Here is a 272,577-nt window from a genome sequence, read left to right as displayed (position 1 = left end):
AGGTACAGCATTTTATCACAGAAAAATCTATGAAGTTTTTTTGTAATACAGAACATTATATATTATGTTTATATTATGTATATTGCATTCAATTCATTTATATTTGTATTAAACTTTTATCAATAGACATTGTTGCAAAGCAGCATTATGGGAATATATAAATGCAGGATACAGCCTATAAATTAATACATTTATAAATTTACAAGCCAGAAGTGACAATAGAGTGGAAAAATCTGCCTGAGAAACTTTGAGCGGTACCAGATTCAAAAGAAACCCATCCAAATCTCCCAACTCTCTGGGTGACACCGGAGAGTTTCAATATAAATATTGTCCTTTGTATGACTGTGTTCTCTGTAGTCAGAAAGTGCAACTGCGTAATTAGGTGATTCATTCTAGTTCTACATATACTCTATGTAAATATCTTGACATACTGTATTTAGTAGAAGAATGTCAAAGTGACTGGGTGTGTCATCTTGAAAACATTTGAAAACAATTATTCCAGGGTGTGATCAGATCAGATCAGATCACATCAGATTAACTGCTCTGGTCAGAAAGGTTTAGGGGTGCTTAAAACCTATGATGTCAATAAACATTTGTCAAAGTCACATGAGATTTATCTGGCATGTGGGATTGGTGTAAACCTGCCCAGATAAAGATGTCATTGTAAACAGATCAAATCTCTAAACTGTATTAGATATTAGATATCTTGAAATCTGAAGTTTTGTACAGATAAATTAAACCGTGTGTGTGTATGTATGTTTAGGAGATCATACTGAAGCGGGCTGCTGACATAGCTGAGGCACTCTACAATGTACCACGCAACCATAATCAACTAACAGGGCTCACCAACAGCTCTGTCCATGCCAGCATGATGGGGGTGAACTCCTTTACCGGACAAATCACTGTTAATGTGTCTGAGACTTCTCAAGGAGGCAATCAGGGTAAGGCTCACGCACAAATATACTCACACATACATATCAGATGAAGTGACATTTCCCTCCCTTATGCAAGCATCCTTCCAATGAGAAACAGGTGAATAGGGTAGAGTTCATGAGCTGCAATCTTCCAGTATTGCTGGAAACTCAGGAACTTTGCTAATCCTTGAAATCTGTCCAAGGGCTTATGAAATGTCCACCCCAAATTATGTCCAATTGTGCTGAGTTGTTTGATTTCTCAACTTTCAGCCACATTTCTGACAGAAACTTGTCACAATTTATCCAAGTGGAGCAAAATCTGGTTGGGTTTGACTGATTGCTTAACAACTCTAATATCCCACCTACTCTTTAGCACTGCTTTTTTTATTCACTAAGTTAAGTTTATTCACTATGGTAAATCAGTCTGCATTTACATTTGTTTCACAGACACTTTCATACAAAAGACTTACACTTACAAGTGAGACAGAATCCACAAAGACATACACTTTACTGTATGTCCAAATGTTTGTGGACACTGGATCATCACCCATATATGCTTATTGTGCATCCCATTGAAGATTTAGTCCCAGCTTTGTTGTTATTAATGTATTAGTGAGGTCAGGTACTGATATTTAGCGAGCAGGCCTGTAGTCAGCGTTTCGTGTTCCGTGGTGTTCAGTGTAGTTTAAGTAAGGCAAATAAAGTTATATTAGAACCAAAAATAAAATGGTTTTTACTTGTATATTTGTAAATAACATTTAACTAGATCTTATAAATCCTGATAAATGCAAATGACTAAAAAATCTATTCTTTGAATGTAATCTGAGAATCTCTCTCATTCCCTTTGCCTCAGGCTTTAATCGAAACACAAGCAGCGTGTCTCCTCATAGTTATGTGCCGAGCTCAACACCACAGCAGAGCAGCTACAGTACTGTGGCTACCAGCATGAACGGCTATGGCAGCACCACCATGAGCAACCTGAGTGGATCACCCAGCTTCCTCAATGGCTCAGCGGCCAACTCTCCATATGCCAGTGAGTGTGCTATATATTCATCTCATTGTCTGGTTTGCTTTGAGAACCTAAGAATTATGCAGAGTTTCATAGATGACTTAAGTACTCCAGCCTGGTGTGTAACTTCAGAGTCAGATCTGAGTTCAAAGTCAGATCAAATTGAAATGCCAACAGGCAGTGAAGGATTGAGAGCACATGCAATACATAAAGTAAACCATTAAGACATTCTGATTGACTTTTACAAGCTATACTGAAATCTCCCAGTTAAAAACTCATGCATCGACCTCCACCTTTTTTCATATATGCTAAATGGTTTTTAGATGATCTGTGTAGCACTGCTTCATTATCTATTTTTACTTTACTCTGTGTGCAAGAGTTTATATCATTACAGTGTATTGGTAATTCTCAGGAAACTGCAACATTTCTTTTTATATATTTAAAAAATAATGTGACACGAAGGTCATTAGACTCCCTTTAACTGACATTACAGTTTGTGTTCAGCCTGTTATTACTTAATGAAGCCTTTGACATAGGAAAGGTCCATTTCTGCCTTTTGCTGAGTTGTACAGTCATCGTGGTGTGTGAAAATATGGGCTTAAAGATCTTGCAAAATACCCTGGCCTCACTGACATCTTTTCAGCTCTGGAGTCTGTTGTTAAGAGCTTTTTAAAAAATAGATGAAGAGAAACATGGCCATTGATTATATTTTCCCTGTGTGAGCACAGCTTTTGTGCTTTTCATCCTCCAGTCCTTTCCCTTATGTCTGCTGTTATCAAAGTAATTAGCTCCCCCTTTCAATTAATTGCTCAGAAATAAAGAAGGGAAGGGGAACAAGTGAAGGAGAAAGCATGAGAAACACCCACATGTTTGTTTGACTGCGTTACAAGGAGGCGAGTGAGGGGTGTGTGAGGTTGGGGAGAAAATCTGGCTTAGAATCTGTCAAAACACCCCTCCCACTGTCATATGCACAATTTATACTTCACACCAAGGCAAGGCCTGTTGCAACATAGCACAGCTCTGACATACAAAAGAAAAGAAAATCATGCAGGATTTCTGCATCTTTATCACTATCCCTTAATTTTCCTCTAAACTCCTATCTCTCAGCTGAAATCTGCTGCTCTAAGTTTTATGCTTGACTGTCTCTATCAAGGTGATACTTTATTCTCAAAATTAACTGACAGTTAATTAAATCAATAAACTAATTAGAGGGGCAACAATTCATTTCCATCCCCTTTGGTGCTGCCATGTTAGCATCTATCTTAAAAGCTTTGTCGATTCCCTTAGATGCTCTAAATCAATTATTGGAACTGATGTTCTCATTTTCAGCAACTGATTAGATTGGTCTTGATAAATAAATTCTTCTTTTGCTATAGGGTTACATGTGTGCAGATTGACCAACTATTAACATGTAGTTAGATCAAGAGGAACATCTAATTAAGTGGTTAAAGAGAAAAATAAAAACTCTGTACAGTATGTATTACATCTGTCACAAGAAGTATCTTCTAGTGCATATATATGTGCTACAACTGCACAAATGCTTGTGAGCGGTCTGTTTAATGTCTTTTATTTAAGTTGCCTAACTAGCTAATGTGAAAGGGTGAGATTAGTGATATAGAAAGATACTAGTGGGAAGGTTAATAACCAATTTAAATCTTTGGTTATAATGTAAATATATTATAATATACAGTGTATCCGGAAAGTATTCACATCACTTCACCTTTTCCACATTTTGTTGTTACGGCCGTATTTCAAAATGGATTGAATTTATTATTTTCCTGAATTTACCACAGTTGGACTTCAGTCAAGTTGTAGAAACAGCTTAAAGATGATCAGTGGAAACAGGATGCACCTGAGCTCAATTTTAAATGTCATGGCAAAGGCTGTGAAATAAATTTGCAAAGATTTCAAACAAACTTATTTTACCTTGTCATTATGGGGCATTGTTTGTAGAATTTTGAGGACATTGATGAAATGAATCCATTTTGGAATAAGGCTGTAACACAAAATGTAGAAAAAGTTTTTACAATAATGGTACACACTTGTTCATGTTCATAGTAGAAAAATAATGGCATCGAGGGAAAGGAACGTATGTTTGATGTCTTTGATTTTCAGGACAGATGGTGTTGCAGTTTTTTATTTAATCTTTTGTAGTGTATTCACAGTTACTATACATCTGACCACCAAATCATCACAATAAACTATGCTGTTATGTCAGGACCAACTTTAAGGTGTTTGAAGAATTCAGACCACAGTACATGCGATGTTAACCTTTCAGAACCTGCAGAAGATGCCCAGTGTCAACAGCAGGGCAAATGTGTTGAGTTGCTTGCCTTTAAGTCATTCCCATGTGGAGGAGAGTGGTCTGTCAAGGCAGGGGCCAGACATCAAGAGTGCCTCTAGGCCATTGCAACAATGTTTACCATCAAGTCAGCCAGTTTCAGAGTTCATAGTGTGTCTCTGTCTGGTATAATAGTGCCATAGGGGGACTCTCTGCAGGCCTTACCACAACAAGTTCAATGTAAACAAGTACTGAGCATACAAGACCAATACACTACTGGTTCTTGTGTTCAGGAATGAGAACTACTTGCTGACTGTACTCAACTTACTCCAAGGCTCCAAACCTACAAGTGCAGCTAATCTGGCTGAGAGTGCCAAATGTTTCCTTCCATTTTGTACAAAAGATCTTATTGGGAAGGTAGCTGGCAAGGTGTTCTATCCACTATTGAAAGCAGTATAAACCAAGGTCCAGAAGAAGTAGCCACATGGAGAACTGTGGTCTGTTTGTGGAATTCTGTTAAATGTGGACAAAGTCAGTGGCAGAAATGAAAACGCTTACATAGTCCGTGACACCAGTCATGAACAGAATGTGTCCTGCCCTAGCAGAATATCTGGATCTGCTATAGTGGCTAACATTCACAATTAATCTGTCTTCCCTTTGTTGAATTGTGTTGTTTACCTCGGGACTAGAGAGCGTTTTGTTCGTGCAATCATGAGACTGTAATGTGCGGACTGTGGACTGTTGCATGGTCAAGACGCAAAGGAGCCGCTCATTTAAATACAACTGTATCCATCAGAGGCTTGCATTCTTCTCAAGTAGTGGTACTAGAGAGAGCCTGAAAAATAAGACTTTTGCAATTCCCTTTTAAAGTAAAAAAAGCAACTTTGCTTTAGAGCAAAGGAAAAAAATATTAGTTGTGCGACCAGTATGTGTACCAGTCTTTGTAGCCACATGGCACTGATAATATTTGATAGCCTTAACCTGCAAAAAGGGAGGCTTTAAGATCCAGTTCAGCACTCTCAAATCTATAATCTGGCGGAAAACCCATGTCCTTCATTTCAACTAGGAAGTACACTGAGTAGAACCTCTTGTTCCACTCTGTGAGATCTATTCTGTCCAGTAAGGAGTGGATGTCTTGGAAGAGAATGTGCTGGTGTTTAATATTGACAAGTGCATGAACCCCTTGTCCAAAAAATCATTTAATGCTTTTAGAATTCTTATTTTCAACTGTTTATAATGGTTTACTTCAATGACAACTTTATTCTGGTTAGGATCACAGTGGATTATTACAGTGGAGATTAATCAGATGGGATACGAGACCATCACAGGGCACCATGCACACAAACATCATTCACACCTACTCACAATTTAGTGTATAGAATCTGTCTACTGTCATGTTTTCAAACAATGGTAAGAAACAGGAGAACCTAAAGAAAACCCACACAAATATGTGAGAGAACATGCTAAACCTAACTAAGCTAAGGATTGATCAGGGGACTTTGGAGTGCTGCTTAAGGCAGTATTTTTTTTGTTTGATATTAATCTAAATGTTGGCATAGAATGTAAAAATATTAGCATTAATATTTCCTCATAAATGCATTTTGAATTATTTTGATGAACTGGACTTTCCCTTCCCTGCCATGAACATTCTTATTTGTTTTTTACTCCCACAGTTGTTCCTTCCAGTCCCACCATGGCCTCATCCACCAGTTTGCCATCCAACTGCAGCAGCTCCTCTGGAATTTTCTCCTTCTCTCCAGCTAACATGGTGTCAGCAGTGAAGCAGAAGAGTGCATTTGCGCCTGTGGTGCGGCCACAGAGTTCTCCTCCACCCACATGCACCAGCACCAATGCCAACGGCCTCCAAGGTACAGCTGATCTTTGTCTACATTCTGCACATTTTCAGTGAAGATCTCAGACTGGCATAATATTAAATAATTATACAAAAAGACAAGACATACTGGAATAATGTAATTTATGTTTAACATCAAATTGTGTCAAATCTGTGAAGTCTCATTTAAGAGTTTCAGGATATCTAAGGTTATTAAATGTATTATTGTCTGTAACCAAATGAAAAATATCAAATTGCATGTTTCTCTAACTCCTGCATTGTGTTCCACGGTTTTACACTCAGCATCTACACCAGGGCCTGTATTCGTCCAGCCTAGCCTTCAATACCAGAATAATATCTGTTTGTTTATTACTTCCTGATGAGCAGTAGAAAAATTTATAAATCTGTAGATAACATATGATGCTACACATACTAACAGTTTCTAATTTCTGTTTCCTGGGATGGTAACTTTGTTAAGCCAAAGATAAACATAAAATAAACAAAACAGATGATACAATAAAACAATAAAACATAGACAAAAATCTAATTAAAATGCCTAGGAATAAAAATATGTTTTCAACTTCATTTTAAAAGTTGTACTGGAAGGTGCAAGGCGAATGTCCTGTGTGTCCTGAAGTTGGTTCCAGGGCCGCAATAGAAAAAGCCCTATCACCCTTCGTTTTTAAGCGTGAACGAGGGACAAAAAAAGAGAGCTCTATCAGAAGATCTTAGATATCTTGTGGATGAAAATAGGGGGCCAAGCATCTAGCCCAGTTCTCCTACATTTTTTTAGTTATAAAGTCATTAAATGCTTTAAAATTTACTTATATATTTTGTTCAAAATTGTGAGAGTTTTAGAGAATTTTGATAAATACAGGCCCAGGTCTGAAACTGATACTCTTGTTCCCTTTACTCCTTTTGTATCCCTCATTAATACCCTTTTTCGTCTTTTACATTTTCTTCTATTCTCCACTCCTCCCTTCAGATCAGTCTTTTGTGGACTCTAACAAGTACTCCACTGCCAGTGCACTCCAGGGCTTGGCGTTCTCCTGAAGTATGTTCCTCATCTCTTTCATAGGCCACATTGCTTGAAGCTTTAAGTATCCTCTGTTATCCATCCATCCATCCATCCTTTTTTCCATCTATCCATCCATTTGCTGATCAAGTTACCTGTCCATCCATCTTTCCAACCTTCCATATACTTCATACTGAAACCAAATATCTCACTGATATAAAGGGTACGGTAAGTTTAGGTTTATGCAGATTATTAATTATTAATTATGTCAGTGGAAGGTCCTCACAAAAAAATAGTAAGACAAATATTCTTCACATGGTGCTGATCATCCTGATGTCAGAATGATGTATCATAGCATCTGCACAAGACAGAACAATGGAACAAACACTGTGCAAACAATTAGAGGAAAATCAGTACAGCTGCAATCAAGCATTGAACATACATACTTTCAGCCAATTCACTATCAGGGAAAACATTTTTTATAGGTTTTTCTTATTTCAAACTGCAATATAAACTCAAAGACACTGATTTCAACAGTTCTGAGGTCATTTTGATGTGATGAGAGAGTTATTGTTATAGAGAAAACATGAAACAAGCCTTGAGCAATGTAGAAAACACAAGCAATTCTTTTTCATATCTCTCCACTCTCCCTGTCTTTCACACACATGGCCCATTGTATGTTTCACACACTTTTGTGTGTCATCTTGAGATGTAAGATTTATTGCCTGTAATGGAATGCGTAATGAATTAAACTGAATCAACTCTCTTTCTTTCTTGCAGCAACAGCAGCAGCAATCCCTGGAATGATTGTTCCTCCTATGTAGTGTGTGTGTGTGTGTGTGTGTGTGTGTGTGTGTGTGTGTGTGTGTGTGTGTGTGTGTGTGTGTGTGTGTGTGTGTGTGTGTGTGTGTGTGTGTGTGTGAGTGTGTGTGTGTGTGTGTGAGAGAGAGAGAGAGAGAGAGAGAGAGAGAGAGAGAGAGAGAGAGAGAGAGAGAGAGAGAGAGAGAGAGATGGGGAAAGCCCAGGACACACTCTTTCCCAGTAATGGCCTCCCTGTATGTGTACAGAAGACTCCGGTTGTTGACTGACCCAACAGTTACTCTCTGAAGGATCACTTTAAACTCAGGCCCTTTTTTAAAAATAGAATCACCTTTGAAATGATAGAATAAAAAAAACACATCCTGGACTATTGTATGAAGTTTTGGTGTTGAAGTTTGTATGGAACTGTAGACAATTTTTAATACAAGGGGTACACACAGCTCTTTAAACCCCACAACTAGAACAGTTCTATTTATTTTAAATGTTGGTTTTTGGTTTAACATTCAATTTCTGTGTTTGTGAAAGGAAAATGAAATGTGAGACATAAGGGACATGAGCTACAATGTTTTCTATTTATGATTTTGTATGGTAAATGAAGGATTATTGAAAATGAAGGCTATATGAAAACTTCACCCCAACATGGAACTTTATTCAAAAGCCAAATTAATCAGAAAGTAGAATTTATAAAAAGGGAGCAAAACAAAGATGAATTGCACTGATTTTTCCTTAGCATAATTCTCTAGCCATCAACTTTACCGATTCAGATTGATTTACAAAGTTTTTCATGGTAATCAGGGTCACACAATGCAAAAAAAAGCCTTTTCTTATTGTTATTCCCAGCTATGTAGATTAAATCGTATTTCATCACACCATATCTTATCATGTGAAAACTGTGAGGAACTACTATTCCTCAGACAAAGTGAATAAAAAAAAGAATAGTTTATTCAAAACTGTGAATTGTGTTAAAGCTTATTGCAAACATAAAATACAATGCTTTTTGTGCCACTGTTACAAGACCCCAAAATTTCAGTGGTTTATTGTGTACAAACAACCAAGACGTTCAGTTAAGATGATTTTTCAAGACATACAAAAAAGATTATATGCCAGAGCAACAAGTAATCTCACAGGTAAAATAAAATAAAATGCAATACACAAACAATGTGTGACCATGCAGACCGAGAAGCAGAAACGTAACTACATAAGTATGTTATCTTTTCATTGAAAACAATCAACAGGGGATTGTCTTTTTCAAGAATGAAATGCTGTTAGAAGTAAATGTAATGTAATTAATGTAATGTTACATTTAACTCACACCTGTGGACGTCATGCCACACTGAAATGCAATCACTGACCAATCACAGTGTCATGCCTTAATTGTTTTTAAGCTGGTTTCTTTTATTTTTAGATTATTTTTGTATTGTGCATGTAACATATGCACATGTATTTCCTGCCCTGGAGAATATCTGCAGCTGATCACTTCACATTCATTCATTCGTTCATTCAGATTCAATAAGCAGTTTACTCTGTTCAGGGTCACTGTGGGCACAATCTCGGGAACGTAGCGCACAAGACAGTGATACACCGTGGTTTCAGTTTTTTTTAATGATTGTTATTTCACAGTGAAATTTAATACACATACAGCCTTGCATTTTATTATTGATGGGGACAATGTCAACAGTCAATTATGGCATTGATCAGTTTCACTGAGAAATGTAATCATACTCCTCACTTACTTTGATATTATGTCCAATAAATTCTGTACTCCTTGTTTACTTTGACACTGGTAATACAACTAGATTATATTCCTCTGAGGTGTGAGTATATATTATTAGGTAACTAATGTGAAACTATAAATGGATGTTAATTTTGCTTGGATGGAAAAAGTAAAGCTCAAACAACAAGACACAGTTGTAACCACTTCTACAACTGTACCTCAGCTTACTGATTCCCATTCAGCATGGCACAGATCCTACATACTGGTGTAAGTACATTACAGTACAATCAGTTACATTTATGGCATTTGGCAGATGCCCTTAACCAGAGCGACTTACATTTATATCTTTTTATACAACAGAGCAGTTGTGGGCTATTGGGTCTTGCAAACATGGCAGCTTGGCAGTGCTGGCACTTGAACTCGTGACCTTCTGATCAGTAGTCCAACAATCAGTAGTGATTGTTTTTCTTTAATGAGATAAGGTTGTTCTTTTCAGCGTGGAACATGGCACTAATAAGAAGCAATGCCATTATTGTGTACCACTTAATTTTAATGTTTTTTCACTGTTGTGATTACTGTGATTGCTTTTAGATCTGGCATGGAGTCTTCTCCAGAGTTCTTCAAAATAATGTACTTCTTTTTTAATCAAAGATTTCAGGATATTGAAATGAACTTCCCAATGGAAAAAAATGAGCTTCCTATTCAATGCTTTAAATTCTCCAGAAATCTCAAATCATCACCAAACATCAAATAGCAAAAACTGTCTATGCATCAATGATCAAGCCTAAAATGCAATATTGCAATTGTCAAAGAAAACAGTTGCCAAGCTAGAACCTCTACTCCTCTTTGCACACCATTTTTATTTCAGTTGCCATGAGATCTTTCATTAATACACAAACATACAAGAATGCACAAAATCAAATTTCACTGCCCAGGGGTATGCATACCCTAAAAAATGTCAGAATTATTTTTTGCCACCATTTACAAAGTGTTTATAAAGGAATGTGCTTTTCTGCCTATGCCATTTCTGATTAAATGTTTGCTTGAATTTTCTTTAGATATTTTGTGAACAAACTGTGATTGCATTTGGTTTTTCAGTAGTAGAGTCCCTTATACCCTGAGTATACAAATGCAGGATTTGACTGTGAGAATGTTTGGGAAAAGCTTAGAGTTAGTGTTAGCTGATTTAATGGGTTAATGTTGGACCTATGCTGTTTCTAATTAAGGCAGGAGTTTACCAGATTGGCTGAATAATACATCAGAGGGGAAGAATGAATTATCTGGAATTCGAATGAGAGCAGCTTGAGCACTGTGAAAGTTACAGCCCCTCTTACTAATCATAGAATATCACAATTCATTCTTGCTATATTTTTTTTTGTTTTTTTGTACAAGTTAATAAGTATGCAAATTTGTTTTGCTAGATTTTCTCTTTTACTTTGCCAAAGTGATTGTTTGAAATATATTTATACTTCAGAAAGAAGGCAGCTTTATACAACTACTTGCAATTATACGTCTGATCTCATGGAGCATCGAGATTTTATCGAAATGGATTATGTAAAATACCCATCTAGCATAATGTACATTACACTTACATTTTATACATTGCTTTTATTTGTTGATATATTCATGATTGTTATGCTATGATGTGCAATTTTTTTTGTCACATTTCTGTCCAAACATTGTGATTTTGTGTCCTTCATCAGTTTCATGTTTAGGATAACACTCATATTGTTAATCCCATGTACATGAGGCCAAGGCTTTATTTTTATACCATTTGTAAGTTAATAAAACTTTGTCTTACATTTTATGTTACATTTTTGTATCTTGTGGCAAAATTGTGAAATATTACATTCATGGACCTTACTCACTCAGTCAATCTCCTGAATATGAATATAACTGATCTATACTTTATTTTGCTTTGCTTCACATTGCTGAGATGTTTTTGATGCACACCATGTACAATATCTTTTTCTTTTTAATTATTCATGTATATTTGTACATACGTACAAAGTTTTCTTGCATCTACCAGCAGTTAAAATGCCTTCACAATGCAGAGGCTCACCTGTAATGTGTTGCTGTGGATTTGGCTGGCTAGGTTGTCAAAAAGTGAAAAAAGTCACTTGGCAAAGGAGAAGTGGTGCAAACAGCACAAAATCCCATCAAAATCTGACAAGTTACTGATGTTTTTGTAAAGTTCCTGAACTGCCATTTTTTTTCACACATAATACTCTCAGAATTATGTGATCTTCTGAACTGGTTTCTTTCCGGTAACCTTGCCATAGATTTTCTATTTATTTATTTATTTTATTAAACATTTTTTCAATTAATATCATCCACTATTCATTTAGGAGGAAGAGCAATTGTCCCTGAAACCCAATTTCAAATTATTTGACCCTTTTATTCCCACAAATTGTTATTACCTGGACATTACGTGTGTGTGTGGGTGTGTGTGTGTGTGTGTGTGTGTGTGTGTGTGTGTGTGTGTGTGGTTATATATTGCTGGGAAGGGAAATGATATAAAGTCTAAGCTACTGTAAAAACGATCATTTTCTAATGAACTGTAAGATAACTTTTCAACTTTCACAATATTTAATTAAAGTTCCTTCTTGTCTGTGTCCATTTGTGCTGTGTGTGTTTTTTTTTTGTTTGTTTGTTTGTTTGTTTGTTTGTTTGTTTGTTTGTTTGTTTTGGATATGAATTTAAATCTATAATCTTTAAATTTTAATTCTGACACCAGTACATCACTAGATACAGTATACACTACATGAAGAGCTGATGCTAACAAAATGAATCAGTATGGCTAATACCAATATTATTACAGTGATTTAAAATGAATTCTACTGTGCCGTGCTATAACTGATTATAGTTCCATCAGGTCCAACATGTCAGTGCAAAATAGGTTACATGGTATGCTTTTTTAAATAACAAACCCTAAAGTCAAAGAACATTAGTCCTGCAGTGGTGGAAGCGTGTCTACTGTTGAAAGCGTGTCTTAAATGTCAGGTTATAACAACATGCATTTCTAATTCTCTTACTTATAAAAGCCATTTGATTAATTAAACACTTAATAGTGTTTTAGATGAGACAAATGCAAATGTAAGCACTACATTATACTGTCAGTTGCATCTCAGCTTACAAAGCTCATCATCACAATATTTCTAACAGGAGTAGATCACAATTATGCACAATTACACGTATGCAATTAGTGATAAGTAATGCTGGATATTATATTATTACATTAATTCCCCAATAGGTGGAAGTCATGATACGTTTACATCGGTAATTAACTGCCACTCCAGCCCTATAATATTGCCCCATTTTAATAATGCTAATTCATTAATGTATTACATCCTAATGACACAGAAAATATGCTCACTGTGTTTCCATAGCATATTAATAATGGCTCAGGAGTTATGAATTGCTATGCACTTGCAGCATAATTGATTCACCATTTGCATTTATGATCATAAGAGGAAAGATTCGCTCATTCTTTGTGCACATTTCATCTGAAGCACTCTGATCTGATTAGACTATAAAACCTGCTTTCTGCTGACCTCAGAATCTTTCCAGCTGTGCAAAGCACTGTGGGAGAGTAAAAAAATAAGGGAGTCTTAAATCTTACATAGTAAAAGACACTTTTATCATATGCATATATTAAATTTCAAGCTAAATTCATCTGACATTTTCATCTTGAAAGAATGAAAATTTTTAGAACCTTAAAAAACATTTTATTTTACATTACAGTTGAACTATTACATTGAGGTGATGTCTGCAACTTGTGTCCAGATTTTTTGTATTTATTGATTTAATTAATTTTTTTTATGTATTCATTTTTTTAAATCTGTATTTATTTACATGGATTTTTAAGTGTTTTTATTTGTTAGGAAAATACACTAAATTACATAATATTGAAGAGTGAGGTAAATCAATTATTACAATAATAATGTTCAATTATAATAAATATAATTTATATCTTCTTTCCACTTGCTGGGAAATCCCTAAATTTCATCTAGTGCCATGAGCTGCCTTCAGAACTGACATAATTAGTTGAATGATGTCTGAATATTAGAATGTTAGAGAATCTGCATATCTGCATATCTGCAACTGCCCACAGAAATAGTCCCCATAGTCACATTATGTCGAGTTAACATGGCCTCTTGGGTGCTTGTCTGTCTAATCCATTCTTTACCTGGTCAGTCAGGTTTGGTGAACAGCCTTTGAAAGTCTTGCTTGTGCTATAGTTGTTCCATTTTAGATAATGAATTTAATAGGATATTTTTTATAGAAAAATGTTTGTTTTGATACCGATTTGGTTTTCTTTGTAGCTTAACCACCAACCGCTTCAAAAAAACGACACCCCAATACCCCAACCACCCCAAGCCCACCAGGCCCCACACCAAACCACCCACAAAAGAAACCTTTATTCCAACTCAAATGACTCCGATGGATATTTTGTAGTGAGCGTAACACACATAATTAAGTGATAGTGCTTAAGGTATCCATTAGCTAATGGATCAGTGCAAGTTATTGTGTGTCGATTTCACCCTGTACTTAACCCTTGTGTGTGTATACCTCCTGCACCACCACCATCACCCTTTACTATGTCTCTCCTACTCCTGATGTTCTCTCGATCATCCTTCTAAGGCAGACAGAAATGAATAGATTTAAGATTTCGGTTTAGTAGATTAGAAGAAGAAATGTTTAGTGTGAACATGCTTAGTGGTTCACTCACTGATTAGGGTTTTAGTAGGTTTGTTAATTATTACTTTGTATCTGCAGGCTGGTTTGAAGGCTTGTGGTCTAAATAGGAAGATTTATGCTGCTTCACAGTACAAATTTAGTGGACATCAGCTTTCTAAAAGTTACAGTAAATGACCATCACATCTATATGTCCTTTTTGAACATCCGTTTTGATATTTAAATCCCTTTGCGATTATAATAACCTCCCATCTTCTAGGAAAGCTGTTCAAAAGATTTTGGAGTGTGGCCACAAGGGCATTAATGAGGTCAGGTACTGATGTCTGGCAAGGAGGTCTGTGTCACAGTTTGCCTACAGTTTGCTTCAAAGGTCTTCAATAGTTAAGGCCAGGCCTCATTGCAGGCCATTTGAATTCTACTACAAAGTTCTTGGCAAACAATGTCTTCATGGGGTTCACTTGTGTACAGGACAGGTTTGGGCCTCTTAGGTCCTGTTGTTTCACTCTTTTATTTCTGAATGTAAAGCACTTTGGTCAAATTGGGTTTTGTAAAATATGCTCTAGAAATAAAATAAACTTGAAAAGATCCTATACACTTGCATGCTTAACTTTATGTGGTTCCAACATTTGGAGAAGAACCACATATGAGTGTGATGGTAAGGTATTCACAAACCTTACAGTTTACAGTCCTTATAGTGTATGTGATAATTTACAGTGGATAAAATTCACACTTGTCTTGGAATCAAGTGCTGTGAGCTTGAAAAAAGACCAATCAGAAAGTGTATTATACCTGAAAGAAGAAGTCAATCATCTTCTTTTTTATAACATCAAACTTTAAATGTTGTATTAAATGAAAACCTTTTTCTACTGAAATAGACTTGCTGCTAGAAAATTCAGTGCAAACTAATTCTGTATGTAAATTTAAAAAAAAATAAATTGATGGAAGGCATGCAACCGAAACACGATTCAATTTAAAAATCTCATAGTGCTAACTGTGGCGAGTTTAACAAATAAATAAAAGACGGTAGAAAAGGAATAGACCACTTTGTATTTATGATAACTGGCAATAGACACGAAAGCTCAAGAGAGTAATGACAGAGACAAAAGGGACAACAAAACTTAGTGGCAGGTGTGAAAAGACTGTCAGCACACTTTTAATTCTCCACAGTCTCTCTCTCTCTCTCTCTCTCTCTCTCTCTCTCTCTCTCTCTCTCTCTCTCTCTCTCTCTCACACACACACACACACACACACACACACACACACACACACACACACACACACACACTCACACAGCAACAGGTGCATGACATCATCATACTGCAGCTTGGCCGGAAAGCTTTTGCAGCAGGAAGTATAATCTAACCACTATTGTGGCCTTCTAAACAATGACATCAACTGCAATTAAAGGAATATGCCAACTATTGATCCTTTCTTGTCAGGATGTTCCAATCCATTTAAATGGAATTGCATTTTCCCAAAGACTTTTCCCTTCAATTGCTGCAAATAACCAGACCTGCAATGCTAGATATGACATAAGATATAACATTACTAGAGTAGTGCTGGAACACTCATTGAAATATGTATTAAGTTCATAATAATGATGAACCTAAAATAAATAGTATATTCATATACAGTTGAAACCAGATATTTACATACACTTCAGAAAAAACACAAAAACTTTTATTTCTTTACTGTCATACATTAAATCAGAGTAAACTTTTTTTTTTGCCAGTTTTCAAATCAATCATGTTTTTATAGTTTAATTGTTTGTAATAATGTACAGCTCTTAATTTATTGTATGTTAATGTGTATTCAATTTATTAAAATATTTGGATATTGTGTCTATGGTATGTGTGTGTTTCTTTACCAACACCTCTGCTAAAACCTGCCTTTATGAAATTCAGATTTTTTCCTAATTCTTTTCATATTCACATCTTGCTTCAGAAAAGTCAAATGTATACATTTATTCCACAGAGCAAACATGCTCTTCAGAAATATTTTAAACAGAAAGCATTTAATCATTTAAAACATTTATCTCATTTATTTTTAAATCACTAACATTCACATTTATGTTGTTAAACATTATGTACTAGGGGATTTCGATCTTTGTGACTCAATTGCCAGTATTTTCTTTCCAATCCCATAACCACATTGATGATGTCATGGGAGTCAGTGGACCCAACACACTAAATAATGGAGATAATTACAATACCATGATGTCACCCTGAACCCCTTAAATATTTGATGAGCCACTTCCTGTGGGTCACACAGACTTAGTGTGGACTTTAAAGCCATTATAAAACTTGCATTAATGGTCTTGAGACCCCTATAGTGCACGGCAATAAATTTACTGTCTCTCTTGTGCCTTGCTATAGTGGGTAGACGTTCCCCTTTTGCAGGTCTAAATTTTATTTTGCAGGTTTAACCTGATTATTACCATAGTAGTTCAATAATAACTATAAAAACTTCTGTGTTGAGTAAAGTGTCATGAATTTCTAACTAATATTAAATGAGTATAAGCTAAATTCCATGCAGACTAAACTGTAATGACTGAATACTGTGTTATCTAAATGTATCTACATGAACTTTATCATTACAGATAGATTAGATGGATTAATGTTACCTATTATTCTTTCTGTGCCTGAAAGGGAACAGTTAGATTAGTGCTGATACTCTTACTATGGAATGTATGTATGTACGTCCATAAAAGGGAATTTAAAAAATTTAAAAGAATTTTAAGTTGAAATGTGCATGCAAGAAGAGCTTTGCTGAAGTTCAATCTAACTCCCTTATCTAGCCAGTAGGTAGGGATATTATGGACCTTCTGTAATATACGTGCATTTCCTGCATTTATTCACAAACTAGCCCACGTCTGTGTTATTTTGAAACATTGAGAGAGTTGTAAACTAGGTCACCTTTGCTTCAATTTGCAGAGAGAAAGGTAGGTTAAACAAAGTTGTGCATTTCATGTAACTCTTGCGTCCTAGCTTCAAATATTATTGTAGCAAATATCTTACTGTGGCATGAATGCATGTTCTGTGCTTTGCTAGCTAGGTATAGTGCCACAGCACCTCTTTAAAGTGAAGATAAATTGAAACAAATTTACATCTGAAGAACTCCTAATGAAAATGTTGCATCTTTTAAACCCTATATATTTTTAAGACTGCTTTTCTGTTGTTGAAATGTTGATATTTGGCATACCTAGACTTGTTTAGTTGCCACAGTCATTTAAGATTATTTATTAAATGATTGATTGGCATAAGTATTTGAGCACTAATTTAAGAACCATATTTTAAAGTGTTACCAAGAATTCCTTAGAGTCTTGAAGTGCACTTTAATTTGTCTTCAGCAGGACTTTCTTTTGATTGAGACAAACATATCTCTAAGGTGGAAGAGAATTAAATCATTTTTGTCATATTTAACATAGTTTAAATCTATGCTGCCTTTCATAAGTATTTTTAACCTGTCTGCCTGCTGTGGAAAGGAACTAAAATAGAAGCTTAGACGTTAAAGTGAGCTTGAAAACTTCCATTTTTGCTTCCTCCTCACACTTGCAGATCTACCTCATATGCTTCATAAATCCATCATAAATCTAAATGTATTCCTTACTCTTCCCATGCACTCAAGTATTCTTGCCCAATATTTACCCCCTGTCAGTATGGAATTGCCTGCACACCTCTCTTTTTTTAGGCATGTACCACATTTACACAATAGCACATTCATTCCTCATCAGCAAATGCATGATGTGTGCAAGCCAAAGGCAATAGAGCCAGACTTCACCTTTAAAATTGTTATGAATGTTGAGTAAATCAGTGGTTGTGCAAGTTTTAGTCTTTTGACACTTCCTAAAGGACAGTGTGAGAATTTTAATAGAAATTCCATCATTGTTTGCCAGTTAAAAAAAATTCTTTGTGGCAACATCACCAAATCTTGAGAGATGCCACAAGGTTTCGGCATTTCTGTTAATATCTTACGCATGATGCCCCTTTTCCACCGAGGCAGTTTGAGTGCTGGTTCAGAGCCAGAGCCTAATTTAAAACCAGTTCTTTCTTTTTTGACACCCAAAGCACCGGCTCTGAACCAGGATAAGCAGTTCTTAAATAGCACCAAAACATTCTTGGTCTAGACTTAAGAACCGCTTGCATTAGAGACTGGGGGCGAGGTTACTCTGACCAACAAGGCAGAAGAGAACGTTGTTAGCCATTTTTAAATCATTTTAAATCAGGATTTGCCACGGTTTGGATGCCAATGTAGGTTCGCAAAGCAATGAGCATTAACAGTAAAGCAACATCCACCATTGTTGATGTTGTGTTTGTGTTTGCCACTGCTGCGCTAACGTTGCTGTAGAACGTCGTATACAGTGATGTAAGACTTGGCTCTGTGATGCTCTCTAGCCCATGGAAAGGCAAACTGGTTCTTAGAATGCTCGCCAGTGGAACCAACTTCAAACCACTCTGAACCAGCTCCCGGTTCTTTCTGGTGGAAAGGGGCATCATATGTCTATAACCCTGATGCACACCTGACCATCAAACCCACTGCTTTATGATCTTTCAATTCCAGATATAGGTCCTACTTTACAGTTATAATGTATAAATAACTTTTAGGCAGGCTTTCCAGTAGATTTTCAAACACGGCTTTGGGGATTTGTGCTCACTGAGCCACAAGAGCTTTAGTAAGCTCAGTCAGGCCTGCTGTGTAGACTGCATCACAAATTCCTCCAAACAGTGTTCAGGGGGATTGAATTCAATGCTATGTGAAAGCCCAACAGATTTTTCCACACCACCATTGACAAGCAATGTCTTTACAGGCTTCACTTTGTGCACAGTGGCATTGTCAGGTTGGAACATGTATGGGCTGAGCCTGGCAGATTAGTAACAGTGAAGGAAAATTCTAATGCTACAACATAGAAATATATTGTATACACTTTGGTGCTTCTAACTTTTTAGCAACAGATATTCTGCTCCCACTTATTCTGCCAGGTCTGACAAATATTCATCAGAATCACTAAATTATTCAGTACTTACCTGGATAAAAGCAACACCTACATCAGAATGCTGTTCATTGACTTTAGCTCTGCGTTCAATACAGTCCTCCCCACTGTACTGATCACTAAGCTCAGTGACCTGGGTATCTGCACCTCCACTTGCAGATGGATTCTGGACATTCTCACCAACAGACCTCAATCAGTTAGGTTGGGAAACCAGGTATCCTCAACCCTCATTCTGAACACTGGCATCCCGCAGGGCTGTGTCCTGAGCCCACTACTCTACTCCCTGTTCCCCCACGATTGTGCTCCTCTGTAAAACTCCAAGATCTTCATTAAGTATGCAGATGACACCACCGTAGTCGGCCAGATCGACAACAACGACGGATCGGCCTACAGGGAAATGATCCGAAAGCTGTCAGCATGGTGTGCCAACAACAACCTGACCCTCAACGCCACAAAGAGCTCGGGAACTTAAAGCTGGAGACTCGCTCTACCTCAGTTCCATTGATGTTGACTCGTAGATCTCTCCTGCTGTTGGATTTCCAAGTCAACATCAACGGAACCGAGGTAGAGCGAGTCTCCAGATTTAAGTTCCCGGGAGTGCACATCTCTGAGGATCTGTCCTGGCAGCAGAACACTTCAGCTCTGGTTAAAAAAGCACAACACATGTACTTCTTGAGAAGTCCAAGAAATCTCATCTGAAATCTCTATCTGATTTTTAACGAGTTTCTACCACTGCACCATCGAAAGCATCCTGACCAACTCCATCACCGTATGGTACGGAGGCTCCACTGTGTGTGAACATAAAGCCCTGCAAAGGGTGGTCAAAACTGCCCAGATCACTGGCACCCAACTACCTGCCATTGAACACATTCACCACAGCAGATGTCTGCACAGAGCTCATAACATTATCAAGGTCTCTTCACATCCCAGTCATAAACTGTTTAACCTTCTTCCATTAAGAAGGAGATACAGGAACTTACGCACCAGAACCAGCAGGTTCAGGGACAGCTTTTTTCCATCCACCATCACACTACTGAACTCTACACTACACCGTTAGATCACTACAAAACAAACACAAAACAAAACACTGTATATAACCTCTGTACAATACATGTACATATTACATACTTTATCTTTTTTACTCCTCATTACATCTGCACAATTTTTTTTATCTATATGTATCTTTATATTACTGTACAGTACATTCTGCCCAACATTTCACATTCATCTATGTGTATATAATGTGTGTACTTTGTGTGTGTGTATATTATATATATATATATATATATATATATATATATATATATATATATATATATATATATATATATATATATATATATATGTAATGTATATATATGTATACACACACACACACACACACACACATATATATGAATAAACAGTCTACTATATATATATATATATATATATATATATATATATATATATATATATATGTATGTATATATATATAGAGTAGACTGTTTATTCAGCTTGCTAACTCCTTAAATGCCATAATCTTGTAATCCTGTAACCTTTCACTCTGCACATTCCTCTTCAATGCCATAGCCTTAGAACCATTTCTGTAATTCTGTAATTCTTAATGATGTCCACACATCTCTGCACTGTTATAGCCTTTATATTTAAAATAAAAAAAAAAAACACATTTCGTTGCTGTGTACCTGTACAATGCAATGACAATAAAGTTCTTTCTATCGATCTATCGATCTATCGATCTACTTGTATACTGCTGCTTTTGCCTTACAATTACTACATCCAGGTATTGACTAATTCAACTTTACTGTGAAACATTGTTGTTGTTGGCTCATTTCTATTGTGTTGCATCAGGGATGAGGGTTTGTTTGTGTTCCAGCATTTCTTGTAATAATGCTGCTAATATGTTGAACTATTTCAAAAAACAAGCAGAGGTCATAAAGTGAAGGTCTGAAGCTCTGCCATCATCTCTGATATGTAGTAGATCAAGAGTGGTGCTTTGTTTAGGTATATATATAAATATATTTCCTCTAAATATAAATTAGAACTGTTGTCATTTTATCTATATTATACATTAGAGCACAGTGAAATTCTTTCTTCGCATATAGCAGTGCTAGGGCTTGAACCCTGATCCTCAACAACCCAGAACCTTAACCATATTGACTTACTTATTAGCCTTACCTAGCCTTATTGAGTGAACTGTATGGTAATGATGCATTTCCTCTGCATGTTTATTCTTCCCTTCTGCACAGAAAACAATTAGACAGGAAGTGGGCAAAAATTAGTGCAAGTTTTCAGGAGTAATCTGGGAATTGTTTGACAAGTCAACAATTCAACACCCACCCAATCTCATCACCCACATGCTTTCCTAAATTTATTATCAAGAGTACCAAAGCTTTACATACACGAGTACAAACCAAACACCAAGATCCAGATCCAATCTTTCCCTGTTCTACGCTGTCTCACAGAGACAGAGCCCTCTTTTCCTTACATACAATAGCCTGATCTTATGTCATTACTAATCTTATTTTTCCTTTCATTAAAAAAAAAGTTCATAGGCATTTTGTGTGGCTATATATGTAGATATTGTATTACATTCCTAATTTCATTATAACCATGTCAGTTTGAATCATTATTAATCACTACTTCTTCTACTTTCTGCTTTTCCCGTTAGGGGTCGCCACAGCAAATCCCTTAGCATCCTCTACTCTCACACCAATTAACTTCATGTCTTCTTTCAGCACATCCACTATTACTGTTAATCACTATTAATCACCATTGTTTTAGTGTTCTTCATAAAACCTACATAGAATCAAATCACAATAAGTATCAAAAGGTTGAAATCCCCCCACCCACAAAATAAAAATAAAAAAGTAGAATGTAGAGAGACAGAAACAGATAAATTCCATTAGTGGATATAATCTTTTCTTCTTTAAGAATTGTTAGGCCAACACAGAAGCCCTTGAGATTGATAGTTCCCTGTGCTTGTCCATATATATATATATATATACAGAGAAAATCTACAGAAAACAACATGTTTTTTGTTCTTTTGTTTTTCTGTGAATATTATGGAAAGAGTTGGATATGGTCACATATCTCAGGAAATTTAGAAAAAAGGAAGATGTATGACTGTACTACATATTTAAAATTTATGAAACATGGAAACTTTGTACAATCCAGTATGTTCAGTCCAACTGGATCTGCAAATAATGATCATCTGGATGTTATTATAGTCTCTCTCTCTCTCTCTCTCTCTCTCTCTCTCTCTCTCTCTCTCTCTCTCTCTCTCTCTCTCTCTCTCTCTCTCTCTCTCTCTCTCTCTGTCTGTGTGTGTATGTGTGAGTGTGTGTGACTTTAGTGCCATATTTTGTAATTATGGTTCATAAACATCTGGTTGGTCTCTCAGTCACATTCCTATGAAAGTCCCTTTTCCCCTTATATAAAATACACAATTAAATCTGCACTATAAAGAGGATTCAGTCTCATTACAATTATTTAAGAATTTAGATACCAAATTTCCATCTAACTTCATAGGTTTTATTCTTTAAAGCAGGTCTTTATTTTTTAAATAATGTTACTGTCAGTTAAAGTTCTATGAAAATTTCACCATGACAATTTCCTTGACATCTTGCTTTGTGTTTCTCAAAGCAATAGCATAAATTTTGCTTTGATAAGGAATAACTTGTAAATTGTAATTTTAGTTAAAAGTTCAAATCAGGCATCTTGTGTAGACCCCATTACACTTACACTTACTGATGTGTAGCATGACAGGACTGCTGTGAAGATCTCTTGCGGCCCAACATTGGTGTGTTTTTCTTGGCCCTGTCTCTGTATTTTTTCTTCACATCATTTCACAGATTTGAAACAGCAACAGCAAGTGAGGTGATTTGTTGCTTTCTGATGAGTGTCCTGACAATTATGGTCCAAGTCAAAACAATCCCACAGCCCTTGCACTTCAACAAGTCTTTATCAAAAGCACATGACCACTGAATGATAAAAGCACAATATATAGTAATAAGGGCTATGAAGGAACTGGCTGCATCTTGTAAAGCCTCGTCCTGCAAACGTGGCACAGTATATACAGCACAGTTTTATCTGCAAAGTTACAGTTCTTTGACAGTTTGCCCTTCCTGTGACCTTCTAAATGTTGATAGATGTCATGATACATCAGCCTGATGCTTTAGTTTTTTCTTTAGTGGGATAGAGGAAAGAAACCAGGCCAAGAACCCTGGAATTGCAGCAAGGGTAAATATGGATGGAATGGATGAATTCAACTCTGCAGCCACCCATCGCTGTGTCACTTCAATGCCAGCTTTCATTTTCAGTAATGTACTCAAAGTACCAATGTCCAAAATACACATATGTGCAAACCATGCCCATTGCATTAGTGAAGTGGAAAGCAGAACATTTGCATTGAGGCATAGAAGGTTTTCACAGTAATATGATCCACAGAACTGAAGCTGTTACATACAGCATTTGGCACGGACATAACTGTAAATAGCTGCACCACAAAAGTATACTTGTTTTTCTAAAATGTCTAGCTCTTGAACTCCAAAAACACTTTGCTGAGTCTTAGTATCAGAAACCCCTTTCTTTGCATACTGTAAATCACTGGGTTATCACTTGCTATTCACATCTGATTATGTTCTAGAAAGAGGAATGAAGTAGAAGTGAAGAAATAATTGGTCATTGTAATTTATCTAATTCCTGATCTCTTAACATCACAAAATGACATCATGTTGGGAAACGAATCATTGCCGCCAATTGGTTACACAGCACCAAGAAAATCAGTGTACGGTAGGGTCCTCTGGTTCAACGAGCCATCCAGTGATCCCACCCAAAATAATCATCCCAGATTAGAAGGGTGTGTGGACAAGGAGATTAGGTGTGACGTGCGGATCATGAAATATGTAGTACTTTTCTTGTTGAAACAAGCTGTGGGTTTCCTACAAATATTTCATGCAGTCAAATGAAGAAAGGATTCAAAGTCTTTGGCTGTATTACCCTTGAAATTTGTTGAAAAAGCTGAGACATGTCTTTCTGACTCTCAGAAGCTAGGCTGCTTGAGTGTCTTTAGGATGAGTCAGTCTTTAAAGTCAGTTGAGTTGATTGTAGGAGCATTGCTCTGGAGTTTATTTTTCATTCAGTTCATATTTCAATGCTTATTTGTTGGAATCCTCTCAGTCAGCAAGAGAACAAACAATTCGGGTCTGTTACTCATTATGCGGAGCTCTCAGGACACAAATACACACATTTCCAAGGACACACATCTTGGAAAAGAATTTCTTAAATACAATCCAGAAATTAGTAAGACGACATCTACAGTATGTTTTTTGTATATTCGATACCATAACCCCATTTTGCCATGTACTTTTTGAACTTTTTGACATTTGCTGGGATATTTTGTTATCTAAAGCACTGTTGCCTAAATCCCCAGACATTCTGGATTTTTGAGGAAGTCTATGTTTTTATAGTGTATATCTTGACTTTTTATGTTGGGAACTGAATGAGTTTTAAATATTTTGTTCAGCTATTCTTTAATCTAAATATGCATCTCTGAAAGCAAATACAGTGCAATAAAATACATACAATACTTTTTAAATATTTAAAAAAGTGCATGTGAATTCAACTTGAAATTGTAACTGTATACACCTGTCAAAAGTCTAACAATCTGTCAGTGCAGTAATTAATTACTTTCTGCTTGGGCTCCTCCCCACCGAGTTTGTGAAATTACATTTTATAATTCTTCAGTTGGAAGGATGGAACAAACAGGGCAGAGACACATGAATTAGAGTGGGGATAAATATTAAATGGATGGACGATTCATTGTATTGTAAATGAAGGCTTTTAAAAATCAAAAATGCATTCAGTAAAAAAATAGCTCGGGGACCTGTCCCAAAGAAAAAATAATCATCAAGTAAATAATCAAGTAAATCACAACTAAAACACAACACGGTTATTTGCCTTCTTTCTTTTAATGGTTAAAAAGTCTGATCTCATCTAGTAAAGCAGTTCCTGTAGTGATCTATAAATAGAACCAGCTGATGCTCTAGAGGTCTGCAGCAAACCTTGCAAATTCCACACATGATGGTTCTATTGCACTCACTCATGTGGACACTGCCAGGTTGTTGGCAGAGGGAATTGTAATGCCTATTCACCATCTTTGAAAAGAAGAAAAATAAAATGCTGAGGGGAAGAGGGGGTGAATTATGCAACTTGGGGAACATAAGGGTCTAACTCTAAACCCTTAGTTGCTTGTGGTTGCTGCCGCAGCATTTGTTTTGGTTTTTGGTGATATTTTAGTAAATTGAAAACACTGACATTTGTAGAGCTTTTTCAGGGGCCCTGGGAACATGGTGGAGAAATTCTTATGGGATTTTGGGAAATATTTACTGGACAGAATAACATATAGGACTAGTCATGCTGAAAGGCTTGAGCAAATCTTCCCTGAGTTTCTAGAGTGGATGACCAAAAGGGGAGCTTCGAGGTTTATAGAGCTTTGAAGGACTAGAATTTCCACAAAGAGTTTTGGGTCTTGGTTTTCTTGTGAGGTTAGGAAAAGGCATACTGAGACTGATCTGTCCCTTCAGAACTTCAACAAGAGCAATGCTGTGTTTTTATTTCATATTTATGAACATTGTCCACATAAGTAATGCACATCAAAGTTAAATAAACTTTCAATTATTTTAAGAATGTCCATGCAAGATGTCCACCCCCTGGTGCATACTGGCTAGACTGCTGTCCATGAGATGGACGGCTCTTTGGAGAAATTGTGGCTCACTGCCTTCTTCTTGGTGTTAAAGTAAATCAATCAGTCAGCAGCCAAAGCAGGACCATATGCACTCTCTATGAGAACACTACCTTCTCTCTCCATTACTTATTCTACACAATGAGCTCTCTGACCCTTATTGAAGGGCATTTTTTTGGTTTTGGTTTAAATAATTCTTTTTTAAAATGCAATATTGTCTTATTATAGCATGAACTGGTTTCAGACTAACTTAGAAACTGACTTAGGACTTCAGGAGCCATGTGTCATGATTTATTGTCCTTAAGTACTCTGTCGCTCAGTCCCAGAATTCAGAGTTTATGTTGGTCACCTTCCTGCCGCTTGATCTCTCTCTCTCTCTCTCTCTCTCTCTCTCTCTCTCTCTCTCTCTCTCTCTCTCTCTCTCTCTCTCTCTCTCTCTCTCTCTCTCTGTCTCTCTCTCTCTTTCTCCCGCTCTCTCTCTCTCACTTTGTCAGAGACAAGAGCAAAGCACCTGACGTAAATAGGGAAATGGGGTGTGGGTGGGATTATCAGGATCACATTGGGTCCATGTGGTAACCATTTCCCTGTAATCTCTAGTAATTGTATCCGTATTAAGAGTCCCATTTTCCGTTCAATCCACCATCATGACCAACACATTTACCAAGCTGTCATGGGGCCCCTTTTTAGAGTAAAGTAATGCAAATTGATGCAATGGGAGAGACTATTAAAAGTTTGTCAAAATTGTGCTGCAGAGATTTCCTGTTTTAATGATCTTGAAATGCACATTTATGAGAAAGCACTGCATGCACTTCCTCTGAACTTTTCACATCACCTTCCGTTAAGCCAGAGCTCAGATGGCTAATGGTCACAAGCTATGTTAAATACTATGCACAAAGATGAGGTTGATCTTAAGTCCAATAATACTTTTCTTAGTCTGTCTCAAACATGAAGACAGATAATATAAGACAGAGATACGTAAAATCTACATATTAGTTTTCAAACTTATAATGTTCAGACCTTTCAAAAATTGTGTAATAATTACAATTATGTAAATGGGACAGTGGGTGTTTGGTTATTACAAATTTATTATAAAGGATGTTGTTTGTCCTTATTACTGGAAATTTCCAATTTTCACTTTTAGTTAGTATTTGTCTCCTTTTAGGTAAGCTCACCTTTTATTAAAAAAAACATGTTCCTTTGATAAACAAAGAAAGCTATCTGCATGGCAATTGCCCAAATGCCCCTAAATGCAGAAAATTTGATGCAATTGCAAAAAGACCCTTTGACCTACAGTTTTAATGGAGATAGGTAATTATGCCATACCACCCACTTACTTCTGCCCTTAAAGTGCACTATAATGGGGTTTCCATTACAATAGCACCCATTCCTTTTCCTCTTTCCCCTCAACCATGCAGTGTAGAGTCAGAAAGCATTTGAGTCAGAAAGCATAAAGCCAGCATAGAAGTCAAAATAACATTCCTATCACTGGTGTTACAGGTTTGTATTGTGGAGTTTTTCTACTGTAGCTAAGCGGTAAGTGGTTTGGTGCATATGTATGACCATTCTTACTATGCAAATATGCAGTGTTTTAATATATCAGGCTTGTATGTGCACCTTGTTTTCCATTTTGCAATACACAAGGGCAAATTATGTGTCTCTTTTTAAATGTTAGCTATTTTATATATTTTTATCACATCCAATAGAAACTATACTCAGACATCAGACATTACTCACTTGTTATTCAGAACAACACCCATGATTAAGATATGACCTCAAGCTGAACCTAGATCACTTTCTCTCTCACCTTCAGACTGACCAGCCATCACCTCATGCTCATGCCTCCACAAATCAGCAATGATAAATTTCCTTTGGCTCAGTAGCCAGTCCAGACCATCATTAATTACCACTAGGACAGAGAGGGGCCCTTAAAATATGAGGAACATCAGGCCTCACAATACTCCCTCACCTGCTATTCCCACCCTAACAAATAAATAAATAAATAAATAAATAAATAAGGGAATTGGGTGATCTATTAGTGTGTGAATGATAGGCCAAAGACCTCCCTTAATTGCTTTCTTCTTGTTGTGTCTCAATTTATTTCTCAACATCCAGAATTCCTACTCAAATACACACACACGCACAGTGAAGCAGGGTTTATGATGGATGGAGCTTGAGGAATAGACACCAGAACCAGGTGAAGCACGCAGTGGCTTTGATTAACGATTCGGCCGGGGGTCCCTGAGGAGCCTGTGGCAGAATAATACTATTACAGAGAAACAGCTGCTACTCATAGACCTAAGGGATCCCACATGCACACTGAGTACCAGAGAAACCCAAAAATTAGAGGATGTATAGATAGATAGATAGACAGATAGATAGATAGATAGATAGATAGATAGATAGATAGATAGATAGATAGATAGATAAATAGATAGATAGATAGATAGATAGATAGATAGATAGATAGATAGATAGATAGATAGATAGATAGATAGATAGATGGATTATACATAGGTGCAGGGTACTGTATGCAGATGGCTGTGTTATATTGGGGCAATTGCTTTTTTAGAAATACGGTACGGTTTGGCCAAGGTATCTGTACTGTTGTCCATTTTTGTACAGATGAGAACCAATACACATAAACGAAACAGGGGACAATAACAAAGTGCAACCTAGCTTACCTCTGTAGAGTAGTGTGCACCTCCAATTGTAACTACAGTATGTGGGAAATAATATGCTAGATTTGTTACTGGATATTATTTAGCACTATAATTAATTATGTTTTGATGAAGCACATAGCAAAAATTAAAAAATCACCTAATTTCTATTGTCACTCACTACAGAGTCGTGTACTACAAAGGATATTTTAATGTACTTAATCCAATCAATCGATCCATTCAAAATAAAGTTAAAAACATTTTTAGCATACAGCGTTCATGTCATATATTTTCCTGACATTTTCTTTTAACTGGCACTAGGCAAGCATATTTGTGGACAGAATTCTGTTATACTAATCTCATGCAAATTCAAATAGCAGACCATTTTGTTGTGTGCCCAGTGGCTCTACGTTATATGTAATGTCATATCTATGATTAAATATGTCATCTAATCATATTTGGAGCAGAGGAAAGAAATTGGCCTGCTCTGTGTAAAAAAGAGTCAACATATAAAAGAACATAGAACTCCCTTTTAAGTAAGGTTATGTAAATCCTTCCATTCTCCCAGAATGCCCTTTGCCCTGTATTCTCTCCCACACACAAACACGCAAATGCATTACGCTTCTAGATGCAAGATTCAGTTTAGGAAACACAAATTAGAATCAGCATGCAGTATTCTGTTCTAGTCACATGATACATTCTAAATACTGAACTCACACATTTTTTCTACTTATAGCAAAGGCATTAGGGACGGATGTTTTAAGAAAACTTGAATATAAGTCCAGGGTGTGCTATGTATATGTAACCAACTATGTTATCGTAATGTACTGTAATTAAGGAGATTTTCTCTCATTCTCTGAGCCTTTTCGTTCTACCTGATCCTTTCTTTTGCTTGAATTTCTCATCATTTAGAGCCTCTCACAGAGGATGATGCCAGATTGGCAGCCTGGTAATACACGGGATTGCTGTCGATAGTATCACATAGATACCATGAAGATGGCTTTGCACTGAAGTCTCTAAAGTTAACTAGATAGACCTTATGTTATAACTATGAATTATGGTCAGCATTATGGTCTGCTTGGCCATACAAAGCAATTGCTTCACTCTAATAATTGCAGCACAATTAACAACACTTGGCATTTTGCAAGACTTTCAAATTATGTTAAATGTAGTGGACCTGATGCTTCCCCTCAATCTGCTAACCTTTTAGAACCTCCCCAGTCATTGAATGTTGGTGGGATGACTGCAAAGACATTGCTTATATCTGTGATTGAAGATTAAACACCAGACTGTGATTCCCTACATTAAAGATGAGCTTAGCTCTGGCACCTTTGAACATATACACAGTTATAGCAGGCAATTATTTATTATCACACTCTCCAGTATCAGCCAGATAAGGATGGATTCCCTTTTGGGTCTGCTTCTTCTCAAGGTTTTTCTTCTCATATCATCCCAGGGCATTTTTACTTTATCTTCATATCATCCTAACACCATCATTACCTCTGGCTGGCTCATTAAGCATATATATAAATTCCAAATGTATAATTTGGAAATCCTGAATTTATATTATATTTCCTGAATATATATATATATATATATATATATATATATATATATATATATATATATATATATATATATATTTATATAAAGCTGCTTTGTTAAAAGTGCTATAAAAATTATACTCAATTGAATTAAAACTATTATAGTCTTGATTGATATGTACATTAATTATACATTTGTTGCAGTTGAAAATTATTTAATTGTTTTATTATTTAACTAAACAAGTTAACTAACCTACAGCTGGAACTACTAAGTAGAAACCAAGGTTAATAGTAAAATTAGAGTTTCCTCAAATGAGTTGAGCCCTTGTCAAAGGCAGGTTGTTTTAACATTAAAAAACATTAACTGCTGAGAAGGAGCCACTTGATTCTAACGAGCCTGACTGCACTCTTGGTCGGATTGAAACATTTTGGGCTTCCATCTGTTTTAATGAAGCAGGTCTGCCAGAGACTGAGCAAACGTTTCTCTTGCCCTTCCTCTGAACAACCATCACACAGAGTGAAAAGAATCAGGATATGCACAGAAAAAAAAAGTTTCCCTGTTGTCTATATTAATTAGTGTCTCATTTAACGACCCCAAAATCAAACACTTTGCCGATGGGGTGGGTAAGGAGAAGAGAAGCCAAGCTGACAAACAAACAAGGCGTGTGTGGGAGGGGGAAGCAGAGCAAGCGGAGGAGACACAGACATCAGAATACATATCAGTCTAAAAATAAACTCTTGCTCTTTGTTTTCATACGACAGGGCGAAGTGTAGCTAATTAGAGAGGAGACATTAGTTGGGGCGACAGGTACAGGTATGGAGTCGTGGCTTCTCCACTCTTCCTGACAGTGTACGCTAAGAGCGGAGGAGTGTAAGCAGGGCTAATGGCTGTCAGCTCCTGACAGCTGTAAAATGGCCTTGTAGTTCTCCATGCTGAAGCTGTCATGGAGACACGCGTTAGCATGGTGTTAGCACGCAGATTGTCACTATGGAAAGGCATATCATTATTAACAAACACTACAGAGCTTATGTTAGTGCCCTTCAGTGTGGGAAGTGCACTTCAGCATGGGAAGCAACCCCCCAGATACACACACATTTGTCAGAGGTAACAAGCCATGGCCTGCCACAGCAGTCGGTCTGGTGTGCCAGTCATTGTGGTTTAACACTGTGTTGACACCGATTAGCACTCGACCCCAGTGTGAACATAAAACAACTGCTGGAGATGTTACTTTACTGCTTTCTTGTTCTGTGTCTGTAACAATGCCATTCACATGCTTGCCATCATTCCGCTTGTGTGCAACAGTGTGCTGCTATTTGTTGTTGTCTTGTAGTGTGTTTTTGCAGTAGCTCGAGGCATCAAGCACAGGAACACACAGAATATCACACTGTACATGAAGAGGAGTAGGTGAGCTTTAAAGTGCAGGATACATATGCCTCTAGGAGCAGAGTGCACTATATATCAGAGTTTAATGGACAAAGCTATCAAAAATATGATAGTGAATCTGTCATGATTTCCCCACTTTACACACTTTGTGCTTTCCATTGCAACAAACCAGGATTTTTGTTTCAGTTCCTGTCCTGTGTCAACCCATGTCTTGTGATTGTTTTGCTGTTCTTTATCGTGTGCATATTTCTTGTTTTCATGAAATTATTGTGTATGCGTGTGTACACTCTGTGTTTTACTTTGTTTGACACAGTGTTGTTGTGCATTTGTTTAATTTTAGATGTATGTTTTCTTTTATTTGTTCATATTTACTAACCTCATGTTTCGAGTGGCGTTCCTGGTTTGCCTATTGTCTGGGAGACCAATCAACTCGACATTGATCATACACCCTGACGAAATCATGTATATCAGTAATAGCCCTTATTAGTAGTCCATGGAGGTGGTGAATTAAGTTTCAGAAAGTCCAAACACTCCAGATTTAATTGACTCCCACAGGTTTGTTGATTGTTTCTGCTCTTTGTACTGCCATGGTGGACATTTAGAGTCTAGATGAACTGTAATGTCACATCATACTTACTTTCTTGAGGCCTGTAGCCTGTGCTCAAAGCACTTTTGTAGCACAGACATATCTTTGTTACCACAAGGAGGAGAACAGAACATCAAAGAACAAAGCAACTGAAGCCCTGTGAGAGAAGCTGAGCTTCACACAATGTTGGTTCATACACTGGTCATCCAACTCTTGTTATTGTTTTTATAAGTGCATTTTTGTTTGTGTGTGTAGAAGTGTTAAATCAGATGTAGACTGGGCTCAAGAGGTCAAGCCCAGGATTGCAGCATTATAGTTTGCTTGGCCATACAAAGCAATTGCTTCACTCTAATCGGTCATAATCACAGCACAATTAACAACACTTGGCATTTTGCATGACTTTCAAATTATGTTAACTGTAGTGGACCTGATGCTTCCCCTCAATCTGCTAACCTTTTAGAACCTCCCCAGTGATTGAATGTTGGTGCGATGACTGCAAAGACATTGCTTATATCTGTGATTGAAGATTAAACACCAGACTGTGATTCCCTACATTAAAGATGAGCTTAGCTTTGGGACTTTTGAACTCTTTAATAATGTACGGAATTCACAGAGGAAAATATTTGGACTCTGTAATGTTCCATGTGGAACTGAACTTCAGTCATCTGACGGTTAGAAGAATTGAGAGACTGAAACACATGGAGAGTTGTTTCATTTCTCTGGCAGTCCAATGATGGTAGCATCTATTTAATTTCAGGTCTAACCCTAGTAACAGGCTATGTTTAGACACCAGGTTGCAATTTGCCTATTAAGGGTGTTTTTTTATTTTTATATCAAATCTGGGTTTGTTACCATGGTGTAGAACAGTAAATGTGCACAGTATGATAACCATACAAACCAGTAACATATTTTGGGGATATCTATAGATTACCATACATTATATATTTCTGTATCCAGTTAGAGCTTTATACATTTTGTATTAATGTTATGTGGAGACAATTAATTTATGTTTTTTGATTTAGGAGACCCAAACCAATTCTTTTTTTCTTTCAGTTGTTAATCAGAGTAATGTGGAACAATATTTTTCAGATTTTTATATTTTTTTATTGTGTTCTATCAATCCACTCTATCAATCTGGAACTGATTTTCAACAGTAACCACTAAGCTTGACAATAGTGACTTATTTTATAGAACCTTCACCCTTTAAGACGTCATTGTTTCTTTGGTAATGACACTTCCACTATTCAAGTTTTTATACTGAGACAGTGGAAGGCATTAAGATTTTTCCTCATGTAAGAGCCGAGAAACACTTAAACAGGGCATAAAATCTGTGTCTGACCCATAACAGAAAAAAGAGGCATTGATCCAGGAGGCCTAATTTGTGCCATAAAGTGGTGAACTTGTGTTTTCACAGGAAGCGTTTGGCGGGACGTTATAAAACCACGCTCCTTAGGCCTGTCACCACACTATAACTCAGACCTTTCCTTCTGACAAAAGCGTGCTGTTGTCCCGTCCAAACCTGCTCCTGGCTAAAATTACCTCTCTAGCTCATTATCGCTCAAGATACAGAGAGTGAGTAAGAGTGAGTGGGAAGGATGTGAGGATGAAGGACTGTTAGTTCAGCAGAATAGTTTTCTGGCAACTCTATGTCCATTACTTATATGCCTTCATAAGGCTCTTGGAAAAGTGCAGGAAAGTTAATAAGCTCATCGTAATTCTAAGACTCATAGGATGATGAAACTCTGCCCACTATGCAGTGTGAAGCTGTTAGGTTTGTGGGCCTGCTTGAAAAGTGGATTCAGTTTATGTTGAGAAGCAAAATCATTAAGGTCTTAAAAAGTATAGGCTTTTGTTTCATTAAGTTGTATGTAATTACTGTGAAAATTGATACAAACAATAAGTGACTGCTGACTTGATTAAAAATGTATTAAATTATATATTTATAAAACATTTATTTAATATTTTATTTGCTTGCAACACATATTAGTATGTAAGTGCTATTCAATTAATACTCATTCAATTATTATTCAATCATTGTAGAGTATATAAATATTGTATGTTACCCAGTGCTGTAGTAATCATATGCATCACTTTCTATGATTGTTCTGTTGCTCTCTTTATTAAATCTACTTTCATGCTGGTATAAGCATGCCAATTCATGCCATCTAAAAGAAGACAACACATCAGCTTGTCTTATTTTAATTAGTTGTCTACAATGTCAGAACATTACAGATCAGAGCCTCAGCAAACTCCCACTGATCCTTTGGATTAGCACTGTGGTGGCATGCAGCAGTGGGCATATCGGTCTGACATGGGCTTGTCTCCCCTGAACAGCTGGCTCTCATAAGCCATGGCCATTGTCAGCGTGTGTATGTGTGTGTTGTTCCTGTGTGTGACTCAGCCTGGGTCCAGAGGCTTGTTGGTAGCTTTGAGTGTCCATCATCACTCTTTCCAAGCTTGTCAGTACCAACAGGGTACATGTGGCATGAATCTGTCCCAGCATACCTTCCTCTCCGCCCCTCAGGCCGCACACAGCAAACCACACTGCCCCCCTCCTCTCGGCCATGGCTCTTGATGGAGCATTCTAAGGTTGGTGTGTAGAGGAGTGGGCATGACAGGTGTTATTGGATGGATAGAGGCTGCTAAATACACAGATAACAGGTGATAGGAATTGGTGTACAGTATCTGGCAACTGCTACAACAGCTGAAGTATATGCATTGTCTCTTTCTAAGTATGACTATATAAAACTCTTCAACCTATCAAAAATGTCAACTGATTAGTTGATATTTGATAATTGCAGGAAGTCTACAGAATAACTACATTTGATAAGATCCAGAAAGCAAGACAGTTTGATCATTTTTGCACTGTCCTAACAGAAAACTGAATTTGGTTATATATTCAAATACATGGTTCTGACAGGCTCAGAACACTTCTTTGATCTATTTGATTTAAGTAAGGATTTGACCTTGGAAAATTAGACCATACTTGGAAAGTTGTATCTCATATGACTAAAAAATATTGTGAAATGTGAACTCTCTCTCTCTCTCTCTCTCTCTCTCTCTCTCTCTCTCTCTCTCTCTCTCTCTCTCTCTCTCTCTCTCTTTCTTTCTATGTGTGTTTTGTCTGTTAGTAACATTTAATATTTTGCTATAGTAATATTACATTTTTCTTACATACACGGTATTCTTCAACAAAAAAAAAAAGTTAAAGGACTGACAAAGGAGAGAAGAGAAAGAGAGGATGGCAACGAGTTAAAGCCCAGGGGTCCAATTAACTACAGTAGCACCTGCAAATGAAAAGTGTCTAACAGATTTGGAGAGGTGCTTTGTCATTGATTTTTTTTTCATTCTCCACATTTGAATTCTTTTATTAGAAAATGTTAGTAAAGTGTTCAGTGGTTATTAAAGTGTGATTCTTTTATATAATAATCAGTAAAGGGATACTTAAAATCTACATGAAATTATATATTCTGAGATTGAACAGAGTACACACACACACACACACACACACACACACACACACACACACACACACACACACACACACACACACAAAGAAAGGCAAAGTATTCTAGAGCCTGAATTATGCCTAGGCTGCAATTTTGCTTGTATGGAACCCCCAGGTAGTGTGTGCTCAGTAAACAGTGTATGCTGGGCCTAATGATTAACAGGTTGGCTCTAATCACCAGAGGCTGCTCTTAATAGACATGATCTTAATCTGGGTTTCCATATCAGGTCTGGAGGCTTTGGCTCTTTATCTGTGATCACTTTGTAATAATGAGCCTTGTAATGAGAGCACATTTTCAATCAGCCGTCTTTTTGCCCTCCTGTTAAACTCGCCAAATTACCCAATTGATGCATATTTACATGCTGGAGGGTGCAATGTATGTTGTGTGTATCAACAGTTGCTTCCAGGCTGCTTCTGCTGAATCATAGTCTATTTTCAACACATACTGCAGCAAATAAGCATGGCTAATTTCAGTTTAAAAATCCCCTGTTACCTATCAAAATATCTACCATTGCAATTACACAACATGAGTAAGTACAGGATATGCATTAATATGCTGCAGAATACCAACAAGCAGACCTCAGTCTGTGCCTACAGCATCATGAAATGTCTGGGACTTGTACCCTTGACCTTGTTCCGCCATGTCATTCAGTACGCGTGAACATGTGCATGAAGCAACCACCGATAATTATTTCCACCAAACATCCCTTTATGATTTCAAGAACCTGCTCCTCAGGCCCAATTGGGAATAATTTCGTAACCCACACCCCTGAACATTAGTAATGGTATCTGACCAAGTAGAAAGAGGCCTACATTAACCTTCTGGATGCTTGGGGGACTTGGCTATGTTTCAGTGCTCGAGCTTGAAGGCCCTGGGCAGGGCAGCCCACCCAAGACCAAGTCCTTGAAAGAGTAGTTAGTGAGTGAGGACAGCAGGCAGCTGCAGGCTTAAAAATGAGTCTTTAAAAGAGTAGGTATGTAGCGATAATCATTTAAATAATAATAGAACAGCTGGCTTCTAAAATAGCTTATTTTGGCAAATTGTTATGGTAGCATTGCATGTATCCTGTTTCTGTTCATGTAATTCTGTTCAAAAAGAAATTCAAGATATTTACCATACAGAATATCTCTGTGGATTTCCAAAAAGAAATTTAAATTGTTTGATAAAATGTAGGGCCATAACAAGAGTAAAGCATTTTTTAAATATTTAATAATGACTAATCATTGCAGTTATCAGAATCTATTCTGTGATGCCTCAAATTTGTTTCAAGTGCCGCTCAAGGACATCAAGATTGGAGAACGCTGGGACCAGGAAATATCATTAACATATGGAAAGTTAGACACTTGTCCAAGTTGCAGTTCATTAAACAGACTTCCTAATTCCCTTCTCTAAGCTTTTTGGTAACTGATGGCTTGTAATTAGCAGTTGCATGTAGTTGCATCAGGAAGTAGCCTTCTCTGGTTTGACATCAGTTGTCGATGTACCTAAATAATGCATTTGGACAAAATATGAGAACTCATCATTTTAGCCTGGGTCTTTTGTCATTTACTCCCAACCCTCTGAATGTGCAATCCACTCAGTTACATCATACCGACTCATTAGGGCCTGTTCAGCTTTGAGGAGAAAAAATGGTCCGAGACACTGCTGTATGCTGTCTGGTATTTGCTGATCGATCACGTATTGAAGGTAAAGTATTTAAGATTTTGGCTAATTTTTTCAGTTTTGGCAGTGGTGGATATTTTTTACGTTTGAGGTTTATTACGGTGGCCGAGAAGTGCAAAACACATTAACAAATCTGAAAACAAATGAACAAATAAAAAAACACAACGACAAGTCAGACAACCCCGGAAAAGAGAGGTATAGTTTGTGAATGGAAACTTACCGATCATCGGACGAGACACCTTTCACTCAAGATATACAAGTATGGAATCTTGTGTAATGTGTGAAGTTCTCCGTTTAAATATAAGATAATAACAAAATTAATCCACAGTAATCCATCCATTCCAACTTTTCCTTGCGGCAGACTGTTGAACTTCATGTATACCTTGAGTGACAGGTGTCTCGTCCAATGATCGGTACGTGTTCCAATCACAAACTATACCAACCTTTTCCGTTGGTTGTCTGAATTGTCGTTGTGTTTTCGGATTTGTTAATGTGTTTCGTGCAACGGAATTGGACAAGAGACCTGTCATTCAAGATATACAGGCGAATGAAAGGTGTCTCGTCCGATGATCGGTAAGTTTCCATTCACAAACTATATCTACCTTTTCCGGGTTGTCTGACTTGTGTTTTCGGATTTGTTCATTTGTTTTAGGATTTGAAATCCTTCAAATAGCAACATGTTATAGACTAATGTCACTTAAAAGAGCTAATTAGTATTTAAACAATTTGAAATGAGGATTTTATAAGACGTTTGTATATGGTTAGACTTTGCCCCATCAGCCCATATGGACAAGTTGCCACCGAATTTCACTGAAGTTTTGATCACTCACATTCATTAATTAGGTACTCAACAGAAAACCATCTTTAGTTGTCCAATGGCTTGATATACTGACTATCATGTACAACTTTCATGTGGAGTAACACTCAATAGCGACTGGAAGATAAAGTAGCAAACAAAGCAGCTTTTTGTCCCCCTTCCCCACCAATCTGTATCAGTGGTAATTATCACAGTGGTGACATCCTCGCCTTTCATCTCTTCCGTCACATCACACGGCGAGCACCAGTCAGTGGCGCACATGCCACTGTGCCACATCTGCTACACCACAGCATCAGCACTCTTTCCTGCTGGCAACATGCACACACACAAAAAAACAATACCAAACATGACATATATGAAGAAAATGTGGATAGCTGTGAGTACTTTGTTAGTTTTGTCACATCTTAGCTTTAGCTGAAAAACTTAAAATATGTGAAAGATAAACAATGCAAGTAACTTTCACTGCTTTTGCAATAGCAAGTATGCAAACAATTCCTCAAATAATAATCAAATGTAAATAAAAATAAAAATATAGTAATTATAAATTATAACCGTATGCTGTATTCAGATGTCCACGATTCGCAGTGGTGATTCTTCACATCTGCTTTACATCTTTTTTTTCTGTTTTTATTTATTGTTTTTATTAACTTAATTATATGTTAATTTTTATTTGAAATCATAACATCTTTTGTCCTGCTAATTGTTGTTTCATCACACAGTAAAGCAGCACCATTATTCTTAGTGTATTGTTGTAGGGTCACCAGAACAGCTTCAGCTTGCCTTGTAATAAATTGTAAATGCCTCTGGAACTGCACTGGAGGGATAGACGCAATTATTCCAAAATATATTACCTTTATTAGAGTTATGACGATTATGGTAATACACTGAGATGAAATCTTGTTACTGTGAAAACAATAGCACATGACTTTTTCATTTTTAGCACATCTACATTTTTATACTCATAAACCCACTCAGTTAGCTCACATTCATCCTTGTGTATGGATGAGGGCATTCATCCCGGAGGGATCTCTGATATCAGGAAGTAAATGTTCTGAAGTAAATGTTTCATCATTGGATAAAGGTGATCAGTAAGAATAACTTTGTATTAATTTGCAGTGGCTTTTACCTCTGAACATGCTAGTGAACCCAAACCATGTCGAAAATGACCACAGCAAAGCCCAACAGATCCTCTGTGTGACAGAATGCTACAAATAAAATTAGTAACACTAGAAATTTATAGAATCATCATATAATTTTAAGTAAAAAAAAAAGAAAAAGTATCATTTTAGAATTATGTTACTTATGTTGCACAGCTAATATCTAAACTGTAAACACTACTATATGTTTTTCAAGAAGATAATGAACTTCTATCCAGCATCTTGTTTTCAAAAATAAATACACCGAAAAGCCATTTAAATAATCTCCAACATTGAATACATAAATATGGAAAAACAGTGTTTGTCACTGATCGATGTGGTATCTTCTGTATTATCTTGTCTACAGCCATTTAAATTATGACTTATTCATATGGCTTCTAATCAGACAGAGCATGCTGGTATGGCTGCAGCAAAATGCATGTGCTTGTATGGATGCAACCAGAACAGTAAATATGTGTTTTTCAATATGCATTTTTCCCCTGAAAAATGTATGATTAGTATTGATTCATTCTAGATAGCTCACACAGAGAACTAGAAGGAAGGAGCAAATTTTCTGAAAGACACAGCACTTATTAGAGCTGTCCTTTGTAACTTAACAGACCTATACTGCCCTCTTTTGGACCTGAACAATCACATAGACAAGAGGTCATGACCAATAAAAAAGGCTGACTTCATTACGACTTCATTTAAATGTATAAATAAATATTTTTACCCAGAATTTATATATTTCTTTAAAGGTGCTTTGTGACAAAATCCATTGTTAAAAGTGTGACAAGAAAGTGTGTGATTGGAATAGGGCTGTGACAATATAGTGCCATGCGTGTAGTTGTGGGACAATACTTAAATTTCATACTGAAAAAATGAGTGAAATATTTTAAAAATAAGAGCAAGCATATTGTTCTGCATTATTCTGAAGAAATACAAATGCTTAAGAATAATCTTCTTAACGAGTTTATAATATAAGTTTATATAAATGCACAATATCATGTTATTTTCCTGTGAAGCTGTAAGCAGATACTAAAATAATACTATTGGCTGGTATTGTTATTGCACTGAGAATTTTTCAAACCTTCCATATTAAAATGATGACCTTTTCTTACCTTTTCCTCACTGCCTGTTGTTCTTTATTCTGTTCTTTATCAGGATCATTGGCATTCAGTGCAAGCTCCATGGACCATGTTACAAATGCTAATCTTTTATGCTTTGTTGCTAGTTAGATGATCTTTTGACCCCTGTAATGCTCTGCTCTGACTTTGGGAACAAATGGTGGCACAGCCTTTTCCACCTGTACCCAGATGTCCCTACCAGCTGCTAAGCCCCAGAGTAGGATGGACTAAATGGCCACCAGCTAATCCTGCTTTGCACGTCTATGAAAATCAGCCCCAATCTAATTCTCTAAGCTTAGAATAAAAATGCAATTTGGATCTACTTCCAAACCTTCCTCCCTTCCTCCAAGTGAAAGCAAAAGGCAAGTAATTAAGTCTATTCTTTTTATAACGATTTTTAGCAAAAAAAAAAAAAAACATTTTGGATTATAAATGTTATTAATGAAAATGAATGAAATGAATATCATTACTATGAAGCCTATTGTTAATTATTAGCATGTTATCTTAGCTTGTTAGTAGAGGTATTAGCATTAGTGTTAGGTTTAGCTTTAAGGTTTAAAACAAATGATTGATTAATTTATCAAAATATGCATGGAACAGTTTGGGAACTGCATAAACTTCAATGCAAAGACACTAAAGATGTTCAGCACTGCAAAATTCTGCACAAATCCCTTCAGATGTCCCAGAACCTTGTCATACAAAATGACTGTCCAATACATTGCCACAATCTTTTTTGCTACGGCATCAGGCTAGAAACTAGATAGGAGATAGTATGTAGATTTATACTGTTTACATCTGGAAGATCACTTTCGCTGTTTTGATCTCTTTTTTCCCCAAGCATTGTCACTAATTTATGTTCTCCTACCTTTTTCTCTCTCATTTCGATTTTTGCAAACATCATTAACATCAATAACAATTAAATAAGTACACTTTCCAATTAATTGTTCTGCTTTTTATGTTTGCACAAAAAATGATCAGTTTGGAATATCGTGAAAAAAAAATTAATCAAGTTAAAAGGGTGACAGGTTTTAGACAGGTCAAGTCAATCACCAGCCTCTAACTCAACTGAGCATGTATTTAGCCTCCTGAAGTAAAGACTTACACAGCAACTGAAAGGAGCTGCACAATTCTGGAAAGGCATCAAAGAAGAAGAATGCAATAAGATGTCATTGGGTCACTGACTTAATGCAAGACATTTGTGGGCAAAAACAAAAGGGTTTATCATTGGATTATTAATGTTCCAATACTTTCGGTGGTGAGTGTATGTTCACAAACATTTTTAATAGAGTGAAACAAAATATTATAATGATATTATTAGCCCACCATAGTCATGGACAGCCTAGAACAAATAGATATTTCAATAAAATATATCTTTTATTCAAAAACTCTCCATTTAATTTAAATTGCATTTTTTCTTTATTATGTATACCACCTTTTGCTATTTTTTGTCATACTTAGCCTTTCTGATTTTGCAGGGCAAATTCAAAATATAAAATTATCTTTTGAAAGTCACTGTATTATTTGGACACCTCTGTCAATCATTACTTGACAACTATTGCTTTCTGTTAACTATTACTTTATGTTTCAAGGAGTCTGTGATGGGTGACAAGGCTGCATTCTCCTCAAGCATATGGGTTTTCTGGGTTAATTAAGGAAATTATAAGCTATAGCTGTGCTTGAATAATAACCAGATGTGGCAGAAATCATTCTATTGACACTGGGAAACATTTTATAAGACGTTTTACTGCTCATTTATAGTTTTGTACAAATATAAATATTGTATGAATTGACCTGTCCACAGTGTATTTTAAATATTTTTTAATTGACTATAAATACTTTGAGCTGTGCTATTTACAGATCAGGTGTCACTTTACAGATCAACGTTCAACTCTTTTCACCATCTGGTTTCAACTGAAGACCAGGGATGTCTGAATACAGTGTTTTGTAAGCAGTGCTGAATTTGAACACAACTGATGACAAAATGAATGTTTTCAGCAGGAAGTGTGGCTTCTTCAGAAAGAGGGAAGTGAAACAGGTTAAATACAGTAAAAGGGGATAACTGTACAAATTTGTCATTTCAGGGTTTTTTTTTTTTTGAGATGCCATTGTAGGCACAAATAATAATAGTTTAGCCCTGGTGTGCCATATGCTGTTTTATAAGAATAAGTTGTTAAATCCATTTTACTTCATGAGCTGCACTGAGCATTGCCTTACAGCTCCCAGGTCCCTGGTGTCGTCATTAAGCCTGAATTCAGTGGTCAGACAAGTAGTAATGCCGGGGTCCAAACCTGGTCACTGATGGCTACAACATCTCGCCAACACATACACTTTCTCTTCAAACTTACCATAGTACTAATTACACACACCTTGGCTCAATTACAATCACAGCCACACTCACATTCCCCACTGTCTCCGTACCATGTTGTTTATTCATTGACTGTCTTCCTTGTGTTTTGCTCTAGCTTTTGATTCCCTTGTTTAGATATAGCTTGCTCCAGTAATGTTTGTTCATCTTCTGAACCTTGCCTGATTCTTGACTTTGTCTTTGGATTGCATCTCTGTTTGTTTGCCACATTTATTAAAAACATTGATAGCATGCACTTGTCTTCGTATCTGCCTTATGTACACAAGTATTCCAATGCCAATCACAAGATGCCCATCGATCTCATGTTCAAATGTTAAGTGTTGGTAAACTCTATGAAGAATGATAACTTTACTGAGTTACTCAACCAAAGTGGAAAGAAGGGGTGTCGAAGAATCAGAGAAAAGAATTTGGCCTACTGGAGCGAGATGTGGCAGTTGGTGTAATTGTTCTCGACACCTGCCCTGTTAATTATTGCCACAGACAGGTAATCTCCAAAGATTATGCCAGCTGTCAGCACTAACAAGCAAGCCAAAAGGACATTGCTTCTTCCACTTGTTCCTAACAAATGCTTTTTTCTCTGCCTTTGAGAAAGATGAAGGCTTTCCACTGCACAAATGAGGATATGGCATTGAACTTGATGGAATTCATCTCATAAATGTGGTGCACCTTCAGTAATTTAATCCTCATTCTGTGTGTGTGAGTGTGTATATATGTATACTCTCTCTGTTTATATATATATATATATATATATATATATATATATATATATATATATATATATATATATATATATATATATATATAACAGAGAGAGAAAGAGAGAGAGATAGAGAGATTTTCTTAGCAATGGATATCCACTCACAAAGGTCTCATTATTTAATGTTTAACACCAACAATTATTGAAATCATACACCCCAAATCCTGTCACATGCTTGGGGAGCCTCAGGATGGCAGGTTTGTGTACAGCTTATTAAATGGAATTTTATAAATAGCGAGACACTTCTGGTGCATTGATCAACAGTGTAGTGCTTGGCAGGCCTTGTGATAAAACAGTTATTCAGGACACTAGTTCTTTGGGCATGACCCCTTCTAGTCAGGAGTCTGGCACTGAACATGAGGACAGGTTAACAGGAGGCTACCCTCAGCAAGAGAATGAAATATGGATTACACATGGAAACAAATTAATTTTCTGCCTCACATGTTGAGCGTGAAGCGAGAGTTTCCCACTAAGCCCTGTCATGGGGTCTGCAGAATTTTCATCTCCTCATTTTAACCATGCTGTTTGTGTGTGAAATCTAAGCACTTAGCAAAATATCATTACTGCTTTCGTTTTTGCACAAATCATCTAATCTCTTATACACATTCTGAAAAAAAGTGCTTTCTTGTTGTTACCCTCTAATGGGGTAACATTAAAATACTCAAATAGTTTAATGAAGACTATATATAATATTTAATATATTATAAAGTTAATATTTTTTTAAATTGTTTTTGTTGTAAATCATGATAAATCTGTAATTCTTCAAACATTTTAGCATTTACATATCTGTATAATGCAAATAGTCCCATCATAGCTTTTAGTCCAAATCTAGTTTTTGCCCCTGAAGACAAGCATTGGTTTAATGAGGTATTGACTTTGAGAGTAGAACATTATTTTGGATGCTTATTTATTTATAAATGTATGACATTCAACTCCTGATTAATTCCTTAACACCAAGCTTGATGAATATCCAAGATTAATGGAAGATTTGCTCTTTAATGTTATTTTTATTGGAAACAGAGACAGTGCATTCCTCCCTTATTCAGGGATGCTTGCAACACTTGATTGATGTCAGCACCAACATCAACCCCCAGCTTTTCTTTTAATTCTCTGCATAATAATTCTCCTCTTCTTCTTCCCAGGTTCTTTCAGTCAGTAGGATTTCAGTCTTTGTGGCTCGTTCAGAATGTCTTGTTAAAAATTAAAGTGATTGTATTCGCCTTTCTAATGCAAATGCTGTCCCACATGGCCCCTCCAAATGCATATGAGGGCCAAAGATGAGCATGCAAGGTAGTAAGTGTAACTCAGTATAGTGACACACATCATAGAATAGTGATGAGACCAGGGTTTAGCCCACCCCCCACCCCCACCCCATGCCCTGCAGTTTACCTGTCAGTCACACAGATGCAGCAGAGATCAGTGCAGAATGCCATAATTAAACTACATCTTTGAAGCACACTCAGTTGATATGTTGGACCAGGTATCGAAATATTTTATGAATGGGCAGTCCATAATACACAGTCTTGTAAGAATTAGGATACCCAAAAAAAATGCCTGTGTTTTATTTTAAATAGTTAAACACATGGGCATTCAATCTTCATTTTAACAATATTGGAAGATTTGGGTACTATAGCAAAACAAATAAAACAAAAGAAAATGATCTATAAAATGTGATCAGAAGAATGCAAATTATTAAAACATTATTACAGAGCATTTTGAAGAAGGCTTGCCTTATTTAAACCTCAGATATTTAGTTTGGGTTGATCTTAACTTTTGAAGTGATAAGTATCACCATGGTGAGATTAAAAAGGGCTCTCTGAGACCTAAAGAAAGAATATTATTGATGCTTATGAGTCTGGTAAGGGATATAAAAAGATCTCAAAAGAATTTGTAATCAGACATTCCACTGTCCATAAATCATGTACAAGTGTAGAACATTTAAAACAACTGCCAACATGGCCAGGTCAGGACATCCAAGTAAATTCACCCCAAGAGCAGACCACGAGATGCTTAAGAAGTTTCCAAAAAATTTTCTGACTAAGAAAACATGAGGGCAAGACTGAAGTTTGTCAAGGAACCTAGAGACAAAGGCCAATACTTCTGGAATAATGTGATTTGGACAGATGAGTCTAAAATGGAATTATTATAATTGGACACCATAACAGAGGGCATGTTTGGCATAAACCAAATACAGCAAATACAGAACCTCATACCAACTGTGTAACATGGAGGTGGAAGTGTTATGGTTTGGATGCTTTGCTGCAGCAGGACTTGGCCAGCAAATCATCATAGAATCCAATATGAATTCTACATTGTATCAGAAGGTGCTTGAGGAACACATAAGACTATCTGTAAAAAAAAAATGAAGCTGAAGTGGAACTGGACCTTGCAACATGACCAAAACATAGCAATAATCAAGCAAGGACTTGCTGACTGAAAATTAAAAAACATTAGAAACTGGTAGGTGGCTACAAGAAACGTCATATTGAGGTCATTTAAACCAAAGGGGGGAAACACTAGCGATCAGGGCAAAGGGTGTTCTAACCTTTTCCTCAGTTAAAAAACATTGATTTATTTTGTTTAATTTTGTTTAATTGTACTTACTCATATGCTGAAAAAATGTGCCTCAAGTGCTATAGTTGTTACACTTGATAATGTAATAATGTAATAATTTCATAAAAACGTATTACTTTTTTGTTTCTCTTAGCAGTTAATTGAACGCGAATTAACGTCTGCATTATTGTTATGCACTGAATGCAATAAATTCCATGCATCTATATAAAATTTAAAATGTACACCTACAGGAATCAAGGACAAGTTTTCTGACCACCATACTTCTTGACCTAGCTAAAAGAATAAAAACAAACCCATGTCTAAATTCACAATTTTTTTTTCTTCATCCAGAAACTGACATTAACTCAGAATTGACTTGATTTATGATGTAAGATATTACATGCTTCTGTGTTCATCCCTGTTGCTCACCACCTCCTCACTCTTTTCAGCATGTACCTCAGTTCACATTTACACCATTTCCATACAGAACATTGTTTCTAGTAACTGTTCTCTAAATGAATCTTCCTCTCTGTGAATAGATACACTATAAAATAAAATGTGAAAATTATGAATTCTGATGCTTTGAAATTTAAACGTTTAAATCTAACGTTAATTAAAGTGTTAATTGGGCGATGATACATCATAGTCAAGTAATCATCAGCAGAGGAAAACAGATCCAGACACAAACACTCAGCATTAAATATGTGATTTTCAGCAGATGTTACTGTGTAGTATGAATGTGAAGAACAAATAATATAATAATATAATCAGGCTTTACCCATTACATCAAATGTATCAATTGCTTTTAGCATATCTTTGCATTGAAACAATATTCATTTCAATTAAATTTTATTTGTATAGAACTTTTAACAATAGGCAAAATTGTCACAAAGCAGCTTTAGGGAAATATATAAATTCAGGATATAAATAACATACCGAGAGGAACCAGACTCAAAAGAATCAGTCCTCGTCTTTCTCACACAGGATAGTGTGATTATGAAGAAAATTCTTTCTATAACTATGTACTACGGTCAAAAAGTGTTGATCAATTGTGCAACCCGGAAAAAGTGTTGATCAATTGTGCAACCCGGAAATTCTTTACGTCTATCTTGTTGAAGTTATCGATTTGTCATTGATTGAGTCTTGAGGGTAAAACTGTTTGTGGCAAATGCAGTACAAACCCATATCTATGTTTCAAAGCAATACTAGAATTCAATTCAAAGCAGGTTTACCGACATTTTTTATTTATCTATATCTATATTTTAATCTGGGGGGGCACGGTGGCTTAGTGGTTAGCACGTTTGCCTCACACCTCCAGGGTTGGGGGTTCGATTCCCACCTCCGCCTTGTGTGTGTGGAGTTTGCATGTTCTCCCCGTGCCCCGGGGGTTTCCTCCGGGTACTCCGGTTTCCTTCCCCGGTCCAAAGACATGCATGGTAGGTTGATTGGCATCTCTGGAAAATTGTCCGTAGTGTGTGAGTGTGAGAGAGTGTGTGTGTGCCCTGAGATGGGTTGGCACTCTGTCCAGGGTGTATCCTGCCTCGATGCCCGATGACACCTGAGATAGGCACAGGCTCCCCATGACCCGAGAAGTTCGGATAAGCGGTAGAAAATTAATGAATGAATTAATTAATTAATATATTTTAATCTATATCATGTTATATAAACATACTATTCTCAGCAATCCCATGTATCTTTAGGCTGTTCCTGCAGGGCTATCCTCAGTAAGCATCTGTTAAGTAATAAGACTACAATCAGATGTAGGTCATCAGGAGGAATCAGGGAGGTCAGTGAGCAGACGTCAGAATCTTTGGTACCTACATTTCTTCATTTCTATCCACAGGAGATTATTTACAGATTAGAAGTGTTTTAAAAGCAAATCTTTTTCAATATTTGTGAAATCAGCAACAATAGCAGTACTATTGATCATAATAAAAGTAAAGCCAAATTGAGGATTTGGTGTATTCTAACACAGACTGTCAGTTTACGAAGCCCATCAGTGACCGTCATGTCAGGTGAACAGGGTGAACTTCCCAATTTACTTTCCATTTAGGTTGATATTTTTTCATACTACTTGACATCATAAATGCAGCGTATGTCTTTAAATAAATTTAATAGTACCTTCTTCCTATTATGCTGTTGATGAAACCTTGTTTTTTAATACATTGCTCAACCCTATAAACCAATGTGGGAATTTCTTCATCATCATTTTGGCAAGTACATCTTGGAATTTCATTGATTAATGCTGTGCTGTTGTGTGTATGAACAGACACATGGCTATGATTACTGACAAAAACAATGACTGTTATTGTGGGGGAATTTTGCTGGTAGGGTTTGTGAAGGAGCTTTTCTCTAGGTGTTCATCCCTACAGTGGACCAGGTCTCCAGGTTTTCTTTTATTTGTCAGCCATATATGTGTACATTACACAGCTGTGTGTCTATGTGAAGTGTGTGACCTAGTCACAAGCTCAGACAGGAAACGTCTGTTTGTTTGCTGCAATTATTGAAAGGTGTAATAAAAGTTTGGACTGGAGATCTGACACTAAAAGGAAGCAGCTTTGTAGATTATACTTATTCACATTTTAGATATATCTTAGATCCCTTTTTTAATCTGTTATTAGTTGGTTATATGCTTTTATATTTTTTACTGCTTCTAAATACTATTTGAGACCTGAATTTTTATGATGTAGAGATCAAAAATGATAATATAATATTTAATATAATTTAGTTAATATTCATTAATTAATATTAATTGCCAATATATTACATAAACATTCAAGAAATCCAAGGCTGCTTTCATCTCTGATTTGCTAAGAGTGAGCAACTATTTTTTATAGAGTAGAACACTGTGATCTGTGTCTTCTCTGCTCTCATTCTTATATCTTAATTCACAAGAATATAAAATTCTGCAATTATGCAAAAACTGAGGAGCATGAAATCAGTAGTCACACTTTAAATTTTCATTTGTTGAAAGTCAACTAAGCATTTATGTATGTGCTGTGGAACAAGTACAGTTTAATATTGTTATAAAGATGTGGAGTGTGCCAAATGCTACTTGGAACGCTTACTACTTACTTCTAAACCTATATTACACAAGGTAAAAACAATAATAAAACAGTCCTTTAGGCAGGATATCAGACACTCTAAGTGAATGAAATGACTTACATTGCTTTGATTGAAAATAGGTTCCACTAGGCTGTGTTAGCTCTCATGGTCGCTTAAACTTTAGCTTAGTTGTACAGTATATTGCATCAGCCAAATCAGCAAGTGTACTGGATTATGTGTTATTTAATACAACATTAAGATTTTACAGGCATTTACTGTCAAATGTATAGCATTTTTACATTTACATTTTCAGCATTTGGCAGACGCCCTTATCCAGAGCGACGTACAAAAGTTCTTTTTGTTTTTTAAATACACACATACAACAAACACAGAAGAAAGTGCTAGTTGAAGTGTTTCATGAATAAGTAGGTCTTCAACTGTCATTTGAAAATAGCCAGTGACTTAGTTGTCCTCTAGGGGAAGTTCATTCCACCACCTTGTTGCCAGAACAGAAAAGAGTCTTGTAAAAATACCTACCTCTTACCGTGAGAGATGGTGGAACCAGTCGAGCTGTGATGGTAACTCTGAGGGTTCGATTTGCAGTGTGAGGAGTGATGAGGGCTTTAAGGTAAGAGGGAGCTGGTCCATTTTTGCCTTTGTAGGCAAGCATCAGTGTTTTGAATCTGATGCGTGCAGCTACCAGAAGCCAGTGGAGGGATCGCAGCAGTGTGGTGGTATGCGAGAACTTAGGCAGGTTGTAAACAAGTTGTGCAGCTGCATTTTGGATCATTTGCAGATGACCAATTGCGTTCATAGGTAGTTTTCATTTGTGCTCAGTGTTCATTTTTCTATACTGATGCAGCATAATGAACCTAATAAGTGACCAAATATTTCTATTTACGTATAAGTTCTTAATAACAATTAAAGTATTAGTTAGAGACTGTCCTTTCTGATTGTTAAACCCATTTAATCCGTTTAATCTCTGGCCATATCAAAGTTAAGTTCTGCAAATAATGTCCCAAACAATATGATAGTATATACAGTAAGAAACATCCAATTATATATATATATATATATATATATATATATATATATATATATATATATATATATATATATATATATATATATATATATATATATATATATATATATATATATATATATATATATATAAACACATTCTGAAGATTTGGTTGAATTGCGAAAGCTTTCTTCCAGAATTTAGTGTGGGATCTTGGCACTGTTTAACTTAAACTTGGAAGTTTAAGATCTGCTGAATGCAGGGTATATGGAAAGTTGTTAACTGAAGTTAAAAGAGTCTGATCAATATATGATCCAATGATAAGATTATAATCCATAGCATGTGAAAAATATGAATGCCCCACAGTAGACAGAAGGTACTAGCAGTACTGTAAGCAACATCATAATAATCTGATTGGGGTAAAATGGTTGCAGTGACCAGACATGCATACATTAAAAGAAAACAACTAATATTTCAGAAAGTAAAATCTATATTTAGATATTTAGTATATCTAGATTTTTATCTAATATTAGCTAATATATCAATATTGTTACTAAAAGAAATAACATGAGAGCTGAAGTGGAATTTTATTACTTCAGTTTATGCAACTCAGATCTTGAACTTGATACAGTATTGGATCCAGTGACATTCAGTATTAAGTACATCAATATGACGAGATTCATTATAGTAAAGCCCAATATTTTCCCAATTAAATTATGCATATCACAAGGACTAAATATTAGCAGATGGTGCTTGCTCCACTAATTTGTTCTTTCAGTCCATGTTTTCTATCTGCCAATTTTTTCAGGCTTAAAGGCAACTGCTAATATGTAAAGATGGTTTAATAGATGCTAATGAAAAACATGCGTATCTCTAGTATAAGTTGAATAAAATGTACAAATATTTCCATAACCTCTGGACTTTAATAAACTGGGATTTCTGACGAAGGGTACAATAAGTAGCAGTATTTGTATGTTTGGCAGTGTTTTGTTTGGTTATTACTCACAAAACATATCGGTGAAATTCATAAAACAGAAAAGCCTACATTAGCCAAATGCTGATGTAGATATACTGTACATCATATTTTAGATATATTGAGGCATAGATTTGTGCTTGAAACTGAATTTGATTACATTTATTGGAATTGTTAAGAAATTAGGAAGGGAATAGCAATTATGAAGAAATTAATACTATTAATATTATTAATACTATGTATACAAAACACACATGCACACATAGGGGAAAGTGTGTCATAGGGGAAAAAATAGTTCAGGCCTGTTACTGACAGCTCTTAGTCTAATGCACATTTTCTGTAAAGAATAAGTATACTTCTTCAAACTGTCCTAATTCATATATCACCGAGAAGGAGAGATAGACAGACAGGGGTAGAAACAGAGGACAGAGATAAGTGCTGTCTCAGTATAGCGTAGGGTGAATTGTCTGACTGACTGGCTTCATTAAGCCTGATGGCTTTGTTGACAGTCCTCAGGTCCCCTTAATACCAGGGACAAAGTACGATAGAGAAAGTTTCTGTTTCCTTTTTTCCTGCTACAAAAGAAGAAAACAGTTGAAAGCTAAGAAATGAATGTACACCACCATAAAGAGAGAACTAGTGGGAGAGAGGAATATTTACAGATGGCGATACATAGCAAGGCCAAGTGTAACATTTATTTTTTCTCACCCTTCCTCAAACATTTTTACTCACTGTGAAGCACCAAGTGGCCAAAGAAAGCACTCATGCTCCCATGTTCCTTATGGTTTATGATGTGATGTTCTGGCTAGAATCTGCCATTGTTTTGTTTTTATTTTTTTTGTTTTTGTACAATGTGACACACTGTTCTATTTCCCATATATTAAATATGCATTTTGTGGGGCTTTGTGCTCATGATAATTATCTATTCTCTTCAATGAGTTTTTGTTTTGACATTTGGCCAGTTTTTGTTTCAGGGGTGTCCTTGTCATTGTGTCCTTCCACATAACCCATTGCTATGCTTCCTGTAGCTACCTGCATCAGATTTTAAACACTGATGCTTGCCTATAAAGTCGAGTACTGCCCAGCATCAAAGCATTTATCACAGCCTGCACTGTACCTAATTCTCTCCAATCCTCCAGCACTGCTCAACTGATCCCTCCATCGCTCAGGGTACAAGGAAGACTCAAGTTTCTTCTCTGTTCTGGCACTAAGGAGATGGAATGAACTTCCCATCAATGTCCAAACATTACTGGCATGTAATCAGAGTCACTGTCTTCAAACAACGTCTATAAGCTTCCTGATGTACTGAAAGTAGCATTTAAAACCTAAAGCTTGTGCCACCTACAGTATGTGCTTTTTGAACTACATTACCTCCAAGACAGAATTTTTAGACTGATGTATTCTTAGTCCATGACCTAGTGAACCAGTTTCAAGACTTCAAAGCACTTCTGTTAGTTGTTCTGGATAATGGCAAAGTACTGTAAATGTAAAGTACTGAACAAATGTTGCACAGTGTTATTCCAATGGACAAATGAATCCATAATTAGACACCACTACCTTTATAGAGTTGTGTAATTGCAGGATTAATCATGTGGCTCCTATGTTCACCACTGTAAAAGAGATTCTTTGGGGTTCTTTTTATATTTTTGATCATTTTTTTTAACAGTCATTCAATTCAAAGAACACACATAGTAAAACCAATGCCCTTACTTTTTGGAATTTTATCTATATGTTGATAATGCTGTGAGATATTTTGAAATGAGATGTTTATAAATTCCATATTTTAGCAAAGCTTGAATTATAAAATTTGTAAAATGTTATTACAAAAATTATAGAAACACTTAAAAAAAGTAGTTTTGCTGTAACATTTTATAAATTATGTAATATAATGTAAGCCTATTCCATATAAAGAATCATTTTGAGTTCCAAATATGAATTAAGTGATAGAATCATTTTAGGTTCTATAGAACCATTCCTTTTACTTCCTTATCTTGGAGCTCATGCCATATCACAGTACTATCAATACCTTTATTGATGGAATAATGGATGTACTTAAAGAATAAGGTTATGTTACACTGAAACTGTAAGATTGGTGTCTAATGATTTCTTATCTCATAACCTGGATTTATAGCAGAAGAGTCTGTAGATGTCATTGAATCTCAATGCAAGTTAAAGAGGAGATTAAGCAATTAAGAAAAGTTATAGAGGTATAAAAACCCTGTAGTAGATTTTTCAAAGAAATACACAAATCATCTTCATTGGGAATTGGGACCCATCACAAATATTAGCTTTTTCAAAAAAAAACAAAAAAAACAAAGGCATGGACTTTATAAGACTCTGTTGAGGCAAGTGAGCCATTCAGAACTTCACAGCTTGTCCTCTCAAAGTGTATCAGTGGGAATGATTGCATCACATGAGTCTAAAAGACAAGACGCAGGGGAGGAGCACCAGCTGCCTGTCTTTGTCAGTTGACAGCACTAATCTGCTGAAGAGAACTCTCTGAGGATTTTGCAGATCTAGGAGGAGAAAGAGCATGAAGCCATCTGTGCAGATAGAACTTTCTCCCAGCATTAGCAGTAATAGTTTTCCTTCTCACAATTGCTGATAATTACTGTTGATGGAGCATGGAGATGTTTCCTCTCCCACAAGAGAGACTCATGCTTGTCGCTATGGCAAAGTGTGGGTTGTGGATAATAAATGAGGTGTTTGATTGGTTGAGACAGTCCCATGCAAATGTAAAATTAAATATTCATGCTGTGTGGTTTGGGTTATTGAAGTTTCCACTGATCCAGTGGATCTTATAAGTCAGGGTCTGGAATATTTCACCCAAATAAACAAAACTTAAAAAAGCACAAATTAAAATACCACAAAATGTTTACCCACTATTTACCCTTAGTGCACCGCAACCAAATATAATTACAAAGAAGAGATTGCAAGTTATACTAATGATACTAAAATCTAAACATGCTGGAAATCATAATATATACATGACAAATCAGCACTATGCTGCCCAGTCCCATGGTTTGGTTGTACAGAAACCTAAATAAATAGGTTGAAACCAAGTATACATATTATGTATCAAATTATGTTTTTGCCAATGACAAAAAGTCAGCAACTCAATAATGCGTGTGTGTGTGTGTGTGTGTGTGTGTGTGTGTGTGTGTGTGTGTGTGTGTGTGTGTGTGTGTGTGTGTGTGTGTGTGTGTGTGTGTGAGAGAGAGAGAGAGAGAGAGAGAGAGAGAGAGAGAGAGAGAGAGAGAGAGAGAGAGAGAGAGAGAGAGAGAGCTTAAAATATATACAGGGATATTTTGTTCTCTTCAATGTGACTCAAGACAAACTCCAATAAACTATTCTCTTCCTTCTTGTAAGAGAAATGAGCTACATTCTGGGTTTAAGTGCATTCTTACTGCCTGTTTTCACACAGTTATTCAGTGTCAGTTCCTCAAATTCCATGCAATATAACATACAGTCTCGATTTCCCTTCTGAGAGCACATTTGGATTTTAAACCTGCCACAGAACATTGACAGTAATTGATTTCAACAGCTTGTAAATTTGAAGGTCTGAAAACAATTAACAACTTCTCTCAGATATAGTGGGCTCTCTGCTGACCAGCCAAAGAATAATATTTGTTTTTGCTAGCGGTGTCACAGATCACGTAAAATCATTGAGCTTTTACTGTGTTTACAAAAGATTTCAGCATCCAATATAACTTGATAGAGAGAGCAGCTTTGACACGGTTGTGTGTGTTTTTTTAAAGAATTTATAATCTTCAGCATGGGCTTTGTTTTTTTGCCCATTTTTTCCCATTAGCAAGGCCTGCATTTACATGATTCCCAGGGTGTAAATGCCTTAATGTACAGTAATCTATCCCAAAGAAAAAACATCACAGACGCTTTAAACTAAGCCATAAATGGCACATAAACACATACATATATACACAAATTTATAGAATATTTTACCTCTGACTTCAGTTGTAAAGCATGTTTAGTGTTTCCTATCATTGACATTGAAACTTAAGGCTTGGAATAGATTTGGATTGTATGAGCCTGCTGTTGAATAGCTTTTGTTGGCACCTCTTTATTTTGGGCAGTTAAAGTCCTCCAATTTTGCTCCAAATGTAATATAATATTCATTAGCAATGTTTCACAAAAGACCAAAACTGCTCTGTGGATCTGCTTCTACTAGATTAATTCATACAAGTTTAGTGTATTTTAATATAAAAACCAATACATTAATAATATTTGAATAGCAGGATTGCTCTTATCCTCTCTCTGAATTGAACTATACACTTAAATGCCTCAAAGCAACTGATATATAACATTTAGCTAAATTAATGCTGCTTATTTTCTTTAAGCAAAAAAAAAACAAACATTTTTTATATCCACAGCATGTTTTCCTTTTCTTAAAACCTTTCATTTAGACAATAAAGCTTAATAGATTATTTAAATGAGTGAATACACAGTCTAAAGCAATTTCAGAATAAACTGTTATTCTCTAACAATAAAAGTCTTCTTAAAGGACTTAAAAATAGAGCATTATTAAGCAATTATTATTTAGCAAACACTTGTATTTTAGAAGAGAAAACAAAACTGTAGATTATCTTTTACCTTTTTCAGTATAATGCTCCAGTACAGAATCCTGGACAAATGATTTCTTGAAGCACTTAAATTTCAGAAAATTCATCATCTTTGAATATTACTATACACTAATAAATAATAAAAGCAGTGCCTGATCCACATCTGTAGGGTGACTAACCATGCAGTAAATGCAAAATCTCTATTATCTAAAGGAACCAATTAAACATGCTTTTGTTTATACTGTATTTTAAATATTATTTAAATATTATTTTTATTATATATGAAGTCACAGCCTTGTTTCAGTGTTAAATAATACTTCTATGTTGTAAAGAATGTTCCACCCACATGACAAATTTTAGCTTGTAAGAATCTCTGGTGTGAATGAACAAATTATAAAGATCCATCTATCCATTTTCTGTACAACTTATCCTACACAGGGTCGCAGATAAACTGGAGTCCATCCCAGGGGTCTCGGGGCACAAGGAAGTGGAAACCGTGGGCAGGATGCCAACCCATTGCACAATCATACACACACTACAGACAATTTAGTAACTCCAGTCGATCTACAGGTCTTTGGACTCAGAGATGAAACTGGAGGAAACCTGGAGAGATCATGCAAACTCCACATATACAGGGATCCTACACCAAACCCCCAGATGTGTGAGGAAAATTGGCTAAGCCACTGTGACCCCATGTTATAAAGATTTTGAATTTCATTTAGAAATACATGTCACTGAAACATAATTCTTTCCAAGGACTTCTATTAAGAATTTGCTTTATTAAATTGCTTATTCATTATCCATTCTCAGTACATGATATGAAATCATGTTTCACTATCATTCTCTCCTCTTGCATTTCAGCAGTGTTTTGCATGTACGGTAATTTCCCTTAGAAAGAACCTTCTAAAAGGAGGTCTGTCTCTTCATTCTATCATAAAGACCTTTGAACAGTTTTTGAGCTGCTATATTGAACCTGAAATGAATACAATTTTTGAAGCACTGATTTAAAGGTAAACATAAAAATGAGTCAAAATAAATTTCAAATAAAGTAGAATTTAAATAAATAAATAAATAAAGTTTGCATCTATAGCAATAGTATTAACGTATTTATGTGAACTTTCAGGCAGTTTGCTGCTGGCATGGCACTGGTAGCTTTTAAAAGTTATTTTTGAATAGTAAGATGTTTTCTTTCACTAATAGGTCAAGTACATTCCATATGACATCAAATGAATAATTAAAATAAGGCTATGTATTGCTTATTCTCTCATACATTAATTCACATTGAGTTATTACCCAGTTCCACAGTGCCCTCTATTGGCTGCAACATTCTGTTCACACTAGATTTTGTACAATGGGACTCCTTTTGGTCCACACAATCAATAAAGGAGTGTAATGCCATTGAATTATTTAGTACTAACAATATTGAATGGTGTGCAAAAAAAAGAAAATACATGGGTATGCTGGTCAGGTGTCAAATTTTTCACTATATAGTACTATATAGTACTCCTTGGTAATAATGCGATTAGCAATGTATACTTGGTTTCTCGATTTAGTTTTTAGGTAAGCTACATAGGTTTGTTAAAAGGATATAAATTAGGAATAGTAGCTAGCTAGTACTGCTGTTATGGCTGTTAAATTCTTAGTTAAAATGTCAACTTTATTGATATGATATTTTACTATCTGAAATGAATGCAAAGAGACACAGCTCCTCAAACCAAGTATCTCTCTTAACTGCCTGTAACCAGAAGCTTCTGTAGGCTTGGAAAGTTGTTTAACCTAGGAGTTATTTACCAGACAAATACAGCTTCAAATGGAATTGAAAATTATATTTGCAAACGCATTTTGTGTATTCATAAATAGTGCCATCATTCAGATGAAAATGTAAATCATGTATTGCTGTTTACACAAACGTATAATGCCAAATTTATAAAGTTCATTTCCAACTGCATTTCCCATGTTTTTAAGTTAGGATCCTGTCATAACAAAATAGCAATAAGAATGTTTGCTGTTTCACTTCCTATGTGTCTCAAATGGAGCCTGCCAAAATTCAAATGTGACCCCAATTCCCTACCAGAATCCTGTCATTAAGGGTTGGGAGTAGGCCTATACTCTGGGACACAGTCGACCGCTTCTCAGAGCACATAGTGGTTGGGGGAAGAGAAAGAAATGTGATAAACAACGCTTCTGTTTCTGATTTACTTGATACATCATATTGTTTTCCCTCTAGAGTAATTAATGACAATAGATAGATTATTTTTTTTTATTGCAAAATGATACTGTCTCCACTCCAAATTGTATAGTTTAGGAGGGAAAAGGAAATTAATTTTAAAATTTTACACAAATACCCTAGTAAATTTATTATGGTAAATAATTTTGTTAAATTCAAAATTATTTGCATTGTTCCTTTTTTGACACATCTCTTGAGACATATTTTTATTTATTTTGCCACTTCACTCATGAAAGATTTGGATAGAACTATAATTAATGATACAGCCCCCATTTAGATTATTTTTCATTAACGCGTTTATTCAGACCACTTCCACAAAAACTCAACAGTACTACGAGGCAGTTCAACAGAAACAGACTCACAGTTTTTTCCCATTCAAGGATGCGACCCTGAATGTCCACCAGACAAACCACTCTCTCTTCTTATGGTAGTTACTGATAGAAGAAAGACACACAAATCAGTAAACTCACATAGATAAAAAAAAATGCAAATTTCTTCATGTGTTACCTGCCAGTTGAACCCTCTTCCTCTCCATCCACAGCTGATGCTGACCCCTTTAGCCAATCCTTATATTGTATTATGATTATTCTGGCAACCAAAATTAGATAACTTACTTGTTATTCCTAAAGAGAACACAACTTCTCAACATCAAAAATAACAATTCCACTAGTATAACATTCAAACTTTTCATGACTGCAGTAAAATACAGAACATTTTAATTTAGATTGAACTTACTTAATTTGAAATGAACCATTTCTGGACATTATAATCACTAACTCAAATGTATTGCTGATTCTGCTATAATAACTCCTTTGACTAAACAACATGTACAGTATTAGTGACACTTAGCAATGACCTACATTTTGACTCTTTTAGCTCTCTGCTTATATCTCATATGCAGTCATGTTCAGCCCAAAATCTAGAGACTGAGGTGGAATGAGAAGGACATTGATGATAGACTGTGTCAGGTTGATCTTCTCCAATCTAATCACATCATGCTTGGACATGGCTCAGCACTATATCAGTCAGTGGCCTTCACTCTAAATACTTCACCACGAGGTTGTTTACCACTTAAATCTCCCAGTGGCTGCACAACTCCTGAATACTTTATCAGGAGGCCGCATGAAAAATAAAGGAAATGCTCAGCTGTCAGTCTCTGCTACTGTTTGGCATCTAGGAGATCCTGACAGGACTGATCTCATAAGTCCACTTTCAAGAATGTTCCAGCTTGCAATGGTGGCTCAGTTCAATTATATTGTCTTTTCTCCAAATAGACTGAGATTTATTTTGCTGATGTTTGTTTGCTCTCATGATAATTGCTGCCTCTTCTGTACAAATGATTCCATCACAAATCTGAGAAATTAATTGGTTTCACACTTGGAGGTACAGCTGACACGGAGCTCTTGGCTAATGTGCTTTGAATTCCAGTTGGCATAAGGAAGCCACCACCACATCTTGTGTAATGTATTTTGTCCATCAGGAAGATGAGCCTGATGGAGTCAGAATGTTAAAGTTCTGTAGGGATAGCAAACTTGTACAACATTTTTATCTTTTGGCTGTGGCGGGAGGGACTTAGTGTACAGTGACATTGTGGTAGAGACCAAGTGGTAAAAATATAATTATACTATTTCTCCATGTATGAAATGGACCTTGCCTGTGTGGTTGCAGGCTCTTCGTTTCCTCCTGGCAGCTGCTGGGTCTGTGTATCGAAGCATTTCTTGAACCAACAAGCAATAAAACTCCTCTTGTCTCTTATCTCAGGCCTTCCATTAATTCAACATTTAAAAAAATGATTCACAAAATTAGTTTACTGAGAACTCACAATAGTCTTTCAATAAATTTGCTTCTACATCATACCTTAAGACATTTTTTGTATAACTTCTGACACAGAGAATCATCCCAGAATTTTACATCAGTTTCTAGTTTACAGAACTGTGTTACAGATGTTGTCTATGCATTATTGGCAACATTATTTGTCACAGTTGTTTCAAGATGTGAAGAATAGGTCTATTATAGATGTCCAGGTGGTTCTCTAAACAATGTGGGATTTATTGATAATTGGAGCAGTCGTGATGGCCTGGATGGTACCTCGAACCACCTGCAGCATAGTACATTGTTTCAGAGCTGGCCTAGTTAATTGTTAAAAATCCAAAGCCAATTCAATAAAATCCGATTTTATTTGTATAGCGCTTTTAACAATGGACATTGTCTAAAAGCAGCTTTACAGAACATAACAGACATAATACACAACATAAATATCATACAAAGATTATTATAATACAAAAGTTCAAAATTAATATTAGACTTATTTTTAAACGTGTTTATTTATTTATCCCCAATGAGCAAGCCTGAGGTGACTGAGGTGACTGTGGCAAGGAAAAAATATCTTGGATGGAATAGGAAGAAACCTTGAGAGGAATCAGACTCAAAAGGGAACCCATTCTCATTTGGGTGACACTGGAGGGTGTGCTAATCAATTCACAATTGTTGAATTGTATATTTACAGTATAAAGAGGTTGTTTTCCTCTTGAGGAAGACCACATGTAGGTGGCATCTCCTCTTAGAATGTCCAAATACTTCATGAAGTGTAATTCAACTGGTCCTGGTGCATCTATAGATGCCTCAGGATCCACACAAGTTTGGCCTCATCTCCATGAAGATCCAAAAACTTCATGATACAGAACACAAGTGGAGCTGGTACAAGCTCTGGATGCCTCGGGATGGGCAGAAAAAAGAGCAGCAGTGGAGAGGAATTAGTGTAGCTGCTCTTCATAATATTAGCAATCACTAGATGATAATATGCATGTACTAGAGCACAAATTTATGGGACGTATTATGTGTATGTCTGACTAAAGAGATATGTCTTTAATCTAAACTGGTACAACTGGTACAGTGTGTCTGAGCCCCAAATTACTGGTACTAGGAAGATTTTTGATTGCAAACTAACTCTGTCAAGACTTTCATTTGAAGCTTGTGTTGATAGTATCACTAGGATAGCCTTCTTTCATCTAAGAAATATAATGTTACTCAGGGCTCTAAAGTTTTGAAGACAGGCAAGAGTGACATCTCCAACCCCTCAGCGGACACTTAAAAAAAAACAAAAAAAACAATGGGTGTGTTGTTGTGTTTGGTAAGGATCACTTACCACAATTTAACCAAATTTGTGTGTTGGGGGGGGGGGGGTGCGCACTTGATTCCTACCCGGTTCCATAGAGACAGCGGTGCGGACAGATACAGCATTGAAAGGTCTCTCAACACAGTCCCTAAGCAAACGTTTGGTTTTTTATGATCTGCCATGCCTACTTCAATTAAAAAGGTGCAGGCTATTTGGTTGTACCTCAAGTAGTAATGGTTACAGCATGGGGAGAGATTTTTGTTCAAAGCCCAGTAGTTATGAAACAGCCTTCCATTTAGTGCTTAAGTCCACCAAATCTGAGGGGTTCAGTGTTATAGAGTGTTGGTGAACTAGGATGTTTGGATATTGTCACCTTACAATGATCCCTCCGGTTTACTGACTGTGAAGTGGTTTGACACTTTATGTGGCAGAAAGCCCTCATGTGTGCGTCACCTACTAGCTCTCTCTTTTAGTTATTTTAGCCTTAAATCTATAATGAATAGCATGAACTTATGCTGGTTCCTTCCTCATATCATCTCACAGAGTTTATTTTTGCCACAGTCTTGCTTATTAGGGTTAAATATAAATTAAATTTTTAACTTTATTTAATTCCAACAAGCCATGGTTAAGTCGTTAATGATGAAATAACAAAGTCTGTATGGGGAAAAACACTGTGGTGCACCCAGTAACACTTAAATAATTCATTCACTTCTCGGGTCACGGGGAGCCTGTGCCTATCTCAGGCATCATCGGGCATCAAGGCAGGATACACCCTGGACGGAGTGCCAACCGATTGCAGGGCACACACACTCTCATTCACTCACACACTCCAGACAATTTTCCAGAGATGCCAATCAACCTACCATGCATGTCTTTGGACCGGAGGAAAGGAAAAGTTTCTAAAGTTGTTTGCCCATCTGGTGAAGCCTTAAAGGTGCTGCGTAGCACCCTCTTAAAATTGATCCAAACAAAGCAATTTTTAGATGCTAAGAACATATTTATACAATAAATAAATTTTAAGAACTCCTATTTGAATAGGGTATGTACTGTATTAACTGAGTAAGATTGTGGTATAGACTTGTGGTATAGTACTTGTTTTACTTGTTAATTACTGGTTGCCAAACTTTTTATCCGACAACATATTGTACAGGCCAGTGTGTGGGAGGCAGAAGAGATAGGTGACAGGGGCAGTGAAACACAGGGGCATCAGTGAGCTGCATTGACTGTGAAAAAAAACAGTTAATTATGAATTATGACTTGTTGGTTAGGGTCCATTCCAATGATTCTATGACACCATATATGATCTATGTCCTGTCAATGTGTGCATGAGAAAGAGAAATCGTGTGGCTTAGAAACTGACTGTGTGGGATGTGGGGATGCATTACGACATACATATATATGTGGCCTATAGAAAGTCATCAAACCCTGTGAAAATCTTTAACTTTTGGCAAATTACACCATGATAAATAAAATAAATGCAGTCTAACTTTTTTAGTTGTATGTACTGTATATATTATAAAGCTAATCATCAATATGGATTCTGAAAGATTATTAAAAATTAATTTGTGAAATACCTGGTATGGTATAGTGATCAGTCCTTTATACAATACCATTATAAACGTGATCAGGGGCAACTAATCTTCCAGATCAATCACCAGGCTAATTGACATCAATTTTAGTGGTTTTTGATTACTTCAGAATAAAAAACAGTCGTTTCTTGAAGATTCAAGAATTGCGTTAGACAAAAACACACCTGGAAGTCTCTGATGCAATCTGGCAAAAGGTGCTATGGTTTGATGAACTCCAAGCACTATGTTTGGCAAAAAAGGTACCAGCACACCACTCAAAACCACAACATACCTACCATGAAGCATGGTGGTGGCAGCATTATGTTCTGAGTGTGTTTTTCTTCTGCAGGGACTAGGCAATGTTTCAGGATTGAAGAAAAAATGGATGCTGCCAAGTGCATCCAAATTCTTGAGGAAAACCTGCATCGCTCTGCTAGACAGCTGAAGATGGGCAGGCTATTCACCTTCCAATAGGACAATGATCCTAAACATACTGCCAGTGGCTTAAGGATAGGAAAGTGAAGGTTCTTGAGTGGCCAAGACAGAGTCCTGACTTAAATCAGATAGAAAATCTGAGGATGGACTCTGTGTAATTATCTGGCTTGTCTGTCACTCTCAAGTTGCATGAATTTACAGTCTGGGCTAGAGTGAGATCAGCCTCACTACTTCATACCTTCTAATGACCATTTGTTGTGCTCTTAAACTTGGAATATAAATAGTCCACTGACAGGGAAACCATTAATAAATCTGTGTTCTTACATCTTTGAAAGATGTGGGACTTGTTTATTCCCACTGTTTTCTTTCTTTCAGGCTTTTCTCTGAAGCTAAGTAAGGAAAACAAGGTAAGGAAATAAATTTGAAAAATTAGAACCACCTCATGTTTTTCCCAATTTGCATCTTAACCAGCAGCACACACATGCAAACTTAAATCAACAAGGGATGGTTTGGAAGGAGAATAATATAGCTTCAAAACTGCAACCATATGGGCAACCCAGATGTAATGCTAGCTGCTACTACAGTTTCTTCACAGGGGCAGTAATGTGTTTTAGAGCACATTTGATTGGATGCAAAATAGACAGCACACAATAAATCAACTATGATCTTTTATTATTTTCATAATTATAAACTTAAAACTTTGTCTTATTTTCACAGGGTAAATCAAACACATGCAACTGCAACTGTATGGACTTCACAGACCTACACCAAATACACACTCTTCCATTATACATCCATCAAACTGTTTACATGCTGTTTTTACACACTGTTTTTGCTCTTTGCACATGCTGTCTCACATTTCAGCTGATTGCTGTTTTGCACAATACTTTACAATACCTCATGTAACTGCTGCTATTATACTGTGTTCATTCCATTATTTTTCTGCACAAATATTGATTGAACATACAGTATTTACACACCGGTCAGTGCTGTTTTTGTTTATTGTCTTTTTACTGTCTTTTATGTGATGTCTTGTATCTTTTGTTTGCACTGTCTTTTGTCCTGCACTGTCTTTCTGTCTTTTGTCCTGCACTGTCTTTCTGTCTTTTGTCCTGCACTGTCTTTCTGTCTTGTACTGTCTTTGTCTTTCTGTCTTTTGTCCTGCAATGTCTTTCTGTCTTGTCTGTCTTTTGGTCTGCACTGTCTTTCTGTCTTGGTCTTTCTGTTGTTTTGTCTTGTCCTGCACTGTCTTTTGTCCAGCACTGTCTTTCTTTCTATGTGTCTTGTCCTTCACTGTCTTTCTTTCTGTGTGTCTTGTCCTTCACTGTCTTTCTGTCTGTTGGTCTTGTCCTCTATTGTCTTTGTCTGTTTTTCTTGTCCTGCACTGTCTTTCTGTCTTGTCCTGCACTGTCTTTCTGTCTTGTCCTAAACTGTCTTTCTGTCTTGTCCTCCACTGTCTTTCTGTATTTTGTCTTGCACTGTCTTTTGTCCTGCACTGCCTTTCTGTCTATTTGTCTTTTGTCCTGCACTGTCTTTCTGTCTTGTTTGTCTTGTCCTGCACTGTCTTTCTGTCTTGTCCTGCACTGCCTTTCTGTCTATTTGTCTTTTGTCCTGCACTGTATTTCTGTCTGTTTGTCTTGTCATCCACTGTCTTTCTGTCTTGTCCTGCAGTCTTTCTGTCTGTTTGTCTTGTCCTCCACTATCTTTCTGTCTTGTCCTGCACTATCCTTCTGTCTTGTTTGTCTTGTCCTACACTGTCTTTCTGTCTTATTTGTCTTGTCCTGCACTGTTTACATCAGTTTACATGCACATTATGCATCTAGGACTAATTTACTAAGTCCTTATATCTCTGTCTATGTTCTATGTAGCACCATGATCCTGCAGAAACGTTGTCTCATTTCACTGTGTACTGCAACAGCTATATATGGATGAAATGACAATAATAGCTTCTTAAATTGACTTGACTTGACTCGACCTGTGTCCCACTCAGTTGTCGCCATTTGATTACAGCCTACATTACCCAGGTCGCCAGTGCTGTGTGCGGCACTTCCGCATGACGCACAACGCGTGTTTCCGAGGTAACGGGCTTGCTCCGCTCTACGATTAGCATAGAGTAGAGAAGGCGCTAGGGGTGTTCTGTTGTCGGGGGATTCTGTTTTCGGTAACAGATATCCGAGACCATATCTTGGATTATTACCGATTGGATCACGCGCCGTTGAGACGGAGAGTCCCTGCTGTGGCATTATGCTGAATATGTGGAAAGTCAGGGAGCTGGTGGATAAAGCGTGAGTGTGATCTTGGGTTTTTTATTTGCAAGGCCTGTAGTTGAACCGTTACTTATACAGACAAGGGAGACGCCGAGTTTAACCGTGACGTCATGTTCTGAGTCGTTTATCGTAGTTTTGTTATTGAGCACAAATTAAATTAGATTGTTTATTTATTTTAAATCGACATTTACCAAACGATTAACTCTATTGTCTTTGCGGCTGAAGCTGCTCCGGTAGGATACAGTTAGCTACTGAAGCTAACAGGTTTTGGGACAAGCTAAAGCTAGCTAACGCTGCATCCATAATAAATATATTCGACTGATTACAAATGTGTAATGATGTCGCGTTGGAGAACTGTTAATAAAACCCTTAAGCAAACCGTAATGCAATAATTAGCAATACACAGTTTCATATGCCTAGGCAGATAAAGGCAGTATTTTGGTGGGTATATGTAATAAGCTAACATTAGGTGTGTGTGTGTGTGTGTGTGTGTGTGTGTGTGTGTGTGAAACCAGCTCATGCCATCATCACTGTACTGTACGTGCTTTTCATGACATTAGCTGTGTGTATGTGTGTGTGTGCGTGTAAAACCAGCTCATGCCAGCATCACTCTACTGTACTGTATGTGCTTGTCATGACATTAGCTGTGTGTGTGTGTGTGTGTGTGTGTGTGTGTGTGAGAGAGAAACCAGCTCATACCAGCATCACTCTACTGTACTGTATGTGCTTTTCATGACATTAGCTGTGTGTGTGTGTGTGTGTGTGTGTGTGTGTGTGTGTGTGTTTGTAAAACCAGCTCATGCCAGCATCACTCTACTGTACTGTATGTGCTTGTCATGACATTAGCTGTGTGTGTGTGTGTGTGTGTGTGTGTGTGTAAAACAAGCTCATGCCAGCATCACTGTACTGTGTACTGTATGTGCTTTTCATGACATCAGCTGTGTGTGTGTGTGTGTGTGTGTGTGAGAAACCAGCTCATACCAGCATCACTCTACTGTACTGTATGTGCTTTTCATGACATTATGTGTGTGTTTGTGTGTGTGTGTGTGTGTGTGTGTGTGTGTGTGTGTGTGTGTGTGTTTGTAAAACCAGCTCATGCCAGCATCACTCTACTGTACTGTATGTGCTTGTCATGACATTAGCTGTGTGTGTGTGTGTGTGTGTGTGTGTAAAACAAGCTCATGCCAGCATCACTGTACTGTGTACTGTATGTGCTTTTCATGACATCAGCTGTGTGTGTGTGTGTGTGTGTGTCTGTGCATGTGTGTAAAACCAGCTCATGTGTGTGTGTGTGTCTGTGCATGTGTGTAAAACCAGCTCATGCCAGCATCACTGTACTGTACTGTGTGTGCTGGTCATGACACCACAGTAGCTCATTTGAGCAGTGAGGTCTCATCACACTAAACTACCACTACAGCAGTTATGTCATGCCTAATACTAGATCTCTTCTTAAACAAAAGAACACAAAGTTTGTTAGGAATTTTTATGGCATGAAGTACATATAGTTTATTAGTAGATTTCTCAATACAAATTCTTCTTCCTAGTTTGGAGAGTGTTTGAACAGTTAATCTGAAAGAAAAAAGTCACTGACCTACAGATCTGATTGAGAGTTTGAGTTTGAATCAGTTTCCCTTGGACACCTTGACTTGGCTGTCTTGTTGTGCTTATACGTTAAGGTGTATTTGCACTGTGAAGTGATGGGTATTGATTCCTATCTGGCCGCCTTCAATACGTAATAAGAATGAGTGAATGAAATGAAAAGAAAATAATTCTTTTTAAACAGATGATTTTCAAAAGAGTGTTACAATTTTTAATAATATTTTTTTTCCTGAGTATTATTTCACAGAAATCTCAGAGTGCCCATCACAGTTTAAATAAACTATAGTGCCTTTTAGGATGTGTGTATGGCTTCCTGTAAGGTATTAGGATTGCAGTGTGTGTGAATTAGCTGAAGGCTGTTCAATAATATATGTTTTATACAATGCTGGTTTGGAGGTTGAAATCTAAGGTAAAAATGTGTAAAGCTACACTTGTCACACTACACTAACTTAATCTGGTGTACCCATTGCTAACACTGCAGTATTTTGAACTCAGTGTTTTAGTAAATGTGTAAATTAGTGCTGTTAAACATTGAGAATTTTTTTTAACAGAAACCGAGATGCTTCATGCCCCCATGTCATCCAGCTTCAAATTGTAATGCAATAAACAGAGTGAAATTTGAGTGTGATTAATTACAGCCGATCACAGAAGCAGAGGTTCTTCCTCATCTGTGCACAGCCAACTAAATGTTAAGTTACAACTAACTTCAGGAGGTAAAATAAACGTACTTGCTAATATATTTTATTATTATTGTTATTATTATTATTATTATTATTATTATTATTATTATTCATTTCTTTTTCTCTCACTTCTATTTCCATATTTCTGTAAAGCTGCTTTGAGACAATGGGAAATTGTTAAAAGCACTATACAAATATTATGAATTGAATTGAAATGGTCTTTTAATGTACACAGGGAAATTAATTGTAAGTATTGTCAGCATAGAGCAATACAGCCAGTTATATATACAAAGCTTTGGACCTTCACCAAATAAATAAATAAACTGTGGTGCATAAAACATCTTTATTAGAAACCTGTAGAAGCTGAATGGGATTAATATTGATGTGTAGGCTGAGCAAACTAGGAAGCACAGTATCATTTACTTATCATTTACATAACTGTTGGCATGGCAGTTTTTTGTAATGTAGAAAAAAATGAAACCAAGGTTAGACTTTCCAGATCTTTTTTTAGTCCACATGTAAAGCAGTGTATAGAAGAGTGTGATGATGGATGGATGGATGGATGGATGGGTGAATGAATGCATGAGTAAAAACCCAACATACTCATACTCTAAATTCATTGCACAGCTCTGTGCTGTGTCCAGCATGTCGCCATGTTAATGAACATGGCCTTTCTTTGGCATCTTGTTTTTTAAGATATACTGTAGTATAATGGGATTCATCTTGAATAGTATTGAATTCTAACTGAGACGTGAATGGAAGAATGTTGAATAGTATGTGATGAAGATCCTGTAGTGCTGGAGTATTTTTGTGTATAAATGATGATGAAATAATTCAAAACTTTGCTGCTGTATTCTCTTAGTAACTTATTGAAAGAATGGCATGTGAAGTGCAGCACTGTATCCAGGACATAGACCAGCGATGTGAAGTGTTTCCTGATGTAGCTCTTGGCCAGTGTTCAGTTTCCATGACGCAGCAATAAACAACCACAAAAAATTCTGTTCATTAATATTTAACTGTATGAATATGGGTCATTGGCTGATCGTAACATGAAGATTTGGAAGCACTCCATAGCATCTAGTACAGCAGTTTGCATCAGTAGGAAGAAGAATGCTGTCATGCACTTTTAGCTGCATAAATTAACACCAGTACTATTCATTTTATTTTAGTGCAGATGTACACTGTGCTTGTATTAGCCTGACTTACAAGCAATGGTTCTAGATGTTGGTACTAAATTGTAAGAAAATAGATGCTGGTCAAATCTGATCTGAGTTTTTTTTTACAGACTCTACAGCATGTCAAAGACAAATTTGTATAATATATGATTGGTCAGCCATCCTAAGAGTGATTTACCTCATATTGGTCATAGTATCGTGTAGACAGACCTTCAGACTGACAGCAGAAGGTCTGGATTCCATTGCAGCTTTTATTGGCCAAGGACTGCCCAAGAGGTCATCTGACTGAGACGTAATGCAACCAATCACAGTTTAGTTCAGTGTCACGTTTGTGAAAGTTTAGTTCAGTGTCACGGGTGTGAAAATGTAATGTTGATATTCATGTTTGTTTAAGAAATTTATTAAGCAGTTTAATGAGACAATACTGTGAATTTTACATCATTTGGAAAATCCAGCATCTATCTGATCCTCACAACACTCATTGTCACCATTGTAAATGTGATGGCTTTACATTCCATGAAGGAATTAGTGTAACGATGGCTTTATTTCCTGGCGTTAAAAAGTGTAACACACACGTCTCCAGAACTCCAAAATTGTTTTTACAAAGTAATTGGAAAATTACAAAGTGTTTCCAATTTTGAGTGAGATATGCATCAGAAGTTCAATCAACAGTTCATGGGTGTGATGTCTGAGGATGAGACTAGTCTGGATTTGTATTAATCTGTTTGCCAGTATGACCACTTGATATCTTGAGTTGGTTTATTAATACCAAATGGCAGCACGTTGACTGACATGCCATATTTGCTGCAGCTTTTTGCATGATTGCTTCATCTAATGGGGAACATTTAGCCCAAAGCATGATTCAGGAAGGGCTGTGAGATAGAACACTATAAACAATATTGTATGCAGGAATTGTCATTAGTTTTACAGTTTGACTGCTCTATTATTACATACAGTACCAAATAGCTGATTGAACCTTAAAACTGATATTTCATTATTCCTCCATTTTATATGCACTCCGGGCCCTCAAGGATTTTGCGATTTTGTGTAAACTAAAATTAAGGAGATCAAGTAGTGTTAAGTTCAAAGTTCCATATACTTGTATGTAAGCATCTGTATATGTGCCTGAAACAACATTGTAAAAGAAAGCTCAGTTTGGACATGTGTACACTGTTTCTGTCTCAGGCTGAGAATCTTTAATGCACTAATCAGCTCGTATGAATATAAAGCAGATGAGTACATTAGGTTTCACACTGCATTTCATGTTTGACACACACTATGATGTGATGTCTTTATTGTATATTGTATACGTGGCTTTACTCCAACTGTAGTTAATGGCCTGTTTAATCATGTAGGACTGCACACTTACCTATTTTTCTTCTGGTGTACACTCAATCAATACACAATGTAGCTGATGTAACGCACAGCAACTCAGCTACAATCCAACCTGAAGTATCAAGGCAAGTTTATTTATATAGCACATTTACATAGAAATATATCATATAGCACATACACAATGGTAATTCAAAGTGCTTTACATAAAAGAAAGTAAAATGATCATAAAACAAGGAATTTAAAAACTGAATGATTTAAAAATTGAATTAAAACAATTAAAAAGAGGAAAGGATTATATGTAGTGCAATCAACAAACTTGCCTTGCCTTACACAAGCTTTCTTTCACCTCAGTATTTCAAAACAAGATTAAGGCCATGTTGTCTTTATATTGTGTATTTATAGTACATCGTATTATGTCTTATTTCTATTGTGAGACAAAACATTTGTGCCTCAGTTGTGTAAGTTCAGGTTTTGTTCATGTGACGCTACATCCCTAGCATACACTCTCAATGTGTCCTGTTCTAAAGACTGCTAACACATCCCTCACACGACAGCTTTACATGCTTATTGCACTAGAAGTATAAATCGTCCCTTAAACTATTTTCATGACTACGTATTGTAGGTAAACACTACATGGTTTCACTTATACATTCAGTGAACACATAAAGAAAATGAAATAATTGTGATTTGCTGCTCAATAAATATTGTTATTCTTTAGATGCTTTTGCTGTAGAAGGACTGGCAATGAATTTTAATAACGAACACTTAAACCTTTCACACTGGCCATGTGTAAACTCCAGTTAAAAAAGAATTTTGAGTCGTCTTTTTTTTTTTTTTTTTTAAATACATGTGTACATTTCTACACCCTGGGTTAATATTGTTAATTCCACTGTCAGCAGCCATGATTGGATAAATCTATGACTTGTGCCTTGTCTTTCTGATATTCACCTAAAAAAATCTGTGCAAACACCGCTGATAGATTCCAATAATGAAACACAGGATGTGTACAAGCAGTTTGGGTTCTTCAGTTTCTGAGAGCAACTTTTTTGAACTGCATGTTCCTCCATGTCTTACCAGTGATGTCAAGCTGCAGGAATCATGTAAAGCTGTTTGAATGGAACTGTGGACCATCAGATTTCATGTGGTGTCTGCTACTGGTGTGCATACACACATATGAATGGAAATTGTGTGGAATTGGGTGTATATGTAGGATTTATCAAAGTAGCTTTGATCTGTGTGTATTTCTGCCCAGCTTAGCAGTGTAGAGACCCATGAATCATCATTCGCCAGTTTCTTGGCTGCACTCTTGAACTATCAAATGAGAAATAAATATATAAGAAGAAGAAGAAAAAATAGGAGATATATATACACACACACACACACACACACACAATTAAAGTTTAAAATTGATTTAAAATACTATATATCTATCCCTGTCCCTAATGAGCAAGTCGGTGGTGATGGCAGGAAGGAAAAACTCCCTGAGATGATATGAGGAAGAAATCTTGAGAGGAACCAGACTCAGAAGGGAACCCATCCTCATTTGGGTGACATTGGACAGTAAATAATGTAGTCATGTAGTAATGAGTCATCCTAAACTCTAAATTCAGCACAGAACTGTTTGCTGATAAAGACCAAACCATAATATATAATAATATATTTTGTGACATCAATTCCTAATTTTACGATAGCATGTGAAGAATAAATATGTTCTTTCATTCTAGATTCTCTTATCTTTTGGTATTATCAGAACAGTACGGAATGAATTGACCATGTTTACCATTTTTTTAGACTCTGTGGTACTCAGGAGATCAGAAGTCCTTGAACCTCACACTAATACCACATTTAACTGACTGTATATTATAATCACACCCCAGTGTCACCCATATGAGGATGGGTTCCCCCTTGAGTCCGGTTCCTCTCAAGGTTTCTTCCTTTACCAATTTAAGGGAGTTTTTCCTTGCCACTGCTGCCTGAGTCACCTCAGACTTGCTCATAGGGGAATAAATACATACACACTGTGAACTATATACATCTAATAATAATCTAGAATCTTTATTCTGTTAATTCTTATTTCTTTTATTATTCGTTATTTCCTTTATCATTAATTATGTTTACCTTCTGCTCTGTGTTTATGTTCTGTAAAGCTGCTTTGAGACAATGTCTATTGTAAAAAGCGCTATACAAATAAACTTGAATTGAATTGAATTGAAAATTGAATTTTTCATGACTGGAGTGTTAATGAAAACCTCCTTGCTGGACACATATCATGCATATGAGTTTGTATGCCAGGGCCTGGGGGTTTTATCTTTGGTATATAGGCAGTTGAGGGCTAAACTTTGTAGGGATTCAAAAACTCTTTCTCTTTCAAAAAATCTTTTTAACAAAACCTCTTTTTTTTTTTTTTTTTAAACAGTATACAGCAAAGTTAATTTCTAAACTATTTATTTCTTTACTTAAAGCTCAGATTCAACAGCCAGTGAAAGAAAACACTACTCCAAAAGAACTTTCACTCATTAAATTGTTGTGTATGTTTAAACTTATCGCACTTCGCAATAGTGGGATACAGTACGATGACTTTACTTTAGCACACATTACTCATTCTGAGACTCGTTGGCTGAGGCATAATCTAGAGTGAATTATTAATCGTAACTAGTTAACTAGCTTGCCATGTATTGTTACCTAATGTCTTTATCGATGTTTTTTAGGATTCTAAAACATGCAAATGTGCACATTGCTCAGTGGGTTAGCTAATAAATAGATGTTAATGAACTGATGAACTGACTTCACTCTTGGACTATCCTTTGAGGTTTATCCTCCTTCATATCCAGACCAGTCTTATTTTCATCAACATTTGTAAGTGCTTTTATTCCCACTCCATCAGACAGATCACCTTCCCAGGCTGCTTCCTCATTTCAATCTGGAAGCTTCACACACACCTCTGAAGCACCAGGTAGTCTCTCTCTCTCTCTCTCTCTCTCTCACTCACTCACTCATTCTCTCACACACACACACACACACACTTTTTTGGGAATGATGGTGGGTGGTGTAGGGAAGCAGAAAGAAACCACTCCATGCTTTTAAGTGTGCCAGATAGCATTCTTTGTAGACCTCTGGTATCTAGTGAGTGCCTAAGCAAACCTACCTACCACTGTCACGAAAAATAAAGCAAGAGCCTAGAACACCAGGTCCATGGAACAAAGAGGCAGAGAATGTAAAAGGTGGCACAATGTCCCTACACCTGTCTCTGTCCTTTACTCTCATGTGAAAAAGAAAGCATGATCTCTCTCTTTTGTCTTCCTGCAAATTGAATATTCTAGTACTGTGCGCAGTACACAGTTCTGTGTGTGTGTGTGTGTGTTTCACTGGAGCTGCCTGCTTTCATAAGCCGCTATCATTCATTATTCAGTTCCCTGAGATTTCTCTTATAATCTACGACCTGCTTTGCTGCACTCACTGCTTACTTCATTCTGTCGAAGTGAGAACTGTTTTCATTGTTATGTTAATCAAGTGGCATTGAATACCCTTAACTCTGTGGTCCCACAAAAGGTTTGTTTGTGTTCAGGCTGGGTCCAGCATGCTTTTTAACCAACCTGTTTATAATGCACAGTGGCTGCATAATATTTGGAAGCCTGAGCAGACCTGAATTTTAATTTAAACCTGAAACTATTTGTAGTTTTGGAGAAATATTGAGAGCAGGTTAGCCACAAAATTTGAGAGTTGGAAGCATACGACACGTATTGAACACACTGCATTGTAATTACTATGTTTCCCAGAGTCTGAGTGTAATTCTGCACACACACACACACACACACACACACACACACACACACACACACAAACACACACACAGATAGATAGATGGATGTATGGATGAAGGTGAAGTGGTAGGTACTGTACTGTCTTTACTCCCTTTCGTAGCACTAAGCTCTGTATTTACATGAAATTATTTTTTTCTCAGCTTTGTCATGTCACTGGACATGCTCATACCTAGTTACCATTGATCAGTGTTGCCCTCGTCACTGGAACTCATCAGCTTTCATTGAATAAGACTGTTCTCCGGTCACTGCGAGTCGCTGTATGTGTGAACGTAGCATAATGGTGTCGCAGTGCGGGTGCACAGATAAAATAGCAATTTCGGATAGTTCCTCACTGTTTAATGCGTAATAATGAATGTAATAATGCTAGTTTGAGAGCTAGCATAATCCCCAACCAATAACCACATGATCTGATTAGCCATACCTCCTCACAACCTAAATCTAAATCGAATCTAAATCGAATCATTTATCAAGATTTCTATGCTCACAAGACTTTATTATTACTAGATTTTTTACATTATGGCACACTGCAAATATAATACTGCTGCAAACTTTATTTAAAAACATGTTTCCTAATATCAATCCAGTTGTCTTTTGTTAGGGTACTTGTCACTTGTCAACTTGAGGTCTTTGAGGTCAATTCAATAAGGTTGAATTAATCCAGGATGCCACATCCAAATAGTCACATGCAGGTTTGGGGTATCTCCCAGCACAGTTTCAAGATTGGCCGTTACATGTGGAGAGCTGGACAGGGCCATAGAAAGGCAATAACAGCCACAGTAATCTTTATCTGCTCTTTTGTGTGAGGAGGAACAAGAGGTGTTCTAAAAAATTGAGGCTACTGGTGTGTATATTTCTGGCCAAATGGTCCGAAAAAGACTTCATAAGGTTGGTATAAGGGCTCGACATCCATTAGTTGGACCTGTGCTCACAAACCCAGTGCTGTGAAGCTTGTTTTTGTTATTTCCCAGAGAACACCAGAATTGGAAGGTCCACCATTAGTGCCCCTTTCTCTTCACGAATGAGAGCAGGTTCACACTGAACACATGCAGCAGATATGAAAGTCTGGAGAAGAAGAGACAGGAGATGCTGTGGGGGACATTATCTTGAAGAGGGTTGTTTAAGTAGGGTTGTGTGGCAGCGTGCACATATGAGTGGTGATGGGGAAGGGATTTCATGAATGAGCATACACCTGTGTGTACAGAGTGGTGGTGCCGAGTGCGTTCTGCTGAGCTTGAATATGTTTGCATGTGTGGAATCCAAAGTATTTGTGTTTTAGGTGTTTGAGTTAAGAAGGTTGCAATGCAGGAAAGCACAGGAAGAAAAACAAAAATAAGTGTATAAGTGTAAAATGTCTTCTTTCTCATTTTTCTCCCATGTCCTCATTCTCCTCATGCCAAACAGGGGGTTATACTTACATAGCGCCAATTACCACCAGCATATTTTGCTGCTGCAGCTTCACTTCCCTGAGCTTTAACTGCTGTGCAGGGCAGCCCAGCGTTACCTTCAATTTTATTTCTGTTCCTCAGGAAACAGGGGTTGTATGCTTAATCTCATTTTTTTCTGTTGGTCTATTCACTTGGGCTAATATAGGTATACACTTGGTTACTTTCATTCATAGGCAGAATCTTAGGTCTAATATGAGTACATGCATGGTGCTTCGTCCACATGGAGATCTCTTTCACACTTTACTGAGGCTTTGTCTGATTGGCATCCAGCTAGATTGTAAAGTTTCTGGCATTTCTAGCAATATATATACAGTGGAACTTTGGGGTATTGGGCTTTCAAGGTTTATGGGGAATCAGGGACTATGTAAATATAATTATGCTATCAGCAGCCAAAGCAACATGCTGGTCAGTCTGCATTTCTCCAGTAAATGGAGCTGAATTGTATACATCTGATCTGGCTTCCACACATATGATAGCTGCTCCTCATGAAAAGCCAAGATAGAATCAGAATCATAAAGAACTTTATTGCCAGGTATGTTTTCACATGCGAGGAAATTGTTTTAGTGACAGAAGCTCCAGAGTGTAAAAGAATGATATATACAATATATACAATTTGTATGTACAAATGTACAAGTGTGAAATGTGCAATTGGAATACAAATAATAAGTGTTTTAAGTAAATAATGTGTAAGAATCGTGTTCTGCGTATGTTAAGTGTTCATCAGATGGTTTGCCTGAGGGAAGAAACTGTTCCTATATCTGGTCGTTCTGATGCTCAGGGCTCTGTAGCATTGACCAGATGGCAACAGTTTGAAGAGTGAGTGTGCTGGGTGTGAGGGGTCCAGACTGATTGTCTTTGCCCTTTTGCTCACTCTGGAGAAGTACAGATCTTGGAGAGTGGGGAGAGTTGTGCCAATGGTTCGCTCAGCAGTCCGGACTACCCTCTGTAGTCTTCTGAGGTCAGATTTGATAGCTGAGCTGAACCAAACATTAATCGAGGTGCAGAGGATGGATTCAATTATGGCAGTGTAGAACTGTTTCAGCAGATCCTGCCAGCAGATCCTGCCTAGCAGAGGAAGTACAACCTCTGCTAGGCCTTTTTCACAATGGAGTCTATGTAAATGTCCCACTTCAGGTCCTGGGAGATTGTGGTTCTGAATGACCCCACTGCTGTCACCAAGCTGTCCATGATGGTAATTGGGGGTAGAACAGGAATGTTTCTCCTGAAGTCCACTATCATCTCCACTGTCTTGAGCGTGTTCAGCTCCAGTTTGTTAAAGCTGCACCAGACAGCCAGCCGTTCAACCTCCAGTCTGTAGGCTCCTCTACTTTATAATGATCCTCTACTTTAAGGCTCCTCCATTTTTTAATTTTTCATTCATTATTGCTATTGAAATATCAGGCCCACCTTGACCACATGAACCAAGTGCTTCTAGCATAGCTACCTCCAGTCAAGTTGGGTAAATATTGTGGTGGTATTGTTATTGTTGTGGTGTCTTTGTGGTTCTTTTGTCATTCTAAAGAGCCATTAACAGACTCACCACAGCTTGATTGTAAAGTTTCTGAAACCTAAAGTGCTCACTGATGTTCGTGTCCTTTAAAACCAAAGGAACAAAGTGGCAATGAATTGATGCAATCATCTGTCACCATGCGCCACCTGCATTACTGGAATTAGTTAAAATTATCTTCGTTTGTTTTTATCAGTTTATCAATTCAGGCAATCCTGTATACGATATAAAAACAAATGGTTTCTGGTTGCCCTTGCCCATACACACATCTTTAGTTGGCTGAGATCAGTTAAAGCTAGGTGTTGCATTATATACAATATATGGCCAACATCTTTTCATTAAATCCATATGTGGGTCTTTCTCAAACTATTACCACAAAGCATGATGATTCCCATTTGCACAAAAAGTGAGCTCCATGAAGACATGGTTTGGTGTGGAAGAAAACTAGTGTCAAAGACATAGCACTGACCTCAACCACACTGCAGTGAACTTGAAACCTGACTGAACCCAGGCCTTCTTCACATCTCCTGATCTCAATAATGCTCTTGTGACTGAATGATTAAATGAGGAATGGGATGTTCAGGTGTCAGAAACCCACCCATGGCCATATAGTAGACGTTATTTGTGTTGTTACATATTGCAATCATCACATAAGAGAACAGAATGCCTAGAGAGCAAGACTCTCTCTCTCTCTCTCTCTCTCTCTCTCTCTCTCTCTCTCTCTCTATCTATCTATCTATCTATCTATCTATCTATCTATCTATGTAGAGAGAGAGAGATTTTGTATATAAAAATTTATACAAGATTCTTTCCAAAAGATTATTAGAATTGTGTAAGCTTCATGTGTTTTCTTGTTGTCTCCTTCTTCCAGGACCAATGTGGTGATGAACTATTCAGAGATAGAGTCTAAGGTTCGAGAAGCCACCAATGATGACCCTTGGGGCCCCTCTGGTCAGCTTATGGGTGAGATAGCCAAGTAAGTGCTGGATGCCAAATTATACAATTATAGACCTTTTCAGGCTGCAACAATGATCTCTTTTACTGAACAAATCTGATATTAACTAGTGTAATCCTTGACCTGAATGTCTTTGCTTAGACTGAGCTTTTTACTTATTGCTTTCTTGTCTTGTCTGGATTTGAATGAAGTATTGTTTTGTTTTTTGTTTTTTTGAGATATTGTTTCTCACCCAAAACATTGGTGAGTTTTTATAAGCTTGTTCATTTTTGTACAAACATTCAGCTTAGAATTCAGAACTGCACCAGACGTATGGAGTAGAAGTGGCTTGTGCAGTATGCAGTAGATCTGTGAACATTTCTTCATATTATACAGATCCACATTTATGTATGAGCAGTTCCCTGAGGTCATGAATATGCTGTGGACCAGAATGCTGAAAGACAACAAAAAGAACTGGAGAAGAGTTTACAAGGTACCTTTTTTTCCTTGCCACTTTCTCGTCTCTCCAACAGTGTCAGTATCCCAATGCGTGCAAGAATATTGTGAAATTTCTTGTCCCCTTCAAGCTCTCAAAATAAAAACCACAATTATTCTGTCCCTGAATTTGTTTGCTTGTGTTTTTGTGAAAATTCTTGTTTCTTGGCATGCATGCATGGAATTGTACTGAATCGGTGAAGTTCTTCTTTTAATGTTCTACCAATAAGGACACAGATGGAGTACTTTGGCTGAATGTGCGTTGTGATGATGTCACACAATGTGTCTTGGCCCAAATCTGTGATAATTTTTAAAAAACTAAGGTCTTCCAAATGTTGCGTCATTTGCTTGATTTTTGCGTTCTGCAGTTGTGAAATCCTGGAGAGACTGATTTACTTAAACTTGTTTCAAGGAGATTTTATTGATGGATATTCAGACTATTAATTACAAATCATTATTAATCATAATGAAATGTCATTTAGACGTTATTGCTGATTCACACATTGTTCAATCTGTTTTTCTGGTCAGGCCTTACTACTACTAGCGTACCTCATCAGAAATGGATCAGAAAGAGTGGTTACTAGTGCCAGAGAACACATCTATGATCTGCGATCTCTGGAAAATTATCATTTTGTAGGTGAGTAGAGTTTTAGAACATTGAATGACAGAAATATTGTTGACGCATTGCCTGGACATCATGAGTTTGAATCATGACAATGCCACTCTCTCCCCTTGTCAACCACTGCAACACAAGCCACTGGTCTTGTGTGTCTGTGAGCTCATGTGCTCAAGCTTACCTTGTAGTTGTAGCTGTTGTATGATGGGGGAGAGCTTGCTGGTGGGAATCAGCAGGTGAACAGTGAGAACTGGTGGGGAATCCAAATGATATGTTGCATATAACCCAGGACACTAGAAAATACAATGAGTGTATTAATACTACAAAAGACAAAACAAAAGATCATTGTAATAATAATAAATAAAAGAAAAAAGGATCAGTGACACACTTTATTGATTTGTCATACTACTCTTTCATTATACTAATGATTTGTAGGCTGTATAATTGGGTTTTCTAGGCAACTCAAAAAGTAAATTGAACAATCACTTTTTGCTTTTACCATATTAAATATTAATTTATATTGTTTCACCCAGGCTTCAGTAAGTAGTCAGACTTATAGCAGTGAACTGTTTTCATCTGTTTTTCCCCTAAACATTTAACCATATAATCTTTCATTACCTTCCTGACATTATACACTCTTCCTTTTGTTTCTTCTTTTTTTTTTAAATTACATTTATTTTTCCTAGATGAAAACGGGAAAGACCAGGGCATCAATGTACGGCAGAAGGTTAAAGAAATGGTGGAGTTCGTCCAGGATGATGATAGGTTACGGGAGGAAAGGAAAAAGGCAAAGAAGAACAAGGACAAATACATCGGAGTATCATCGGATGGCATGGGTGGCTTCAAACATAGTAACTGTAAGTAATAATGAGTGAATGTTGTGCCAAATTATATAAAGATATTATTTGTTCATTTGATCCTAGAATCAAGTGTCCTCTAATGAACAAGGTCTGGACGAGTTCTCTGGGGCATTGTATCAGGTCCCTGAAGGCCATAGAGTTCTTGATCCACAGAATTAGAATTATTTGAACATCACAACAGTCATGTCTTTAATCATGCTTCTCTACACCATTTGTTTCAAGTGACTCTGTGCATAAAAGTTTGTGATCATGTTATGCAGAAGCATCTTGTCTTTGTAACAGAATGCCTTATGTTTTTTTATTAGATCTTTCCAATCAAATGACGATTCTGTGTCACCATCATGTCATTAACATTGCAAGTTACACAATGTGAGAGTTTGCACTTTGATTTCTGACATCTTTGATTTGGTGCATTCATTAGTCACACTGTAGTCACAATTTGTCACTTAATGATGGCATATCAGAATTTGTTTTAGTCTCACAGGAACAAACTGCTTTTGACAGAGTAGGGGTGCATTTTGAGTAGTATTTCAGGCGACTCATGTGATATGCACTGACTGAAAGTTCTTTTATACATGTTTTTCTTTTTTTTTACACACAATTAAAAACTGCATAATGAGGCTTATATGTTATATGGAACATTGTGTGGTCAATCAAGGTGCATTATTTGTGAGCAAACAAAACACACAACAAAATAAGTACAGGTTAATACTGTGTGCCGGAAGCCTTGCCTTCCTTTATGCAATGTATGGCTTTGATTTAAAGATGTTGGGTACATTTAATTACATGTGACTCATGGAGCCACAGCTATGACCAGGTATGATGCAGGTGTTGCTAAGGGTGATGGCTAGTGGGAATTGGCAAAAACATTGTGGGATATTTAAAAAAATGTGGTAAAAACACTTTTCTGAGTCATTTGAACGGAATGTTTTTTGATTCACTGGTTTTGTTAAGTCTCTACTTTTATAATTGTGTGTGTGTGTGTGTGTGAGAGAGAGAGAGAGAGAGAGAGAGAGAGAGAGAGAGAGAGAGAGAGAGAGAGAGAGAGAGATCTCATGATATCCCTTTGCTTTTTGTCCCTTCAGCGGGTGAGTGTTTTGACTCCGAGTCGAAAAGCAAGTGGGACGAAGACTGGGAGAAGAGCAAAGGTGGCTTTCCTTTCAGCGAGAAACTTGGCGAGATCGGCGATAAGATTGGCAGCACTATCGATGACACCATTAACAAGTTCCGCAAGAAAGAAAGAGATGACTCTCCTGATCAAATCAGGTGAAACATATTCCATCTCTATCACGTCTTCTGACTGAATGATCTCTGGGCAGCCAGGTGGACTTTTGGTTTGTGGTTTGACTTAAAAAAAATATATATATATTTTTGCCTCTGATTGTGTCTTAGCGCTAATCTGAATTTTGTTTTAATTTAATTCAGTTCCCTTTTATTTGTATAGCACTACAACAATAGACATTGTCTCAAAATAGTTTTGCAGAATAAACTTATTTCTATGTATTCCTTTAAAATGAGTGTGTTATTATTTCTAGTGACAATGAGGAGGACAGGATATCACAGAATGGCCGGCCAGCTAAGTCTGAATTCAAGGATGAAGAGGAGACGGTGACGTCGAAGACTGCACAGGTGATGCAGTCTACCGAGACTACCACCAGTGCCACTTCACGCAAACGGAGTGGAATGCCCTCCAAAACGGTGGATTTGGGTGCAGCTGCGCATTACACAGGAGACATGAACAGCCCAGATTCAGACAATACAAAGGTAGTTTACATGTTTTGATGTGAGCTGAAATGCCTCATAACATAACAATGATAAACTCTAACTAAAGCACTATTCGGACGGGACTAGTTTTACGTGGGGACGTGGAGTAATGCAATTTTACCTCGGGACGTCTGTAATATTAATTGGCCAATTCGCACGGGACAAGACATCTCAGTAAAACTAGCAGAAGTGGGAGTGGTAACTCACTTTACGCACCACAGTAACCTCCTTGTCGTCATGTGCGTATGACGTTGCTTCCTGTTTCAAGCGCCTCCATGCTTGCAAAACGCGCCAAAAACTACTTTTAAACAGGAAATGACGGAATTTTACCGTACATATTTACAGCGAGCGGGTCGATTTGGACGGGATTGGTAGAGGTAATTTTTCCGGACCTTTTTACAGAAGGTAAAAGTCGCCGTAATCTTTACTGACATTGTCCGTAATGATTACCGAGATGGCGCATTCGGACGGGACTAAAATCACCGAGAAGCTCTGGTAATAATTACTTTACCCCCACGTCCCCACGTAAAACTAATCCAGTCCGAATAGGACTTAAGAAGTATAAACTGTATATGTGAAGGTATTCTCATTATGATCACAATTAATGTCTTATATTTGGGTTTTGTAAAACTGCATACATTTTATAGGCAAGAGATGCAACTTTAGACGTTAGGAACATGATTGTCTCTGAAAGCCAGTCTAATATTGGTTTGTGGTGGGTTTTTTACTTTTATCGTTTTTTGGGTCTGTGCCAATACTGCCCTCTTGTGGCGATTTTCTCAGTCATTCTGATCTCGATCATCTTTCTCCCTATCTATAGACATCAGGCAGTGAAACTTTCAGTGGAGGGCTTTCAGATTTGCTTGTAGTGGACTCTGAAACGACTCAGCCAGCACCTTCAGGTAAAACCACTCATTTATTTCCATTCCAGGAAAACATTATTTTTACACTTATGATGAAAGGCAGACTTGGGGTCGAAGTAAAAAGGGCTTGTTATCATCCATTACTGCTTCTATTCTATTCTGCTTCTATCGTCACTTTTCATTGCTTCTATTTTAATAAATTTCAGAATTATACACGCATACACATGAAAGAGAGCAGAGCAACACAGCGTTTATGCACGCGCACACACACATGTCTTTATGCTTTCTGACGCTTACTGAAACACAAAAACAGACATTAGAGCAATCCCAAAACAGGTTCTTTTATATATACATTCTTACCTCTCCCTTTTCCAATTTCTGTGGCCTACATGCACAAACCACTCTTCAAATCCCCTTCAGATAGATTTTTGGTTTGTTTCTTTTTTCTCTTTCCCTATTTTAACAGTAGACCAAGATGCCACCTGAAATTTTAAATTAATTTTTTTTGTTGTTGTTATTTTAGTCAGTGACAAACACCGTAACAGTCCATTCGTTAGACTCTTCTGCCTGATCCACACTGTGTGGGTGTGTCTTTCTTGGTGCTAGTAATATAAAAAACATGATGGTTGTGACAGAAGAGGATAAGAGTAAACCCTCATGGTCATGATACAAATGTTGTTAAAATGCTTTGTACTGTACATATTTTTAGATGCATGGTGCTTGCGGTGTTTGCTTTAAGATACAGTGATTGAACTGGGGCAACTGACCATTGAGACAATTCACTTCAGAGTCCAGATGATCTTGGTCTTTTTGCCACTTTAAACCATGTGTAAACTGCTGCACTAAAAATAATGTCTGCAAATAGTGTAAAGATGCTTTCCTAATGCACTTTCTCTCATTGTAACTTGTGGGGGAAAGAATTCTGTTTCTTTGACTCTGGAAATAAGCTGGTGTTTTCACAAGGAACAACGTATGTCTCACCCTGCCTGGGTAATAAAATCAAAACATTTGACCGAAAATGATTTAGAGCATGATGTAGATTTAGTGTCCTCTGGATAGTGATTTTGAGTAAGTCTTTGAATAAATGTGTGTCAGTTGCACAGCTGCTGCTGTCGTTATTTATTTACCAGCTCAGCATCGTTGTCTGGTCCCATTACAAAGATTGACTTAAGATATTAGTTCTTTCTATATTTTCTCAGGAGTGTTTACCTTTATTTAAATTGTAACTGTTTTATGCTCTATTTCTGATCTTGTGATTTTACTTCACTCTATATAAATCACATTAATCACCATCAGTCTAACATTAACACTCTTTAGGTGGGAGTTCAGACCTCATCGCTGACTTTGCAGATTTTTCCTCTCCAGCTGCTTCTGCTAGTCTCCCTTCAGCTGCTGGTATGTGTGCGGCGTCTGTACACACAAACACACACACACACACACTTGCTCAGCATAGACATGGGTCTGTTTTCAAACTATTGTGTTCCAAATGTTGACATCAGCATTTTAGATGGATTGTTTATTTCTTTAACACATTTGGATCAGGAAAATTTTTAATTCTTACAAAGCCCTGAGCCAGGAGTGATACAGATTAAAAAACAGCATGACAACTAAATGTCATGTAATATACTGGGTTTATTGGGTTCATTTTAAAATTCCCTAACATTTAAGGCTGCAAGAATAGAAATTTAATGTAAAACCCCAAAAAATGATATTTCCTCCTTCACTGAGTGCAGAAGGAATACCATGTGTCTAGTAGGTACTCAGAGTATGTTGGAAGGGTTTACATGTTCCATCAGTCTCACAGAGGTCAGGTAAAATATTAATGAACGATGGAGAACTCCAGATGGAGCAGCTACCTGCTGAGGCTTATGGGGACAGACACCCGTCAGTGTCCATTACATGCATCATCTCTCATGACAACACCAACTCTCTGTGGGGAGGTGGAGAGGCTCACGCATATACCTGCCTCTGTTTGTGTTCTGCATGATCTAACTAAACAATACTTAACTTTCCTCTTTGAGCAAGTAGGAGTGTTTAGAAAGATGTTTATTGTTGCCCCCAAAATGAATTGTATGACCTTTCAACGTAAATATGAAAGCTTTTTGTTGCTTTTTATGAAAAAAAATGCGAAGAACGCAATGTCCATTTTGTAAAAATTTAAAGTTAATTGACTCACAGACTTCACTTTCTGTTTTTTCTAAAATTCTTTGCTTTCAGGATCAGTATCGACTGGCAACGGGGAATTTGGTGACTGGAGTGCCTTTTCCTCAGCCAGTCCACCCCCATCTACAGCCTCACCTGCTGTCCCAGACCTTTTCAGCAATGCTCCACCCTCCACCCAGCCACTGTCTGCTGACCTTTTTGACCTGATGGGCACCAATCAAAGCACTCTGAATGCCTCCCAAAGCATGACCTTTACTACGTGCAACCAAAGCACAGGGTTCTCTATGTCCAGATCACAGGTAGCTCTGGAAATTGTGATGATTTTTTTTTTTTTAAGAGCAATTGATTAATAAAATCTGTGCTTATGTTTAGTTAGATAGTTTGTAATTAGTTTCATGATTTTCCAATATTTTAGACTCTAGGGGGGCCTGTGCACAATTTAGCAGGTCCTTTGTTGCCTCAGCAGATGGGAGTTCACAAACCAGGAGCAAAAACCTCAATGCCTGCCACGTGGTCTGACCCAAGTGTCAACATCAGCTTGGACTTTCTGTCTGTGGGCATGAACCCTCCCAAGCCTTCACAGCCTAGCCTCAACACTATGATGCAGCAAGGTGAGGCATGAAATGGACCTCCTTCATTGTTTGTATGCAGTTAATGTACATCAAATCTCCAGAAATAACATTTTAATTGTAATTCATGATGCATCCACTTAATTAATTAATATGCAGAAATCTCAATTCACTTGATCTTAAATTAATTAAAGAAAACATTTCATTTAACATTGGAATGAATTGAAAAATGTAATTTTCTACAGTTTCTACAGTGGAGATTTAATTCAGATCTAATCTCCTCATGGTTGTCTTTCCTTGTGTGCATGCATCGAAGAGAATTCAAAGTTAGAATTTAGGATAAATTCTAAATTTGTTTAAAAAATTCCTAAATTCCTGTTTAAAAGTAGTTTTTGGCGCGTTTTGCAAGCATGGAGGCGCTTGAAACAGGAAGCAACGTCATACGCACATGACGACAAGGAGGTTACTGTGGTGCGTAAAGTGAGTTACCACTCCCACTTCTGCTAGTTTTACTGAGATGTCTTGTCCCGTGCGAATTGGCCAGATAGGATTTATCTGCAATTATTTTAGGAACAAGTATATGTACAAATTCAATTTTGGAATTTAGGACTAAACGTGTTCTGTGGTAAATAACAGAGACTTCTTATTGACTTCTTGTATAGTGAAGCAGCCCTGATAAACAGCATGCAGTTTAATTTTCTTTATTTAGATAGAAAAGTTTTGAAAGCATAGACATACAGGGTTTTATGTGTTTGGCAGTACAGAAAAGGGAAGCTAGGATGCATCAGAGACAGATGATTTGTTGATCTGCTGTGACTTTAGACAGCAGGTTTTTAAGGTTTGTATAAGGTAGAAAATAGTGGAAATGGAAAGGCACATTACGAAATACAAAACACGTTATTTTTATTGGTCTTAAAGCTGCAGACATCTCGTTTCCAACTGCCATTTATTTGACTGCCTTGATAGCCATTGCAATAGTCAGAGGCTATCTCCGATTCCCATTACTATCATCAGCTGTCCCAAGCATGGTCCTGATTCAGTCTATCATCAGCTTGTCCCTGGAAACAGAGGATGGCTTGACAGAGAATGCAGTCCTGGTGATGTCTTTTTGGAAATTAATGTACATTTTGGAAGACATTTACTGTAGTGTTTGTGGGTAGGTTGTATTTAAAAACCTCAGTCATTAGTCAGAAAAGCACAGAAGATCTACAACAGAAGCAAGATGAGACAAGCGGATCTTAAATTTAATCTATTCAAATTTTGTATCTGGCTACATTTGTCTCTGCTGCAATGTAGTTTACACAGACAGAATATTAATATAATCATACTGAAATTAAAAGGGAATGTTGGCTAACAAAGTTTTTCACCTGCTTCACACAGGTGTCCAGCCTCCTGTGAACCTGGTCACCCAGAACTTGACTGGATTGACACTTAACACTCAGCCTGTGCCTGCTAGACCTGCCATGAATCCTGTGATGGCAAGTGGAAATGTGGGTATGGTGATGCCCCCTACTATGGCAACAGGTAACATGGGAATTGGTTCCATGGTCATAGGAGGAATGCCTGCCAATCAGGGTTTAATGGGAATGAACATGGCATCTGCTGGTTTGGGCCTCCCTGGTGGCCTTGGCATGTCTAGCATGAGCATGAGCCAGGGCATGAGCTCTGCCATGTTACAAGCCAAGCCACAGACCTTCCCTAACTTTGGCAACTTTGGACAATGAAGGAAAATCAGCACTGAAAAGAAATGGTCCAAAAATACCTTCTTAATTAAAAGAAGGAGCTGCAACCAGTTAAATGGACAAAACTGAGAAAACTAGCCATTGTCTGGAACCTTCAATCATTTAATATCATATGTTAACAAATGTTTGGAGTGTGTCTAAAATCTGTTTTTCTTGAGTGAGGGATGGGTGATTAAGGATGGAATGCTTTTTTGATAAGTTACACTAAAAACTTTTATGGTCTGACATGTTTGCCAGTGGCTGGATAAATGCAAAGATTAAATTTAGATGTGTGTTTATTTGCCCTGTCATTTTCACATACTCCCTCTTTCCTATTTAAAGCCCATTTTGAATTCAGGAATTACCTCAATTTCCACTGTTCATGCTGTGACTCAAATGCTGCGAGTGATTGATTTTGTAAATATCTTTTTTTTTTCCCTTTGTGAAGAAGAAAATAACTATAAATTATTGTTTTATGAAGATCTCAGATGGTATGCAACAAGCTCAGAAAGTCAAAGGAGTAGCACAAGTTCTTAAATCATTTCATTTTTATTTCTCTGTTTTTACAGCTAATCCATTACATTCATATCTGAAATCTAAATCATCATTTATGTTACTGTACAATGGTTTGACTTTGTCTTACAGAATTAGAATATGAAGGCTATTAATTATTTGACTTACAATTGTTACATTTGAGGAAAGAATGTTCTGATTGTATATCCCAATGAAGAAATATGTAAAAAGAATGTCTTGTTGCACCAGGATAGAAGGTAAACAAACTTATACAGTGATGTTGTGGTCACATTCCTGTTCCGCCCCAAGTGCTGATATAATGGCAGAGTGAGAGTCTAATCTACCCTGTCTTGTAGGAGAGTCTGAGAGTGAAATGGGTGACTTTTAGCAGTCAATTACACAGAAGGCCAGAAACAGGATATCAGTGTGCTTTGTGAAGAAACCTTTGTTTGGGTTTCTCAGAGATGAAATGCTACATAGAGAAGGAAATGACTGGATAAGAGAGGATTTGAATCTCATGATTTTTTTCAGAAAGGCTGGAGTTAAATTTGACACTTTCTGTTTTTTTTTTGTTTGTTTGTTTGTTTGTTTGTTTGTTTTTAATTAATGTAATGTTACACTAGGGCACTTTTTACTGGTGATGGCGGAGTTGCATATAATGAGTAACCACTTGAATTGTTTCTAATGCCACATAAAACTCAAACCTAACATGCATGAAAAGAAAAAGTGTTTTAAAGTACCTCATTTCAAGGGTCACCTCAGATCAGTGTTAACACTCATTGTGTCTGTCACAGGATAGCATGTCAGCTATAGGATCAATGGAGTCAATGAAAATGTCAACTCCAAATTATGTCCGTTACATTTTTTTCCCTTGTTATTTTTCCCCCATATGCTGCTGGACACATGTGAACTGAGCCCTCCATTCCACATCAAGCTGTTGTTTTCAAATATGACCAAATCTTTATTTTAATACTGTTGAGATTATTCTATAGGGGTTTAGTTTCTTATTTTAATACTTTACCATTATACAAATCCTGTGCATATTATGGTGTCGGCATGGGCCAGTTGAGAAAACACTAGGTGCTTGTAAACAGAGTAGAGGGAAAAAAAATCAAGATCAAGCGCCTCTTTCATAAAAAATAGTTTCTTTCGGAATTTAATTTTTGGACTGAATTGTGTTCAATAAAAAATTATGTATGACAGTTCATTAATCTTGTGATTTATAGATATGATGTGTTTATGGACACTTTTAATTTGGATTAGCAACTATGACTGAATGATGACATGAATGAAACTAAAAATGCATACTTCTCTACTACGGCTTTTAAATTTTCGGTTTGTTTTTTCTTTATTAACAAGCCATGTCACCGGTTTAGAGAGAGAAAATAAAGTGAAAAATCTGATAACTCTTTTAACTATATGTCTTAAGTACTGAAGTTAGTCCCTCATCCCAATGAGCTGCCAAGAGTTGTTGATGACCCCATTTACACAGTTACTGTTTTCCAAAACCAATATGACCTTTTATCCAAAGTTAGTTTTCGCAAACAAATATAAAACACATTCTTGTGTCTAGTAGTACAAACTAATTTCACTGCAATATTAAACCATACTTTAAAACTGTAAAACTGTATGTTTATTCAATTATATAACAGTTATTGCCATTTATAAAATTACTATCTGTAGGGGAAAATGCTTCAGCAAATTCTAGGGAAGCTTTAGTGTGGCTGTGGGGATTTGTGCTCATTCAGCCATTAGTGAAATCAGGTCTTGATGAGGAGGCCTGGATCATCCATGTTCACATAAATCCAACCTTGACAAACCATGTGGCAACAGTATATATGGTAAAAAAAACATGTATATGGTGTGATTGTCAGGTGTCCACGTCTTCGGCTATATACTGTCATAATAACTATGAATTTATTGTACTGTTGTCGTGTTAAAATGAAATTCACAAACAGTTCTTCAATCACAAATAATATATAATATTTTATATAATACCAAATTATGGTTTCTTAATTTATAATCAATTTCTTTTTGTTATATATATATATATATATTTATTTATTTCTTAGAACTACTTGGAATGACTCGTGCGTCATGTTTTCATTCAGGTCGTTATTGTTCCGTTGCCGTTTGTGAGGTTCCGCCACATTTGAAAATACAAAGTGCGTGTTCCATGACCATTAACTGTAACAGAAGGAACAAGTGACGCTTAAAATAACGTTAATCGGTTATTTACCACAGAAAAATGGACCAACATCCCAAACGAAGAGCGTTGGTGTCGTATAAGAAACAGTTTGAAAGTAAAACCGATGACCTTTCAAACGGAGTGAAGATGAATGAGTACGTCTGTAGCAGGACTCCAACAGGTACACAACCCGCTCGCCCTGTGACGTCACGCGGCGCACAACAGACTCTGCTGAGAGAAGACGAGAGGACCGTAAAAATACCAAAGTGTTGGGAACCTCTGAAGTGTAAAAACGCCAAAAACAGTGCGTTTCAAATGGTAAAAAGCGAAATAACCCCGGGTAATAAGACGGATAATGTCTTTATGACTCCATTTTCTTTATCTCCATTGACCACCTGTACTAACGCCAGTCATGTGGTCTCGGTTAACGGAAAGAAAATGGTCAGAGATCTTCCTCTAAGCGCGGAAGACAAGCCTCGTTTCACCTCCGTGTGCGCGGAGACGCTCGGCAGCGCGTGCAGCGTCGAAGCGGCTACCGAGTGCGCGAGCCTCAATCCACCTGAAACAGGTAAGAGGGCGAAGCGCATGTCAGGACTGATAAACTGTTTTCTAGTCAAATCATGGCCTAAAATCTCGTTTCCTTTAAACAGCCAAGCCAAGCATAAATCATCTGCGTACTGACGTTTTATCGAAATTAGTGACCATACAGTTGGAATTTTTTTATATTTATATATACAGTATATTTATCAATTGAGCGATAGATAGATAGATAGATAGATAGATAGATAGATAGATAGATAGATAGATAGATAGATAGATAGATAGATAAATATGAATGCCAGGACCACCTAATGTTTCTCATTCATTCATTCGTTAATAAAATAAACATTATAACTGTTAAACAATAATACACTCCACAGCATGATGTTATATGAAAATTATGTGCAGCCCACGTGTATAATAAGACTTCTCACCGATGTTAAACTGGGAAGGTGATCGGAAAAAATCGTCACATTCAAACAACCGAGGGGTGATGCTCAGGGAGTTGCAGAGCACATCTCAGTAGCCCCTTGTGTAATGGTTTATCACAATAGTGGCTGTATGTCCAGCCTGTGTGCAGGCCAGGGGAATGACCTCATTCACCCATAACAGGCCTGATTAATACAGTTCTAAAAAGAACCTGTATTACATTGTTAAATGCAACATGAGGTCTGATTTGTATGAGACAAGACGAATAACAAAAATGATGGTTGTATGATGGTGAAACATTAAATAATATATCTTGTAATAACTTAGAGCTGTGTTTTGTGAAGTGCACACAAAAAGGTCTATGGTGGTTTTCACCATCCATAGCAGTTAGGAGGGGTGAACTAGAAACTTCATGTAAACAAAAATGCTAAAATAATTACTTTGAGGTCAAATGAATACAACTGTGTCTTGTGTGTTTAGTGTTGATATAAAACTTGATATAAAATTTGCCCTGAAAAATTATTCTATCAAAAATATGCTGCTAAAAACAAGTTTTGCAAGTAATTTATTCCTCTTTATTCTGTTCACAATATTTTTTTTATTTAACTTAATTTTTCTTTTTTATCCCCAAGCTTATTATAACACAGCAAATTGCAGAGATAAAGCAGGCTACATTAAGAGGCCCATGAATGCCTTCCTGGGTTGGTCGAAGATACATCAGCCTATCTTCACCAAGGCCAACCCAAATGCCAGCAGTGCACAGATCAGCATGCAACTTGAGATCGAGTGGAACAAACTGAGTGAAGAACAAAAGGCACCTTACTATGCAAAGTCACAGGGGCCTAAATGGAATCACAGACATCAATTTCCTGGTGAGGTGCACAGGGTTTTCAGTCACTTTGAAAAATATCAGAGTTCAACTCTGAGACATTGTTATTTTTATGCTTCTTGCTACACTTTTGTTTTCTATCATGTAGACTGGTTTTATAATCCAGGGAAGAGAAAGCGATTCAACCTAGAAGAGGAACCTTTATACACCACCTCTAATGCCTCACCACCTGTAGCCCTGGCAGTGCCTCAGAGACCTGCATCTCATGACATCTATGTAGCATCACCTACAAACTCCACCTTGCAAAACTTAGTCTTTCAGACCTGTCCAATGTCCTCTGGTAAAGAATACTGTCATATTTGTCACATCATTTCTCTTACACACCATAATTTTCCTTAAAATAACTGTACTGGAATTATAATGATCAGTTTCCTTATCCATCAATTTTTAACGTAAACATTGATTGTAGCAGCCATACAAAGCACAGTAGTAAGCTATATCTAAAAACAAATCAATGATAATAGTTTACTAATAATAATAATAATTGCATATGTAATTATGCACACAGCAATCTTGTGATATTGCTATCGTATGGCACTTACAATTTGGTTTCCTTTTAATTTTCATTCGTTCATTCATTAATTACTTTATTCATTCATTTTCAGTAACCAGTTTATCCTGATCAGTGTCCATTGAGGGAATTACTAGTTTTAATAATTTTAATAGATTTAATACTAGTGTCCTTTTCATTGTAATTAATAAGGTATTTCTCCAGAACATAATTGGATTCTATCTACAAAGCTAGCATGTGCTGATGCATGTGTGATCCATTTATGTGTTAGTGGTCTATCTTAACAGCAGAATCCTTATGATTGATGACTGTATGTGTGGTCATAAAGTTTCAGGTTTATCCATAAACAATTTAAGTAGTCAGTTAATGCCAGTTAAATTGTATTTTATAAAAAAAATTTTATTGGCATGACACTTTAAATGCTTTACACTGTAGACCACAATCAGTCAAAACTGAGCTGTGTCATGCTTTTAGATCCATATACAGTATCTATATTGTTGTGTAGAAGTGATCCGACCACAACACATCTGATATCTTTGTATCTTTTTAGGCAATTTGCACTGTACAATATCACAAAGAAGACCTGCTCTAGAACCAAATGTTAATATAGTCAAGGACAAGCCGAGAGGAGCACCGGTCCATGGCATGGTGTCAGGACCTAGCAGACATTTCACTGGCCTTTCCCACTTATACTCGCAAGTACCACTGGTTCATGGGGGCAACCATTTTGCCCCATCTGCTTTCCCATTTGTTCCACCATTCAGCATGCCTGGGTTGACATTCTACCAGTCCAGGTGAGTTAATAAGCTCTACTGAAATGGGTTCAGAAGACAAATGGATGCAAATGAAGTTTTACAGTGGCATCCTTCGTAATTGGCCACTCATTTGCTTTATGGTATTCTGTTTAATTTTCTTTACAGCTTCTTGCTTTATTCTGACAACCCAAGCAGACAGGGTCATCTCATGGGCTTGTACATCGACCCTTTCCAGAACCATGGTGTCTTGTGGGGACAAGATTTACAGCCAAACCTCCACATTACCAAGGAGGTCTGTACCAGTGGACAAAAATGACTTTGAGAATGTGAACAACCACCTCGGCTCATAGGAGCAACGTATCAGAGATGTTAGAGGGTGATGAACGTCCAGTGCTTAGAGGGCTTTAGTGTACATGCTGTCATGTCAATTCTCAGTTAATATTTATTTCTAATATTTGTATTTAGTTTTATTGCTCGTTGAAATAAAGATTTTGAAAGCCTAATGTGTGATGATCGAATTCCCAATCACGAAGAACATATTTTTATTTTATTCCCCAACCTAAAGTTTCCTTTATCAAATAGTGATGTAGCGTGACGTTGGTCAAAGAAAAAGGCTTTGAGAAAAGTATTGCGTGATTGATGGATCTCTGGACCAATCAGCTCCGGAAGATCACGATCACCCTCACAAGGCAGCCAATGATGTGCGAGAAATCCGTCAAAGACGTTTTTGTCGGTAGGAAGTTTCCTGTTTGGATTTTTAGGCGTAATGGCGGAGCATATAGAGGGAGAAAGCACTACGGCTAGCGATAGCAGGTGAGATCCGCTTTTAAACGTTTGTTTCAGATTATCGACAATTTCCTTATGTGACCTTCTGCTAGAAACGCGAACAGGCTAACAATTAAACTGAGAATTAACGCTCCTGCTGGTAGCTACCGGGTCTTATGGCTGTTTCTCAAACCAACTCAGATAGATCACACGGGTCACTGAGTCATGTTTATTTTTTTGTGGTGCACTGAAACGACAACATAACTAAATATAGCCAGCCTGAGATGTGAATGTGTGATTGTGGCAGGAAGGCGTAGTAAACGGGGCGCGTTGTGTTTTGCTAACTTTCAGCTAGCTACCATAAAATAATTCCTGTTGCACATAAAAAACCGATTTATAGAAAACACTGAAAATGATTGAATTCAGAAATGTAACTTTATTTTTTTTAACTTTATTTGCTTTCTACATGATAATTTAACGACGTTGACTAGATAGCTTACTCTGCTAGCTGTCCAGATTGTTGCTAACGTTATTAATGTATCTAGCAAACGACGTTCGAACGCGACGTCACGCCGCGTTGCATTATGGGAACATTCCGCCATTTTTCGCTGTTTAGTGCTTTGTTTCACAGCGCGGAAGCTAAATAGTAGTGTTGTTTTATTCGGGTTTATTATATTGTTGTACAGATTTACTTACTACTGACATATTTAGAGAGCTGTCTACAATGTGGCTAATAGTCTTTGAAGGAACAGATGTACAGCATTGAATCTGAAACCAATGTTCAGGAGCAAAAAAATAAATAAAAATAAAAACCTGCTAGTCAGCTTTCAGCAGACATTTGCCGGAGTTAACACTAAAACACACGCACACAGTATTGCTGTGTTTAATGCGAGGTTGTAATCTAGTGTTACATTTACATTTCTGTCATTTAGCAGACACCTTTATCCAGAGTGACTTATAGTTTGTTTTTTTTTGTTTGTTTGTTTTTTTTGTTTTTTTTTTTAATACAATTTGTACAACTCAGGGTTAAGGGTCTTGCTCAGGGGCCCAAAAGTGGCAGGTTGGTGGATCTGGGATTTGAACCTATGACCTTCCGGCCAGTTGTCCAACATCCTAGAGCCAGGGCAATAGAGACTGCCTGGAGGGGGGAAAGAAAAGATGGAAAGGGGGTTTGTGGTGCAGGGGAGTGTTTTCTTCAATACTCGCTCTATTAGAATTCCCAAACAGGAAATGCCAAAGAAATCTGTTTAGTAAAAATAAAAAATCCTTTTTTGTCACCTGAACTGGTGTCAACAACGATTTCCTCAAGTTAAAGGAGTGGTGTCCTGTGTATATAAAAGTGTTTTGTTTTAGTTTATTTAAAGGCAGGGTCTCAGATGTTTGAAAGCTAATGTCGACATTTGAAATCACCGAAACAAACACACCTCTAACCCAAATGGGTCCCACCCCTGTATTGATAGCCCCGCCCACACATTCATACGCAACCCAGGCAAATAATGGAAAGAAAGGTCTTTATCATAGCTGAAGGGAAGAACAATACGATTGCAGATAAACAAACCAGCAAAAATGACACACAAGCATAATTATACAAAGGACGGCATATATTAGTTCTGTGTAACAAAGCAAAACCAACGTTACTCACCTATCGAGATGGAAAAACCGCCTCGGTGTCTTAAGTAAAGTTGAATTTCCAGAGTCAATAACTCCTGAGCTAAACACTGGTACTAGCAAAACGAAGTTGTAGCTGCCTCTCTACATTACTACAATAGAAAAGAGGTCTTATTTGTGTAGTATCAGTTAAGGGGGTCTTCAGTAATCTGTGAATATGCGACCAACTTCCCGCTCCTTCAGTTCTCTCCAGCGCTGGAAAGCTGATCCTATATTAACACGGGTCCTACTTCTTGCCTTATTGTAAGCCTTTCTTCGCTTTCTTTCTTTGTTTTTATCCTGAACACTCTCTCTGCTGCATATTGACAGGCCCCGCCCCTTTCTGCTCATTTTCTACACGTTTGTTTTGATTTTTGTTTTGATTTTTGTTTTGATTTTTGTTTATTATTCGGCACGACTCAGATTTCTGAAGCATTTCTCAAAAATTGGAGACCCTGCCTTTAATGTATAGGCACAAATTAATAAATACATTTTCAGTTAGTGCTGTCTTTGTGTTTGATGCACAGATGTTCACCATATTGTTACATCATAATGCTGTGCTAAGACTGCACTTATGAATTTATTTTACTATTCTATCTTCCCTAAGAATGGCCCTGCAGCAGGCTTTACGTTTTCCTAGCCCAGCACCTTCTCCCAGCACAGTGATGCGAGGTCCTCCACCGCTTCTAGGTCCTCCACCACCCCCGTTCGGCATGATGAGGGGGCCTCCACCACCCCCTAGACCTCCTTTTGGACGTCCGCCTTTTGATCCAAGTATGTCAGCGATTCCCCCACCTGGTGCCATGCCTCCACCAATTGCACCACCTCATCTACAGGTACATTTGCTTATTCATAACACATTACAATTTCACAAACATTGATGTGTTTAATTATGTTTTATAATGCTTATTTCGAACTATTGTCGTGTACACAGATGTAAAATGTAATTTAGTGTAACTTTTGTACTGTAATGATTTGGTGCTAAAAAGCAGACTCAGTTTCACAATTCCTTTCAAAAAATCTTTCCTCTATATCCAGAGACCCCCATTTCTGCCTCCACCCATGGGGAACATGCCCCCTCCTCCTGGCATGATTTTCCCTCCTGGAATGCACCCAGTCCCAGCAGCTGGGGGTGCTGGAGGTACAGCCACTGAGGAGATCTGGGTAGAGAACAATACCCACGAGGGAAAGGTACCGATACCACTGGATATTATGCAACTTTTCAACAATCTTTTTTAACAGTGTTTTCTGCTAGTTTGGGCTCTTGGGGAATGTTATAGTTATGTTATATCTGAAGAGTCAACACGCATTTGTTTTAAACGTGTTTTTCTATAACATATGGTGTTAATTTGTTTATCATCCAGTCATTGTAAAATCTGCCATGAAAACCTTATTATTTTTTCTAAGGTCTACTACTACAATGCTAGAACCCGTGAGTCAGCCTGGACCAAACCGGAGGGAGTTAAGGTCATTCAGCAGTTAGAGCTTGCGTCTATTGTGACTGTCCAAGCAGGAGCACCAGGAACTACATCCAGCACTGCTTCTACTACAGTCAATACGGCAACTGCAGTGACTTCTATCTCCACTCAGCAGGGTTCCCCCACCCATACCCTCACAGTCAGTCCTGAACGCAATGCTAGCCCCACACCCATTGTCTCCCAGCCTGTCACCAGTAAGTACTGAACACATTCATAGATCTTTTAGATGATGATATGCTCTGTCAGGAAGAAACGTTTATCAAATTCAACAGTGGCAACTTTCACACCTTAGTTGTAGCATTTACGATTTTGATACATGATTTTATGATATGACAAATAAATCCTCAAGGTCAATAAGGGAGGTGGATTTTAAATAGTAGTTGGTGTTGATGATATCTTAATAATAACAAATTATGTTTCATCTCTTAGTTATACGGTTATACGGTGTCATGTGAATGAAAACCAAGTTTGCTGCTTTTGACTATTATTTTGTAACTTGAGCAAATACCTTCATTTCTACATCATTTTCCTAATATACGAAACTCAAATATCACTTGTCCACAAGGATGGTATCATTATGGAAAATATAATATTATATATCATTGGTCAAGGCCAAGTTCAGCTGGCCTTTTTACGTTCATAAACTCAGTGATGCATTGCTTGACTTTATTAACACTTTCAAATCATCATTTAGATTCTCACAATTCTTACGCTAGCAGAATATCACTCCACCTTGTAGCTGGTTGGTATTCAAGTGCTACTAAAACAGGAAAATCACCAAGTTTCTTTTTCCATAAGATAACTTCCTTGTTTTGCTCAGTTTGGTGAGTTTTAAATGGTGCCTTGACCCATGGATGCAAAACTTGCTGAAGTCTTTTCCAGGGACCTATCCTCGCTCTCTTCTTCAAAGTAATTTAAAACATCACAGAATCTATCTCTTACTGTTGTGTTGTTGTAATGTTGCAACATTTTCAAACCTATTACTTTTGATGAGTGCTACATTGTTTGCTGTAAAAGTGTTAAGTTGGGCTTTTCCAGCCTGATGTGTTGGATTTTAATTTTGACTGTTACAGAGTGTACAGAGTACACCTACAGAAAAAAGGGAAGCCATGAATTTTATAGCACTAGACAATATGATAACTTGAGACAACTGGGCCTATGCTGTTTTCACTGGCTTTTATGTGCACAAAAGTTTGCACAATTCCAAAATCTATGTGAACTTCCATCTATAATTAAACAATACTTCTAGGCTGCAGACAGTTTTACTTATAACTGGTCTCTGGACCTTTTCAGGAACTACTAGAACTTCCTGTTTTGGTATTATTGCAACATTTTAGGTATATGGTTTAATGGAAGACCTCCTTTTCTTGGGTGCTAATAGCATTAGATCCATTGTTATGTATGCTAAAACATTTTACCAAAGGGTTGTGAATTTTAAAATGTTACATATTGTCAAATTGACCAATTTCTGCTATACAGACCTCGGTTTGGTGCTCATTTGTGATTAATAATGGTGAAAAAAATACATTTATCCCACGAATAGCATAATGCAAGAAAAGAAAATTGAAGGACCAATGCAAGCTAAATGTTCAGAACCTTCTATGTATTTCAAGTATATCTGCCATATGTCTGATTGCTTATGAGCAAGATCTAAATATGTTTGGTCAGACAGAAAAAGTATGCGGTGATCTTTCAGTGAAATGTGTTCAAATGTGCTTTTTCTTTTACTGTAGCTCCTGCTGTATCTGAGATGCCCCCTGTAGTTTCCACCCCTCCTGCCAGTGTTTGTGTGACTCCGGTTGCCATGGTTAGTGTTCCAACAGTCACAGCTACAGTTACTGCAGGGCAGGCAGTACCTTTACTTCCTCGAAGCCTCCCACCAGGTCTTCCCCATGCTGTGGCACAGCCAGCTGCTGCAATCCCAGCATTTCCCCCGGTCATGGTGCCCCCATTTCGGGTGCCTTTACCTGGCATGCACATTCCCCTGCCAGGTATGACAAATTATCACTCTCAAACCTTTTCTGACATGTTAATTAGGTCTACTGGTCTGCTACAGTGTTTTTATATATATATATACACACACACACACATATATGTATATATATGTGTGTGTATATATATATATACACACACATATATATACATATATGTGTGTGTATATATACATATATGTATATATATGCATATGCATGATACCGTGTTTATAAAATGGTGTGAAAATATGCTGTAAAGTAAGAAATGCCTTCAATAATAGAAGTTTTAATTATTTTTATGAATTAGAAAGAAAATGAACAAATCAATCAATATTTGGTGTGACCCTTTTAAGCGTGAGTTCTTCTAGGTACATTTGCACAAAGTCTCTTGAAGAACCTGCCAGGTAGATTGTTCCAAACATCTTGTAGAACTAACCACAGAACTTCTGTCAGCCTTCCTATGTTTTGGTACATAGTTGAGTCTTTTAGCTTTGTTTCCCCATTGGAGGTATAGCTTCATCTATGAAGACCACTTCTGACCAGGTCTACAGTATACAGGTTTCACTGATTTCTGCCAGTTATTTTTTGATGACCCTGATTCTGATGTAAAAAGGAAGATTTTCTTGTCTGACCACTGCATCCACGGTCCTCAATGTTACCCATTTCTTTGTGCTTCTTCGAAATAGCCTGAACAGCACATCTTGAAACCCCAATCTGTTTTGAAATCTTGCCTGGGAGAGACCTTGCTGATGCAGTGTAACTACAGTCTTGTCATGGTGTGTGTCCTATGACATGAAATTGTCTTTTACAATGTCACCTTAGTAGCAGTTTGGCTGTTCATCACCCAGTGTTAAGCCTCCTACACAGCTGTTTCTGTTTCAGTAACTGTGTTTTTCAATCTACAGATGAAATCAATGATCAATAGCACCTTGGAAAAATCATAAAACTGACGCTAATCCTGCTTAATCCCTGACATTGTGCAAGTGTACAAAGTGTGCAAGATGCTTGTTTGAATCCTAAAGGTGGTCACATCAAATATTGATTTAGATTTTTTCTGTTGCTTACTTTGCATTTTGTAAACTGATAAAAATAAACAATTAAGAATGCTATCAAAAATATATATTTTACTTTATAGCCCTACATGGACTTACATGGAATTTAGCTGCTTATTACATTCATGGTGATGTATACACATTTGGTATATGTTGTAGTACTGTAAATCTTTTTTTTAATGTGTATATATATATATAAAATAGGTATGTTACCGAGCATGGGCCCTCCTTTAGTACCCATGATGCACCCACAGCTGACCATCACAACCGCTCCAGCTGCTTTAACGGGTGCGCACCTGCTCACAGAATGGTCCGAATACAAAACGGTAGACGGCAAGACCTACTACTACAATAACCGTACTCAGGAATCCACCTGGGATAAACCTGCTGAACTGAAGGGAAAAGGTATATGTTGTTTTTGTTGTTGTATTGATTATTGTTTTAAATTAAAATACAAGTGGCCTGTGCAGACAACATTACATCTCCTTGTACTTTGTCTGGTCATCCAGATAAGGACAGAGATGAAGCTAAAGATGACCATTCTGCTAATGACAGTGAAGCTATGGATATTGGTGATATAGAACTTAAAGCGGAAGCCTCCATTCTGGCCAAAGAAGTAAAAGAACTTCTTGTATTGATTATTAGAATGAATAATATGAATCAGGCCTTAAATTGTTGCTGGTCTTGCAGGCACCAAAGGTGGAAGAAATGACCGAAGAAGAAAAAGCAGCCCAAAAGGCTAAACCAGTGGCCACCAACCCTATCCCTGGAACTCCCTGGTAAGCTGTTATGGGGAAAAGGCTTTCAAAATAGTATGAACTAGAACTTGTAAGATTCTTGTGTAGTAATGTATGTATTTTCTCCCTTTTTTTAAAATTGTTTGCATTTTGTAGGTGTGTGGTATGGACTGGTGATGACCGTGTGTTCTTCTACAATCCCACTACACGACTCTCCATGTGGGATCGGCCAGATGAGCTGGTTGGTCGGGTGGACGTGGATAAATACATCCAAGAACCTCCACACAAGAAGAGTTTAGATGACGCAAGGAAAATGGGTATAAACCCTCATAATCCATAAGATTTAAGATCTTAAACTTGAAGGGTTTGGAAAAACTAAGTGAGTACTTAAACACTGATTGTAAATGAAGCAGTGCAATCGTTTTATTTCAGCCACAGGCATCACCAAAGAGGACCCTGAAGTCAGCTCAGAAGAATCTCAAGATGAGCCTTCTAAGGCTAAGAAGAGGAAGTAAGTACCAGTCTTCTTTCTTAAAGAGACCGCAGGAGACCAGTTAAGTAATACAGAGGGACACCTAGCTTCTGCTATGTGTTGAACTAAGAGCATGAAGGATAAACACAATTTACTAATTAAATTGGATCATAACCATAAATGTATCCATAATAAATTAATTGTTGATTGGACCTTTATTTTAGTTTTTACTTTGGAGAATTTCTTTTGTCGAAATGTACCCAATGATGATCTATTGTAACGTTCAGCTTTATTCGGGTCTGTAATGAGTGGTGACCTCGTATTGTCCAGATTTACCAAGTCAAGTCAGTCACTGTTTCCCATCAGTGCCCTTCAAGCCTGCTTCTCTCTGACCCCAAACAGTGGTCGTGTTGCACTGGGGACTATTTTTCAGGGAACGCTTCTAAGCTCTGGCGATGCCAACATGGGCCTCCAAGGTAACCCACCTTGCTTGACCTCTCTCTAGCCTGCATTAGGAAAACCCCAGTGAAGCAATCGAAACACCCTCATTTGAACCCTGATTTTTCTACTACTTTTTTTTTTTTTTTTTTTGAATAGTAGGAATTCAGAAGTAATACTAAGGGAGGGAACAAAAAATTACGCTTTAAAGATTGTCCTGGTCAAGACCATACAAAATTTTCAGATGATAAAAGGAATGGTCTAAGGATGAAAATCATAATCAGTCTGATATATCTCTTTCTTCAGAATATGAAATGTCACATATTTACCAACTTCTCATATTGCTGTTTCCCCCTTCAGGAAAGAGGAGGTGAAAGAAGGTGATGCTGAGAAAGAGGCGGCCGTGGAGGCCGAGCTGAAGGCAGCTCGGGATCGGGCAGTTGTACCCCTGGAGGCCCGTCTCAATCAGTTCAAGGACATGCTGCTGGAGAGAGGGGTAAAACACTTCAACGCAATACTCTAAGCAGCTCTGTAATGTTAGACACATAAATCTGAATGGAAACCCATCAAGGTACAATCTTCAGTTTGTTCTCCTTCCTGTCCTCTTTCTTCGTATTTCTCTTGTTGGTGTTTTCTCTATTGCTTCTGATCTGTCTATTATTTGAGTAAATGATGTATAGATTATGGTGTTCTAGAAAGTTTAAATATTTGCAATTGTTGAAACCGTATGATTTGGATATGAACTTGGGACGCATCAATATAAAAGTGTTGGGCCGATATTTAAAAACTAGCCAGATATGTAAATAATTGCAGAATTAAACAATGTTTAGAGAAAATACCAGATGGGTGACAAATAAAAGGAACCTCCAGACTGCATAATCTAATTAAGAAATTAACATCCTACAGCTTTCATCAATCCTATGCTTTATTTTCAAAAACCTATATGTAGTATGCACCAAGACCTGAAAGCCTTCCCCTGAAGTGAAGGGGTCTGGGTCCTCTGCACTGATTTACAGTGACTCTTCTTTCAGTCACTTTTATCCTACAATGAAACAATTTCCTGATGGGTATGGTCTCTTCAAAAGTGACAATGTTCCCATCCACTGTGTGTAAGTGCTCTTTGATTAGTATGAAAAGGATAGAGATCAGCTGTTTTGGCCTCTTCGCTCATTCGCCCCAAACAACATTAGACAACTCTGTCAACCTTGATCATCAAATTACAATTTGACTGTCTTTTGCAGAATAGTATTCCATCCAGTTCTAGATGTTGGGACACATGTTGTTCTGGTAGCTTGCGGTGGCCCAACATCTGTCCAAGACTCTTCTGGATTTTCCTTCAGTTTGTTGCCTGCCTGTATGTCAAAGTTCTGCAGGTTTAACTGGCAGTAAAATTCAACATGCATATTTAAACCTCTGGTTATCATAGTATTGATTATTGGACAGATCACATCAATAATTGGCAAATAACAGCCTAGAAGAATATCGGCACCAACAGTATTGTGCAGCCCTAAAATTTACTGCTTGTTTATTGTGGAACAAATTACGTGCCTCAAAAATTTACAACATATTTTTATTGCTTCTGTTAAGCATTGGTGTTCCTCAAGGTTCAGTTCGAACATGCACAACTGGCAGAATGCATCACCCCCTAGTGATTACTATTTTGCTGTATTGCAACATAAAACCTAAACACAGAAGAAAGAAAAACCCATTCAAAAATATTCAAAAGTGTTGTTGCAACTGACCAAAAATAAAATAGTCACTAGGGGCTGAATACTTTCTGGTGACACTGTATAGTGTATTGTTACATGCTTTGAAGCAAAAGTTTTAATTGATACCTGATGTATAACATGTAACATGGTATAAAATCTGATTTATTTTTTATTTGAAGTCAATTGTTCAAAATCAGCATTGTCTTCCCTGACCTTGCCTATGATATGTGACAGTAGTATAAAGCTGAATGATTACATTAAATGAGTAATGTGTATGCACTATAAATATGTAATGAAATGAAAGGAAGAATTCAGGACCCACAGAGACAGCAGCTTCTTCGACTTACCTAGTTACACTACAGTTGTAATTTCCATATGTATTGCACAAAAAGAATTGTTTCCCATTGTACCAAATAATATTTGTAATTTCTTGTATAATAGCTCTCAGACAGTAAAATAAGCAGATGAGTAACGAACTAGGCCATCTGCAGCATTAAGCTGCTTTACATTAGATTTTTTTCCCTTCCCTGATGTTTATATATTTTTTAATCTGTAATCACATTCTATTCTGACAGGTTTCAGCCTTTTCCACATGGGACAAAGAGTTGCACAAGATAGTGTTTGATCCACGTTATTTACTCCTCAATCCCAAAGAGAGGAAGCAGGTCAAGAATACTTTTACTTACTTTTATAACATTGGAGTTGGAAAAAGTGCTTAGTTTTGACCTATAGTACAATTTATTATGCTGTTGTTTGTAAGAATTCCTGTCTGTATCTACAGGTATTTGATCAGTTTGTGAAGACTCGGGCTGAAGAGGAGAGAAAAGAGAAGAAAAACAAACTCATGCAAGCAAAAGAAGATTTTAGAAAGATGATCGAGGATGCCAGACTTAACGTTAGGTTTGTTGGCGAAACCTGCAGCGCATACCAGGCTTTAATATTTTTTGTAAATGAACATGACAATTACACAGCCACACTAACTTTCAATGGACATTAAATATTTAATATTACGTGGACATTTGACCATCACACCCATACGTGTGCCTTCTTCAGCTGTTTCTCCTGAAGTTGGAAGTATAGAACTGTGCCTTGTAGATTATCATGAAGAGGCCTATGTGCATAACGACATGTTATTGTTGGGAAAGACTTTTGCGTGCTATGTACAGATCCCTGAACACCTTCTGAATTCATTTTAATACCAACTACAATTCCTGGCCTTTTCATCTGTCTTTAGTGCCTGACCTTACTAATGCCCTTAAGGCTGAACGGACATCTCCACCATGCCATGCTCCCAAATATACCTATAAGAAGAGTGAAGGATGTTATTGCAGCAAAGGGGGTCATGTTTCATTTAACTAGCAATCCTGTATCTTTGCTAAAAATGTGCCTCAGTGAATTGTATCCACTTTCTTTCCTAAACTAGTGTCCCATTTGTATTTGTACTCAACAAATAACTTTGATATAAAATTTCTATGCATGTTATGCATTTTTTGTTTGTCCCTGTGCAGAAAAGAAAATACATTTTGCATTTGCATCCTTAAAGTCCCCTTGCAATTTTGTTATTTAGGACAACATTCAGCGAATTTGCCTCTAGACATGCGAAGGATGCTCGTTTTAAGGCTATTGATAAGATGAAGGACAGAGAAGCCATGTTCACTGAGTTTATGACTGCCTTTAGAAAGAAAGAGAAGGAAGACTCAAAAAACAAAGGAGAAAAGGTAAATCTATTATCATTTTTATTCCCAGACTTTATGACAATAACTCCAGATTATCCTAGAAATTAGATAAAATTTGTCTAATATTGAGTTTTGACAATCCCAGACTTCGGTAGGTCTTTCCTAACTAGATCCTTCCTCTGTGTGTGTAGGTGAAACATGATTTTTTTGACTTGCTGTCTGACCATCATGTGGACATTCAGCAGCGCTGGAGCAAAGTAAAGGACAAGTTGGAGACTGATCAGCGCTACAAAGCTGTAGAGAGCTCTGCAGCTCGAGAGGAGCTGTACAGACAGTATGTGGACAAGCAAGCAAAGGTATGGGACATCTTTTTACTTTAATTTGATCTGTTTGTGTTTTTATATGTATCAGAGGTACACAATCCTGGGCTGCATTTTCAAGGCAACAAAAAGGAGCATTGCCTTAATAAATGTCTTGGGTTTAAATTATCTCTCCTCAGTTGAAATCAGGTGAAAGTTGCTTTTTCTGAGAGCACAGGCTTGTTTATGTTTATTACAACTCATGTAATGTAAGTGATATATTATAACAAATAGCTTATTATGCAACCTTTTAAATGTACTGTTAGATGCAATACTGTATTGATTGAAACATTATAATGTACATGTCTCCCAGTAATGGTATGATGTACACAATCCCCTCGGAATGTGTTGGAATGACAAGGATAATTCTGTTGTTTTTATTATGTTCGATCTATGTGACTGAAAAAAAAACAATGAAGTGATTGGTGTTAATTAGGGTGTAGTCTGATCTGCATGTGTTTGACTGGCTTTGGCTCTCCCGTTCGGCAGTGTGTGGATGCTGATAAGGAGAAGGAACTGGAGCGTCAGGCCCGAATTGAGGCAAGTCTACGTGAGCGAGAGCGTGAAGTGCAAAAAGCCAGATCTGAGCAAACCAAGGAGATAGACAGAGAGAGAGAGCAGCACAAGCGTGAAGAAGCTATCCAAAGCTTCAAAGCTCTGATGTCTGATATGGTTAGTACACCTATGTGCATGCATTACGGTGCTATTAACAATAATGCTAACTATATATTTACATTGTACATTGCCACAGTTTCTAAATAAGTAGGAATACCTACATCTAATTTACAGCTTGTAATATTGTTGGCCTGATATACAGGTTGTTCTCTTCCACATAACTGAAGTATGTTACTTGAAGTAATTAATTTATTTACTGTATTTACTGTGTGTGTTCTTGTGAATAGGTGAAGTCGACCGACGTCTCCTGGTCAGATACGAGGCGCATTCTGCGCAAAGATCATCGCTGGGAATCTGCTGCTCTGTTGGAGCGCCATGAGAAGGAGAAGTTGTTTGAAGAGCATGTAGAAGTACTCACTAAAAGAAAAAAAGAGCATTTCAGGCAGCTGTTGGACGAGACCACCATGGTGAGTGACATGCTGCCACTCTTTTTTCTTCTTTTTACTCCCCATAATAACGCATATAAGCAGTTTTTGAAAAATAATCTTATTACATATCTTGTGTTTATTATATTACTATATTGATCTTTTTTTCAGAATTGTTTTTTTTCTTTGTATACTTTGTCTTCTCCAGTGATTACAGATTGACTTTGTGCACATTGTTCTGCCTGAAGGTGGTGCTAGAGTAATGAATGTTGAATAAAAGTGTGATGGGCCATTTTCCTTGTGTTGCAGATTACACTGACCACAACATGGAAGGAGGTAAAGAAGGTCATTAAAGACGATCCACGGTGCATCAAGTTCTCCAATAGTGATCGAGTGAGTGAGCGAACCCCATAACAGTAGATTAGTGTAAAAAAGTCCTTTGTAAGAAAAAAAGGCAGTGTTAACCTCATTAGTTTTTCTTTAATCTTTAGAAAAGACAGCGAGAATTTGAGGACTACATAAAGGACAAATACATCACAGCCAAAGCTGACTTCAGGACGCTTCTTAAAGAGACAAAGTTCATTACATATAGGTAATGTTCATTTTTTTCACATTCTCTGAACAAAGGTGGACCCTGTTTAACCCTCCTATTGTCCTCCTATACAAATTAGGAGCGCTGAGTCAACTTGACCTTGTCTGTTTGACTGCTTATAAAAAAAAGAAAGTATATATATGATAGCCATTTTTTTTTCACCTTTTTAGTCTAACTTTTTTCCCAACATATTAACACATATATTTTGCAAAAAATAATATATATATATATGGTATAATAAACCTTATTTATACACAAAAATGCCTAATTTTTTAGTAAAAAAAACAACAAACAAACGGAAATTTAGAATTATTTTCACTATAGAGGCACAAATGTTAATGCATAATTACAGGCTGGTATATTTCGAAGGCAGGGGATTGTTTTGAACCCATTTTGACCATTTTTAATGTCAGCAAATAATAAAACCTGTTTTTTTCCAGGCCAAATTGACTTGAATGCTTATAAATCAAAAATTCTACAATTATCACCATTCTGTGTGTAATATCTATTTTGCCCACCTGATGTCATCTGATCAACCAACAACAGGCTACACACACACACACACACACACACACACACAAAAATATGCCATAATTTCATGTGAATAAAACCTTTTACACTCCTTATGTTTTTTTTATTGTACTTAATTTATGAACGATAAACCTTATGAAATTATGCCATGTTTTGAGTAAAATAAGCAGAAATTATTAGATATTATTTTGTATAACCACTGACTGATAAATGTCAAACATTACTCAGCATATATCCAGGCCAAAGCTGACTGATGCAACTAAATTTATAAATAAGAGAGGAAACAAACATGATTTGAACGCATAGTATATACTGGTCTGAACACATAGTTCAACGAAAATAGACAAAATTAATTTTACTTGCAAAGTTTGGAACAATCCTGGTAAATTTCAGGCAAATATGTGGAAGAAAACCCAAGTTATGACACATTAAAACCTTCCGGCCGGGTCAAATAGACCCAGGGAAAATAGGAAGGTTAAGATATTAGGTTTGAGTGTTCAAGAAAATAAAATTCTAAATGCTAAAAGAAAGGAAGTATATAATTAAGGCTTTATTTAAAAAAAATAATAATTTTTTTTTTTGTTCAAGTAGAGCATCAGAAAAATATCAAACACTAACATGCTTGGTTTAATTTGATGATGCAATACATAAAAGAATCACTGTGTATTATAGACAGAATTTATCATTTTTGCTGTTTGCCAGAATTCAGTTGTAGTTGACAAGTGTTAGGATTTCCAAACACCCAGGAATATTCTTATTAGAACTTTTTAAAACTCATCATTGTGTGTAATTCAATAAAAAAAAGGTTTCACAAGAAGTAAAAAATTCTAAACAATAGTGAAATATTTCCTTTGTGCTTTTCTTAGATCCCGAAGACTAATCCAGGAATCAGACCAGCACTTAAAGGACGTTGAGAAGATCCTACAGAATGACAAACGTTATCTGGTCCTCGAGTGTGTTCCTGAGGAGCGGCGAAAGCTCATAATGTTCTATATAGAGGATCTGGATCGTCGAGGACCCCCACCTCCTCCAACAGCATCAGAGCCAACAAGACGCTCTACCAAGTGATGAAAGCCCAACCTCTGTGGACTGAACCCTGTGAATTTATCCTGCACTGAGCACAGTGATTATTCAGAACATGTGTGTATTTAATCAAACCATGTACATTTGCTGGCTGGTGGATTGGCTAGCACAAGTTAAGTGCTCATGTTAATCTGTGATCTTTGGCTGTGAAGCAGGGTCAAGTAAATCCATGTGTAGTCTCAGCCATGACTGGTACAGCAGTGAATCATCAATTCATGACCCAGAATGTGTATTTTTAGTCAGATACTCCTAAAACAGCAGGGAAAGACGTATATGAGCCAGTGAAGTGTTTGTTTTCATTAATTATGTACCAATCTGTAAATGATGCAGATGTTTCATGTTTCTTAAAGTGGTTTGCTTACTTATTGTTTCTGTAAGCAGTGACTGGAAATAAACACAGCCTCAGGCTTTTTCCATTTTTTTTAAATGCATACATGAGTGTTTCTTCAGCACACAGGTAAGATGCCAAAACATCAAAAAAAACAAATATATTTGCATCTTGTGAATTTGTTACCAGTGGCTGAGAGCAATAATACAATTTAATTTTACTGTATAGCTCTTTTAATAATAGACATTGTCTCAAAGCAGCATTATAGACCATATAGTTTTGGCTGTCTATGCTGATCATTAACAGATAGCTTAAATGCTATTTTGAAAAGTCTAAAAGTAAAAAATTGGATTTTTTTTAAAACTCTAAACATACAGTAACACTAAGCTTATTCCTATTGTAAAACACATCAAACCTAAACCTTCTGTAACCTAAACTATGACCCAGAAATTGGCTTGCTTTTCTCACTAAACTCATCCAAAAAAGATTTTAACAACCAAAAAAATGACATTTTAAATACAAAGACTGCTATTTTACAGATAGTGAGACTAATGAGAGATAATATTATTATTTTTAGCTCTAATCTTAACCCTAGGTTTATTTTTAGATGTAACCTGTGCAAAATAATTTACTTTAACCCTAACTTTAAATGTTTTAATGTCTTTAAATGTCTTTGCTGTATCCCTAGCAATATACATTACACTTATACATTTTGGAAGCATTCATACATTCAGTAAACCTTCCCTACCCAAATCAGCAGGCTTTAGACCAGGTTAAACAAAACACAGCATTGTGGATGGATAGGAACATACAGATCTTAAGAGAGCATTATAATGAGGTAATTTAATCGGCCTTATCAGAGATAAAGGTGTTTAACACGGAAGCTTTTAACAGAGCAGAAACATTGGGGTAGGTCTAGATATAGGAACAAAATCACTGATAGTTTACTTCAAACCTTGAGATCCTTGTTGAGCCAAATATTCACCTGTCTGTTTGAACCTCTCAATTGTAGGAAATCTTTTCCTGCCCTGCCTGAAATGGAAGTGCAGCCTGGACTTTAGAGGGAGGCTGAAAGTAGGAGTAAGAACAGGAAAAGGGAACAAAAACCAAGACACTCACAGATACAAAACAGCCCTAAGGAGCAAAGAGAGAAAAGGGTCAATATGTGACACGTGGAACAGTTAGTGGAGGGAACAAAAATGGTCAATTTCAACAATGATATGCATATAGTGTTAGAGCCGGAACACATAGACTCACCTTCATGCATCATTCCACTCGAGACAAATCCTGAGAATAGGAATCAAAGTTAAAGCCATGCCATATAGCCACATAGTTAATCAAGGTGATGACCGCATTGTTCTTTCCTCTGTGTCAGTGTGTGTTTCAGACAGGTTAGAGAGAGAGGTACCACTACCACTACTACTGAAAAAGTTGAATAAAATCAGCAGAAAAATGTCAGTTCGTACCTGAATTGAGCAGATTACGTTTTCACACCGTAGCACGAGATCCGGTCCATTGGCGTTCAGACATGGTGGTGGGCATCCTTAACTTTTTGCTTGATCAAATAACATGTGAGGTGTGAAAACGAGAGTGCACCACTCCCCACCTCTCAAACATTACAAATTTATCAGCGTAGACATTGAATCAGCTAGAAAAGGAGGTTTTAGAAAAAGGATTCATCCCAACACCACAGCAATTTGACCACATGGAGCTGTATAGGAACGTACACAAATACACACGCGACTAAAACTTTTAAATCCAGCGGAGAAGTGGATGGTGCCCTTTGAGTTCCATGCGTTCGACCAATTGTTAGTGATTGCGTTTCGGAGCCCTATCAGGTTGCCAAATTTATTGACCACCACATCAACTCATTGTCTCATTGATACACATTTAGGCTTAGGGGCAGTTAAGGAGGCTTTTCTTAAATATCCAGACCTAACAGACCGGATAGGGAAATCTTACAACTGTTAGAAATAAGAATGAGAAATGATTTTGAGTTTAATGGTAAGTACTTCCTCCAAGGCCATGGTACTGCAATGGGTAAATAGTTTGCCCCAGCATATGCAAACCTGTATATGAGTGCCCAAGTACACAAGTATATCTGAAGTTTTTAGATGATATTTGGTATTTGGACCTATTCAGAGGAGGAGTTTTATACCTTTTTGGGGACTTCACACAGCAATTGAGGTCATCCATAACAAACAAAGGGATAGAATTGCCTTTTAGACACACAGGTATTTTTCAAGCCATCAGAGAACAGAAACATGGGTTTGGCCACTAAAGTATTTTTTAGACACAGACCGACATGATTTGTTACATAAGAGCAGCTTTCATCTTAAACACACATTTAAAGGGATAGTAAAACTCACAATTAATTACATTCCATAGAATCTGCAGTTTCTCTGAGGAGGTGGAGGAAGCCACCCAGACATTATTTAAACCACTCAAGTCCAGAGGCTATGAAGGTCGTTTCCTGAGGGAGATCAAAAGGGAAGTAAAACAAAATCTTACCAATTTATCTTACTTAAAAATAAAGAAACAACAAGAAGTAGTACTTTTTGTACTGACCTATTTTAATTATCCACACAATTTTAATAAACAATTTAGGGAACACTTCTGCCAGGTCAAAGAATCGACAGCGGAATTGGACTAATTTAAACTCATTGCAGCCTAAAAAAATTTTAAAAATAAAAACCTGAAGGACATTTTAGTATATACAAGAGTTAACAAAGCTAATAAGAACAAAAAAGAACAAACACACGTACTGCAGACCAAATACTTGAAAAATAACTATTCTGGATTAGGTATACCTATAGAGCAGACCCTACATCTGGATAGTTTTAATGTAGTATATGCCATCAGATGTAGGGACTGCCAAAAATTATAGGTAGGTGAAAATAAAAATAAACTAATAAATAGACTTAGACAACATTCCTACCAGATTAGGAAAGGTAAGAAAGGTAATGTACTATACACCCAGAGCAGGAGGGGATGAACAACATAACAGAGAAAGAAAGCAGAGAAGAGACTGATCAGACTTTTGGACACATTGGAACCCCTCGGCTTAAATGAGAAAATAATTTAACAAATAAATTATGTCATTAGAAATTAGGCTTCTCCCTGCAGTGATTCTTACCTGATGTTCTTTGGATATCTACTGGTAAAGCATATATGTGGAGAGAATGTTGATGAATGCGTAAAAACACTGGTGAAATGTAATTTTAATAAATGATGACCTATTAGGAAATTGTTATTTCTTTAATTATATGCATGTTTTGTACAGTGTGGTGATATATGCAATTTAGTGTGAATTTTGAAATGTTTTTTTTTTTCACTTTGGATATATTTGGCATTTTTAGCACTTAGGGTAGGGTACTTAAATGCAACAAAACATTCAAATGATAAAGACATAGGTCAATTTCTAGGGTATTACTGTTTTTTTAGCATTTCAATCTTCATATTAATTGAATCTTAATTAAATGCTATTAATTATACTATTTTATCATACATTTATTTATTTTTTTATTTGTTTGTTTGTTTGTTTGTTTGTTTGTTTGAAAGGTTTTCTATTGACTCTTTTTTAAAAAAAAAAAAGATCTTTGGGTACTGATTGCAAATTTTTAAGGGAGTAAGTTCTTCACCAGTATGGAGAGTAGAGAGGGGACAGGAGGATCTGTAGGATAAAGTAGTTTGTGGTTAACTAAATTAAAATGTTTACACTGAGGATACCAATTCCTTTGCTATCCTTGACTAGGTCATTTACAGCTCATACAATGTGGTAGGTCCAACGCCTGTCCAAGCCTGGCCCTTGATCCCAACTCAAACCTAATCCTAACCTTTAACCAACCTTCATGTCCCTAACTCAACCCTGAATCTAACCTGAACCTAACCCCCCTCTCTTTCCCCTTAGGCCTTGGACTATGAATCGATGGATCTTGGGTTCAAATTTCCACTAATGGGCCTGTGATCAAAGCTTGTTTATAATAATTTTTTACCACGTACTACCAATAATGGAAAGGGTAGAAAGTTCTCTTTTAATTAGGTTTTCCTTTATTTTTTTTAATTCATATTTAATATTTAATATTTTTCTATATATTTTTGCACATTTTTTTATTCTTTGAATGTTTTAAATATTTTTTTATTCTCAACATTCATTCATTCATTCATTCATTCATTCATTCATTCATTTTCTACTGCTTATTCGAACTTCTCAGGTCACGGGGAGCCTGTGCCTATCTCAGGCATCTATTCTCAACATATTCAAAGATATTTTTTTATACATAAAAGAAAAAGATGTAGTTGGAGTCTATGCCCTTGCTTGTCAACTCCATTGGCAGTGGGGTTGTTTACCCCTAATATAACCCAGCTTTCCCTAAACCGCTCTGTAGTCCCAACCCCCACCTCAGTCAATACCTGGGATGGGACCAATGGACCTGACCATGATACGGGGACCCAGTAAAGGGAGAGTGGAAGTTTTTTGGGTAGCCTGTGCACAATAAACTCATCAGAGATTTAAAATAAATAAATATTTATAAACCTAAACCCTGAATTGATATTTTTGCACACTTTTTGCTCTTTGCACATGCTGTCTCACATTTCAGTCGTTTGCTGTTTTGCACAATCCTTTACATTACCTCATGTAACTGCTGCTATACTGTAACACTGTGTTCATTCTAGTATTTACACTGGTCGGTGCTGTTTCTGTTTATTGTTGTAATGAGTCTGTCTGTGTTTTTGCCCGGTTTCTGTCTGCTGTCTTGCCCTGCTCTTAATTGTTAATTGGAACCAGCCGAACCAGCCAGGTCGCCGGAACCGGCCGAACCAGCCGGTTCAACGGAACCAGCCGGGCCAAATGGGTCGCCGGAACCAGCCGGGTCAACGGAACCAGCCGGGTCAACGGAACCAGATAGGCAGACCGGGTAGACGGAACCAGCCAAACCAACCGGGTCGTTGGAACCAGATGGGCCGACCGGGTCGACGGAACTAGCCGAGCCGACCAGGTCGACGGAAACCAGCCAAACCGACCGGGTCGACCGAAATGACGGAGTCGGATAATGCAGTTGACATGGTTACACCCAAGCTCCCTGAACTCTCTGCCTGGCCTAAACCAAGAAATTTTCCTGTTTTATCTGTCCTGTGTTTTTTCACTGGATTTGCCAGCCCCTCTACCTCCTGTCCCTGTTTACAGGCTCAGAGCACCCCCAGCACCACCATGGGTTGCAATCATGGCCAGCTCACTGAGCACATCGGCAGCCCTGCCCTGGTCTCCAGCCCTGCTCTGGTCTCTGGCTCTGCCTCCAGCACCACCCTGTTCTCCGGTCCTGCTCTGGTCTCTGGCCCTGCCTGCGGCACCGCCCTGGTCTCTGGCCTTGCTCTGGTCTCCGGCTCCGCCTGCGGTACCGCCCTGGTCTCCAGCCCTGCTCTGGTCTCTGGCTCCGCCTCCAGCACCACCCTGGTCTTCGCTCCGCCCTGGCCTCCTGCCCTGCTGGTGCCGCCCTGGACTCCTGCCCTGCCTGCCTGACTGTTTTTCTGTTTCATGTGTTGGCCGATTTAAACTCCAAAAAACTGCATTTGGATCATCACTCGCCTTTGTCCCGCATGACAATTGTCTTTTGTGTATTGTCTTTTTTTTGTATTGTCTTGTAATTTTTTTGTCTGCACTGTCTTGTTTGTCTTGTCCTGCACTGTTTGCACTAGGTTGCACACTTGCACTTTATGTGGCTAAGAATTACTTACTAAGTCCTTAGCTCTGTTTTTGCTTTTATAATAGCATCATGGTCCTGGAGAAACATTGTCTCATTTCACTGTGTACTGCAACAGCTATATGTGGTTGAAATGACAATAAAAGCTTCTTGACTTGACTTCTTGAAAAACAAAAATCCAAAAACTGCATTTCTTTCCTCTTCAAACTGATCATCCGAAAGAAGACTTGAAAACATTAGAAATTAACAGCTTAAATCCAAAAACTACTATTTTGAAAAGACTAAAAGAAGTATGGTGAGATTTGTTTTGTTCTCTGTGCAAAAAAAATTACTCACTATACAGTGTCCCTGACCTTAATCCTAAACCTAATCCTATTGTAACCCTAACTCTACTATAACCTTAATCCTACAGTAACACTAACACCAACACTTCTGTAACCTTAACCCTGGCCCTAAACTACATTTTAGAAAACCACCTTTCCTCTCCAACCTCATTATTCAGAGAAGAATGCGTAAAAATATAAAGAAATAACAAACAATATCTGTACAAAATAATAGTAATGGTAATGGCCCCAAATCTGTAAACCTAATCCGAGCCTTAACCATACAGTAACCTTACCTTAACTACGTCTGTAACTCTAACTTTATCTCTAAGCCTAACCCTAACTTTTAATAACCCTACTACAGTATAACCCTAATTATGTTCTCACACTATCCCAACCTTAACCACCCTTTAACCTTAACCCTGACCCAAAAATTGCAGTTTTGAAAATCATCTGAATGACTTTATTTTATCTTTATATTACTGCATCTAAAAGGAAAAATTCTGCACAGCATAAATAATAAAAAGCTGATATTTTGAAAAGTATACCAAAAAGGCCTGTACAAACTTCATTACTGTAACCCTCACCTAAATCCTTAATTCTAACCCTAGAGTAACCCTAACCCCACTATAATCCTAGCCTTACTGTAGCACTAAACCTGACCCAAAAACTGTCATTTTAAAAACCATCTAAATGTCTTTTTTTCCAAACGCATTATCCAAAAGAGAATTTATGAAGAGAAAAATTAGTGGACAGTTTAAATACAAAACTGTTATGATAAAAAGTAAAAGGAGAAGGAATGGATTTTTTTAAGATATAGCCAAGATGTGCAAAATAAATAATATACTGTAATCTAAACTTAACCATGCTGGAACCCTAACCCTAATCATATTGTCAAACCTGCCTCAACAGGAAATCTGGTCCCTCGATACATGCCCTGGAATGTAAAAATAAGGAGAGCAAGCTGGTCTCTGCCCAAAGCAGAATCTGCCCCATGTGTGACAGGTGGTACCAGACAGTCGTACAAGTTGTACACTTCTTTGGGGGTTCTTCATACATAAACTTGACCTGCCTTTGGGAATAATGTCGATGATGAGTATTCAGACCATGTCACTCATTTCGTCTTCAGCTGTCCAGGGTTTATGATCATGACACCATCTTTAATGGTTTAGCAATTGCAACTCTTCCATGGATGTTGGCTTTGTGAAGTTCTATGCATTCTGTTTTTATGAAAAAAAAGTCTCGTCACTTGTGTACAAATTGACCTGAAGTGCCACTGAAATATATTTCTAATCAATATTTTTTTTTTACAAGAAATGGCTCATTTTAATCCCAACAGCTTTTGTAATAATGTTTCAGTGCAAAACGAAACTGTCAAAAAGTATTCTAATATTCACAGCTTGGTAAAGCCCATTGACTCAATTTTTGCAAAGACATAAGTCTTCTTGCCTTGTCATATGAGCTTCACCTGTGACTAATAATGGATCAATTAGGTCTCAGGTGTGTATAAAACACTAGACACCAGTACACTAGACCTTCACATCAACTGCAACTAGACCTCTGCAAACATGCCTAAGATTCACCCTGAGACTAAAGTTTTGATTATCAAGAGGCTGAAGACCAGATCCACTGCTGATGTGGTAGACACCTTCAATGTGTCTCAGCGTCAAGTACAGAGGATTAAAAAAAAGATTTGAAGAGACTGGAGACGTTTTGGACAAGCCCAGGTCAGGCAGACCCGAAAGACAACTGCTCGAGAGGACCGTTTGTTGGCTCAAAAATCCAAGGCCAGCCCATTTTCCACTGCAGCAGAGCTCCACGAGACCTGGTCACCTGAAATCCCTGTGTCAACCAGAACAGTTTGTCGGATTCTGTCTCGAAATGGAAAAGTGGCAGAAGATGGATTTTTCAGATGAATCTTCTGTTGAATTACACCACAGTCGCCACAAATATTGCAGGAGACCTACTGGAGCCCGCATGTGCCTGAGATTCACCCAGTAAACAGTGAAGTTTAGTGGCGGAAAAATCATGGTCTGGGGTTACATCCAGTATGGGGGTGTGCGAGAGATCTGCAGGGTGGAAGGCAACATCAATAGTCTAAAATACCAAGAAATCTTAGCTGCAGTACCTCTTATATTCCCAACTATAAAAGAGGCCAAATTCTGCAGCAGGATGGTGCTCCATCGTATACTACCATCTCCACATCAAAGTTCAAGGCGAAGAAGATAAAGATGCTCCAGGATTGGCCAGCCCAGTCACCAGACATGAACATCATTGAGCATATGTGGGGTAGGATGAAAGAGGAAGCATGGAAGACGAACTCTGGGAGGCATGCAAGACTGCTTTCTTTGATATTCCTGATGACCTCATCAATAAATTGTATGAATCCTTGCCAAGCCGCATGGATGCAGTCCTGCAAGTCCATACAAGATATTACATTTGGATCTCACAGCACCACTACTTAATTTGCTGACACATTTTTGTATTTGCAGTAAATTTGTTCAATTTCTGTATAGGCGACAAAATTTTTTTTGTCTTGCCATAATTTGACCTTTCTGTCTTGATTAAATGATGAATCTTTTTTCAGGGAAACTAATTTATTTCAGTGCATTAAACATCATTTTGGAGGGTTTTAGCTTTTCATATGAGCTATTTCTAACACCAATTGATTAATTAAAAGTCAGGTTAATAGCAGGTGTTTCTACAAAATAGATACTGTAAACGACAAGATTTTCGTCAGGGACTGTATATCAAATCAAATACAAATTAATAGATACAGAACAATTAATAATCGAACACACCTGACATTATGCAAAAAATGTCAACAGAAAATAATAACTGTACCTTATTACCTAGAATGAAACAAATTCGAATAATTCAGATAGCATGAAGTTAAGTTGATGTTTTTAGCTTGATGAGACTCTTGGTAACCGTAAACCTTGAACAAACTAACCGTGTACCATTCCATCTCTGCATGCTTTTAAAGCATTCACAGGATATCCGTTTGTGATCATGACTACAATTTGAAAAAAATAACACTATAAGACAAATAATGCTGTAGCAACACTTCCACCAAATCGTGACTGCAAATCCCACATACCAAGTGCATAAGCAGAATTTTTTTTTTCTTTTCAAAAATGACCCTAAATTGGCAGTCAAGTAGTTAAAGCAAAGCCATTCAGAACTCTTGTATAACATTCATGCTAACATTACAGCATCTCAAGGAAACACATTTCAGTATAAACCCATTAACTGCCCTCCATTAACGGAACAAGTTTTTGTACTGGTCTTTATTTATCACTGATTTTTTTTTTATGTGCTTGCCTTTGCTCTTTTGGCTCTTCTGACGAGCCCATCACTACCATTTTCCTCTATCCTACCCATATCCAAGTCTGCATTCATTTCTCAGCAATTCATCATCTTTTATCATGGAAATATCACCAGCTTGTAGATTTCTCTTGGAGACATGCCATTTTTGTTGGGCAAGTATATTTGCGCCTATGACAATTGATTCCCGGGATCCAAAAGCCATTGGACCTTATCTCATTTATAGTGAGTCCTTTTCCTTGGTATGCAATCCTTTCATGAATGTATGCAACAATCCTTCTTGATGATTCTTTGTTTATCGGGTGTTTTACAGAGTCTGGATGAACAGTAAAGTCTACCTCCCAACCGCAGCACATTGACTATTTCCATTTATTTTCTGGTTCAGTTTTTCACATCTTTGTAGGAATTATTCTGCAGTCATTTGATTATATAAGTTCTGCTGTTTGTTGCTGTCACAGTACTGAGATAATGAGATTGTTCTGCATTAATGCCTCTTAAAATGTGCTAAACCTCTGATCACCTTTGACAAAGAGGAAAATTTTGAAAAACGACCAAGTGCAGATTTTCCTTACACCTTGTGTTCAAAATACAAGAGGTTTTCACCTCTGAATCTCTCAACAAAAGTTCAAGAATAAATTTGCTATCAGCATCTGATCCCCCCACAGAAACATTGGGCCAGTGAAGTTTAGGGCAAGTCATTCCTTTACTGTTAATCCCTCAGTGCATAGTCAGAAAGTTGGAATATACTTTCACTGCAGGGTGGTTGTACTGTACTGAGGTGTATTCTTTGTACTTGATTTCTGACAAAAGTACGAAACCTGTGTGCCTAATTACTTATGTACTACTTTGTAGTCTTTCTTAAGCATACTGCTCATTGTGACAGAAATGGCTGCAGCAGCCAGCTCTTCTCTTGGGTCGTTGGAAATTTAAGATTTAAAAAATGTAAATTCATCCTCTTTGCCATCATCACTGCACAGTGAACCTAAGGAGGAGGACTTTTAATTAGCATTATTTGTTTCCAGTTCGCTTCTGAAGTCATTTGGGTTTCTGTGCATGTTCTCCCAGCATCCATGTCAGTTTCCTCCCAGAAAGTCAGTAAGTAGAGTGGCTTTGAGTAATAATCCCTTGGTGTGCAATAGTATGTGTATGTGTGAAATACCCCTGTAGCAAAACAGGAATATTTCACACATACACATGAACACACATACATATGAAATATATATATATATATATATATATATATAATTCTATTATCTAGAAAGGGCGGGAAGTTTAGCTGGAAATGCTATCTGAATGTAAAATAAAAAATAAGAGGCTGTTCTGCTGTTAACCAAAGTTGGCATTTCATTACAACAAATCCTTATAATTGTCTTTTAGTAACTGAGACTGCTCATTTAAAAATGCAAAAAAAAAAAATGCAAGAAACACGTGAATTAATATTTTTAACAATATTTATGTGAACAGCGGAGAGACACTGCACTAGTGCATAGAGCATGGGCTACACTGGGCAGTGCCTGCAAATAAACTTACCGTCTGGCTTTGTAAATTTTTTTAAAATGCATATATGAGTGGTTTTAAAGCATACAGGTAAGAAGCCATGACACCAGAAAAGAAAAATGGCTTCTTCATATGATTTTTATTATCTTTTTTAGAGTTTATTTAGAAAATTAGAACAAAAGCAGTAAATTGCTACATAGGTTGTATCATATACTTCATGAATTGTAGTCCCATGTTAGAATTATGCACCTTCTTCCATGAAGTGAAATGGTGAATAAACACTTTAAAGGTTGGATAAACGAGGTAACTGCACCCTGGTCATTCCATATCTGCATCTTGTGAATTTGTCAGATACCTGGGGTTGAGAGCAATCAGCTCTGATTTTGCAGCGAAATTTAATGTCCACCTTATTGCTGTCCATAGTGAACTACAGCACAGGAGTATAATTGAAGAGGAAAACTAAAAATGGAGCAGGCAGCAGTTATCTTTGCAATCTGTCAACCTGAAATGAACAGTGAATATAATTCGTTGCTGTTGGTACTTTCTCAACAAAAAGCTCGACCAGACATTTTCCTTTAAATCCAAAACCAGAAGCAGTAAATCTAAAAATTTCCTTGAGGATGATTCTGTCTCTGTGAAGGAAAACTTGGGCGCTACATGCTAGTTGACTTTGTCCTGGAAAATATAGAGGTTGTTGGTGGCAGCCACGGCGATGATGTTCTCTGATGGGTGCCAGGCTGTGTGAAGGATTTTTTTACTGAAATCTAGGCTGTCTACACTGATCTCATCTTTACGTCGCTTGCCACCCACACACACCTTGCGTGGCTTGAGAATGGCACGAGGTTTGCTGTTTTCCCGGGATGCCTCCAGCGTGACATCCCGCTTGGTGTTACGATCAAACATGCGAAAGAAGTTATTGTAGGATCCAGTCATCAGGACACTAAGAGAGAAGAATTGGAATAATTTACAACAAAGTAAACTACAAACATATGTGTACTTTATAATATAATGATTGATTGATTGATTGGCAAATTAAAATTTACAAAATATATGCTATATAATGGGCATTATTTATCAAGCTTGATACAAAAATTTAGTCTCAAATCATTTGTAGGAGAATGTAATCATGGGTTTCATGAAAATGTTGCCAACAGCCTCTATGATACTTCCTACTTTCTGGTGTATGAATAAATACATATAAACCTAAACCTGGTCCGCCACACCTACATTGATAAAAATGCGCAGGCTATTTGGTAGTAAAGGCTGCAACAGGGGAGCACGCTTTCTCTTACAAAGCCCTGTAGTTATGATACATCCTTACATTTAGTATTTGGGACTCAGAGACAGTTTTAGTGTTTAAATCCAGGAGACCCATGGGACTGCTATGGACAGGACCACTTAAGACTATAGTGCCAGCTTGGAACTGCACCTGCAGCGGTCAAAGTCTCCATTAATAAATATTTGATGGCTTTGGTAGGAGGAAATCAGTGTTAAATCTTAATTGATCTTATGAAATTATGCATATTTATAAGTTGCTCAAAGCCAAAGCTCCTGGTTCAGCAACTCCACTTGGCTATATACAGATGTAAAAAGGACATTATATTCAATCACACTCTCTGGTGTCACCCAAATGAGGATGGAACCCAATTGGAGTCTGTTTCCTCACAAGGTTTCTTATTCATATCATTTTTTTTCCTTGCCTTTATTGTCTCAGGATTGCTCAATGGGGATAAATATTCATTTTAAACTATATAATTAAAATTATATAAACACTCTATATAAAAGCAATAGTATACCTGGCCGGGTTACTACACCCTCATAAGCAATAATTTGACAGTATAGTACTGCAGGAAGTAAAATATTGTTCTCACAAGTGTGAAAGGCAATTAACTAAGGACTGACAGACCATTATAACCCTTAAAAGTGTAGGTCTTTCCTTTAGAGAAACTGCAAAGCCAATGTGTCAGTGAGTAGAGTTTCCTACATGATTTATCATTGTAACTTTGAACAATGTTTTAAACTCATGGTATCTTAAGTATGTAACCTAGTGAACCAGCATTAATGTATCCAATGTTAGAGATTTAAGCACTTATGTACGTCACTCTGGATAAGGGCGTCTGCCGAATGCTGTAAATGTAAATGTCCTACACCACCAAAAACACTCAGAAAAAGGAAACTGAATTTCGACAGGAAGTCCAAGAGGAAGTCCAAAAGGAAGTGGTATGGCAGACCCAAAGTCACAACAGAATCAGAAGACATGTTCATCAAATCAAATTTGTTCAGAGGAGGATAATAACTGACTATGTGATACGAAAGACAGACCACCAACACCAGTGGAGTTATTGCCCTGGAGCCAACCTATAAGAATATGGAAGTTTGCTGAGAACGGCAAGGTGGTGGCTCCAGCCTGTCTGCAGAAGTAGTAGAGAAAGTTGTCATGGACCACTTGCTACCAGCTCTGACAACTGAAACATGACTGCAGAGCCCAAAACCCCAGAAAGATAATGGAGAAAAGAGATTCCAGCATTTCTCTGCTGCATAACAGTCAACAATTAACAGTTGTTAACACTGTAAATCTTGAAACAAAGGAATATTAATGGGCTTGAATCTCAGTAAGAGCTCCAGTGTGGGTTAAAAATTGTGTTCATGTGTGTTTATAAGGCTAAGATGTTATTTGAACAGTTTGTTATTTCAAACTGCTCATCAATATAAGAACAACGCAAAATTCTCAAATAATTTATCAATTCCAATTTATCAATTAAATAAACGTTAAATAAATAAACATTTATTGTTAGTAAAGTACTGGGGCTGAACAGTTTGGCTTGTTTATCTTTCAAGAACTGTGTATGGATAAATATTTTGGTGTAGCCAGAGATATATTGGTGCCATTATACAGTGCATTCAGAAAGTATTCAGACCACAATTTTCTTATTTTGCAGCCTATAATACAATCGTTGAAATTCATTTTTATCTACATTTCATCTACACTCAGTACCCTATAATGGCAAAATGAAAACAGAATTCTAGGAATCAAGGTGTAGAACAAGATCAAGATCAGCAACAATCAAGGGAAATGGGAGGCACCTGAGGTTGTGTTGCTGATAAAGGGTCTGAATGTGATATTTCAGTTTTTAAATAAATAAATAAATAAATAAATAAATAAATTTAGACATTTCTAGAATTCTGTTTTCATTTTGTCATTATGGGGTACTGAGTGTAGATGAGATGTAGATAAAAATGAATTTGAACGATTGTCAACATAATAACATAGTCAGTAATAACTGACTATGATAACATAGACAGTTATTATCGACTTGCAATATAACAAAATTGAACAAAGTGAAGGAGGCCTGAATACTTTCTGAATACATGTTACTCAGTCACTGATCTGTATTGTCTTGAAATTTGAAGGAAATTACTTTTTGTACCCAAAATGTTTTAAAAAGGATTTTTAGCATTAACCCCCAAGGATATCACAATACAATGTAATTTTTAAAATGTTATTTCTTTGGTGTTTCAGCTCTAATCCTAATTAAAATAAACTCTGTTAAGAAAAGAAAAGCATCAGTATCAAAGTGTATCAAAGTATCACAGAATCATCTGTTTCCACTTAACTCTATCCTCAGCATCCTCTACTACCACACCAATTACCTTTATGTCCTCTATTAACACATCCATATATCTCCTCTTTGGCCTTTCTCTTGATCTCTTACATGGCAGCTACATCTCCAACATCCTTCTACTACATTTACATTTATATTTACAGCATTCGGCAGACACCCTTATCTAGAGCGACGTACATAAGTGCTTAAATCATTGAATAACATTGAATACATTAATGCTGGTTCACTAGGTTACATACTTAAGATACCATGAGTTTAAAACATTTGTTCAAAGTTACAATGAAAAAGTGTCTTTTTATTTATTTATTTTATTTATTTTTTATTTTTTCTACTAATATAACCATCTCCAACATCCTCATCTCTGCTACCTTCATCTCTGCCTCGTGTCTTTTCCTCACTGCTACTGTGCAGTCTCTAACCCATACAGCATAGCTGGTCTCACTACTGTCTTGTACACCTTACCTTTGATTCTTGCTGACACTCTTCTGTCACACAACACTCCTGACACATTTCTCCACCCATTCCAACACGCCTGCACTCGCCTCTTCACCTCTTTTCCACAATCCCCGTTGCCCTGAACAATTGACTAAAACTCCTGTACCTTCTTGACCTCAAACTCATGTAATCCTCACTGTTCTACCTCCCTCACTCTCGTTCAAACACATTTATTCTGTCTTACTACATATGATTTTCATTCCTCTTCCTATCAAAGCAGACCTCTACCTTTAAAGGTGTTCCTCCATCTGCTCTCTACTCTCACTACAGATCACAATGTCTTTCGCAAACATCATTGTCCACGAAGATTCCTGTCTCACTTCATCTGCCAACCTGTCCATCACTATAGCAAACAAGAAGGGACTTAAAGCCCATCCTTTATGTAGCACCACCTCCAACTTGAATGGCTCTGTCTGACCTACAGCACATTTTACTGCTGTCATGCTCCTCTCATACATATCCTGAACGTACGTACTTACAGATGTACATACTCATAAAGTACCATAGCTTTTCTCTCTGCACCCAGTCATCGCTAAATCCACAAAGACGCAGTGCAGCTCCTTCTGACCATTTATGTATTTCTCCATTAAAGGTCTCTGATATTTGAGAAATGCTTCAGAAAACTGAGTCGGGATGACAAACAAAACAAAAATCAAAACAAACATGTGGCCATTGAATACTAATTGTTGGGTCTTGTCTATATGGCTGGAGAGAGTGTTCAGTGCACATGTGTGACATTAGCAGAAAGTGGTTTTAACATTGACATGGAGGATAAAAACAAGGAAAGAAAGCAAAGAAAGGCTTACAATAAGGCAAGAAGCAGGACCCGTGTTAATATAGGATCAGCTTTCCAGCGCTGAAGAGAACTGGAGCGGGAAGTTGGCCGCAGATTCACAGATTGGAGTTTCGAGTCGATAACTCCTGAGCTAAACGCTGTTACTACACAAATAACACCTCTTTTCTATCGTAGTAATGCAGAGAGGCAGCTACAACTGCGTTTTGCTAGTAACAGCATTTAGCTCAGGATTTATTGACTCGGGAATCTCGAATCTGTGAATATGCTCACATGCGCACTGAACACTCTCTCCGTCCATATTGACAAGACCTGCCTCTTTCTGCTCATTGGCTACAAGTGTGTTTTGATTTTTGTTTTGTTTGGTGGCCTAACGCAGATTTCAGAAGCATTTCTCAAATATCGGAGACCCTATCTTTAACATTCATACAATATTCACCTTTCTCCCATCTTTCCCCTTCATTTTTGTCATTTATCAGCTTCTCAAAATATTCCTTCATTCTTCTCTGCACACTCTACTAGCCTATTTGCACCTTCCCATCTCTATTTTTAATCACTCTTATCTGTTGTACATCCTTCCCATATCTATCTCTCTGTCTTGCTAATCTGTCCTTTTCGCCTTCCCTCGTGTCTAACCTTGTAAACAACTCATCATATTCTTTGTGTTTGGCCTTTGCCACATCATTCTTCACTCTGTGCGGTGATTCTTTGTAAACCTTTTTATATTCTTCTGTCCTTTCTACGTCCCTCTTCTTTTTATCTAGCCTCTGTATGCTGTCTTGTACTTCCTCGTACCACCTCCATGTTTCCTTATCTTCTTTACACCTTCCAAATTACACACCTAGCACCCTCTGACCCGTCTACCTGATCACTTCTGCTGTAGTTTACCAGTCATTTGGTAAGGTCTTCCTACCAACCAAAGCCATTCTTCCTTTTTCAACTTCCGCCACTGGGTTTTCTTTTCTGTCCTTATTGACCACCAGAGACATCTTACACATTACCATCCAATGGGGTCTGGCTATACTCTCTCCTACCACCACTTTGCAGTCACTAGTCTCTCTCATATTGTCTCATCTACATAGAATGTTGCCTAACTGCGTTCTCCTACCTCCACTCTTATATGTGACTCTATGTTCCTCTCTCTTCTGGAAATAAGTGTTAACTACAGATCTGCTTAGCAAAGTCCACCACCTTTCCTTAACACCAAACCTGCCCAACACCTCATCATCACCTCTGTTCCCCTCACCAAAATGCCCATTGAAGTCTGCTTCAATCACTTCTCTCTCCCATCTAGGAACATTCTCTATCACCTCATCTAACTTACTCCAGAATCTCTCCTTCACTTCTAACTCACCGCCTACTCGTGGAGCATAACTACTGATGACATTCAACATCACCCCTTCAATTTCTAAATTCAAACTGATTACCCTGTGTGACAGTCTCAGACCTATACACATCCCTTTCCTCTTCTCTCTCTCTGTCTACATAACTGACATTTTGCATGTTTAAATTTTACAGATTTTATGCTGGATGCCCTCCCTGACACAACCCTCTCTATTTATCTATTGACTTGGGACCAGCACAGAAGTCACTGGCTTGCAACCCCTGTGGCTAGATTACAGTGAATGATGACTGATCATAATAAACACTGTTGTGTGCCACTGTTATCATGTAAAATTACCTGTCTGTTCCGTTCCATACACATTCAAACTTGTCAAAGATACAGTCATTCTCATAAAGGGAGCATAATTTACTTCTCAGGTAGTCATGGACCTGTAAAAGAAAGACAAAGATGAACAAGTTTTAGTCTAAACAGACAGAAAACCAAATATTTTCAGAGCATAGCCTTGCCGTTACATGAAGTGTAATTCAATCATTCTAGAGAACACATGATATAATAAAAAGTTTAGTAGATCATGCTTAGTGTTTTTTTAAGGCCATTTGTGTGCCTGAGCCTAATGTTTGTCCTGAATAATCAGTTAGTGTAGTACAATGGCCTCCTATTCACTTAGCAGAGCTACTAGATGAATGCCATCACAGACACTCTGCAGCCTATTCTGTTATCATTACAATGCCAGCCTGGCAACTTTCTTAGTTCCCTTTTGAGTGACTGTGATACAGGTGTCACTATTTGAATGCTCTTTGTTTTTTAGTCCTTAAAAACCCCCATTACGACTGGCCATCTAATCTTTCTGCAGGCCTTCATGTTGTTCAGGTTCTCAGCACTCAACTTGAGCATGTGGTGTAAGTCCTCTTCCCTTTTTGTGTGTTTTGGCAGCCATAACAAATCTCCCAGGTCTACAAAATGCACTGATTGGCTTCACCTCTAGGGATTATGGCTTACTCCACTAGGCATTTCGCCTTGTTCAACAAGTTAGTGGCATTCCCACCAGAATATTTGACACAGCTACCAGTAGAGCTCCCATGGAATCAGCCATTACACAGCATCTCATTCTTTTCTTGGGGAACCTGTTGTAGTTTCTTATACTTTCTTGGTTTTCTTATTCTATTCATTTCTAATAACCTGAGTTCTTCATAGACCAGAGCAGTATTTTATAGCTGGTATGCATTCCTGTCTTTTATTTTTACATTTTTAAAATATTATCATTGTTGTATAAAGTATTAGAAAGCAATACTTGAGTAAAAGTACAAGTATCATACTAGAAAAAGACTTTGGTAGAAGTGAAAGTTACCTTTTAGAATATTACTCAAGTAAATGTCTTAAAGTATCTGATATTTACTGTACTTAAGTATCAAAAGTAATTTTCTGATATTTAATGTACTTAAGTATTTAAAGTAAAAAGTAAAATTTAAGTGATTTTAGGTAGGCATAAGAGCAGGGGCGGTTTTAGGATTTCATCTTTAGGGGGTTTTAGCCCTCAGTGAGAATTTAAAACAATATGAGTTTTATATTATATATTATATGACTACATAGTAGGCCAAAAGTTATGGTATTATTAAATGGCAAAAGTGGAAACCAAACTGGGAAACAATGTGTCCAATGAATGCAGTCATTAATAAAAAAAATATTCACAAGACAAAGACCAAATCAATAAATGTTATTTTTATTTAGTATTGAATGGATTGTTTGCATTAATATTTTGTTTGTGCTACAACTCTGGTAATAAGAATAGTGAAATTTCACTGCTTTTGGTTGCCGTCTTTGCAGCTTTCAGCCGATTAACGTTATAGATAAACGCCTCCATCTCTAACTGTGCGTGCACGCTGCGTGTACCTGTGCTTCTCCGTAGAGCGTGCGGACGTGCGTAATGCAATCTAGGAGCAGTGATTCGCCAAACCTCCCTTATTGCAGTCGCACACATTTCTGCTGATTTTATTTTGTAGTAACGAGTTACAAAGATGCTTAGTGGAAATATAACAGAGTAAAAGTATACATTTTATCTAGGAAATGTAGTGGAGTAAAAGTGAAAGTTGACAAATTTAAATAGCGAAGTAAAGTACAGATACGTGAAATTTCTACTTAAGTACAGTAACGAAGTATTTGTACTCCGTTACATTACAACACTGAATATTATCATAGGCTGATCATTGTAACTGAATATGTACAATGTGAATAAGGCAGTCTGCTTTGATAGTTTTGCAGTTTCACCTGACCAAAAAGCACCACGGTACCTGATAGATCTCCAGAGGCTTGTTTTCCATGTTAAGATCCCATACTTTAACAGTAAGGTAGTCGCGGGTCATTAGATAACGACCACTGTGGCTGAACTTCACATCAGAGATGGAGGAAATGATCTCAGAGAAAAAGGAGCGATTACTGGGGTCCTCTGGTTCTTCAAAGACTGGAGGGTGTTAAATGAACCACATTAATGAGACAGGAATAGATGTCTGAATTACTTCCCAATGCATTGTTACTCAGAGTACATACAGAAATAGAAATATTTAACTGTTGAATAAACTTACATTTGCAGTGGTTGTCACAGAGTGCAGCTGCTCTCATGTCACACAGTCGTATGGAACCCTTGCTACTGCTATAGATAAACGTGTTGCACTGGTTGGGATGAAACTCTGCTGCTGTGATCACTTCTGTGAGTTCTTCCATGTTGGATGGTTTTATATCTACAATGTCTGAAAAGTCAGAGTAAAGGAACAGTAACATAAAACTAGCAAAAAACAGAGCTGTCTAGAGAGTTTGTACTCAATTTCAATCTCAGATGTTCCTTCCTGTTAAAACACATTTTTAGTCATTATTACCATTGATCTAATCCATCCATCCACCCACCCACCCAAGCCACCCACCCACCCAAGCCACCAATTCACTGATCTATCTTCAGTATCTGTTTTATCAGGATAGCAGTGAATCTATAAGTCCACATTCATTATAGTTTGGCCAGCTTTTTAGAGATTAATCCTCTACATAAATGTAATTATTAAATACAGTCAGATCCATACATTTTTTTAGACATATTTTTTCTAGATATTCCTTGCACATCATCACAATATTTCATTGCCTTAAGAAGCTGTTGGTTTGCTTCCACAATATGATTTGGTTCATTAACCATCCGTAATGCCAAACACCATCCTAACAGTTTCACGGCATTTACTGAATATGAGCAGAAAGTATAGTTCTATACACTTCTGAATTCATCCTGCTGCTTCTATCAGCAATGGAATACATCAATAAATACCAGTGACCCTGTTCCAATGTCAGCCATACATTTCTATCTCATAACACTGCTTTCACCAAGCTTGACTAATGATGTGGTATTCTTTGGATTCATGAGCCCTTTCTATCCTTCTCCATACTATTCTTTTACCATAATTTTGGTACAGGATAATCATGGTTTCATCTGTCCAAAAAATAGTGTTCTAGAACTAGCCATTACAAATCCATTGTGGTGGTTTACATATACAAAAAATGTATGTGACATACCCAATCACATACACTTTGTACATTTTCACAATTTATCCATCACAATTGCATTTAAAATGGATATACTGGTATATAAATGTCTTTATATTTCTAAAATGAATGGATATTGAATAGCTATAAAGGTTAAATCACTTGAATGCCTTCCATGGCAAATGTCTCAAACAGGCTTAGTGATGCACATCTGCAATTAGTGGCTTTAATTTGAGCTATAATGTGTTATCTGTAATAGTGTGGCATGTAATCTAAAGGTCAGATTATCTGAGTTTCTTGAGTCATGAATTCAGAGTGAAGCTTTTCATTTCATTTCCTTTAGTATGCTGATTAATTGTGACAAACAGACAATCCTTTAAATTGTCTCCTGATAACCTGAGGGAAGGATGCTAGTTAACATGGCTTTGTGCAGTAGCACAGGTTAGGTCTTTGAAGGGATAGGAATAAGGCAAACTGTTTGTAGGTGGTGGAAGTTTACGAGTGGTCTTTACCTTTTTTTTAGCGAAATGAGATAACTGCCCCCACCTTCAATTATCACTGGAAAGTCTGAAAGAGACAGGGCTTTGCAATCTCCATGTAAAATGTAGGAAAGGCAGGTTAAAGGATACTGAAACTTCTGTTAGTGATTTCCAAGTTCCACAGGTTGATCCTTAGGTCATCTGTTGACATATATGTTTCGTTGTCACTGTTTACTGAAATAGAGTTGATGTGATAGGTGTGTGCATTGGAGAACACTCGCCGAGGTGTAGCCTCCACCATCAGGTCCATGGGTCTCAACACTGGCACCTTACAGAGTGTATAGGTGGGGAAAAGTGTGATTGGTTGATAAAGAAAAGTAAAAAGAACATTTCTTTGTATTGTACTGAATTAACCACAAAAGCCACAACAATATAGAACATATATGCAGTCTTTTTAGGTATATTAAATATACTTAAGTTAACATAGAAATATTTGGTCACTGAACAGAATTTCTGCTGTCTATATTATTATATTATTAATATTTGCTAAAAGTACATTCAATTTGATTTTATTCATGCTTTTATTAAAGATGTACATTTATAATATCAATTTTAAAATGTATTCCTAATGAGTAAACTGATTCTAAAATGACAAATAAATGCTCGCTGAGACAACATGAGTAAGAAACCTTAGGAGAAAAAAGACTCGAAAAGGAACACACTACTGTGTGATTGTAAATCATTACATACCTTTACCCATCAAGTGGTGTTATGTATGTTAAAAGGATCATATCAAAGAGAAGTTATACACTGCTCACTGATGTAGACTTGATGTAGATGATGTAGAAATTATAGCACATTTCATTTAAAGACACCCCCCCTTAAGAAATGAAATGTTGGCCAAATTAACAATTACAGTATACTTAATTGCTATATGTTAAGAATGAACCGCAACTGATTAAAAATATAAATTGTAAATCTTTCATTTGCTTACTTTTAAGTGAAACAATAAGGGAATACTACATATCTGGCCAAGGAATAAAGATGACTGTCCAAATACATTTGGGGGTCTGTATATAAAAAGGGAAGTAATTCCTATACCTCTCAGCCAGTTTTGAGGTAAATGCCACAACTTTAATACTGACTATACAAATATTGCCACAATATGTGTAGTCTTTACATAAAAAGCATCTGGATTATTTTTTAAAAATCATCCTCTCACAGTCCCTCTGGCAATGTTTTCTGGTGAATGCAGCCACAGGCTCTAGTAAATGTCCTGACCCTGTCAGTACTATGCAGACAGAACACTTATCATTACATAGCAGGAGCCCCTACAGTGGGGGTCTAAGAGGAATCACAGTTCTTTTGTCAGAAAGCTTCCCTTTAATGATGACTAATTTAAAGAGTGCAGCCCTTACATGCACCCCACTGCAGGAGAGTGTTTTTACCCCCTCTGTTCAATCTCCTGCTTTATGGGAAAAGACCCTCTTTAATGACAGACCTCTCTAATAACACTGTGTATCTCGCTCTTTAGACTAAAGGAAGGGGGAAGGGCTGAATGTTCCTGCTGAAACAGGTCATTATCACTGCACAGGGGGTATTTTTAAGGTGTTTTTTTTTTTTTTTTTTTTGGGGGGGGGGGATATTTATATATATTTATATCAGCTCCACAATTTTTTTCCTACCCTAAATCTTTAGTTTTTCAGCACAGACTATGGTCCAGCACACACGTCCGTTTATAATGAACAGGCTAAGCCACAATTTTTTTTGTAAAGTGGGGAAGCTCTTGCCTCTATTTACAGTGGTTTTCTTCTCCACAATACAAACATACACACTTACACAAATTCTGCTAGAAAATTCCCTATAAATTTTACAGTACAACATCAAGAAAAAAGCTAGTATACAGTGCGTGTAGCTTTAGTGCAGAACTATAGGAAGGAAAAAAAACAAATAAAAGAAAAGCATGAACGTGTCTGTTACTCTCTGACACCGTCTAACACAGCCATCTGTTAACAGCTTGGCATGGCACTGTAATGCAAATGTGCTTCTATGCATGCATTTAAAACAGTTATTATTGCAACTTCAACTGCTACCACAAATAATAAGAATAACAATACATAAAAATAAAAATTGTTAATAAGAATAAAAATGTTACCTATAAAACTCAGTCTGTCAACACTAAGCACAGGAACCATAATAAAGAATGTATACATTTCTTTTTATTAACCCCAATTTGTGCACATTGTCTCCTTTATTGTTATTTATTTTATTTTATTTCATTTTCCCTATAAAAAGCAACAAAATGTAATTCCATGCTTCTTACTATTCACTGTTTTTTAAGCTTCAAAATAGCTTAAAAAAAGCTTAAGAACTTAGTTGTAGCCAAAAATTTGAAGGAGAAATGCTTCATACATGTTCCAAAGGGAATCATGTTAACCATGTCTGTATTGTTTGACTACACTAGTCATTTGGTTTATAATAACACGGCATTCACAAAAAAATGCCAGCAGTTTTTTTTTCAGAAAGAGTGAATATAATCTGACTCAATAGAGACAGTCAAAAGAAGAACAGATGTCAAAATGCCATACTAACATTGTTTGGTTGAACTATTAGATTAATTGGTATTACACTTACATTGCCAAAGGTCATTTATGGGCTGACCTCAGATTTAGATTCAAACACATTCTATATTTCATGTGCTCACGTTTAGAAGAGGAAGAAGGTTTTTGCATTTATTTCAAACCTGGCTTTGAACCTTTCACATAGACACCTGCTTATTCTCTAAACACTGGGGACCTAAAACATTAGCAAAGATCTTTCCACCAAAGCTCAAAATCACATTCTCTTGTGTTTGGCAAGCTATAAAAACATTCTGGCTCAGTAAGCTTTTCTTTCATAACATATCACACTGCAGTGCCAAGGAATAATGCCTCAGAGTTCATTCTCCTGCCACCAGAGAGAAGAGTGGGAAAGCAGGACATCTTACCCTCAGTGCTGTGATGGTGTTGGGGTCCCGCACCCTTCCCTCCTCATCCTTCAGGTTATAACCCTCTGGTCGCTTGTCTCTCTCACTGATTTTCCACAACTTAACAGTTTTATCTGTGAGAACACCAGGAAATGTGTCAACTACACTTCCAGTATAGGGATAACAAGAATGAGGTACCAAATAAGTGGTGCTGAACATCAAACCATGTGGCGATTCATTAGATGCAGGAAAGCAGGAACAGTTTACAAAATTGGCATGATTAGATAGTAGACGCATCAGATAAGATCGATACCTTTACCTAAATGAACCTAATTAAAGCAAAATGAAACCATCACTTTCATGCTGGCCCTTTGGCACACTTCCCCGTCTAATCTGCAAAGCAAGTAAAAGCAGACTGCTAGTTAGCATACATCAGTGAAGTTAGGTATATTAGGTATATTAGAATATTGTGCCATTTTACCTACATGCTGTATAACTCAGCATTTTTCATGGATTCAGTAACAACTGCTGAAATAGGTTATGTGATGCTTGTGGCTGCAGAGTTGCTGCATTCAGGCATGGTGAGTGTAAAAGAAAGTGCTCATTTTCACCTTTCCTTTAATTTAATGACTCCTCCCAGTCCTTGGCATTCTACATATTTAACAAATCATGAAATGAAAATAAAAACTGGTTTGGCTTGCCATTGGTGGAGAGAAGGAAGTAGGCAGCATTCTGCTGAGGCAGCCAGCGGATCTTGTTGATCTTTTCCTCAATTTCCAAGCTTTTCAGGTAGTCAAACTCAGGCTCATGACTCTGAAATGTGCTGAAAACATTGTACTCCCCTCGTCGGTGTGGTTGGTTCTTACTCTAAAGAAAACCAATAATGAAGAATACATTGTTAGAGGAATTGATCTAAACATACAGTTGTATAAATGTCTAAACAAAAATGGCCTGTATAGTCAAACACCTCATGCCTTTTAAAATTAAAAAGTAAATGTCAGGACTCAGCCCAGAATTTGGCCACGTGCCCTTGTCTCTTCCTCCCCACCTCTGCACACCTATTCCTCATGTGTCTGATTGTTATTAGTATTTGGTTAAGCCGCGTTGCCTTAAGCAGCACGGAATCCTCTGTTGTCTTCTGTCGTCGTTGTCCTAGTCGTGTCTGCTGTTGTCTTTGTCCTGTTCTGTGTTTTTTTGGTTAATAAACCCTGTATATTTTAGCTATCCTGCATTTGGGTCTATTTTATCCCCCCAGTAAATGCAATTTGCAGAGCATGACATAATAGGCTTGACTGTCTGTGTGCATGCCCTCTGTGTCAATACAGTTGTCCAAATATCCTAGTCAGAGGGTAGGAACAAATAATTATGTCATCATATGCATCACCCAAGAGCTCTGTCTGTTGTAGTGCATTGCTGTGACACATGTGTGAGTAATCTTCTCTTTGTTTTAGAAACAAGTGAGCAAGGCATCAACATAAGCCTTTTTGGGGATTCATGAAAGTGGGCAATCTCCATCATGTAATGGAATCCCAAAGTGTGAATTATCTCTTTGCAAAACACCAGAATCAATATAACAATGGGAAGTCTTAACCTTGGTGTGTATTAAAAGGTTGGGGAATGTGTTACACCTCACTGTTGACAGAGAGGAACATGTACACATTTTAGGTATAAATCTGTACAATGTGAGTGGGTCAAATGCAGTGCAAATAAATTACTTCCAATTTATTTTGTTTACTGACAAATTATAAAGTATTGCATGTTTTATTGAGTAATTGTTAGAAAGGGTAACAATATTTATTTAATAGAATTCATACTCCTACCTCCTGCTCTCTTTGGAAAACCACCACACGACCCCCTTTGTCCCCTGTGGCAAGGAGCTCCCCAGTGGAGTTGAACTCAACAGTGGATATGATGTCAGCTGAATAAGGATAAAAAGATAATGTGTGTATTATTAAAAGTCACTCACTCACTCACTCACTCATTTTCTACCACTTATCCGAACTCCATCTAGGATGTATTATTAAAAGTAATATACACATAAACACCTGTTCATTCATGCAATTATCCATCCACATTCACATCAAACATCACAATTGGGTTAAACTATGGTCTTGGTGACTTGGTAAGCCAAACTGGATTGTTTGTGTATTTGTGGATTTCCTGGAGTTGCTGTTGCTTAGCATTGCATCCACATCCACATTGCTATATCAGACAATAAAATTGACTTGCTAGACAGTGTATGTTTCTGTTCAAATATTATTTTTCCAAAGGATATCACTCCTTAACAAGGTCACAACTAACATGCACTGCCGAAAGCATCTGTCTATATGTATATACCTTATAAAACCTGAGTACATATTTGTAATAAGATGTGAATGTAGTACCATCTGATACAGCACAGCTCATACGATATATTGATGCACAGATATATCTTTCTGCGTCATGTTAACTTTAGCTCCAAAGAAAAATACTCTCCTTGCATGTACTCATGGATAACATACAAGCACTCTCTAGTGTTTATAAGATGAATGAAGAAAACACCATCATAAAATTGGCATGTACTGAATGTCTATTACTTTGAATGGAGAATAATTTGTGCGCAAATGCAACCCACTGAATATTGTAAATGTGGATAAACACCTGTATACAATTCAGTTCAAAACAATCACATCTGACACACTGAAGGTGTAGTTTCTCTTTGAAACTTGCTGAAATGACAGTTTGCTTGTACTGTCACATCTGTATTTGGAAACAAAAAAATGCTGTGATTTTCACTACAAGAGCGAAGTAGCAGAGGGGCGAAAACGAGACATATGATAGCGCACACATTTCAATTGAAAATTAATTTCAAAATTGTTTGAAAAATTGCAAATGAGAGGTACAGCAGTCAGTAGTTCAGTAGTATCAACTGCATAACCATAACAGTTTAATGTTTCCTAATAGAATGTGGTGTTTTGAGGGAAAGATGCTGATTCAGTGAATATGTGAGAATGACATTGTTACAGTATTGTGTTGCTTTTACAGGTTTTGAAATGTGACACATCAGGCAGGAAGGATCTGTCGCTTTACAGAGATACAGCTTGGTGAGTACCAGAAGACTAGAGCCAATGACTTTCACAACAGGCTCAATAATATACTGCATTTGGCCTTTGGTCTGTGCATTAGATGGGAAAACTTCTTAAGTTCTTTTGGGTGTGTGTGAAAAATGTGCATGTATTTAAAAATACTACTGACAAAGTAGAGTGCAAATGAAAAACAAGAGACAATTCTAGTCTATACAAAAGTGCTAAAGGAAAAAAAAAACAATAAAAGAGTTTCTATTGATCAGAATCAGAGTATGTATAGAATATATATATCAGAATACATATTCATAAGCAATAATACATTCTGTATAATGAAATAGTCATTTTTCATTGCAGTAGTGATATCCAAACAATGCAATTTTGCAACCAGTTTTTAAGGGTTCCTCTTTAAGGCAAAACTGCTCATGATCAATTAAAAAAAGAAAGCACATTCAAAGCAGCTCTGTACAAAACATGATGATATTTTAACAGCCCTCACTGTACTAAAAAACATTTGTGTTCAATAGATGACCTCAGCAGAAAACTGAACTCTCTGCAATGCAGAAGATTTCCTACCTTTGACACATCTTCGGGGGTCCTCTTCAAGGAGATGCATCTGTTTCTCTGACTTTGAAATGCACTGTTGCTATGCAATCCTTCTCTAGAAAAGAAAAGGCACTGTCTCGGCTACACCTTTTCTATCTCTTTTGCACTACCTCTTTCATCTCATCAAATCTGGTTACGTTAGTAACAGCAGTGTATCACCTTGCATCTAATCAGCTCACTCCTCGCATTCTCATAGTATCACCAGAGCTCTGAATGTAGTCTCCTGTCCATCATTAGCATGAATTCAAGGCAAAGGAAAAATTAGGTAATTTCTGAATAATCCCTTTGGTTTTTTTTAGAAGCCCATTATAGATTACTGAAAGACGAGAATAGTAGAAAGGGATGGTTGTTTGTCACCCTTGTGTGCTTTTCTATTGTCTCTGTAGAGAATTGAATTGCATGGTTTCCATAGCAACCCTTACCGGACTAGAGAAAAAAAAGCTTTATGTGACAAATTTTGTTCTTGGGATTTAAACACAGAGTCCAACATTTAGAGTTTTATCACCTAATTTAGTCAGCAGCAGGATTTTCAGTACTGGCAAAGACTATTAAGCCTTCAACAAAACCCTTAGGAGCATTAACAGTTGAAAAAAAAGGATGTTTTACTAAAGCTATGTTTGTGTTTTATAACTTTTACTACTATGGACTAGTATAACTAGTATAGTATAAAAAATTCTAATGTATTAATTATACTAGAACCAACAGACTTAAACAGATGAAAAGCTTAGTCTGTGAGCTCTAAATCTCAACCTCACACAACAGAATAAAAAAAAAATTTATTTCATAAATGTCCAGGGTAGATGAATTTCATTCAAATTAAATTTTATTTGTACAACTCTATTCATAATGGGCATTATCGCAAAGCAGCTTTACAGAAATCTAGAAATTCTGGATATAAATTATACATACATACTGAAATGATGTTAGGATGAAGCATACAGTGGAACCAAATTCAACATGAGCCCAGCTCACAAAACTTCCAGCATATTGCCCGCATACCCAATTTGAGCAGGAATTTGAACAACCAAAATTTGTATGTTGTTTCAAATACAAACAAACTCAGATTTTGAAACATGCAGCCCATTAAAATACAACTTATTAAATTGGATTGTGTTATTGTCATCAATTGGTAAAAGACATCAGGCAAAATGTCAAACAAATGGCAATATAAAATCAGGTCAGAGAAGGATGAATGATGTATTAAAACCTCTCATATGTGTTGTGCCTGCACTACAGTTACAGTACTATCGTCTAGGGGCTATGAATTGACTCTTTACCCTCTTATGTAAGAATAACTAAAATAGAACAACTCATTTGGGCACAGGCTGAAGTACTATGCTTAGAGTGGTACAGTTGCTTAATGGCTATTACCTAATGGTCCATGATGATAAATGAGCTATTGTGTGCATAGTTAAAGGCTTTTTCATACTATATGGAAATTTATTTACGTAAGAGCTTTTGATTCTCTAGTACAAATACTTATTGTGTGGTTATTGAAAGTCTACTTTGTATCTCACCCACTGTATTATTCACACAATCTATGTTAAGCTACTTTACAAATTTAGCTCTCATACAAGCTGGGACACTTCACAGATGAAAACCTTTAGATTTCATCAGCTACTGTCATATTGTGTCTAGAGGAGAGGAGCTAGAAGTAGAGCATGAATATACAGTGTACAGTATATATAGATAACACATGAATTTCATTCCTACAGCTGTTGTAGTGACATGGGCATGTATCAAATATGCCAACCAAGAGCATATATATAGTACGTGAATCAGATCTTATTTTAAAACAATAGTTATGTGTTCATGCAGTTTTGAAAAAAAAACAACAAAACAAAACAAAAAAAAACAACAAGTGTGAAGAATTGAAGATCTGTGTGACCCAATTTGCCACAGATGTGTTCTCTCGGTGGAGATTTTATTAGAATGCTTTGTACATAGCGGGCGCGCGCACACACACACACACACACACACACACACACACACACACACACACACACACACACACACACACACACACACACACACAGACCCATAATAATTGCACTCAGTGTGCTGTCAAACAATCATATCATGTACAATGTATCATAGAGTTCATCACAAAGAGGTGTACTGGGGCAGAAATAATTATGATCTAAATCATATTCTCTTTTCTTTCAAAATCTGAATTTCAAATTCAGACATGAAACATGCTGACCTAATTAGACCCCAAAAGAATCCAATTTTCTGACTTCTTCTCAAAGCCTTTTTCATCATTACCAGTACACAAAACACATGAAAACCAGCGAAGAGATTTAACGAACTGAACACAATTATACATTCAATGAGACAGAAAGCCGCTGGATGGAAATCTAAAATGCAGTCTGTAAAAATAAGAAACCAATTAATTTTTGTCTTTTATGCAACCAATTGGATTGTGACACCATCTTTTTAAAACCTATATAACGGACAGTGGGTTAATCGTGTGAGACTGCCGTCTCTTCTGGAGAGAGGGCAGCCAAGTCTCAAAGCTGGGGTTTTCCCTGTCATTATTAACACATTACATATGGGAGGAACTGAAAGGGAGAAGCTAATTAATTGAACCAATCTGACGAGGGAAGCGGCACTGCCCTGTGCTGTGATCACAGACAGTCTGGCACTTACATCCAGACGCGTGAAACACACACACACACACACACACACACACACACACACACACACACACACACACACACACACACACACACACACACACACACACACTCAACAGTGAAATGAATACAGAAGAGGGAATAGCATTATCCACGGTTGCCAGGTTTCAGTAAAATTCCAGGCCAAAATACATCTCAAAAAACACAAAAGATCTGAAACAAGCCTAAAATATTCAGGCACTGGGAAAGATACAGGCTTTTACTTTTTTCTCAGCTAGTTTGTGGGAAACAATGTCACTGTGCTTCACAAACCAAATAAAAAAGGAAATATGGCAAACTGTAGCAAAATGTAGAAAAACAAAGCAAAACCAAACAAGTTAAACACAGACCAAAATAAAGTTCAAACAAAAGCCCTGTCCAGACAGGATTAGGGTCCTGTGATAATTTTCTATTTTACAGTTGCTACATATCATCTATTGTTTTCAATTGTTTTTCACTCAGCAGTCATTTGGAAATTTCCTTCTCGTTTGTTTCCCTGTATCCCTGATTTTCTTTGCAGGTAATTGCCTCATGTTTGGGAAAGAATGTTTGATGTCTGGTACTGTATTCAGTCTTGTAACATACATCAAGACACTGAACCATAAAATAAAAAATAGTTGCTTTAGAATTTGGGCAAGCAAAATAATAGAAGTGAGATCAGCAGGCTGATTAATGGAGGCATTATAATGGCAGTTATAGGTATAACAAATTTCATAAAATTCCTATAAGCACAATATCATCAACCTTTAGTTTTCTAGAAATAATACCATGTTATATCACCGTAAGGTCAGGGTCAGATTTGGATTTCCAAAAGAATGGAGCACATATGGACATGTAAGTGGCTTCACTGGTACTACAATAACAGTTAATTATCAGTTAACTATTAGAAGGTAACAAAGTGGAGGAGTGATCACGTTTGCAAACCTAATTAGAATAGGTTATTTGTTCAAATGATAAAATTGATGGGTAAGGTGCAATTAAGCAAAAATCAAAAAGAAAACCAGCATTGCTGGTGTTAGAACTATGTTGGCTGCATTTTAAATTACACAAGGTTGATTTAAAAAAAAATTTCACTTCACCAAGCCTTTCTCGCCTTTGACACTTGACTAGTCTGGAATATGCACCAACAAATATCCATCATACTATCACAGCTGTTCCTGCTTATATTACTACATGTGAGTATTGGAGTTTGCACATTTCTGTGCTCTGTGATGCAGTTAGTATCGTCTGGTTTGTGGATGAAACTGAAAGGCATTGTGTCTCCTATATGCACATCAGCAGGAGATGGGAGGCTTGGGCCTGTGGATGGAGATAATGATGTCAGAAACCAGGCTAAAATGGAGGTAAAATCAAGGCAGGGATAGAATTGTTACAGCCCGAGACACAATACTGTTTCATTTCACACACTTTAAATATTAAATATAATAGAACCAATAGTCAGGGCTGTGATTTTATCAAAACCTCAGAGGAAATTGAAAAGCCAAGCTGACACAGCTCACTGACTAGGGTAAAAGACGTCGAGTTGATCAGGAAGATATCTGATTATAGATTATATAGAAAAAGGCTGAGGTGCTTTGTAGACCACAGTGCAATGGTGAAAACTTTAAAATCCCAGCACGGACAGATAAAAAAGAATCTTACCATAAATCGACTAGTGTGGCTCTGCGGGTTGCAAAGACCTTTTTTTATAGAAAATAATTTTAATTATATTTAATAAAGGCAACTAAGTGCAGTAGTAAGTGCAGACTATGTGTCTAAGATGTACAGAACAATTACTACTGTAAGATATGATATGAGACTGAGAAAGGGGGTTACGGAGCAGTTAAAATCTGTACATCAGAAATACTTGTTACCCCAAGAAAATTTGTGAATTTACAAAAATGTACAAGTTCAAAAGTGGTACCAGTTCAATTTTTATTACTGTGTGCTGTTACCTGATTGACCAGTGACTCTGTTTATCTTTATGAGTCCCTTGTTTGGCCTGCTGTTCTTCAGAAAAATACTCCAGGTCCTGTATATTCTTTGTTTTTTTTTATCCTCCATCAGAGGCTTTATGATGTTGCAAACTAATTTGTAAATATTGCAAAATGAAGACCCAAGAAGGACCATTAAGAGGGAGGTGTAAACTTTTGAACAGGATGATCAGTGTAAATTGTTATTATGTCTCCTGGGAAACATAAATATAAATATCTTATGTAGTTTCTGAAGTGTAGGCAGGACTGAATGGAAAAAAAAAATAAGGTCTTTGAATAAAATAATAATGATACAAAAATATGAATGCACATTTTGAAAAATTAAAAAAGTTATTATATCTAAACCTAGAAAAAACATTTAGTATGGTGTTTCAAAATGGACTCCAGAAATGGTACTGTGAATAACAATTTCTGTGAATATCTAAACGTATCAGACGGTGTTGTGGCTCACCCACCTCCCCGACATTACCAGCTGCTCCCTCTTTCACTACACTGAGCGCATCATGCACTGGAGAATTTTTGTGTTGTATGGAATAATGAATGCGTCTCCTGGGGCTGGAGCTGAAATATTTTTTAATGAATAAATCAGATGGATTAAAGTGGCCAGGGGGTGTTTAGATTGGCAGCCATGCTTAGCTAGCTCAAGTCAATAAAAACGGTGCAACTTCCCACTCCTTCATCCAGAGACTCTGAATATGCCTGTTGTGAGCAGCCAACAGTTTGTACAGAGGTTTTTTCTTCCTCACTGTTTATTTGTCAGAAGGGTCGCAAGGTTAAAGCCAACTTGTGTTCGACTAGACATAATAAAATTAAAACCTTGGACTGAGCAGACAAGCTGTTTTTATTAGATTTTTCCTAAACAAAGATTTACAGAGGAGTGTTAAATTTTGTGTATGTTAAAATAGTAAGTCAAGCAACTAACATTCTTTAAAATCTTTGTTTTATTTCAACTAAAATTTTATTCAAATATGGCTCCAACTAACACGACTCAAACAGAAATGTGACACCTATTGCTGAGATACTGCTTTCTGCTCCTTCCTGTCCACCAACAGACACGGTTTCAGGCTCTTTCGTAACTGTAAATTTGTCACCTGAGCTTTATCTGTAAACAAACTCTTATAGGTTTAGTTTCAAAAACTTGTATAATAACAGGAAAATGCAGTCCGTCTAAATACACAGTTTATAGATCCCAAATGCCATTCTTTGGTCCTCAATATTTCATATTATTTTATAGAATATTTTATATTATAATATGTCAAAGGCCTTTCCCCTGCAAAGTGTGAATTCTCTGTGGCATTATCTTTCTATTGTTCCCTCCAGAAGCCCATCGAATGGATGCTGAAAAGGAGGATAGCTATGAATAGAGGGGGGATGCTGAGCTCGGATACTGTTGCTGCACTCTACGTTCCACTGCAGTGCTATAGACAGCTACTTAACATAAATAACCCTCTGCATTGACAGGAAGAGAGAAATCAAATCAATAACAAACTATGCATGGCTAAAGATTCTTATAATTCATGTACAGGATACTATACTAAATAGAGAAAAGCAATGTGTATTATTTCATTACTTTATATTTTAGAAACCTTTTAATACTCAGATACCCAAACAAGACAATGGGAAAAAACAAAAACTAAATTTAAAACTATTTAAAACTGGTCATGAAAAGACTCTCTAAAAATTCCAACAAAAATGGTCCATAATACATACAAATGATGCCAAATAAAAAAACTATGAATTTGTCTGTAATATATTCTGTTTTTTTTTAACATATTAAGAAGATGTGGTAGATATTAAAAAGAAATACTTAAAATCCAAACTGCCTAATTTCCCTTTTTTCCTAATATTGCTAATGTTAAGTATGTTTTCAGACTAACATCTGAGACTACTGTAACAAAATCTCTATCGTTTCACTAAAGGCTGAAAAATTAACAGACATCAGCAAGCTGCAAATTATGAACTTATTCTGTTTCATTGTGGCTAATTGCATAAAATAGCATGATTAATCATGATGAAATGTTCTATTCATTTCTCTCATTTTTATGTGCATATATGCATTTATGTGTTTATACTAACAGTCTGATATGGAATAGCTGCCAGTATCTTATAACTGGAGGTTATCTAAAATAAACATAAAAAGAGAACAAATGTGGCATATAGTAAACATTAATAAACCTCTGTGTAACACTATGATTTGTTCATTCCTGGACCAGCATCAGTAATCCCTCTACAGTTCCTTTTACACTGGCAACATTCAACTTTATGACATTTTTGTCAACCTGCTAATCTCTCCATCTCTACTGTGTCTTATGCATCCTTATAGTACAGCAAAAGAAAGGGTAAGAAGGCCCAAGGTTGGTGTGCTAATGAGAAACACAGGTGCTTTCCACAGGTGATGCCACTTTTACAAACATCTCTGATTCTGAACCTGTTGCTGCTTCTCACCATGAGTGCCACAATATAGGACATTTCTCGCCAGTCTAATACTGTATATCAGTAAATTGAAATGAAGTGGTTGGATTGTCTAAAGATCAACAGTCTCAGCAAAACCTTGAATTTGATAGTATATGATGTAATGAGATAAATGTTTTCATTTTAAACTCAGTCCTAACAAAGTAACAGAGCTGATTTTTAAAATTTGGGATTTTTGTGATGTATTTTTTGAAAAATTCAATTCAATTCAATTCAATTTATTTGTATAGTGCGTTTAACAATTGACATTGTCTCAATGCAGCTTTACAGAAACATAGAAAAACAACCTTGGTGTAAACTGTGTGTGGTCACACAAGTTGCACCCAGTCATTAGTAGGTCACATGTCTATGTAAGCTATACCTAGGTTAGGAACACAATGATTTAACTGAACCCCTTGCAGGCATATATTAATATATAATATATATTATATATAAAATATATTCTTATGATATTAGAAGTAAATACAAGAAAGTACATCACTCTTCTGCAGTGAGATATTTCAAGAAATATATAGTGTAATGTTACTGTTAGTATCACAGTTGGACTCTGTGATACTAAGGAGATCCGAAGTCCATGATCCTTACACCAATACAACATTTAACTGACTGTATATTACAATCATACCCCCAGTGTAACCCATATGAGGATGGGTTCCCCCTTGAGTCCGGTTCCTCTCAAGGTTTCTTCCTTACCAATTTAAGGGAGGTTTTCCTTGCCACTGCTGCCTGAGTCACCTCAGACTTGCTCATAGGGGAATAAATACATACACATTGTGAACTATATATATCTAATAATCTAGATTTTTTATTCTGTTAATTCTTATTTATTTTATTATTCGTTATTTCCTTTATCATTAATTATGTTTACCTTCTGCTCTACGTTTGTGTTCTGTAAAGCTGCTTTGAGACAAAGTCTATTGTAAAAAGCGCTATACAAATAAACTTGAATTGAATTGAATTGAATTAATGGAATGAGTATAATACCCATGATAAAAATAAATCTCTTTTCCATCAATGGTCCAGAACCCGATGCTTCAGCATTAGCCATCACCAAGTGGAGTAATCTATTTAAATAAACATGGCTTCTAGTCTGTATTGCATTTAGTGTATAACTTAAATCAACTTAAAAAGCTTACAGTAAAGAACTTTGCTACTACAATAGCATCAGCAATACATCACAGTATAAAATAACTGGGCCTGTAAGGCAAGATAAAAATTGGACTTAGTTATAAGGATTACACAGAATTTATTTGCTCTTTAAAGTAAACTAGTATACACTGGGCCAAATGAGCTTAATACTCAAGCTCTATCTCCTATGCACTCCCAGTTTGTTTGTGTTACTAGAGTTAAGAGTGTAGCGAGCTAGATATTGAAAATGATTAGGATGGCTATATTTAACTGTTGTAATTATGCTCCGTATCTGCAAGGTACTGAAGTTTCCTTTGTCAGGAAACTCTTTTGAATGACTATTGTGTCAGCTGTATCATCTAGAGACTGATCCTCTGTAAAAGCAAGTAAAGTGTTTTCCCTCAGCTTTCCCCTTCTATTAGTGTTTCTCATTCCTGTTCTGGGATCTTTCTGTACATAACAGTGATTTATCTGCTTCGAACCTTGCCTGGTTCAGATAATTTAGATAATAATTGTACTTAATACGTTTCAGGAGTGGAGATGCCTTATATCGTATTAAAAAAATACATATTTAAATATGTAAAAAAAGTTTGTTAACATTTTGTCTTTTAATGAAATCAACCTTTTTTTTTTTTTTTTTTTTAAATCTGAACAATATGAATCGCCTAAAAGCCAAAATATGTCTTAGTTTTCCACTGTACTACTTTTGCCTGTCCTGAAAAGGCCTCTGATTTTTGACAAAAGGTATAGAAAACCATAATCATGTTTTTAAATGAAGCTTGTTCTTTCTAATTTTGTTTAATAATGTGATTGTTTCTTCTTCTTCTTCTTCTTCTTCTTCTTATTATTATTATTATTATTATTATTATTATTAGTAGTAGTAGTAGTAGTAGTATTGTTTGCCTGCTATTATAGCTTTTTAATAAATGCTAGTAACAGATTTATACAAAACAGCAGATCACCTTAATCACTTTAAGCATCTCCACTGTGGAATTCCCATTTCAGCTGAGGATATTAAATCAGGATTCATCTCTGTTTTAAACAATAGTATCAAATAATGGCACATAAAGCAGTCATGATTGTGACACTTTGACCATCTCACTGTTTTTATCCTATTCACATATATACAAATTCTTTTGAATGTGTGTCTGTGTAAAATATATTATTTGTATACAAAAATGTCATTTATACAACTTTCCTTATCACCACATAAGCATTCAATCAGCTACTGAGACATGTTTAGTGTCTGAAGAGGCAGGATGGATGAAGTAGTGTATAAGAAGAGATTATAAGTTTATGCTCCATAATTTTTACACTTTTCAAAGATTTAACAAATGATACATTTAATACAAGATTATGTCTAAATGTTCACAGTGTTGTACCATGACCCTACGCATTTACACCTTTCTGTTACTGAGGGTTGACACTCCTCCTGGCTTACAGTACCTGCTATTGTTTACAAGAAAGACTTTGCTATAGCTGATCAACAGAGGGCAATCACTTAAACGATTACTTAATGTTAGGCGAAGTGAGGGAGGCGGAAGCCGAGGCACCAGCAAAACAGAGTTTAATGAAAGAATATGCATAGTATACACACTGGAAACAGTAAACAATAACGGACGCTGGAATGGAGCAAATGTCGTGCTTATATAGGCCAGTGAAATGAGGAGCAGGTGTGGTAATCAGTACGCTGGTGATGCGCTCCGCGCAGGCGGGGCGTGCACAGGAGAAGAAGCTGGGTGCTCCCTGACACTTAACCAATAATGAACAAGTTTTCAAAGATCACTAAAACATGTGTGGAACTTTACAAATTTAAATTTACCGCTGAAGCAAACAAATATTTCATGTCACATCTCTTGTTTTTTTTAAAACCAAAATAAGAATTACACAACAATTCCTTAAGATGCTTAAATAATCACTCTCCATCAGGGATCCGCAAAGACAATCCTCAGGACTAAACAGTAACAAAATACAGGTCAGTGTGTCCCCAGGACTGCAATCCAAAAATTAAGTCTAAAGTTAACATACTTAAATGTAAAAAACAACACACAGACTAAATTATTTTAAAAGAACTTGTAATGTCCTTCTTTACATCAGTAAGCAGTATGTTGTAATCCACTGCATATATTATAGTAGCTTTGATTATGATTTGCACTAAAACTGAACTACAAAATTAAGCATAAATTATAATATATTATGATTTATGCCATTAAATAAAACATAGTGATAAAGAAATTCAAAATACATTTTTATTTATTTGAAAATTATACTTAATTTCTACTATATTTCATCTTAAAGAGGGCATTTACAATATTAAACAATCAAATAGGTAGAAGTTGGTCATTTTGTAAAATTTAGCTTGTTTACACTGTAATGTCCAGATGTCTTGATGTACTAAAGTCATTGTGCAAATAACTTTAGCTCAAGGACATGTATGTAAAAAAAAAAAAAAGCTTCACACATATTGACACAGGGGCTTTTGTTAACATAATAATTATGCCAAGCCAGACTCAGTCCTTTCGGTAATCAAAGACCAACTCTGCTGTGTCTCACGCTTTGCAGAGACAAAGGGATGCTCATTAATTTGCTCTAACATTAGAAATAAAAATGGACATTCTAAACTCATGGCACAGACAATTTCTTTTCTACAGTTATACAGATATGTGCAAGTCAGTGTCTAGCATCTCAGCATACATTAGCTTAAACTCGGATGACGCACTACATGTAACAACGCTGTTATTTGTAGCAAGCTGATTTAGATCCATTTAAAAGTTCTATTCTTTCAAAGTTGAATTAAAAACTATAAAATAAAAATCGCTAAAATAAAGACATTGCAGATTTTGCAGGGTTACTGTTTTTTGATGTTTTTTTTCTTTATAGGTCAGTCAGCTACCTGGTTAATAAGAAATAAGATGTATCAGTGCACTTTATTTATTCTGTCTAACAGCCCCCTCCCACTATCTTTGAAGTTCTCTTCCCTTTGAACTTGTGTGATATCCCCAAAGACCCGGCCTTATTTAAAGCTCCTGCTAAAGATAGAGGAGTGGGGAGCATCTCCCAAGATTGTTCAATCTAAGTATTGCAATTGCTTGACATCAGCATTCAGTGTTGGTTTGTTGTTTCTTGTGTTGTTTCAACACTACAGTAAGATTCTGCTCATTTTATAAATTTAATCATGCATAAAATGTCACATATAAACTTCCACAACCCCACCAATGTTATAGTTCCCTTTACAGAATTTGAGCTTATCTCTGTGATGGTTTTTAGAGTGTTCAGTCCACTTGGTAGATACTTGGTGGTTAAACATCTATTTACTTACAAGCAAGGGATAAACCTCTTAAGAAGTTCACCTAGATTAGTGAGGGAGTGTTCAACTGTCACTCTGCCTCTTCCATTTGTTGAGCACTTATTCACAATGTAAAGTCCTAACACCAAAGCATACCACATATTATGTAGGCTTTCAAGCGTTCAAAATCTACCAAATAATATTTGGCAATACAAACAAAACACAGCAAGATACTAATATACACTTCATGCTGGGTTTTGTTATCACCATTACTATGCACTGTGCTCATAAAGGATTTTAATAGCATTTCTTAGCCTTTAATGCATGCTCATGTTTCTTTTGTGCTTTCAACCTGGAGTTTTCATTTTATGGTTACCAATTGGACTGCCAGTCTCATTTTCTCAAAAATGTTGATGGGGATTTTGACTGAAAAAATAAAAAGTTCAAGCATTTTTTTTCCTCACAGTTGTGATCACTTGTTATTTTACAGTTATATATTTACAATTTAATGTACTTTTACTGTTACAACATGTAACAAAATTTCACGTCATATGCTATTTTTCATTTATTTACTTATTTTTAATTGTTTCTATTCATATTTATTTTTAGTTTATTTTTTTTAGATTGAGTTCATTTATATGCAAATCTAAAGAGGAGCAGAAATTTCACTAAAAGTAGTAGACTCTACATAAGTGTGTATGTAACAAATAAAATCTTGGCTCTTTAATATATATTTTTAAAGAAAAAGATATTTGATGCATTTGTCAAAATTTTTTCCATATGTGCCATTATCTTTTTTTTTATTATCATACAAGATTAAATCTGGATGCAGTCACAGTCAAGCAGCATCAATGGCATGACAGATAAATGCATGCATGCAAACAGCAGCCAGAAAACAAGGACTCTGGTTAATTCTCAGGTCGGCAATCTGTCTCTAGGTCAGTGGGTGAAGCAAGATCATACAACTGATGTGTGTCACAGGTAGCAGTGTGATCCTATATAGCCCCTATAGAATAGTTTAGCACTTTAGAGAACTGAATGGGAATATTCTAGGTTGGCTTGGGCCATTTAACATTATTGCTGATTGTTTTGCACATAATTATATAGCTAATAATTAATATATTACATAAAAAGTAATCAATACATTTCTTAAATGTCTTATTACTCATAATTATTTCATAGAAAGTATTCATATTAAAGTTTATATCCTGCACATAGCCCAGACTATGCAGTTTAAATCTGACCATCACTTTCCACTTTTCTAATTTTTATGTTTCTTGTTTACTGGTATAAATTCAGATTCCACTTACATAGCAGAATTTTAAGGAAGCCTGTCACTGAAGGCCAGCAGTATAAATGAATTTCTAGTCTAGTCTACAATATAGTCTACAGTGATGTGAATGATGGAAATCATTCTTCGCTTTGTCAGCTCAAAATCTTCTCTTCACTGAATTAAAAAACATAAGCAAAGTAGTCCATTTTTTGATCAATCAGCATTTCTGATACAATTCTAATGCCAGACATCTGAATGTGGACAGTTAACCTCTTAGTAATCAGATTGACTTTGTGCTTGAGTCTGATGACAAGTGAAGGCATGATTTAAGACATGAGTCACACGTTCTCCTGCAAGACCTGTATAAGGCCAGTATACATCAAACTCTAATAGAATCACATATCTAATTGCCATATCCTGGTTTCATGCTCCAAAGTTGGCTTTGTCGTTATTTATCATTAAATCCAGTAGATACAACACACTAAACTATTGCAATTACAACATTCCGAGTTGAAAATGACTGTAGCTCTTCTGCGCCAGTGATAATGCGGTGAATCTGCTCAGGATGTTAAACGTGTCTGTTTTGGTCACTAGATATAGGATACATGCTGAATGCATTTCGTACAATACAAAATACATACAGTATAAAAACCTACCAACAATATGCATTATGCACTTATTCCATGTCACTGCGCTACAGCCAAGCAATTCTATCATCTCTGTCATGTATTTAAATACGAGGCCTAAAGGCGTGCAAGAAAAGCAAGGAGAAAAGAATCAGTTTAAAAGACTGAATCATCTCAATTTTGACTACCTTCAGTTGCATAATTGTGGTCGCGGAGGAAGCTGCTGTTGATCTTGCGGGTATCTATTTCCTCATCCATGAATAATGCGGTGTGACTGGAAAAAGAAAGCACAGAACCCGGTGTCCATGATCCACTGCATCCACTCAGGTCCGAGGAGTCCGCGCGCGCAGAGCCCACATCCACGCAGCACAGAACAAGCTGATGCTGATATCTCTCTCTCTCTCTCTCTCTCTCTCTCTCTCTCTCTCTCTCTCTCTCTCTCTCTCTCTCTCCCCTCTCTCTCTCTCCCCTCTCTGTCTGTCTGTCTGTCTCTCTCTCTCTCTCTCTCTCTCTCTCTCTCTCTCTCTCTCTCTCTCACACACACACACACACACACACACACACACAATCCTTATACAGAACAGGAAATGTCTGGGTGTGTCAGTGTCGGTTTTCGAGCTGCCACTTCTTTAAAGATCGACCGCAACGAATACTAGACGGTGCTAAACTGCACTGGTCAAAATCCATAATCCGAAGACAGACGTGTGGCTAAAATGCGTGTGTGAAGAGAGAGTAAGTGCCCGTGCGCGCTGCTGCAGTCACTGCCTCGCACCCTGCGTGTTCAGCCCCGCCCACTACAGCGCACCCTGCGTGTTCAACCCCGCCCACTACAGCGCACCCTGCGTGTTCAGCCCCGCCCACTACAGAGCGCCCTGCGTGTTCAGCCCCGCCCACTACCGCGCACCCTTCGTTTTTATCCCCGCCCACTACCGCGCACCGCTCTCCTGCATGGTCATAAGGGCGCGCATGCGGAGTCTCAGAACTGCTACACAGATAAACACCGACGTACAACTTTCAATTTTTACATCGCACGTAAAGATAAATTAGCTTCTACTGGAAGCTCATGCTTTCCACATTCTTTCCCATTCAACAGAACAGGCCTTTTTAGCCAGGAGAATATGTTTTGTGTTGTGCCTGAATACTGCTCAATACTAGAGCCACTAGTAATGTATTAACACATTTTATGGTAGAGAAATGACTCTGTGGATCAGTAAATAAAACTTACATCCCAAATCATCACATTTTAAATGTGTGCAGACTTAAGGTACCATTTGGGAAAGGGTCAGAGTTCCTTCCTCACAGTTCTTAAAATAATGCCCAAATCAGGAAAAAATTGGATATGGTCTTCACTTATTGTTTGTTACTACCAGTTAATTTAACATTTTGGGTCACTGCTTTGTGAATATTTTAGTCTAGCAAAAAAGTTTAAAAATCATTCAAAGTGATTAAAAGTGATAGATGTGTTCAAAAGTGATATACTGTATTAATGGCACGTTACTTAACATCTGGCAACTGTGGAATTGACCATCTCAAGAAAGCTGTGTCAGACTCAGACTGACCGCACAGAAACACTTATGTCGGTATGGCGAGTTCAAATATTAGATTTGAATCCTGGCTCAAAGTTTAGTCTGGCAAGTAAACAGCTGCATGCAAATGCATGGGACTGGAAACAAACGACAGGAATATCAAAATAACCAGAAAACAAACATTCTCTTCATGCACATGACAACTACAACAAGAAAGAAAACAGTCAGAAGTTCTGCCAAGACAAATCTATGACTCATTCTGTACAGAAAAATATGTCATGTCATGGGAGTGGCAGAATCAGGTTGTGGTGGTTTGGAAAAGGGACGGGAGAATGAGGAAGGAGGGATATCTAGAAAGACTCAAGACATCAGAATTGAAAGTTAAAACCTGATTGCAGTTGAATTTAATCAGCAGGATCCTAAGCATACTTTCAAAGTTACAACAAAATGGCTTAAAGACAGCAAAGTCAAAGAAGTGGCCATTACAAAGCCCTGACCTGAATCTCATAGAAAAGACACAAACACAAAATAGGACCACAAAACAGACAGTTCTTTCAAGAGGAATGGGCAAAAATTCAGGCAAAGTCTTGTGAGAACCTTTTGAGAGACTATAAATCTCACTATAAGATGTTATTTTGAAATGACCTAAAGTAGATATGCTAATTGCCTAAACAAATGGAAGACATGGTAGCCTCAATTGTGTGGTGTAATGATACTTTTGGCCTCATCTATGTAATGCAGCCAATTAACATCTGACTCGGGGTGACAGAAAAGTGTGAGATTCACAAAGCCATGGATGGACACATTTTGGCCATTTATGTGGTACCTATAGGACATCCTACTTGGGTCCATGTTCCAGTGCATACAAGGAAACCTTTATATGGGTAGAGCCACACCCACAGACTCCTAATTGATGTCTGAATGTCCCTGATGAGCCCTAAACAACACCCACACAACTAAAGAAAATCACAAAGCCAACCAAGAAAGGGCAGAGGCTAGTTACAGAATGCTTTCCGGCCAAAAGTATCACACAACTTATCACAGTAATGCTTGCAATTAGCTCCATGGGTTCTGGTATCACAGAATGCAAATTAGACACAATTAATATAGAAGTCAATAAATAATTATATTCTTAAAATGATCATGTCTCATTAACAGTTAAGAGTTAAGTATCTAAACACAAATTAATGACACAACAGCCTTTTGTTATTGAATATACTGCCTATGCAAAAACATTTTCAGTTTCTATTTTTAAATTAAATATAATGTCAAATCAAAAGTTGACTCAGCAATCTTCAAAATAACAAGATTTCTGAAGAATAAAACTTAGGGAGTGTGGTTATAGGAAAATAATCAATGAAGGGGTTTAATCCATGTTATCAAATGCAGTCTGCAGGTGAAACCCAGGGCTATTCAGAGCTTAATTGTTTAAACAATCAACAAGGGCCACACAGAAACATGCCAGTCACATGTTTCAGTATTTTTGATGTCATGAAAAATGTGTTTAAATAGGTGCCATGTTCTAAGTTGTTTAGCATGTCTAGATGTAAATATCAAGAAATAAATGCTAAATATCTGATCTATTGTCTCGTTTTTATCTTTTATTTTAACCCAAACATTTTGATTATAACAAAAACAAAAGCATTAACCCTGCTTTTGGAGGGGAATTTATATTTTATGCCATTATATAAAAATCTGATCATTGTTTAGATCAGATTTGACAGTATTAAATCACAATAGCTTCGCAAAAATTACCTGAGAATTTAAGACAATAAGAAAAGTGATTTAATATGAATTTTGAAAAGATGTGAGCACAATGCTTTTTAGCATAGAAATCCAGATATAATGCATTGGACTCCTGAATGGCACCTGGTGCATGCAAAGATTTGAGGACAATGGGTGGGTCAAGGGCAGGAAAGCAGTGGGCACTTGGACAGGATTGTGCACAGGAGAAAGCCCACATGCTGAGCTGCTAGACATTTAAATGAACATGACTGCAGCTGCTTCAAGAATGTCACTGCACTAATCAAAGCACAGAAGGTGGTTTAAAAACATAATGTATTTCATTTCTGTTCCCACAGCTGAAATGAGAGCTTATAAATCTTACTATTACTGGGCTTTTTTTCAAGCTTGCAATTTATTGTCTTGTGAGCAGTTTTTGTGATGATTAAAAAGCCTTTTAATCTGCACAACCAAAAGACAAAAGAGACACATCTATCTTCTTACTTTTTATACTAATGTGACTATACACAATCCTCATTCAGGTCATCAATCTTCCATGCCCCTGTCTATTGTGCTTACGTTTTTATATCTTTCCCCCTCCACAATTAGATTTTTTATCTCTTGCGACCGCATAGCATGCATTATGCTCATCACACCTTTGCCTGTCGAGTCTGCATTCATGGCACTCAGTACCCCATTCTAATCCCCCTCCTTTCCCCCCAATTTTCAAAATAGATGAGTTGGCTCAATTCCTAATAAGACACTGTGAGGTGTGTGTGTGTGGGTTTGTGCAAGGGGTGGTATGTGTGTATTTAGGGAGGTAGTGCATTATCCATTATTGTTCACTAGAGCAGTATTTTTGTCCATGTTTCCTATATTAGGATGATGTTCCTTTTAAGATCCTGTTTAACATCTTCAACTTGTCAAAACTCTTCATGTTTCAGAACCATGGATAGCGACACCCGGGGACGTATTGAGTACACCATGAAAGCTGGCCATCCATGTTGACTGTTTATATTTAAAAAGAAACTAAGCTTAAAAATACTGTTAAAATACCAAAACAAATGTATTATTTCACAAATATTTATCAGTATATAATATCTACAGGCATTAGTGAACTACCAATAGTTTTTTTTAACATGTAAATGTACCAAGTCATAATCACTATAAATGGCACAGAGTTTTCATTTAAATGTAAAAAAAAAAAAAAGAATCTGAAAAGTTTCAACAGTAACAAACTTTCATGTCTGCAATGAGGTGGTCAGGAAAAAGAGACAAACCACCATTTACCTGACAATAATTTTAAGCAACAATTTTGGGGTGGGGTTATCGATAGAAAGTCTGGTCAATAAAAAAAAACACAGTGGCATTAAACTACCTACAGAGGAGTTTGGAAATGTTTAGTGTATACTGTTGACATTTTGGAAGAGACTGGAAGAGAGTGTTTACTTTAGGATAGGATAAACAGAAACGGGAACATTTCATACCATTACATTTGAGATAAAAAAGGACCATCCACAGCCACAGCAAGGGTTAAAGGGTACTAACATTTTGCACAGTCAAGGCAAGTACATAAAACTCAAGCTCAGTAGCTTCATCTTGCATATTGTTATAGACTTTGTCTTAGCAGCTTTAGCAGCTTGGCAAAGGTATTAAATATTTATGACCTGCCATACTGCAAATGGTTAACTAAAGTGTTAGCTAACTAAGCTAATAAACAAACTCTCTGCTCTCTTGATTTGAGTTGAGAGTTAGATCAATAGCATAGCTAATGTAATATGGTTGAGGTGGTGTAACTGTTTAGCCGGTTAAAAGAATCTAAACAAAAGGTTTAAACGGATGCACAGCACTTTGGTCAACTTCGCTTGTGTAAAATGTGCTCTAGAAATACAATAAACTTTAACTTGAAACTTAAACAAATTTAGCTGCCTACACAAAATAGTTTTTACACAAAAATAGATTTTTTCAGATTTCTTAATGTCTTTTGCACTCATATAGACTTATTTTTTCTCTCTGCAGTAAGTTATAAGTTGTGTGAGCTGTTGGCTTCAAAGTATGAGCTGAAAAACTGAGTGTTGTGCCATAGTAAAACATGCTCACAGATTGCACATTTCATAGTTTTGTTGTTTCTGTTAAAACCCTTATATGTACGTTATAAGGGCTACAAAGAAATAAGGCACTTTACCAATATACATATGGTATAGCAGGTTACAAATCATACTTCAGAAATTACCAAACTTATAACCTTTTACCACCTTGTCCCTTTTACCTCTGTACAGTTTGTAGTAGGGAAATTAAAAAACCTCAGTACTAGTAGTACACAAAAAATCAACCTAATTTATCACTAACTAAACTCTCTGAGAGAGAAATATAATAAATAATATTTTTTGCAGACCCTAAATGACAGACATTCATGCATCCTGCAGCTTTGCTCTTTCCACATAATAGAAGAAAAAACAATATTTTGAGGAAAATGTTCCCTGTGCACCTCCGCAGTCCATTCTTTTATGCAAACAAAAAGGAACAATATTCCCATAAAAGATACATTATCAGCTTTGCTAAAAAATCTTCCTGTGTTTGAAGATTGTTGTACTTCTGGGTGTAAGAGAATACCTCTTAATTTATATGTGTGTGATTTGTGGACTGCAGGTGATGATTTGGGTTGGCATAAAATCAGTGACTTCATAGAAAACCTCCGAACATCTCACTATTTCTGCTGATATTGTCACATAACTATAAGAGAGCTAGGCAATTTGGAACGCCATGCACTGAACTGCACAGAACAAAAGATTACATTGGCACTGTTCAAAATCTGACTCTGAATTTAATTGTCTGGCATTTTTCATTTCTGCCAGCCAGGAGTCCCACCCTGAAGTGGATATGATTTATTTGAGGGTGGGGTGGCAATCTACCTTGCCAGCTACTTTGTCAAGGTAAAGAAACACCTTTACATATTCATAGATTATTCATAGCATCATTGCCTCATTCACTACTGATGGCACTTGGCCCACTAATGCGGTTGAGGAAAATGCAGTTGGAAAGCAAGAATGGAAACATGAAAAGGTGTATGCAAAGAAAACAAAATTTCAAAAACTTGTATACAAGTATACCTAAATTCAGGCTCCTTTTTTGCACCTTTCACGCTGAACTGTAAATCAATGCAGTGCACTAATCAAATGCAGAGTTATTCAAGTTCGTTTTATTACTTACAGAGTCACTTAAGTTGTAAGTAAAGAACAATGATCTAAGTAACAAACCATTAGTCTGTCTCATCTCTTCTGTACTGTATATGTATCAGTGCAGGAAGAGGCTGATTTTCCAAAACTAAGGAAGCTTGAACCTATGCTCTTTAGGAATTAGTAATCCAGGGCCTAGAGGACTTGAGTTACATATAAGAGAGTGACCTTTTTCATAAAACCAGTGGAAGATATTTCATACTTCAAAACCACAGTACGTGTTTTTTTTTCACAGTACTAAGAAAACTCGCATAGTAAGTGATATAAACTTAAAGTATAGAATTTTCAATTATTATTTTCATTATTATTTAACTGTGGAAAAATATAATACATGACATAACTCAAAGTATTATGTACCCTTTATTAATACAGTCTTATGCAATATCTCTTTATGGTTATTAAATGCCTTGTTACTAACTAACCCACCCCAAAATTTGAAATTGTGTGAAAAAATGACAGGTTTCATAACAGGTTGTCCTTTGTGTACTTTTGCAACTAGCCAGGTGGTTACAGCTGTGCTAGTCTAGATCCAGTATGGATTTCACACCTAGCCAACTGTCTGACAACAGCTTGCATTTCAGTTGTGTCAATCCTTAGAAGAAGATGCCATCTGAGATCATCAGAAAGGTTGATCTCAGATGGTTGTCTTGAAATGATATTACAGTCAGTAGGTTCTTAATAATATGCCCAACACACGGGAAGTAACACATCAGTGAGGTTTGCAGGAAATATGGCAAAGCCATATCTTATTTCATTCACAGACTCAATCACAAACCATAATCTGAGGAGAGGAAGAACTTCAGATTCTTCAAAGAGACAAACTAGATGTGAAGGACAGGATACTCAACTCAGAAGACAAGATGTTTATTGATGTATACGTGCAACTGCTGCAGCTACCACCTGAACACCTGCCCCCCCCCCCAAACATGCACAAGTGTTAGTGTTAAAGAAAATGTATAAAAAAAAAGGAAGTAAAAACTGTACTCTGACAGCTGTTACACTGCAGCACCCCCTAAAGGTTAAATACAGACATTACCTTTTTACAATTTCTTGTGACATAAAGCAATTTTTAGGTTTAATTGTTACCATTGGCTTTGGAGATAAAATATCTTAAACCATTTGGAAAACAGTGTCATGCTTTGATTCCTTGAACCCTATTTCTCATAAATACACTATGAAGTAGCACCATATATTTCCACTTAATTTTGTGTTGCATTCTACATCCACATTACTGATGTTTTAATGTCCTTCTGGAATTCCATTTGTATAGGCATTTGATGCTTAATAGGGACACTTAATAAATCTGAAACTGCTGAAGTAAAATATTTTGTGATGTAATGACACATGGCTCCATTTATCTCCTGTGATTTATACGTCTAAACAGTTTAAGACGTGAATCTACATTTACATTTACATTTACAGCATTTGGCAGACGCCCTTATCCAGAGCGACGTACATAAGTGCTTAAATCTCTAACATTGAATACATTAATGCTGGTTCACTAGGTTACATACTTAAGATACCATGAGTTTAAAACATTTGTTCAAAGTTACAATGAAAAAGTGTCAAAGGTTTTTTTTTTTTTTAATGCAAAAGATAAGGAAAGAAGTGCTAGTTGAAGTGTTTCCTGAGTAAGTTGGTCTTCAACCGCCGCTTGAAAATAGCCAGTGACTCAGCTGTCCGGACCTCTAGGGGAAGTTCATTCCACCACCTTGGTGCCAGAACAGAGAAGAGTCTTGTAGTATACTCTTACCCTGAGAGATGGTGGAACCAGTCGAGCAGTGCTGGTAGATCGGAGGTTGCGGGGTGCAGTGCGAGGAATGATGAGGGCTTTGAGGTAAGAGGGAGCTGGTCCATTTTTGGCTTTGTAGGCCAGCATCAGTGTTTTGAATCGGATGCGTGCAGCTAACGGAAGCCAGTGGAGGGATCGCAGCAGCGGGGTGGTATGCGAGAATCTGACGATTCAGACTTCAGAAGTGATATCATGTGTGGATTGGCACTACTGATTGCCTGGCATTAAAATGTCATTATAATTAGCATAAAGTAGTTCTACTTCTTTTTATCTTGGATAAAAACCAAGCCAGTTTTCTTCTAGAATTAGTGGAGTTTGCATGTTCCCTTGAGCAACTAATGACTGAGACATCAAGTGGATAACCTATAAAAGTTATATTATGATTGTAGGAAGTAGTGATGGATAGGATAGTGTATTCTACCAAGTCAGTGGAGTTGGATGGTGTTTATGGTCCCAACTCACTGGAGTCTAAAATGGCGCTGAGGATGGGCACTGTGCTGCGACCTCTGACCCCTTATATAATTTGGTTTGTCCATTTTTATGTTTCTCATGTTTGAAAGTTGTCAGCCTCATTGTCTAAGACACACACTTTAATCTGTCTCTTCAATCACACATCAACCAACAGACTTTATCCTCCAGGCACTCAGACAACATTATGTCATCATTTGTAAGCAAGAATCCCCGTTCCCTGTGTCAGGGAGCTCTCTGACTCTTCTCCCGTGCGTGCCCCGCCCGCACTGAGCGGCTCGGCCCGGCTTACTAATTGCACACACCTGACTCTCATTTCACTCTCATCAACCACCATATACAATCCCCTCTCTCACCCCCACTCACCGTCAGTTATTATCCATGGTTTGGCTGTTCATTCCTCTACACTCCCGTGTTCGTGTTCAGCTTCGTGCTTCTCCTAAGTGCTCCGCTGGGTATTTCACCGACTGCCTTTCTTCCCAATACTCTGGACTTTGTGGGCCTCGCTTCCACTGCACACCACCGGATAACACAGACTGCCTTCCTAACTCTGGACCTTTGTGGGCCGTGCTTCCACCGCGCACCACCGGATTACTCTTCCGTGTTTTTTGCAAATAAACTCTGTTTGCTTTCACTCCGGCTTCCTCCTCTGTGTCTCGCATAACACCCTGAGGCTGTGTTCAGGGTAACCTGGGACTTTTACAAGGCCAACCTCTGACCAATAACTACAAACTACACATCACATGCAACACACATATTGTGGGAAGGTCTAAAAATTCCTCCCAATTCCTTTCAGCAATTCAGTTCACTCTCCTGTCCTGCTCCTGCCTGATTGCAAGCAGAAACATGAAGCAGCACTATTAGAACCATCCATGCCCTCAGAACCATCCGGTGCTGTTCAGACTAGTTGGACACTATACAGCAGGCAGAAGACTTCATTGATTTATGCAATGTAACAGAAATATTACTGATGAGCCCTCTGTATGTGTTATGCATGAAATAAATGTGTAACTCTGGCATTGTAATCAGAAAACACTTTATTTGCAAATACATTATGCTGGACGTTCTTTTGATGTAATAGTGATGCGGACATCTAACATAACATACAGTATACATTTGGAAGACATATTTATATAGAGCCACTTACATTTATCTAAATTATGCAACTTAGCAGTTGAGGGTTAAAGGCCTTTATCAAGGTCCCAGCATTCTCTACATGTCAGAGCTGGGATTTGAACTCATGACATTCTGATCTGATCAAAAGTCCAGTCAGTGTATTAATGCTGATTTTGTGTCATATATTGTATAGATTTTATGATGTATGACATGCCACAAATGCATACACATGTTGAACAGTACCACAAGTTAACATACAGGTAGAGACAGATCAGACAAGTGATTCATAGTCAGAGAATATATAATAATAATAATAATAATAATAATAATAATAATAATAATAATAGAATGGAAATAATTGTATGAAACAATCATACTAGGTATGTTCTTTTGACTTAGTGTACAAAAATACATATTGTGCATTCATGTAACATTCATGGATGTTTGCAGTGATGTGAATCAGACCCAAACGCAGGGTTCCAGTGTTTACCACTATCAACAAAGACATGAACGAAACGTACACTTGATAAACCAACAAAAGATAATCAAAACATGGTAATGATTCACACATAACTATAGCAACGTTAACCTGGTAAACACAATGACAATCACATCACTGTGACAAAGACAATGACTCACAACAAACAGAGAACAAGACAAGCAAATATAGACAGAATAATCAAGGTGAACAAGGAACAGGTGAAATGGCAGAAACATTAGCCAGGTTAGAGCATAGCACTGCCCACATAGAAACAGTGGGCAACAAGAAGACACCTGCCAGCCCCCTAGTGGTCTGGCCAACAACCATTCAAGCTCTTGACAAATTCAGCAAGAACATCAATATCGAAAAAGTTTTTGGAATCCAGACAACAGTCTGTCATAAATTCTGTCATAAACATAAATATAGTATTAATGTACTGAGAATCTGAGGATAGTAACCACACAGCGGTGATATAAGGATGCTCACAATTGGATGCTCCCAGATTTTCTACTACCTTTTGTAACATGGCTGTATGCATTTACCTATTCAGCATAACAGCATTAATGCGATCACACAATGAGGTAGGGTGAGACTGCATTTTAATTAATCCCAATGGTGTTCAGCAGAGTTCAGGTTGTGGCTTTGTGCTGAATAAAATTTTCTCTCCCTGGGTGTAAAACACTTGGAATAAACATGTTAACCGGCAAAGCAGCTTTTGTAGAGTTGACTAGAAGTTTTAGGTCACATTTACTAAAGACAGTTCTCTACCACTCCAGCAGAGGGATCCCTCCCCCAAATTCTAAGGCTCTCAATGGGTTGTTTTGCACCAAAACTAGACTTTTTTCTATGTGTATATATATCTTTAACTAATATTTAAATTTGTTTGATGATCTGAAACATTAAAGTGTGACAAACATGCAAAAAAATAAATAAAGAAAGAAAAGGGGCAAACACTTTTCTCACCACATATATACATATAAAAAAGCAATAGAATTCTTTTTTTGGTATTAAGTTCATTTTCATGGCAAAGAGGGACTACAATTAATCACAATTCATCTGATCACTCTTCATAACATTCTGGAGTATATGCAAATTGACATCACTAAAATGGAGTCAGCAGACTTTGTGAAAATTAATATTTGGGTCATTCGCAAAACATTTGGCCATGGCTGTAGAATAGTCTGTATATGCTGTAGCATTAAAATTCGCGTTCAATTGAACAAACATGTTCTGAGCATGACAAATACCCCATTTGTCACTGTTAGGATTAACTGAAATGCACACCATGCCTCCTTAACTAACATCAGCGCCTGGTCACATCAGGTAACATCAGCACCAGCATCAAATCCATACAGCCACACTCCAAAATCAAATTTTGAAAAAAGCCTTCTCAGAAGAATAAAGGATATTAAAACAACAAGGAGGAACTAAATCAAGAATTGTTTGTTCAAAAATGCAAAAATGGCCAGTTGTCCTCAAACTTTGGGCCATACTGTTTACTGAATTTTCACTTGCTAAGAGTTTATAGTGTTGAAATTGTATAAAAAGTTTGATAATGATAATGCAGAATGATGGTTGATAAGAAAACAAGGCATGGGGGGGGGGTGTCATGTTAGAGCTAACCTAGCCCCCTCTATTTGGGAGGGTCTAAGTCTTTAAAGGTTGTGTAATCAGTGGGTCAGTGTGAGCAGGCCCTTCTTGCCACTGTAAACTGCTGCACCCAACAACTGCATGGGTTTTGAAGGTAGAAATCAGTGGGTACTATATGAAACTATTAACCAAAGAGATAACAGGCCACCATAATCTAGTGCTTTTTAATAATTTGTATTCCAGAAATAACCTTAAAATATACTTAAAACTGAAAGGAAGCAACAAAATTTGATCTTTATCTTGTTTGGATCAATTTCAAAATTTCTAAGCAGTTGGATTTTAAAATTGTTAATAATTAATTAGTATTCCATGTACAGTAAATCCTACAAACATTTAACTTCTTCTTGAGAAATTGTGTTAATGAAAGTTTTGGATGGACACAAGGGTGGACAGATAACATCCACTACTTCGACACTGTGTTAGTTTTCATTTCTTCAGTAGTTTTGCCAGAATTATAGAAACAAAAGGTTTCTTACAACATCCAAATGAATACTGTTACAACAGTGACTCAGAATTCAGCAATCTCTCTCTAGCTCACAGAATACACAAATATAAATCCACCATCCCCACACTTTTTGACTTTATTATCTCTTATTTTCTTGCAGAACTCTTTCTAGGCATGGGGAAAACCAGGCCACCGGCTCTTAACAAATAAAGCATACAGCTTACAGAGAGGAGGCTGGCATCAAAACAAAGGTACAGCAGCAAACCATGTAAACCATGTAAACTGGATTAGTAATGGCTGACCAATGCTTTTTATCTGGTACATTTAGTTCAATGTATATGCTGATTATATCCATGATTTTCAAAGTGGAGTCTGGTAACCCCTCAAGATTTATGATATATATCCAGCAGATCTGTGATTTTGTTATAGTTATACAATTATTATTTAATAACAGAATCACTATAAACCAAGAGCATCTACCACTGTTACCAGCTATAACAGTTATAAGACTACTCAACCAGTCCCTCGGATTAAATGGCTTTAAATTTATTCACTGATGTGTTTCTTTATTAATTACTTAATTAATTACTATTAATTATGCAATTGAAAGTTCAATAAAAAGCATGGCGAATGCAGAAACATTTGAAAGCTATTTTCAATTCTATTATTATATGATACAAATCTACATTTTAATGAATTGTAAATCATTTCAAATCTGTGAAAAGATAAAGAATACAATCTTTGTCTCCTGTATGGATGTAACAAATCTGACAAATTTGATCATTTGAACAACAATTAATTGTTACAGATTCCTACATCTGGAAAAGGTTCCCGCTTTCGGTGTAATGTAAATGTGAATTAGCCTGGCAGCACACAAATCGGAAACACCCAGGCGTAAGTGCCTATGACAACTAGCTTAAAGATTTAAAGTTACAGTAACAGTCTTAACACTTATTACAATCTCAATTTGTTTCCAATTTTCTGATCTGGTCCACTAGCTAACATTGCTGATAGACTTAAGTTGAATGCAAGTCGGTAAACGGGTACATCTTAGCTAGCACTCTGAAACTAAAAGAATTCCAGTGGAATTGTTTTCAAAGACTGAATTGTTTATCAAATGCTTTATACCACAATAATCCACCCATTCTGTTTTTTTTTTATCATAATTTACACCACAAAACAACCCTTATAATATTAGGCAGCAAATGAACAGTCAGATCTTGAAGATGATCTGTTGGAAGCAGGAAAATGGGCAACGTAGGACAGCTTGCAGGGGTTTTTACGGACATCTTCAACCCTAGTGAACGTGCCAACGTGCTTCAAATCCACCTCCATTATCCCAGTTCCAAAACACTCCAATCAGATGTGCCTGAATGACTACCACCCAGTAGCACTCACACCCATGAGCGTAAATTTCATTTAACAGTAGGGGGGGACAATAAATATAAAATTTCTCATGAGCAATTTTTGAAGGGGGGACACAAATAATAGTCTAATTGTACTTATAAAGATTATTATTGTAGTATGGAGACTGCGGTTATTTTGGTTATGGTCATTTGGTCATTATGGTTATTTTCAAAGTTTTTCTTCAAAGAAAGTAAAACTATCATAAAAATAATCACAAATATAAAAACAAGGAAATAAAAAAGGTTTAAAGGTTACAGTGCACTATGCAACAAGCTATTGTAAACAAGCTATTGTAAACAAGCTATTGTAAACAAGCTAACGTTAACTCGATAAGTAATATTTTAATCGCTAATATAGCAGATTCATGGAAAATTACATCGGTAATAAGCATTTTTGCCAACTAATTTATGAATGAATCTGCATCAACTACATTAAAAAAAATCGCTTTATTTAAAGAATCGCTTTATTTAATCGCTTTATTTTTCATAATAGAGAATGCAATCCTCGGATTGGGGGGGGACATGTCCCCCCGTACCCCCGGGATTTACGCCCATGCTCACACGCATCATCATGAAGTGCTTTGAGAGACACTGCCTTCCACCCTCATTGGACCTACATCAATTTGCCTACCGCAGCAATAAGACATCACACATCTGGACAATAATAACACATATGCATGAATGCTGTTTGTGGACTTTAGCTCAGCATTTAATAACGTCATCCCATTAAAGTTAACGACCAAACTTGGGGATCTAGGCATCAACACCTCCCTCTATCACTGGATTATGGACTTTCTGACCAACAGACCACAGGATGTCAGGTCAGGCCTCATCCACTCTGCCACCATTATCCATAACACAGGTGTACCACAGGGCTGTGTGCTGAGCCCATTCCTCTATTCTGTGTCACAGTCTGGTGAAAACCGCTTAGCCCATCACAGTAACTTTACTTACAGCTGTTGAGGACGTCCAAAGGTAACACTGTCTGCGTTTAGCTCGCAGCATTCTTAAAGACTCCTTTCACCCTGCCCATAGATTGTCTGTCCCCCTTCCCTTCGGTAGGGGCTTCAGGAGCCTCCAGACAAAAACCAGTAGACCGAGGAACAGCTTTTTCCTTAGGGCTGTCACCTTACTAAACTCTGCCTCCCGATGATCAGTCACCCCTGTATATTATGTCTTTAGCACCTGTATATTTGTCAATATAATATATAATATATAACATAACATAATATATTTCATGTCTATAGGACCCAACCTGTATATCTTGTATATCCATAACTATATACAGTTTACATAGCATATCTGTATATTATCCTTTTCATCCTGTAAATACTATAATCATGCTGTAAATACTGTACAATTTGCACTTCCTGCTTATTGCACTTCTGTTTAGATGTAAAACTGCAATTTGTTGCCTTGTACTTGTACATCTGTAATGACAATAAAGTTGTATATTATCTAATCTAAAAGTGTAGGGATCAGATCGACTTTGACTAGAATCGATTTGTGATTAATAGAATGCTTCGTCAGAAAATCTCTAAAATGACAGGTTTGTGTGGTGTTCCTGGTATGCAGTGGTTAGTACCTACCAAAAGTGTTTCAAGGAAGGACAACAAGGGGCCAGCAAACCAGATGATGCACATGAAGGACCAATGGGCCAGCAAACCAGATGATGCACATGAAGATCTAAGGCTAGCACGTCTTATCTGATTCCACAGAAGTGCTAGTGTGAAATAAATTGCAGAAAAGGTTTATGTTGGCTATGATGAGCTTTCTGCAAATCGGGCTGCATAGCTGCAGAACAGTCAGAGTGCCAATGCCAATGGGTTCTGGCATTCAAGTGGATGTTACTTCTACACATTATACTGACAAAGTCTGACAAAGTGTATAAGATGTTGACTCTGTATCCAAATTCCCCAGACCTTAATCTGATTGAGCATCTGCTGCATGTGCTAGACAGATAAGTCTTATCTATGTACTATTAGGGGTTCTAAACCTACAAAACTTATCAGATCCTCTGCTAAAGTCTTAGTGCCAAATACCACAGTAGACCTTCAGAGGTCTTGGAGAGTCTGTGTCCCAATGATGTTAAAATACCTTTGTGTCTGTCTTTCTATCAATTAACTATATCTATTCATCACTAAATATTATCTTTTCATTGTCTTTGATCTAGCAAGCTATAGTTCACCTCAAAAACTGTACCCCTAAGCAAAAATAAAGACGAGAAGAAATTTTATTTAAAGCAACAATGCATATGGCATCTTTTGGGTGACCGGTGTTCCTTTGATAATTATGTAACACAAGTGGCCAAATGCAATGTTTAAGATATTAATAGAAAAATAAAGTTCAGTGTTTGCCCAACTGCCACCAACTTCTTTCATTTCCTCCAAAAAACTTTTGATCCTGTCTTTTGTAACTTCTCCCTATTTGCTTCTTGCCATATCTGCATATTGATTATCAGTTTTTGTCCATGTTCCTTTACATATCTGTCTACTTTATATCAGGCAGCTGTAGTGAACCTTTACCTACTAGCTTTAGCTTTTATTTCTTCTTTATTATATTTACACTAGCCTTTGTTGATCGCTGCTTTTAACTTGGATTTCAGATTTTACACGTTTAGGTTTTTAGGTCTGTGTGTCTGTACGTTTGTTTACCTCTATTTTATGCTCTAACTAATTCCATTCGTCGTTTGTTTACCTACCTGTGTGTTTATTTTCATTTTATAGTGTGACTCGTTGTATGTATGTATGTGTGCATCATATACACCTTATACTTGGGCTACAGGCTACACACGCACAAAAACACCGCTAACTGCCTGCAACGTGTGATGTTTTTCAGAATAATCCGGTACCTCTCTCTCTCTCTCTCTCTCTCTCTCTCTCTCTCTCTCTCTCTCTCTCTCTCACACACACACACACACACACACACACACACACACACACACACACACACACACACACACACACACACACACACACAGCTAACCAGCTGTACATATTGTATAGCTCTTGAGATGTTACCTTCAGTGTGACAGCTGGAAGAAAGGATGCTGCTCGGAGGTCGGAAGAGATAAGGCAGGTACCGAGAGAAGCATTTCATCTTCTAATCGCGCTCATTACTCCTGCTCAGACACACACTGTGAGAAGCGATGCTTATTCCCTTTCTTTCGTGCACATGGTGCAGCCGCTCCAATCTCTCTCGTTCAAGGGGCTCGTCCAAACTGCGCTGCGGTGAACCATACTGATACATCCACTCACCAGCAGGCGCCAATATGACTTGTTTTAGTGGCGAATCCGGTGGGAGAGGCTTTATGGTGGAAAAGGGAGGGTGGGAAGAGAAGGGGGTGGGGGGCTTTGAAGTGAGCAAGAACGAGACAGACTGTTCTTAGTACCTGCGTCGTCACTGTTCACATGCTTTTTGTATCGGAATAGGTCTGAAGCTGCGTTCACACTGTAGGTGGAGCTCAAACCGATTTTTTTTCTTAGGCTGTTTACACTGTGTACATCGCCTAAACTGTCCCGCATGCCAAAAAGAACGATGTGGCATGAGATGCGTTCAAGCTCATCGTAAAGAACAGGGCTTGTTATTCGGTTTAGGGCTCGTGTTCTTAGTTTCTTTAAAATTTTCAAAAAAAAAAAAAGTTTTAGCTTTCCTTTAGTACTGCTACTGGGTTCTGCAAATTGATTTCAACCTGCCTAAGTTCTCGCATACCACCACATGGCTTAATGATCCCTCCACTGGCTTAATGTAGCTGCACGCATCAGATTCAAAACACTGATGCTTGCCTACAAAGCCAAAAATGGACCAGCTTCCTCTTACCTCAAAGCTGTCATTACTCCTCGCACTGCACCTCAAACCCTCAGAGTTACCATCACAGCTCGACTGGTTCCAACATCTCTCAGGGTAAGCGGTAAGTATTACTACATGAGTCTTTTCTGTTCTGGCATCAAGGTGGTGGAACGAACTTCCCCTAGGGGTCCAGACAGCTGAGTCACTGTCTATTTTCAAACGATGGTTGAAGACCTACTTATTCATGAAACACTTCAACTAGCACTTCCTTCCCTGTTTCTTGTGTGTATATTTTTAAAAGAAAATTAACAAATTATGTAAATGTAAACAATTGCTAGTCACAATAACTACCAGTCACGAGCATAGAAGGACAAGGCCTTACAAACATCTCTAAAGTAAAAATTTCCACCACATACTATAACCTTGCAGATGTGAACTACACCCTGAAGATTTACCTAATAACAGTGAAGAAAATCAACTAAACAATCTTCACAACAACAATCAGTCACATATCAAGGCTTAAAGTGACAAACTAATCATTGACTGAATGGTATATAGTCAAGGCCAGGAGGCAGACAATATGAGTCAAGACAGGTGGCAAGAGACCACATCAGTGGTGAAAGCCAAAAGATGGAGAAACCACAACGTCTGTGAAGCCAGGAGGCAGATCACAAGATCACATTCCTCAGTGGAGCAAAGAGGCAGATTTACATTCTCAACAGAGCAAGGAGGCAGAACAATGCCCTCAGTGGAGAAGGGGTGAAGCAACATCTTCAACAGAGCAGAGAAGAGGAGCAGTGTCCTTATCAGAGCAGAGACACATCAGAAATGAGCAATCTATATAAAGAAACATGAAACAGAACACACAAACTATGAAGCTAGGAACTAAGGATGAGATACACACTACACACTGTAGGAGACTTTGCAATCAAACAGCAACACATCAGCACTTAAACACAGATTAATCACTAATGAAACTGAAAGAAGGTTGATACAATCAGGACACATGCAAACAACAAGACAAACAATGGCCCCGTTTTTAAACTGTGGGTATGCATAGTTTTTTGCAAAGACCATGTATGTACTGTACATTTCAGTAGACAGACTAAACAATGCATTTCATGCAGCATAAGTAATGTGACATGTTCTTAGATGATCTGCAGTGTAATTTGCATATACAGCATTCAATCTTTGCTAAATCCATTGTTACTAGTGATATCATTTATAGCTTTTATGATATGCAGTGGGGGCACGGTGGCTTAGTGGGTAGCACGTTCGCCTCACACCTCCAGGGTCGGGGTTCGATTCCCGCCTCCGCCTTGTGTGTGCGGAGTTTGCATGTTCTCCCCGTGCCTCGGGGGTTTCCTCCGGGTACTCCGGTTTCCTCCCCCGGTCCAAAGACATGCATGGTAGGTTGATTGGCATCTCTGGAAAAATTGTCCGTAGTGTGTGATTGCGTGAGTGAATGAGAGTGTGTGTGTGCCCTGCGATGGGTTGGCACTGCGTCCAGGGTGTATCCTGCCTTGATGCCCGATGACGCCTGAGATAGGCACAGGCTCCCCGTGACCCGAGGTAGTTCGGATAAAGCGGTAGAAAATGAATGATATGCAGTGCTTATATTTCATATTTCTGTAATTGAATCACTGGACATTTCTTTTTTTTTTATAATTATTTATTTTTCAGTACTCCAACTGTCTTCAATTGAATATATATTCTGGAATGTCAATTTTATTGGAGGGAGGTTTTAGTTGCCTGTCGACTTAACAGTGCATATGCATGATTCTGAATGTTTTCCGTGTGTGAGGATGTGTAAATTTCTGTACATAATATGGGGGGGGGGGATGTGTGAGAAAGAGCCTGAATTAGTATGTGTGATGAACAGATATCTATCAGTGGCTTGGATGAAACCAATCTCATTGACATGAATGGGATGCTCAATTCACATGATGGGAGAGTTCTGGTCATGACTGAAAGTATGTTATCACAAATATAATTGGTGCAAAAGGGGTTCCTCTGAAAAATTGCTTGGTTTACTCTCTGATAGGTTGAGGAGAGAGAACCTAGCTTGGGTAGGTGAGGTAGTGGAATTATTTATTGGAAAAGGAAACTTAATGTTAAGAGAGGGTTGGAGATTCTCTATATAAACCTCAGAGGCCAAAACACTTGGATTAAATCTGGAATTCTCACTTTTTCATTAAAATCCATTAGTGCTTTTTGATTTAAATTTATTATTAGCATTATTTCCTTTTTCTAAAGTATATAAAGGCAGCATCTAACTATTAGGGAGCGCTTCATTCATGCATAAAATACAACTCGTGGGTCTAGCACAGATTAGTCAGATCTCATATATATATATATATATATATATATATATATATATATATATATATATATATATATATATATATATATATATATATATTTGCAAGTCATTTATATAATTAGGGTTTATAATGGCAATGGTGAAGTCAATAGCAGATGCTGGGGGTGTGTGGGGGGCTAGAATATGGTTTACCCATCTGCGTATGCACACATTGTTGACACTGGACCACTAACCATATTATATCTAGACAGAGGGCTTCCTATGGCCATGCCCTGTTTTCTGTTGCAAGCAGGACTACGGAGAAGGACAACAGATGTGGTAGGTTTAATTAATCAAATGTTCAGTGAGTTTAAAAACCTAATAAAAATTGTAGCTGAGCTGTTTGCATGTAAAACATTTATACTTATTTCTTTATAACTTTATAAAGAAATAATATATTAAAAAAAATAACCAGCCTATATGCTTCAGAACATTTCTCTGTTTAACACATTGTGTAAAACAAATAGGCACATTATGGTGTGAGATCATTTCTTATGCAAATTTATTTTGCAATAAAAACTATTGAATATAATTTTATACCATTAATATAAATACATTATTATACAGAGGGTAAAATATAAAAAAAGACTGTGTGTGCCTATGTGTGTGCATGTGTGTGTGCGCTAAACACAATCAGTAATTCAGAACAAAGCACATTAATCAGTTAGATAAGACAAGACAATAGACTTTACATTGGTATATTTAGGTCATTTTCAGATATATAGACGCTACTGAATTTTTTACTAAACCATATATTACTTGTTTATGAATACCAATACTCCCTAAATACTATTTAGCCATAGTCAAGCACTATTACATCTTAATAAAGGTTTCATTTACTTTATATTTACAATTACTTTATTTAACTTGGTTTTATAATGACATAGTTACTAACAACCATAATAAAAACATAACATATACATACAATTTATAATTATATTATTTTAATCATAAAAAATAAAACATCTTTTTAATTAGTAAAATCTGCAGATTTAAACAGTGTGTGCAGCTTATATTTTTGTCTTTGTTAAGCATTCTTTTTATTGCAAAAGATGAAATGTTTATCTATAAGTGTTCTCATCTGATTATTAAATCCTGCTTCTAAAAAAATGTCATCACTGCTGTCAGTTAATCATTTCCTGAACATCACACTTCAATAAACACCATTTGTGGCCTATTCATTTATATTTTTCTATTTTAATTTATGTAAACAGATTTAAATTTACATTTGTTATATTTTAGAGTTGTTATTGTATGTTTTATGACATAAGTGCTACCGGGTGAGGAAATAAAAGACATTTTATTTCCTCACCCGGTAGCACTTATGTCATATATAAAACATACAATAACAACTCTACAATATAACAAATGTAAATTTAAATCTGTTTACATAAATTAAAATAGAAAAGTATATATTATATGGAGGGTAAAATATAAAAAGTGTGTGTGTGCATGTCTGTGTGCTAAACACAATCAGTAATTCAGAACAATGCGCATTAATCATTTAGATAAGACAAGATAATAGACTTTACATATAGGCTTAATGAATATTAAATGACAGGCTAACATATGTATATATACAACATTTAGATTTTACAAGCTTGAAATGCATATTAACCCTTATTAACCTGCGTATTCAGAATTTAATGAATATATTTGTTCATTTTACATGCCAAAAACATGAATAACACAAAAACACTTGAATCAACAGTGTCAATACAGGTGGGTCTTCTGCAGCAGTTTTTTATCCATCCGTGTTGTTTGGAGCATCCAAGCTTAAGAACTGAACTCCGTGGGCTGAATGCAAATCGAACACCCTTGGAATTCAGTTCTCAAAGCCAAAACCTCAGTCCATAGAAATTTACAGCACATTTTTTTGTCCTAAAGCAAAAAAAAAAATGTACTTATAAATAAATAAAACTTTTTAATTAATTTTGTTTCTTTTCTGTCATTTTGTGTTGAGATATTATCTATTGTTTTTCTCTGGGTTTGGGAATTTCTCTTTATTTCCTTGTTCCTCATCTGTAACTGCATGATTTAAGTTACACTTCCTGTATATTTAAATGTCTAAGGTCAACAATAAGTAACTGCTGCAATCTCTAGGGATTAAAAAGTCTAAAATAGAATTCATCCATGTATCAATGTGTAAGGTCAAATGTAAGTAACAAGTGCAGGCTATGAGAAAAGAGCTAACCTTAAACACTCACTTTCAAAAAAATAAAATATTATCAAAGGATTGTCAAAAGACCAATGTTGGCATCCTTTAAGCGACTTAAAGGAGAAGAACTACAATGAACATGATTGTATAAAAACCTAAAAAAATATATTTTATGTCTTTAGGTATTTAATGAAGCCACAATGATCTAGGCTTAACTGACACAAATAATATAACAGACCATTTTGTTGTATATAAAAAGCCTCAATGCTGCTACATTCTGCACTATGAAAAACAATTTCATTCATTCTAATATGAACACACTTCATGTCAAACCCCTCGCTTTTCTATTTATTTTACTACTTATTTATATTCTATTCAATGTTTTACCTTGAAAACATCAGAGATCACAACCTGTCTGCTTTATACATATCATAATCATCATAAAAGTAAAACATATGCCAAATCTGTAATCACAGTGTAAAGTGATCATAAAGTGATAAAGGATTATTTCAACAAAATAGAAAATAACATTTAAGCCCTGTTTTAATATGAGCCAGAACACTTCACACAACACCTTAACACTGAACAGTACAAAGCCCATAATAAAGATACACATCCTAATGCACACTGAGCTACTTAGAGAACTCTACTTTAACGTCATTTATCTCATTACCTCTTCGTTTGTTTTTTTTTTCCTCCTATAAGGTCTCCGGTGAGTCATTCCTGTAGCAGCAGTATCAGGATGCTGAATCACAAGTGCACTTGATAATAATATAAAAGGCGTGCATTGAGCCTACCGCCTACCCCTCCGCCCAGGGCCTTTTCTTCCTATATAAAGCGGGAGCTCATTTGCATATCATTTCTACCCCAGCACGCGCGCGCCCCGGTGACCTGCGGTGGAAATTCCCGCTTTATCCTTTACGCGCTCGCAGGTGCCATGATAACGGAGGCGCGTCATTCGGCAACGGGTTTAAAATCGTGTTTGTGAAAGCTTGAAGTGAACACGCTGCCAAAATGACAACGGGTTATGTTCGTGGTGTTTGAGAAAACCCCTAACCGCTGGAAACAGGAGGAAACGGCGGTGTAGCAGTCGATACACCATTTCCGCTCTGTAAACTCCGCGGGTTGTGTCGGGGAAATCCTGAAGCACCGCGAGCTTTCGCCTTTTGTAACTGTCCTAGCTGCTGTTTTTGAAGTTTGATGAAGTCTTTGGGTGATTTCAAACGTATCAGTTAAAAATTTGCATGAAACGTGGAAGCATTGGAGCATTAAAATGCAGTGAATCTGATGTGCTGCTTAATCTGCTTGTAAAATAGCGACTGAGGATAATGTTGTGTTTATCTAGATTTGCCATGCAAACAAGTGTTACAACACATATACCTATAAACACATACATATAAACACACACCTATAAACACATACATATAAACACACACCTATAAACACATACATATAAACACACACCTATAAACACATACACATAAACACATATACCTATAAACACATATACCTATAAACACATACATATAAACACACACCTATAAACACATACATATAAACACACACCTATAAACACATACATATAAACACACACCTATAAACACATATACATATAAACACATACATATAAACACACACCTATAAACACATACACATAAACACATATACCTATAAACACATATACCTATAAACACATACATATAAACACACACCTATAAACACATACATATAAACACATACATATAAACACATACATATAAACACATACATATAAACACACACCTATAAACACATACATATAAACACACACCTATAAACACATACACATAAACACATATACCTATAAACACATATACATATAAACACATATACCTATAAACACATACATATAAACACACACCTATAAACACATACATATAAACACATACCTATAAACACATACATATAAACACACACCTATAAACACATACATATAAACACATACATATAAACACATATACCTATAAACACATATACCTACAAACACATACCTATAAACACATATACCTATAAACACATATACCTACAAACACATACATATAAACACACACCTATAAACACATACACATAAACACATACATATAAACACATATACCTATAAACACATATACATATAAACACATACACATAAACACATACATATAAACACATACACATATAAACACATATACATATAAACACATACATATAAACACATACACCTATAAACACATACACATATAAACACATACACTTATAAACACACATATACATATAAACACATACACCTATAAACACATACACATAAACACATACTGTACACCTATAAACACATACATATAAACACATACACCTATAAACACATATACATATAAACACATACATATAAACACATACACATATAAACACATACACCTATAGACACATACACCTATAAACACATACATATAAACACATACACATATAAACACATACATATAAACACATATACATATAAACACATACACCTATAGACACATACACCTATAAACACATACACCTATAAACATATATACCTTTAAACACATATACATATAAACACATAAACCTAAATGCACACTTAAAAAAATGCTGTTTGTTGATCTCATTTTTATTTATACAATAAGGTCAGCTGCCAGCACCTATAGTGTATTCTTCTTGCACTTGCACACTGATAACCAACACAGAAATTGTACTGTCTTGACCCACATACACACTCCACTCTATACTCACATGATAGAGGAAGTGAGTCACACTCACGTCAGTCTCCAGATGACCTGAAGTCACAGGCGCCAAATGACAGGAAATGAACATTTACACAAATATTGACATTTGGCTGCTTAAAAACTCATTTATGAAGAAGACAATATTGTTAAAATTGAGTAACAGTTTGACACACCTGCATGCTTGGGTGCGCAGACACACACAAACACATGCACACACACGCACGCACGCACAAACACACACACAAACACATACACACACACACAAACATATGAACACGCATGCACAAACACACACACATACAAACACCCACAAACACACACAAACACATGAACACACGCACACACAAACACACGCACACAGACACAAACACACGCACACACAAACACACGCACACAGACACAAACACACGCACACACAGAAACACACAAAAACACTTACACAAACACATGCACACACACACACACAAGTGCATGCACACACAGAAACACAAAAAACATACACACAGACATTGTTGTTGCTTTACTTCAAGAATCTCACTAACACTGACCTTAATGCAAACTTGACAGTTGCACATCTGTTAAAAATCCAAATTAGTTTACCCTTCTGCTTTAGCTCTCACTTGTTTTTTTTTAAATAATATATTCTATACTATATATAGTATAGAATATTTCTGCTTAATCTAGGGATCTACACAAAATATTCACTCACTTGTGTGCACAAAATGATGCTTTTGAAAATGTAATTAATGCTTCCTGAAAATAGTTTATAAACCATAAGACAACACAAATAAATTCAGTACAATTCAAAAACTTTTTGACAATATTTACTGTCACGTAACATAGAACTGAACATACGTATGATTGTAGATATGTATAAGGTTCTCTCATTAAATAAATAAAAGTAGGGCTACATTTCAAAATAAGAGAAAATAAATAAAATGTGAAAATTGTGCATGTTTAAATAAAGTGCTTAACTTTTCCTTTTATATCTCAGTGAGAGAACTTAGCTCTAGCTTGGCTTGGGTTGGGGTTAAAACCGGGCTTGAATGGAGTCAGGGCCATTCTCATACACATGTGGAACTGCTCATTAGTGACCCTGGAACAATATTTAGTTTGGATTATGATCATTGTAGAGAAAGCTGCCTCACAGTTGTATGTAGAGCCAAACATGGCCAGGATGTATAGGGCTACTTCCCTCAGACCTGGGAAAGCTGTCTTCAGATTTGAGTGGAAATGTTTGTTCAAAACCTTTATGTTTTGTCTCATAATGGCGTTTTACATCGCCACTATGAATAAGTGACAAAAATGTAAAAAAAAAATAAAATTTTACATCCGCAACACTGTTTATAACTCTCATATTTATTGGATTATTAAAAAAGCAAGGTCTTCTTCACATTAGCAGTTTTGTACGGTGGCCGAGAAATGCAAAACAAATGAACAAATCCGAAAACACAACAAGTCAGACAACCCGGAAAAGGTAGGTATAGTTTGTGAATGGAAACTTACCGATCATCGGATGAGACACCTTTCATTCGCCTGTATATCTTGAATGACAGGTCTCTTGTCCAATTCCGTTGCACGAAACACATTAACAAATCCGAAAACACAACGACAATTCAGACAACCAACGGAAAAGGTTGGTATAGTTTGTGATTGGAACACGTACCGATCATTGGACAAGACACCTGTCACTCAATGGATGGATGGATGGATGGATGGATGACTGTGGATTAATTTTGTTATTTTTTATATTTAAACGAAGAACTTTACACATTACACATAAGATTCCATACCTGTATATCTTGAGTGACAGGTGTCTCGTCCGATGATCAGTAAGTTTCCATTCAAAAATGATACCTACTGTTTCCGGGTTGTCTGACTTGTCTTTGTGTTTTCAGATTTGTTAATTTGTTTTCAGATTTGTTAATTGTTTTGCACTTCTCGGCCACCGTAGTAAAGGCACGGACTCAACACCTGTATCAACTTTAAGTCCGTTTTTGGAATATAGAAAACTGAAAGCTGGGGAAAGAACCAACTTTCCTTTGGGCAAGAAATGTGGAAGCAGAAAGGAGGAGAAGAAAGTCCAGGTCAATGATCATATTTAAGTGGCTGTTTAGCGATGGTTTGTGATTGGCACATTTGTTATAGTGATGTTGTTGGTACTTTTTTCTTTACAGATTAATATCGGTATAATGTCACTACAGAATGTCTGCATAAAACCACAACGAGGGAAAACGATCCCGTTATTCACGAATCCACTTGTGAATGCAAGTGAAACCCTCTTATGGCTGAAAAAAAATGAAAGACTTTAATAAAAACATGGAGGAAGGACCCTATGTACTTCTGTACCCAGATGGCTCAGAGGTCATTAATGTTCCTGGGACCCCAAGGCCCTTTGGACTGAAGGACTACAAAACAGAAATGGAAAACCTTATTCAAGTATAAATTTGTTTCTTTGCAGAAGGAAGGACTTTGGAGGTTAGTTTGTCATATTTAAAGTATTGTTTATGTTTAGGGTAATAACATGGTTTGTTCTGTGTCTAGGAGAACAGGAAATCTCGGCTAATATATATATATATATATATATATATATATATATATATATATTTTTGTGAACTAATGAAATCTTTAAACCAATAAAAAAAAGTCAGAACACAATTTTTGAGTAAATAACTTCTTTAATGAAAAATCTGAGTCTTGTTTTTTTTTTTTTAGAACATCAGACTGAAGTGTCATTGAAGAACGTACTTATGTTTGCTACTGGTATGACTTCACTTCCTCCTGCTGGAATTACACCACATCCTTGCATTGTGTTTCTGGCCAGTTCACCCTTCCCAATGGCAAATACATGTGCAAACACCCACACTTGGACTCCTACAGTCTTTTTCAGGATCAAATGGATTTTGGAATCCAGAACTCTCCAGGTTTTGGATGTATTTAAATAGCCATAATTGAAAATGTTGAAATTTAATGGCATCAATTTCATATCCTGAGTATCATGGACAGAAGCCAAAAATAATACATGCAATAAAAATCTAACAAAAAAAGAACAAAAGAGTCAGATTTTAAAACAATATTTTTTCCCCCCAATTTTGCTGAAGTTTGCTTTAGTTAATTATCATTTTTTTTTTTTACACAATTTATATTCATGCTTTAGTTTTTATCCTCATTTCCAAATCTGTTTTTGCTTATTAGAATTATGAAGAGACTCATGCAGGCCATGGGCAAGTTTAAAGTCTCTCTTGCTCTTCTGATTCAAAAATGACAGCTCCTTTGTAGACAGTCAATTAGTTTTAATAATGTGTTGAGAATTTGTAAGTCTTTGTTTTTAATTATGATACACGTTTGTCATGTTTTTTATTCCTGTATTCCTGAATGTTTTTATCGCCACATAACTGAGGTGTCAGCCTTGATTCAGGAAAAGCAGATAACATGATTTCCTGAATCAATTCAGATAACACGATTTCCTCAACTGCAAAGCCACAGTCCCTTGATCCTGAGCTGCAGAAAGATAGATTTCTGTGAAAATGAATTTAGCAGATACATTTATAAAATGTAACCATTGTAGTTTTGTATTTTAAACAACCTTTTATAAATAGATTAATTATGAAATGCAGTTTTACACATTGTAATTCTGGAGGGCCTAATCCTGTGCTTATTCCAGAGTTCTACAAATTCATCCAAGTCCTCTTGCAGAACATTTTGGAAGCAGAACTGAAGCAGGCACTGGTGTTCGATGCTACCTTTGAAGTGACCTTCATTCCTGAGATCCCCAAACAGTTCTATCCAGAACTGTGCCCTACAACAAACGACCAAATACAAAAATCACATCATACAATAATTTATTCTTATGTAATTTTGTGTGACAATTTAAATTAAATAAATGTCATAATGCATTTTAATTATACTTTTACACCAACCACTAAGGCATCAAACAAACTAAATTGTCAGTTTTGGACAAAAGCTTAAGAATATTAAGTCAAAACAAACCTTAATTTTCTAAAGATGGACCAGCAAGATTCAATGCGCTGATTGCTAACTGATGTACCATACATGTGGCTTCTCGAGCCAGCATAGTAGTCTGTATGGTGATGAAGGAGGGTGCACTGTACTGCTGCCAATGTACCATTTTCTGTTCCACAGTCCATTCGTAGTCTCATAGGAGCAACACCAAGGTGTTGTAAACAAGTAATGAAGTTGTGTGCAATTACAGCAGGATCATTGTTGGTGGGCCCACAATTAAGCCACAGGACACGTCTCGAAACCAAATGGCTTTAGTTTATCATAACCATCCACATGCCACAGATAGTTTGGTCCCATGGAATGATAAATATGTCGAACAAATCTACGACGTCTCCTTTGCTCTGTCCCACTTGGGTGAAGTTCTTTTAGCAACAGCATAACATCATCACGTTTAACACGCAACTTGTGTTTCTGTTGAAGTGCTAACCACATTGTCCGGTAACCACTGTCCTGGTCCACGGAGCTCTGCTCTTATAGCATTCTTTACATCAGGGGTTTTCAATTAAAATTCAAAGAGGTCCAGTTACTAAAATTCCCTCCCAGCAAAGGTCCGAATCTTATATTGTCACTTAAAATAGTGTACCCTCATGTTAAAACGCACATAAATTTCTATATAATTTATTGTTAAATTTCAAGTGTTTTCAAAGTCTGCACTTGAATGGAAAACAATACTGTGGTTGTCTTTAATACATGTCAAGTAACAGACACTGAATTTCTTCTGATTAAAATAAATATAAAGTGCAAACACAGCTTTGTGCAGCCTGAACTTAGGGCCTATATTTCAAGTAATGTAAAACATTCAGAATCTTCTGAATAAAATAAAAGTGCTTTTAATCTTTAAGAAAAAAATTTAGAAAAAGACTTTTGAGCTGTCCCTTTTTTAAACAATAACTACATTAATAACACAGGAACCTTAGGCAAAAGAACATTTCAAGTAAAATAGAACAGGGCAGAATTTACTGAATAAAAGAAAAGTGCAGAGTTTTGAGCAGCTCCCTTTTTCCTCTCTCCTTTCCACCTCTCCTTACTCCCTTTCCATCTTCCGTTCCTACTGAGAGAAATGGACATGTAACTGTCCTGCCAGCAGTTTGAATCTTAATTGTCCTGCCAGTGTAATTAGGTGCATTACTGCCACCTTCTGCTCTGGAGTATGGAACAGAAACAATCTGTTTTTGGCTTGGCTTTTGATGACGCTCATCAATAATAGTGTGTGTGTTAATAACTAGATTAACTGCGCATGAACGAAAGATTTATCTTTTTATTAATATCAAAGATCTTATAATCTTATAATATTAGATTATAATAAGGAGATGCTTAATATGATAATTTGGTGATGCCCGATCTACATCGTTTATTGGGGAATAGTTTTGTCTTCAAAACAGACCTGCATCTTTAAGGTGTGTTTTTAGAGAGCGAAAACATATGCCACGATATACTGCCAGCATCTCCAAAATCACTCCATATGAATCTCCTTCCTCAAAGTAACGTTGAATTAATTCCATTTCCCTTGCTTGCCAATGTTTAATTCTGTTATTTCCTTATATTTAAACGCAGAACTTTACACACATTCCAACTTTTCCCTGCGGCAGACTGTTGAACTTCATGTATACCTTGAGTGACAGGTGTCTTTGTCCAATGATCGGTACGTGTTCCAATCACAAACTATACCAACCTTCCGGGTTGTCTGAATTGTCGTTGTGTTTTCGGATTTGTTAATGTGTTTCATGCAACGATTCAGACAACCCGGAAGAGGTAGGTATAGTTTGTGAAACTTACCGATCATTGGACAAGACACCTGTCATTCAAGATATACAGGCGAATGAAAGGTGTCTCGTCCGATGATCGGTAAGTTTCCATTCACAAACTATACCTACTGTTTCCGTGTTGTCTGACTTGTTAATTTGTTTTCAGATTTCTTAATGTGTTTTTTGATTTGTTAATGTGTTTTGCACTTCTCGGCAGTTTCTTTTGTCCAGCACCTGCCAGAAGGTGGGATGTGCACACAATTACTTGTTTAACACTTTTAATAAGTACCACGGTTTCTGAACATATGAGACACACTGGTTTAATGCTCCACTGGGAAGTGTGAACAGAAATAAGTCTATCCATTATGGAGTAAATGTTTTCGCTGTACACTTTTCTTTTTTTTTTTTTTGGAGGGCGTCATTTGTTCTTTCTTCTCCCTTTCTCCCTCTCACTCGTCTGTTTCTCTCCCTTTCTCCCTCTCACTCGTCTGTTTCTCTCCCTTTCTCCCTCTCACTCGTCTGTTTCTCTCCCTTAATCCGTCTCACTCGTCTGTTTCTCTCCCTTAATCCGTCTCACTCGTCTGTTTCTCTCCCTTTGTACCGTTGAGTCGCAGTGTTTACTTCAGTAATGCACAGACTTGATTGGCTGAGTGGTATCACGTGGGATGACTTAACTCGCATGTAATTGGTCTGTGCGTTTCCACTACCACTACCATAAAGATTGCAAATGCTGCTCCGGATACAATAGAAGCGCCCCGTTAAGTTTTAAATCATAACCTTTTGTTTTGGCTCTAGGTCCGGGTCCGTATTGGACAGCTTCTGGGTCCGGACCCGAACCGCGGTCCGCCTATTAGTGATCTATGTTGTAGATCAATAACAATCTGAATATGGACTTCAGTTCCAGATGACTCGTGTATAATGAACAGAAATATACAATCAAATCAAATCAAATTCCCTAAACAAAGAGTATCTCTGGGCCACATTTTTAAGATAAAGTGCTAAGGCAAAGGGGGGGGGGCAGACATGTCTGGCGGCTGTGACGTCATGACGCTAAGGTCGGCGGAAACACGTGACTGTGAAAGGACGGAGCGAATTGTTAAGGTGCTTTGCTTCCGATGGTGTGAAACGTATTTTTTGACATTGCAACACATGCAGTCCTCCCCGACATGAGCGTGGATTTGGTGCAGCCGACATTCAGTGTGATGGACAGCGGATTGTTAATCTGTGTAAATGTTTAGCGCCATGCTGCTGTGCACATTATTAGGGCTTCTGTCTTTTGTTTTGGCCGCTCGAACGCAGGCGGATTCAGGTGTTGTGCAGCTGGACGGCGCACCGCCTTCTACCATCGGTAGGCTGGAGAATGAACGCAGCACTGAGCTCGTTGCTAACGACAGCTAGCTCTGATACCCAAGTCATATGGACCTTTTATGTTTCGTGACTCGAGTCTGCACAATAAATCAATTTATAAGTCCCTTTTATAAAAGTTTAAATTTTAATTTATAAAATATATAAATTTATAAATAAATAAATTTTGAAATCCCTAATTCCTGTCCATGTTTAATCGTGTTTTAAAGCTGTTATTGGTGCTGGAATCGGCGGAACCGCGACAGCGCATTTCCTGCGGCAGCATTTCGGACCGGAAGTGCGCATTGACGTATTTGAGAAGCGGGATGTTGGTGGTCGCTTGGCAACCGTCACTGTTAACAACCAGGCTTACGAAACTGGCGGCTCCATCATCCATTCACTCAACTTACACATGCAAGACTTTATGAAGCAGCTGGGTCTGTACATAACTCTAACAACATATTAAAACACACATCTCCTTCACATGGGTTCTTATTTTACTGTCAAATTGTCCTGATTTATCCTTATTCTAGTAAGAGTCCCAACCATTTAATTTCAAAGCATCCTATGTATATGAGATCACACATAAGTGTTTGTAGATGTCCTCAGAAACATCCCTGGGTCTTGATAGGGGAATAAAAGCAGAAGGGTTTTTCAGTGATGTAACATCCAGGACTCTGATCCACATTCCACTGTTTTATTGTGCTAGGGCTAAAATATCGAAAGAGTGTGGCAGGAAAGATGGCTGTGTTTAATGGGAAGGAGTTTGTACTGGAAGAGACCGACTGGTACTTGCTGGACCTGTTCCGCCTGTGGTGGCGTTATGGGATCAGCTTTATCCGTATGCAAATGTGGGTGGAGGAAATCATGGAGAAGTTCATGAGGTGAGAAATAAAACTTCTCTACTAAGCAGAACAGCAGCATGGCTCTAAACCCAGCACTATCCATACATTGATGTATGATTTCTCATCACATGATAATGCCTATAAAATGAGAAATGTATATTTGATATTAAAATGTGCATGCAGCATATGCATCCATATGCAGCCAGCTTTGCCAATATTCTATTGAAAATACATCCTTACTGTAAAGTTTGGACATTAGAAATACTTTAATGCCTAAGGAATCGATGGAGGAAAACTCAGACATTTGACCTTGCTCTTGCCGTGAAATACTCCTTGAGATATCACAGCACTGAGAATCTCAGAGGGGTGAATGCATGGACTACTTAAAAACATAATGACTCCACCACCTGGTGGCAGAGGCATAAAAGCAACGAGTTGTGCATTTTCAGTGGCTGAATGTTAAGTAACTATGCAAGTAGAGCACTAAGTAAGGTGCAGATTCATTAAGCTATACCCTGTGTGGGGAGCTTTAAAACCAAGAACAAGAGATTCAACATAAGAACTTTGTTCAAAATAAAAACAAAACAGTAAAATCAAGTGACAAGCAAATGTACTATAGATCAACTATATATAAATCAAATTGAAAGAAAAATGAGCAGAAAGAGTGATTTATTCAGAAATATTAGAAGGATGATTATGTGACTATTTCATTTGACCAGTTGATGATCTGTGCTGTATTTAACTCTACTGATATTGTAGGTCTCTTGTGTTTGGTGTATATGAGGAAGGGAACAGAAGTAATATCTAAGTAACCACCTTCTTTGAGAGGCTGTTTAGGCCATAATGCATACTTCCTCAAACACATTCTGTAATAACCTCGCACACATACATGTCTCACACACACTACCATACCCTTGCACACATACAACTATACAATAACATGCTCACACACACACACAATCATACCCTCGTACACATACAATAACATACTCACACACACTATAATACCCTCTCAAACATACAGTAACATGCTCACACACACACTATCATACCCTCGCACACATACTGTACAATCACATGCTCACACGCATACACTGTCATACCCTCGCACATATACAATCACATGCTCACACGCACACACACTATCATACCCTCGCATGCATACAATCACATGCTCACACACACACACACACACACACACACACACACACACACACACACACACACACACTATCATACCCTCGCATGCATACAATCACATGCTCACACACACACACACACACACACACACTATCATACCCTCGCATGCATACAATCACATGCTCACACACACACACACTATCATACCCTCGCATGCATACAATCCCATGCTCACACACTATCATACCCTCGCATGCATACAATCACATGCTCACACACACACACACACACTATCATACCCTCGCACACATACAATCACACACACTATCATACCCTCGCATGCATACAATAACATGCTCACACACACACTTTGAGCCACATTGCATGATGTACAGCAGACTTATGCCACATTTCCTGCTTGCAATGCATGAAGATAATTCATTGAGTTGCTAATGCAACACTGTTTAAAAGATCAAAAATTCAGAAGTAGTTTGTTGTTTGAAGATAGAAATAGATGCCATTAATTAAGGAATTATGAAATTAAATAATTATGAAAAAATATTTAAAAAAAAACACTCACACACATAATAATATTAGCTAATATTTATGTTTCCACACCGGCTGATAAATTTATGAATTTTGTTGTGCAACGTACAATATAAATATAAAGCAATATAATAACAATATAAATATTTATAAATGTGTTGTGCAAAGAAATAAAGAAAATTAACCAGAATTTCAGCCCTGTAAGATGCGTGGTCATAGATCTTTGCTGACTTGCTCCTGTTTTTGTATTTTCATTTCATTGAGAACTGATTTATTATGTATGTACTATTCAATAATATGTTTGTTTCTTCTCAGAATCTATAAATACCAAGCTCATGGCTATGCATTCAGTACAGTGGATGAGTTGCTAAATTCCCTGGGTGGTTCAGGATTTCTCAACATGACCCGTCGCTCTCTGTCCGAGTCTCTGTTGGAGTTGGGTGTGTCTCAGCGCTTCATTGATGAAGTCGTGGCTCCAATCATGTGGGTCAATTACGGCCAGAATGTCAGTATGCCGGCGTTTGTTGGTAAGTTTAATTATTGTATTCATTCCCATGTAGATCACCTACATTACATCCATCATGAAAGGAGGGAGCATACTGCCAATACACTGGGTTTATTACACACATTTATCAAACTTTAGGCATATCTTAAAAAATTTTGCTGGGTTTGCAGGATTTTCAGAATGATGGAGATTTTTAAAGGGTGTACAGAGTCCAATTTATAGAGTTTATACTATTTATAATGTAGCTATAACTATCGAAACTGTGTGTTCAGGCCGAGATTAGTATATGTTAAAGTCAATGCGCATCTCTGGATTTGTCTGGTACCAAACATGTATATCTATTGCTATTACTTAGAAATTCTTATACTGTATTTTTTTTTGCACTTTTTGCTTCTTTCTTTTTTCACAATTTATGTGAACTTTCACTTTTAGCAGATGACAGATTACGCTTGATGTTCTAGCGCGTGAACCACATAAATCTTATTTTCTGTTGTTCTTTCATAGGTGCCGTTTCACTGGCTGGTGCACAAACCAATCTGTGGGCAGTCGAAGGAGGAAATAAATTGGTTTGCTCCGGACTTCTAAAACTAGCAAAAGCCAACCTAATCCATTCTCAAGTTACCACCATTTCCCTACAGTCATCAGGTATTTACATGTACTCATATGCACCCTTTTCCATAATCTACATTTCTACCATTTAGTAGACACCTTTATCGAGAGTGACTTACATTTTTTATTTCAACTTATACAACTGAGCAATTGAGGGTTAAGGGCTCAGCAGTGGCAGCTTGGTGGACCTGGGATTCAAACTCACTAGTCCAATGCCTTAACCACTAGGCTATGACAGTTAGACAGACAGACAGACCGACTGTCAAATGTGTGGTGGTATATTTAAAGCTTACAGAGATATTCTCTGTATCAATTATTATACATTTTGAAAATTTACTTGTAGGTTGCCATACAATTCCCTGTGAATGAGTTGTTACTGCATAAATAATATGTTAAGCTAGTTCATTAATAAACACCTGTAATTTAAATTAAGCCAGAACTGTAAAAAAGTAATTAACAGCATTCTATAGTACCACAACATACATATATGTAGCTACGTTGTGTAGCTTTATGGACACTTGGCTACCTAGATTTTGGAACATGGATGTGGGAATTCATATTCATTCAGCAACAAGAGCTGTGGTTTGGGGTGCAGTTGGTGTTCCAGTTTATACTAAAGGTGCTCAATGGGGTTGAGGTCATGGCCCTGTGCAGGACACTCGATTTATTCCACACCAACCTCTGCAAGCTTTTTGCATAGGGAAATTTTCATTCTGCAACAGGTTTGGGCCCTAAACTGAAATTGTAATGGTACAGTATATAAAAACTTTCCAGAAACTTGTGCCCTTCTAACTTTCAGGCAACTGTTTGGGGAAGAAACACATAAGCATGTGATGGTCAGTTGTCTAAAAAATCTTTTATATATAGTTATTATCTCAATACATGTTGCTATTTTAACTCAAATTTTCATCACATTTTGAACATATTTTCAGAATCACATGCTTTGTCACGCAGGTTGAATTTCTTTACTTGCAATTTAAAAGGTTGCAGAGGTTCTTGGTTTATTTTTAAAAAAGTTTGTTTGGTGGGATTTTTGTGATTTGTTTTTTATGTGCTGATAAACTAAAGCTAGGTAGCAACATAACCGTGAAACTACAAGCAAAAAAAAAAATTATTTTATCTATTTTAAATAACTGAATTGACAGTGACAGATAATAATAATAAGAAGAAGAAGAAGAAGGAGAAGAAGAAATAAAAAAAATATTGATTATATTACTACAAAAATATTAAAAATTATAAAAATATATTTGTTCACATATCACGTTCTGCAGTGCTATGGATACACAGTTTTCTATTCTGCTAATTGACATTAAAGTACAAATTCATACAAACACTTAATGTGAGATTCGTTTATGAAATATACAATATTCATCATCCATAGCAACCAAGACCCTGCAATCCAAGGCCCTGCCATGATTCTTAACTTAGAATATATCTCATCAATTTCATGAATAGGTTTTTAAGAAGGAACTATTTAGTGCAACCCAGGATAACTTTTGAGTATGTTTTTGGCTGATATAATGTACCTTATATAACATGTGATTTTTGCTCATTCTAGGTGAATCCAACCAGTACAAGCTCAGTTACACCACTAAGGATGAGATTGCATCAGATGTTTATGACATAGTTATCATAGCCACTCCTCTCCAGCAAAACGTCAACTCTGGAATCTCTTTCATCGGCTTTGAATCTCAGCTATCGGAGATAACCGGGTCTTACCACACAATGGTGGCCTCTGTAATCCATGGCTATCTCAACTGCACATACTTTGGCTTTTCTGATCCCAAGCTTTTCCCCTTCACAAGTGTGCTGACCACAGAAACAGCTGATCTCTTCTTCAACAGTGCCTCTAGCATCTGCCCTGTCAACATCAGCACTGGCTTTCGCCGTAAACAGCCACATGAGGCCAGAGTCTATAAAGTCTTCTCTCCTAAACCACTGGAGAAAGATGAGCTAAAAACTCTTTTTAAGTCTTATTACTCTGTGCAGGTCACTGAATGGAAGGCATACCCTCGATATGGAAGCTCTCAGGATATTCCACCTATGATCCTACATGAAAATCTTTACTACCTCAATGGAATCGAATGGGCAGCGAGTGCCATGGAGATGAGCTCTATGGCTGCAAAGAACATTGCACTTCTGGCTTACCATCGCTGGAGCAGGCAGCTTGAGATGATTGACCAGAAGGACCTTATGCACAAGATCAAGACAGAACTGTGACAATTGTGACCAACAGTTTTTTTTGTTTGTTTTGTTTTGTAGTTTTTTTTTTTTTTTTAATCTTGCTGGCACTATATAAATAACGATATAAAATTGAGGGCTTTGATTTGAAGCATATAGTTCTTTGAAAATCTATTATAAAATTTCCAGTGATTGATTTGATAAGATGGTTACTATGTATTATTAAAAGTGACCAGGCTAAAATAGCACTGATTTTTTTTATTTGTGGTTTACTTAAGTGATTGCTAGTTTGAATAAAGATTGGTTATGCTGTACTTTAGATTCTTTCTAGATCATTCTTATAGCAATGTAACACATGTAGCTTGTTTGTTTAACACCTAATTTATCACATTCTGCACTAAAACAGTATTCGGTTTTGTATAGTCTAATTACTACACGTGATACAACAGATCCTTTAAATCTAGATTCTTTATGCTTTAGGATTTAGTTACACAACACATTTAATAGGGGAGTTATCTTTGTCAAGTAGTTTTGCCTACAAGATTTATAGAGCTTTACAATTAGACTTAGTCTACAACGATAAACTTCACTTTTTGTTTGTTTGTTTAAACTCCTATTTTTTTTTGTGACTTTATTTCAACTATGTTCAGGAAGACCCACCTACACAATTTAAGGTGACTCTTTTGGAGATGGACTTTTAGCCAAATCCCAGCACAGGAGGCAGGATTAACTCATGTTGCTGAAATGATTAACTTCCTGGTCGGTGAATATTTGAAGTAGTTTTTGTAAACTTTTTAAAAAGTCACTCTCTAAAAAGAACACTCATTTGCCATACCAATATCTGTAGTGACATTCTTTTGGGTGTTTGTTAGTGGGGCCAAACAGAGGGTAACTTCCTTCATTAAAACTTTGCCGTGTTTAACTCAGTACATTACCATAAGGAGCTTTTTACTGAAGTCAAGTGACTTACTGATGACTTTTACATTTCATTTGGACGGGTTCAGGATTCACATCCAGATAATGTGATATAATCCACTATATTAATGTGCATGGGATGACAAATTGTTATGAAATATTCAGAAGTCTATTATTAAATAACATACTATTTTGTATTTTTCTGTAGTGTTATTGTGATCATGTTGATGCTGACTGCAATCTGTTGTAAGTATTCTTCACTTATTAATTCCCTTTTTCATTTACATAAACTTTAGCCATGTAGGATTTTTAATTCTGATCAGCGGAAGAATGTATAATGGTTTCTAACACTCCATAACTAGACAAGTTACAGGACTCACAGGCATCACATGCAAACTTTCTGTTTTACTTCTGATCAGCCACAAATGGCGCTACAGTCAGCTGTTTGTATTTTCTCCTCATTTTCATCTCTGCCAAATCCTGTGAATAAACAGAAAAGCCTTTTGTACAACCCTGCTGTGAGAACCAATGTGTTCTCAAGAGGATAAAGTAAAAGACCTTTAACTTCAGATCCAAGTTTTCAGATAAACACATTGTTAGTTACTAAAGACCCAGAACTCCTTTTATAACCTATCAGGATAGCTTAAATATCTTCTTTTGTACATCAACCTTTTTTCATTTGTCAGACTGGGGCAGAATCTGAATCTAAGCAAAAAACCTGAGCATGTGAGATTTACATGTCTTGCTTAATACCTCAGCAGTGGCTTTGTGACAGGTCTGGTGATTTAGGAGACCTTTTATATACTAGTGTATAACTGCAATGATAAAACTTAATGACTTTAACAGATATACTAAAGTCATTAAGAAATGATGTTGTCCTACAGTCTGTTCCACAATATGCTTAAATTTTCACATCAAAGTACATAAGGCTTCCCAAACAGAAGGATAATCTTGCAGAAATAGAACAGTTGGCTATGCACAAGGGAATCCAGGAAACAGCAAAAACAAACAGCACAGCTCTCATCCATTTTATAGATAGTTTGTGGAATGTATTTACATAGCAACCCATTCATAAACCATTGAGGCCATTTCTTTGTGTAGTTGTACCATTGTGATCCTTTAATTAGATGAATACAGCTGGAAACCAGCGATAACAATGCGATAGTTCTGGTACTGTTCAGTACCAGAATCCCAGTTCAGACCTGTATCTGGGAAACTGTCACATTGTATGCATATTAACAGAGAGTAAAAGATAATATCTATGATAGTACATAACAGCAGACTAAATGGAGTATGATATATGATGTTCCACTAATGGTCCTTAACTTTCAACTATTTAATACAGAAAGCACTTCTACAATAAGTATTTACATTTATGATAATGCAGTTTAAATGATGGTCTGTGATGTATTTTAGTAATATCGAGTTTGTCATGCATCATTGCAAACTGTTTGCCTGAAGTCTACTCCAAGAATGTTAGTTTTGTTTTGGTTCACTCTTGTAATTCTTGGTATGATTAAACCGAAGTCCTCTAAGGGAAGAAATTATTTGTCTTGTAAAGGATAATACTGGCTACATTGTGTGGTTAGCCCTTTCATCTAACTGTGTGTTTGTGTAAAACGAGTAACCATGACAAAATTAAATTCCTGACTTATCTAGAATCCCAAAAACGTGGGATCTGGCAGAACAGTAAATCAGAACCCTTTTGTTTATTACTCTGATGTCATTGTTCTTGTTTCTTTCTAGTTGGTTGATAGCCATCTTATCTCAGCTGCACCCACTGTTTGGACCAACACTGACCAATGACACCATATGGTTCCTCTGGCACCACTGTTCCTATATGGTCCTTGGTTTATTTGAGTGCAAAGACCTGGATCAAAACTGTTTTTTTCTACTACTTTAATGCAGGTGTAATGATAAACCAAAACCATTCATTAGACTCCAGAAGCTTGTTGTAAAAGCAGAATGAGGTTTTGTACATTCAAGTTTATTTTAAATGTTTGGTCATTTGATACAAATGATACAAGTGGTTTATGTGATACAATATGGTAAAAGTGCCATTTGAATACTATGTGGAATATGGTGCCTTATATCTCAGACCTAATTGGTTACCTGGTAAATTTTGAGATCTCAAGCATGACAAAGTGCCATTATGGTGTCTTTTGGATTTTCTTTCCTTATTGAGACTAATAGATGCTATTATTTAGTGGAGGCATTGGCATGCAGCCCAGGGCTATGGGTAGATCCAAGCACTCCGTGCAATGCAGTGCACTGTAGACCGCCCAAGTGAAAACACTGGCACGATCACCCTGCCCACTGGTGGAATCTTGTACTTGTTCCTTTTTCAAAATCCCAGCACTCAGACACCTCATGCATGTTAAAGTGTGGATACATAATATGGTTGTAAGGATGTGTATAAATGCAAGCCAAAAGAGCTGCTGTAGAAGCTTGAGGAACATTATATTACAAGAATATGAATCGGATTACTTGTCTGCTCCACTTTTAATGTGTTATTCAATACATGTTGCTCTGTGTGTTGAATATTGCTTTATTTAAATCATTAAATTTAAATGTCAGAAATGTCATGTATGTGAAATCTATTCATTGCCTATTGCAAATAAAAAAACATGTTCTTACACAACAGTAACTATCAGACTTGGTCGTTTCCTTTTGTGCTATTCTTTTGCTTCTCATTTGAAGACAACTCTGTATAAATGGCTCGAGGTCTAGTTTTGAGTCAATCCCGAAGCCACGCTCTGATTGGTCGAGGCGTCAGCACGTGGTGAGGGAGTCACGCGCTTTCCAGAAACCCGTCAGGAAGAAGATAAACAAAACAAACCAGAGAGAAGACAGCGTGGATTTGTGAGGACATTTCTTTTAAGTTCTCATACAGACTACTCTTACCGAAGCCTTCTTTTTACAACTGTAACACCTAGTTATAGGTGAGTATATCTTTTATCCGCGTTTTAAGTTGCAGACACTGTCGAAGTGCTCGTTAAACATGAATACAAACATTGTCTCCTGCTGTTAGCTCAGAAGCTAAGTTGTGATAAGCAGCTAGCTGCTGCTGCTAACTGAGAGTGGGAGGGACGGAGGCCATAGTTATCAAAGCAGCAAACAAGTTTTAGTTCCGCACTAAAACGCTACAGTATTCTTGTGATTCGATGCGTTTTGTGTGCTTGATGATTCTGGTTACTACTCTTAATGTGTCCGTGTTGTTTTTTTGCACTACTAGTGAACTCCGATGGCTGATTTGCTATCACTATCATGACAGTCGCTGAATTGTTCTAGAAGGTTTTGGCTGTTGTTGATGTCAAGGTTGTCCTTGCTAAAAGCGAGACAGACGGCTGGTGGGGCGTTTTGTGCCTCGTCGTTTGCCGTGTTTCAGCATTTATACCAGCGGATAAAGTTATAAAATGTCTTCATGAAGGACGAAAACGCTTAACTGTGGACGTGTTTGTGTTTGTCTTTCCGTCAGTCGTTTAAATCTCAGTCTAAATAAACTACATCGCAATGATGAACGTTTCTGATCAATGAAAGCTAGATGAAATGTCAAACAAACGATGCGATGAACTAAACCAGTGTATAAAAGTTGATCAAATCAGAGAATTAATTGAAAATCAGTATCATCTTTATTTGTTCCTATGGATTTTAGAATTGTGTCACTGGTAGTTGATTTGCTCGTTTGTGTCTTTTATATGATGAGAATGTGACCAAACCCCTGAGATGTTGGAGTAGTGTATTGCAGTGTGAGTACACGCCCCCTACTACACAACACAAGTGACTGAGGCTCTCAAACTTGCTCTTCTTTATCCCTTTTACCATAATATAATACAACTATTTAGTACAAAGTCCTGTGCATATTGTAGGCAATACATTTGCATTGATAATTTAATTTATTTATTTTTTATTTTTTGCGACCAATTTGCACGACTGGTCTTTTCCCCGTCACAGAAAATGATGTTTATTCCCTCTGACATGTTAGTAACTAGGCGGTGCAGTGATAATAATAAAGTGCGATATAATAATATGAATTATATATGTGTATAATACACTTATTTACGTAACGAGGGGAAGGCCTTGTGTGTTGTTTGTTGCTCGGAGTTCTCAACCACACTTGATAGGCGAAGGATATTTACGGTTTTCTGTGATTGACGTTGAGGCAGGCAGCTTAGCTTTGCGTAGGGGGCGGGCTGAAGAGGCGCGTCTAGCCAATGAGAGCTCTAGAAAGCGTGGGCGTTGGCGCAGTGCGCTAGACGTTTGGTTGACGTTTGTTTTCGAAAGGGGCCCATGTTGAATTCAGCGTTGTGGAGTACGTCCGAGTCAAACGCGAAGCTTCGATTGGATTTAAAGGAGCAGGAGCAGAAGCCACAGATACTGTAGTGTAACACTTGTAAGCGAGTGTTTAATGGCTGCCTTTTGCAGAGAGAGATGTGGCGTGTTTGAGGTTTTATAGGTCGACATTTCTTCCTGTAAACATCCTGTAACATCAACGGCAGCGAAAAAGCCACGGTGGTTATTTGCTTATAAAATGTGGCTCTGACTTTGTGACAGAAAGATTTGACAAACATCAGGCTGCAGAGTTCAGACTGCATGAAGTGTCAGAGATCAGGCTGAAGTATCAGAGATCACCTACCCAAATTGCCCAAGGTCCACAATGCACTGGAAACTGTTAACTGGTGGCGTTTTTACATGGCACATCTTTACAGTGTTACATTACAGTTTGATTAAGTCCAAATTACTTCCCACACACACTTGCGTGATGGGTAGCTATGGTCCCTCTCCTAAGTTCCCTCCTAAAACCAGAACACTCAGGGGATTGCTGCAATCTGTTTGTGGCAGCTCTACACCGGGCCTCCTGTAAAGCTGTAGAGATGAAAACTACTTGCTCAGCACAACCAAAGTGACAAATTGTTATGACTATACTGCTACTTTTTAATACCTGCTGCATGAAACACAGCAGATATATATATTAAGCTGGAAGGACTCATTGGATTGGATCATAACATCCCCATTCTTAAGATTTTTGTGTTCATGCCTCCTACTGTTTGCTGCAGAGACATGTCTGAGAGACAGAGTGCAAAGTTAATCTTGTGTGATTTCGATCACTTTAGGAAAATTTTAAAAGGGCTAAATTAAAGCCTTTAATTTCATAAATCATTATTTCATAGCACTTTTCACAAATCTGTTGATTCAAAGCAATATTTACTGGATTAATAGTTAATAGACCCAGTGCTTCAATCAAATGTTATATAATGCTATTTGATAAAAGGGTCTCAATTTAGTACATCTTCATGACAAAATATATTTAGTTGGCTTTATAATAAGTAGGCTATTGGTTATAAAAAGAGTTTGTAATAAATAAACATACTACTTCAAACAGCAAGCAGGAACTAAAAAAATATCCCCCAAATCTTGATTAATTAAGGTCTGGTAACATGTGAATTACAATGCTGACAGTCAGTGGGCTTTCTCTGCAGAGAGCTCTGTGTCTCTGAGAGCAAAACAAGAAAACTGCAGATTAAAATAGCCGGACATACCAGTCATACAATTCAAAACAGCCATGTTTAATTACATTTTTGTATTTTTTTTAATACAACCACTTTTACAGGAAATTCATTCATTTATCTTGTCAGTTGTTTTTTCATTTCATGTCATTTCAAGATTAAAGATTTACTGGGATTTTCCACATACACCAATCTATAGCGCCTACACAACAGTTTTTAGTGAGAGGTCAGATGAGGATGCCAGACTGCTTAAAACTGAGACAAATATTGAGTTGAATGCACTACAATAGCAGAAGACCAAATCAGGTACTATCCCTGTCAGCCAAAAACAGGAATCTGAGGCTACTGTGGCTACATGCTAACTGAAGAGGGGCAGTTGTTGTTTTTGTGTTTTTGGGGGATAGACCAGTTTCTGCTTTTCCAATCTTCAGTTGTGCAGTTTAGGTGAATGTGTGCCTGCAATAGACCCCGATGGTTTTCACACTTGGCACTTTGACTGTGGTCCTAATCCAAGTGCTGTTGTTTCCCCTGCACAATCTGTGATGCTTTTCTGATCATGTTTGTAAAGAGTGGTTTCTTAATTTATGTGTCAGCTTCTCTGGCCATCTCACTCTCACCTCTCTAATCAACAAGCACATATTCAAGCAATTCTCTTTTTTTCTTGTATTGAAACACTGTCTTACCAAATTTGAGTTGAGTTGAATAGAGAATATTGATGCATCCCTAGCATGTATATCTGAAAGTATGTAATTACCTTTATTATTATTATTATTATTATTATTATTATTATTATTACTATTATTATTTACCATTTGCTTTAGTGTATAATGTCTTCTGTTTACTGTAGATCAGAGCTATTCAATTGGCGGCCCATGGGCCAGATACAATCCGCAAGGTGATTTGTTCTGGCCCTTCTAGTAGTTTTGTCTTTGGTGAAAAAGACATCGCTAGAAAAAATTTAGTTCAGTCGGACAACGGAGCCTAAAGTTATGACGTGACGACGCAGCACAGAGCAGGAGTCAACCGGTGAGACGTGATGACTGACAGGACGATGACAGATGAGAACTTTTGTTAGTATCGTTTCTTCTGTTCATTTCTTCCTTCAAAAAAAAAAACCCTAGCTCTACTTAAACATGCGAATCATCATTCTTGCACATGAATGCTATTAAAACAAGTAATCACACATTCATCTCATCCCAGTGCCTGCACCACTGCAGCTTAAATGTTTGCCAGTTATTGAGCTGTTGTAGGCATTAGGCATGAAAATGATTTATTTTGACAAAAAATACCATGAAACAATGTTATTTCCTCATTGGGACCTTATGTGCGCTTAAGTCAGTTAAATGAGTTAAATTCTAAATGAGTGCAATATGGCTCCCTGATTTATCCATTTGAATGTAGAAAACATCTACTTGGGCATCATTTTGCACTGATGTTATGTAGTTTTAAAATTCAACACAAGCATGTTTAAATGTAAGAAAAAAGCTTACTTGGGTGTCTTATAATGCAAAAATACAACATATGGGGTCCTATTTGTTGTCGTCATATTGCAAGCCATATCTCGCCGGCCCCTCATTTGGGATGCTTTTCGTGATCTGGCTGTAGTCATAAAGACTGTCTTGTGCCTCCTTCTGGACTCATTTACAGTATGTTACTCCTGAATGTAGTTCTAATCCCAATCATCCATTCTGAATGGGCTTTGTTTTGAGTGGCACACCCCGAGTTCAGGGCACGGTTTAGACTTGAGCAATATAGGTTTCTGCATTAAACAAAACAAATATCTTCACATTTAGAAACTCCAAACATTCTCCATTAACCTTGACAGACAATGAGAATTCCCACACAAGTGCACCTGAGAGTAGATATGAGTTTTTAAAACCTAATGATAACTGAAATCACCTAAACAACCCTGATCAAAAGTTTACATATTCTTGAATAATTGACGGAAAGATTCCTCCCACTAGAATTTGTTCGGGCCGCAAAGAAAAACCCACAAACACCTTTGAGTGAAATACAAGCTGCTCTGGGGAAAAAAGTGGTGGTATTGTTTCAAGGAGCACAATAAGGAGGTACAGTACTTGAACAGAAAGGACCTGCATGGTCAAGTTGCAGGAGAAAGCCGTTACTGCACCCAAGCCACAAAAAGGCCCAACTTTAGTACGTCAGACAGCACTTAGACAAGCCTCACTGCTTCTGGTCATGATAGAACTTTATAGCCAAGATTGAACTTTATAGTCACAACCATAAACGCTATGTTTCAACAAGGCCTACAGTGAAAGGTACACAATCCCCACTGTGGATCTCTTATGTTCTGGGTGTTATGTTCTATGGTGGATCTCTTATGTTCTGGGGCTGTGTGAGCTCCAGTGGCACAGGGAGGTTAGTAAAAATTGATGGAAAGATGAATTCCGCATGTTATCAGAAAATACTGGCAGACAAAATGCATTCTAGAACAAGAAAGTTGCACATCGAACATGGCAATAATCCATAGCACAAGGCAAGGTTGATCCTCCAATGGCTACAGCAGATAAAGGTGAAGGTTCTGGAGGCCATCATAGCCTCCTGACCTCAATATCATCGAGCCACTTTGGGAGATCTCAAACGTGCAGTTTGTGCAAGACAACCAAAAAATTTACAGGAACTGGACTCATTTTACCAAGAAGAACAGGGATTATCCTTATTTTCTTTTTTTTATGTTTTGTTTGATGATTGTGTTTTGCCTTCTCACCCGTTTTCTTAAAAAAAACAAAAAAAAACAAAACATATCTTGCAAATTTTATGGTATGTAAACTTTTGAGCACAACTGTATATAATACCCCAAACTGTTGTATCACTTGTAATAGCGTACTCTGTTGTTAAATTGCAGACCTCCTGCACAAAATGCATAAAGAATATCCAGTCTGGTAATGTACTACAATCCTAATAATCACTGGTTATTGTGGCAGTGGAATATTGTTATGCTGAATATTGGCATGGCTGTGATTACCTGCAGGCACAAGCCCACATGGTGCACAATTCTATAAACAAGAAATTCATATCAAGTGATTTTTTTTTGTATACAATATGGCCATATAAAATAGATCCACTAAAAGACACCACACTCATTTTACAGCTCATAAAGGAGCTTCCAGTATAAATTACATACTTCCTTTCTTTTCATCAAATGACAATCTTTCATATTTTAAGCCAAACGATATGTCTTTGAAATGTCACATGTGCTGATGATGTCACTAACATGAGAATAGTAATCATTCCGAAGTGAAATTGTATATGGCAAACACAGAAGAGCAGAGCGATAAACAGTGAAACATTCCAGTGTGGTTGTAAATATATGCAGTCTGGGAAGGCTGCTTGACCCATCATATCGGTGGATTGGAATGAATTGTTGAAAAAATGATTGTTATATAGCTCAAGCCTACTCTAGATTAGAGTTGCTCAAAAGATGGTGTTAAGATGAGCAACACACAGTACACAATTTGTCCTGCTTTTACCAGGAAGGGTCTAAGCTGAAGGTTTCTCTTTCGCTTTGTTCAGCTTTTTTTTCCCTAGCCTGGGCATTCTTTGCAGCACAGCCATTTCCGAAACTGGTATCACTTGCCTCTGATTTGTAAACTTTTGTTCCAGGATAAATTGACGCACCAATCAGGTAGTATAAAATTCACCGGAATTCTGCTTGTTATAGCAAATTATTAAGCAAAAGTTTAAAAAAAAAAATGTATTAAGTTTTTGTCCATAGCAGAAAGTCAGATCAGTTTAGTGTTTTAGGGAAACACCAAAAAAAGTATTCTTTACAGTGTGCATAAACTGAAGGGCAATAACTGGTTCACAATGCCAGGAGGAAATGATGTCATCGAGCACACGAAGAAGGCTGTTTTGCTCTATCTCGCAGCTGGCCAGTACAGCCCTGGCACTCTCACGCATATTTCACTTGATTTGTTATGCAAAGGGTGTTAGGCTGTTCGGGTTCCTCTGTTTATGACGATCTGTAGGCAGTGGTGAAAGGGTGCTGCAGAGGTTGTTTAAAAATAGCCCCAGCGCTTGACACTCTTGCTCTTGCTCTGTGCCTTCTTCCGAACTGGCTTCAGGGCTGCTAGCTTTTCTTCCATGGAGCTGAATCTCCTTTTTCAGAGGGCCTATGTAACTTTTTTTGACCATGGCTAGACATGCATGATTTTGCACAAAGTAATTCAATTTCTTCCGGTCTCCTGTTGCTGTTTGTGTCATGCTGCACCAAAGAACAATGGTCTATTAGTTGATGTTGCTAGTGCTTGTTCTAATTTCAGCAAACAGCCGTTTGTGACAGCTGCTTGTAGCCACTGTTTGTACACTGAATTGCAGTTTGTAAGTGGCGTTTTATTTATACACATGTTTACAGTACTGCACAGCCTGTGTCACTGTCCTACAAAATTGTATCACATGCAGATAATAGGCATCATATTGATATTTCAAACTTTTCATTTGTTAATATCTTTTTACATTTTCCTTTTCTGCAGAGAACACGGGAGAAAAGCGCTGCCATACTCACATGTGTGGCTAAGGCATTGCTATTGGAGAACGACTTAGTGGTTACGTTGATTTTCTGCCAGAGACTGACATAAGAACAAGGGTATTGTGGGAAGTGAGGTGGCAGAAAAGTTTCCGCCAAGGAACCAGAAATCTGTTCCCGGCAATGCCTCAGGTATGGCTTATTATGTAATGTGTCAGCTGTACGCAAAAATGTTCTACATTTAAAGATTTTGAATACTTCATTTTCCGTAGAGTTTGCCAACCAGCAAATAATTTCTTATATGTTTCAAATAGGTGATCACAAGCCGATGTCTTCCAAACTTATTTTCTAGATGCCTGTTTTATCACAGAGCAGAAAAAAATATTTTCACCCTTGTATTGATAATTCAGCAGAATCTGTTTCATTTGTTATGCAGCCTAGTGTCAGTGGAATGGATCCTCCCTTTGGGGATGCCTTTCAAAACTACACTTTCGCTGACCAGGCGCTGACCAGCACTGACCTGTTAGCCAACAACTCAGACCCAGACTTCATTTATGAACTGGTGAGAATGTGCAGAGGTTTTACATTGCTTTGAATCACTTGGAATATTTTGTTTAGTTATTTCTAGTTGATCTCATATCCCTGTTGCAGGACAGAGATATGACTTGTCGCCAGAGCCCCGGAAGAGACGTGTTTGAAGTTGAGGACTGCAAGGAGTTTGACAGCATGGAAAATCTTCCAGAACTAATAGACAATGACCTGACCTACAGCTCCAACTTTGAACAGTGGGACACATATTGGGAAGACTTGACCAAGTACACACGCCTCACCAGCTGTGACATCTGGGGCACGAAGGAGGTTGACTTCTTGGGCTTAGATGATTTCTCCAGCCCTTACCAAGATGAGGAAGTCATAGGCCGTACACCCACCTTGGCGCAGCTCAACAGTGAGGACTCTCAGCCGGTGTCAGATACTTTATACCTTCCAGATTCATTGGCAGGCCAAAAGCAGACTCTTTTTCCTCCATCAATCGTCGGCAAGAAGATGGCCAGAACCACCACTTCTATCACAGGCACTTCCTCCAACCACAGTACACTGCCGGATTACGCAGATGGCTCCCAGAAGGCCACGTGGCCAGTAGCCTCATGCACTGAGACTATGTCAAAAGCCCAGATGCAAGGGACTAGCAGGGTTGCATCTCCCCTGCCAGAGAACACAGATTATGTACGCAAGGCTAAGGTTTGCATTGGCGTATCACGCAAGTCCTTAATAGAGAGTTGTACTCAGCAGATCAGTGTGTCTGCTAGCTCTCCTCTCATCAAGGAGCAAGAGACCAGTGCTTCTTTGATCAGTAATGTCCAAGCAGCCACTACTGACATTCCATCTTCTCTGATTCCCTTGGTTTGTGAGACAAGAGTGGAAATTTGTAAAAGAGACACTCCATGTGGCTCTACTCCAGAGGTGGGGTTGTTAAGAGGAAAGTCAACGAAACTTAACTTTCCTGTGGCTGGCAGCAGTGAAACCGTGCTCACCGTGACTGCTCTTGGTGCTGATGCTACTGCTGCTGCTGAGAAGAAGAAAGAAGATGAACACAACTACTCACTGTTCCTGAACCGGGTAAGGCTTGCAGGCAAAGCTTCCACTGATATGGAGGAAGATGAAGAGGAGGAAGAAGAAGACGGCGAGGAGGAAGAGGAAGAGGAGGATGCAGAGGGGGTGGACTTGGATGATGAAGACCACGATGAAGGATTTGGCAGTGAGCATGAGCTTTCAGAAAATGAAGAGGAAGAGGAGGAAGATGATGATGAGTATGAGGGAGACAAAGATGATGACATCAGCGATGCATTCTCAGAGCCAGGTACGAATCAGCATGTAGATGTATTTATTCAAATGTCTTGACAGACATTTATTGCTTATGTGCGGTTATTATTATAGGTCTCATTATCCACAAGCTAATAACTTGCAAAATGTATTTGTAGATTAGATGTGTAGTTTTTAATCCAGTATTTTGTTTGATGACCTTTCTAAGCAGTTACTGAAGCAGGTTCAGAATTGGGTCATATTTTCTTGTTTGATAAGCTGTGATCTAGTGTGAACTCTTACTGATGAGGCATTACAATAACCATTGCTAGAACATGTCTTGTTAAGTGAGATGTGAGGGATTTTTTTCTTCAAGCCTTGTCTTTGTCACTTCTTCTTTTTGTCTTTTTAAGTCTGAGCATTCTCCTCCCTTTTGAACAGGATGCGACACTGACATGGTAGAAGACGTTAAAGGTCTGACTGCTGGAATTTCCAGAAAGAGGGGCAAACGCAGATACTTCTGGGAATACAGCGAGCAACTCACCCCATCTAAACAAGAACGGATGCTAAAACCTTCAGAGTGGGACAGAGACACCCTTCCCAGCAATATGTATCAAAAGAATGGCCTGCATCATGGTGAGATGAGAGATAAATTGCACTTTCCTGCATGTTCATATAAATGTTCATTTTACAATAAGTGCTAATAAAAAGTGTTTAAAAAAAAGGTGCAGATATTCAGATTTTTGTGGGGTTTGTCGGTCACTGGGTCACGAGGGGTCGGTTAGTAGCCTTTTGTCGGTTACCAGGGGTCAGTCACCAGGGGTCGGTCAGGTGCCTGACAGTGGGAGGGATGGGGGGGTTTGGGATATAATGAACTTGTGCATGTTGTTACCTGAAAAGTGCATTATAAAGTGCGTGGTCTTATGTGAGTTATCCCATTTATACCACAGTGATTCACTAATGATTACAGTGCCTCATTTACTTATGAACATCATAGTCAGCATTCTAATGTTAACCGCATTCCAGTCATTATAGCAGTGAGAAACTTTTATTCTATTTTGTGAATGAACGATGACTTTAACATTTAACATTAGTCCTATTTTTCCCGTATTTATGGGGTCTTAAAGGGTAGAATTTCTATTTATTTAAACAAACATTCTGGTTTTAGGCCACATCCACTTCTTGTTCACATCCAAATAAAGATACACTTTAAACAAACTAATACAGATGATACAGATACATGACATTCATAACCATCTGTTTTTCTTTCTCAGGAAAATACACACTAAAGAAGTCCCGGAGAACAGATGTAGAGGATCTCACACCCAACCCACGGAAGCTGCTTCAGATTGGGAATGAATTGCGCAAACTTAACAAGGTGATTAGTGATCTGACCCCTGTTAGTGAGCTGCCTCTGACTGCTCGCCCTCGCTCTCGGAAGGAGAAAAACAAGCTGGCATCTAGGTAAGATTTTCTATGAACAATTGTTTTCAGGAGCTGCTTTCATTCATCACTTCTGTTCTCTCATCACCTCACAGGAGATTATTTGGGGGGGGGGAAGCTCTACTAGCACAAAGTTTCATCTTCTTATGATTAGGTTGTTTGTTCTTATGAAAGTAAGCATCCCAAACACCAGGGCTAGAGTGGATTTCTGTGGATTTGGCATCAATTGTTGACGACAGAGATCATTTCTGAGTAATCTTCAGCAGAAATATTAGAGAAATGCTTTTGCTTGTAGTTTTTTCCCCTCATCTTCCATGGAGAAAGATACATAAGTATAGATCATTGCAAACAAGAAATTAGTATATGCCACATTAATTTTGGTTGGTCGCAAATGTGATATGTGAAAACAACCTCAACATGAAAACAGACCAAATTCATTAGAAACCAATGCAAACCTAACGAGAGATGCAGGTCTAGTTTAAATCATCTAATTTTATACTTTTCTTCATTATAAACACAAAGTTAAGTTGCATGTTTCTGTTCTTCCAGGGCTTGCAGATTGAAGAAAAAAGCTCAGTATGAAGCCAACAAGGTCAAGCTGTGGGGTCTTGGCACTGAATATGGTACAGCAGACATCCCTGAGCAAAAAGCTTCTGCCATACGTTTGTTCTTATTTTGTCCTAAATCTGGCCATCATTTCCCTTGTTGTGTATGTGTTTTTATCTGCAGATCGATTGCTGTTTGTGATTAATACAATCAAAGAGGAGATTGTGAATCAAGTTCAAGATAACTCAAATAATAAGGAGACAAGTATGGCAGAGAAGCTTGACAAACTCATAGAGGAGACACTAGGTAAGAACTAAACATATACTGTATTCATAGTTAAGCTACAGTGTTCTACAGAGTTTTCTGTGTCTAATTTGACTGACTGTAGGATTTTGATGTATAAATGTATTTATGTAATGTATCTACTTTATTCTACAGACAGCTTCTACACATCACACAAAGATGTGCATGTTTACTCAGCATATTTAGCAGTACTCAATCCAGACTATTTGAAGTCGGTTTTTGGGAAAATGATTTACGCTGAGCTATCAGAAGCTGTTGATTGTTGCACATATACATCATATTTGAATAATACACACATACATACATACATACATACATACATACATACATACATACTGTTAATAATGAGGCCAAATACAATCTGGCTGGACATTTGAGTATTCAAGAACTTTATCCAGCACTAACTCTCTGGTAGAGCATTTTACAGCATTGTAAACACTAGTGCAAACCAATAGTTGTTGTTCATTGTGTTATATAATGCCTTTTCACTTTAGAGTTCTGAAAGAAGATCTGACTAATGGATAGATTTCAATTCTATTTTCATTCTTTCCCCTAATGCAGTGCAGTCACCAGTAGCTGGCCAGACTTCAGATTTTGTGAACCAGATCCTTGAGAATACAGGCAAGGGTGACCCTACTGGAGGTCTAGTGGGACTGCGTGTACCTACGCTGAAAGTGTAGATGCATCCAGATAGTGTTTGGAAGCACTCTCAAAGCCATCCGCGCCATTCTTGTCTCAACACTCTGCATGCCCATGTCAACTGGAGATGCTCAAAATGCTTAATTTATGGATACATGCATACGAACACCTGTCAGTCTGTGCATACGTATGTATATATTCACCTTCCACACACCTACAGAAATCTCTGCACTCAGTAGTCTGTTTCCTAACCACGTGTGCATGTGGCTGGTAAAAAAAAGAGAAAACTCCATCTGCAGGCCACCATTTTGCAAAATTCAAAAGCCAATTTTCAAGATGCCTCCTGGAATGTATCGTCCATTTGAAGATGAAGACGCAACCAGTTCCAGCTGTAGCCATTTTTGGTCCAGCAAATACCCCTTTACTGGATTAGGAAAGCAGAGGTGTTTAGGGAATCTACTTACTTTATGATCATTGTTTAAGGCTCGTAGATATAAAAAGACATTTTAAGTACTAAATGTCATATTTTATGTGGTCATGTAAAATTTTTCAACATTTAACCAAACCTCTGCTTTCTTATTCCGGTGTTGTGGCATTTGTAAACAAGTTACATCCTTATATGCCAACTCTGACATAGCCAATGCAAACATAGAAACATGTTACTCATCTACCTTTATTGGAAACCAACTCAAAGATCGATGGTAGGCATATAAATTTAGGACAGGGATACAGCATGACAACGAGGATAGGACTTGGTTGGAGTGTTCTGTTCCTTTTGTCTTGGTGGTCTCAGGGTGAATAGAGGGAGATTATTGACTGACTGGAGCAGATGGTCCGTTTAAATCTATTTCCTTAACTGGGAAGAACTGTTATTTTGTACTGGTGAGTCTATCCACTTTGATCAAAGTGTCTTCACATCAGATGACCCTAGATGTTTTCTGAAGTTGCATCGAAGGGGCTCAGAAATTGTTTCCCCAACTCGGTCTTGTTCATATTTGTACTTATTAAAAGTAAGATTCATTGTGCCTTGTAGATGTTGTGGGGATAAAGAATATCACTTGAATGCAAGTGGACCATGTTTCAAGGAGAAGGAAAGCAGTGAGGCAAGTCAGACCTGCGGGTTTGTTACGTATTTCAGCTTGATAAAGATATTCTGAATGAACCTAGGAACATGGAAAAAATATTGATTTATGCCACAGAGTCTGTGCTAGGTAAAATAAGATGGCTCTGACAAATATTTCTTTCCTCTCTCTATTTTGGTACTTCATTTAAGTGAAGAATGGATGTGTGTGTGCGTGTGTGTTGTATGTATGGGGGGGTATTTTAAAACAACTATTCATATATTAATTAAGAAAAAGAGATTTGCACACTATATTCTGATTGTTTTGTTTTTGTACCAAAGACACATGCAACGTAAATTGGCAACTAGCCAATTTAAGTAAGGTTTTGCACAGCTAACCTGACACCGTATTGAATGTAGGAAAAAAGTTGTAGGGTCAGGGATTTTCAACGAACTGTGAAATTTGCTTGGGTCCAATTATCTACAGAAAGAAGCATTTGTTCGCATCCTTCTAGAGCTCTTGTGCTGTTCAAAGTTTTGCTTTGGAAAGGTTTCTAGAAAAAACAAGCAGTTCAGTTTCCCACCATTACACTTTTGCCCATAAATGCTTTTAGAACTGAAGCTGCTTTTTGTAATTGTGTATGTTTGATGTTATTAGAGAACCAAAATGTTCACTTTTATTAATATCCTTTAAATTTATGTAGGAGAAAAATCATACAACAAAAAATGTATCTTGAGTATTTCAGGTGTATAGTCAGTAAATCATGCATACACAGACTTGTATATGTATCAATAAAATGGTACCTTTTCAATGATTATGTTAATAAGCATGACACCTTTCTATAGCTTTATATTCAGTGAGTAATCTGGAAATGATATACATAAAAAAAGACTTATTCTATGTATTTTTGTAATATTTCTTTTTTTTTTCTCGGTTTAATGTTCTATGAACATATCTATAAACCCTTTTGGAGAAAGGCTTTGATGAATTTATTATCAGCACATTGTACTTAAAAGGATTTCAAATCTGGACCCAATCATAGGCTCTTCCTTGATCAAACCTAAAATAATGCTTATACTTTGAGGCAGGAAAGCATTCTGAGAGAGCTTTATAGCTATACCATGATGGCTAGCTGCTGCACCTTTATACTTGTCCAGTGTGAAAAGCTACTGCACTTCCCAATGCAGAACTGCATGTTATCTGAAAAGAAAAAGCTTGATGGATAGTCATGGATTGTCTTTGGGTGTTTGTGAAGCTTTTATTTTTTTTGATTGATTTAAAGAAGGGAAAATATTTTCCTCTACAACCCCTATTATATTTAAGCTAAAAATGTTCATGCATCATAGAAGCTCATAGATGTTCTCTCTTTTTTTTTTTGTTTTTTTGTTTGTTTGTTTTTTCTTTTTTCTTTTTTTTTGGTAATATAGTAGATTTTGTTTGTAGCAGTACTGTTCATGTTACAGGCTATTGTACTTTGCAGTGTTCTCTTTATAAATATAAATGAGATCTTCTATATTTATCTTGTGTATATACAAACATACCTATATTACATGTAAGATAACTAAAGCACTTTGTCTAGAGAAAAAGAAAAAAAAAGAGGAAAAAAGCATTCTTTTTCTTCCATCTGCTGCTAAACAGGCCTTGTTTGATTGCTGCAGTGAGTACTTGACTTTTACCATCTTAACCAGGACAGGTTGAAAGTAAAGTCTTGAGAGGACAGGCCCCTGAGTGACGACAAGTCAAGCGTCACAAACTCCATTTGCCTTTAGTAGACATTTCCTATGGAAAAGTGCAAATTCTGCTTTGTGTCCTTCTTCAGGTTGATGTACAGTATTGACATGTTCTCTCTGAACATTGCCAGAGGTGAATATTGCTATCAATAATTTTTTAAAGTAATTTGTACTTAATGGGGGAAATATGAGGCGTTTGAGGAAGCGTAAGCTTCTTATTAGTGGCTCAGAAAAAAAAAAGAAAAAAAAAATTATATCGCTGTACTGTAAGGCAAATCTCCTTGCCATAGGGAATTAATCAGACTACATCCTTTTTGCCTTTCCAAACACCCATCCATTCTTGATAAAAGGCAAGGCTCTAAAAGCTTTGTTGCTATGACAACTTATCCTGGCCTTCTTTGTGCCATCTTGAACTAAAGCTTCTTAGCCTGGCATTGGCTCTCAATAGTTATGACCAATTTGTTATTTAAAAAAAAAAAAAAAAAAAAAAAAAAACACTGGCAAGTGACAATGAGCATGGGGTTTTAAGGTGGAGGCATGTTTCTTAAGTCAGTGGCCTGCTGTAGTGGGAAAGTATCTATGTTTTGTCTTCGGCTATTGTTTTTTTTGTTTGTTTTTTCCCTTTGTTTTTAAAATTCTTGTGTTTGATGTGACATTGTGAGTACAAGTGTTTAACCCGGAGACTCTGTGGCATTCGAGCAGTCAAGGAAATAGTTGTTATTCAAAGCCAGTAAATCTTTTTTTTCTGTCGTTTGGTATTTAAATGTAATCATGAAAGAGCACATATTGTATCATATAGTTTAAGTTAGAGTTAATTAAGGGCCGATTGAAAGGAAGATTGATCTATCTTCAAATCCTGTACATGATTTTATTATACACACTTAAGCTGGAATATATTTAAAATACCCATTGCTTAGTAGGGTGCATATTATTTACTTTGCATGTGTTCCTTTGTTTGTATTTGTTTCGTACTCCAACTGATAACGCTTTATCAAGATCGAAATAATGATCCAACCAGCAAGTTGTTGTTTATTTGATGTATTTGTTTTTGCCTATTATCCTGAGTCTCAATTACCATTTCAACTTTTATATTGCTAGATTGCAATCCTAAAGCAAGTAAGCTAGCTACTGTATTGAATCCAAATTGTGCTTCTATCTGTTGTCTGCACTATATACAAATTCTATGAATGTTTGGGCTGAAGCTGCTTAATCAATTTGTAAAATTGTACAGAAACTCCGTAACCATTCCTTGTTCTGTTTGACTTGTGTGAGCCCACTCCTAAGTAAAATATTGTTATTGTTTGTTAAGTACTTGCCACTGTATTTGTACAAATAATGGCCAGTTGGATCCCAGTAGAAAGTTACGGAAACGTTTCTTAAATAATTTTCCAAAATGGCTACAGTACACATTTAAAAAGAGAGAGCTGTTTGCATTCGTGTGTTGGCTTTTCATTTGTATAATTTTAGCATGCTTAGTTTTTTGTAAATATGTGTCCTGAGCATGTGAGAGACATTGCTCTAAGTGGTGCATTTTGTATGTCTTTGTAGTAAAAGCGGACATTGCTTTAGTTTTCAGCTTTCCCAGTAATTTTTTTTTTGTTTGTTTGTTTTGTTTGTTTTTATTAAGAAATTGTAACTAATATGTTCAGGTTAAGTCTAAAAGTTGTTCCATATGGTGGCCATAATTAATGGTTTAGAGCATTTGACAAACATTTTCTGAGAGGCAGTGTGTCTTACTGTTTGCTAAATAAACATGTCCATTCTAATGTGTATTTAACCTGTTGGATGGTTGTCTGTCATGATGTTTCGTCTGTTGTTTGTTTCTCATGTAATGGACCTTTACAGAGTAAGCATTTTTGCTTTCATTCTGTTACTAAAATTGTTTCACAGAAGGAGGTGTGTAAAATTACACCGTTGTTTCAAAAGTGCTATAGAAATGGCATTCCTCAAGCTTATTTTTGAGTATGATTATTTTTTAGGCTTTTTGTTGTACTATTTCACAAATATTGGATTGTTATTTGAGCATGATGACGAAGTATGAACATTGTGCATGCTGACTTAACTCACTTGCATACAGTACAGAGTAACCGACCGTCCAGTCAGCCTCTGTCATGAGCAGAGAACATACACACTGATTAAGTCACTGACCTTAAAGAATGAGCACAAGGGGGTTTACTATAGATACCTCACAGACTTTGATGTATACACAATTCAGCAGCACTTCAGTTGTTGACATGACTACAGATAGTAAGCTGAAAAGACCCTTGTTGCCCTTGGTTTAATTGCAAATTACAAAATGATTTTTTTAAATGATGCCTGCAGAATCAGGTGCCTTATTCACACAAATGAAATATCCAAACTTGATTTATTGAGGTTTTCTAAGGAAACAAGTCTTCAGCCCAATATGCCAAGAAATAAATCAAGCTAATTGTTTCTTTTTATTGTGTAAAGCTTTCTGCAGAATGAGAGCTGTTGCTGCTTTGCCTCAGACAGTTTTCATGTAAAAATGAATGTAGTCTTCCTTCAGTGAAGTCAATTCAATATGTTAAGCTTGTACATTTTGACTTGTGGAACATTATGGTTGAGTGACTATCCAAAGAGTGCTGTTATGATGTAGAATTGTTTTAAAATGTTAATATTGTTAATATGTGTTTTATTTCTTTGAGTTCTTTTGTTTGTTTTTGGTTTGTACGTTGGGTTCAAATCAGTAGGTGAATGCACAAGTCTGAACTGTTTTTTGTTTTGTTTTGTTTTGTTTTCTGTGATCTTTACATTTTACTTGCCATCACATGTCTGTACTTTTTTTTTTTTTCAGCCTGCTATCAGTGATCTGGTTGAAAATACATTATTCCCCATAATTCCAGAATGAAACATGAGAAGGTTTTGCTGAAATACATTTAGCAGACCTGTAGTGGGTTAAAGACTTCTGTAGGGCCCTCAGAGGAGCTGGTGGATCAGCCTTGGAAAGACAGTGTCAGACTTTGTAAGCATTGTTTCCCCTCACCAACATTCAAGATTACTGTGCCTCTCGATTCTTCTGGTTCTGCTGTTCCTCTAATTACCATGTGTGACTTTACTTGGAACAGCGTTCTTCATTTACCGAAAGAAAAGGCCTTCACCAGTTTACTGTCAATCAAACAGAAATCCCAGTTTTCCAAATACAAATAAATGACACAAGTAGACACGTGCATTGTTTGACAGAAGATCGATAAGAGGGCAGGAAGCAGAAGGCCGTATTGTTTTTGCTCATGTTAGTGATTAGCAGTTGATGTTCCACTTGTGCAAGTTGCTGACAGCTTGTTTTCCCTGTACCTGACCACCTCCATCGAGAAGTGCAGAGTTTTCTCGCCATAGACGCATGACTTCCCACTATGCTTTTGGAGGTAGGGAAGCTCTTCATTTGTGCAAAACAAAACATGGACTTTGGGTAGGAGTCCCGTCTCGCTGCCCATTGGTGCTGAATTTTGAAAATACATACTTGAACACCCTCAGTGGTATGAGAGCTTAACATGACTTAACATCTGTTAAGGCTCATGGACTTTTTTCTTCCCCCCTTGCAAGAAACTGTGCTGGACAGTGGTCAATTTGTCATCAGCTGGAGCCACTGGAAACACCCGTGCCAAGGCCTCGTCCTGGTTAAAGGATGACTGTGATGGGCATGGACAGAACCTACGGTCGGGTGAGAGAAGGGGTGTGTAAATGTAGCGGTGGTAGCTCTTTTCGTTTGTTTGTTTGTTTGTTTATTACTTTAAGGAGGACATTGGAGCGCTAGTAGGGTCACCTGGACTGTTGGCCTTAGTTTTCTCGACTTCGTCCTGAAAACGTTCAGAAGACAACCACACAACCTGATAATAACAAACCCCTGTGTTTTATCTGTGCACCACACTCACACATCACACTGCAATGATTTACATTTCCTTCCAAACTTTGCCAAATTTCTATTCTTCTTGCTAATTATTGACCTTTGGCGTGTGGTTTGAAAAAAAAATGTAGTAACAAAAAAAAACAAAAAAAACAAGGGTTTGCTTGTTTTGAAATCCATACAACGTTCAATTTTCAATTGAAGGAATTGTCACCCATTTGGGGAAAAAACCCACAATTCATAACCTCGATGTAATGCTTCTGGTGTTGTATGGTATTTTACTAGATAAATTAGCATGGGATCTTTAAGTAGCTAGTACTGTGTGTGTACTCCCCAAGTGTAAAATCTTTTTGTCACAGTAGGAAGGCTGTACTTCATTGCTAAGTGCTCTGTTCTAGATCTCATGGTGATTCTAAAGCAGAATTCTCAGTGTATCCTACTGAAACTAACAGTTACTTGATCCTATTAGCAATGTCTATATTTGTAGTTCACACATATATGCCTGTTGAAATACAATATCGGAACAGTTATTCTATTTATGTTTCAGTGTTGTGCTGGAGTTTTTTGTTTTTTTCCTTTCTCATGTTTTTCAATTTTTTTTCTTTCATTTTAGAGGCACAGTTAGTTGGAAAACAACTTGTTTTTTTGAGTATTGTTAATGTACAGAAGTAGGCTTAAAATCAGTTGTGACAAATTTTGAACGTGTCTACTCGTGCTTTTGTGCCTCTGTTTTTCTTATTTTGTATTATTCGTTATTATGTCTCTGCATTGTATCAGCCCGGAGTTGGTACCACATTTTTGCTTGTAACCATGATAGTCTAATGCTATTATTGATTTTAATATCACAAATAAACAATAGATACAGCAGTATTTGGTTAGTGGGGTTTTATTTAAAATTATTTCTAACCTGTTATCTAAATTGTCCAGACAAACCATAACCCCTCTTGCTCCCTATATTTTATAGTTTATGACCCCACCCTCCTCCTCTCTCGCTTTCTCTCCCCCTCTCTTTCTGTCTCCCAGCCACCTTAAATACATACACTTTGCTGACACCCTGATTATCATGGTCACATGACGCAGCAATCCTTAACACAAATTTCTGTAAAACAATGTCAGTAGTTTTGATCCTCACTCCTCCAGCACTGTCTCAAAGGGACTATCATATTGTCCCTTACGAACTTTCTTTTCCTCAGACTGTCACTAAAACTACTTTAAAATGTTCTATAATTTGCCTGCATAAAAACAACAGATTGGATGTACAAAGTCTACACACCCCTGTTGATGGCAGATTTTTTGCGATGTAAAATTATTAACCTATGTACCAATAAAATTAAAAACAATTTAGGGGGGAAACCTTTAAAAAATAAAGTAAGTAGTTCAAAAGTTAATAAAAACCTGGTTGCTTAAGTGTGCACACCCTTTGATAATTGTGGTTGTGTTCCAATCCGATTTAATTTCATGTACAAAAGTAAGTTATACATTCCTTAATGATGAAATGATTCCGATTAACTCCATATAAAGACAAGATTTTTCTGTAGGATCTTTGGTTTCATCTGACACTCACTTGTTGAAAGTTATTGAACTGGAGAGAAGTATAGAACACAGTTGCACAGTTATAGTTATACAGCATGAACCCCATTAAGGCCATATAGGGAGAGAAAGAATCACAAGATTGCCATGCCCACAGAAAAGTATGAAGGTGGGAGTATCATTATATACAGATGCTTCTCTGAGAATAGCACTGGAGCAGACATCTAGGGAAACATGAACATCTGGCATATATTTGTAACTGGCCAAGAACATGAACATCTGGCATACATTTTTAACTGGTGAAGAAACTGAATCTTTGGAGAAAATGGAAGATTCAACTAGACAATGACCCCAAGTATAGCCAAATATCTCTAGAAGGCTTTGTGTGGCTTAGCTGGTGTCTTGACCTGAATCCCACAGAAAATGTATGCATGGTTTTGAAATTGTGCGAGAACATCTGAGGGAACCTTGTGTATGTAAGGACCTAAGGTTTCTCAAACTGCTAATGTTGGTAATCTGTGCTACATTTTGCATGTTGCTATTTTGTTTTAAAATCATATTTAACACATTTCTTGATGAATGTTGATGAATTTCATGTTTACGAGTATAGATTTGTTCATACTAGTAGATAATAAATGCCCTAGACATGTATTATATAACCAGGGCTCTCAAGTTTTGAAGACAGGCAAGAGTGCCTCCAACCCCCCACCCAAACACAACAGTGGGGGTGGTTTTGTGTTTGGTAAGGATCACTGAACATAATTTAACCAAATACAAAGTATTTATTCAATTTCCATTTATTAATTTGTGTGTGTGTATGTGTGAGAGAGAGACATTATGACTGGTGTTGTTTATTGTACGTGTTTGTTGCCTTTTTGGACTCCTTTATCATTTGTAATGTTGCTCCCATTTAAAACAGTTCGGCACAAGCCCAGCCATTTTTAGGGTCATGATTGAGCACAATGTCCCGTCCAGAGACAAGCTGTTTTGTGTTGAGGTTTTGTTCAAACTGACCATCGAAATTTCCCTCTGGGCATCAGCATTAGAATGTGGAAGCACTAAAAACCAAGACTACTTGTTCTGAGCAGGTGTTATCAGTGAACCGGGGGCCCCTGGCACCATCTCGGGGCCCCCAGTTTGAGAATCAGGTGTTGTCAGTGAATAGGCTGTAAATCTGTTGGCTAAGTTACAGACACTCATGAAAAACTCATGCTAATTATCTGGGAAACCTCTCTAACAGCAGTCAAAATGTCATTGTTTGTGTCAAACAAGTTACTCTGTGCTCAAAGCAATGCTCGCAGCTCCAGTGGTTTTCTCTGTGGGTGAACGAAAATGATGCTGAACAATTCCAGGATCTGCTTTTTTTTCATTGGTTGTTGCGTTAAGTTTTACCCATATAGTGCTATTTTCTGATTGGCTATTGTGTAGCCTCTTTTTTTTTGATTGGCTGATAAGTGTCAGGCTCGACTAAGAACTCCAGGGGAGACGCGCTTGCTTCCTGCCCGGTTCCATAGAGACAGCGGTGCGGAAATACATTTTGGGCGCTGCGGCTTATTAAATATATGATAAATAGTAAGTTTTTCTGCGTGAGAAATACAATGTGTGGCGGGAGAGCGTGAGAAAAAATGCGTGACTGTCACTCTCAATGCGTGACACTTGACAGCCCTGGTTTTGTATACACTATATTTTTCTTAGACATTTAAATAGCGGCTTATGGTTTAAATTTATTTCTAAGATATTTGTTTCTAAAATGTAAATTTAGTGAATGTATTTATTCTGAACGTATTTATAAGAAGAGCTTATTATTTAGCTTATCTTTTTGTTTTTATTAATCGAATTAATATCACGCCTAAATAGTAAAAAATAAACAAATAATAATAATAATAATAATAATAATAATAATAATTCATAGCTTAATTAATTACATAATTCATTCAGCTGAAAACGCGTTTTTGATTTTCTTTGGACCTTTTCGCTTTACGTACCATAACAAAGATGGCGTCGTCCTCTGACGTCTCCGTTCGAATGTGTATGCAAGAAATCATCAAATATGATTTAGAAGTTAAAGCTCTTATTCAGGTAGGATTTCACCAGAATTATTCAGCAGTATTAGTTCAATTGGAATTGTTTTAGCCTCGTAAATACGTAAAAACTCTTTTTCCAGTTTGCAAGCAAGATAAGTTTTGCTCGTGTTTGCACTTGTCTGTGTTTTTCACATCAGGATGTAGGAGAATGTCGCGGTCCACACAGACTGCTCATGGAGCTGAACGGTGCAGTGAAGAAAAAATGTAATCATTTAAGGCAAAGAATTCAGGTGTGAACGTTATATACATAACATATACCATATACTCGTTTGTTTCCACCCACAATACTGAACACTGAACACTGAACACTGCTGCTTACAGAATGATTGTTTCCTGTGCAAACTTTAGAGATTGTGCTATTTATAAATCCCAGGATAAATCACCAGATCTGAAATGCTGGGCATGCTAGACATTGTCTGTTTTTTTATATTTATTTTTTTTATAGTTAAAGGTGGGGTCTCCGTTGTTTGAAAGCCAATGTTGACATTTGAAATCACCAAAACAAACACGCCCCAAAACGAAATGGGTCCCACCTCTGTTTTGATAGCTCTGCCCCACACATACACCAGACAAGTATAACCCAAGTATAACCCCAAGCCCGTAGGCGGGGGGTGGGGGCGGGGGTGGTGGTGGTGGTGGTGGTGGTGGTGGTGGTTCGTGTGGTTCGATCGATCACCCCCTCACTGACAAAGGTCCCCAATTTAAGTCGTTTTTTTTCATGTGATTATTGTCATCATTGTTTTAATCAATGCTTGTGACAAGAGTTGCTGTTTCAAATTATGATACATTATTGTAGCTGGATGTGTGTGTGTGCGTGCATGCGTGCGTGCAGTTTAGATACACTTTTCAAAGCAACGGTGAATATATATTTTTTAAATAAAAGGATTTCTATATTTTATCCACTCAATAGTCTACAATATAATATCCATATAAGCGTATCGTAATTATAATAATAAAACTTAGTGGGATATTCAGTGATATTGGCTGTGCAATATCGACTTTTGTGATTGGCCAATACCGGCAGACTGGAGCCAATGGAAATGCTTCTCTCCTTTGGTGCGTGTCATTATTCCTCTGAGGTAAATTATCTGGAATGATTAATATATTAATTGATTCACGATGCCTACCCAGCTAACACACAACGTACTAGTTACGTAATTAATTTGGTTTCATTTTTGGTAATTTCATGACTTCCCAGCCGGCAACGTAACTGTTACGTCCTAGGGAGGTAATTTCATTACCATTACAGTACCAAATCACTACGTCGCCACTACGGTGTCTTAATGTCGCAAAAGATAAACAAGTGCGTTCCAGTTACGTACTATTTTGGTAATTTCATAACTTACTGGCAACGTAACTGTTACGTCCCATAAGTGTCAAGACAAATACAGCAACAAGCAAAGAGGTATTGACAGAGTCAAGAAATGATGATAAATAATTATTATTAATACTTCAGTAAAGTTCATTAAATCTATTCTGTTGTTAGTGTGGTCTTTAAACTTTAAACTGTGTATGGACTGACAAAGGTGGTACATGAGGAAGCAAATTGACAACAATGCAGTAAATAATTTAGGTGCAACAACAAGTGTGCTCGTTAAGATACCAGCAGACAAGCTAATCCAGCACAAAATAGTGCATAAAAGGTCACCAAAATGAAGTATTGAACCTCATAATTAAAAACAAAAGGAGGAGAAAAACTGCAAAAAGGTCCACTGTTTGAAAAAAGGCTACGGCTACGGACCTGAACCTTGACAAGTATTATGGCGGAACCTGTTGGGGCAGCTGTCCAAGGGTATATTTTTATCAATAAATGAACACAATGAGTAATACTATGGTAATGCAAATGTGTTTTTGTAGTATTGTGTTTATCTCCGTTTCACGCGGAAGACGTTCAGTTCTCTCCAGCGCTGGAAAGCTGATCCTATATTAACACGGGTCCTGCTTCTTGCCTTATCGTAAGCCTTTCTTTGCTTTCTTTCTTTGTTTTTGTCTGCCATGTCAATGTTAAAACCGCTTTCTGCTAATGTCACACATGCGCACTGAACACTCTCTGAACATTGGCAAGACCCACCCCTTTCTGCATTGTCTACATGATAGTTTTGTATTTGTTTTGTTTGCCGGCCCAACGCAGTTTTCTGAAGCATTTCTCAAACAACGGAGACCCCACCTTTAATACATGATATATTTTACAGTTAGTTCCAAATATGATGATATGAAACATAACAGCAACTGTGTGTGTGTGTGTGTGTGTGTGTGTGTGTGTGTGTGTGTGTGTGCTAGCTAGTTAGCTACACCTTCTGTAAGTAGCTTCTTTTTTTTTTTTGCTTTTTCTGTTGGCTGTGAGCAGAAAAACTCTAGATCCTAAAAAAGAAATCGCAAACATTTTCAAATCTGAAAAATGCAGATGTGATGTACTCTATAAAACGTGAACAACCTGAGATACTAAAGTAAAGTAGAGGCTTTCAGAGTGTTCAACATTTTACCTAATCACAGTCATCTGGCAAATGTATGCTCCACTACCATAGCTGAATCCCTATTATGCTTCATTGACTGATAACGAGCTAACAGTTGCCAGCGAGCTAAAGTTAGCCTAGCCTGTTTGCTAGAACATTATTTAAAAAGGTAAGCTAGATATACGTATACTAAGCATTGTATGTTTAACATCCCTGTTTAAAAAAAATTTTCTGACCATTCTGCAAGTGATGTGAATTTAAAGCCCTCAAAACTCTTGAGTGAATAATTTGTTTTTAACATATTTAAATCAAATATGTGAAATTTATATTCAAATATTTTTGTCACTTTCCAAGCTTCATAATCTTCTACATTCCACTTTAAACTTTGTTGCAGCAAATGGTCAACTGATCAGTGTACTCTTTTTGGTGGTAGGATATGGAACAAATGGCTAAAGAACAAGACAAAGAGACTGATAAGAACATTATTCTAGCTGAAACAGAATGTCATCGCAAACAAATGTTGAGGTGAGAGTATTAGAGGATATACCCTTGCTCTTGGCATTGGGTATTTTTAAAGTTGCATATTTTCTGTGAAAGTTGATTTTGCACATTTTACTGTACCAGTAACCAGAAAGCATGGAGGAAAGCCAACTTGGCCTGCAAGCTGGCCATTGATAACCTGGAAAAAGATGAGCTATTACATAGTGGGGAAATGTCAGTAAGGCAAAGGTAAGTCATGTTCTCAGGGCTACATTTTAAAGAAAACACACTGCTTTCAAATGTCTTTACAAAATACTTGCTACTCAACTGAAGTGAGCAGATATTCATTAATTGTTAATTAACAAACCCAGTCTAGAAATAAATAATCTTCACTGACAACAGAGCACATTACAGAAGAAAGAAAATGTAAATAGGCACAAAGATGTAGAACTGTGGGCTGTTTATGGCAGAGGACAAAGAAAGAAAAACCTGCAATCAATGTAAGAATCATACGAGACTAGAGGAGGAGGTGAAAGTCTTTAAACAGTTAATTTGCTGCGTTATTAGATGAATTTTGATCTTTTCACATTGAGAACCCTAATGGGTTGTATGCAGTCTCTCAGTCTCATAAACCCCATGCTGTAAAACCCGAGGTGCTGTTATTAGTAAACATGAGTGTGTGGTTGCTGTGATATTTAGTGACACAGACGTGGGTGTGCAGTGTGTACAGCAGAAGACTCACTACACAGCCTTGGGTGGGTTCCAGTGATCAGACTGACAGAGAATCTGTGATCTGTGGTTGACCATGACTTTGCAGTCATCAGAACAGCTCTGTGGGAGATTTTATGGACTGATTTGTTAGATAGCACTCTCAACGGCCATCATCAAATCACCAATTACTGGAAAACCTTTTGGAAGAATGCAGATTTATCTTTCCAGTACTGTTCCAGAAACCTCACATACATGCAGCAGTACTGGTGACATACTAAGACAGTTTAGCTTCTGTTTGTTTGATGTGTTTTATGGTAGGAAAGCAACCAAAGAGAACCTAGTAGAGACATCCAGTGACATCACTGAGAGTTTGTTGAGCATCAGCCGGATGATGGCCCAACAGGTCAAGCAAAGTGAGGAATCCATCAGCACTCTGGGTAAGAGCACACTGTTTGTGCAGCATAACATTGCCTTAGACATGTTTTCTATTATAGAGATTTAATGAATTCTGTTATATTTCTAGTTCGAGACTATTTTACTGGCAGCCTGCAGGCCAAATTCGGCCTGTTTAGCAGTTCAGATCAAACCCTCTGAACTGATTAGTAATCAATGAACTAAATAATTGATTTTGACATCATAAACCTAAACCTCCAAAATGGCTAGTCGAGATTCCCTGTGATACTGTCAACAGACAATCACAGAGATGTGCAATTGATGACAAAACACTACTATAAGTTTTTGACACCATCTCTAGCTAGCAAACTAGATCTTTCTGCTCAGAATTTCTGTTCTCATCACTAAAATGAGTTTAAAAAAACACTAGGGACTCGAGATTAACTTATCAGATACACATGTAGTGTTCAACACTGATATGTGAGCCAAACACAGTGAATTCTGTTATGTAATGTCGTCACATGACTTAGCAAGAGAGATGCACTCAGAATGAAGCTCAGGGAGGAGATTTATCACTTGTCTCTGCAATTGATAACACAAGACATCTAACATGGTTTTGATGCAAATGCTGGACAAATGGTTCATTTTTGAGATTTGCTTTCTAAAAATGACTTCTTTCATCATTTAAATCTGCGAAACTTTGGCGCTTTTTTTGAGTGGTTGATTTTTATTTTATTTTTAATTTTTTAAATGTTTTTAAAATTTGGATTTGGTAATTTTAGTAGTCTTCCTTGGAACAATCCTCCAGATCAAATTAAAAGGAAAACTCCTTTGCACCGCACTCGACCCACTCCATGGGTTTCTAGATCTGGATCCATTCCAAAACTGCTCCTCTTCTTCATTCTTATGTTCTCTCGTATTTGTGGCAGTTAATTTTTTTTCTTCAGTTTTTATTTCCACTGTGTATATAAATTGGCGTTTGGACTAACACAATGTCGAATTTTACATTAAAACCACAGACCTTAACAGGACTAATGAACTAATTTATAGAAATATTCTAATTGTTTATACACTATATGGTCAAAAGTATGTGGATACTTGACCACACAAATCCGTCCTTAACTGATAAAACTCAGTTAAACACACAGTCCATCTTTTTGCTTTATTCAGTTACGTCGTCAAGGTTGCTTCCCGAAACGAACCAAGAGTTTAAAGCAATGACGGCTACAATCCACTTAGGACGAAAACTCATCCTGAAATACAATCGCCGTGAACTCACAGATAAACTGCTTATCTTTCTTGCACTTGCTCTGTTTTTTGCAACTGTACTCTACATCCTGAAAAAGAGGCTCTTCCCGTTCATTTAGAGCAAAAATACTTCAGTTGTTGGTACTGTTCTGTTATATAAATATCTAGATATGTGTGTCTGCATCTGAATGTGACTCTTTCCCTTTAAAATTGAATCTGGAACCAAAAGGGTTTAAAATGCTGTTGGTTCAGGTTTTACAAGCATTAATGAATAATAAGTTAGTGCTGAATTTAGTATTCACTTTATGCAAATAAAACAATATTAGTACTTGAATTATTGGGATATTGATTACAGTTTATAGCATTTTATGTTTATTATTTACAGGCAAGTTTAGTTGGAGTTTTCGTGATGATCGATTTCTACTTTTAAACCACTGTACATAAGTGCCTTCTTTTGCTATATTTGAAAGTGCTAAAAGTGTTTAGTTGATATCCCAATGGTGTCTTTACAACCATTTAAAAGCCAGATTATTACAGTTTACAGTCTATTAATGCTGTCTGTGTCTAAATTTGAAAGGAATTTGGAAGAAACATGAGGTAGAGTAACACTGTATTGTGCCTATTTGTTTTCTTGTGTCTTTTGTTTTCTGGCAGTATTTATTAAAGTGGTGCTTTTAGTATCTTATAACGTTCATCAGAGTCAGACCACTGGATGGTGCTGTAGGGTTTTTCTATTTAACCCATTCAATTACTTTTTTTCCTCTGAGCACGAGGATATAGTGGAACATGGGTTCCCAAGATTGGCTATAGAATACCCCTGGCTGTACAATGTATTGTATTTTCCTACTCTCATACACCCAATTCAGCTCAAGAAAAATTGCTAATTAGGCAAAGAGTTGAATTGAGTGTGTAGGACATGGAGTACTCTATGTCCAGTGTTTGGAACTTGTGTAGATTTCTCATGTTGCAATCGACAGTGTCGTTCACCGCAACTATGCTAGCACTCAGATACTTTTGAGCATGATTCCCTCAGTATCCTCAATTGTGTCACTGTGTCATTTGCTATCTTTGTGTTCAGGAGTTGTTTGTTGCAGTTGACTCCATTGTAAAGTTTTGTTTTGTTTTGTTTTGAACCTCATTTTCCATCTGTGATTTATTTAGTGAACAGGGACAATTTTAAATTGTTTATGTATTTTAACATCATTTTTTGGATTCTCTAATAAAAATATTTGAGAACATTGACTTTTATTTTATTAAACAAAAAGAAAAGATAGCCACAGCTGTTTTTATAAACAGTTAACCAAGCGTGATGAGAGTAGGTGTGGAAATTAGTGACATTACAGAATGTGTCATTTTATTTGAAACCATATATATATATATATAAATAATATTCATTTCATGATGTATCAATATGTAAGAAAAAACTTTAGAAAATATATGACAATACATAAATGTATAAATAATACCAGTGGTATAGAAAATACATTAATATTACATAATACTTTGTACTGTTGTACCTGACAAATGATAGTACAGGAAAAAAGTCATGCATAACATTTGAAAAAATAGATGTATATTTAAAAAGAGAATTGACCTCTTCACATTTTATAAATTGCCTTGATAGTTAAATGGTAAAAGGATGAGGTAGGAACCAACTATTACTGCACTTTCTAATTCTGCTTATAATTATTTGACACATATTAGACTTTTATATTTTAAAAATACATATTTTCTTTTTATAAATTTAACTTGATATCACGTGTATAGTAGCAAAATATTTTGTCAGTATACAGACACACGTCGTAGTCCAGAAACATTCAAACGGAGCAAATAGTTACATAAAACCTGTGTTCCTGTTTTCATGAAACCATTTCAATTAATTAGCTGCATTAACTGGCTGGATATTAGTTCTTCAGTTTCAGTGGATGTCAGTCACAAATCCCAATTTTTCTACCGTATGAGTTGGTACATTTTCATATCTGACACTCTGCTTTACCCAGAAATAATATATTCAGTGTCCATAAGCATGATTCAGCTTTGGCATTATATAATAAGAACTGTACCAAAACTAAATGTGGATGACATCTTCAACATCTTGTGCTCTTGAGAAAAAGCACCATGAATTTTCTCTCATATCATACTAAAAAAATGGAGGCTGTGTCGTTTGTTTGCCATTTATCATTTGTTTTGCATTATTATATATGCACTGCTTTGTTTTGCATACAGTGTATTGTTAAAGACTCCAGATTTGTGTTTAGTCAGCTGGAACTGTCACTTCATGGGCTGTGACCATCCTAAATTCCAGATACAGTGTATATACAATCACACTGTGGTAGGAACAATACTCTAGATGCTACCTTTATGCACACACTGCTGTATGTACACACTTTGTTAGTTCCATTGTTTCTGAGTGTCATCAACAGACCTGCTTGTTGGCCTCAACATGTGTTGCAATGTGGTCCATTCAAGGTACTGAAGGCTAAGAAAGGCCCTTGTTTTCTTTGCAAAGTATCTAAATCTGCTGTACATCATGCTGTGAGAGAGGAGATTTAGCACGAGGCAGGAAGTTGGCGCTGCTGATCGCAGGAACAGGCGTGACAGTAGGCACAGTCTGGATCCTGCTGTGATCAGGCAGGCAGAGGCTGAGGCTGGAACACAGGGCACCCCAGTTCTGCTCACACTGTGCATGAATACGGTGGGTAATGGCAACACGCACCTCCTCACCACAACCCAGGAGGATGTTCACCAGTTCTACGTGAGGCCTAAAGGTATCAGAAAGAGAATCATCTTTATAAAAATGTCCAGTCACATCTACTAGATATTCAAAAGCTGAGAGTGTTACTGCTAACATTATTTGTAATGATTCTCATGTGATGTCTAAAATAGACACTTACTCATTTACATGATAGTAATGTGGCAAAGTTTCAGCAGAGAATTCTAATAATAATAATAATAATAATAATAATAATAATAAATAATAACTTTTTCACATTCGAAAAAATTATTTGCATTATCCCACTACACAGTGTAAAAGTAAGGCATTAATTTACATGTATAATTAGCCTTAGATTATTCTGTTTTAAATTACATGAACTCTTGAATGCATAGTGTACCGACTCAAAGGCTTATGACACTAATTCAGTGGCTATAAATTAGTTTAAAAATAGAGCACATACCCTCTTGGAAACAGATCCTGGAAGTGAATCATCTCCATCATGACGTTGGTGTTCTCCCTGACCACTGAGCAGAGGTTGTGTTTGTTATAGCACTCGCGCTGCAGCTGGAACACCATCTCCTTCACAGAAACACACTTGCGACTGACACAGCTGAACTTGTGACGGAACCCATGTGCCATGCACTTCAATGCATCCTTGATGAATGATTTGCCCTGCAGCAAATACTACAATGTTGACATTCACATCTTATGGGGTATCGTATGTAATGCAGAGGAGCCAAACTGAAAGTGACTTGCTGTGATTGAATAGTCATATGCAGTTTTAGATTTCAGTATATGTGGATCTGCTGTGCTTCTAGTGAGTTAAAAAAATCAGAAAGTTATTTACTATACCAATACAGGGATTGCCATAAATGTGTGCGGGTATGTATGTGTATAATTATATATATATAAACATGTGGTGTTAGTTACGGTGTGTATATTTTCTATGCTATAATCTGTTTAGAATATATTTATCTGTTTGGATTCAAAGACTGATTACATATTTCATTATTTTTTCTTATATGGTAGTCTAAATGATTTGGGTTCCAATTCTCCCGGCATTAAATACAACCATTACCAGTATACATCGGTTGCTGAAGATTTACATTTATGGTAGAGTGACTTTTGTCTCATTTATTGCAGTGAGGTGATTGAGCAATTGATAATTAAGGGCCTTGGTCAGGGGCCCCGCATTGGTATCTTGGGCGACCTGAGACTTCGGGCGCACAAACTTCCAATCACCAGGCTAGCACATCACCCATGAACATAAACACAATGGTTGCACTAAGTTGTCTTACATAAAAGAATGCATTATGCATTGCAATGGAAAGTTTCCTGTACATAGTGCCTAAGGCATAGGAAGAAAGCTGCAGCTGTTCACACAGATGTTTATAAGTGAATATGTGAAATTGTCTGAGAAACCTTGGTTCTCAGTGACAGTGTTTTTTTTGTTTTTTTACCCCAGCCAATTCATGATCGGTGGGGTTACTGGTGTTAAGTGTGCTTCTTACCTGAGAGTCAAATTTGCCGGCGTTGTGCAGGAAGCTCATGCAGATGTCGTGCAGTCCCCGAATCTCACAGGAGTTGTTAGTGAAACACTCAAATGTACCGCATCCGACATCTCCAGCGCTCAGCAAACACTGCTGGATCTCCACTATAAAGCACGTAGGACACATATACATATATACACCAATATACATCATATTTACACCTAAATGAACATTTTATGTTGATATAAGGGGTTAAAAGAAGAGTCTAAATACAAAACAGTGCATCTACATCTACAGACTATTTGTGAGTTAAAGTGCTTTAAGTTAAAACAGTAGATTCCCAGAGTAAGTTTTCCTAACAATAAAAGTAAGAGACGTAAGAGTCACGGGAATAAATGGGAGCTTTGGACAGCTGTTTCTTACGCGGGTTTGGATCTAAAGTAACCTGCACTGATCAGGCTACAACTGAAACATGAACTTAAACACATAAACACGTACATAAACCTATATTAGAGCTGGATCTTACCTGTATCCTGTAGAGATAACCGTCTTTTGTGAGCATTAAGAGGCCTCTCCTGGGATGAGGTGTTATAAACATCGGCGGAATCCGTAGTGTTCACTTTGCGCTGTACAATCAACACAAGCACAACTACAGCCAAATTCACATGCATGTCTAGCAGTCTAATAAATCTGTCTAACAATGCAGAAGCTTGCTTTCAGTGCGCTTTGGGATGCCAGGAGCATAACCGTAAAACGCAGCTAAAGGCTACTAACCAAGTGCTGCATTAAACAGATGAGTAAAAGTGGAGCTGCAGAGGATGATGCACAGTGTGTCGGCTAGAACTCCAGTGTTTGAGGAAAGAGACAAGCAGGTGTTGTCAGTCTCCCAGCTTGGCCTATCACAAGCGCGGGAGTTACGTGCCACACCGCACACTGCCCTATTCATTAGGAGACGTAGATCAATGCGCCACCAGGGGTTACTATAGTTACCGGGTGGCGTTGTGGGATGTAGGCAAAGTGTGCAATAAAAGACTCAGAACTGAAGACCGTTTTAAAAAAGCATGCACATGTTTGAAACTTTTTGAAAGTAATTTGCAAATGGATTGTTTGAAAGTTTCTATATTTTATATGTGAGTGTAAATATGGTGCTTTTAATGCTTGTGGCTGACTTTAGAATTTGTATCTGCTGACAATTGTAATAAACTTTGAAATGTCATTAATAAAGCATGCTTAAAAAGGAAGAAACAATAAGGCTAAATTTGTGAAATGTAGCTTTGCAAACTGGACTTATTAGACTAAAAATAAGTCTCCAAAGAGGTTATTAGACTACTTATAACCCCCACCATTTGAGTTTTGGAACTTTTGTCTCTATTTCTCTCTGATCTTTACTCATGTATTTTACATTATCAGAAGGCAAACATGAATGATTGGGTATGAAAAGATCATTCAGTATGTGGTTTATTCTGATCAGGCTTAAAGTAGATCCAGAGACTATCATCAGAACATGGAGTTTAAGGCAGGGCAACACACACATTAGCTTATCCTTATTCAGTTTATTTCCAATTAATCCTTATTTCAATTAACTAACATCCTTACTAATTTAGCTTATCCTGTTTTTGGAAGGTTGGAAGAAACAGAAGAACCTGGGGGAAACATATACAGTCATGTGCGTTCAAGGTCCAGGGGTCAATGACCCTGAAGTTATTCCTTCATATATGACAAATGAGGTTTCTCTGTTTTTCCCTCATGTAGTACTACATGCTACTAATTAACTGTCATTGTTAAGTTCATTATTAGTTTAACTAGTAGACTACATATACATGTGGATAAAATTGTTGGTTCCCTTTCATTAAAGAAAAATAAACTGACAATGGTCATTGAAATAACATGAAACTGACAAAAGTAATATAAATAAAAATGATAAAATTGACTTGAAAATCAGACATTGCTTTTGAATTGTGGTTCAACAGAAGCATTAAATAAAACCTAAACAAACTAATGAAACTGGCCTGGACAAAAATTATGGTCCCCCTAATATTTTGTTGCACAACCTTGGCAATCACTGCAATCAAGTGATTTCTTTAACTCTCAATGAGACTTCTGCACCTGTCGACAGGTATTTTGGTTCACTCCTCGTGAACAAACTGCTCCAGACTTCATGTTTCAGCTCTTTCTACAGATGTTCAATAGGATTTAGATCAGGGCTCATAGGCTACTTTGAAATGGTCCAATCATATAACTATTAGAGGAGATGAGAGTAATACATGTGCTGTATTGTTTCAGCAAGAACAGAGAAAGCTATGACTAATGGAAATGAAACACTGGAAAGTAATTAACAATAATAAAATAATGAAAGGCATCACAACGCTTCAGCAGGTAGTGTTGGTGTGCCACAGTTTCAGGGTCTGAAGTTGGATCCTAAGCTCTGTGGGATGATTCCCATGGTCCTCCCTTATCAGTTTAGGTTTACTTTGGGTTCTTAGATTTAAATTTACATTCCAAAAACATGCTTATGAGTAGACTGGCTTTAATCTGACCTAGTTGTGAATGAACATGTGGGTGTGGGTTTGGTGCCCTGTAATGGAATGGAAAATACTCAATGGAAATACCCACCCAGTGCACAAAGCAACTGTAGAAGATAAATGAGTAAATACAAGTGATAGAAAGTATATATAAGCAGGTATTTTAATCACCTCAGAATGTAGCAACATGGCAGAAAGATATTTTGATATAATTATCTGTTCAAAATCACTGTTAATCTTTGGTCATTGTTTCTGGCTAAAGAGTACAGTACATCACAATAAAAAAATAACCTTAAAAGGATTATGCTTGTAAAGAGATCTATTTAAAATATCAGTAAACTTACTTTTAGAGGTTCTAGCAATTCTATGCCTTCTTCACAGTTCCCAGTTCAATAAATTATAAGGCCAAAATATATTCTGGAGAACCATTAATCATTGTTGAATTAGTGAGGGTGGAGCATGTTTCCTGTTTTTAAGAGTCAGTTCCACTAAATAAGTAGTGCAATTTTGTTCTTGGGCCATAAAGTCTTAATACATTTGCTAACTTATCCATTGTAGCTCTTAGTTTTGTTTCAGTGTATATTTATCATTTATCATATGTCAGGATAAACCTTTGAACTAAACTATTGTGTTCCGTGGAATTCTAGAGTTTCTCAAGAACACGTTATGTACAAAACACAAATGGATGAAAAATAACAAACTGTCCTCATTAATAACCTAGGGCCTCTGCACAGGCTCGAATGCATTTAGTTAAGATAATATTAAAATGTTTACAAAATTGGACTCTGTAAGTGAAAAACTGTGTCTAGTATTCTAGTAGTCTAGTGTTAGTATTATTCCTTTTAGATTGAAGAAATAGAATCGTTTCTATAAGTGTTTATATGGTGTAGTCTTGGTGGCTAATAGATTGTTTTACTTACATTTTAGCATCGCTATAACAAGCTATATTATCTATCTATCTATATTCCATATTACGTATTAATGCTCTATGTGGTGCTTTGTTTAATTTGTAGTGAGTTTTGATTTACTTTACCATGGATAGCGTACGCACTATTTGTCTTCCCAAACCTCTATGTGGATGTTGTACATTTAAGTTATGCAGTATACAATATAAACTAAATATGTGCCATATTTTCCCATGTGTTTGCTTTTGTGTTTGTATAATTTAAACATACCTGCTGATGCACTGAGACGATAGAAATAACTAATATTACTGACAGGAAGAAGTTGCACTGAAAAAAAACAAATACAAATTTAAAGATCAAATACCATTAGTGCCAATAACATTTGTGCAAACACTTCAAAAGTATATTTAAAAATGAACTAAAGCTTTGGAATTGTTATTATAATGATTATTAAATGGTTGAAATGTATAGTGCTGAATGTGCCACTATCTCTTATAACACTATAAAAGAGTATAAAATGATCAAAATTTTTATAGTGCAAATAGTTCACCATTGCTTGACTGATGTTAGTTCTTATCCTGTCTAATGACCCACTATCATCAGTTAGGCAAATTGCACTTCATGTGTCATGCCATGTCATCATTTTAATAACCTTGATAACTTGATAAGCCAGAACAGATGTGCTGTTTAATAAGTAACTATTATCTCTCAGGATATTTTGAGTAAAAATAGAAATAGGTTTAGAATTTGGTTTAGAAACACAGCAAATCAGTAGTGATAATCAGGGTGAGAATGCTCCAATGCCGAGGGCATGAGTGGTCACTGAATGGTTTGGTGAACATAAAAATAATGTAAATCATAAGCTCTGGATTCAAAAAACAATGAGGGAAGAGTGTTTATCCCTCCAATACAAAGATATTTACACCAATAAGAGGTTTATACCAATGCACATTATGATAAACCACTTATGTGGGTATTTCCTTTTATTTGTCACCTCCTGTATCTTATCTACCATTTTGTGTGGTTATTGCAAGTTTGTGTTATTGTTAGTAAGATTGTTCAATTGCCTGATTACAAAAAGCAAGTGTGTGATCATGATTAATTCAAGCATGAGCTGGTAAAGCAGCCAGTGATGCAATTAGTGTAAAAGAATCAGTCATTCAGTCAACAGTTTTATCCAATGAACACATCATAGGAGGCAACAGATATGGTATGGATAGCATCTAAGGTCACACTGGGAAAAAAGCCAGTTAAACATTACCATAAAATTAAGAAGGTGGTCAAATCAGTCGGTGTGCCCAGTCAGTAATGTCTAAAACCTTGCTAGTAAAGTATGATTTCCTCAAGCTGACCATATTTTTTATAACAATAGAAAACTGTCGAAAAAATTATTTAGTTTGTAATATCAGATATCAGATATGAAACTGTCTGATGCTTTTGTGTTATTACATCATCCACAGAACAGAGCAGTAGTAAAATGTTTGAAATACTTCATTAATGTAATTAAATGTAGTCAACAAAACAGAAATTCAGTTAATTAATCAATCAGTGAAAATGTACAGATCCTGACTAAAAGTATCTGTAGTAATATTTTCCTTTAGTAAAGGTAAAATTACTGCTGAACAAAATAAAGTAAAACTGTATGTTAATTTAATAAAAAAAAAAAACATTTGGGTAAATACTTTGGGTAAATTAAATATAATCTACATTTGATACAACTAATTCAAAATATTTTTTTTTAGAGAAGTACATTTTTGAACAATTAACTAAAGTTAACTAGGCTGAATGAGTGAACTAGGTTGAATGAGTAACCTCATTTTTTTTTAAAGCGTATAGAAAGAATAAAGAATAATGTTAGCTGGTTTGCTAACTTAGCCCAATGCTGTCTGGGTTTCGGTAATTTGCGAGGTTTGTAAGCTTGTTGGCCCATCAACACATCTCAGTTAGATCTTTTTAGATGCCCCAGAATGTGGTCATTTTATGGATTTTGTCTAATATATAGTACACAAGCTTGAGAGAGTAGGGTTCAGTATGAGTGAAAAACCTATAGACCACTCTAACCTCTAGCCAGGAGGTGTTTTGATGAAGTCCCACATATTAGCCTGACTCCAACAGTTTCCAGTTCAACTTTTCATGCTATCTCTCTTATACCACCCCCCCAAACCATCTCATGAGGATTTGTATAACCTTTCAGTGTAAACCTAAATGACCTAGTTGCTAGCTGATTGACATGTGACCCCTGTCCAACAAACATGTTCTTACAAATACCTGTATCCATGAACTCTTGTACTATACCTTGTTATGGCTACAACGGCTGTGGAAAACATGTATTGCATGACTGCATTGCGAGACATCTGAAAAAAGCAAATATGACTTAAAATTATAATGCTTAGAATGCCTTTTTTGAACTGAATTGATTAAAAAATTTCATTAGCTATAACTGAGTATAATTATACTACTACTACTACTACTACTACTACTAATAATAATAATAATAATAATAATAATAATAACAATAACAATAATATTTATTTTCTACCTTCCCAAACATCTTTTCTTTAAAAATGACCATATGCATTTTGCTATCTATGATAAGTAAAACTATGGGCTTTGATTTAGATCCATTGCAGGGTGACTATTTTGAACCTGTGTCCTGTTTCTACTATGCTTAAAAAATATACACAGATCAGTCATAACATTAAAACCAACTACCTTATATTATGTAGGTACCTGGCCATCCACATGAAGTAAATGAAAACGTGATCAATCGGATCAGGCCACCTTCTTCCATTGCTCCATGGTCCAGTTCTGATGTGCATGTGACTGCTGTAATCATGTTTGATGGAGGACAGGGGTCAGCATGGGCACTTTAACCAGTCTGTTGCTATGCAGCCCCATACACAGCAAATTGCAATGTTCTAACTTTTTACTATTGCCAGGATTAACCTTTTTTTCATTAATTTGTGCTTCAAAAGTTCTTTTGTGGATTCGGACCAGACAGACTCCCCATGCATACTGGGAGAACCATACAAGACCTGCTGATTTGGAGGTACTATGAGCCAGGTGTCTATCCATCACAATTTGGCCTTTGTCAAAGCCGCTCAGATCGTTACATTTACCTAGTTTTCCCGCTTCCAACAGATTAACTTCAAAAACTCCATATTCACTTGCTGCCTAATATATCCCATACCTTGGCAGGTGCCATTGTAATGAGATCAACATTATTCACATCACCTGTTTTAGTATTAGGACTGGCTGCGATATATCACAATGAACAGAACAAACCTGGGTACGCAAATCTTGCTAGATGTATTGGAATATAATAATAACATTTATAGAATACTAGGGACTATTTTCCATGTCAAAACTTTTTGTCATGTTCATGTCTGTTCTAATAATGTGTCAACCAAATAATATCACTGCACATTTTAAAAGTTACATTTTATTACTCTTGTCATAATGCTGCAGGTATGATAAACTTGGCAGTAAGTAATATTGTATGACAAATATTATAGGCAATTTTCTGTGGAGAAACCTAAAAGCCTGTAAATTGTATTTTATTTCAAAAACATATGTACCATAAAGTATATAAAATAAAGGCAAATTGACATAATTGAAAAAAAAAATATTATTACAATTTTCCTAGTATCCAAGACATATTGTTAACACTGAAATTTTCATTCATATACATCACAACACAATCACATAGTGACGTATGAGTACATGATGGGTTCACTCCTCACCATAAAGACTCTAGACAAAAGTACACAGTATTTCAGAATCACAAATCCAGTTTGGCCTGGCTGACAGCTTGCACAACACAAGGTCTTGTGATTACCTTAGGCAGGAGGCACTCACTTGGACTCCTGGTAGGTATTTAAGTGCCCTGTCTCTCTCAAGAAACTGTTACCTCTTGGAAAGAAGTGTGGTAACAAAATCTATCACTGTTCAAAACAAGGGGTTTTATTCAACCTTTTTAGTGTTCATAAAAACAATAGTGTTTTCTTGCCCAGCTTGACATCTGACAGGATTGAGCCAGTTCTTTCCCTAAACAAATACATGGAAGCTGTTCTGAGAATGGTGTTCACCTCTTTTTGGACCTTCCCCCAGTGCTGAAGTTTTTTGGGGTCTTCTGAATGAATCTATGCAGGACTTTGTCTTGGAAATGGGTATCTAAAAATGTATGTTTTACAAATGCTAACTTGAGTTAAATGTTTTGGGAGATAAGATCAATCAGGAGTTTGAAGACTGATCTTTCCAAACGATTCACCTTGTTTATAGAAATGGCTGCAGAAAATCTGTATATTCAGTCAGTAAACTCTATTTTAAACCTAAGACTGAAGGACATTCACATGTTTTAACAAATCTTGGACAGGTCTTAATGTTTAATATATTGTGAATTGATATATAAGTAAATCTTGCTCCATCTAAAGCAAAACTGACCACACAACATGGAATATGAGCAGACAGGATCTCTTGCCCAGAATCTCATGTAATTATGTTAACATTTTGAAACGTTAGGAAAGAATGACAAACATTTTGCTAAATGCCATTAACCCAATGCGTTAGAAATTTTAATACTCCTTTCATTTGCCATGTTCAGTGTTCAATCTGTTGAAATGACCAAAATGGCCTTTAAACTGCTTTTGTACCTGTTAGTCGTAAATTTTCTGTGGAAACCTGTAAGGATCCTTATGGGTTATTCTTACTTGGTTAGCATGTCAGCTGTTAGCATGTTTAATGTCTGGCATCAAAGATGGCTCGACTGGGACATCACTTTGCATAACTTTTCATAGAAATTGTTTCTTACACAATTCTACCGTAGCAAATGTTATATAGCATTTCTTTTTGTGAAATTATTATACAACAAATATAAAACAGTTAAGCCTATTGGGCAATAGAATAAAACAATTTTGAAAAATGAAAACAAAACTGAAATGAGATGAACTAACAGGTTTGATAATCTATTGATAATCTAATAATAATAATAATAATAATAATAATAATAATAATAATAATAATAATAATAATAATAATAATAATAATAATATTTGTTTAAAAACACATTTAGTAAACATATAATGAGGTCAGGTACCAACTAATTTCAAGAGAGCAAGGGATATTCCCATCCTATTCCCATCTGGATCCATCAGACATCAGTAACTGCAGACCGGTATCACTTCTCTCGTTTCTTTCAAAAATTCTGAACACATTGTCTATAATCAACTGTCTGTCTATCTCTCACAGAACAACCTCCAAGATCCCAACCAGTCTGGCTTTAAAGCAGCTCATTCCACAGAGACAGCCCTTTTGGATGTCTCTGAGAATCTACATGTTGCTAGATCAGCCAAACTGTCATCCGTCCTTATCCACAGCTTCTGATCGGATCTCAGCATGTCTGGCAGAAATTTCATCATGGATGACTGCTCATCAGTTAAAGCTCAATCCTAGCAAAACTGAACTGCTGTTCATCCCAGGTGTTTCATCCCCAGGTCATGACCTTGCTTTATCCCTGCACAACGATCTGATCTCCCCTTCAGCCACAGCTCACAACCTTGGGGTAACCATGGACATCCAACTGCCCTTTTCCTCTCATATTGCTAATGTGACTCGCTCATGTCGGTTTTTTCTCTACAACATTAGAAGGATTCAGCCATTTTTGTTCAAACAGGCTGCACAGGTACTTGTTCAGTCTCTTGTCATTTCAAGACTGGATTACTGCAACGCACTGCTGGCAGGTCTACCAATGAATGCAATTCGTCCTCTGCAATTGATCCAAAAGTTCTCGCATACCACCCTACTGCTGCGATCCCTCCACTGGCTTCCGGTAGCTGCATTCATCAGATTCAAATGCTGTAAATGTAAATATAATAATTGAATAAAGAGAAATATTAGATGAATTTGCCAGTAACTGTAATTGTCTACAAATCTGCAGTTTTTGAGACAATATTGCTCCAAATACTTTGGCAATATTGTATGGACAATATGGACAATATGAGAAATAGCTATGCTTGGCAGTTGGCAGCCCTATTTGACACAAAGGCACCTCTGTTACTAGGATTACATGGAATGGAAAGTACCTTTGCTAAGCTGGGTCAAACAATGCACTTGGGCCTTTGCACATCTGGCATGCATGCAGCTAATCTCAGCTAGCCACTGAATGTAATGAATCTCCTCCACTATTGGGTGTAAAAGGAAAAAAAAGGAGCAATTAAACTCAACAGATGCAAGAAGGCTTTGCTAAGGAATGTGGATTTAATTGTTGTGGCTTGAGCTGCACACAAGTGACCTGCAGCTGTGTTTCAGTGTGATTTTTTTTCCTATCCCCATTCAAATAATTACTCTGGTGATTTCTAAATGTCCAGAAGACAAATGTAATGTCAGTTGAGACTTCCCTTGACCCCTTCCCCCCTGTGATGCCCTGAACATACAATTTCACACTACATTAGCAAAGCTCTCTAAGGACAGGAGTTTTTAATTGCTGCATATCATAGGCCAAAAAGTGCTGGATAACTCTAACTCTTTTACAATGCAGGCTTTCACGTTTATAAAATTTCTTTGTATCTACTCTAAATTATTGAGATAACAGTATTTGCTATTATGCCATTAGCTATGATAAATATTCATCCTGGTGGAATCCAAAGTTTATCTTGGTAACACAGCTTGTATGACTGGAGAACTTTGCAGGGGATCATGTGCATAAAACATTAATATACTCGTCCACATATCGGGGCAATTTAAAACAATTAGTTAATCAAATGTTCTTGGACAGTAGGAGAAAACCACACAGACAGTAACTAATTCAGGATTGAACCCTTGACCCAGGATGTGTGAGACAGTAATGTCTGATTACAGCTGCAATTGAGACTATACAGAAAAGCTATTAAGATGAATCATAATACAGATATTTAGCTATTCTTTAGCTTCTGTTTACATTGCATCTTGAATATGTGCACATTAAGAGGGCTTTACAGGAATTAGGAGGGATCCTATAAACTTTATTTTTTTATATAGTTCTGCCCTGAATAAGCTGTTTAACATAAAAGGTGTTTCATATAGTCCACAAGACAAAATAATAACTGAATTTACACAAACGAAACAGTTCAAAAGTTTATATTTCCTTGATTCTCAATACTGTGTTAAGTTGATGACCTATGACTTTTTATTTTGGGATATTTCTTCATGAGTCTCTTGTTTGTCCTGAGCATTAAGACTGCCCACAATTCTTCAGAAAAAATTCTCCAGATTCTGCACAACCTTTGCACTTCCAGCATCTTTTGCATATTTTCCCCTTTCCAACAGAAGCTCTATGATTTTATGATTAATCTTTTCATACTGAGCACAACGGAGGAACTTGTACATAACTATTACAAAAGGTACAAACATTCACTAGTGCTCAAAAAGGCAACTTGACATATTAATGCCTGGGGGCGGTGGGTATTATTATTTTGTGTTCTGGAAAACACAAAATATCTGAAATATCTTTCATAGCTTCTGAAGGGCAGTACTAAATGAAAAAAAGAAATTCTTTGAACAAAATAATTACTCAATAACATAACTTATCTTCCTGTTTAAAATTTGTGATCAGTTTTAGTTTTAGAAGTCAGGATCACTGTATCTTAGAAGTAGCGTGTGCATGATGTGGGGGTGTTATAATGGTATGCTTATAATCATTTGATGGTAAGGACAATGTACATGGTGTACAGAGTGCAAGCCGGGACTCCAGCAAAACTAGCTATGACAGCATAACTAACATAAGGTGACAGATATGAGGACTTCCTAAAACATAAAGTGGACATGCACAGAGGCTCAGGATTTATTTTACTGTTTCTTATAACTAATCAGTTTGTGCATGAAAATGGTGACTTCTCTATACCACCAAGCTAAAGTTTGGTGTTCCTCAAGATTCTGTTCTAGGAACACTGCTTATTTCTTTATATATGCTATGTCTAGTAAAACTGATAATAAAAATGGTATTAACTTTAACTGTTATGCTGATGACACGGTTATGTTTTAGCAAACCAGAAGACAGACACTAGCTTAATAGTGCTAAGAAATGTGTCAATTAAAGTTGATGCTTGTTAACTTCCTCCTACTTAATTCTGACAAGATAGAAGTAATTTTCAGAAGTAACTCTTCAAATGGCTTTTGTTTCACCATGTACCACAGTAAAAAACAACAACTGACTAGTCTTTCATTTAAGATAACCTTTTTTTTTTTTTTTTACCTCAGGAATATTGTTAATATGAGCACTATACTATGCAGAAATATTAGTTAATTCTTTTGTTACCTATCAGTTGTATTATTTTAATCCCTTGTCTGGATGTTCTATTCGGTGAATAAGACAGTTACAATTAGTCCAGAATGCAGCATCTAGAATCCTAACTAGAAGACTACAGCAGATCTTTCTTTAATAAAGCTCTCTACAGTGGCAGATCTATTTTTTATAAAGCCCCACGGTTATGGAACAGCCTTCCAATTAGTTTGGGACTTCAGACACAGTAAGAGTGTTTACAGTATGTCTAGGTTGAAAACGTATTTATTAATTAGGTCATGGTGTAAACCTGGAGGGTCCATGGGCATGAGTGTTTTGTTGAACTAGGGTGTTTGGATGTTGTTCCTTTTGCCAAATTGTCTTCAGTTCCCAAAGTGTGTAAAAGACTCCAAATCCTCCCTAAACGTTCAATTTAATACAAGTAAGAAGTCTTGAATTATTTTTGCTGTATGTTTGAGGTTGTCTTGGTGAAATGCCCATCTTTTGGCCATATTCATTTTCTTCCCTTATTCTAATTTTCCTAATGCATCAATCCATACATGTTTTCTTCAATGATGTGAAATACATTATCAGAGAAGCAGCCACAAAGGTGGGTATGGTGTTCTTGTACACAACCCTTCTTTCTCCAAACATAAGCTGAATTACTGAGTTCTATTTTATAGATTGGCAATTTATTGTTGCATATATTACCTAGCAGCAATATCTGTAGATACATTGAGTGCATGCACCACATTCAAACTCCTGGAGTTTTTGGGACCCTCCACATATATACACCAATTAATCATAACACTGACAGTTGACTGGTGAAGTGAGGAACACTGATTACCTCATTATGATGGCACCTGTCAAGGGGTGGGATCAAATGGCATAAAGTGAACTAGCAGTTCTTGAAGGTGTAGTGTTGGGAAAAATTGCAAGATGAATGGATCTGAGCAACTTTTGCCAGAAGCAAATCATGGTCCAAATCATCTCCAAATTGACAGGTCTTGTAAAGTGTTCACAATATGCAGTGATTAGATAAATTAAATTGATCTGAAGAACAGATCAAAAGTCATTTAAGGAAGGACAACTAGTGATTTGGCAACTTTGTCATGAATGCCCAAGGGTCGATGCACAGAAGGAACAGAGACTAGCCCATCTGGTCCAATCCAGAAGAACTACTGTCACACAAACTGGTCAAAAGATTTTATGTTGAAATGATGTATGTTATGATGTATGAAAGAAACACTTCAGAACAAGCAGTGCCACCACCGAAAGTACGTGCAACGGGCACGTGAACATCAGCACTGGTCCATGGAACAATGTGAAATTCTCTGATGTGAAAGCACAACAATACCAGATTACATTTAGCTAATTAAATATATTTTAATTACAGTGCACACACATTGTGTTTATACAATTTTATGAACCCAAGTGGGCTTGGACATCAAAAATGAATTTAGGTAATTTACAAAAAGTAACTGTAATCTAAATATGCATTTATAAAAATGTACTGTACTCTGATCCCAAGTAATATATTTGTAATCAGATTACAGAATTATATATTACCCGATAATTGCATTATTTTATCTTTTGGTAAAGAATCTCTTCCATGACAGAAATTGGTGAGTACGGACAACCTCCTAGTCGACACAACTCAGCCTCCAGTTAATGGTCAGATCAGGTTTCGCCAGATGGGGACAAAGTATCTTTACCATGGCAGCAGTCACACGACCAAGCCAGTCAAGGAAATCTGAGATCATTGCTGGCTCAAGCTTGGTTTATATTCTGATGAACATTTTTCTGCTGAACACAAAAGAGAGGCTAAAGATGTTGAGCCCTGAGGCTTAATTGACAGGTGGTGCAATGCTATGTCCTCAAATATACATGGAACATTATGTGCTATAGTGCCTAAAAATTGTCAACAATATCCTGGCAATAACAGCAAAGCTACATATGCTAAATAATGTGCATATAAAATATATCCCTGATAAAATTGCAATTTTTACAATGTAATAAAATTAAACCACAACAAATCATGTCAGAGCCTTAACTATATTTAATTTGCAAACTATTTTACAGCACCTTTTACCTGCCTGGTCTAATGTTTGATTCAGTTCTACCTAGGTTTGTACATGCCAATCATGCAGTTCCTTGAATGTTGTTGTAAATCTCTCTTTCTCCAAAAAAAAAAAAAAAAAAAAAACCTGAAAAAAAAACAACCCCATATTGTTTATTGTTATCATTTTAAAGGTGGAAAATGATCAGACATGACTGATCTTAAGTTAGGTTTACTTTTTAACATCACAAAAAACTGTGATTCTGTTCTATTATTAAGCAAATAAAAGCATATACTACTTTATTTTCAATCAATAGTTAAAATATTTTGTCATTTCAAAAGAACATATGAGCATATCAAAATCATCTATTAATACCAGCTACCCAAAATTTAACCTTAATACCCAAAACTTTACTAGTTTACAAAAAACTTTTTTTGCAATTTTACTTTCAAACAGACTTCAATCTTACCCTTTGAAGAAAACATTTTATTAGATAGCAAGTGTATAGCTGAGGACACCTTATAAATGTGCCAAATCTTGCAAACCAAAGTCAATCTCAAATGTTACATTGTGGTACATTCTCAGAAGAATGGTGGTGAAAGACATAAACAAGACTTGTAGACCTTTATCCCAGTGGAAGAACACTATGTCCCTTCAAAAAAAAAAAAAAAGGCCCTGCCACAGCAATGATTCCATCACTTGACACCATGTATGAGTTGGACAGAACACAGTGACCTTTCATAAACACTTACTCTGCTTAATGTTCAGTTGTGAAAGAAAAAAATAAATCTTCCTCAGCATGTCATCACTGCAAAGAATCCTGGATAAATGCTGCAGCAGGCCATGGGCCAGTCATTAATTTCTGTGGTTCCCACCAATAAAATGGAATCTGCCAGAATACTTATGAAGTAGAATTTCATGAAGAACTTAAGAAGCATTTCTCTGCATACCCTATTATAAGCAGAAAAAGGAAGCATTTCACAAATGTGAAACGTCAGATTGTGTTCAGATTCCTCATCACAAAAATTATTTACATGACATCAGTTAAACAAGATATTCTTTCACCCATGCTAATTTTATGGATGCTTTCACACGCAGGTTAAAGATCATTTCCCTCTCTTGTTTTACATATGCAAACACACAAGGTCTGTCCAGCTGAGAAGGTTCCCACACAAAGTGTAATTCCAGTTTGGATGCAAGTCCTTAGCCAATAACCCTGATGCTCCAGGTCATTAGAATCCAAAAAAAAAAGCACAACTGGCATCACAGAGTACCTACATTATAAAATGTGAAACAGAGTTGAGACAATATTGAAATATAACAAACATCTAATAAGTATTATGTGAGTTATCATGATTCAAATTGCCACATAAAAAGATAACTTTATACAAGTTCTACAATGTGGAATGGTGGTGGTTACTTACATTGGTTAACAAAGATGAGAGTGTGAAAGTGTGTTTCCAGAAAATGAACTTTTACCTTATTGTGCCTTTGTTGTGCTGGTGTTGCTAGCAGAATCTTGCTGCTCTGTGTCGGTCGATGAATTCAACACTCCTTCTTCTTTCTTCTCTGAGTCCAGGAAGTCATGGATTGCTTTCTCAATGTGTGGACGGAAAATATGGTTCAGCTTTGGATCCACCACCTGAGTTATAATTCGGTCCACACCAGACTCCAACATTCCAGATCTATGAAAATAGAGGAAAACTTCCAGTAGTTAATAAAGCCCATTTGTAGTGCAATAAGATAAATCCTGAGGGAAAAAACAGCTATTTATATTATATGTAACCTCATTATGGTGCTAACAGAGCATAATGTCTTTCAAATGTTAATAGAAAATCAACAATATTAACAGAAGGTTAAAAGCATAGTTGTGGCCTTGTTTCTGTTCTTCTGCTAATTGCAACTCATAAATCACTTGTGGGTAAAAATCTTAATTTTTACTTAATCACACTTCATGAATAACACATAACTGTTGAGAATTGAGTTCTCAGTGTGTTTAGCAATCACATAATTCCTATACCCCATTCTTCCATTTCACACATTTAATTATTGTTTAGTAATTAGAAATGTACTATTCATTTCTGAACTGATATGATAATTTCATGTTTTGGTTCACATCTCCTGAATCATGAGACATAATTATAAATAATATCTAATATTCTTGTCCCGATTCTCTGCAATATGCACAAATGTATGGCTGAAACAATTACAATGGGAAAAAATGGACTTCATTATCAATTAGCTGGACTGTGAAGAATAGTGTGGCATGCTAAAGTACATCACTTCATTAAGACTAAAAATACATCTGATACTAAAGTAGGGCATTAATTCTTGACCTACTGTACTACACTCTGTCGTAGACCATTGCGCACTTGGTTCTTGTTGATGGATGGACTCCAGTCCTGTGTGCTCAGGTGATTAGCTACAAAGTTGTCCACTTTCTGCCGCAAATTCTGATAAGCTGGCTAGAAAAGAATAAGAGGAGTTCATTTATTATACATACGAAGAATGGATATTTTTTTGGCTTCACAATGAAAGAGCACTTAGATATATGAATTGTTGTGCAATGAACTTCAGTGTAGTCAGTCTAATGATTAAAGGGTTTAATTTTTCACCTTTTTTGTCATCGTCACCTGCTATTTAAAGGTAATGATAACTTGATCAATAGAGGAAAATCACTTCACTGATTACAAAACACACTTTCTGCTGCATTATGCTATGTAACATTGCAGTTCATATCTAGATGAGAACTTCATTAAAATTTTAGACTCTGAAACTAAATGGTTTCATATGATTTAATTACTCTGCTGTGTTTATTAATCCTATGTTCACAAGGTCTTTTACAAATTCAAAGGTGCTTTAAAATATTGGTTAAAAGGGTGTGCAAATTAAATGTGGTTAAAGCTCTGACATGATTTGTTGTGGTTTAATTTGATTACAAAACATTTATTTACCATCTCTTTAAGAGAATGATCTTCATATATATTCCAAAATATATAAATAATCACAGCATACTTAAATCAGCTTTTTTTTTAAAATTGCTAGTACAATTAGTAGGAAGCCATCATATAATCACCATGTTCCTGTTGGTTTTGTCTGGTAATTTTTTATATGCAAGAGCGATGGGTAGTGTAGAAATAATGTTCAATGAAATAATGCTCAATGTAGAAATAAAAGCTGCCAAATTTACATCAAAGTTTAGGGTGTTGTTTATATCGGTTATTTACAGCAAAATAATTAAACTACAATTGTCCACCAGGTGTTGAATATGGTTATGAAATGATCTTTTAAGTTGATGGTTTTTATCGCTCCAGTTAGAAATGGGCAATTTCCCCTTGTAATTGACCTGCATAGATGTCAACATTTCAAAATAGTCTGTGGCCCATGTGTGTGTCTTTCAGTTGGTCAATAATGAATGACACTAAAGACTCTTTTATGCAGTTGTTATTAGAATCTAAAGTTTGTTCATATGACTGCTGTGTGTTTCTGTCTTCTGTGTCTTATTTGTGGAGTACATGTTGGCCATTAGTAATGATAGAGAATGTTGTCAGCGCTCATAGAGATCAGACTCTTGACTTATCAAACCTTCAACAGAACCATTATTCTCACTACTCTAGATAACAGCAGTATCTGCTCTAATCCATTCAACTTACAGATATGTCCATTGGTTACCTCTTTAAAATACAGCTTGTTTTTTTCCTAAGGTAAATACCATTAACTTTAAACACACTATTCTCCACTTAAGGATGACATTTCGAGTTATGACTTCCAACTTTTCAGTGAAGTGTAACTCAGTACATAAAAATATCACTGTGTGTGAATAAAAAGAAAAGACAAACAAGGGCCCCAAGAAATAAAATGTTCAGAGAAGCCACATTACGACATAAAACGTGTCGAAATTTACATTTAGTCACCACAGGAATTCCATAGTATACAATGAGGCTAAACAAAAGCACACCCACTGTGTAACATTGACGCTAGCTAGTCACACTTAGCTAGCTAGTGATGTAAATTTCACCTTGGTGTCCACGTCTGCTAGACAGTCCCTCCTGAACTCGTCGAAAAGACCTCGGTTCTTTAGATGTTCCACGATTAGTGTGATGAGCTGGGGATCTCCTGGAGGAAGACCAGAGCCACTATTTGCGTTTTCAGCCATACTTTGTTTGATTAACCTGATTATTAGCAAACTAGAGTGATGTAGCCAATAGTAGCTAGCAAAAAATAATGCTAAGCTAACAAGTTATGAAGTTGCGTTGCTTGATTTCGAAATATCTTTTTTTGGCACGTAAGGGGAAGATGCTCGCCCTTTTTGTTAAATAATACGACGCAGCTTTCAGTAAACGATAAGCAAAGTCAACAAAACAGCACTGCTAACACACTGAGTTAACAACACTTCCCAGTCCTCTGCTTTGTTGTGTTGGTTTGCTCAGGAAGAGATTTTACCGCCACCTGCTGTCTCATCACCGCAACGTCTGGAGATATACACATGCTTTGTGTAGATAGATATTTTTTTTGTCATAAATTGCAAATGTGAATAATTTAAAACACATTTTAAATGTGATTCTTAATATCGGTGCAATAATCAGTTTTTCTTTAAGAAGAAATCCACTTATTGCACTTAAAATTGTTTTGTTTATCTTTACGTGTTCATATCTTTTAATATGAAAATATAACTGAGAAACTTTATACATAAATGTAAATCTAAATTTTAGTTTATGATGTTACATAAAAGTCAGAAACTAAGAAAAACATAAAAATAAATAAATAAATAATGCTACTATTTATAATAGAAAACAATATAAAACGTATAGTTTTATACGTACATATTGCCTCATAACCTGACATCCTTAAAACCCAAAATGACAGATGATTTCTTATTTATTTGTCTTCATCTGGGTTGTAGTTATGGTGAGATAAACTTCATAAAGCATTCAAGTTTTCAACTGTGACAAAAATGGTCCATTTCTCAAGGCTTTGTGTGTCCACTAGATGCCTCTAGTGGTGGAAAAATAGGCTTCTGTAGCATGTTAAACTGTTTTAGATGACAGCACTTCTTTTGTAAAACCTGAGACAAAAATAAATAAATGGCTGATGTACAACATGTAAAATAACTTTCTTGAATTCAAATATGTATTAGTATACTGATTTGATGCACCATGGACATCTGTTACACTGTGGAGCTTCTGGCACTAAAACAAATTTCTCGCATGTGAAAACATACCTGGCAATAAAGCTGATTCTGATTCTGATTCTGATCTAACATACAACAAAGTGTCAAAAATTAACATACAAACATTAAATAATACTACCAATAAATGCAGGGATTTAGAGAAAAAATAGATTTGTAAAGTGCATAAACAATAACATGTACATATAAAGTGTTTAATATAAATGATGATCAGTCTAGGTACATTAATATGAGGTAGGTTGCAAATAACATGTAGTATATCATTCATGTTGTATGATACAAATACATTTTGTATGAATAAATTTAAGGTATATATACTCACTATCCACTTTAATAGGAACACCTGTATCAAAATATATAAAATCACACAGATAAGACAAGAGCTTCAGTTAATGTTCACAGCAAACATAAGAATGGTGTGAAAAGTGTGATCTCTGTCACTTTAACCATGGCATGGTGGTGGTAGGTGTGAGATTTTACACAAACATTACACAATACACTTTATCTTACACCTAGGGTATTGTCACCTAGAAAAGTCTAATATATTGCAATTTATATTACAGATATTGGGAGCTTAAACATATGGAAGATACATAAAGCTATTGATATAATGTCCATATGATAAAATGTGGTGTTTGTTTAGTCTTCAGATTGTGAAAGTCATCCATATTCACCTCATTTTGAAGGAGCATTGAGTTGCCAAGCAACAAGGGAGTGGAGCCATGGTGACACCAGAGGAAGAAATGTTACAAAGCACATTTTTCCTGATGGCTTTGTGTCGAGGTCTGTCACAATGTGCAATACAGGTTTGTTTCACTGGAAGTTTAGAGAAATCTCTCTAAATACTAAAAAGAAGACATTCTATATATGTGTGTATTCTTTACCAGTCAGTGCCATAGCAACTATTGTTTCTACAATGACACATTCTTTTTGCAGTAAGCAATAAATGATTTATTTACGCAATGGGACTTAACATTTAAGATGGAATATATCAGTATGTTACTGAAGCTATCTTGTGGTCATGCATATCAATGCTTTGCACACAAATGGAAAATCCCATGGAAAAATACAACACAGAGCATGGGGTGAAATACATTTTTACCACAAGATGGGGACCTAATGTCATTCACTGAAGCCTCAGATACTTTATTTATAGTATATGAATACATTTTGCAGCATTGGGTTTAAACTGTTAGGTATACAGTAAGTAAAGGGAGCTGAACTTGGAACATGGTACAGTAAAAAAGATCTAGGCTTATCATGATATTTACAGTTACAGAGTTTTGTCCCCAACCAATATTCCCTGTAAATTACACACAAAGATTAAATTCTAGAATAAGGGCGTCCAATCTTATCTGGAAAGGTTCAGTGTGGATGCTGGTTTTTATTCCGACCAGGCAGAAGCCACACCTGAGTCTATTAAGAGAATTGTAAAATTAAATATACCTTCAATATTTTCATTAGCAGATAAGATTATATTTTTAAATCATTTGTAAGAAACTGAACAAGAAAAAAAAACCCCACAGAGCATTGATTAACATACTCAACACCTTTTGTACATTAAAAGACAAAACCTGTCAATATTTGTGTAGAAGGTGTTAAGTGATCAACCAGTGGATATGAGCTGCCCTAAATGAGTAATTTATTAGATTCAGCAAAAGCAGTAAAGCTTTCTACCTTAGAGCTGTCTGTTTAGTCAATCTGCTTGGTGTATTGTGGTGATGGAAACTCACCCACTTGAGTACTCATCACAAGCAAATTCAGTTTGCCACAAAAAACTAATTTGCAGCTCAAAACAAGCCTGCAAGTCCTTTGTGTTGCCAAGGCAACATGTTCCTCCAACTCCTCCATCTCCCAAGCAGTGAGACATTGATCATTGCTTCACATCTATCAAGATAATTGCCACTGGATACATTTGCTATACAATACATTTTATACATTTGATACAATACAATTTGCATTTGCATTGCATTGGATACATTTGCTAACAATACAAAGATTTTGTAACTGCTTTAGAAAGCACTTAAACTGTTAGTGATATGTTTGTCTATATATTTCAAATTCAACAGAGTGTCTTGTCATTCATTTTTCTTTTTAGTGCACCATATCATTCTATATGTGAATTGTATTGTATAAAATTGTTTATCTTTTTATGTTTTAGAATTCTTAAATGTATTTGTTATAATGATTCATTCTTTCATATTTAGTACTCTATTTATTCTGATCAGGATATGGTATATTCAAGGAACACTGGACTTGAGTAATATAAACTGAATTATATATCATACCAATGCCGGTCACCATGCACAGAAAATCACATTAAATATAGAAAATACAGTCACATTTCCACAGTCTGAAGCTATCATAGACTATTATCTTGTCTCATTTAATTCAATTCAGTTCAATTCCATTTTTATTTGTATAATGCTTTTACCAATTGGTTTTATGAATTTAAATTTATTTGCATGTATCCCTATTTATCTCTAATGAGCAAGCCTTAATCAATTGTGGCAAAGAAAAACTCCATTAGATGGTATGAGGAATAAACCTTTAGAGAAACCAAACCAAAAGCAAACCCATCCTCATTTGTGTGACAACAGAAGATGTTATTGTAAATTTTTATAAACACTGGAGAGTGTGAATTACCATAAACACCAGAGAGTGTGATTATAAATATAAATGTCCTTTCAACAGTCATACACAGTCAATTTGGAATTGTGTAATCATGATCTCCTGAGCATCTCATAAATTTAGCTCATCATCTGAGTTCATTATAGATTTAACACCAACTCCTCCATGCTGAAGCATTCAAATGCTCAATGATACAGCATATGTAGGATGTTATTTTGTTTATTGATTAAGAGGATGTTCTCAATGTCCTCATGGGGTTGGCAACTTCGGTTTTAATATCTGGAATCTGCATGAAGTGTAATCCAACATCAACTGCCATCATCTCTATATGCCTCAGAATGGGCAGAAAAATAGATTTAAAATATGACTTAGACATGATATATGCACATTGCCATGTTACTGTATTGAATGTACATTTACATTCATCAATATTGGTCAGATATTATTTGACTGATCAGTAACCTCCTCTGCCCTCTTTCTATCAAACCTTTTGAATTCTTGCCTTGTCCTTGCCTATTTTCCTGTATTTTCCTGTATTCTTATTTTCCAACTGCCTTCATTCATGAGAGCAAGGGCACAGAGCAACCTCTAGGATTCCATCTTGTCTGGAATTCTCGATAACACATAAAATACTTCTGTAAATAAGGGCCACTGACAAAGGCTGCAGATGTACATGTAAAACAAATACATAATCCAATTAGGACTGTAAACCAGGGATCTTCAAAGGCCAGATAGACTTAGAAACCACAACAACTTTAATATGACCGACAGACACAAAATGTTATCACCAAATATTTTATATAAACAAAAGTTATGCCTCCTAGATATATTAATGTCCCACTGTCAATGACTTGTTTACTTAAGTGTTTACTAGTTGTAGTTTGGCTACTATCAGTTTATTGTAATGTTTTGATTTAATTTTTTTATTTGTATTTTGTTTTGATTGACAGCAGTAAAATCCTCACAGAAATAAGATTTGGTAAAATGCAGTGGTATTGGCCAATCAGGGGTAGGCTTTGCTCCATTACACCATTGCACATTACACCTATCCTGGAAAAATTGCACTGGCTTCCTGTTAGTTTTTGTGTTGATTTTAAAATTCTCATGCTCACTTATAAAGCCTTGAACAATTTGGCCCCTCAATATCTGTGTGAGCTGTTAACCCCTTACATACCTACACGTGCTCTACGCACTTCTGAAGCTGGTCTTCTAACTGCCCAAACAACACAACTAAAAACTATGGGTGATCGGGCTTTTTCTTCCTTGGCTAACAAATTGTTGAATTCCCTGTCTTCAGAGATTAGGAATGCAGAATCCCTGGGTGTTTTTAAATCCCGTCTTAAAACTTAATTTTTTAGAGTAGCTTTTATGTGACTTCTTTGTTTGTTATTTATTGGCTTTTTATTTTTTGTATGATTAGTTTTAGTGTCTGTAACAATATGTGTATCTTTTAATTTCATCTTTTATGTCAAGGTGCTATACAAAATAAAGTTTATTATTATTATTATTATTATTATTATTATTATTATTATTATTATTATTATTATTATTATTATTATTATTATATATCTGGAACAATCATTCAGAAGTCAGTGTTTCTGGAAATGAAATTTCAAGGCTGAGGTCTCTTGCACATGGAAGGTCTTCAGTTCATTGGTCTCAAAGAATATTTTTCAAATCTGATGTCTCTTTGTTCAAGTCTTCTGCCCTATACAGTATGTCCCTTTGAATGATTGTATCATATGTCAGCTGTAGCAAGTCTTTTGTGAGGTACCCTGCAGCTGAAGAGTCAACTTATTGAGCTTGTCAAATGGCATCCTTCCAACCATCCATCCATTTTCTGAACTGCTTATCCTATAAATAAGGGGAGTCTATTCATATGGACTTGGGACACAAGGTGGTCCCTTTGAAGGGAACAATCACACATACACACATCAAACACCCATTTACATGCTATGGAATATCTACTGACACCAATCAACCTACCACATAACCAGTCTTTGGATTGGGGGAGGAATTTGGAGAACATGCAGGAAAGCTTTGGAAAACACACAAAATCCATGCACACAGGGCAGAGGTGGGAATCATATAGCCATAACACACATTATCATAGAGTAGTTTTACAGAAATGTACATATGGATTTAGATATAGAGATAGATTTTGATGACGAAAAATCATCCTATTCTAGGTCATTACTCATCCTAAACTATATACTGTATATTACCCTTCACTCACCTACTGTATATACTAATAATTCAAACAATGTTGAGGGTGTTGAAAGGATCCTCTGTCTAAGCACGATTGATTTTATTTTAGTTGTTAGCTATAGGTCTATAGTATTCAAGTAAAGTTATCCACTGAAGTATCAATAACAGGTGAGTAGATACAATCTTCATGCTATCAACAACATTCAATTTTGGTATCTATGTGGCCACAGCAATCTCATGGGAAACTATATAGGCATCATGTAGGCCTGTTTTCAAACATTTTTTTCAGGAATGGCATAGCAGATGATGGTAGGGATTTGTGGGCATTTGTGTGTGATCAGGGAGAGGGTGGAGCAGGCCGGCCAGAGGAACCCTGGGCGTCTTCTGTTGCACGCAGGCTAGACAAGCAGCCACAAACTCACAGACATCTTTCTCAAGCGAAGGACAACATAAGCACTGCTGGAGAACTGACAAGGTATGGGAATTGCTGGCATGTCAGAACAGGCAAGAGCTGTGGCACCATTGGAGGATTTGAGAGCTGAGATATTTGGGGACAAACAGCTTTCCCCTTGGACAGCCAACTGAAACTGGGAGACTGGAGGCAGCTTGCTGGACCCTCCCCTCAATGTTAAGGCAAAGGGCTCTGACCATGACAGAGAATGGGAGGATGCATTCCACAATGGTTTCTTCCACACCCTGGGTGAAATGCTGAGATAGGGGATCAGGCTTAACATTCTTGGAACCCGGAGGGTAGGACAAGGTGAAGTTAAAGTCCCCGAAGAAGATGGCCCAATGAGCCTGTTTAGGGTTTAGCCTCCTGGCTGTTCAGGGATACTCCAGGTTTTTGTTGTCAGTCCATACAAGAAAGGTTGCTCAGCACCCTTCAGCCAGCCAGTGGCACCACTCCTCCAGGGCAAACTTGATTCCTGTTCATCTACAGCACAGTTCTGCTCCAAGGAACTGAGGAGTTGTAGGTAGAGGTGCAAGGCATAGTTTGGTGTCTCTGGATTCTCTCTGAGATAGGACATCCCCCAAGCCCAGGTCAAAATCATCCACCTCCACATTGAACTGGCAAGTAGAGTCTGGCAGGGTCAGAATAGGAACAGAGGTAAACAGTTCCTTAAAGGAGCAACTCAAACCCTGCTGTCCATCCACTACATGTGACTGGTACATTATTTCGGTGAATATCCCAGCATGTTATGCATGGCGTATCAAGAAACATTAGTTCCAATAAAAACGCCTTGATTCCTACAATGCAAGGACAATGCATATTGACAAGACAAATTTCCTTGCATGAATAACTGCAGGTGGTACATTGATGCCACAAAGCTCATAAAAAAATAAATAAATAAATAACCAGCCAACCTCAACCCACTCAGTCTGGAATGGTCCTGAATCTTATCCGCAAAGGGCTGGTGTGGGTGGAGGTTCTAGTTCCAGCTAAGCAGAAGCCACACCTGAGTCTAATGAAAGCCAAGATCAACTGATTAAACAGGTGGAATCAGAGGTGCATTCTGCTTGATTGATATGAAAACCTGCACCTTCATGGCCCTTTGAGCACAATATTGGGCACCCATGGCTTATGTACTTAGAATGTGTAAATATCATCCAAATTTCAATTACATTTATTTGCATAGCACTTTTCAGAATGGACAATGTTTCCAATCAGCTTTAAAGAAATATAAAAACTTGGAATTTTTTTTAATTAATATTTGTCCCTAACATTTATCTCTAATGAAGAAAGCCTGAGGAAGCAGTGGCAAGGAAATACTCCATAAGATGATATGAGGAAGGAACCTTGTTTCAGGTAAGAGTTTAAATAAAGCTTTTAATGACTGAAGGTGACAGGGAGAAATCAGTCAGAAATAGTCCAAAGATGATTAAACATGGGGAACACAGGGCAGACAGTAATGCAGATCAACAAACAGTCCAATAATCCTATACAGAGAAAAACAGCTATGTGGGGCATTCAGAAATGCAGATTCAGATGAGGCAAATGGGAAACAGGGCAGGTAGTTCTCAGAAGTGCTAGGGAAACTGGTGTTGGTGGTTGCTTAAATAGGGCCAGAGAGCATAAAATTGCAGTTGCCCTGGAAGTGTTTCACCCATGATGGTCACTGACCCCGAGGAACATGTAGCAGTACCACAAACCTGGAAGTGCTTGCTGACACCTCGACAGGAACCAGGCTCAGAGTGGTGCCCAATCTCATTTGCGTGACATGGGACAATAAAAAATGTAAATGTAAATAATTTACTAACTGTTTATAATCAAGTGGAATTATACTACCAAGAGCTTCTGAGCAATTAATAGGTCAGTATAAATTCTTTATAGACAAATATTTACTGATAAAGACAACAGTTCAAATACAATCTCCATGTGGTTCTATCCATGACAGTCTTATGGGTCACAGGCTGTCCATCAAATGGCAGTTACTGTAGGTAGGGCGATAACATTCATTGCTTTCTGTCAGTAACATTCGATTCAATTAAATTAAATTCAATTTCAGTGAACATTGTCTCAAGCAGCATTACAAAACATAAAAAAAAATACAGTATAAAAAGTTCAAGATTAATATTAGACTTATTTTTAAATGTATTTGTATTTAATGAGCATGAATGTGCCAGTGGCAAGGGAAAACCTTGAGAGGAACCAGACTCAAAAGAGAGCCCATCCTTATTTGGTTGACACTGAAGGGTGTACATTTAAAATGCTATAAACACCAGTGAGTATTGTTATAAATAATATCTTTTCTAGTCATATACAATCAGAAAATTGTGTACATCATCTCTTTGAATGCCCGAAATCTTCATTAAGTGGTATGGTACACCTCTTGCAGCTGGTATATTACACCTGCAGCTGGTACACCTCTTGCAGCTGGTATATTACAGCATTATCTATCAAATTGTTTGGTAATCTGAATATTCTGCCTGATATTCTCAATTTTTCAACTGAAAAAATCATGAAGTATGAAATAAATTTCAAATGAAATAATTCATTTTGATGGTGTGCTCTATTCAACAGTGGTATCAGTGGAATAAAATCTGCAAATTCAGAGGAATTCAGAATTTGATTTGGCCCTAGAGGTCTGTAAATAACATTTAGTGAAATTAATTCAGTAGACTTATGTTTTGTGGCTACATATGTTAATTTAGTAAATAGAACTTCGATGTGTTGAATTTATGTCATACATTATGCCTGGCACCTCCTCCCCTGCCTATTGGCGGAGCTGATGCGAGATACTTGTTTGTTTTAATCCATGTTTCTGTTAAGCAGAGAACTCTAAACATCTCATCAGTGATCACATAGTGTGTTAGATGCAAGAGATCTTATATTTAACAGTCCTAGCTTAAAATCAAAGGTGCTGGATATGCATACACCATGACCTAATTTTATACTAATATGGTTACTAAAACAATTTTTCTAAGTGTTTATACATTTTTGTTTAGCTTGAAAAAACAGACACAGTCCCTATATTGTGAGTCCTGAGTGGGATGGACACCGTCCTAACAGGCCAGCCTGGTCTTAAAAATGCTCCAACTATCTATGATGCCCACATTGTTTTCATAACACCACACAAACAATTTGGACATCAAATTTCTTATCTTACCAATATTTCAGAAAAGAAAGAAGGCTACCCTAGTAATATTATCTACATTATCTTCAAATCAAGGACTGTAGTCAATAATCACATCATAGACTTTTACTGCTGCACATGATGAAACAGAAAGGCCATCCAAAGTCACAGAAAGCTTAGTTCTGACTGCATGTGGTCCTAGTATATGTACTTCTTTTTTTGGCAGAATTAATCTGGAGGAATTTAGTAAGCATCCACTGTATAATATCCTTCACACATTTATTCAATCATTATAAGCTGTTGTCCCTGATCTGGCTTTGCTGAAACATCAGCATAACAGTGAAAGGTAATACCACATTTGCAAATAATTGCACCATGGGGTAGCATATACTGTATATATAAGGAGAAAAGAGCTGGGCATAAAACACAACTTTGTGCAACATCAGCTTTTGGTGGTGGATGGAGGTCAAGATGGGCAATCGTAATGTTCTGAAATCTATCATAGCCAGCATGAACTTTTGCAGCAATTTAACCTATAGTAGCTTAAGCACATTAGCAAGCCTTGGTCACCCTTGATACTATCACTGGTGCAGTGGCTGTCCTTATATCTCTTTTGATAGATACTAACCACTGAAAACTGGGAACACCGCACAAAACATGCATTTAGGAGATTGTCCAACACATCACTTGCTGCATAATATATCATACCCCTAGACATATTCAAAATCAAATTATTTGTATAGTGCCCTTAACAATTCACAGGCAGCTTTACTGAAAAATAGAAACAGAAATATATATATATATATATATATATATATATATATATATATATATATATATATATATATATATATAAAAGAAGAAGAAGAAAAAATAAGAATATAAACGAATACATACAATTAAAGTTTAAAATTAATTTAAAAATATTAATTTAAAATGTAAAAAATACTATATATCTATTCCAATCAGCAATCCAGGGGGCGACGGCTGCAAGGAAAAACTCCCTGAATAGATATGAGGAAGAAACCTTAAGAGGAATCACGCTCAGAAGGTAACCCATCCTCATTTGGGTGACACTGGACAGTAAAAAATGTAAATGTAGAAAATGTCCTTTCTACAACAGTTTATATTAGTGCAAGGAGATCTCCTGTGGAACTAATGGGTCAGCGCAAGCTCTGAGCTTACCACGGACCCAGCACTAATTCCAAATATGCCAGTGTAACAGGATAATCAGTAACTGCCTACTTGTCTGAAAAGCATAAATGACGTAATTTGTGAGCTAAAACGCAAAGCAGGGAAAAAGAGTATTGGTCCGACAATGCCCCCTTGTGGGACCCCTAGGGAGTTTTAATTCAAACTGCAAATACGGTAGTGAATAACATTCAATGAGAGATAAGCTTACTTGTTTATGCATACTGTTAATTTCTGTGTGTATCAATAATCACTTTTTCTGTCTTTAGTTTTCCTAACTTTCCACCATTTGGACCCTTCTTCTTTCCCTTGTGTTACTTTTTCATTTTCATCACTTGCTTGACTGCCGACGGGTGTTTCTCTGCTATGGGCTGTTCTAGAAATAAAGCTAAAATGGGTTGCAGAGTGACAGTGCACAACAGATCATGTTTAATGAGTTTCATGTGAATGGTTGTTATCAACATAATTGATTGCAGCATATGGCAAGTGTTTATATCTGTTTTAATTATCATGCAACAGCATTTCAAGGAAATTCTGTGTATATAGCCATGTGTACTGTATGCGTATGAAAGAGAGAGAGAGAGGGAGAGAGCAGTTTTCTCTGCCGCATGCATCTTTAAAGATGGGCTGGAGATCCAGTTTTCTCATGCTGCACGACAGAGTGTGGGAGGGAGTTAATAAGAGACAGGTGGGGGTGGGAGGGGGAGGCAAGAGAGATGACAAGAGAGAAAAAGTAGGTGTAAAATGAAATCCCACTGAAGAAACATTCACTCCCTCTCTAGGTATTTATCCCTCTCTCTAGCTACATGGGGGAATTCCCCCATTTACTTGTGCTATCCCCTGCAAATTATGCTCTTACTCTGCCAGCATTATGCGGCTTATTATTTTATTATTTTTAAGGCATCAGAGACATGAGATCATGGCTATCCTTCTGCTTAACTGCAATCTCTACCTCTTTTAATTTTATTTGTCCACTTCCTCTCAGCTGATAGTTTAGGTACATAATAGTTGCCTCATTTCTCCAGAGACAAATCATTTACACAATGACATCAACTGATCACAGTAGCAGGTCACATGCTTTCAAGACTCTTCTTGGGTCCTGATTCCTAAACCTGCCTCCAGCAAGACATGTGACACTAGTGATTTGCCAGACATTTGTAATGAAATGTGGAGTTGTTTCAACCTTAAGCCAAAACTAATTAAGTACATTTTTTGGATGTAAACCATTAAATGATTGCTTTGAGTATAGCAAAAGGATGAGCATGCAACCCTCCATTCAGACAGTCACCTAAAACCAGAATCTGATATCCTGAAGCTGTGAGGCAGCACACTACTCGGTGCACCACAATGCCACCAAATAATATTTAAAATCTTATTTTATTTAACTAAGCCATAAACTATTCATAATGGTCAAGCATTAAAAGTAACTGTTCACTATTCAGTTGTGAAAGTCACATATTTATACTTTTATAAGGAAGGAAGTTTATAAAACTAGTCTTTCATTAATTTTATTTACTTATTTGAATATATAAACCTATATCTGACCGATATTGTTTACTATTCATGTACTAATTGAATTGAGTGCAAGAACACAACAAGAAGTATTTTTTTGTATGAAGTGTTTGATATTATTTGAGCAAAAACTTTTTTCTGCATTCAGGTTTGAATCTGTACAAGACAGATTATGATAAAACAGCTTTTTACACATTATTTTTTTGAATTATATATCTGGGCAATGTGTCACTTGCATAGGTTTAGGAAAATGTTACAAACTGGTATCAAACCATGTACATGGCATAACAAATAAAAATAAGAGATTCATCATTTGTCACAGACATTGTTAATAATGTTTCATTTATAGATCATTCTGACAATGTAATATTGTAAATAAAGGCAAATCAACAATCTACATCTATCACTGCCTCTTAGTATATAAAGCTAATATGGTGGTAAAGAGTGCTTTTTCCACTCACCTGTATATGGTGCAGAGGCAAAACAACTAAAACTAGCATTACAGGTCAGTGGTGTAGAGTCAAAAACAACTAAACCTAGCTTTACAGGTCAGTGGTTTCCAGTGTGCAAATCAATAGGGTGCACTGATTAGTGTGTGTGCGTTTGTGTGGGGGTGAACACAAAGCATGAGTCAGAACTGGAGGAGGAATCGATAGGGGCTGTAAGTGATTGCCCTAATGGGGACTGTCTGCTAATGGAGACAGCAAGATAGCAGAGGAGGAGAAATGAAGGTGGGGGATAAAGGAGAGAGAGAGAGAGAGCGAGAGAGAGAGAGAGAGAGAGAGAGAGAGAGAGAGAGAGAGAGAGAGAGAATCACTCTTTCCTGATTTCTCTTTTGTTCTTTTTCAACAATACAATAAAAAAGATGGCGCTGTATGTACCTGTCATTGATAGGTGTTACAGAGAGTATGTGTCTGTGTCTGCAACATAAACTTGGCATAGGTGGGCATGTCTGTTCTAATCTTCAGCGCCTCATTGCATTTCAATGCGCCCCACTATAAAGCTTGAGGTAACACAAGCTCTCATTGGTCATTTTCATCCCTCTCCTTCTGTGTAGCTTCTGATGAATAAATGAAGAAGGGATGAATAATTGACATGGCCAAGCACAATGTTTATGGGATGATATGGCAATGCAAGTCAAAGGTAACTGCATACATCCTGACAACCTTTTCAGGTCAGCATAGGATCATCTGTAACATCTACCCTTTTGTAGGTATAAATACACCCCCACCCGCACACACAGTCTTGAAATACTAACCTATAGAGGTGCCTCCAATGACTGTAGTGAAATAATGCTATAGCTGACTTTAAATTTGAAGTTCCTTATCCAAGCAGTGGTAGATGGTCTGTGGACACTTGAGGATCACACCCATATGTGGGCTTTTCTTAAATGTTGCCTCAATATTAGGAGAATGTCTATTTCAATTTCAATTTATTTGTATAGCGCTTTTAACAATTCACATTGTCTCAAAGCAGTTTTACAGAAGTATAGAAACAGAAGAGTATATAATAATAATAATAATAATAATAATAATAATAATAATAATAATAAGAAGAAGAAGAAGAAGAAGAAGAAGAAGAAGAAGAAGAAAAATAAGAATAAATATAAATAAATGCATTACATTTAAAGTTTAAATTTAATTAAAAAATAATAATTTAAAATACTTTATATCTATCCCTATCCCTAATGAGCAAGCCGGAGGTGACGGCGGCAAGGAAAAACTCCCTGATATGATATGAGGAAGAAACCTTGAGAGGAACCAGACTCAGAAGGGAACCCATCCGAATTTGGGTGACACAACAATCGCATGAGTCACTGGCAGACCATGCAGTTCCAACCAGGGGTAGAAAGTCAGGATTGACAAAGTGAGCCGTAAGAAGAGACAATCAGGCTAGGAACCCAGAACACTAAGTGCTTGGGAGTGGCATATATAGTTTGACAGAACGAGAGAGAGAGAGAGAGAGAGAGAGAGAGAGAGAGAGAGAGAGAGAGAGAGAGAGAGAGAGAGAGAGAGAGAGAGAGAGAGAGAGAGAGAGAGAGAGAGAGAGAGAGAGAGAGAGAGAGAGAGAGAGAGAGAGAGAGAGAGAGAGAGAGAGAGAGAGAGAGAGAGAGAGAGAGAGAGAGAGAGAGAGAGAGAGAGAGAGAGAGAGAGATGAGAATTGTTTGAGATATGATTGTAATCAGGTGATGGACACTGTGCAGACAGTAGCGTATATAGGGAGAAAAGCAATGGGCCTAAAACAGAACCTTGTGGAACACTTAACTTTACCTTACTTTGTTTAGAGAAGTGTTGTAATGTTCTAGCCTATCAAGTAAAACAGCATGGTCAATGGTATCAAAAGCTGCACTAATTTCGAGCAACACCAGCAAAGAGACACAACTCTGATCAGAGACCAGTAACATGTAATTTAACTTTAACAGTGCTGTCTTTGTGCTATGATGAGGCCTAAATCCGGATATTTATGAATATTATTCTTATGTAGGTATAAGCATAACTGCCGAGCTATAACCCTTTCTAGGATCTTGGCGATAAAGGTGAGGTTTGATATTGGCTATAGTTGGACAGCTGGCTTGGGCTGAGGTCAGGTTTTTTAATCAAAGGTTTGATAACTAATAGCTTAAATGATTTTGGCACATAACAAGTGCTAAGGAAAGAATTTATTATCTTTAGAATGGTATGGATAGCTACTGGTAATATCTGTTTAAAGAAAAATATGGGTAAAGGATCCAGTATTGATCATTTTGAAGAAGAAATCAGTGAAATTAAGTCAGTCTCTTGAAGGGGAGTAAAATGGTCTAAGTACTGATCAGGAACATTAATATTATATACAGCATTATCTATCAAATTGTTTGGTATTAAATTAATGGTATGAATTTTCTTCCTGATTTTTCCAGTGAAATAATCATGGAGTTATTACTGCTACAAATAGATGGTGTGTGCTTTTACTTAATATCGCTAGAGTATTAATTAAAAATTAAAGAAATATACCAATCTAGCAGCACCAAAAGGTTTTTTTGTAGCTAAGGCTTTCCTTCCATGCTATTTGAAAAACGTATAAATTGGTTTGACGCCATTTATGTTCTAATTTCCTAGCCATTTTAATGTTTGTGTGTTGTCATTGTACCAGCTGCGAGTTTTTTCACTTTAATTAAATTCATTTAAAGTGGAGCTACAATATCTAGGGTGTAGCGAAACACCGACCAGTCACCTGATCAAATTCTGTGAGGCCAGATGATGATCCAATCATGGATGATAATTCTGGGAGACTGTTGATAAATCTCTCTGCAGTAGTGGATATAAATGTACGTTTAACATGGTAATGTGGCAAATTGCAAATATGTCCAAAGTGCATTTGAAACAAAATGAGATAGTGGTCTGAGATAGCTTCTGACTGAGACACTGTGACTTCGTTTTCTATACTTAATCCGAGGGTTCGAAAGAGATCAAGAGTGTGACCTCTATTATGAGTGGGTCCTATTACATTCTGGTTTACCCTTACTGAATCTAAGATGGAAACAACTGCTGTTCTCACTAAGAGAACAGCCCTTCTAACTTATCAAAATGAATATGAAAGTCTCCAACAATTACTGCTTTATCTAAAGAAACAACTAGGTTTGAAATGAAATCTGCAAATTCACAGAGGAATTCAGAATATGGTCCAGAAGGTTTATAAATAACAACAAGAGGAACTGAGTCAGTAGACTTATTTTTGGTGGCTACAAATGTGTTAGTATGAAGAGCTTCAAATGATTTGAACATATGTCTAGATTCTTGCTTGATGCCTAGCTTATCATCATGAATAACTGTGACACCAAACTCGTTTGGTTTAACCTATATTTCTGTTATCACAGAACACTAAACTTTTGATCAGTAATAATTTCATTAGCCAAAAAAGCTTTAGATACAAGAGATCTTATATTTAACAGACCTAGCTTCAGATCAAAGGTGCTGGCTGTGCATTCATTATGATCTAATTTTATGCTAATAAGGTTACTAAAACAAATTTTCTGAGTGTTTATATATTTTTGTTTGGCTCGGGAAACAGACACAGTCTCTATATTGTGAACTCTGGGTGGTATGCTGCAAGTTATGAAAGCAGAACCTTCCCGAGTGTGATAGACACCATCCCAATTATCTATGAAGCCCACATTGTTTTCGGAGCACCACCTGGACATCCAGCAGTTCAGCGACCATAACCTGTTGTAAGCTGTGCATTCACTACATCACCACACCGCATTGGGATGGGGACAGAGCATACTATGGCATCGGACATTGCCTTCACTAATTTACACACCTCTGCAATATTACTCTTAGTAATCTCTGACTGATGAAGGCGTATATCGTTAGCTTCTACGAGGAAAACACCTTAAAGTACCTATGCTTGCCTAAGACCCTAAAATTACCTGCTATGTCTAGCAATCTGGCTCCCGGAATACACCTAACCAGTGCTGCTGGAGCCCTTAAAGGCCTATCTAATTTCACGAGCCTTAAGATAGACTCTTAAGGAAGAGGATGTGGTAGCCTAGTGGTTAAGGCACTGGACTACCAATTGGAAGGTTGTGAGTTTGATTCCCACATCCACCAGGCTGCCACTGCTGGGCCCTTAATCCTCAATTGCTCAGTTATATAAAAAAATGAGATAAAAATTTGGATAACGATGTCTGCTAAACATAAACAGAGCTCTTTCAGGTTTCTCAGTGAGTGCTTCACTGAGGAGTGCAAACCTGTTAGACATGTGAAGTGCTCATCCATCCCGCTGTGAGGGCTCTAATGCCAGAGGGTTACCAACTCTGCCTAAGGCATTCAGATTTTCTCCTACAGAAACTACACTACTAGTTAACTACATTACTATCGCTAATCCTATCTGAATGCGTATCTCTAAAGCTGAAATCTTCTCCATCAGAGAGTAAAATGAATGCTAATAAAGGAGGAAGAATTAAGAAAGAATTAATAAACATCCTCCAGCTCACACACTAGACAAGCTGAACGTTTGCCATACTTAATGATTACTTACCTTTGACTTGAATCAGATCGGAATATTAAAAATAGTTTCAAGTGGTTTTCCTTCACTTACAGGCCTAGCCCAAACATTTTCCAGTACAACAGTGAAGACATGGACTTTTTGTGTGTCACTTGAGTTGTGGTTGAATGACCTGTCCACATCAGACCTTCTTGTTTAACATCAGTGTCTGACCTAAGTAATGCTCTTGTGGTTGAAAGGGCTTATCCTCATAGCCATGTTCCAAAATCTGGCCAGAAAGACCTCCAAGAAGTCTGTTGTAGAAGCACAGTCAATGGTTGTACTAGACTGTTCATGTATGCACCCATCTAAAAATATATTCTACATACTACACTTTTCTAGAGTAATATATAGTGAAACCTTTCAAGTATAGGGTCATAGTATGCAGTCTGAGACAGATGAAGACAACAATCATGACAACTGATAATGGAAGAGATGACAACAGAGCATATGCACATTTTAATTTCATTTTCATACTGCTGTACTGTGAGATATGTTCATCCATGAATAGTCCGTAATGCAAATTTAAGGTCCTCAATCTTTTTGCAATACTCTTTGATTCACAGAGCCGAAACTGTCTGCTGATTTTCAGCTCTAAGAAAACATTTCAGTGAATTAAACCAATATTTGCCATGTTTATTCTGCACCAAATGAATTAAGTATATACCCACACATACTGTACCTTTAGGCAGGTTCTATCATTGTTCAAGTGGCAAAATTAAAAGTTATTTAATTAGCCCTTCTATGTTATGATTTGTGTCTGAGGGTGAGCCAAGAGTAGCTCAATATCTTCAAAAACTGCTAGCAGTGTGTGTGTGTGTGTGTGTGTGTGTGTGTGTGTGTGTGTGTGTGTGTGTGTGTGTGTGTGTGTGTGTGTGTGTGTGTGTTCATAAACATCCTTTTCTATACCAAATATTATTTTAGGTTTGTACAGAGTTGGGAAAATGGAACAGTCAGTCCAACCAAAGCAGCCTGAATAAATTACTTGCATGTTACTGTATGTTTTCACACCTTTTCAACACAATTGCCTGTTTTCAAGTAGGACAGTCAAGATATTGCATCAAAGATATTTGTCTGTGTTGCTTTATTTAAACTCGTGTCACACATTTTTTTCTTTTCCTCTTCCTTTCTCTGTCTATGCAGCTCTCTGTCACTATGCTTTAACTATCATCATAAAATGGATGAGAGCCTTGACATATTATGAGCAAAGGAAGACTTCTCTGGATTTTTCTGTTTACATGTCTTGTCTATCTTTCTCTTTCATGTACCCGCACCTGCACACAGACACCTTTTAACCTTTATTTTTCACATTAACCCCCTCTTATTTACTCCATTGCACAAATATACATGGACATCTAACCCCTGTAGGATAAATGAGCTTAACTCATCTCTCAATTTATATATATATGCCATGTGCCCATGTGTCTAAACATATACCACATATGGAAAAAAGCACAGAACACTGGCCCATGAAATATGCAGCATCTAACTCGATTTACACTCTACACTCTATAGTTCAGTCTAAAATGGCTGAACTGAACTATACTAAAATGACACTAATTAAAATCTTTCTTCCTAAACAACAGTCTCTTTGTCTCTTTCTCACTCTCTCATTTAGTTGCAATTTTAGGTTATTTAAAGGAGTTGAATGAGTGTCTTTCATTTTTATACCTCATTTTTATAGCCATCTAAGATAGCATCCATCTTTTTTCAGTAGGAAGAACATTGTAAGAAATCCCTAAATTCTTCCTTTCTCTGTGCAGTCAAACCATAAATGTTCAGCTCTTTGTGTTTTTTTTTTTTTTTTTGCTTTAATCACTCAGACTGCTGATCAAGAGATTTGTGCAGGTGTAATCTGCTCCACTGCACCACCAATGTATCTCTCTCTGGCAACCGTACTCACCCTTTGGTGTTATCCTGCAGGCAATAAGCCATTTAGCTAGCAGTCTATGTTTTGGGAATCTGAAATGTTCCCACAGCAACTGTTATATCCTGCCATAATAAAAATATGCGGTAATATCTGTCTAATCTTTGCTCTTATTTCCCACCTTATTAATTGTTAATTTTGTTCAAACACTGTTCTGTTGAAACTATAAACTAGGCAGCAGTTATTCCTATTCTTAAGTAGCCTGACCTAGATTCCACTGAGCTACACAACTACAGACCCATAATCATATCTACCTTTTGTTGCTTAAGTCACAGAATGAGTTATAACTTACCAGCTGAAAGCCCACCTTGTCTTCAATTTTGTTGTCGTCCATCTTATACCGTTGAGACGCCCACTCACCACTGTCATGACATACGTTGCCATTTTTAAAACTGTTTAAGATCTCTGTTTGTTTAATTGTCTTTATAATGTATTTATCTTCCTATGGCAACATTATTCAGTGTCATATTATCACGTTTATGCCAATGACACACAGAATTACATTTACACCTGCTCTGTTACAGCCAGTCACATCCCACATTAAGTGAATGTACCAGCAACATAAAATACTGAAGGTATTCTAACATTCTCAGGGTAACTTTTGAACAATAAAAATCCTACTAGTTTATCCAAAGCTTACAATCTTTCTGGTTAAGTCTACACATTTTCACCTCCATGATATTGCATGTTTTGTTACATTCTTTAAGAGATAGGCATGGAAACATTAGGTCATACATTCATGTATACAGCAGCACGTTGCAGCAGCTCTCACATTTCTTTGGGAAGTTCTGCTGGTACTTTTTCTTTTTTCGCATTCGCATGCTGCTACTTTTTCATTAGGGATTTGGACACTTATCATAGTAAGATACCACCATTGTACTACCATTAGCTACCTAGATACCACTGAATTATGGTTGTACTATTAGCGTATTTCCCTTTATGTACTATCACATCTTGTAAACACAGTTTAGACTCTGCTGGGTGACAAATGAAAACCTGGAATTCTCTCCCACAGAGACTGTACATCTCCTTTGTCACAACCTTCAAATTTCTGTTAAAGATCACCTTATGCCACATAGCTAATATCTTTATCTATTTCTGACTCATATCTTACTCATCACATTTGCACACCATTTTTCTACAAATAGAGCAACAACAATAACAATAATAATAATTATGAATGAATGAATGAATGAATGAATGAATCTATCTATCTATCTATCTATCTATCTATCTATCTATCTATCTATCTATCTATCTATCTATCTATCTATCTATCTATCTATCTATCTATCTATCTATCTATCTATCTATCTATCTATCTACCTACCTACCTACCTTTTAAGCAGTGATGGGCTCCATCCATAACCCCACTTGGTTTCACTTGATTCATGTCACTAGATATTTCTGGCTTCCTCTTCCACTCTCACCAATACATATATTCAGTTGAACCACCAGGTGCAGAGCTTATTTAAATAGTTTGAAGTACAGGTTAATACAAGGGTGTGTGTGTTCTATAATTACACCCAGAAGAGACCGAGTATTATTTTCCAAAATAATGGAAAAATAATAAAAGTGTTTAAGTTGCAGAGAAATGAATTTCCATAATTGAAAGCCAAATTAAGGAAGAATGTTGACTGTATTTTCTCTGATATTGTTATTGTACAGTGTTTAAGAGATGGGTGTGGATTCAAGTGAAATATGTTTTTACAGATCCAGTCAAACAAATTACTTTGAAATGTGCAGAGACAGGAAGAGGGAGAGAGTGTGTGTAAAAAGACACAAGAAACTATATACAACACTTACTGTACCTAAGGATGACTAATGCTGACTAGTCTCAGCAAGCTTGGCAAGGCTCAGAATGAAAGCCAAAACATCTGAATGTATGATTATCTGTTCTAATCTATTAGCTATTGAAAAGAAGGCTACACAAACTACCATTTGTTCCCAACCAAATAATCAAACAGAGGCACATAGTCACCCATTAACCTATACTAGAGGATGTCACTAATACTAGAGAGAGTATTAGTGATTTTTCCCAACACTATTTGCTGTTAGTATGTATGTATGTGTGTGTTGGCGGACGGGGCAAAGTGTATGTGTGTGTGTGTGTGTGTGTGTGTGTGTGTGTGTGTGTGTGTGTGTGTGTGTGTGTGTGTGTGTGTGTGTGTGTGTGTGTGAACATCTGATTGTATCCTGACACACCCATGAGGTATGCAGTAAAGTTCCCATGTTTGTTTTTAAAGGTGTGTATTACAAACCTTCGATATACTAAACTAAACAGCTGTAAATTTTGTGAAGAAAGAACTACTTGAATACATTTGTGAGGCCTGATGTTAACCTGAGTAAACCATTTTTTTGCCTTTAATGCTGAATTGATCTAAAGATTGTAACTTGTAACTTCTGACTAGGAAGCATCCGCTTAACTTGGAAATCCTACTCAGGAACATGAAACACAGATTCTCAACACAGACTTCAACAAAAGACATCAAATCAACATGGTTGCTCACAGCATGAACCGTAAACAAAGGACATTAAATGAGTATGCTATACTTATAAAGACATATTTGCTTTAAATCATCAACATACAGACATGTTCACATTAGGCATTTACCTAAAAAACTGACTACACAATTCACTGTCTTGAGAAGAAAATATACATCACTTTTAGCTGAACAGCTTGTTAGCAAAACAGAAACATCGACATGTTCTTAATTGTTTTCACACATTAAATTTCAACACACAGAGGTAGAAATGTTTATAATTCCAATCTCCCACTTCCCATTAACATGTTAAGCTGAATATGACATATGTCTCATTTCGGCTGTTTGACCGTGCCTACATTACAACTGACTTACAAATAAGCATGCAGCACATTTTTTTTCCTACTGTGGCATAGTGATTGTCCATCAGTTCAGTCTCTAGAGAAGATCATGAGACAGTCCCAGCCTATTAATTAATATAATACAGTAGTATAACAGCCTAATGGTAGTCTATACATATGAGGTTAGGCATCATGTGGTACACACACACACCCTGGGTGTTACCCGCTTGCTCCTCATTCCACAACAGAGTGTGAGGGAGAGGGCACTTATCTCACACACGCACATGTACATGTGCATACACACTGCTCATGTGGCTAGGACAAGAATGATAAGACACAAACAATGTCACTTACCCACATATCAGCAACTGTATTACAATAATTTTATATAATTTGAGAAGACTTCAATGTTTTCTACATATTTAACTTCTAATCATATTCAGCTATATTTCTATAAGAAAAACAACATACATTACTATATTATATTTCAAGTCCTCATTTCTGATCTCAAATACATCCGGTGGGACTCCAGTCTCAATGTACACATCTTGTCTCAAACAAATGTAAACAGCAGGTGAATTAATCTTTTTTTTTATTTTTTTATTTTTTAATATGATTTCTCAAAGGCTTCAGACTAGGTGTGTACTATGGGATTCCACAGGATGGAAACTGCACAAAAATATTTCAAACTTTTTTAAAAAAAAGTTTAGAAATGAGTAAACATCAAACGTTTTGGAGTTTCTTCCATATCCCTGCCCTGATTGATACTTTCAACAAGTGAGATACTATGCATGATTTTTTTCTGACTAAATGTAATTTTCTTTGACTGAATCTTATTCTAAACACAGCCACACCTACAATTCTAATATGGCAACCAGGTTATTGTAGATTATTGTAGGTTATTGTTTTTTATTTGTCATATTTGTCCCTTAAATGTTTTTTTCACGAAATGATTATTTTTCACTACATTTTTAAGTTGCAATTTTACCTAATTGATGCTCATGATTTGTCATTGTTTTACATCCCAAAAAAGGTTGCAATGTTGCATGATGACTTCATATGCTAAATTGGTTAATTGTACAAGAAGGACACGCAGACATTGTATACCGTTTGAGTGTCTTTTCCATTAACACATTAAAAAGTGACTTTAAATTCTAGCCATTGACCTATGTCATGCCTATAATTAGGCCATGTGATGATGGAAGGCTGTAACACACATGTTCATTTCTGTCTTGAAAGACAGAAAGAGTATATACAGTATATATCACTGTTTGCTACACAGTTATTATCTTAATTTTTATTGAGGCCAGATATGTTTTGATTTCCCATATTGAACAACAAATACCCACACAACAAATTTCTAAATTGATGTAGATAAAGCTGCTTTGTACATAGTGTACTCTCCCAGAGGTCAGTAATAGTGAAAGAACAAACTGTTACATATCTCTCCTGTAACCGTTTCCCGCTGATCAACACTGGACGTGGCTAGCACTTTTAAACCCAAGCAATAACAAAGACATTACCCTGAGGTTGAAAAAGAATTCAACAATTTGATAAATAGCTGATTTAGGTCAAAGAGAGAATATATGCCTGTACTCAATTAGTTGTGTTGTGCATATGTGTGTGTGTGTGTGTGTGTGTGTGTGTGTGTGTGTGTGTGTGTGTGTGTGTGTGTGTGTGTGTGTGTGTGTGTGTGTGTGTATGTGTATGTGTATGTGTATGTGTGTGTGTGTGTGTGTGTGTGTGTGTGTGTGTGTGTGTGTGTGTGTGTGTGTGTGTGTGTGAGGTTGCTTGTGTTTGTCATGCTGCAGGGTGTGCAGGCTGGCAAAGCAAAAGACAGGGAAGAGAGAAACTCAAATGGCATGTATGGTCACATGGGACCTCGTGTGAGCCAAAATCTGTGCACATCTGAATACACTCCTATGATGTCAATGGACACATTGTCTGGGGTTAAAGACCCTACTATCACTTATACTATATAGCATTAACATGTTCATCAGATGGAATATTATGCATACCCTTGCAATCATCCATGTCTCCATACCTGAAAAACATTGCTTCTATTATGTCAGCTTGATGATGTTATCATTATTATATATGCTATATCACTTTGTCTGAAAATTGCAGAAAGAATTCTGTTATGAAAAATGACTAACAATTACAAAGATTTTGACCCTGTGATCCGGAGATAATTTAATTTTAATTATTTAAATTTGAATTTGAATTCTGGCAGTGCCACCACCACCCATGGCCAAGAGCCAAGAGAGCTCTCGGGGAGCTCATGCGTATGGAAGATAACTTTTCTTCAATTTTGTTGCATATTACTGTGATGTTGCATGAGCAATAGTTTGAGAAGATGCAGATGGTGGCTTCACATGCAGCAGAGAAAGCATGTGCTTACCCCACCATCCATGGATCATAGCTGTCATGTGACAGGGAGAGCTAGCTGTTGGGTGTGAATTACCATGAACAGATTTTTCTTTTAAAATTCTATTTACTGTTAAGCCTAAATTACGTGGAGTGTTTGCCATACAGGCCCCTACGAATGAACTGTTACTATAGAAATAGTAACATATTACTGCATTAATATAATGATGATTAAAATTACAGCTGTGACTATCATCAGAGCCATGCTCTTATAGGACATTATTCACCAATGTCTGACCTATGAGAATTGAGAATTCAATAGAAAATTTGTTAAATAGATTCTTGAAAATTCTTATTCCAGTCTCACATGACAGCTCATATCCACACCTGTCGAATTTTAATCACAATCTATAAAGCTATGAAAATGGAACTGATATGGCCTGAAATACACAATTACTCAGCACTTTCTCATGAGATCATGATTAGTATAATATCGTATTCAACTTCAAAATTTCAAGTGATGTGTGTACATCAGTACATGTAACACTTAAAAGCTGTAGCAATTACGAAGCAGTTTACTATTATTATGCAAAGCTAAATATGCCTCACTGATTCCTGCTCAGACTCTAATAATGCCTAATTTTAAAGTAATGTCAAAGAATTATAAATGACAGTAACAACAGCACAAAAAATGCAGAAGTGTGAGTAATTTGTCTTTATCTCAGCCTTTGCCATTACCAAAACTAAAAAAATGCTATTTTTATTGTTGTTTACAGTATATATATAAGTATTATACAGGTTAAGGTTATCATCTAATCATGTACACAGATAATAATGTAATCTGGTAGTCCTTCTTTTAAGAGCCTAGATTATTGATCTACACTTGTGTTATCTATCAGATTTTTATCTTAGATCAGTGTGGCAAAATCCACTTCTCACTAAACAGCATCATAAGGACATGGATCTCTGGAGAATCCTTGAAGATAGTGATACAGTAATGGTCCCCATTCAACCTGACAGACTTTGACAGGTTCTGCAGAGAAAAATGTGAGAAGATTGCCTAATCTGGTTTTGCCAAACTGGTATATAGAAGACATAAGGCAGTAGAAATTGTCTATTTAAATTGTTTGTTTGATTATTTTTGATTGTACAGAATTTCTTGCAGAGTTATATTCACATTTCACTACTGTGCTATTTCACATTGCTGCTCCTTCAAATACATGCAAGATACATAAGAAACAATCTGATGTATAGAGATTAGAATACAGAGGACAGCAAGGTTACAGGAATCAATTTCTCTTCTTATATCTATGATGTGCATTCTGGCATAAGTTTATGTATCTTGATGTATGGAGAAAGGGTGGTGTGTGCCACTTATTTCTCAAATGTCTTTCATCTTACTATTTTCCTGCTTTTAGCCAGGTTCCACCTGTACATTACGTTTAAAATGTATTAAATGTGAAATATATTGATAATAATTTAAATTTAAAACATCCTTGGTCTTTGGCACATGCACTCTTGAATAGTAAACAGAAGGTTCTACTGAGATTTAATGTTATCATGTCAAGATTGCAGCAAAAACAGGCAAAGACAGGTATAGTTCTTGCTGTTGTGTCCTATTAAAGCTTCCCATCTCTGCACCCTACTGCCTCATAGGCTCACATATTATGTAATCAGATGAGCTCCAGGTGTTATGACAGACATCTCCTTGGCCTTTGTACTTATTTGTGACATAGTTTGTTTTAGTTTTTCTGCTCTAACAGTGGGTACTCTGGTAAACAGTAACTCAATCTCTGTGCCATTTAGTAGATAGCAGTACTTGTGAGACATAAAGAACCATTAAGACTTATACTAGATTAAATACTTCAATGATGGTAAGTGCATCTTGTGTTGGACTACAGAAACCCCCTGAAATATACAGTACAAGGACTGGAGTTATTGTGTGTGTGTGTGTGTGTGTGTGTGTGTGTGTGTGTGTGTGTGTGTGTGTGAGAGAGAGAGAGAGAGAGAGAGAGAGAGAGAGAGAGAGAGAGAGAGAGAGAGAGAGAGAGAGATGGGAGTGAAATACATTCCTCGGGGCACAGTAAGGATTGTGTGTGGAGTAGATTATTCCTGATCTGGTCATAAGGATTCTCTTGGACACACACACACACACACACACACAAACACACACACACACACACACACACACACACACACACACACACACACACACACACACACACACACACACACACACACACACACACTCACACACACACACACACACACACACACACACACACACACACACACACACACACACACACACACACACACATGCTTACTATGTTATTATTATAATTGCAGTTAATTAATATTATCTTATCTAACTGTAACATTAATCTTAGTTACCAGGTAAGCGTGGGTACCAGCAATATATCCGCACAAGGTTTCCAACAGGTTAACACACACTTAATCAACTATCATAATTTACATTACAATTTATAAACCTTTTTAGAATTTTAGAATCAAAATGTAGATGATGTTGCTCAATAGAGGTGGCTTTTATCATTTCTCATCCCATCATCTTCATTAGTCACTGATACTGTAAGTAGGGAACAAAATATGGGTTAAGAAACAGGCTGTCACGTGCAGATGTGTCAACCATCTTCTCTCATTTTCATTTCACCACTTGTATCTGTTGAGCTGAGTATTATGGATGTGGACTAGAGCTCCAGTTGCCATGGAGAACAAGCTGGGGGATGGCAGTTGTGTGACCTCGACAGGAAGAATTTGGCGTCAATGGAGTGACTTTGCTGGAGCGTGACGCTTGTTTTAAAGATGACTCACAAGAGGGCTGGGGGCCACAAATACACTACTCACGATCTATGTCCATGTTGCGCCACTGATATTGCAAAGGTAATTATAGCTTTGCAAAAAGACCACTGCTCTCCTAATGTATTGTTGATACGCTACGATAAAGACACGCACCACATTCATGACTTTCTCTGCATGATATCTGGGCATGTCACACGCCTGATGTTTTTGAAGATTATGGGGTTCTTAAGGTGTATTTAGGTGATAGTTAATGCAAGCTGAAACATTCTTGGAGAGGAGTAACTTAGTTGTGAGCTTGACACACTACACCAGTGAAGCATGACTCTGGAGACAGAATAGCCTTGTTGTTGAGGATGACTGTGCAGTTTCTAGGCCACAATACTGTTTGTAATGTTCTTTCTGATAATGAACCTAGGTGACTTCATTATGGTAAACCGCATCAATTTTGAGAGGGTGCTGATTAAAGACCATTTATAAAGAGAAATTCAAAAAAGCAATATTAGTGTAAAACCTGTCTGTATTATAAAACTGTCTGTATTATAAAAACTGCTTAGAAACAAAGAACCATTTATGGCTTTGTAATCATATCAGAAATAAAACTTTTCTAGTTACTTCTATAGTGTTTGGCCATTGAGCTTGACAAGTTACTGTTGGAAAGCTATTTCAAGAAGGTCCCTTTGGAGAATTGAATTTAATGCCCATGAGTCCTCAGTTCAAAAAGAATTGCAAATTGCCAGATTTTCTTTTTTTTGTGGCTTTTTGTCAAACAGCATTGCAGAGCAGCATGATGCAATAAAAGCACTCTGCTTTTCCATCTCACTGTGTGCAGTGAGTTTCTACTTTATTTCTCTTGCTTATTTCTGTGTACCCTGATGAAGAGTGCAGAACTGAAATATCTGCCTCTTTCTCGTCCTGCAATTAGGCTTATGTGAGGGAATTGTATGTCTTGTGTCTGATACTTACTGTGTTCCTTGTAAATTCATTTGCATTTCTTGACTATGTACATTGCATTATTGACTATGTGGGTTACTGAATGTGAAGACAAGATGCATTTGGTTCATGAACATGATAATACATCCTGATAAAGCACACAGGGCTTTTTCTTGGAGCATAGACATTGTGATCCCAGAGTGAAAATAGAAAACAGTACTGTAGAACACCAAATTTTTTAAAACATAGTTGATTAAAAAGATTCTTTAAGTGATTTTCATTATTTCATTATTTTAGAATTTTATGGCTCTCTCCATATCTGAAAATGTAATATTCCTGAATGACTAAACTGACCCATGTGAGGAGCTAATAACATTCAGAGTCCTACATAATATTTACTTTGCCCCCCTTCCCCTGAAATTTCCCATTTTTATCATTTGAATTACACTTGAGGAGTGGATTTTTATTGAAAAAAAGGTTAATTGAACAATTAAATATGTTGGTTGGATAAGTATTCAATCCCTGGGTCAATATTTGTGACTGTTAGCTAGAATTACAGCATCAAGCCTTCGGGGATGCACCCTCAGGGAAGATAAAGTATTGAGGAATAATTTTTAACGGAATTAAGAAATTTGAGGGTCTAAATAAAAATGTAAGGTGTAAAAGTTCCATTTATTTCTAGTACAAACATTCAAATTCAACAATACTCTAACAAATTCAAATAACACAAATAAATATGGCAAGATAATATTTAAGTATAGAAACATTTTTTGCCCATTCTTCTTGACAAGATTGCTCAACACCTGTCTCTACTTATTGGAGACTGTTTGTGAACAGCAATTTTCAAGTCTATCAACAGATTCTCAATAGGATTGAGAGCTGTCTTTGACAGGGTTCTTCTAACATGTTTGTGTTCCTGTTCATGTTTTGAAGAATTCCAGTGTAGCTTTGCCAGCATTCTCAGGGTTGCTCTCTTGACGGAAGCATAGTTTCTTCTTGTGTACACGGGAACAGGTATTTCTTCTAAGATTGCAATGTTTGGTTCTATCAATCTTACAATTTAACCCTGACAAGTTTCTCAGTCCCTACTAGCATCTGCACAACATGCTGGTAATAACCGTAAAAGTTAAAACTGGTTAAAAAAATACTTTTCAGGAACTCTTTTCATATCTCCTTGCTCCTTATGATGATGTTTGATAAGGCATGCTGTCTAGCAAACTCTGGGGCCTTCCAGGAGTAGGTGCATTTATATTGAGCTTACATGACATATTTGTTCACAGCTGCAATTCATTCACCTGATTAAGTAAATTCTGATGGCAACTTCTTGCACCACAACTAAATCAGGGATTTCACAACAAGGTTCGGCAATACTTATGAAATCACAGCTGCTGTGTTTTATTAATAGATAAATATGCAAACAATATTTAATTTCCCACTCACTTTAATATATAATCATAATATACATAAATATAATTATGATATAAATATATCACTTCAGCTAAGAGTTGTTACCCTACAGAATGCGGAAAAGGTTATGGGGAACGGGGTGAACACTTATGCAAAGCATTGCAGCTAACAACTCTGGGAACATTGTGCTTGATCTTTTTGTTTTAAATGTACTCAAGTGTAAAAAGTAATAAGAAAATTAAAGAAACTACTCTATTTTGCATGAAAACCTCAGAGTTTCATTTGTGCAATGGACTGCAGGCAACAACATACTGTTGTTTACTGTACATACTGTTTACTGTTGCATTTGCCTTTTGCCTTCAGCTCTTGTACTCAGGTACTGTACAAGAGCTAAACCAATTACCTTCATCAGCAGGTTGATTACAATATATTTGTCTGGCATCCATTTTGAAACAATAATGGCTTCTTGTGAATAAGAGTTGAAAGAGCAGAAAAAATCTAGTTTGTATTAGGCTTGTAGCTATCAGCTTTATAGAGCTATAGAGCACTTTCTTGTTATTAATGGGGAGGTATTAATAAGGTTAGTGGACTTATAAGAGGTTGGCTTGCACTTCATTTATAATAAAGGAGCATTCATGATTTTATAATGTTGGCTTAGTTGTTCTTGGCGTAATTAGCATATACACAGAAGCCCTGGAGTGATTGAAGCTGGCCAGCATTTCTTCAGTCTCGTCCAGCTGACACGTACAGTACCACGCACTGTCCTCCTCTGTGACGCTTAGAAGGAGCTCCATCCTGCCATTGCTGCGTAAGTCTTTAGCAGCATTCAATGCCTAAAGGGAAAGACTCAATGTCTGTAGCCAATTTTCCAGTCTGACAACAGCAAGGGAAAGCCAGCCAAATAGTGATATATATTTTCAAAAGTGTATTAAATATGCAGCAGGCACTTCCATGTCTAAAAACTACTAAAATTAAAATATATGTGAGATTGAAATGAAATACATTTCCCTGTTCAAAAAAGGTATTATGTAAGACCACTTTCAAGCATTTCATATTTTAATACAAGATTAATTAACCAGATATCTAACATTTTCTATAGAGTATAGAAAATAATTATGTCATGTTGTTAAGCTGCCTGTTACAATTGATCTAATAAAGTTTATATAAAGAAATTTAATTTTTCTGGAGGTTATTATGGGCTAAAGTAATTGTGACTATGTTGGTAATTCTAGAGAAACAAGCTGTTCCAGGATATCCCTTTTACACATCTGACAGAAGTTATTGTATGCATTAAAGGTGGTTGATTTATTATTAATTCTCTAATTAATTACTTTCCATCTTACTACTATTCAGAAAATAGAGTATACTCAGTTCTATGGATCAATACAGATTCATTGATGACCAGCTATGGTGATCAATTTGATAGCTTTGAATATTGATCTAAAGCAGATGACCTATGAATGACCCATCGATGCTACAAATAAAGGTTCAGTGTGTCTACTTTCCAATGAAAAGGAGACTAAATATGCATGAATGCTGGTAGGCGGAATGAGAGATAAATCAGGGTGATCCAGAGCTGTAACTGATAATAAATCTGGGATGAGTTAGGAGTGCTGTGCTTTGTCAGCTTTGATCACAAAAAATGAGATTTTCTTGTTGTGTATGTATATTTGGGGACTTCATTTGAAGGGTTCTTTGTGACATAAAGTTGTAAGGTCCATTACATATTTCATTGTGTTCAGGTAACAAGCTTGAAAAGAAGCTTGTGCATTGGCTGGCATCATTCTAGATCCTACTGTATTATTCTCCATGTTCAGGAATAATACAAAACCATGAAAGAAAAGATGCTACTTGTGGTGCCATATTTAGACAATTGATTCTACACAAACTAGGTACTAATAAATGATGAAATTATTTTCTGCAGATCTAACATTGTAAAGAAATATTTGGGTTTATTTGTTTAAAGGTTTTATTTAGATTTTTCTGGTACTGATATTACTGATATTAGTCTTTTCTGGTACTGAAGACATTTGCAATTTTGGTAGATTTTAGTTCATCTAATTGACTGCCTGTTATATTTTAATCTTTAAAAAAGAACAAGTGAATATGACCAGGATGGAAAATCAACAATTGTTTCTGACTTTTTTGAGTATGTATGTTAACAGTTATCCATGCGCCTGTGAACCTGCAACATTCTGTATAGAATAGGTTTATGTTAAGT

The 272,577-nt window shown here is 36.8% G+C and overlaps 9 protein-coding genes and 1 long non-coding RNA gene across 26 annotated transcripts in view; 7 read left to right on the top strand and 3 right to left on the bottom strand.

Moving 5' to 3' along the window:
* Positions 1–12,198, top strand: part of ebf1b (EBF transcription factor 1b) — a 98,782-nt gene extending 86,584 nt beyond the window's left edge. For 2 of the 3 annotated variants that reach the window (XM_027139959.2, XM_027139960.2), the window contains exons 12-17: positions 1–2; positions 764–941; positions 1,768–1,947; positions 5,878–6,072; positions 7,021–7,089; positions 7,831–12,198. The exon at positions 1–2 is cut by the window's left edge and continues 64 nt beyond it. In XM_027139959.2, the coding sequence (XP_026995760.1) occupies positions 1–2; positions 764–941; positions 1,768–1,947; positions 5,878–6,072; positions 7,021–7,088 (623 nt within the window). In that variant the 3' untranslated portion in view covers position 7,089; positions 7,831–12,198. The remainder of the gene's footprint in view (positions 3–763; positions 942–1,767; positions 1,948–5,877; positions 6,073–7,020; positions 7,090–7,830) is intronic. The other variant, XM_027139961.2, reaches the window with a different exon arrangement.
* Positions 12,199–65,142: 52,944 nt separating this feature from the next.
* On the top strand, positions 65,143–88,606 carry clint1b (clathrin interactor 1b). Of its 5 annotated transcripts, none has more exons than XM_027139840.2 (12): positions 65,143–65,362; positions 77,778–77,882; positions 78,237–78,333; positions 78,864–78,972; positions 79,638–79,808; positions 80,897–81,077; positions 81,347–81,575; positions 82,396–82,477; positions 83,756–83,833; positions 84,656–84,900; positions 85,068–85,212; positions 86,551–88,606. In XM_027139840.2, the coding sequence occupies exons 1-12, from the start codon at positions 65,322–65,324 to the stop codon at positions 86,892–86,894; spliced, it is 1,827 nt and encodes a 608-aa protein (XP_026995641.1). In that variant the 5' UTR covers positions 65,143–65,321; the 3' UTR covers positions 86,895–88,606. The 5 variants fall into 5 exon arrangements, with proteins under 5 accessions (XP_026995641.1, XP_047661278.1, XP_026995642.1 ...); XM_047805322.1 differs by having other exon boundaries at positions 85,065–85,212; XM_027139839.2 differs by having other exon boundaries at positions 65,145–65,362; positions 85,017–85,212.
* Positions 88,607–89,529: 923 nt separating this feature from the next.
* LOC113638550 (transcription factor SOX-30-like) lies at positions 89,530–93,219 on the top strand. Of its 2 annotated transcripts, none has more exons than XM_027139843.2 (5): positions 89,530–90,160; positions 91,194–91,433; positions 91,557–91,730; positions 92,512–92,755; positions 92,882–93,219. In XM_027139843.2, the coding sequence occupies exons 1-5, from the start codon at positions 89,653–89,655 to the stop codon at positions 93,030–93,032; spliced, it is 1,317 nt and encodes a 438-aa protein (XP_026995644.2). In that variant the 5' UTR covers positions 89,530–89,652; the 3' UTR covers positions 93,033–93,219. The 2 variants fall into 2 exon arrangements, with proteins under 2 accessions (XP_026995644.2, XP_026995643.2); XM_027139842.2 differs by having other exon boundaries at positions 89,532–90,160; positions 91,539–91,730.
* Positions 93,220–93,372: 153 nt separating this feature from the next.
* tcerg1b (transcription elongation regulator 1b (CA150)) lies at positions 93,373–108,689 on the top strand. The gene is made up of 20 exons (XM_027139838.2): positions 93,373–93,529; positions 95,736–95,964; positions 96,167–96,319; positions 96,536–96,800; positions 98,340–98,597; positions 99,836–100,036; positions 100,141–100,247; positions 100,322–100,410; positions 100,525–100,685; positions 100,801–100,879; positions 101,639–101,774; positions 103,563–103,652; positions 103,769–103,887; positions 104,555–104,705; positions 104,855–105,019; positions 105,512–105,694; positions 105,925–106,104; positions 106,372–106,455; positions 106,554–106,654; positions 108,052–108,689. Exons 1-20 carry the CDS (start codon positions 93,483–93,485, stop codon positions 108,251–108,253), a joined length of 3,000 nt encoding a protein of 999 aa, XP_026995639.2. The 5' UTR covers positions 93,373–93,482; the 3' UTR covers positions 108,254–108,689.
* Positions 108,690–109,586: 897 nt separating this feature from the next.
* Positions 109,587–110,438, bottom strand: LOC125139801. Its single transcript, XR_007138904.1, has 3 exons — positions 110,063–110,438; positions 109,854–109,883; positions 109,587–109,730 (listed from the first exon to the last, which is right to left on the bottom strand). It is a non-coding gene; the product is annotated as an uncharacterized LOC125139801 (long non-coding RNA).
* A 9,127-nt stretch (positions 110,439–119,565) lies between these two features.
* ppp2r2bb (protein phosphatase 2, regulatory subunit B, beta b) lies at positions 119,566–166,940 on the bottom strand. 4 transcript variants are annotated; one of them, XM_027140072.2, is made up of 10 exons: positions 166,628–166,939; positions 149,954–150,039; positions 134,485–134,582; positions 133,366–133,531; positions 132,686–132,798; positions 129,850–130,027; positions 128,281–128,445; positions 127,990–128,159; positions 126,038–126,129; positions 119,566–120,385 (listed from the first exon to the last, which is right to left on the bottom strand). In XM_027140072.2, the coding sequence occupies exons 2-10, from the start codon at positions 150,021–150,023 to the stop codon at positions 120,106–120,108; spliced, it is 1,332 nt and encodes a 443-aa protein (XP_026995873.2). In that variant the 5' UTR covers positions 150,024–150,039; positions 166,628–166,939; the 3' UTR covers positions 119,566–120,105. The 4 variants fall into 4 exon arrangements, with proteins under 4 accessions (XP_026995873.2, XP_026995872.2, XP_026995875.2 ...); XM_027140071.2 differs by lacking the exon at positions 149,954–150,039 and having other exon boundaries at positions 166,628–166,940; XM_027140074.2 differs by lacking the exon at positions 166,628–166,939 and having other exon boundaries at positions 149,954–150,232.
* Positions 166,941–180,485: 13,545 nt separating this feature from the next.
* LOC113638644 (prenylcysteine oxidase-like) lies at positions 180,486–187,930 on the top strand. Of its 2 annotated transcripts, none has more exons than XM_027140007.2 (6): positions 180,486–180,546; positions 182,021–182,227; positions 182,500–182,674; positions 184,637–184,848; positions 185,331–185,471; positions 186,994–187,930. In XM_027140007.2, the coding sequence occupies exons 1-6, from the start codon at positions 180,540–180,542 to the stop codon at positions 187,653–187,655; spliced, it is 1,404 nt and encodes a 467-aa protein (XP_026995808.1). In that variant the 5' UTR covers positions 180,486–180,539; the 3' UTR covers positions 187,656–187,930. The 2 variants fall into 2 exon arrangements, with proteins under 2 accessions (XP_026995808.1, XP_026995807.1); XM_027140006.2 differs by lacking the exon at positions 180,486–180,546 and adding an exon at positions 181,477–181,794.
* A 3,385-nt stretch (positions 187,931–191,315) lies between these two features.
* Positions 191,316–210,778, top strand: crebrf (creb3 regulatory factor). Of its 5 annotated transcripts, XM_047805991.1 has the most exons (10): positions 191,326–191,473; positions 194,886–195,108; positions 198,532–198,716; positions 198,961–199,086; positions 199,176–200,382; positions 200,766–200,960; positions 201,599–201,788; positions 202,317–202,390; positions 202,497–202,619; positions 202,752–203,057. In XM_047805991.1, the coding sequence occupies exons 3-10, from the start codon at positions 198,708–198,710 to the stop codon at positions 202,991–202,993; spliced, it is 2,166 nt and encodes a 721-aa protein (XP_047661947.1). In that variant the 5' UTR covers positions 191,326–191,473; positions 194,886–195,108; positions 198,532–198,707; the 3' UTR covers positions 202,994–203,057. The 5 variants fall into 5 exon arrangements, with proteins under 5 accessions (XP_026995704.1, XP_047661946.1, XP_047661947.1 ...); XM_027139903.2 differs by lacking the exons at positions 194,886–195,108; positions 202,752–203,057 and adding an exon at positions 203,178–210,778 and having other exon boundaries at positions 191,316–191,473; XM_047805990.1 differs by lacking the exon at positions 194,886–195,108 and having other exon boundaries at positions 191,316–191,473.
* A 2,198-nt stretch (positions 210,779–212,976) lies between these two features.
* On the top strand, positions 212,977–220,045 carry bnip1b (BCL2 interacting protein 1b). 2 transcript variants are annotated; one of them, XM_027139898.2, is made up of 7 exons: positions 212,987–213,010; positions 213,434–213,517; positions 213,660–213,752; positions 216,409–216,500; positions 216,600–216,704; positions 217,485–217,603; positions 218,730–220,045. In XM_027139898.2, the coding sequence occupies exons 2-7, from the start codon at positions 213,434–213,436 to the stop codon at positions 218,924–218,926; spliced, it is 690 nt and encodes a 229-aa protein (XP_026995699.1). In that variant the 5' UTR covers positions 212,987–213,010; the 3' UTR covers positions 218,927–220,045. The 2 variants fall into 2 exon arrangements, with proteins under 2 accessions (XP_026995700.1, XP_026995699.1); XM_027139899.2 differs by lacking the exon at positions 213,434–213,517 and having other exon boundaries at positions 212,977–213,010.
* Positions 220,046–220,970: 925 nt separating this feature from the next.
* Positions 220,971–241,314, bottom strand: LOC113638590 (stanniocalcin-2-like). Its single transcript, XM_027139893.2, has 7 exons — positions 240,773–241,314; positions 239,095–239,219; positions 238,238–238,439; positions 223,540–223,726; positions 223,035–223,177; positions 221,984–222,195; positions 220,971–221,569 (listed from the first exon to the last, which is right to left on the bottom strand). Exons 1-7 carry the CDS (start codon positions 240,908–240,910, stop codon positions 221,320–221,322), a joined length of 1,257 nt encoding a protein of 418 aa, XP_026995694.1. The 5' UTR covers positions 240,911–241,314; the 3' UTR covers positions 220,971–221,319.
* Between the last annotated feature and the right edge of the window lie 31,263 nt (positions 241,315–272,577).

This window comes from Tachysurus fulvidraco, chromosome 21 (assembly GCF_022655615.1).
Source record: "Tachysurus fulvidraco isolate hzauxx_2018 chromosome 21, HZAU_PFXX_2.0, whole genome shotgun sequence".
Taxonomy (NCBI): domain Eukaryota; kingdom Metazoa; phylum Chordata; class Actinopteri; order Siluriformes; family Bagridae; genus Tachysurus; species Tachysurus fulvidraco.
This window is presented reverse-complemented; position numbering and strand designations above follow the sequence as displayed.

What these genes read in the sequence shown, in the direction of transcription:
- clint1b (XM_027139839.2), top strand. Translation starts at nt 65,322, where the DNA reads ATGCTGAATATGTGGAAAGTCAGGGAGCTGGTGGATAAAGC. An exon ending in CAGATTCAGACAATACAAAG is followed by an intron (nt 81,576 to 82,395) that starts GTAGTTTACATG and finishes CCCTATCTATAG; the next exon opens with ACATCAGGCAGTGAAACTTT. An exon ending in TAGTCTCCCTTCAGCTGCTG is followed by an intron (nt 83,834 to 84,655) that starts GTATGTGTGCGG and finishes CTTTGCTTTCAG; the next exon opens with GATCAGTATCGACTGGCAAC.
- LOC113638550 (XM_027139842.2), top strand. Translation starts at nt 89,653, where the DNA reads ATGGACCAACATCCCAAACGAAGAGCGTTGGTGTCGTATAAGAAACAG. An exon ending in CCTCAATCCACCTGAAACAG is followed by an intron (nt 90,161 to 91,193) that starts GTAAGAGGGCGA and finishes TTTATCCCCAAG; the next exon opens with CTTATTATAACACAGCAAAT. An exon ending in TCACAGACATCAATTTCCTG is followed by an intron (nt 91,434 to 91,538) that starts GTGAGGTGCACA and finishes TCTATCATGTAG; the next exon opens with ACTGGTTTTATAATCCAGGG.
- tcerg1b (XM_027139838.2), top strand. Translation starts at nt 93,483, where the DNA reads ATGGCGGAGCATATAGAGGGAGAAAGCACTACGGCTAGCGATAGCAG. An exon ending in CATGCACATTCCCCTGCCAG is followed by an intron (nt 98,598 to 99,835) that starts GTATGACAAATT and finishes TATATAAAATAG; the next exon opens with GTATGTTACCGAGCATGGGC. An exon ending in CCTATCCCTGGAACTCCCTG is followed by an intron (nt 100,411 to 100,524) that starts GTAAGCTGTTAT and finishes TGCATTTTGTAG; the next exon opens with GTGTGTGGTATGGACTGGTG.
- ppp2r2bb (XM_027140071.2), bottom strand. Translation starts at nt 166,706, where the DNA reads ATGAAATGCTTCTCTCGGTACCTGCCTTATCTCTTCCGACCTCCGAGC. An exon ending in ACACCATCACAGCACTGAGG is followed by an intron (nt 130,028 to 132,685) that starts GTAAGATGTCCT and finishes ACACTCTGTAAG; the next exon opens with GTGCCAGTGTTGAGACCCAT. An exon ending in GTATGGAACGGAACAGACAG is followed by an intron (nt 120,386 to 126,037) that starts GTAATTTTACAT and finishes CTTCTCTCTTAG; the next exon opens with TGTCCTGATGACTGGATCCT.
- LOC113638644 (XM_027140006.2), top strand. Translation starts at nt 181,677, where the DNA reads ATGTTTAGCGCCATGCTGCTGTGCACATTATTAGGGCTTCTGTCTTTT. An exon ending in CGCACCGCCTTCTACCATCG is followed by an intron (nt 181,795 to 182,020) that starts GTAGGCTGGAGA and finishes CGTGTTTTAAAG; the next exon opens with CTGTTATTGGTGCTGGAATC. An exon ending in ATCATGGAGAAGTTCATGAG is followed by an intron (nt 182,675 to 184,636) that starts GTGAGAAATAAA and finishes GTTTCTTCTCAG; the next exon opens with AATCTATAAATACCAAGCTC.
- crebrf (XM_047805990.1), top strand. An exon ending in CGATGCATTCTCAGAGCCAG is followed by an intron (nt 200,383 to 200,765) that starts GTACGAATCAGC and finishes CCTTTTGAACAG; the next exon opens with GATGCGACACTGACATGGTA. An exon ending in ACTCATAGAGGAGACACTAG is followed by an intron (nt 202,620 to 202,751) that starts GTAAGAACTAAA and finishes TTTATTCTACAG; the next exon opens with ACAGCTTCTACACATCACAC.
- bnip1b (XM_027139898.2), top strand. Translation starts at nt 213,434, where the DNA reads ATGGCGTCGTCCTCTGACGTCTCCGTTCGAATGTGTATGCAAGAAATC. An exon ending in AAGTTAAAGCTCTTATTCAG is followed by an intron (nt 213,518 to 213,659) that starts GTAGGATTTCAC and finishes TTTTCACATCAG; the next exon opens with GATGTAGGAGAATGTCGCGG. An exon ending in CATCGCAAACAAATGTTGAG is followed by an intron (nt 216,501 to 216,599) that starts GTGAGAGTATTA and finishes TTACTGTACCAG; the next exon opens with TAACCAGAAAGCATGGAGGA.
- LOC113638590 (XM_027139893.2), bottom strand. Translation starts at nt 240,910, where the DNA reads ATGGCTGAAAACGCAAATAGTGGCTCTGGTCTTCCTCCAGGAGATCCC. An exon ending in TAGCAGACGTGGACACCAAG is followed by an intron (nt 239,220 to 240,772) that starts GTGAAATTTACA and finishes ATTCTTTTCTAG; the next exon opens with CCAGCTTATCAGAATTTGCG. An exon ending in CCGGCAAATTTGACTCTCAG is followed by an intron (nt 222,196 to 223,034) that starts GTAAGAAGCACA and finishes TATTTGCTGCAG; the next exon opens with GGCAAATCATTCATCAAGGA.